Source organism: Aythya marila, assembly GCF_965140915.1.
Source record: "Aythya marila genome assembly, chromosome: 13".
NCBI lineage: Eukaryota > Metazoa > Chordata > Aves > Anseriformes > Anatidae > Aythya > Aythya marila.
The window spans coordinates 17910587-18198944 of record NC_139054.1 but is presented as its reverse complement, the minus strand read 5'-3'; the positions used below and the strand labels follow the sequence as shown (position 1 = coordinate 18198944).

Genomic DNA, 288358 nt, shown 5'->3' with positions numbered 1-288358 from the left:
TTTACATCACTGTGAAAAATGAAGAATAGATTGAGTAATAAATTATTATTATCACAATTATCACAATTGTGATGTGCCTCTGTTTTTAAGAACCTAACAGTCACTCTGAAAGATACACCAGTATGATAAAACTAATAATCCTCATCTCAACTGTCTTTGGTTGGCATACCATGTGGCCAGCGAACAACTGCCAGCCTGCTTGACTTTCATGCTATTATTCATAGTTTTATGAAATTCTAAGAAGAGGTGTTTTCTAAAATTCCTTTTCAAGTAATTGTGACGTCTGCAATATGATTTGTATTATGCTTGTTTTTAACACATCAGTACACATTAACTCAGCACTTCTGGTGCTGATGCATTTTGAAGAATAGGGTGATTTTTCTGTATACTCACAGCTTGATTTATTTTTATTAAAAAATAAATGAGAGAGTAGGGGGAGAGGATGAAGTGTGCGTAAGTACATTGTATCAGTGCAAAATCAATCACCTGATGCCTTTCAAAGCTTCCCTTCCTACTGTTCTTTCAGTAATGGGATATTCTGTTGCTTAATCTTGTTGGCAGTTTAGTGTTATTTCTGTGTATATTTATACAATATGCAACATAATGACATTTAATACAGGGCCAATGGGTCTCTAAATCATCTTCTATATTTCATCCTAGATTAGCAAAGGCTTACCTGTTTTTTTGTTTTGTTTTGTTTTGTTTTGTTTTCCAACAGCATTTGATATATTTTGAAATAAAGTAACTCTCCAAAATTCCTATCCTAGAACTCCTGTTGATAAAGTGTACAGGAGAGCATTTCTATCACTCCATTTCACAGCAATATATTTCTCATCTCCAGGCAGTTTGTAAAGGAATGGTCTTCAGAAGACTTCAAAATCTTACCCAACATTCTTCTATTGCTTCTTAAATCATATTCTGAGTGTTTGTTTTCCAAGTTTCAATTATTTTTGAATCTTACAGAGTGAACCTGACATTGTATTACAGTCCCTTCAGCGTAAAAGCATTGTATGATGTAATGAAAGTATTTCATACAGTCTTACAAATAAGTATGTCCCAAATACGTTTATAGAATTTATGACTTAAGATGTCATTGTTAAACTGTGATAGCTGTGATATATGAAAGCATTTATATTATTATTTGTGATTTAGATGGGAAGACATAGAAAAAATTCAAGGATACACATGTTAATGACACAAATGAGTTTAAAGAATGAACAAGTGCAACAGATGTTTATTCTTATTTATATATTTAAGTGTCTATTGATAAATAAGTCAGAATATGAACAGGTGACGGGTAAAGATGTAGCAGAAGTCATATTTGTAGTGACTAGGCATTTGAGGGGTGTTATCCTTAATGCTTTCTTTAGAAAACAAATGAAATAAAAATAAATGGCCATAACACTCCTCAGGAAAATAACTTAATGAGACTAATATTTTAAGTTGAATCAAGACATAAACACTTGCACATTCTTTAACATGCTAAAAATGCTTAGTGAGACAGCAGAATGTGTCAAACGGTCTGGTGAAGAATAAGGAGGGCCCTTGTGAAAAGATATCTAACATACTGTTAGGAAAGGGGAGCAAATTCAGTCCTCACAAAATGGCCTTAGGAAAAACAACACTCGTTTGCTATAACTTATAAGTGGATTGGGTCGTTATCCTTCTCCTTCCTACCCTAGAGTTCAGTACTTTTAGCGTTCATGTTATATGCTGCTTTGTTGATTCACGTAATAGCATTAATACAGCTGTGTAATTCAGAGAAATCTGATCGTTTCTTCAAAGACGTTTCTTATGTTTTTTTCCCCTAGAAAGCATAAGGATTATACTGTTGTCTAGACACACCATTTGGACTACCGTACTTTCTATTGAAAATAGAAAACGGTGTTTGCATGTGTAGATGTAAACCTATACAATAGCAATACACTTCTCACTCCATGTTGCAAATACACCTCTGAGTTTTGACATAGCACATAAATGCTATGAATTGTAGTTAGATGATATAGTGTACAGACTAAATAGCGTACCTTGTCAACCCCAGTCATAAAATCAACAATACAGATTACAGTCATATATTCACAGTCTTAAATATACAATACATATATATGTACATTGAGGAAAAGAAAAAACACAGCCCAGACAATAAATGAAAAACAGGTCTATACAAGTGAGTCACTTGTTTAGAAGCAAGATACACTAACTCGATTTCTACAATCAAGTAAAGCGGCTGAATTATTTGTGTGAACCTCGATCTCTGTTTTGCTAAAAGCTTCTTATACCACAGTGTAAAAAACAGACATATTTCCAACAATTGAAAGTACAAAAATAATTAAATATTTTAGTGTCTAAATTTGTAATCCTTGAACGAGTTAATGATTTAAGAGCACAGCTCAAACAATTGTTTACTATACTTAGTGTTAGCATTCTGAGTTTAATACACTAAAGTTTCTCCTTGTCTAAGAGAAAACATGTAAATCAACATTCATACTGTTATCAATTCTCTCATTCTAAAAGGCAGTTCTTATTTGGGGATATCAGAGAAGTGAGACCTAGCCAGTTATTTGTTCAGATACACAAAGATTGTTTTTCTTTCAGAAATTTGCACTGAGGTTACCTGCACCATCTGAAGCTGTACCCAGGTACTCTATACACACAATTTGAAGCTGACTCAGAGCAGCTCACTGCAAAAAACAAAGTGACTAATCTCTTTGTAGTGCTGAGGCTTTGCAACTTTTCTCTGAGTCATCAGGACAACTCAAAGTGACTAGACTTAGTACAGAAATAAACAGATTTAAACAGAGCACTTGGTTTCAAAACAAACAGATTGTTTCTGCTCCTCCTGTCAGAATGACCTTGGTAATGCTATTTAACATCCAAGTGTTGCTGATATGCAAGGTAGTTTAAAATCCCTAGAACGCAATCAAAGTATAATCTTAGAAGTTAAGGGAAAAAATGAAGAAGTAAAGAATGAAATGAAGGCAAAACTTTCCTTGTCCATTTAGAAACATATAAAGAGGAGGAGCAATCAGTTGTCCAAAGGCAAGATTGCAACTGAAAAAGTAAAACTAGAACTGATGGTATTAGGATGTGGAAGGGAAAGGTAAGGAAGATATTTAGTGATTTGCCTATTTTTGATGTACTTTAGCCACCTTTAATTAGTTCTTCACGTTCTCAAAGATCAAATAGATAGCTAAACTAACCTTCAGCAACGTTAATCCTACTTTATTCACCAAATATCTCTCTGTTAAAACTGTAAGTTCCTCTGTCTTTATGCTGATATCTAAAGTGTAAATATTAATACAAGTTGAGCTGGAATTTCTTCTGAAATAGATGACTGGTTGCTTCTGTCACCTCCACGTTAGAGATGCAGACCGCGCTGTTGGTGGAACTAGTGTAAATTTCAAGAAGCAAACCTGAAGTTAATGATCTGCAAATAAATATGGAAATTTAATAGTTACTCCAAACTACTTTTCTATAACTATGAGAAGTATTTGGCCCTGTATATTTATTTCAAGATCATAATAAATATTATAACCATTTTGAAATCTTTACTAGCATGGGTCTGGGCATGTCTGTGCAGACAAACCTGGGGTTTTATGCCTGTAGTCCGAGATAGCCAGCTACGATCTTGCTGTGACTCAGAAACTGTACAAGTGCATTGATGTGCACAGAGCTAATGAACCTGATGGGGTGTCCAAAACCCGTGCAAGTATGTTACCATGATTGCGTGCCCAGACTGAGAAGTCCAACTATTCCACAAGGCTAGTTAGCTTAGGCAGTTTTTATGTCCAGAGTTGGTTTCCCTCAGCATAACCTGCATGCAGTGTGAGTTCCCGTCTGCCAACACGTGTTAGCAATGCCCAGTATCCACGTGCAGAGCATCTTCGCTAGGGAACAAATATTCCAGAACGGAAAAGGCACTTAATATAGTATTTATAACAATAAATTATGAGTATCTAAATCTATCAGATTTAGTCAATAAATAATCAGGAGCAGTACAGAATGTATTATAAGACTTGAGGTAATAATTTGGTTTATTACACATTTACTACTACATTGCTGTAATTAAAATATATATAACAAAAAGATTTTTATAAAAGTTGTACCTCAGTATCTCATTTAATGTAGATTACAAATACAGTAATAGAGAAAAGAGAAAATCTAACAAAACTGTAGAAATGAGCAATGTTGAATGTCTTTTTATTTGAGTCACAAAATCAGCAAGAGGTAACATGTTAATCACTTTAACATTAAGAAAGCCAATAAGCATGTTAGTTTAGCTGCTTTTGTGCTTGAGGTAGGATCATGTAATATCTCAGAAACTAAACAAAGTTGGGCCTCGTCTGTACTTGAATGGGAGATGTGTGAGAAAAATTCATCGTATTACAAGAAAGGATGTCAGTGGTTTAATAGGTTTCATCATTATAGCTGAGTCAGTACTGAAGTCATGCCTGCTATGGTGTTAAGGAAACATTCTACTGTTGGAATTGGATGCCAGATTCACTTGGTGGTTAGGCTTAAATTGGGATCTACAGCTTGTAGCATTACATTTAGGAAGGCATTTTGTCTTGAGTTTACAACGATCCTAATGATCAGGATCCTGATGATGACAATGAAAAGTGTGCAAACTTTGACAATGTTTATAGTATTAAAATAACATAAATATACTTCAGTTATTAATTGCTCAAGAGCTTTTTTGTCTTCAGCATAAGTCAGGAGGAAGATGCAATCATCATTACAGTTTCTCTTTCTTATTTCTTTGTTCCTCCCATGTTTTATGCATGAAAAATAAAAATTAAGAGAAAAATAATGAAAGGAAAAACAAAAGAAAAAGTACATGTTTATTTACATTACTGTGAGGGTGGTGAGGCACTGAACAGGCTGCCCAGAGCAGCTGGTGCTGCCCCATCCCTGGCAGTGCCCAAGGCCAGGCGGGATGGGGTTTTGGGCAGCCTGGGCTGGTGGGGGGGGGTCCCAGCCCATGGCAGGGGGGTTGGAATTAGATGGGTATTAAGGTCCCTTCCAACCCAAACCATTCTATGATTGTATTGTCTGCACAAAACAAATATATATATATATAACTTTATATATAAATATACAGATAATACTTTAAATTAACTGAGTATTAGGAAGAGTAGAAAAAAGAGAAATGAAGATAAAAGGACAAAATATATTAATGGCAGAGCTAAAGAAAATTTAGTGACATTTGAACAGAGTCAATCCCAAAAACGTTTGAAATTTGCTAGTATACAGGGATAGTAAAATAACACAAAAAAAGATAGACCTCTTCGTGGTGGGTATAGTCAGTCACTCACTTTTGGAATTGCAGTTTTTCTGAAATAAAACTTGCTCCAAGTCTGAGAATTAGAATATGATGTAAGATTCGACTTTGTGAAGTTCCAGAACCACATTGTAGTCCAGTCTGTTTTCATTAGATTTCATTAGATTTTTATTTTTCTTTCAAAGCTTTTTGAAAGACAGGGGATTTAATTTCTGTTGATAGTTAGCTGTCACTGATCTAGCTATCAACCTAATCTTTCAAACAAAAAAAGGCAGTGACAAAGTTGAGAACATAAATGTCTTCAAATAACATTGAGATTGCTGAAGATAAAAAGGAAAGGAAATTTCTGAAACTTCAGAAAATAATAATTACTTTATTACCTTAAATAACAAATCTCCTCTATTTCTGTTTATTTTGCTCCTGTTGATCAAGTCAGAAATCCTTTAGATTCATCTAAGAAACTCCTGTTCCTTCTGGGTGCAGAATGGAGTCTTCCACTGTTGAAGCACTGTTCTGTCTTGAATTATCATTCCCTTTACAGGAATCAACTCAGATTCCTGAAAGAAGAGATCATTATTATACCTTTAGAGATAATACTATTTGCAGCCTCTACACAGCGTTTGCTATAATATCTGCTGTATTTCCTGTTAATGTAACAGTGTATAATTAACCATTTGTGAAGTTGTTACAATTTTGCTCCTTTGAAGTTGTTAATGGATAATGAAGGCACGTTTTCAGTCTCTGCTAGAGCAAATGCCTCACTGTTGCATCCAAGAGACATTTTGCCATCCCAGTCTTTCTTGCTCTAAAAAGCACTCACGTCTGAGAAATTTTACCTTTTATTTACACAAGGTTCAGAATGTCTGTTACCTGGCAAAGCCGTCTCTGTAAATTGACTACGGGTTAATAAACCAGTGTTACTCTTACTAATAGAAGGGCCAAAAGAAACTGTAACGTGTGTACTTGAATTGTCTGCAGATTAGTATGTATGTGCCAAGAAGATTTACATTTTGTTAGTGAAGTTAAATTATCATTTATAAATCTGGAGATTTAAAAAACAGAACAATACTAGTATTTCATAAAATCTTTTGGGAATAGTATGACAAATATATCCGCTGTCAGGTATAATTTCCTGACTCTCTGAGGTGATTTCTGGCAAGATAGTGTAATACGAGGTTTAGAATGGGTTATTGGATTTAATTCATACTTAAATCACCTTAACAGTCTTTGCCTCTGCTTATTTATGTGGAAAAAGAAGTCATATTTTTTGTGAGTTTTTGATCTGTTTCCAATCTTTTAGAGTGAAGGAAGTTACTATATAGCAGAAGAAATGTTACTTTGACTGGGTGGGCTTTATTTGTAGAAAATCCTATTTCTTCTACTTTGTGGAACAGCTGACAGAGATTAGTTTTAAAATGAATACCAGATAATATTCTGCAAAAACATCATGTCATCATAGTTTTTTTTTTTTTTAATAATTATGTGTTACAGTGGTGAATAAGTACAGATAATGAAGGAGATTGCCAAAGGCTGCTTACATTGCACAGGCAAAGCTAAAATACGTGATCAACTGTATCTGTTCTCAAACTTCTTATAAACAAGTATTATGTTTCTTTGCTAAATGTGCATGATTATTTATCCAGTTGTAAATTAAAATACATATTTTTACTAATCAGAAAGTTAATAAAATACTCTTCTTCCTATGTCTTTAACCCATTATAAAATATTGGTACCAGAGCTGCTGCTGAATGAACCAACACTGAGTGGCACAAGCACTGCTATTTTGGGAGTAGGTGCACCCTGAATGTGAGGTTGGGGTAGAGCCATGTATGTGTGTGTGATTGTTAATTTGCCTTCTGCAGACTATGGAAAGAGAACTTGGTAATAATTTTAAGAGCAAAAATGGGGGCAATAATAGTTTTATAATGAGGGCAAAAATAATTTTAAGAGCAAAAGAAGTTGTGCTTTTACTGAAAAAAAGATGCTTACAGTGTGTCAGAGAATACGAGTGTACTTCATTCCCATTTCTCTGAGACAAAATTCTGTTCTAAGCTGCATAGTAATTAGAGCAGCTTCATAGAAAGTTAGCCCTCTTAAGACAGGAAAGGTTTTGCAATTCATACTTTGACTCAACTGCAATATATACATCTTAAAATCTGATATTTCTTTCAGTATATCATCTGCCTTGTGTCTGAACTTTGGTGCTTTTGTGCACATACAGTTCCCCATGCTCTGTCTCAGATCACAGTTGTGCCATGATTTATTAGTTATTCAGAAATATTTCTGGTAATACTGTTTGACAAACTGCAACTAGTTGGGATACCAAAGAATTGAGAGCTGGTAGTATCTGAAGTTGCTTAGCTAAAGCTCAGAAATAGCTTTGCTCATAACTGAAGGACAGGTGACAAAGACTGTAGCTTTCTGATTCAAAGTACAGCAGGGAAAGCCTGCCCTCCTGAACCTGTGATAAGGACTGGATTTTTCACAAGCATCTTTTAAAAGTTTTGTGCACCCATAGGTGTATGCAGCCTGAGTGTGCTTATGTAAATTCTCATGCAAAAACTGGTGTGCTTTATTTCCATACCTGTTGATAAATTTTCAGACTTGCTGTTAAATCTATAGAATGCTAAAACAATCGGTTATGATCTGTCTCCACAAACTGAAATGCATACAAGCAATGCATGAAAAATATGAAGATGAAATCAGTGAAAATGGCATTTTAAACAGGAGTCATATTTAGAATTTAGAAAAAGAAGAGAGAATTTTTGATAAGTAGTCTTCATTTTTCTGTGTTCCCCATGTGTTTAGGATTTCATTTGAAGGAAATGCAGGGTGCTAGAGCATGCCTATACAAGCAGAAGCAAAAGTGCTGAAGATTTAATACATTTCTGTAAATTGTAAAATACCTAGTAGAGCTATTCTTCTGGATTGCCAGAAAGGGCAAGAATTTGGCCCTTTGGCAGTGCCTTCGATGAGAAAGACTCTTCTTGTGTACATTACCTGACCGAGAGGTGGTAGAGTGCACTGGTGAGTCAACACAACTGTTCTGGCTTGTTTTCTAAATATTTGCAAGGAGTTCACAGATTAGCTGACACCCGAGAATGAGACTTCAGAAATTTATTGTTTAAGAGAATCCTTAGCTTTTGACTCACACACAAGAACAAGGTTTTAGAAGAATGACAGAGGGGCACTGAGTTCATGAGTCAATATATTGGGCCAGGCTGCAGCCAGCTGTAGTCACGGAACAACAGTAGTGTGCTCCAGAAGTTCACTGCTTTTTCTATGTAAGATAATTCAGAATTTACAAGAACGATTGAGTATAGGAGCATGATTTCTTGAAAAGAGGAAGGAAAACAAGATGGAAGAAAAGAAAGGAGTTTGTAAGGAAATGTATTAACTTAAAACTGGATGTTTACACCAGTGGAGCTCATTCAGCCTGCCTTTGCCAACTGTGTAACGTATAGATAAAGCCGTAAGAAACATGCTCCAGAGAAGGGAGGTAACAACAGCTGTGATGGGTTTTGCTGCTTCACAACTGGACAGAGGTGACTAAGTTTGCAGCTTGCTCCCAAAACATTCTGGACACCCCTTTAGCAAGAGTACTTGCAACACCTACAGATGTGCTCTCAGCCTGGTGATGCAGGTTTGATGTGGGGCCCCACTTGAACTGCTCACAAGTGTGTACAACTTGGGCTGGCTGTTGCTACAGCACAGACCTAGAATGTGCATGGTCATGGTGGATGAGAGCAAAAGGCAAATTTCTGTTTATCTATATATTTTGGTTAATCTTCACTTTTTCAGGGGCAAATCCTGCCTAGTCATTTGCAAGATAAAGGTCCTCAGATACAGTGGAAATACAGCATTATTGAAACAGGGAGTGTTTCAGCATTTGTACAGGCTCAGCGGCAGATGCCTTGCTGTGCCAGCACGGAGCCCTGCTGCCCAGGTGCTCCCTGTGTGCTGGCAACTGGTGCTGTTTGCAGAGCTCTGGTGGGGCTCATCCTGCTTACTGCATTCACTGCTGCGAGTTGGGTGGCCTCAGCTGGTAAGGGCAGTTGAATGAGCTACTGTTACTTCCAAGTGGGTGAAGAGTATTCCTCTTTCTCCTTTGTCAACATGGTAAACCAGATGAGGGCTTGGGGGAAAAACTCTTAAAACCCATATTTCGTAACAATTTTATATGAATTAAAGGAATGTGAGTAATAGAGGAAACAGTCACTAAAAGCTTTGTGAAAGTAAACCTTATACGTTTAAATTGTGGTTAATTTTATGCTGTGTCTACATAGGTGACGCATTCTAGTACTAGACTGTGCCGGAAGTCTTTCCCATAATCATTCTCAGATAAAAATCTAGTATTTGCCTACCAGTATTATGCTAATAATCTTTATCTTAAATTCTCAGAGTTGTGCTTCAAACTCCTGGCATGCTGCACAGCTACTTTGTCCTCCATTCTTACGAGACTTCCCTTGACTTCCCTTAGCAATTAGCTGTAGAAGTTGACATTTTCATTAGTCATCCTCTGCATGCTCAAGTTAGGAAGTAAGACCCTTTACATTACTTTCTGCATGCTTTCAGCAACATTGTTTAATTTTTTGCCTGCAGCAATGTTTTGAGATAAAGCTAAATGAAATGGCTACCTTCATCCCTAAGCAAAATAAGTAGTTCAGAATGAGACAAAACTGTTGCAGAAACAGCCTTCTCCTGCAAGATTAAGTACAACATGTTCTATATTGGTATTCAGATGAAAGTACAACTGCAAAACACGTCTTTGGCAGCTGATGTATACCTCTGTCAGTGACTACGTTATTGTGTATGGTGGCAAATTTTTCTCTGTATCTCTACCCCTATCTATGCATGGAAATACCTAGGCATACAACCCTTACTTCAAAGTCCATTTCAGTCAATGAAATCTAATAATATTTTAAATGTTTCCACTGTTCGAGTCAAAGTGACCCTTAGTACACAGTCTAGTGGTAGTGATGCATAGACTTCTATGCATAAATAATTTTTTAAAAGATAGGAAAAAAGTTCTGGATTGTGGGCATATGTCAAGAATATGCACAAATGCCATTGGAAGCTTACTTTGATTGTTTTTATTCAGACAAGTCTGCAACTGAATGAATTTCTCATCTACTGTAGACAATAAATATACATAGTTAAATGAAAATCAACTAGTATCAATGTAAACTCAATATGAAATCAATATAAACTATAAACTACAAATTAAATTCAAGTCGATATAAATAGCTAAGTTAAACAAATAAAGAGTTGTAGTTTCTAATTTCTTTTTAGGTACTATGCAAATAGGGACAAACCTGATTTTGAAAGGGACTGCATGCTTTCAGCTAGGGAGATCCCATCTCGTCTGCTGTGGATGTATAGAGAACAGGGCACTTAACTTTGTGAACTAAATTCATTTTATAAGGTGTACTCTGCTCAGCTTGGACATTCTGTTAAAATCATCCCCTCCAAAATTCTTAAATGCAGTTTAATGCCAATTGCTTTTCAGTCTGTCAAATGAATCAAAGCACTGTTTGCCTAATACTGAACTGAAAAGGTAATTTCTTGTCAATTGATAGGAAAGACTGATATTTTGAAGGCTGTGTTTCTCTTGTATTGAATAATTGGCATGAAAAGTTTTATATATTGGGTTGTTTATAATTGATAAAATACAAAATCCATATCTACTGTAAGGGGAAAACTGGACTTTTATTTTTGCAGAAAGAGGATGTAATTGCATTAATATACTGTTATCAGTCTTTCATCCTATTGGCATGAAATGATATTTCCTTTTTCATATTGCTTACTAACTTTACAGGTATAATTTATCCTGTTAGGCAAACAGTGTTTATCATTAAAATCTTTAAGCTAAATTCAGTTGCAAATGTTTCTAAGTGTGTTTTAATAGATTAAGTTTTTTTTTCATTAAGCTTAAACAGCAGTTTTAGGTTAAGAAAAGCAGTTTTACGTTAAGAAAAGGTTATATATGTTTCTTGGAATACTTCTTCCCTTTTTCTTTGCTGAAAATGTATCTTTGATTGTAACTAAACTTTTAATATTATGTTTTCAGCTCTGAAAATGAAAATAGTTTATAGATTTACTTAACATGAATTGAAATCACAAAGGAAGAAAGAAATGACATAATGACATATTGTCTTGCACATCTTTTCTAGAAATGGAAAATAACATTTATTGTGAATTGATTATGATTCTAGAGCATGGAATTCATCATTCTTGTTTTCTTCTGCTTCCATGTCAGTTTAGCAGCAACAGTAGGACTAAATAGTCAATCTTAGTCTAATATTTAGTTAATAGTCTGTCACAATTCTTTGTTCTGCATCAGCTCTGCTTCTGTATATTATAATCTCCCATCTAAATGCTGTCCAGGGTTGGTAACGTTTAGTTTCCAAGATCAAATGTGTTTAAGTGCTTTCAGTCTGTGTGAATAGTCTACTAGCAGAAAAAGATACAAGCAGCTGATAACACTAGATAGACTGCTTTGCTTGCAGTGAAGTAGCGACACATCTGGATGAACAATACTTGTACCTTCATTGTGCTGGAATACTGCATAGAACAAACAATGATTCATTCCCTTCTAATACATCTTTTCTTAAATAGAATGATTCATATCAACGCATTCTTAGAGGAATATGCTCTGTTTTTATTTGTTAACGAAAACAGACTGCAAGACCCAATAGAAGATCTTTCCCATTTCCCTCAGGAGAAACCTGTGTGGCATTTGTTGTTGTTGTTGAGTAGAATACACAAACAAAAGCTGACGAAAATTTAAGTACAAATCTGATTTAGAATCTTAACTGACAGAAACGCGTTTTGCTTTTTATCAGTAAAGCTATGCTACTGAATTGAGGATAACAAATTCTGTGCGTTCAGCTCGAGGGACTGAATAAAAAAACAAGACCCTCTTACAAGTGCAGGCTTGGCTTTATGGAACAGAAGCACTGAAAACCTTTTGTTTGACTGTTAGTGTCCTACCACAGTTAAAACAACAATCAAATTCCTCAATGCCTCATCACTTGTTGGTACAAGACAAAGATGCAGTGCACTCCAAAGGCTAGATGAGATAGTGGGTCTGTGATTCCTTTCACATTTAATCTAGAAATTTGGTTTAAGGGAGCAGCATACCTTGTACTCAGTTCTGTATGTGCATTTGGGCACAACCAGGACCTGAGGTTTATAATCACAGTTCATGATGTACTACATTCATTTATGTTCATCTTGCAGACTTTTGATGAGGTGTAGTGCTCCTTTCAGTTACCTCTTTCAACATGGAGTTATTTTTACTTTGAATTATTACTGATGACTCTGCCAAGCAAGGAAATCCTTCCTCTACAAATAATAAATTGTTGCTGACAAAAACAAACAAACAAACAAACAAACAAAAAAGGCACAAGATCACTCTAAAAACTAAGAAGCTAAGCCAACTAAATCTGGTATCAGCTATCAGATAGATAAATAAGGACTTATTTTTAAATACTGTTTTGGTGAATATACGCTTCTTTCCTCCTGTTTATACCGTGGACTTTTCCCAGTGCAATTCCATACATATAATCATGGCATGATATTAACCATGGAAAGAAGTGTTATAGGAAAGGAATCGGGAACAGAGGGCAAAGAGAGGACATCATTAGAAAATGGCATTTTTTCCCAAGGGAGGTGACTGTGATATCTGGTTAAAAAAAAAAAAAAAAAAAAAGTGTCAATCAAGGCTAGGCTTGGCTTACACAGTCCTGATGGCCAGATTCTCAGCTGGGGTAGCAGCAGAGATTGAGCAAGGCTTTCTTACTTTGTAAGCACTGGAAATGTAAGACAAGCAAGTGGTTTCATATCTAGAGCAGGAATTTGGAGAGAGACTAGAAATTTGACATCCTACCCAATGACATGAAAGAGATTAGGAGTGTGGAGGCAGGAGCTGATGGGCAGGGACATGAACCTTTTTGGCACAAGCTAACCAAGTAGCTGTAACATTAGGCTGCCCCTTGGCACACAGCACAGCGTGGCTCTTCTTTACAACGCAGTTGGTAATCTCAGCAGAGAAGTGTAATACTGAGTGGATTTAAAGCCTCAGTCCATCTTCTCAGCAACAGATAGATTTCCTCGGAAGGGCCTTAGGGTATAGTAGGTAATTTGAGAAGTTAGGGTGGCTGTTAGGCTTGCCTTGCCTGATCAATGAGTAAACAGAGGGTCTCAGGGATGTTCACCTGGTGCTGTGCAGTGCAGAGGGAGCAAAGGTCCTGAAAGCAGTGCAGCTACGTTAGCAGAGCACTCTGCTCAGACTTCCTAGGTCAACAGCCCCTGCAAGGTAGCTACGCAGCTTTGCCCAATGTTGTGCTGTGTAAACAATCCCTATAACCTCCGGTTCACATATGGCATAGGTAGAGGCAGGTATTTCTGCAGTGCCCTGCATTGTACTGTGGGCAAGCTTTTGGTTTTAGAAAATCTTAATTATGTATTAATATGTTGTTATTAGATCCAAAAGCATGATAGTTTCATTGTAAACTGCCCAGCATTCCTGAGGTATTGTTACAATGGGTGACTTGAGTCATCTTGAACAAGGGTAGGGTTCTGTTTGGTAGAGTAAATTGCTTAACACCAAATTCCCTGATACCCCGGCTAGATTGCTTTTGGCAGCTGAACTAACCCTTTAAAGCAGGTTTGAGTATTTCCATGCTGTGTTTCAGTCTGCAGGTCAGAGATGCCCTGCCCATTTGATAGTGCTCTGATTTTATTAAACTACGTGCTTTGTACCTGAGCAAAATAGGAAAATAAAAGAAGGAGAAAATAGAATAATTAAATTAGGCATGTTCATTTAAAGCTTTTGTAAGGATTTTTGGCTGAATTTTATTCAACCATCTAATATTCAAGTGCACAGTGGCGACTTGCGCAAGAACCCAGCTGCTAACTGATGTGCAATGGTTGCAGCCAAATGAAAGTCTGTCTTGGAAATCTCTGTTTATGATATGCAAAACAAAGTATGCATCATGTTTCCCTCTTTAAGGATAATAATCCTGTGAGATTGAAACCTGCACAAGGCAAGTTTTCAGAAATGAAACTCAGAGTGGAGTTAAGTGCACACAGGAATATCACCTATTCAGTGATATGATACAAGTCAGCCCAACTTTGGTACAAATCTATTGCAATCTTTAAAGGAGACATTGACCAGGTGAATGAGGAAGAAAAACAAGTGCTGCAGTCTTCTTTTATTTCCAAAGGCCAATAAAAATTTGCACCTACCTAAGGCTCCTATGGAAGCCAAACTGTCAGAGATTAAGAGGCAAGATCCTCACTCAGATACGTAAGTAGCTGAAGGACAGAGTGATCAGTGTACCAGCAGGGTTTGTAGCTGTAATAACGTGTAGCTCACTGCAGGCTCGCCACCTGATTATTTATTCATGTTTTTGAGGAGGTTTCACATATTTGTGAAAGATGAGGCCTTTCTGGGATTTCAGGTTCTTGACCATGGAGGGGGGAATTAGACTGCAGGTTGGCAAAGAAGTGTTTCTCAGGCTTTCCCACCTTACATCCACAGGGGATAACTGCATTGAACTGTTGCAGTAGTAGTAGTAATTAAAGTATGATAAATGCATATAGAATCATAGAACAGCCCAAATTGGAACGGACTTCAACAGATTATCAGGTCCAATTTTTCCTGGGAAAAAGGCTTGCTGAGGTTATCTAACACCCTGTTCAGTTGTATCTTGTAAACCTCCAGTGATGGGAACTCTACAGTGTCCTTGGGGGGGGGGGGGGGGGGAGGGGTTCCAGTGATTCATTGTTTTCACTTTAAAAAAATCATTCTTATATCAAGATGAAACCTCTACCAGTGCAGCTTGTACTCTGTCTTCTCCATGTGGCTCCTTGTGAAGAGAGAGCCTGTTGGAACTCTAGTTGATACTACTTTTTTCCTTGTTTCTAATGTTTCATGGTTTTGAAACTCGTAAGGTCAAGCCAACGTAAAAGGGGATTCAAAAACAGCAATAGAAAAGCAACTGAGAACCAAATCTTAGCCTTACCATGACTGATTTAGGAACATACTTAAGCATGAATGTAATTTTTAGTTGTGGATTGAGTCAGTGTGCTAGGTCACTGAAACAGATTAAGACTAACATTGCATTAAAAATAGCTAATACATGTTTCTGTTACTGTTTCCAAAATAAAAATGATAGCACTTAATGTGAATTGATTTGGAATCCCACTTCCTCGATAGAAGAAATCTTGACTGAATTCCTAGATTTACTGCAAGGATTCAAAAACAAATAAATAAAACCCTCTTGTTTTATTGTAGTATTCTGTTGCTATAGGGCTTCAGAATATGCATCAAAACAGAGGAGATAATCCATGGAGACAGGGAAGTTGGTAGGCAGCCAGCTCCAGTACTAACACAAGTGGGTACAAATAAACAAACAGTATAAGCAGTCACTGGCAAGCCAGCTTTCACTGATGCCATACAACTAGGCTACAGAAGCATGACATAAATGAAAATTTTAAAGAATCCAAAAAAAACTAGCAGGCTAATCAATTTACATTTTCTCTCCCATGTTTCCAACATCTTTTCACTGTTGATTTACTTGTTAATGTAAAAATAATAGGATATATAAGATGGTGCATGATTGAAATACTGTTGCCATTCATATAGTGGTGTTCTGGACTGAATGGTGTACTGAGGCTATAGCTATTTCAAAAGCCTGTTTAGGAAGCAAACCATACAGATCTAATTCTTTATTTTTTTCCTGGATGCTGTGGGTTCTATCTGCAATAGTGTAAATTGATTGCATTCTCCTGATTTTTTTCTAAGAATTCACTCTTCTTGGTATAAACACAGCAGATCTTTGGGAGAGAAATCTAGACAGCTGTAAGCCTGCTAGAGCTAAATGAACAAGTCCCCTGTGTGTTTTGACATACCTTCTTCTGAAGCATGTTACGTAACTTATCAATAGTAGCACTGATGGGTTGCTTTGCAAAGCATTTTAACCATTTTCGTCTCCTGTTTTATAGTTTTTGAGCATGTTTTGTAACATTAAAAAGGACATAAGTTTTGCAGGTATCCACTCATCTGTACTTAACATCCAGACTTCTTCACTTACTATTTTTGTTTGATTATGTGGTCTGAAAGCTACATTGAAATTAATCTGATCTGCAAAGAAGAAAATACATTTCTTCGACATTTGCTCAAGTATCTTCAACTGCATTAATAAATCAAATGGTTAAGATTAAGGCATTTCCTACTGTACAAGAATTTAAAGACACTCCATGGAGCACTGATTTACAGGCAGAACACCTTGCTTTCCATTTCTTGAGTATTTTAAAGGGACACACAAAAACAAAACAGAAAGAAGAGATTCTTCAAATGTATAAAATGTTACAAAAAGTGTTTTCACCTGTTGATTTTAAAAGCTGAGAAATGTTCATAATGCTTGTTGCTTAGATATTTATGCGTTCCTTCCAGTACCACAGGTAGAGTGAGGTTATCCCTGGATTCCGGGCGGTACAGCACTTTGTGTTCGAACATTATCATCCTAAAGCTAGATGTGCGCTCATTGAAAATAATTCAAATTCATTAATTTGTGGGCATTCTTTTCAGACTCCAGCCAGCTGTTCGATATGGTAGTGTGGCTGTGTGTGGGAGAGGTGAAGTCGGGTGGGGGACGAGGAGTTACGTGATTTCCCTTTAATGTATCTGCACTGCAAACAGCGCTGGGTTCTGCACACTGATTTCAGCAGGCAGCCAATGTCAACACTGACATTTTCAATCTCTTTCTTTTATGTCACATTAGTGGAAAGTGACCTGTTGTGTTTGTGGAAGCTCTGGAATCCTGCAGGAGAAGGATCACTCAGCACCATGGCGATCTGCCAAGTACAACTTGTTCCGAAACACAGTGGCTCTGAGAAGTTGCATTATCAACTGAAACACAATGTTGGCGTAGCAGGAGGTAGGTTAGACTGTTGATTAGCTGAGTTGTTATGGCCAGTGTTCCCTCCAGGGTACATTGTACCTCTGCTGCAAGGCTCTTCCCTTTTTTCTCCTCCTTTTTACTTACGTGTTGTCTCATTCCCTGCTTGGAGGTGGCCACTACAGAGTTCAAAATGAGGCCCTGCTCTAGTACTGTACCACATTCAGCACAGATTTTGTACGCTGAGAATTAAGGGCCGTCACTTCTGAAAAATAGTTTCTTAAACTGCTCAATTGTTCAGAAGTCATGTTATGTTTGTGATAAATATTAAAAGTGTAAAAGGTACTAATTTAACTTTTAATTTTATTTTGGTATCCTGTTCCTTTAGCCTATCTTATGAAGGCAGAATTCTTAGTGTCATCTCATACTTTAATAAGAATATGAGAATAAATCACCTAATTGGCCAGTTGGAAAGAATAAAAGAGCTTAGTCAATAGAAAAGGGAAGTAACTTCCAGATTTCTGGTAGAATCAGTAGCACTGTCTTACTTTTTGGTAAATCTGTTGCTAGCTAATATTTTCAAAATAACTGACAAATTAATTTCTCTGATATTTATAATTGACACCAGACACAGAATTTGAATCCAGTCCTGTATTTCAGTCCCCACATTCCATGTAAAGTTATAGATCGGGAAGTTTTAGCTATTGTAAAAATAATGAGGAATTACAAAAATTAAAACCAGATTTAGTTTTGAGTATCACATTACCCTTGTAGGATGCAGGAATGTTTTGAAAAAAAGATATGGCTTTTCTCTGCTGGAAATTTTACCATATGAACAAATCAGTTATAGAATGGCTTAATAAATACAGAAGCTAGATTTTCAGTTTTTGAAATTCCATTTCAGAGTTTGAGTTTTAAACAGTTTTCAAAAAAAATGTTTTCAGTTAGCTTCCAGGACAATATGATTAGTACTACACAGGAGTGAGGTTAGAGAGCAAAAATGATGATTTAAGCAGGATTCTTTTTGTAGGTTATAAAGTCATGTCTAGCTACCATTATATTGCTTGTTTAAAATAGTTTTGCTGCTCCTTGTGAGCTTCAGTAAAAAAGTGAAGTTATATTCATTCTGTTCGTTTTCACACTTCAGAAATTTATTGAGGTATTGATTGCAGAATCTTTACTACTGATGGAAAACTGCAAGTGAACAGTTTTGCAACAGAGAAACAGTTTTTAGTTTTATTTTTTTACTAGTTCTCCCTGAAAATAGAAAGGTTGATTCTGTTGAATCTTTAAGTTGACAAGATATTTATGTTGACCTCAGTGTCAACAGGGTAGATATAGTGCTAACAATATTTAGTCTTTTTTCTTTGACTGAATCCTTGCTTAAATTAGTCTTTTGGAGTTCAAAAGACAGAATGTGTGTTAAAAAGCAAATGCATTTGTATTGTTTCAAGAACTCCTGATTAACACAAACAAACTTGAGAACAGACTGGAATTTACATCAGGAGGTCTTAACTTGAGTACTAGCAGGAAAGGAAGATACTTCAGCTCACCAATTAAAAAAAAAAAAAAAAAAAAGCGCTTACTACAGACAGATAATATAAAACAAATTGTCAGGTAGAAAAGAGTCATCTGATCTTTGTCCAGATTTCTAAACATCTATTCTCACAGGCTTACTTTTATCTTCAGTCCTCAAATCCCTGAGTACACTTTGTGGAAAAAAATGGACTGTATATGCAGAAGGGAAACACACAGACTTTTATCAGAGGGTAGGTAGTGAGACTCTTGGACCCAGTGTTTCCCTGCTGCATGGGAACCACAGAAAACTGGGGCAGCGTGCAAAAGGGTAAACCCTCCCTATAGCATTGCACCCGGAGTCCGAGCTGCACAGAGCTTGGCAGGCTCCACTGGCAGGAAGGTGGAGCTTACTCTGCTTTCCCTTCACCCTGCTGGTGATTTAAAAAACCCACTGAGGCACCTCCATCATCCTCTGTAGTCTCTGCTGCTGCAAAACCAGGGCCAGTGAGCTAGAGACATGGAAAAGAAAGACAGCTGTGGCAGGGGTGAAGAGTTGAGTATACGTTTGTGTGATGTCTGCATGTAAAATAAATGAGTAAATACACTAGAATAAATTGGGTAAGGTAGGACATGAGCTGGATACAAGGAGTGAGGTGGGTAAAAAGTCTGGAACTGAAAAAAAAACTGTGTTAAAAGTCAATGTAAAATAAAAGTGCTAAATATGTGGAATAGACTTTAAGAGAAACTAGAATGTGTATTTGTGTAATATGCAAATAAATGTGGTCTATACACATTTATGCGTAATATAACCTTCAGGGCCCAGACGGAAAAGAAGAAAGGCTTAATCTGAACAGAACGAGGGGCAGGTTGATACACCATTTTAAGGAAGAATTGGATGGCTGCAGAACTGTTTGAAACAATATTTGCAATTTTTTGTTGAGTGTCTGCCTTAAGGATTAAGGAAATCCACATGAGTTTTTTCACTGACTAAACTAAGCATCATATTGGACTGTTTGTTCACATTAGTGGCAGATACTAGGTCATGAGCTACACTTTTCCATTCAGAAATACTTTTACATTGTTCACTTCTATAATACTTTCTTAACTGAGACAGTAAGATTGATGGGAAGAAGCTGGCAAGCTTTAAGCAAAATTAACATGTTTTTCATACTGCTATTGCATACAGTCTTTATATGCCATTACATTATTATATGGATTGGTACATTCTCTCCTAGAGGTATCTTATGGGGATGAACATGTCCTGTTGATGAGGAATATTGTCATTGAAAGAGAAAATGTTACAATAATCCTTGTAAAGATTATCATAATTGCTGTATCCTGATCTGAGTCCCAAATATTTCTTACATGTGCACGTCAATTTAAAAAGGCAGGTAATTTGCAATGTCAGCACCTTCAAGAATAGCAGAGAAGGAATAGGTGGTGTTTTTTTTGTTGTTGTTTTTGTTTTTTAAATTAAGCAGCACAGCAAATGCAGCTGTCAAAAGCTGCAAGCTTACAAATTTTGTTATTTAAATTCAGGAACACCAAGTACAGTAAGAAAACAAGCATATAGATTGAAATAGTCAAAATGTAGCACTTTCTTCTTTTTGACCTTTTGTGCAGATCTAAACAGGCTGCTTAAGGTCTCCAAAACCTGCAGCACAGAAGACAAATCAATAAGGCACATTGTGAGCTGGTTGATCTTTGATTTTTCAGGGGACCTGTGGCTAAATGTTACTTGTTAAAATCTCAAGCAAAGACATTGTGTTTGTCTGAGATTGTAAGGTTTAATTACATTTTTTACATTACATTAATTTACAGATTTAAAATATTGCCCTAATGTACCATGCTGAAGCTTGAAAGCAGTAAACACATCTTTTGCAACTGCTTTCTATGTACTGGCACTTTTTTGAATGAAATGATGCTGGGCTCAGTCATGGAGTCCTGTTCATGTCAGCCATCCTACTAGGTCCGATCCCTAGTGAGCAAACAAGTAAACAGATCCATTCACTTCATCTTCACATAACCACAAAGGTACTCCTTCCATCTGCGTTGACAGATCCTAGTGTCTGCACAGGTCAGACAGCAATATTATGACATCCCTGATGAAAGAAAAACAGCTTTAGGTAATTCAAGCACTGTGGTGCAACGGATACATGGAGAAGACATCAGCAAAGTCATATGCTTACAGCTCCTACACTGGCAGCTTAAATTCTGACCCTACAGAAATCTGCGATGTTTTGCATTCACAAGGTGAAAGGGGTTGCCTGGCATCCTGGTATATTCAAGAGACCATTACTGGAAGCGAGTGACGCTTTAGATAGGCTATTCTTTCTATAAGCGAATAATTATATTTGAAAATATACTTTAAGGAGTTCCACCCTCATCAGAAGTCTTATAACAACAGCGCTGTAGTTTTGTATTTGTAAACAAAATGGAAAATGTGATATTAATTTAAAAAATTAAATTTAAAGTTTCTAAGAATGCATCAAGAAGTGCAATAGGGACTAGAGAAAGTAAACTATAATACATATCAGAATTCATTTTCATTTAAAAAATAGTTTTTAAAATCAAGCCATAAAGTACAGAACTAATTCTAGCAATCATGAACCCATTGTCTTTGCAAAAAGTGTGAGCTGACACTGACAAAAAGTTTTTGAAGGATGAAATGTGCAGGCAACATCGATTTTTTTTAGCTTCATTTGGATATGTCATGAATTTAGTTCATTAATTATAGTCTTCTTAAATCATTGGAATGAGAATAGGATCATCAACGTTTTTTTTCTCTCAGTCCTCCATAAGTGTAGTACACTCCTCTTTGGGGTATTGAGAGAATGTATGGCTCAAACATATGTACCCAGGACCACGTGCGCAGGGTCAGACCAACAGAGCAGTTTCTGGAAAATGAAGTTTGAGCAAAAGGAGCACTTCATGAGGTCTAATTCTACAGCCACACCCTGCATGGAACTTTCCTTGAAGTCACACACATTTTTATGAGATTCCTTGCCCTACTTTTGCAGACTCCAGAGACCTAGAGAAGTATCCAAACTTGCATGTGTTTGCAGGAACTAAGCCATTTCATTTCTTAAGGACTTAGACTAGAGGAGCAGGTTATTTCTGAATTATGGGAAGCTTAGATTCAGATTCAGGTGCTTTTGTGACATTGAGTAATCATTTAGGATGCATCTTTATGGATAAATATGCCTGTGATAGTGTCTGTAAGGCCAAAATCCCTGATGACCTTAGTCTTAAATTGGGATTGCCTTTATGAAGTCGTAAAGACAGACTGTAGGCAAACTGTGGGAAGTCTCCAGAAACACCCACTTTTGCAGAGTCCTTCCAATATGTCCGTGTAGGCTTTCGTGACCAGCAGTGTCTCTGCTGCCTGTATCACTTATTCCACAGAGCAGCCTGCAGCATCTTGCCAAAACCTCTTGCATTGTGCTGTGTACAGTCTGGCAGCTACTGAGGTGACATTTGGAAACAATGTTGATATAATCCAAGAGTCTAGCCAAAGCCCATAGAAATCATTATGTTTTGGGTTAAGCTTGAAATCGCTTAGTGTTTTAATTTCCAACCTGTACAATGGAAAAAAATATACCACCTTTTCTCCAGATTTTCAGTCTATCCTTTTTAGATTGTATGTTTTCTTGGGCATGTATATTCATCAAATATATCATCTAGTATATTAACTGCATAGCGTCTACAAAAATTTGGATTCCAGTTGCAGGTCTTCTAGACACTATGACAATTTAAAAATGGTTTTCCTAATATTAAGCTATAATGTATTTTCAAGTTCAGTGTCTTTGATCTGTTTGTCAAATACCAAGTTTCAACTCAAACTTGTACAGAGTGGTCATAACTGTGTGATTACTACAATCACTGTGATGTGCTTATCAGCAATCTTCATTGCAGTTATGCGTACTTTATCTTTAGCTGTCTCTCTGATCTTTCTCCATGCTTGCAGTTGTATGACCATTTCTGTTTTTATACCCAAGAGCAAAAACTGAAGCAGGAGGAATACAATGAGGGCTTTAACATAAACCTATTGGATATTGTGTCATTAAAAGCAAAAAACACTTCCCATGAATCAGGACATTTAAACTATTAAAATGGATAAAAATACCATAGTATTCACAGCTATAATTAACATTTTTTAAAGAAAAGAAATCCACTTGTCTGTAAAGAAAATGCCATGGGAACTAAAAAGAGGCATTTTGTCTTGTTAATCACAGCTGTTATACAAATTTTCATGTCTGATCTACTGCGTAGAAAACTGTAATGAATGAATAAATACTAAAAGCTTTGTTTAAATAACAAGCCAATATGTTCCCCCCTCACAGATGAAAAAGACAGAGGCTGAAGTACAGAACAGCTCTTATTCACAAACATTTTCAAAATGGATGAAATACATGAGTCGACACTGGCATCGTGTTTATTCAGCTTCCTGCCATTGATACTGTGATCTGTCATGGTATTACTCCGGCTTCACTGGGGATCACCTCTTTGGAGATTTTGACTTCGGAGTTGTGCTACGCTGGCTTCATGTTGATGTTCATTAACTGAATCCAAATTTCTAGCTTGCCAATATAAGGATGTTTAATTAATTTAATCCACACTGAGATATGATGGAGGCAGCAGACTCCTTATAATGTGTCTCCTTGTACAACTTCATAGCTAAGCTTGTTTACGTTGTAAATTAGTAATTAAACTCGGTTGAATATCTGAATGATCAACCCTTCAAAAATCAGCTTCAAACTACCTGTAGTTGTTGTTCTTTCAAAATGGTGGCATGCAAATTTAGGCATTTCCCTCACCATTTTTTTTCTAAAAATGTATTTCCATAAATCACTTTACCAGTCTATCAAATGAAAGAATATAATACCTATCTTTTTTCAATGTGAGCGTAATTTGGGAACTTGACAAACTCTTCACAGTGGTTTGAGTTCTCCAGATTACAGCTTTTTGTGAGAGGTAAAAACCTCGAGAAAGAGTTAAGGATGAAGCTCTTGAGTGATTCAAAAAGCACCTTCATGTGAAAAGGCCTGGAAATAAAGTAAGGGTATAAATGAACTTATTCTCATTCCAGTCCTTTAGCTGCAAGGGGCCTCGAGCATACCACATGCTTTTTCACTTTTAGAGACCCTCTACGTAATACAAATTAAAACCAGGGCATGCCTTTCCTTAGAACCTCTGCCAGGCACTTTATTTTCATAGCTGTCAACTTTAAAATCATGCTTTCCTGTCACTGATGTTTTGATGGAGGTGGGAGAACAGAGTGTGCAAGTGAACTCTGATGACTTGAATGAAAAGTCGGACCGCTTTCTTTCTGGCCTGCAGGTTCCTGGCTGACCCTTTTGCATGGAGGTGGGGGCAGGGAGCAACATCAGTCTAGACAGAAGAGGCCAGCGACTGGCTGTCCACTCAGGTTTCAGATTATAAATGAATAGTGTTCAATTTCTCACAGATGTTTGGCAGCCGCTTTGCTTTCACTCTAATCATGAACAGGATTTCTTCTGCCTGAAGAAAGCAGTGACCGATAGACACACACAGACGTAGAATAGTCCACCTCTAGAGCTCTGGTGCTGATTCCATGTGCTGTGGTTTCAAACTATCAGTTAGAAAACAAGTTCTTTAAAAGTGAGATCACTAGCATTATAGTCTTACTAAATACATTAAAGTATTCAGACCCAGCACATCTTCTTTTAAAGGCTGGAGGGTTGAGTGTTTGTTTCATATGGAATGTTAATTGTCAGCAGGTTTACTTCAGGGATAAATTTAGTCCTTTAAATTTCAAGTCAGAGTATATCTGTAAAGACTCTTCAAGGATTAGGTGCAAGTTATCACCATCTTCTCCAAATTGTAAAAAAAAAAAAAAAAAAAAAAAAAAAAAAAAGTAAATTCACTTAATGTTAACTGAAATAAACAGAAGAAGGATGATATAGGTTGAATGCTTTTAACTGTGAGAATATCATAGAATATCCATATTAGAGCAGTCAACAAAATATGATGTAAGAACGATGACAGCAGAAGAGACCCAGTGACAAATATGATATGATATAAAGGAAATATTACAGATTAAGCCTGGAAGAAAATGTTGTGCTTTCTGTAGCTACAGGCTAGTATTCTTCTGTTGATGAGCGTCCCAAAGGGCTAGTTCAGTTATTGTTTAACTTTTAATTCAAAATATACAATGATAAAATTAGGAAAAGTATATTACTTCCTATAAAGTTATCCCAAATACAAAAGAACCCAATCATCTAAACCCTACTGTGCCACTCCTTAACAGGGATTCCTTTCCAAGAGGTGTATTGGGCGACACAAAGGGAAACATTACGCTTTAAAAAGGAAACAGAAAATGTAGACTGAATAGCAGGAAGAACTTCGTGAGAGAGAGACCCATTAGATTGTGAAATAATCTCCCAGAGGAAGCGCTGGAAATAAAATCACTTGGAACATTTAGGAACTGATGTACAGAGCCTACTGGAAATGTAAGGAAAAGGACTGTCATCATTTAGCAGGGCAAACGAATAGTTTTGTCTTAAATTATGAGGGACTGTTATCTATTACAGCAGTATGTATAACTGAAGTTTCTAGACACTATCACAATTCAAATAATGTTAAAACAATAATACTGTCTGATTAACACTTGGAAATGAAAACTAGTGTAAGACATTTAAAGAAACTTCAAAAAACTGCTGTTCACAGTCAGGGTAGATAAAGAATAAGAGCAGGTCAATAAGGCATAAACCGAAACATTTTAGTCTAACATCTCTTTATCCATCATTGTTTAAAAACGTTTGCATTGTTACAGAAAAGAGGAGAGGTTCTTTTAAAGGCAGAGGGTGAGTGTGTTAATTTAAAGGACTTTTTTTTGCACACTTTCAAAGGACATACTGAAAGGACAGAAATGTTTGAGGAGGATGCGGGTGAGTGAATGCAAAGGACCGATTGGAATTGGATTAGTACTTTGAAAAGAAACAACGTTTATAAAATCAATTTTCCATACTTACGTGCTATAATTACCTATCTGTGATTTGTCAACAAAGGAACAAAAACATGTCTGCTGGCCTACGTTTCTGCGAACACCATTCAAAATACATATTTGGATTGGCAAATGCTTAAAGAATTATTCAAACAGCAGACCAAGAGTTATTGTGCAGAAAATTTGCAAATTATCTTGCATAATTATTTAAGTAAAAGAAAATCACAGTTTCCACATGTTTTAAAGCTGCTTGCAGAAGAAAATATTAAATAAGGAATTTCTGATATGTACATTCGTTCCATTTTCAAACTTTTCCATGTATGCTTCTGAGACTGGGAATTCCGTACATTGCTAGCCAACATGTGGCTGAAAGGCAACATACCCAGTTCATTTTGAACCGTGTGTGTCTTCCGTAGCTCTCAGCTCTAAGGAGGGCCTCCAGAAATTAGGAGAACAGGCCAAGGATACAAAGTTAGGTTTTTGGAAAGTATTACAATTATCAGGACATCTTTAGCAAAGAGAGGCAAACAACACAAAGACATTTAGGAATCCATTCACAATTTGAGGCTCTTTTTGAGATAAGGCATGTCAAAAGATACATAAAAATAATAACAGGAAGGGTGCGGATATATTTTGAGAAAAGACAACTCTTGGTTCAAATAATCTAAACCAATTGCTTTCAGCAACTAAGTTTCTTTAGTTTCATAGTTTTTATCAGGAATCTTCTCCCATTCCTGTACAGTACCACCTTAAAATACTGGTTAACTTTATGAAAGCAGAATCAATCTCAAGGGTTTGATTTAATGGACATGGCTGAATATATGCCTTAAGGAGTTGACTTTCTAAATCCGTATTTTTGAGAGCATATAAATTTGTATTTGTCCAGCTGCAATCTGCATTTTTTCTTTCACTATGGTCATATATTTATGTTTCATATGAAGCCTGTCTCTGATGCCTAACTAACACCAGTGTCTTTCAAAAAACACATGTTCACTGGTAGGTAAGCAGATGCAACATGGAGTTGGAGAAAGCAGGGAATGCTATGTAATCTTTCTCAGAAGTGCTGACTTTTGAGTATGTGCATACTTTTAGAATTGTTGTCAAAACGTAACATACCATGAAGTGACAACCTCATAGTACAGAGCAGCAAACTAAAAAAAAAAAGTCTAATTGTCTCAGGTCAAGAGTCAGTTTCAAACATACACTGAGGTTCATTCATCTATAGTCTGTGTACTTGCTGTTTGTTATCTTATATTTCTGCTGCCAAGTATGAAAGCAAGGGCAAACAACTTCCTAGGTAACATTTTACTGTAAAGTCTAAACAAGAAACATATGGCCTCAGGCATAGAAGTCTGATTCTTTCTTTAAAGGATGGCTTTCCCATTCTAATAGGAAATGGCAAGCTGTCAATAAATACCAGATCATAATAATTATCATTATCAGTATTGACAGAAAGTGATATTTGTTCTACAAAATTCTAAACTTCTATAAAATTCTAAAATTTCCAAAGAAAGACTCTGATTCTCCAGATGTCTATAGATTTTTTAGACATGTAGTGTTCCTACAGAACCATTTTCTGCTTCTCTAGGATGTGTGGGTTTTCAATCCATACTACATTTTGGAGGCCTTTTCTGCAAAGGTCCACCTTCTGTTGAAGAGGGAGTTGTGTTTCTGTCCACAAACTATGCAAAAATTTTATTTTATGTTCTCTTGGTGTTCTTTCCAATTTGGGAAAATCTCTCTGTCCCAATTTAAAGTTACAGACTTCTTCCCTTCTACCAAAGTATTTATTAGATTATTGCCATTGCTTCTTACTGAACTTTCTCCCCTCTGAAATACTATGGCACATAGGTCAATAGCTTTCTTAATGCCACTGGGAAATCCAGACAGGATTGGAAATATGAAATTCCTGGCTCTTGCTACAGTACCCAGACCACTAGACCACATTTTTTGTGTCATGGAAAATTCAAACCAATTACTTTGCAAGGTTTCTTGGTCTGTTGCTTCTCTCACCCTGTTTGCATTGCTTTTTACTGTGGTAAAGATTAAAAAAAATAAGATTTTAGAGTTAAAACTCAGCTTTTAATGAATCTGAAAACTAATATCTTCTGAAGAATAATACTTCTAATACCCCAAATATTCAGACTACTACCAGGTCAATCAGCATTCCAGCGTGGGATGACATTGTTTTTTTCTGGCAGTAAGTAGCCCACATTATGACTTCACCTCTTAAATTTCCTCAAGAGGTTGGTTTTCACTAGAAGTGCAGTTTTTCCAAGCCATATTCAACTTAACCATATCATAATTTAGGCATTTAATTTGTTCCATATTCTTGCAGCTGCCACTCTCAGCAGTTGAATGGATGTCACTGTACTTTCTTGAAGCTTGGGAGCATGGGATTTGTTTAGGCTTTTATAGAATTCAAGAAATTGAAGGAACAAACAATGAAACCATTTAGAAGTATTTTTGTATAAGTACTTATGTATATGTATGCATACAAGTACATAGATATAAACACATACATGTGTGTCTACATTGTGGTCATGTTTTCTGTTGAAAAGTAGCTTGGCTTACTTTTTATAGCATCATGCAGATACTGCCCCTTAGAAACAGCCACTGCGTGATTTTTTATTTTTTATTTATTTTATTTTTTTTTGTGCAATATGACATAGGCATGGGCAGGCTTCCACCCTTCCCACAATAGTTTTCTGGGCAGTAAGCATTTTGCAGGTGTTCTGTGGCAATCAAAGATATGCCCAGAGCTTTGCAATATCTCAGTGTTTCTTGGAGCAGGGATGGCGAGTAACCACAAAGGATATAATAGTAGTTATAATTCTGGTACAGCCTCAGGAGGAAAGCATCGGAAGAGCTCTGAATACACTGTGTTTTGATCCAAATGTAGCTCAGAAAAGTATTTAGAGATTGGGTGGAGTTGGACATAAAGGGAAGTGAAATATCTGGGTAGAGGAAAAGAGGAACAGAGGACTGGAAAACAGTGAGAATAAGGTGGCTGGATGGTGAGAGTACAAAAATTTAAGAGAACTTACAGGAGAAAGTGGGCAATGTGCCAACAGGAACATAGGAGAGGCTAGACAGGACCGCTGCAGATGGAAGAACCTGTTGTTGTATTTTCATCCTGAGGTTAGTGCATGGTAGGCTGCAGGAAGCAGCTGCCAACTTGGGTGCATCTGTCTCAATGTGGGTAGCCAGAACCAAACTAATGGCTTCACTAAGCCTGCTGCAACCGAAGCTGAGATAGGTAGCATAAAAGCCCCAGTGTATCACCTGTACATTCCATCCTGATGAACTATAGGTTACTGACAAAGATGTTAAACAGCGCCAGTCCCACTACTGACCCCTGAGGAGCTCAACTCGTTACTGATCTCCACCTGGGCATTGAGCCATTGACCATGACTGTTTTGAGAGCAGCCATCCAGCCAATTCCTTACCCACTGAGTGATCCGTGCGTCAAATCCACATCTCTCTAGTTAGAGACAAGGATGTCATGCAGGATAGTGTCAAATGCTTTGCACACGTCCAGGTGGATGATGTCAGTTGCTCCTCCCTTACCCACCGGCACTGTAACCCCATCACAGAAGGCCACCAAATTGGCCAGGCACAACTTGCCCTTAGTGAAGCCCTGGTGGCTGTCACCAGTCACCTCTCTGTTTTCCACGTGCCTTAGGAGAGTGTCCAGGAGGAGCTGGTCCATGATCTTGCTGGGCACAGAGGTGAGACTGGCTGGTCTGTAGTCCCCCAGGTTTTCCTTCCAGAAGGCTGTCACTCAAATTAAATATGGTTCAAACTGACACACACACACACACACAAAAAGTGATAGGAACTTTATTGATTAATGGGGGCCCTTTACAGTTAAAGCACTATATAGCAGTTCAGGTCTGATTCTTTCTTTTAGGCCCAGGAGGATGTGATATTACGTATCTTGTAAAAACAGCTGCTGCTTTTGTACGCGTGTATCGGAAGTAGATAACTTCAAATAATGCCTTGACATCTATATACAGGAGTCATATCAAACTCCCTCTGTCTGCTGCACTCACATGTTGGGCTGAAGTCCAACAGAGGGAATGCGTGAGCCTGAATGGTAAATACTGAAGATCCTGTTAAATCCAAAATTGTTTTTCCTTGTATGGGGCTAAAGTGATGAGGTAGGAAGGGAAAGGTCTTCCCCATAATGCCACAGAAGTGCAGAATCACTTTTGGCTGCAGCCCTAGTTACTCCCCTTCAGAGGAGAGGTGCAATGCAGGATTAAATAAGGTCATGGTTTCATCTCCCTCACACCTACTTCATTCTGGTGTGCAAAGAACTGATAAAAATAGAGCCCCATATCGAAAGTATGTGATGAGGAGGGAAGAGAGGAATTATAAGAGAAAGGTGAGAGGAGAGCTTAGGACACTCACTACCTTCCTTGTGAGGGGAGTTCACACTAGTTCACAGACTGTCCCCTTGCAACCATCTTTATAGCAGTAGGTTGTTGGGGGCACAGTGGCCAAGAAGCTGAATAGCTCAGATGCAAGCCTGTCTGTTAGTTTGATTTTCTACTACTCATGTCAATCTCCTGGCTACATTTTATGAATGGAGCTAGTCGCCTCCCACTTGTTGCTTCTGCGCTAGACAGGAAAGCAAATGTATGACTTTTCAAAATGGCATGGCAGAAGTCCAAACATATCTAACAGAGGAAGGAAGCAATCTTATCAGCTTTTCTGGCCCATTGATAAAAACATACAAGGAAATCATTCAGCTTTAAATGAGGAAAAGGAAGTCTTAGATAAAATTTAGAAGTTGCCTTGGGAATTTTTGTATCACATCAATGAAAATGACATGTACAAATAACCAAGCTTTCCAGTCTGTATGAAGTGGTTTATTTGTGATATCAAAGCAGAGCTATTTACAGTTTTTGACAAGCTTCCCTACAGGGAATCAGTTAACATATTTTCTGGCCTGTCTACTTGGTCACGTACCTTCTATCTAAACTGTTCTTTATGGAAAAAAAACTGCAGCAGCCATCCTGAAAAATGGTTTTATCTCCATTCATGCCACAGAGTCTAATTCTTAGTCAGCATTACACAAGGTGTATTTTTTATCCTGGTCTTATTTGTTTCACTGGAAACTTTAATTATTCATATTCAAAGCAAATCATAAACATATATATATATATATATATATATATATATTCTTTTTCTGTACCTGAGCTAATATTTCCACTGGCAGTGTGTCATGCCACATGAAAATACTGGTTCAAGTTATCAGGAGCTCTTGATTCTCTGCAGTGTACCTTATTTTACAAAACAGACATATCCGGTGCCTCGTGTTTTCGTTGTTCTTGCTTCTAGCAAAATATTCTATCACATAGTGATTCCTGTGACATGTGATTTGTGACAACAATCAAACACATACATAATCCCAACCTAATTTGTCAGGTTTAGCACTATTGGCATTGTTTGTTTAGATCTATAGTCTGCAATAATTCAAGGTACAGTAAGTTAATTTCAGTAAGGCTTGAAATAAAAAAATATATTCAGTCAAAAACAGAACTCCCTTATATTTCGATGATAAGTGTAGTAAGGATTACAGCATCAGTTGTTTGTCTTTGAAAGACGTTATTCGTTAGGTGTAAATCCTGGTTAACGCTGAATAACTGTATCTTCCTGCTGAATTAGTGATAATTACAGGTGTCCAATATCTAGACTTATTTTACAATAGTGGTATTAAAAAAATTATAGTGGTATTAAAAATATATATATTATAAAATTATAAAATTAACCTAAAAGAAAAGTGAATGCTCTGCAAACACTGGACTTTGAATATAAGGGTTGCATTTTTTAATGTAGCTTTCATGTTCGAACTTAGACAAGAAACTGGAAAGTTTGAGCAAGCCCTTGTGGATGCAGTGTGTTCCTTACCGACTGCTGAGACAAATAAGCAAATTGAGTATGCAGCTAAAGCTAGGTTCTATAAATTAAGTGTGAGTCTGTGCATGCTTAAAATACACAGAAGGCAGTAACTGACAACAGTGTACTCCGTTGAGTGTATCCTGAGAGTAGAACAGTTGTTTATTGGCTTTCACTGAAAGCCAGATGCCTATTCTTGCCATGCTCTCTCACTTGCAAATTTGGTCATCTACCAATCATTGCTTTGGTATTCCAGAAGATTGGTATTGGTATTTTATTTTTTATTTCAGAGTATTTGATCTCATCATTTTCAGTTTTATAATAGGTGACAACTGCAGTTACCATTCTGGGCAGGAAGTTTGAAGCATACTTTCTTCTTAGGAATTTAAATGTTTTTCTGTGAAGAAATAAGCAGATTGTGTACATGTATCAAGTACTAAGTATATACAAAAGAGAACTATATGAGATTCCTTCCCTCTTGGAACAGCTACTGCAACAACTACTGTTCAAATCAATAAACAAGAAGTGAAGGAACAACCCTAATATCATGGATCTTAATACTGTGATGGGAACCTGATAAATGCCCCAGACAACAGAAAAAGCCTTCTCTCCTACTTACAGTTTCTGTTCTAATCAGAATAATACAGAATTCTGGCCATTCTACCTGCTTTATTATTTATTTGTTTTAAAGCTTCTTGTTTTGTTATCATGGACTCACTCTGAGGTTGTCAAGCCCGATTTATCAGAGCCCTGTTCTCACTGACCTTTAAAGTACAGCATGTTACTGCAGCAAAATCAGTACCACAGAAATGAATCAGTTGACATATCCATGGCCTTTTACAACTTCCAGAATTTGTGGGGTCATAGGATCTCTTTGTACAGTTCTGTTAGTCTGTAGGCCAGTAATATGTGAGCTAAGTCAAATCTTAAAATCTCTCTGTTCTGTTCTGCTCTTACCTGTTACAATGGGAGAGATGCTTTGTACACAGCAGAGGTGAAAGTATATTGCTGATCATCCAGAAAAACAAGAAGAAAACTCTTAAATTCTTACAGAATCAGCTCAGTAATTGTTTTCCATTTGTGAAAATATGACAGTCCTGGTTGCTGGTCATTTTTCAGGCAAAAGAGGCAGAAACCAAAATATTCAATCATCCCATGCAGCCTCCAGTGTAGTCAAAACAACCTCGAGCAGAATGACAAATGCTGCAGACATCGGTCCAGTCAAGTGATTTCTTCTGCTCTAACAAGCTGTTAAATATATTTATAACTTTTTCGCAAATACTCAGACTGCCTTCCACTTTTGGCCCATTTCTGGTTGTCTGTAAAGGGCAGGATTCTAAAATAGAAAGGGGAGACATCTAGGCAGCCTCCATGCAAGCTTAAATACATACTAGATGTAGTGTAGAAAAGAGCTCTGAATTATGTATAGGTGTAACTTTTTGTCATCCACATATGCACAAATGCACACGTGTACATATATATATATATGCCATAATTATTCTTTTCAAATGGATATTAAACACCGATGGCTTAAATACTGAATGAAATATGTGTTTAAAATGGAAGAATATTTCAAAACTCTATTTCAAAACACAGATGACATGCAGAATTTCTGATGATATGATTTACTCTTGGCAGAAAAAAAAGGATGGACTATATAACATAGACTTCCTGTTCACACTGTTTCACAGGAGCATCTAGTAGTGCTCCAAATAAGCTTCCTTATCATAATAGAGTGATAAATAGTAGATAGCAAGACCCATATGGTAGTGCAGTTGCCTGAATCTCTTAGAAATCTATGGTTTGGAAGCTATTAAAATACATTTTCTCCCTGTGTTTTCTTCAGGTTCTGGATCATTCCTTAAAACAGATCAGTTATTTCACTGGTAGCTAATACTGGTGTATATCTGGAGTAATTTATTTGACAGTTACTCAGGGATGGGTTATGAGAGACCCATTCTATGCTCACTGAAATTGACAGTCTCTCTTTATCTCTTGGAAGTGCTTAGCCTCCAAAATACTTATCCAAAAGCATAGCAGCCCCACACTTGACTTTAATTCCTCTGTGCACTGTCTGTTCCAGATGTGACGTTTTCAGTCTCAGTACAAAAAGGGAATTCAGACAGGTGTAGCACAGGTTTTAGTTTTCAAGTAGGTCAAATTGCAGTTAAATCTGATAATAAGAAATAGGCTAATTGCCTCAGGCCCAATTTAACAAGAATTAGTCCTTTTATAAAAACACTTCTCTTACAGAAAAAATGGCATTTCTTTTTCTCTAGGTGAAGGAGGAGGGCAACTTTGCTTTATTTTTAATATCACAGTAAGCAAATATTAATTTTAAATCCTTACAGAGAGACATCCAAATATTGTGGTTTTAAGTAATCAATATATACAAGGTATAATCAGCTAGCAAAAGACTTCATTCTGAACCCTTCTTAAGAGCACTCCAAGTAACCTATGAAAGAGAGAACAGTCTTTAGTTTCTTTTAAAGATTGCAATTTAGAGAAAAATTTTCACAATCTACTTGAGCTCACAGAGTCTCGCTAGTGTCGTAGGCAGGAGCAGAAACAGGGATTGACTCACTGTCTGCATCTCTGCACTCTTTGTCTAGCTGGGAAAAGAGAAGGGATGTGGCAGATAGTTCCTGCTCTCCCATGAGTGGGTAGGATCTCAGTGTGTTGCCAGAAGGTTACTCCAAAGTGGTTCATGCATTGTGAAATATGATTTTCACCAGGACTTTGATTCTTGGTAATCAAGTACGCCCAGTGACATACCCCAAAACTCATTATTAGGCAGTATCACCTTTGATATAATTCCTGAAATGAGTTGAACTGGGGGAAAAAATAAAAATAACATGTTAATAATGCTGATAATTTCCTGTTAGACTTCATTTTACTTTTAACTAGATCACCGTTGTTTATAAACCCTGCTTGCTTTGTTGGCTTTATTTGAGAGGGCCTATGCAGGCTTTATATTTTACTGAATAAGATAGAAGGAATGGGAAAAATGCAGACATTTAATATATATTCTTATGGACTTGCACATAAAATGTTTTATAATAGGTGTATCCCAATTTATTGCTTCCCTACAATTATTACTGGAATAGCTCTGCCAAAACAGTGATAGAACATATGTTATAAACTATTTACAGCTTCAAGAGCAAAAGGGAGGGTCATGTTCTTTGGCTGGCTATATGTCTGTTACACAGGAGAATATGCCTCTCTTCTCTGAGAAAGCTGAAGTTTTGTTTCCCATCTATCTAGATACCAGAAAATATTTGTTATAAAATATGATGTTAATACCATATAAAAAAAAAAAAAAAAAGAAGAAGAAGAAGGAGAAAAGATTGATGGGGTAAGAAAAGAGTAGTTTTTTTTCCTCTGGCATGGAATTACATGTCTGTACTTTATTTAGTGAGCAGGTTTGACATTTATGCTGTGTTTATCTCAGTGTGGCATCAGAGATCTGGATTTCTGTCTGACTATAGGAAAGTCACTTTGCCCCTCTGTGCATCCATTTCCACTATAACCTCTTGTTAGTCTTCATTTAGGATGTAAATCCTGTGGGGTTGAAAGCTGACTATGTCTGTGCAACCCCAGGGCCTAAGTTTCAGCTGCAGCCTCTGTGTATTGCTGATATACAAATATTACTATTTCTGTTGTGATTCTAAATGAGCCATTTCATCTCTTTGCATTTATTTCCTCAACTATAAAATGGGACAATAACTCACAAGGGGGTTATGAAGATTAGCTCATCAATGCTAATGAAATATTTTGAGTTCCTCAGATTGAAAGCTTTTAAGAACAGCAAAATAGTGTTGAGCAAATGACAAATGTATTCCGTTTGTGTCTTATTAATTTACGTATGCTGTATGATTGACTTCAAAAATGCATTTTTGATTGATCAGGTAGAATAGTCCATCTGATGCCAACAGTTAGTTCAGTGTTGCAGCTAGCATTTTACAACTTTGTGCAAGGGCAGTGAACAGAAGGGACTGTGCATAAGTCTGCTTCAAGAATACCAGGAATTTTAATGATTTCCTGTGTCAAGTCTGAGGGTCCTCCTCCACCATTCAGGAGTGACACAGTGTAAACAACAGCAGAGTAACCTCGAAAGACGAGTGAGCTTTCTAAGAATTAGAAACAAATCAGTATGCAGCTTTTTTTTCATAGTATACTGGAGAACAAGCATACCAGAAGCCTGTTCAAATTTCAATTAAGAAAATGAAACAGCAGTTTGTATCAAAATCTGACTCATTTTAGCTACTGAGATCTGGGCTAACAGTCTAGCGGTAACACCACCGCAAATTCACAAGGAACCATTCAGTCTTTTGTTCTCCCAAACAACCAGAAATTAGAGAACCTTGCTACACACAGGATTTACAGGACAAGGAATTTCAGCACAGGAAATTATACGGAGAGGCCAATATCAAAGAGTCAGAAAAGCCTATTTTTTCCCAGGAATCCATGAAATAAAAATGAGAGAATAAATAAAAAGAGAACCTGCAAACTTCTAACACAGATGGAGACCAAAAATCCTTTTCTCCAATACATTTTTCCTAGGGAGAGAGGTAATAAGCTCTAACTGTGGATAGAAAACGTCCCCAGAGATGCTGATGAATGGCTAGGCGACTGGGTCGATAGTAGGAGTGTATAAGTAAGAAGATGGCAGGATAATTTTTAATTCTGAAAAAATATTTTAATATTTTTACAAGGTTTAAGGTCTTGCTGGAAATAATTATTTTTCTTACAGGATTTACTTAGCAATTCTTGCAGTTCTGTTGAATTCGGGCATGTGTACGTTAGAACCAATATGTTTTTAGCGTTAGAATGCTCCAGAAAAGTTTTTAAAGTCAGAAATATTCCATATTTGTTTCCAATTTGCATGGCAACAGGAAACTATCATGACATATTTACATTTGCATGTGTACACATCTATATGTGTGTACAGGGAATTTAAAAGTACAATAATCTTGGAGGCACGCTGAATATGTTCAGACTGAAGGAGAGAAAGAGGCAGGCTGCCTGATAATTGAAGAAACTTTCCTCTTTATTCTGCGCAGGCAGGCAGGAAAGGGAGTGCAACATAAGCAAGACATTTCATTTGTGGTTGAATCCACAGATGAGCTATTGTAGAAAGTATTCTCCAAAACATGCTTACATGAGAGATGGGGCACGTGGTAGTGATTAGATTTAGTACCAGCAGGGCAGCTTTATGACACAGAAACATTACAGTTTGAAAGCTGCGAACTTGCTTCAGTGTCAGAAGGCTGCCCCTTTCTTGTTACAGAGCCTTAATGGGAATTAGTGGAGCTCTGCACCTTCTCAGAAAGTGCTCAGCACCTTTTAGCTTCAGCTGATGTTATGGTTGGAAAGATTCAAAGCTAGAGACAATGTTTTCTTGTAATAGTCAAACATGCTGGAAAACAAAGGGGAAAGCATGCCTCACATTCCACTGAAGTCAGTGGTTTCTGTCTCTTTTTGCACTTCAGATCACTTCCAGTCCCCTTTGGCAGAAAGGCAGAGCTTGTGTTCAAGTCTGTGTTGTCTGCTTTCATACATGGCTCCTGGGCTTGCACCTCTCAGACAGGGAGTGATGTACCCTTTGTGCTGTTTGTGCTGTGTCCAGTCAATGCCTTCTTGCCTGTTAGCCAATAGATTACCAATAAGAAAAGAATAGATTATAAAAAACAAATGCATTTTGGTTGGTTGGTTGGTTGTTTTTTTCTCTAGATGATAGCTGTATAAGTTTTGTCAGTGGAACATTTAGTTGGATTTATTGGTACATTGGATCTATAAAAACATGAGAAGGAAAACTGATAAGTGTTTATTTGTCTGCACATGTCAATAATTAAATAAAAGTTTGGCAACACAATACCTAGACACAACACTTAATACCTTGTGATTCTCAGGGCATCCTTCAAGCCTTGATTTAACAACCATTCCGAAGAACGTTGAGTGCTATTCTTTGGGATTCTTCTTCTGCTAGAAAGAAGATTACACAACAGATGGGAATGATTTTAGGATCAGTTTACTTTAACCAAATTAAGAAGGTTAAGGTAATTCTTAATTGTAGAATTAATTTGTTCATTGAAACATTTGAGAAAATACTTTACTATCCCTAGAATGTGTTCGATTTAACACATTTCAACCTTTATGTGTTTCTCTGTTTCTGCTTTTTTATCTCTTATTTTTCTAGACTATAAATCAATAGAAGGCTAAATTTTCAGGTCTGGACTTTGCTTCAGTGACTATTTTTCCAAACCAGAGAGAATAGAAACATCAATAGTAATAAAAAACACAGAAGACTCTCCACTAAGCATATAATTGTTCCTCCAGTCTCAGTAATTCCTGATTGGATTCATGCCGATGAATGACAGAATCCCTATTAGTTTCATTTTTTGATATAGTCCCTCTTTCAGATTTCCTCTCACATTTCCCTTTATCCTTAAACTATTGCTCAGGAGAGCACTCTGAATGACAGACAGTACCAAGTCAGCATTTCATATATAACGTCAGTTGTTTTCTAATTGTTCAGTTTTATGTACGGATTTAATTTGTTCGTTTAACAAAAGGCAGGGTTACATGAACACATATGATTTAGCAAATATGCAAGATTGTATTATAAAAATACACAACTACTGAGCTTACTAAAAGGAAGTGTCAGGGGCCCTCCCAACATGCATTGTTTGTTACTTTCCTATTCAGCCACTATAAAGAACTCATTAAATGCCAAATTATTTCCCTAAACAATGAGCAGCACTGGTTCCTCTTTGGCCTCCGTGCTTATTAATTTAGAATTACAACTTCCTTAATCGATACATAGATTCAAAGGAAAAGGAAATCCATCAGTGAAACTATTTTTGAGTCAGTTGTGGTCAAGGAAAATATCAAAAATAGCCTGTAATGATGAAAACAGGATTCAGTTTTCAGGCCCCTAAATCTAAAAAGCAGCAATATGATTTTTTTTTCCAAACATCCTCACATTTTATTTTACCCTTAGGCTGGGGCCATGTGAGACATCAGCCTGATGTGTCTGTTGGTTTTTGAAGTTCTAAATGCTTGATAGCAGAAGAGTAGCTTTCTCTCCATTTGAATGAAAGCACTGCTTGAACAGCATTTTGGTATGCAAAGGCATTTATGTTTGTGAATGAGAAGAAATTCAAGATATTATTTGGGAGAGGTGGAGCAAAGATGGCATTACATAAAGCATTTCAGTAAAGTGTAGTAGATGTATTTGGGGAAATTACAGAAACTCAGAACTCTGAAAGAAAGAAAAAACAGAAAAGCCAAAAAGGAAAAAGAATAATAAAGAAAAAGTCTTTTAAAATAGTTCCATTGAAATATTGGCTATCAAAGTGTATGCAAAGTATATATCTAAAGAACACATCTGACAGGATAACAAGTTAAACTCACTGAGGGTTTTGCAGGTGCAAAGCCTATGTAAACTTAATGGGTGTGTTCCACAGAGTGCTGACATCTTTATCTTCCACAGAAGCCAAAGGGAATTGAAAGTTCTTAGTATTTTGCAAAATAAAACCCATGTACAGTTCCCCCCCCCAAAAAAAAAATAAAAATAAAAATAAATATATGTATATATATAAAAATAGAACCAGTTTGATTGTAGTAAGCTATAGTGAGACACACAGTAATGGGATAAAAAGTGATGTGGTACTGCCTCCTGAGCACAGCTGAAGGCAGCTGGAGGCCAGTGGGAGAGCTCTGGCAGGGTTGACTAAAGAGAGAAAGGAACAATTGCTGTGAAAGGTCTGTAAGCCAAAAGTTGAGCAAAGACTGATGTGTAGCTCAATGCAACAGATAGAAGGAGAATAAAATACATACTGAATGAATGTAAAGTTTTGTAACAGCTGGAGCAGTGCTGGGGTCAGACAACAGACAGTGGAGATCACAGGATGCCTCTAAACACAGCAGGCTCCAGCAGAAATCAGTGGCAACATTATTAGTAGCAGGACATCTGTTAATGAATTTAGGTAACTTCAGTGACAACCCTGCTCGTGGTGCTGGTCATTTAGTAATGCTTCTGGGCTTTGTCAGGACTGACCCCTATCACGACCTTTCACGACCCCTAACAGTACTGGTTTACAGAACTGCTAACTGGTAGTTACATTTTTAGCAGAGCTTCTCTGTATTATGTGAATTCACTTACTGTGCAGAAAAAAAAAAAAAAAAAAAGAAAAAAGAAAAAAAAAAAAGCTTATTAAAGGGCAAAATAACAAACCATGTGATGGTCAACATCATTTCATGACTCTAGCCACACCTCTGTTTTCCCGAGTCACACCAATTTTCTGGGTGTTGCTACTGGGAAATACAACAACTGAATGCTTTGCTAGCACAATAACAGAGTTCTGAAGACACTGATACTATTTTCATTTATGTTGTGCTCTTATAAGTACACTCAGTAACTTCTGACTTATTTTCTCACAGAATGTGCAGCACGGTCTGGGCCTGATTTTCATGAGCCTTCATTGCTACCATAGCACATGATAGATTCATCTGATGTTGTTATATTTTCCTATACTAACCTTTTGGGGGAGGAAAAAATAAATAATGGTTTGACACACACACAAGGAATGTTGGTCTGCAACCCAGGTCAATGTAAGCCTACAAAATTCCTCTTGGTTTTATTGCTGGCATTGTCGTTAACAATGTTCTGTGCCTGTTATCTGGTCAGATGAATTCTTTTTCTGTTATTTCAAGACATTCCAGTACATTGAGCTTAAAGCTGTCATTGATGTGTATGCAGTTTATAAAATAATGTTACCATTACCTCACCATTTCTCCTTGCAATAAGATATCCTCCCTTCCAGTGTTCTGCCCTGCAGTATGACAATGTCATGTACTCCTTCCAGTGATTATTCCTCAGTAAAATCTATGTCTGTGGTTTTCATATTACTTGAATTACTGTGCTGTTGTTGCAGATTTCCTCGCATTTCTGCTGAGGGATAGTGTGGAAGGTTATTTGGTTTTAGGTGCTGTCTGACTTAGAGCAACTGTGTCTGTAAGCAGTAGTTTGCTGCCCACCTCATTTTAAAGGCAGCCAGAAAACCATTGCTCTCTTTTCAGTCTGGGCCTCGATAACAAAAATTTTGTCTCACACCGGTGATTTCAGCAGTGGGACTCCATTCCAGCAACTCCTGACAGGGGGTGGAGTGGCAAGATTTTCATTTTGCTGACACCACCAAGATCTTGTTGCTTGTTGCTGCTGCTCCCCCTGTTCCTACTTCATTTCTCACTTTCCGTGTATTCCAACATGTATTCCAGCAGTGGACAACGTAGCTCTTAACATGTAACCAGCCATCCAGGTACCCAGGCATGCACGGTCTTTTTACCTTCCCTAATTCTCATATTGCAGTCATCAGTGAAGCCAGGAGTGTGGTCAGGCAAGGGAGCACTGCAGCATCACCTTACCAAGTGGTCATCCTCACTTCCAGTCAGACGAAGAGCTCCAGCACAATCTCTGCCAGCTGCAGAGAGCAAGCGTTTTGTGGTTTTCTTCCTTCTTAAGATTTTACCATTTTATCATCATGTGAACATATTTGATGTGGTAAATCTTCAGAACAACCAATTTCATTTCTAACCTGGCATTGTTACGTGTTCTGATAACTTAACAGCAGCTGGCACTCCCCCACCTACTGCTGAGAGTCCGGATTGCTAAGGAGCCCTTGGCTCTCTTCAGTGTAACCAGATCATTTGGCTCCTAGGAGATACCTTTGAGCAACGGTGGCTGGGACACAAGCAAAGATATGTCAAAAAGAAGGCAGAAACGTAAATGAAATTAGAAATATATGTGAATGAAAGGCAGGGGATGGGGATGTCCTGAAAAGAGGAAGATGTAAAGACATTTCCATGAGAAGGCAGGCTGAGAAGGTGAAAACACAAAAAGAGCACCAAAGCTAGGAAAGGAAGTGAAAAGAATCTACAGAAAATAAAACCCAGTTCTGACAGACACACTATCAAGACAAGTAAGGAGCAACAGGCAGAAGCAGCTTACATTGCAGTTGTTACACTATGCTGCTGAGCAGCCTGCAAAGCGGAGAAGCTTTTGTACATGGTATGCTGGTAACTACTGGGGGATTCCCTCTTGGAGCAGTGCGAAAAAAAGGTTGTATCTGTTTTCTTATATCACTTTAATTGGAAAGGAATCAATTTTCCTTTCCAAAAGTGCTTCAAGAACTGAAATACCATGAGGTAAGTAGAAACAATTGTGAGATCAGAGACAGGCAAGCTCCATTGCAAATCACTAGTGGAGGCAGAGAAAGCAGGTTAGTCCTTATCAGTGTTACCATCTTCCAAGTACATCATGTAACTTATCTTGTACAGAGGCTACTAACTTTAATCGTCATGAGGGAATAAGTAAAAATAGACTACTCCAGAAGCCAGATTCCCAGCTCAGCAAGTAATTACTTTGATTTCAGGATTTATAGCAATATAACGGCACAGAATGTTTTCTGTCTTCCTGTGTCCAAATTGTTTTGTCTGTGCAAGCTTCCATGTTTGGACTTAAAAATGTAAAGGCATATTTTATGTAAGGATGCAAATTTAAATTTTCTCATGTTGTACATTGCTGCTTTCAAGGCACACACACCCTCTCATCTCTTAGAAAGCAGCTTTGTTGTGTGAGTTTTGAGGGACTGGATGTCTACTAGCGCTAACAAGAGATATGTGTCTCTGTATTTGGCAGAGTTGTGTGTTGTATTGTGGTAAGTAAACCTGTGACATTCCAGAGTCCCTGCACTAACAGAAGTCACACATTGCAAAGGGGTCATGCCAGCCTGAGGATGCAATCAGCAGATACAGCCCTAGGTTCAAAACATGGTAAACCTATTATTAATCAAGGGGTTGTGTTATTTCACAACTTTTATTCTCAGCTAGAATTTTTCCAAAATAGCCTACCCTCATGTCCATTACTTTAGTCTCAGACACTTTTAAAAGGTAGTATCCAGACTCCTAAGCAACTTGTGGAATGGGTTGAAAATTTCACTAAAATTATTCGAAGTATCATCATCTCATGACCACAAGTAATCCACCTGTTTTTATAGGACTATTCCTTCATAATAAAATGGGGGGGTGGGGGGGTGGTCAGCAGAATTTAGTGCTCTTGCAGTACCTGTTCAGAGCTGGACTATTATGTCCACATCCAAAAGCATTATACAGGAAGACAGAAGTGTTGTTTGTGTTAATAATGTACGTTTTGTCCATAAACTTCCATTCTCCGATGAGTAGATATCAAGTGCACCCACTCTGAGCCTAAAATCCTTAATCATTTTACTTTCAATTACTCTACTGGCTTATAAAGCACCCACGCTGGTACTTGAGGGTAATTCAGTTGACTTGGAGTCTATACCGGCAAAATTCACAGAAATTTATCTGGGAGCTAATGTAGCCCATGTCAGGCTTTTTTAAGCTTATTGCCATTTTATACAAGCATCCAATTGCTGTAACCCAGTGTGATGTCATAAGAAAACAGTTAAAATAACCTGAGAGGATGAACAAAACATTGCTTTTTCTAGGATCTCATCCTCTAGTCCATCCTGCACATAAACTAGTGTGTCACCATTATACTTGAAGTCTGTATAAGAGAAGAATTTCTCATTGGTTGCTTTGGGATGCTGCAATATTTCAGATCTATGTGAGGTCTCAGAAGTCAAAGAGACTGGTAAAGCAACCACTGTGACACTGAGATTTGTCACAGTATGAGGCAGAGAGTACCTGCAGGCAGAGGGGTGGCTACAGGAGTTCCCAGTTCCATTCCTGTGCTGTACTCTGACAGCACAGAGCACCAAGCATTTTACTTCACAGAGACTTGCAATCTGCTGCCTCTTCTGTCAGAGTAATGCAGTTACTCTGCCTAAGTTACTACCTTAGAGTTTCTAGTTCAGTTTGTTTACAACATTGGGTTCTTTTTCTTGATAGCTGTTCAAGGTTGTAAAGATCTGTCTAAAAATAAAAATTAGAACACGTCTCTGGTGCACATTCCTGTCTCCTTTCTCAAATGAGACCAACCAGAAAGCAGCTGACAGTAGTGCTTGTAGTACTAGTTGAATATAGAACGTTGCTGAACGCACCAGGGCACTGGTGAGTGCTGCTCACAGCATGCAATGGCTGTGTGATCCGTTCTGGTGAAGGACCAGCATTGTCACCTAAGTTTGCATGCGAGGAGATGTTCCTTTTGCAGAGCCCTCTGTGACAGGAAGGGTAGAAGTATGTGCTCAATTTGTATGGAAGACTTCAAAGACCATTGACAAAACTTCTTTAGTTCTCAGCAGCCTTCAATGTCTGGGGCATCTAGTTTAAATACTTCCCAATTTCCCTCTCCTTATTAATCTACTGCGTGCTCCAGAACCCACTTTTAGTTATCATTGTGAATGTACATGTCATTTGTTCTTTTTCCACAGTTGAATGTAAGATGCATACTATCACTGTCATTTTTCCTACTTGTCTTTCTGCTTGAAATTTAATAAGAACTTGGAAGCATTCGTTCCAATTCTGTACTTAAGTGGCACAAGGTCTTTTACTTGTGAGTATGAAGTATTTCACAATTTCCTGTCCTATTGCTTTCATTGTATTCTGTGTGATAGAGGTACTGTCCCTGTGTGAAGATCCTTTATTACAAAGTGATTTCCAAATTTCCAGTAGTGTTATTTTATTTTGTTTTCATGGCTTGGATGTTGGACAGGGGCCTAATATACAAAAAAATGTAGTTCTATGTCAGATGTACATGTATGTAAGTTGTTTTAGGTAGTTTGAGAAAACGCTTTGATATTCAAGAGCATTCCCCCATAATATTCTTGCAGACATCTAACATTTTATACAATCTGATGAATTCCAAAAGAAAAAGATCTTTTAAAATGTTGTCAGACCTTTACATAAATATTCCTCTTTCCTCTCTGGTTCTCTTGCTTACCCAGTTACAGAGTGTTGTGCTTGGAACAAAATTACTTCTTGCCGTTAGTTACTGTTACTGATACTGCAGAGGTACGCAGCTGGTGCTGAGAAGCCCTAGTACTTGGCTAAGGTGGTGGTTGCCAGTGGTAAATGCAGTTTTTGAGAACAACTTTAAAGTTTCGTCTCTCTAAGCTTTTTAAACTCTTACCAGTATCCTAATGCAGTTTCAAAGGTTTTACAAACTCTACAAAATATGAAAGCTCTCAGCTCCCGATCTAAGTTCAATAAAGGTGCTTTAAATTTTGGTAGTTCTAGGGCAAGAAATTCTGAAACCAACTACACAGGATCTTGTTTCAGTAGTGTTTCAGTGGGATCAGTACATTGAAAAGGAATGGCCAGACAAGGGAAAGGTGCACTTGTATCCACAACTAAATATGGGCATATGGCTCTGGTACTGAACACGTACAAATACGTCTTCTGCGTTTTTGCTCCTTACTCTTTGAAACCAAAGTTCCTCCATTGGTGGAAAGTAAATATATTGCACCAAATCTTGTCCTTTAGACTTTACTCTGACATGTGATGACTAAATGTTACCCTGATGTTTGACCTCAGTCACAAACCATATACTGCTTGGTAATCCAAGAATGTTTAGCCCATGTCTGCCCTTATAAATCATTGCCGGAGTGTGAAAGTATACAGTGCTGTCAGCTCCACAGAGCTGGTGTGGAACAGGCTGCTTGGGGTGTTGGTTAAATGCCACCTGTCGGGGAGAAGTGGAACAGTGCTGGCAATAAAACGTAACTAGATTTTCTTTTTGTCTTTATCTTATCTATCTATATTTAGTGAACTTAATGACTGGCATCAGTCAGCCTCAGTTCAGTAAAAGTCTTATCCTACTTTAAGAATGGAGACATCACTATCTGCTGTATCCCTTGTTCCTTTACACCACGGATTCCCCTTTAAAAAATCTTGAGCTTAGTGGTGTTTTATCAGATTCCATTTTTGGATAAATATCATTTTGGATGATTTATAATGATAAATCCACACTGCTCATCCAAAAGGGTCCTTTAAAAATATGTCTGTATGTTATTCTTTAATCATTATCCTACTCCAAAAAATGTAAGCAAATCTGATGTGCTGTGAGGCATTAGCAAACCGTGGATGCATGCAGCTCGGAGGAAAGCAGGTCATTTTCAGTTTCAGGGCGGTTCTGCTTGTGTAGCCAAACTGCCTGCCCTAGAGTTTCATCAAGCACACGTGCTTCTGGTAGTGCATATTGTTAGTGGAAAGGTTCATTGGAGAGAGTTTTGGGTGGCTGTTGATTTTCTGTTTGTTGTGAGCAGTGTATGGTAGCACGCTGAGTATTTTCACTCATCCAAATTCTCCTGTGCCACAAACAATAGATACACAGAAGTAATTAGGTGGATAATTGTCTGGCAGGTACTGTCTCTGCTAACTAGATTTCCCATCCATTATGTGCTTTACTGATTCTATTATTTCCCATTGGAATGTGTTTTAAAAGCAATTTTTTCAGGTTGCATCTCAATCTACTTTTTTCATTACCTTCGTTCCTGGTGTTTATCTCTTACAGTTCATAAAACATCTATTTTGATAGGTACCACTCTGTTCTCCGTTCTTCAGAAATATTACATTACTGTCTTTAATTTCCACATTTTCTTGTTACACACATTTGTATGGTGATTTCATCAGCCCTCATCTTAAAAGTTTGTCCGTGCTCTGAAGTTTTTCAGATCTTCCTCTCCATTTCTAAGCACTCGCCTATCACAGTGGTGCTTCATTTCCTGTGGAATATCTTCTTTGCAGGCAATAACACCACAGTCCTTGCTGTTGCTCAACCCTGTAATAACTTGCTGCTTCCTTCATCTAGTATTCAAATTCTACTGCTTCATGCAAAACATTCTCTAATAACATTTCTAATAAACATATTTGTTCTTTCCCCACAGCTATGACCGTCTTAGGTCCCTCCCCAGCCCCGGCTGTTGTAATGTCTTCCATACTTTCCACAATCCAGAATTTCTCCCTTCACCCCCATAGCGTGTATAAACGTCTTTGTCAGTTTCATGTTCTTTGCCTGAGAATCTCATCAATCCTTCCATCTCCTATGCTCTGCAATTTGATCTGTTCACTACTGCTTTCCACCCTTCCTAACTTAGGTGTCCTTAGCTCACAGTGAACCACCTTGAACTTGACCTTTTTGGAGGAGCTGCAGGATCTGTAATTTTGACTACACTTACAAATGCTCAGCTGCACAAACTCCCATTCAGAAGCTCTGCACAGAAAAACTACTCAAAACCTAAGGACAGGAACAAAATGTAACATTTTCCATTTTTCACTGATGACAAATTTAACAAGCAATTGTTTGTGTCAGACAATATGACAACTATTGAGCAAACAGCTGTTGCTCCAGATGGAATATGTATGACAGCTGGTGGGTCCAGGTGCATTGCTCTGGAATAAATCAACAGAGCATTGGCATGTTGGTTTATTCTTGGCTGTTTTGATGGCACTTCCACCAGCTTCTTCGATGCTCTCCTCTCGATCCTTAAGAAACCATTTATTACACAATGGTGCATTAATGTGTTGAAATTTAAATAAGAGGGAGAGGTTTTACAGTGATTACTTATAGAGAAGAATTTGGGGACACAGCCTATTTTTGATGTATGAGCATATTCACCTTGATTTTTTAAAACATGATTACAGGAGATGTTCACTTTTCCTGTACTTTGTCTTTTAGATTTCTTAAGTTGTTCAGGAGCAGAGAGAGCTTTTTTACCTACAGATCACTAATCTTGTATCCTCATTTTCCTGACTGGGGAATGGTGCCAGGTGGAACAACGGCTGCACCATTATTGATGAAATTGTGTACTCTCTGAGAACTGAATTAGGATCAATAATAAATGCCACTTAGGTACCTCAGTAAGTTGGATGGATTCGACTGGAAGTTTATAAGTGTGGGGTTTTGCAGCCTCTTACCAATATCCTGAATCAACCTGATCTGTTTTAGTGCCTGAAAGAAGCAAATAACTCTCAGTATCCCTGCAAAATAATCCTGAGATATAAATTCAGAGGTCATCTAAGAAATCCTTGATGCTTCTGACTAAGTCGAGTCTTCCTTTCTTCTGAAGAGAATCCTCATGTCCTTGAACCTCATCTCAAGAGAATGGTGACCTGGAGGAACAGTATTTTTAAAGATGATAATCCCTTTCTTCCCTTTGATATACATTCTGAACAAGTGCAAAAAATGTATCAAATGTTTTATGTTTTTTTTTTTTTTAATCTTTCTTGGCTGTTTGGTGATAAAATCAGAAAGGTTCTTACAAATGACTCACAACTAACGCATGTCCCCCATGCGTCCTACTTTACGTTTTGAGTGTGTTCCTCACTAGCAGGCTAGACCAATCATGGGAGTTAATAATCAGATTTAGTGGTCTTTGGTGAGTCGGTGCTTTCACTGCAGCAATGCAGAGTTAGTTATCAATAACTTTAGAGGGGATGCGAATCCATCCTACTGGGTACTTGGTAAACACAATAAAAATGTTGCAGAAAGATTCGTATGCTTTTTGTGGTAAGAGATCCATTCCAAATATTATAGCTTGTCAATAGAGAAATTGATTAGGTCATTATATTGGAGGTTATACATTGACCTAGCTTTGGGTCTCCATAAATAAACAGAACCTGTAAAAGAGTATAGGTAAAAAGGAAGCTGTGCCTGGACTTGCCCTTAAGTCCTTCTTATTTGGGGGAACAAACATCCCTGTTTAAATGGATATTCCATAAAACTATTGGTGAGGGGTGGGGAGGCATGCACAGTATTTGGGAAAAAGAAGAGTAGATGGGATCCTCCTTGCAAGTCTTCACTCACAGAGATGTCAGGTTCACCATTTTATCACTGGGGAGCACAGAGGAGCAGAAACATTGGTGTAATGCTGACATCTGACAGGTCCAGTATTTCTTTGACTATCCTACATCCACACTGACGACTTCAAAGGAGAAGTAGAATGTGCATTGCCTTCCCAGTGCCCTACCAAAGTGGAGAGCTTACATGCAGATAAACCCTTATTTACCATCATGGGGTTATCCATTTGGAAAAATGTTTATCTTCTACCCAGTAAGTGTAGAAAATAAGTTATTAGTGCACTTCACTGCTGGAAAGCAAGCTGTTATTGCAACTAAAGGGAACCAGGCAACCTGCCAAAAGTGTGCCAGTGATTTTGTGGAACCAGAACAATTCACTGGAAGAGCTTCTGCACATCCTGTGTCCTACTCCAGTAAATTTTATTGGAGGATATATTTACAGTGTAATGGAAAACACAGATTAGAATCGGCTCATTTTGTACGGTTCCTTGCCATTACTGACAACCCATTCTGTTAATAGGCCTGTGAATAAGAAACTTCTTACTGTTCAGTCAGCCGTGTTTATTTATTTTTGTTTCACTGACATGCTTAATGTCTCCTTGAGTCAGTTGCAGGTACAAAATAACACACCCTCTGATGCTAAAATTTATCCTTTGGGCTCTTGGCTGGGTCCGCTCTTGTTTCCATCTGATTATGTATGTACATGGCTACAAGGAATAGGGGAAGAGAAGCTGCTCATGAAAAACAAACAGAAAAATTCCAAATATTCAGGTCTATTCAAACTGATATACTCCGAGGAAACCAAATGCACAGTTCCAGTTAACAGCTGTTGCAAGACCAACGGGGGATCTCGCACCTGTTTTGCGAGTTCTCCCAAAATGACAGTAATTATTTTTATTTTTGTTTTAGAAAAGTCATAGTGAATTTAATAAAAGAAGTGACATATTGAAATAGTAACTGGGGGAATATCCTGTGCGAAATAATAGACCTATTTTAAGTTACAACACATTTGGTACTGAAACAGCCTGATATTTTAACTTTGTCTATATTGGTCTTTAATTTGAGATTGTTCTGATGCCTATTGACTAGTTTCATCTGAAACACAAGCATCTATTACAAAATATTGATTTTTGAATCACCTTTTAGCCAAGTAGGTTAATTGAATGGTGCTTGGGGAAATTATTTCAGACACTGTCTCTGTCTAATATTTGTCTTCAAAGAGCTGATGGAATTGCTTGACCTTTTGCCAAAATATCTGCTAAAACTGTGGCTTGAGCAATGAGGCTCTCTAACTGAGGTAGTGATTAAAGTTACATTTGGAAGAAACTTTCTTTATTCCTTTGTTTGATATTTAGGCCATATCTGGCTTCCATTAGAGTTACTGGGAGTCTTGCCATTGTTTTAGCAGTTGACTACTGGACTACAGGTGTTTTAAGGAACTCTCAGTAGCTCTGTCCTTGGAGTTTACTGTTAGAATAGAATACTGCACTGTCAAGCAAAAAGACCCTGTATTTACAGTGGTGTCTTGCTTTGCACATGCATGTGGCGCTCAGGTTGAAATAGTTTCTTTTGGTTCCAGGTTTTAGTACAAATTCAAAACCTAGTCTGGGTTTCAGTCAACACTGAATAGACAGTAAGCTTGTTTATCAAATAACATCTGTTGCCTCATTAAAATGAAAGAAAATATTTTTAACACTTCACCTTCTCAAACATCTAAGGGAAAAGGAGGAAGCATTTCATCAGTTACTCCCACTGAATAATTCTTGCAGTTTTGCTTTTATTTTAAAGCATCCTGGAAGAGAGAATAATGTGAAAAAGCTTTCTTTGAAACAACCCCTTCTAGAAAGTACACTGTAAAATGTTGAATATGAACTGTAAAATAATGGACCATTTCTGCAGAATAGTAACTGTCTCCCACCATCTGCTGATCTGTATAGCTGTCAGGAACGATCAATATTATCTAAGCATAGAAAATATGATCAGAAGAAGAGGTGATAAGAGATTTCTGTTTCTCCTTTCTGTGGTCTGTGTTTTTATATCTCTTGTCCAAATGTTCCAGTGACATCAGGTTGCTTTCCAACTACCTTTCTTCCGATACAGGAAATATTTGTGAAGCAAGAGGCATATGAGTCAATGATTTAGGGTGGTAATGCTTATCTTGGGTTGTATGTCACTTCTTTCCTGTGGTTGTGATTACTCTGATGCAATTCGTTAGGTGGCTTCAGGCATTCGTGCAGTTCGTTTCTCTTTGAGCTTTGGCTCTATTTTACTCTGCCCATGCAAAGGACCACAGAAATAGACTACTAGAAATAGACTACTAGGAATTAAAAAAAAAAAAAAGGTGAAGCCCTTGTATAGAATTAATATGCTCCACTGATTATTAAGCTGTAAAGGAGAGATATATAGCTGAAGCTTGTAGAATGCAAGTTAGCAAGCTATTAGGATAAGAGAAGTGAGTTGCAAAGTCCAATACATTTTTTCCTGTGTATTTTAACAAGTAACTCAATAGATAAAAATAGATGTACCGGCTTTGCCAATGCAATTTGACTGTTTTCCATTCCAATGTGTTATAATCCATGTAATGAAGAAGGATAAAACAGATTCCATTTTATATTCCTAAAACAATTCAGTTGTTTATACTTGCAGTAAGAACTTAATCTACGTTAAAGTTACACTCTGCCCATGTTGGAGGGCACTGAAGTACATGAAGCTAAAGGATGAAAGATTTTTATATAAACTCGATTTTGTAGAAGAGGCACCATACATAAGTAATCTGTGCTATCCACATTCCTGAAATGGAAACAGTGGGCTTCATTTTTTCGTCACAGTAATGAAATCTACCACATTCCAACTTCAGTGGCTTAACTAAATAATTCCTCTTTAGTCTGATGTCAGGTTGAAGTTACCAGATCACTGTGTTCAGCATTTAGGACAGACCACCCCAGACCTCAGTGGGGTTATATGTGTTCTCAGTGTGGGTTATTGCGTAACAACAGAGGGGTTTGCCTTGGCAGAAGATCTACCGACAAGCGTCATGGCCTACAGTGCACTAATGAGCATGCTTTCATTATGTAGATGCTCTCCTATTAAAAGGATATGGTTTCTCAGGTATAAATCTAGACAGAATTTGGCTTCCAGGCATTGAGATACATTGTCAAAATAGATTTCATACATGTGTAGGTATTGAAAATACCCTCACTTGTTTATTAGAAGAGCTTCCACTACACAGACTGAAAGTATGTTTAAAAAAAAAAAACACTGCAATACTGCCACCATTTCTACTGCCTGCTGGATGTTCAGTTTTCCCAGCTTGTTTGTAAACATCCACAGTCAGTTTTATTTACTTGTTCACTTTTGACTTGCTGGATGTGCTTCCACAGCTGCTGTAAACTGACCTAAGTGCCTGCTACTACCAGAAGGGGCAATCCTGCCCTAAGTGTATGCTTCCATCACCTTCCTTGTGCCAATATAGATGAGGAAATGACCCAAGAATCAACTCAATAGAATGATTTGCAGTCAGATCACTTCTGTAATCAGTCTCAGCAAATATCTGCATAAATGTGGACATAAAGGAAGTGATGGGAATGCACAATGGAGATAGCAAGGGGAAAAAATGGGACCATACTTTTTTGGCTGTGGGTTGCATGTATGTCAAATTCAGCCACAGGGTATCGTTTCACAAAGTGGCATGAGATGATGTAACAGCATGTTGGTGCTCTTCTCACCCACTTTCCCTCCCTCCCCTTCTCATCCTACCCATATACTCCAGCCACTTACTGTTATTTACCAACTCTGTCACTTGTGAGACAACTCTTTGATCTATTTTAGTTTGCCAAGTATATGGACGGTAAGAAAAGGTGGAGTCCTTCACACTTTTAGTTAATTAAATTAGCTCTGCGTAAGATGAACATGATAGTAAGAACAACAGAGGGAGCAGATATCCCAGAGAGCAGGGCAACACAGAGGAAGGTATGCATTTTTGATCACTATAGAGCTGTTGTTCCAGGTCAACTGACCGTGGAACCATAGCTCAGATGCTCAGAGAGTCCTAAATATTTTACAGTAGTCAGGGAATAAAAGTAAAACATTTTCATAAAAATCTGAAGGCACGTACTCCTTTCATAATCACAAAGGATTCTCTCAACTCGTCAATTTAAGAAATAAAAAAAAAAGTAACTGACAAAACTGTTTACATCCATCTGGAAGTAAATGGTTCTTTACTGCAAAATGATTCCTTAAATGGGCACAGGTACATTTGGCCTGGAGAAATGTTACTTAGCATTTTATTGTTGGTAGGTCATCCCATTAACCAGTGAATTGTTGTGGCCTACCTACTGATGCCCAGCATTTAAGTGTGAGCCAAATGTATATTTATCTCCAAATATGCTACAGGCTGACCTGAACTATTTCAGACAGAATATAAATAATAATTCTAGCCCTTCAGGCCTTTCTCATCTGGGTGAACTTTGCTCCACAGTTTTATTAAATCTATAATGTAGAGTGGTTAATGCTTCATCTATAGCTGATTCAAAAATTGTTCATAGAACTTCCTTTTCAATGAAAAAGTTTCAACCAAATTAGACTATTCTCAAAAAAGTCTCAAAAAAAAGTTGTTTTCTAAAGGGGAAAAGATACTGGGAAAAAATACAACAAAGAACAGAAAATTGGGAAGAAAAATTGATTTTGACCTAGAAGAGAAGAAAATTTGTTCACAAACAAAATCTTGCTGGTTTCTTGGTTTTGATTCTAATTTTTTAAAATGCTGATTTTATTGAAATTACCAGTGGAAAAGGAACATTTTCCGGCTGCTGTTATGCATGCTATTTGTACCTGTAGGAACTACTTAAAACAGGCAAACTTTGCCAGAACAAATCAAGGAGTGAAACAAACAGAAAACACTTCTGTAGTTTACTTCTCAGCCTTTCAAAGAAATGCAATGGAATTACCAAGAAGGGGAACGTTTGAAAGGTTTGCAGAGCTGGCTTGAACAAAAGCTCTAGATCCAAATTGCACAGTCTTTGCATTTTAGACCATTTCCAGTGGTAGATCAGGTACTAGGAGTAAAACATGATGAAAGATGTAACATGTAATGTGTATTTATTTGCTTTTGGATTATATGCTTTGATCTTTAGTTCTTTCTAGCAACATACAATATTTTCTCCATCTACAAACAAGAAGTATCAGAACATGGAAGTGTTTATCAGAAACAATTCTGATTATGCTAATTATTTTTATTTGTATAGCCTTTATCTACCATAGCACTCCTGTGAACCTCAAAAGGAAAGTAAATTAAAAGCAGAGATAAATGTAGTTAAAGCCATAAAAACATTACAGTGTTGTGCAAAGCACATATGAAAAAGTCTCTGCACATCTATTAAGATAACCTAAGTCTAATGTTTGCATTAGCTCTTTCCTTCAGTTCGTTCTGATGTCAAAAGCCTTCCTGTTGCCTCCAAAAATTATATTGGCGCAAAAAAAACCCTCAAGTTTGGATTTAAAAAATCATATATAGAGTATAAAACTAATACATGTGGTTTTTGTTTGATTGATTGATTGATTTCTATTTGAAGAAGATTAATCTTTTTTGGATGAATTTCTTAAACTTCCTTGTTTACCAGCAGTAGAGTTTCTTAAGAATAACAACTATAAAACCAAAGTTTCCAAAAGTGCAGCAACATGGACCAAATTGGGGATACTGTGATTTATGAGTAAACTCATTCATTTGGGATAAGAAGATATGTACTCATGCTTTCCAGGATTTATAAACACACATGAAAGGGATAAATATCTGACATTCCACCCTGGACAGAAGGCGGGGAGAGAGATGGCCATCCGTCTCACATCACCTTTTTTCTCAGATACCGATGGACTTGTAGTGCAATTTACAGCAGGTTTAGAAGTTGTTTGTAGCTCAGATTTTTCCTTCCAGTTTTTCATAATTTTGGGGAACGAGAATGCTACTGCCATTTGAAATTGTTCTTGTTCTGTCTCTGAGCCTGTTAAAAATATCCTAGGGTGATGTCTAGAATTGGGCTCATTTTACCAGTGCTCCAAAACTGGAGATGATTCCCAGTATTTTATATACAGAATTTTTCCTCAAAACACAATCTGGCTATGTACAGGCAATTTATTTAAAGGGAGAACTAGATGCAAGAATGCCTCTCTTCTTCCCAGGCTTTAGTAAAAATTGAGGAATGCTAGATAGAGATAAGAAAAATAACTTATTGCTTGCAGCCCCTGATGAGAAACAATTATGGATTGTGCTGGTTCAGCTGCACACAAGTTAAAGTAAACTATGGTCATGTGCTGCAAGTGATGCTTGTAAAATCCTCTTGTCAGCTGATATGTATGATGCAACACATTGTGTGATTCAGATATCTTGATAACAGCTATTTGCAATGTTGTTTTGTGTATACAGGGCACAACTGAGCTGATGCTAGACTGCAAAGTGGCACAATATACTGCTGAAGCCCTGATCAGAATTTTGAGATAAAAGGACAAGTGCAAAGAGAAGTGCCTGGCAAGCCTAAAAGGTAAGGCTATAGGTGCCTTCCCGCTAGTATATAAATATGCCTCTGTGTACATGTACACACTTCAGTTATCAGCTTGCTACATTGAGCCATCGTGGAGTCCATTTTAATACAAGTACGTTTACCCAGGTTTTACTTACGCATTGCCAAGTCTTCATAAAAGCTCATATACCATTTCATTACCTAAGGAAATGGATTGGATTTTAAAATTTCTTTAACTAGCAACTGTGGTGACACTTTGAACTGACCTGTTTTGAAAATTTATCCCACTTGGCAGTGTTTTGACATGGATTAAATTAGAATAGGTATTTGTACCTTGATCTCACTATATCCCTCTGGGTCTGTGGAACAATCCAATATATAACAAGACCTGTTTTTCTTTAAAAAATAAGAGGGGTGTTTATCAGGATAAGAGTCATTGCATTCCACCAGTTCTGGTATGACAGGAATTTGAGGTGGAGCAGTGCATAGTCCACAGTCCCCATGGGATTGTAACAAACACAGGTTCTGCCTGGGTCTATCCAGAGTAATGTGCCTTTTTTCACTGAAAATGAACTGACCAAACCAGACCTTCTTAAGTCCACTGCATTTTAATAAATCCAAAATCCAGCTTTAGCAGTATTTTAGCAAGTCTGTCTTACCCAGCATATAAGTCAAAGAGTGAATGCGCTGAACACATGAGACCTACACCCAGTTGTCATTGAAATCAGTGGATAGAATTGAGATCTCATTCAGCCCTTGCTCAGGCAAAACCCTTTAACACTGAGTCATGGTCCAAATTCATAGGCATCACATTCGTCAGAACCTGTCTGGATTTGACTAACGTCAGTTGTTTCTCTTATTTTAGGAGATAGTTCCTTGAATTTCTCTACACGTGGCTAACATTACCTATACATTTTGATAACTTTCACAAAAGTTTAAAGAACCATGTTTCACAAGAACCATTCACTATACAGAAAGATTCAAGGTCATACAGAATAGCGTATAGCCTTTAAACATACTGCTTTACCAACTTGAGGGCTGAAGCGCTGTATGAATCACTGACCTTGAGGGAATCCTTCTGGTAAACATCACTGTACCTGCTAAATCTCTGAACTGTAATTGGACATTGTTAACAAGGATGCTGTGTGTGGCATTCAATCAGTGATGGCTGATAAACCTAATAATGAGAGAGTGAACCTACCAGTTTAATTTTAATCACTGACATAGCCATGGATCATTTCTTCGGTCTCTGGTTGTTTTTTGTTTTTATTTCAGTAGAGTAGCTATTGTAATTTATAAGAACATTGCCTTCTGCTTCCTCCTGAATTTGCCCTTCAGTGTTATGTACAATGTTGCAGTGAGATTTTGAACCTGCAGAGTTCAAGTAAGTTTATGATTTAAGTAATGCTGGATATATTCTTGAACTCAATAAATTAAAAAACATAGTAGGTTGTAGGCTTTTTTAATAGAGGATATGCTATTTCAAACTTTGTCAGTGTTAATTATGTAATCTTAAGGGCGAATAAATTATAAACCCATGAAAATTGCAAACACATTAATCTGGGAGTATTAGCAAAACTAAGGACTGTTCATTTTACCAAGGGTAATTAGGACCCATTGACCTCATTTTAGCCTGTTACAGAAGTCATTACAGAAAACTCACAGTTTTCTTTGACACAAGGTTAGTTTGAAAAGCAGCCTAGCATTATGTAGTCTGGCTTCATTTTTGTATAGATGAGAATGCAAGTGTACGTACTTGTCATGTGAGAATATTATGGGAAAAATGAGAATTCTTTTTCTTGCTGGAGACTGAATTCTGCATTCATCCTGTGATCATTATTCACCCAGTATCAAAATAATTTGCAATAAATATTATACATTTTCCAGCGATTCTGAAATCATCCAGAGCTTTGCTATTCATTAATTTTAATTAACAGAGTACCAACTGATGAAAAAAACAACAACTGGTGTAACACAGATCGTTGAATACATTTTTGAAATCTTAATGCATTTTTACTTATCTTTAATTATGATATTTTGAGTAAATTTGACCAAACTTATAAAGCAGCCACCCCTAAAAGCTATTTCCTATCTCCATACAGGTATTATCAATATACATTGATATGCATGTCATCCTATTTGCCATTTATTTGTGATTACAGTTTGAATTCATTGCTCTTAGTATCAGCTTTTTAGGAAGCTTTCCAACAAAAAAATAATTTTAAAGGTTAGTATTACTGATTACAGACTGAAAACCACCCCATATATCTAATGCATCTCACAGTCGTAATTGCTGATCCCAGCTATTTCAACAGTTACACTTTTTGCCTCTGCTTTGGTCTGTAAGATCTAAACTAACTCAAAATTTCCCTTCCATATGGTAAGTGGGTGTAGTGGAGCATATTCTAGGAACCATCTTCAGATGTAAAGGTATTTTGGTGAGTCATCTTGATGTAAACTGCTTGAACTCTGCATGCGAGTTCAGTGTCATTGCTGAGTCATTCTGGCATTTGTACCTTGTACATTCTTTCCAGAATAGAAAAGCCTGGGGAGCATGGGTAAGTTGGCTTGAGGTGCTGGAGATAAAGGCTGAGAAACTGGTAGGAATAGCTGGGCTTTTGAAGAGAAACTATGAGTTAGACTTAGTTGTTACTTGATCTACATTCAAATACATATTTGGGAATCTATTTGGACAATATACAGAATGACTATGATTTATTCAACACAAAGTGGAAATTGCTTCTGCTCATACTACTTTTTACTACTTAAAAACCCAAAGTAAAGGCTTGCTCAAGGGAAGGTGCCTAAAAGGGCAATCCTGAAGAAAATCTTAGATATGTTTCAGATGGACTCTTCTGTTTCCTTTTGCAAATGATGCTTTCTAAGTTAAGAAAATATATCTTCGGGCAGTCAGGTTTAGGTGAGCTTTCTCAAAGTCTAATTTTGCATAATCAGCAAAAGTGCCATAAAAATACTACAACTATATCTAATGTCTGAGTTGGATAAAGAAGTGAGAGATGGTAAGCAGAGAGTCTTATTATTCCACAGACATAATTTGGATTGGTACTTGGAGTTGTACATTTACATAAAATATTTCATATAAAAACTATTCAGCTACTTCAGAGTATGACAAATCTACAACCATGAGTTAGAAAAATCTCAAAGTTTAAGGAAATCACTTAGTGGAAGAAGAAATTGTTCATTAGTAAGGCTCTTTACCCCCACATGATTCTTGACTCTTTTGAAGAACTAACAGATTTGTGACGCTTCTCCCTAAAAAGCTACTTTAAGTCTGCCCTAGTATGTCACATTTATCAAAGTATCTACCAGTTCTGTTCTTTATTATAGTTTCTACCAATTTGCAAAGGGCAAACATCAGACTTACTGCTTTATTGTTCCCCAGATACATCTTGGAGCTTTTTTAGAAAATTGGCCTCAAATTTGGCACTTTCCATTCCTGGAGGACAGAACCTGTTGTAAATTAGAGATTACATGCCATGGTTAGCATGTCCTTTAGGAGCACATAACTTGGCATACAACTTGTGATTAGTTACTATTTGTTTTATGGATTTGTTCTAAAACCTTTTGTCCTGACATTTCACTTTATGACAGATCCTTCATTTCATTCCCTTTTAAGAAAGGCTCTAATATAAGAGACTTTGTAAACTCCTGAAGATATGAAGAGTTTGTTTAGCTTTCTACTACAGCCTTGTCTTCTTTTGGTGTGTACTGTTCACTTGTTGGCCTTGCAGATTTTCTGGCAGGGCTTGTTGCTTTTGATATGTTTGAAAAAGGATTTCATTCATAGTGCCTGAGTAAAATGTTTCTGAGAACTACTTTGATTTGCCTTACTTCCTTTTTAAATTTTACCAGCCAAACTTTATGTTCCCCCCCCCCCCCCCCTATTTTCTCCATTTGGAAACAACTTCATTTTTTGGAGGATATCTTTGTACTTCTAATTCTCTATGTTTGCTTGTTATTAAGTGTTCTCAACCTTAATGATCTTTTTAGAAGTATTTCATTAAGTGACATGAATTTATTCTGAGTATCTCAGATTTCTAATATGTCTTGAAGGAGTTTCCATACCACCTGCAAACATTTTACATTTCTTCCTGCTGCTCTTACTTTTTCAATACTGTGGTGGTGGATTTCTGTTTTTTAGTCTCTGTTTTTGCAGGAAGCTTAGACCTGAATATATTTTGGCCACTGTTGTGAGCTACCAAGTTACCTCTTTCACAGTAATATTTTGAACTAGGTCTTGCATACTGCTTCACATTAAGGAAAAAAATTCTGGTTTTCCCCATTTTCATGGTCCCAACAAGAAGTCTAATGACTAAAGGGATATTCAGAATTCTGTGTCATCCTTAGAAGCAGCTGAGAATGAATTCTGCACCCATGTTTTTAGCACATCTTCCATTTTGACACATTACTTCACTGAGTTATGACTGGTGCTAAGGCAGGCAACGGGCATAGAGAATCTTTAAATTATCTACCTCCCTAACTTGCACTAGAAAATCTGCAGTGAATCCTGCTTGAGCAGTATTCCAATGAACCGTTGCCAGAACAAAAGATAATGATTGCACTGTGTAAAGTAGTTGAATGAAAAAAAATATAATCGTAGACACAAATCTTGAACTGTCAGAAAGGTTTGTGAACTCACTAGCTACCTTAGTTTCTACTATTTCTGATTTTATTCTTTACACATTACTTCGTTTGATGGAGCAGCCATTGATAAATGAGAGTTTAAAAAATCTTTTCCTCAGATTCCTAATTTAACGTGTTTGAAAAATAGAGAACTTTGCACAACCTGCCAGCAGGGAGGCTTGTGCCAAGCCTGTTACTCGTCCAGGTTTCACAGATGCATACGGGTAAACAAAGAGGTAATGCTTTTGCAGGTATTTGTCACATTTCTGTTGTTTTATCCAGGTTGTTCACAGTCTCTGTAATAACAAAAATACAATTCCTTCACTCCACTAGCATTTACAGTAGTCATTACATACACATCCAATCCATAGAAAAGGAGCATGACACTGTACTTTTTAGACACATTGTCTAAATTGTGTCTAATGTGAAGAAAATAAACATGAAATACAGAATGAAGATAACAGATAGGATTGATTCTTTTTAATTTTACACTAGTATCTCAGAATGGAGTGAAGATGTTTACACAGCGAGTGTAAAAGACTGGAATTGCAGTTTTCATTTCTGCAGTTTTCTCCCTTTGTGACCTTGAGCAAGACGTATAATTTCAATGCCTTGCTTTTTTTTTTGTTTGGAAACTGATGATAGCTCTTCTTTATATGAGAGAGGTATTATGAAGTACTTTTATTAATTTGAGGTAAATAGGTAGCATGGTGATGTAGTGACACAATGACAGAGTTGAGATTTAAAATGGGAAGATATTTGAACTTTTGTATTAAGCAACCATCACCAAGCAGTTGTTAATTCAGCACAATATGTTGTTTCTTAGTGATACAACTCCTACACAGCAATGACAAATTAGTATACAGCTGACATTCCTGGATGTGATTCAGTCTACTAAAGGGCACAGCCTCATATGCCCTGACCCAAACTCTCAGTCCTCTCCCTAGCAGTCCTATCACAGACGCATCTTTCCATTCCCAGTGTTTATCACCTTCAGTATACGATTTCTTCACAGTCAGCTGCACATCATCTTTAGTAAGTAATTGCAGGTCTCTTCAGGTCGTTTCCTACTGTATACTGCATTATGCAAATTTAACTGGCCGGCCTTACGGCTCAACTTGCTCCAGCAAAGCAGCAATTTTTTTTTTTTTTTTTTTTTGCAATTGCCTGGCTCAGTCCCTGCTATGGGAGCGCTGGATGTTGGTGCATTCTCCCCCCTGCCGGCTCCCGGCCGGCACAGCAGGCTGGGGAAAAGTCACTCCCACATGGAAAAAAAAAAGATGCACGTAGCAGAAGCATGAAGATATCTAAAATATGTAGGAAATCAAGGACAAAGTGTTAAACATTGACCCATTTTTATATCCAGTCTTCCAGAGACAATATAAGGCATGTTTGGCCATGCTATCTGTGAAAGTAAGCACAACTTGCTAACAAGTAAGTAAGTAATGTGTGCAATTTCCATCTGGTTATTCGCCAGTAAATGAAATTGCATTCACAAATTAACATATAGAGCACATCATTATCATTAACTATTTGTAGCATAGCGTGTAAGACCTCATGAATATTTTCACAACTCTGGAAGATGCTGAAGAACCCAAACTCACTTTCTTTTTCTGCATAAAAATATTGAGGAATTATTTCATATTGCTGCAAGGCACTGCAGAGAGGCCATCTGAGGTCCAGACTAATTCTCCCAGGACAAGGTCAGTGCTGCTTCACAGCACTAACATTAATGTTACAAGAAGCATGAAAAGGATCACCAAATTAGTTATAATGGAGGGCCACAATAGTACCATTTAAGTCCTGTTGTGCTCCAGGCTATTCTGTACTTGAACTGCTTTTCAGTCTTCACAATTAGCAGGCAACTGTTATTTTAGAAGCAGAAGGAAGAAATGCCATTCTCCTGTGCTTCTCTGTGGACTGTTTTCAGTCAGACCAATGTGAATAATACCATCTCCATCAGACTGTCCTACATAAGGGAGTCAACTAATTGTCTGATTACCCAGGTGCACTTTATTAACAGCATAACACTGCTGGATTGGTTTCTCTTTTCTTGCTTGAGGGCCAGTCATTCTAAGACATTAAACTCAAGCAACTAAAATGGTTTTGCTTGTAACCTTGGCTTGATTTAAAATACTCACTGAGGCTGCCGTTCAGTTCCTGCTCTCTGTGAGAGCTACTTTAACTGCTCATAGGAACTAGTCAGGTGTTTCTGACTATGCTGTCAAAATGCAACTGATACAATGTCTGCCTGGCACTTCATTTCGTACTAGAAGTGTTGTTAGGGAAGTTTGTTTGTTTTTATTACTGCCAATGACAGGGTCCAGCGTTCATAGCATAGTTGCTACATGGGAGTGTGTTCTGCTGTATACACAACCAGTCTTTGCAAAAGCATGCTTGCATCAGCTTTACATCCTCTCTTTACCTGCCAGCCACATTTGGTGCAGCTGCTTGCTGCGTTAACTGTGACTGTAAGCCATTTGAGATACAGTCTCTCTTTGTGGTCTCTGTAGGACTTAGGTCTGTTTCACTATTGGTACAGTCTCTGAAACAGGAATTTTCAGGAAAGTTATGCAGAAACTTACGTTCTATTGCGTGCTGTATAGTTCTGTCAAAAACATGCTGCATTCTGAATGACTTTGCTTCCTTGTGATTTTAATAAGGGTGTTTATGTCTCACAATAGGGGTGTCTCATAGGGGTGTTTTGCCAAACGGAATACATTGAATTATCTTATTTTGGGAGTTTGGCATGATACAGCAATATATATACATGTTGTTACATAACGTGTCCGAATCTTTGAAATAATTGCAGGCACTTCTCAGAACAATCAGGTTCAAATACTTGAGGGCAAAGTGCAGGTAACAACAAAGGCATATAATGATCCAGAGAAAAACATGTTTAATAAACCCATTTGTAGAAAAAAACTCTTTTTTTGGTGATCAGATGGCATTACATACATATAATCTCCATGCCACTTGAATATAACTGGGCAAAAAGAGTGTACTTTGGTCCTAAACTCATGAAGAATAAATGTTTTTAAACTAGCACGTTAAACAAACTAATATACATATATAGTACAAACATGGATTTATGGAAAATAAAAGAAAAAAAAAGAAAAAAAAAAGCACTTCCTATATACATTTTTTGTACAAAGTGTTCCTTGACTTGTTTGCAGCTGTTCAAGTGACAGTTAGAAAAAATCTTGACCGTGACTGAGGCTTAGATTGGCAGAAGTAGATCCATCCCATCCTTCTCTTTTAACGTTTGCTGTTACTGTTCTTCTTCTGCCTTCTGTGTCTTGGAGTCACACACTGAACTCAAGTGGTGAATGGATCTGCCTGAAAAATCACACAGGAGAAATAATGGCCAAGTGTCCTGAGCCATACTGCAAATCAGGGAAGGCCAGTAAAACAAAGGGACTGCTTAAGTTGGCACTGCCACAGAAAAAGTTAATGTGAAACCACTCCCTGCAGATCTAAGAAGAAAATAGCAGGTGTTAAGTGGAATCTGTGTGAAGGAAATGGTCTCTTACACTTAGTTAAGAAGTTGTGAATTTTAAGTATACAAGTGAGGAATCAGAAAGAGCAAGTATAAAATTCCCTGGTGCTAATGTATACATACCTCTGTTTATCACCTTCAGGTTTTAAAGCAAGCAACTCTGAATTGCTCTGTCCTTGAACTCTTCTTTAAAACAGCTGCTGTAGCAAATGTGCTCTGCCGTGCCCTTGAACAGGTGTAAGAGGTGCCTGCAGAGCTGGCACTAGGGAGCTGGCTGGGAGTGCTCTTGTGTCAGAGGACAGAGCAGGAGGTACCTTGCATTAGCATCTCACAGTTACACTGCATCATGTGTAGAGTCAAACTGTGTGGAACAGAAAGGCAATACTGTGGAGCTCCGTGGTGCTGGGTGCTTTGTACCTGTGGCTGTATCGAGAACAGAGACATGTTAGTGTATCAGCACTGTGGCATCGAGCAGTAATACATTAGATGTTCTGTGCCTGTAGCATTTTCTCCTCACTGTAAAGTGTTTTTAAGGAAGAACGCGGAGAGCAGAACATGACAACAAAGAGATGAAAAAATACAGCAAGGGTTGGGTTCTTAGAGAATGAAACAACTCAAATCTACGGATTAATTATTCGCTTAAAGTGTTTGGTTTTGCTAGCACTGAAAAGCAGAACTGCTGATGCAAGTTCTTGTTTCTTTTTCACTGCTGCACTCTGGATGCCGTTGTGTTTTCGAGGCCTGAACGTGCTGAAGGCAGATGCAGAGGCAGAGCAGATCTGCAGTGCGTGGGCTGCTCGGTGCGCACCGATGGCTGAGGGCGCTGCTGGGGGAGCAGCCGTGCAGTATTTTGGCTTAGTGTCTTGGTAATGCTCCTGCATTACCTTGATAATTAGGGATGCTATGCTGAGGATAGTGCTTGTAGCTGTAGGGGAGAACACACACATGAATGAAATTGTGACTAACAGCTTCATGGGCCTGAGAAGGAGCTGGGGAAGAATAATGGTGCGCAGCGCAGCTCTGCTACGACCTTTATTTTGAGAAAACTGCAGTGGACACCAAGGCATTTGGACTCGCTGCGGATTCCCACTCAGCCACCTGCACACACGACTGGTATTTCCTCCCAAGCCCTTTACAATCAGCATGGAGCTCAGCCCCGCGCTGCCAGCCCGGCCTCCTACCAACGCGCGGTGCCACAGCCTGGCGGCGGGGCCGGGCCTCGAACCCGCGGCCCCCGGGTTCCCGCGCGGGCGGAAGCGGCGGGGCCCTGCAGCGGCGCACGTCCGGTCCCGCCCGCCCGCCCGCCGCTCGCGCGCCTCACCGGGCCCGTTCCGTTCCGCTCCGCTCCGCTCCGTTCTGTTCCGTTCCGCCGCCTCATGGCCGCCGCCCTGGTGAGAGCGGGGGCACGGCTGGGCTCCGCCGGCGCCGCGGGGGCTCGGGCGGAGGTGCGGTGGCCTCCGCGCGGCCTCTGCGCCCGGCCGGGACGGGGTAGGGCTGAGGGCCTCAGGGGAAGGGCCTGGGGCCTGGGGCCGCGGTGCCTGAGGGCAGCGGGAGGCCCGGGGCCGGGGCCGGGGCCGTTGGCGGCAGCGCTGTGCTGGCGCCCCGAGCCTCCGCCGGGTCCCTCGGCCGGCCGGGCTCAGCCCCGGGGCCCGCGCAGCTTTCCGAAGGGCCGCGCAGCGCTGCGCGCACGGCGATCGCCGCCCGACCGTCGGGGCGCGTTGGTGGTGCCTGAGAGCCGGGCTCTGTAACAGCGCCCCACAGAGCCGCTGGCCGCCCCCTCGCATCCCGTCTGCCTGCCTGGGGTCCGGCTGGCAGCGCGCACTGCGAGTGTGCGGGGGGGGCTGGCCGGCAGTAACGGCACGGCACCGACAGGACGAGCGCTGCCTGCAGGGCCCCTGGTGGGCAGCTGGGCACTGCTCGTCTCCTGCTGCCAAAGAGTGCCTGCTGGCTGCAGTGCAGTGCCTTTCAGAGTGCTTTGTCGTGTTGGGAACTGGCCTGTGGGTTCAGAAACTGTAGGATGAGCTAGGAAGATGAACAGGCTCATGTCCTTACAGTGGGATATTAAAAAATAGTAAACAGTAATATGAAATACTTTTTTGTGTGTGTGTGTGGAGTAAGCAGGAATTATTTGATAGGTTATTTAAATATTTTGTAGTATGGGAATTTCTCTGAGCAGAAGTGTTTCATGGGGTAATGCTGTAGGAATTTGTGGTAGTTCTGGTATTTATTCATTAAAGACTGCCAAGAAGATGTAAGTTGCTAAATAGGGAACTAGTGATTAAGTTGCAAACACCAAGAATACAGTGCTGAAATAGAAGAATGATGATATTTTAAACAAAGTTATCATAGCAAAACCAAATGAAAGTTTATAGATCTATGGACAAGAAGTTCAGACATCACTGTTCACGGTCTGTAAGAGATTAAGGGCCTGAATCAATAACTGGGTGAGATCCCAGTGCAGTGATGTGGCACCAAAGGCTGATAACCTTTGGATGAATTAAATAGAGATATGTGAGAAGTGTGTAGTGGTTTTTACCTGTGGATATAACACTGGAGCAATTCATACTGGAATATGGTCAGCATGGTCACAGGCCTTCTCTCTCCTTCCTATATATCCAGTTACAACTGTTATTACATTTTACATATATATATAATTGGATTAAAAATGAGACTATGGAGGTAGTGTGATGGGATTCTTGCTAATTTTCAGAAATAAATGGCTAAATCTTGTTCCTTAACTTTTCTTCAGACCAGCCATCACAACAAAAGCTATTTTTACTGAAAACTTGTGTTCACACTAGTTCAGCTAGCCATAGGCCATTTTCCAATGTAAACATTTCCAATTTAAATACAATAAATAAATAAGCATTCATACATGATTCTTAAAACTGGCATCTTAGAAAAGTACTACCTTCAGCACATAGAAGAGGAATTTGGAATTAATTTCATCATTATTTGACATCATCTTTCAGTGAGGTTGGAAAGGATAGTGACTTTGGTTGACAACTAGCTGGAGAAGTTGTGTGGATGACTAGTTTGCATAAAACTGCCTAACCAGTAATTTTGTATGTGTGCTTTTTTTTCTCTCCAGGATTTCAAAACTTATGTGGATCAGGCTTGCAGAGCTGCAGAAGAATTTGTCAACATTTATTATGAGACAATGGATAAAAGAAGGAGGGTATGTAGATATTTTGACAATAGTTTGAACTTCCTGTGGTGTTTTTGCTTACTTTTCTAACTAGCATTAATTGAAAGTACCTGGAAGTTGATGTTACATGTTGTATTAGAACAGAGATCTCAACTTGGCCTCTTGGACTGCCCTGAAGGGAAATTTTTGTGTTACTATGCAGCATTGTTGTGAGGGGGGCCCGATTAGGAGGTGCATTAGTGTTCTTCAGTATATTTCAGTTCATGTCCAGCTACGTTTAGGGTTTATCACGTGACTTCTGAGGCTAGGATTTAGCTTCCTTTTTTGCTAAGCTTGTGTAAGCAGTTCTCCCTTCTGTTTCTGGGAATCTTTAGGAGTGCTGAAAGATAAAGTGGAAACAGCTCTGTCTGACTCCAGAAGTCTTCATGGACCACACTCATGTTGTATCATGTAATGGATATTTGTGCACAAAAACCTGTGGGAACTGACAGCTCTTTGGACCTCTTACTGTATTACATTTGTAATTTCAAAAGCTGTAGATTTTGTGAAAATAGCACTTGCGTGTCACTACTGAGTCACACTGCATAAGAAGGGTAGTCGCAGGTGTAGCAACAGCTTGCAGGGGAGGTAGGGAAGGTACCCCACAGGTTATGAAATACTGGGGAGGTGCTGCTCTGCTGCTGCTGCAGGTAATTGTCCTCTTGTAGGCTTCCACCATTACTGTTTTTTTCTCCTTTTTTTTTTTTTTTTTTTTTTTTTTTACCTGAAATTATAATTTGCTGACTACCTGTGTCACATGTATGTACATACACAAAATCAGCAATTAATTATTCTGGAAAAGTAGCCCTTTCCTTTTGTTATCAAGTAGTTCAGTTGTATTTCTAGCTTTGTTAAAGGAATCTCATCAATATTTAAATTTGGACACAAGTCAGTATGCAAGTTATAAAGCAAAACATGTTTTTATTTTAATTCTTGATCGGGAGCACTAATTGCTAAAAGGACCTAATATTTGAGGAGGGCGTCTTATTTATTTACGTAGCTGAAGAAATCTGTAATGCAAAACAAGATTCTCTCAACCTCTTTGTGGAGAGTGTTGTGCTTATGCTTTTTTTCCAAATATGTCTGTTCGTAACCCCTCAGGTTTTGACTAGGCTTTATTTGGACAAAGCAACCTTAGTTTGGAATGGTAATGCAGTGTCTGGGCAAGAAGCACTGAATGAATTTTTTGAAATGTTGCCGTCTAGTGAATTCCAGATTAACGTGTTGGACTGCCAGCCTGTTCATGGTAAGCTTCCATTATAATTTATTTATTTAGTTAGGTATCTTATAACCACTGCAAGTGAACTACAGCTATAATAGTGCTCTTGGGTCTAGCTTAGAGAAAATACTAAGGGTTAAAAGGTAAAGCTGTGCATAAAAAAAGCACAAATCAAGAGGTGCAGCAACTCCACACTACATCTTATGCCTGGGAAAACACTTCAAGGATATTTTTTGTTAAGATCGTATTCAAATGTGATGTATTTTTGTGGGTTGTGAAAAGTCTGGCTTACTGGGTTATGTTGTCCTTGACAATGTCTGAGAGCCAAGAGACCTCTGCTGTAGCCTCTGATACTGACGTGCAGTATAACATGGAACAAATCATTAACCTGTATGTACTCTGAATTCTTTCTATCTTGAACTGATGTTAAGTTACATTGATTTCTAATTAGCAACTGCCAAAGAAATGCTTACGTAATTGAGAAGTTAATAAATGACTTCCAATGGATATTTGCGGAGTATGAGACAAAAGCCTGTTGCCAAGCGTGCTTGCTTTGCTCTGCCATGAAAAGGATACGAGGTCTAGCGGGGTGAGGGAGAGGGGAACGTATGCAACTTGCTAAATACGTATATCAAATCCTGAGAGCTTATTCTAAGCAAAAACCTAGGGGCTGTTTTTAGTGCTCTAAAGCGAACGACATGAGATGAAAATACAAAACCTATTAAAAAGCACTGTTGGAGAGCGAATACACTATTGTCCACATAGAAATGATGCAACAAAACTGTATTTTTCATGGATGTGTAACCAACTTTTAGCCTATACCTAGTACAACCAGAAATGAATAAAACTTTCGCATACGTTTCCTGCTTCTTTTACCTGTTAGTCTTTGTTTGGGTTGTTCTCTTTATACTTTTTCTCCTTGTGAAGAGCAAGCTACTCAAAGCCAGACGACAGTTCTCGTGGTGACATGTGGGACAGTAAAATTTGATGGCAACAAGCAGCGCTACTTCAACCAGAACTTCTTGCTGACAGCACAAGCCACGCCTACCAACACGGTGTGGAAGATTGCCAGTGACTGTTTCCGCTTCCAGGACTGGGCCAGTTAGTGAGGATTGGCTGCGGGACTGACCTCTCTCATGCGACGCAGTGAACCAGCTGTATGGACAGACATTCTGCAAGCGTGGAAACGCTCACTTCGTGTTGCGCCTGTCGTTAGGGAAGGTCTACAGATGTCTCAGGGTTGATCCCAATGGGCATGGCTTTAGTAGTAAACAGTCTGAAAATGTAAGAGGTTGCTTGTGTTAGTTAAACCTAATGAAACGTTGAAGGCAATGAGCTGTGTTGGAATCATTCCTAAGATGCCTTACATGCAGCTTTGCTGCCACTTACAGACTTTTTTTTTTTATGTAACTCAGAAACTCTACTATTTGGAAGCTAAATACTTGTATAGTTCTGACCAAACATGTAACTGCTTCAACTTGAACAGATCTGTTTTTACAGTAGCATCTTACCTCTTTGGAAGAAGATGCCTGTGACATGTACGTAGAATTCTCAAAGCTACCTACTCGTGGTTTTAAGAGGCTGGGATGAATTGACAATGATTTCTGTTCTGTGAAAGTATGAAATATGGCTTATGAGTGTGTAATCTGTCAAATAGTCCATCGAAAAGCTAACAGTGGTAGGGAAGGACTAAATTTTTTCAGGTTTCCTTTTGACGTGAGCATCTCAGTAATTTGGATATAGTTAATTTACATTGATCTGTATATAGGGAATGCTGAATAACTCAGAACTCCTATGCCAGCGACTCTTGTCAAATGCATGTGAAGGACTTCAGACATTACTTTTCTTTGAAGTCTTACAGTGTAAGAAGTAGGCAAATAACTTAATTTCTGTCTGCCCTAACTGGTATTTCTGCCGCTATGAAGGATGGACAAGTTTTCCCATCTTCAGTCTGCAAGTTTTGAATCACTATTATATTTTCAGGAAGTACTGTAATTAATTAAAAAAAAAAAAAAAAGGCACTAGAAGTTTGCATTACTGTGAAGCCTACAATTCTTATCTACAGTACTGTTAATTCGGAACAGGCTCATTGATTATTGTCAACTTAGAAGAACAGATCTGAACACAAGTACCATCTTCCTCACTTACAGATTTTTACTATAGTTTTCATGTGTTTTTTTGTTTGTTTGTTTTACAGTTCCCCTTAATTATTGGTAATGTTGTGGTTTTTTTTCCCCCTTGCTTTAAATTTACAGCAACTTTTGATTGCTTAAGAGTAGTTTTCTCAAGTGCATGATAGAAGAGTCTTCATCTTAATTTGGGATCTTGCAAAGTGAACCTGAATATAAACAGATTTTGTTTCAAACTGGTGTATTTCTATTTTAATCTGAGCAAAAAGTCAAAATTTAGTTATATGTGAGAATATGATTGCTTGTAAATGAAAATACGAGGGGAAATTCTAACTGATATTAGTACTGCCACAATGACAGCAGCAGCCTGAATACACAAAGCAGTTAAGACTGCAGCTCACTTGGTTTCATTACTTAAATCAGAAAACTGTGAAAATGAGCAATATCAATTTGTCTAAAACATTTGTACTTTGTGATATTGTCCCATGAATAATGGGATATTTAGGGGAAATGAGTGGTTTTGTTTCATTTTAAGGCACTCTAGTCTTTACATCAGTAAGTTGGAATTAGTAACCTGACTTCAGAAGCTGTTTATATTTTGACTGGTTCCTCAAGCTACTGTAACTATTTTTTTTTTCAACCTGAAGAATATTAATTCCTGCAAAACAATGTAAGAAGTCCAAAATCTTTGAAAATTGTAAATACTGTAAATACATTGCTATTTCTGTATGTAGTGAAGAAAGGATTGCTCTATTTAATTACTGTTTGTTCTTAACAGAATATGTGAGGTTCATATATTTGTATTTCTTCTACGAGTTTGAAAGGAAAACCCCAAATCTGCCTGTTTCTTATATAGCATTGTTGAACTGTGACACTGGTGTGTGGTGTGCTTTTCTTTAGTTTGCTGTTGTTTACATAAGTAGTGTTACAGATCTGCTTACCTACACAAAACAGGTTTCGACTCTTGGAATGTAGTGATGGCTGCACCTGTAGCATTTGCTTGAGCTTTGAAAACAGTCACCAGAAACTACACTTACACTTGTACCTGATAAGCTTTTCCTGGGAGTAAATACCTACTGGATATTTTGGTCCAAATTTTATTTGTATAGCAGTTCTGAACCTTTTTTTGTGTCTGTGTGCAGAGTGGGAGATTTTTTTAATATCTGAGACAATATTTCAACCAAATGTTGTTCTTAGCAATTATTTCCATGCTATTTAAATATATGCTATTTTAAAATTTGACTTCTGCAATTAATACTTTAAAAAGCAAAACAAAAAAACAACACAACTACCTGAGTAAAATGTGTAGCTGGAATTGGACTTGGTGTGCATATGGGGATTTTTGAAGATAAATTAATTGTTTGAGTCTAGGGAAAGGTACTGTTCATGTGCTGGCTGTTTATTATCTTTGAATGAGGAGCACTTAGAGTGCTTCAGCACTGCCATGATTAAGTGTTGCTTTTTATTGCTGAGAAAGCTGCTTCACAAGACGTTTTTTTGGAACATATTAAGAGGTAACATCGATATCAGATGAAGTCAGTAACTTTAACACTGAGAAACTAATGGCACGAGCACAAAATCTCTTTCAGACTAGCTGGGTAAGTTAGGGACGGTGCAGCTCTGTACTGCTTGTTACCACTTCTGTGGTGAAATTAGCTGGAGATAACATACAAAAGGGTTTTGTTCCGTTCAGTACCAAATCAGTCCATGCTGGTTTAGTGTTTCCTCTTGTTGACTGTGCTGTAATACCTTAAATTTACACTAGGCTTCTGTTATATGTGAACTTATTTATGCTGTAAGCTGTAACCAGGAAATACCATCTTTGTCTGATTCCTGAGTTGCTAATGTACAACCAGACAGTGAAACAAAGCCAGATGAGGAGCTTAGCACTTCCACATACTGAATTGTGGCTGCTGAAGACTTGATAGATCTTCTGGTTTGTGTATTTTCCCTGTATTGTCTTTGGAAGTCACTGTTCTTAGGTTGCTTTGTTCTTTTAACGTACTACGGTTAAACTGACTTAAAACACCTGCTGTTGCATGGAATGGAGAAAAGTGATTTATTCTCCTGATACAAATGACACTTTGATATGCCTACACTTTGTTATCCTGACTGGGAAAAAGCACATTATAAAAGAAATGCTGCTTTATTAGCACTTCATTATATTTTGTAACTTTTTGAAGTTTTTCAAGACCTCTTGTAAGATTCTTTAAAAAAAAAAGTCTTGCTTTTTTAAAAAACATTTTCATAGTTCTTATGATATTAAAACTTCAGGAAATAATTTGTGGCTTCTTATCGTTACTGCTTGTGTTGTAGATATCAGTTCTGATTGTTGCAGCGTGGTGCTGGGACACTGCAGAACAGGCTGTCAGCTCTTTGTCAGTGCTGCAGTAAAAAAAATATTTGGAATAATGGGTAATTCTACAGCAAATGCCTCACCAAGGGCACTGTGAAGCAGTAAAAGGTGTTGAACTGGCTAAAGTAACAGTCTCAATTTGATATTTCTGTCCTATAAACTGTACTGACATTTAGACTGCTATCCAAGAGTTGCTAGTAATGGAAAGAGAATGGTAATGTGAGGGCCATGTCTATCTGGAAATGGGCATTGACCTAGAACCATGGTCTAGAAGCAAGTAATGCCAACTATATTGTAATGTTCTTGCTGTGTTTTAAGGTGTAGATTTTAGTGAGGCTTCAAAAGCAGTCGCTTTTTTGTAATTACTCTGACAAAGGCTCTGACAGCTGATAAAGTATAAAGGCTTAGGAGTGCTGGGAAACACAAATCACAGTCAGAGCTAAAACACAAGATATTTTTGCTTGTATGATAAAAGTGAATCTAGAAATTACTCTTGCAATATCTCCCCGGGGCTGAAGAAAAGAATAGTTAAGTCTTTCTAAACAGGCTTTTCTTTTCTGACCATAACTGAAAAAGGTATTGATAGCTGTGCTATTTATTTAGAAGACTGGGTTTAATAAGATCAATTAATCCATTTCCTTATCTTTTGTGTCCAGTGATTGAATGGGTTGTGGAGACTAAATTGGCATTTCACTTTACATCAGTAATACAGGTACCTTAGCAATATGGTACCGATTTAAAAAGTGTGTTACATTTTGGTGGCTATTTTTTATATTCTTAAAAGCTAATTCAGCTCGTTCCCAGTGGGTTTGGAGCTTCCCTGTTCTTCCAAGTGTACAATGTATTAATTTTATTAAACCAAAAATATGTGAATGTTGGTGGTGGGATTAATACTCATCAAGGTCTATGTATGCCACAGTGTGAATTTCTCTTGGGTGTCCAAATATTTTGGTGTGTCCGTTTGTACCAACAGAGTGGGAGTGAACTCTTCATATGAACTTGTGTTACCTGCTCTGTTATTTACCCTTCTGTCAAACTGGAGTGTGTTCCTGGGTTCTGAGTGTTTAAAGTATGCTTTACTGAGGAACTCAATGCACCCTTTATACATCTTTAGACTCATCTGGATGGAATGATCTATAAGCGCATTGTGAGTTCTTCAGTGTCACTGAATTGATTTAGGAAGCCAGAATTTCTAATGGACTGAAATCTCACTACTCTGACAGGCTAGTTTTTGTTCTGCTTCTTCCAGTCCTGAAGCAGTGCTGCTTGCCAAGGCAGTCTAACCTGGTTTGATAGGGTGTCTGTTCCCAGCTGAACTCCGTGAAGACTGCTTTCACTGGGGAGATGTCAAGGAACTGAGGTTTTCATTCAAGTCTATGGTTTTGTTTTCCCATAAGAGTCCAATAAGACTCCTAACGCTCCTCTATAACAATCCCACTGCGTGCTTTCCTCTTTCATTTGTGATAGGATTTAAGACAGTATGTGGACTGTAACAAAAAATGGTTCTGTACATTTGTGGGCAAAAGATAAACTGTAAGAAAAGATATTTTGAAATGCACTGAAAATATTTTTGAAAACCACTGAAAATATTTTGTCTTTTGAGTCACAGGTTCCACATCATCTTGATGGTAACACAAATGGAATTACAATTTGTATAGCAGCACACTGGTGACACATCTGGTTATTATTCCCAGGTGATTGGTCAGATGTGAGACGGGTATAGGAAATAAACACAATATTCATTTTGTCGCAGGTTTATCATACCCACAAAGTACAATGAGGTGTAAAAGGAAGTAAAAAATAAATTGGCACTATCTTTAGAACATAATGTAGATCATTCTGAGGTTTCTGGCCTAACACAGGCAAGCAGGCAGAACAGGTGAAATCATTCTGCCCTACATCTGGGAACACCGTCACTTACATTTGTTCTCCACGCTTTCTCAAAGCCAGTAGGCTTCTGAAAAAATACCTGCCAGAGTCACCATGAATATCAAAATGTGTGAACTGAATAAACACATGTATACAGGCAAATGCATTTGTATGTTTAAGTGTTTGTAGATGTATTTAAGCATATCTATGGGGTATGTATCTTGTTCCAGCATAAGCTGCAGTTGATGCATGATGGTGTTACCTTAAACATCTGGTTGAACTGTAACTGTTAGGCAGAATAGATGGGCTGATGTAAATTACAGATTGCTACAGTTCACCGAGACCTTATGGTTCTTGCAAGTATTGAAAGGTACAGATAGAACAGCAGATAATTAGATGTTTTGTTAGTTACTTGGCAGGAGGTTTTGTGCCTTTCCTATTTGTGAAATGTGTAATGAAACCTTTTTCCAGGGCAGCCCTTTTTTTTTTAGGTAGGCTCTAAATACAGCATATTGCACACACTTCGTATCTGGGGAGGAGAGAAGCAGGTGGGTTATGGAGAACGTACTTTGTGGTGTGTGTTGGATGCTGACTGGGAGGGGTTGGGAGGACAACTCTTTCTGAGCTGCCTGTAGGATGGAGCAGTGCTTCCACTGATGATACTAACTGGCTGATACTACGTGAAATGTCTCAAGCACACATTTTAGTGTCCAGTGCACTGAAGTTTAATGTGTACAGACCTCTCATACTCGGGGAACTCTAACAGTCCTTGCCCTGTTCTTGCCTTACCTAGCTGAATTCAGCAGCAGCAGTTAGTGCTGTAGATTCCAAATAGTTTGTAATGCCTCTTAGAGGCCAGAGTCCTGCTGGTGGACAGTGTTTGGGCAGAAAAAGAGAACTAATCACTGGGATAGAGTTATATAAAAGGATATGTATAATTAGCTCATCCTCCTCATAGGGGGAAACTGTGGCTGTAGTCAGTTTAAATTTTTATTGTATTGAAGGAATTCCTCACAGAAAGTCTTCTACCATGACTGGCACCATGTTGTAGTTAGCCCCGTGTAGAAGTTCTGTAGGCAGCTTCTGTAAGTTCAGACACGTGCCCTTTGTGCTTAGTGCTCTTCACAAAGCCCACATCAAAACTGGCAGTTTCATTTGCCAGAGGCACGCTCTTAATCCTTGTAGATGGAGGTGGCTGACTAGAACTGTTACTGTTGTCTAACAATTTAGTTGGAGATTTTAAGAATATTGGCAATTTGTTTTTTCTTAAATTCTTTTTTCACACAATGCTAATTATTATATTTTCTTTGCCAAGCTGAAGTTTTCACGTGCCATCTGCTGTTACAGTGCTGGCATGTAGCACTATTGCCTGTACTCACATTGAAGTTTTTCATGGAGCTTGAATTTTCCCCCCGCCTCATGCTTTTTAATTATTAAGGTGTTTAGGATTCACAAGATACACTTTGATATCTAATGACATATCACCTTGGATAAAATCGTAACGCTGAAGTAACGGGGCTGGGTGGAGGTACATGTTCCTTGGGATTGTTCATTAAGCTTTATTGAAGGGGAGGGGGGAGAAACAACAACTACAAGAAATGATAGGCTATTAACATAGCTAGAACATCCACAAAATATTGAAAATAACCGTTATCTGCCTCACTTCTTTGTAAAGTGCAAATGCTGTTTCTTCTAATCCTAAGTTTTAACTTGTACAAAGATATATTTGGAATTACATTTCTGGGTCAGTGGAGAGAAGTTACCGGTGGCTTTAGCACTTAACTGTGTGTCAGCAAAGGCACAGCGCCTACAGGAGGTACTGATGCTTTCCTCGTGGGCACAGCTTCACCTCTGAGCTGGTTTTGTTTTAATAAACGCGTCCACATCGAGCCCAAACCCGTCTTGCTTTAGCAGAACGCGACTTGACCCTTGCAAAGCCTTGTACCTGCTGTAACGACCCGGGCTGGGGCGTGATGGAGGGGATGACGCTGTGATCGCAGAGCTGCCTTTCACTGCCGAAGCGCTGCCTTCGGGGGGGAGCACAAGCGGTGGAAGAGAAGGAAGACCTTTAAACCTCGAAGCTCTGCAGACGGCAAACGGGAGGGCTCCGGGCACGCAGTGCCGCAGGCGGTCGGTGTAGGAGCGCGGTGGCCACCCCAAAGAGCTGGGGGAGCCCCACGCGAGGGAAGGGGCCCCGGGTCGGCACAGTGGCAGAAGCGGTCCCGAGGCTGGGCTCTTCCTCCTCTTCCTCCCCGAGGCTCTGGGCGCTCACATCAGCCGCTGCTCCTCGGCGGGGCCGCCCTCCTCGGCCGGCTGCCCGGGGCCACCGCGGCCCCAGTCGCGCTCGATGTAGAGGTGGTAGGGGTCGTGCTTGGACTCCAGCTTCCGCGAGCGGGTGTAGGCCAGGATGAGCGCCCCGGCCAGGCAGCCGTAGAAGACCATGATGAGCAGGATGTACAGCGAGGCATCTCCCCCCGGGCCCTGGCCGGCCGCCGCGCTCCCGTTGGTGCCGCGGCGCAGCTCCCGCAGCAGCGACCCCAGCAGCGCCTGCAGCCGCCGCGCCTCGCTGCAGTTCATGGCCGGGATGGGAACGGGGCCCCGCGGCTGAGCCCCTCCGCTCGGCAGCTGCTGGCCGCAGCCTCTGTGCCGGGAGGCTCGGGGCCGTGCCAGCCCTTTGGGATGGCTCCAAGCTTCGCTCCAATCGGGAGCGGGGAGAGAGCCTTTAGGGCTGCTTCCTTACGGTGCCTAACTTCATTGGGACGCGTGTTTGTGTGCCAGAAAGGATAAAATCATCTAATTCTGTTTGAAAGGTGCAGCCTGGGAAAGAAAAAAAAAGAAAGCAGCCGAGCAATCCTCATGCCTGTGCCCCCGGGAGCAGGTCCTGTGCAGGTGAGAGCACTGGGCACTGCTGAGCACCAGCTGGGCTCCCTCTCCCCTTAGCAGGGAATGGTGACGGAACTAAGAAAAATCTGTTCTGCTCAGAGCAGTGCAAGCTGAGACCCCCTGCTCTTCGGTTCCCTGAAGTACAGTGGCAAGATCTTTCATGATTTTTTGTAACTACTTGGGAAAATGCAGACCCACTGACATAAAGCCAGAGAGGAGCTGGTTTTCCTTAAAGCCTCTCTTTTTAACTTGCTCCAGGAATAAGTACTAGTAAAATGGGGATGTTTCTACCATGATGTATTCTCCATCCTTTTTTTTTTTTTTTTTCCCTAAGGGTTAAGGTTCATTGTTTCTTGTTTCTGCATTAGCAAAATATAACTGAGAAATCCTCTGGTTTAAGGGTAATTGTGGTGTGTCACGTCTCTTATGAACAAAGCTTTTGGTTCAGGTACTTTGTAGGCATCTTGCTATTTCATTGTCTAAGGAAGGCCTTCTGGAAGTGTATTGGTGGCTGAACAACAGAAGTAAAGAGTGTTTTTTGTTGCCTTGAACAATTTTCTTGGCACCTTTCAAAGTAAGGCCCCTACTTTTCAGTAGCTGTTAGTGGGCTGAATGTAGGTTAAAACTGAGTCAGACTGACTTGTTAGAAGTGAAGCTCGGGTTGCGTAGCGTTTGTTTGCAGAGCTCCGTAAGAAGTCCCTGTCACCACCTGCACATTTCTGCCCTTCAGAACAATATTGTTATTGTGTTACTGTAAGCGTTCAAAGCAGTGATGCAGGTTTTTAACAAGGCAAAAAAAGGACTCTAAAAGCCAGCTCAGCTTCCCACGTGGATCTGGATGTGGAGCTGTGACTGCTGGTGCTGGTTTTGGGAGGGGGTGTGGATGTGAAGCAGATGGCGAGGTGGGTGGCTGGAGATGGCACTGCTGCTGCTCCCCCAGCACTGGGGTGCTGTTTTCCCTCTGCTTGCTGCCAGCTGCTGGTGTAACACTTCTGTCACACTTGCCAAGCCCGCTGACCAGCTCTCCTGGCCCAGCTGCGAGCCTTGCAGTAGGTGCACCTTCCATCCTTTGCTGTCCTCTGCGGTGGTGTAATTCTCCACAGTAGCAGCAGGATGGAAATCTGGTCCAGAAGTTCTTAGGACTAAGCCTGCCCTCACACAAGTCATGTGGTATGCCCCTAATACTGAAGTTGCCAAATCCGTGTTAGGGTAGGGTTGTCTTTTAATCCAAACCAGTGAGATGAGCAATGATCACATTGTGGTGAGACTGTTGTCAGTGGCCGAGATGCCGATGTCCCACTGGAAGGAAGTGGGGGAAAAATGGCAAGAAAATCTTTCATGCTGGCAGAAACATATTATAGGGAGGGGCAAATTGTAGCTTGCCACATGTAACCTCCCTGATGGTACCAGATAGTTCCCTGTCCCAGGAAAAGAGCCTGGCCCAGGAAGAATGCTTGTACTGTGCTTTAGATTACACCAGTGTGAGAAAAAGGGCTACAGGCTTCTGAAGAATGAAATCGGAATGCAAAATGGTTTTAATTTCTGGGACTTTATCTCCTTCCTGTGGGTGATGCTTCAGAAAAGCAGATGTGCAGCCACGTTAGTGGCGGCTGTGCAGCGTTACCGCAAAAAAGCAGCGTGTTAAGGGGAGTCACAAGCCAAGCACAAGGCAGGTCTCAGCTGCTGCATGTGAGGGAAATGTGTTTGGAATGCAGCAACCTTACAGATGGGCTTTGGGGGGTAATTCCCCTAAGCTGCCTAGGGCAGCTGGGGTGGGTATTGTATTTCAAACAGGGACAGAGTGGCCCTGTTTTAATGACCCTGGTTAAAGTTTGTAAAAGCAGGCTCATCAGGAGAGGTTGGGTTTGCTTAGACTTGAAAGACAAAAAGTAAAGTAGGGCAGGCAGCTGGAGAGAACAGTGATCCTATTCTTTGTGTTCACTCCCTGGGGGAGCACCGTAAGTAATAAACTGATCCATATCCAACAGGAAAGGTTTAGGTTAAATACCACGTTGTTTAAAACAAACAAAAACCTCAGCAACACCTCCTGGGGCTGGGACTCTGTTGTGAAGTGCTGGAACAGTATGGGGACTCACCCAAAACGTAGCTGGGCTTGTTTTATTCTTAAATAAGCTCAACAGAAACCTGGTGGTGGTGGTGTTTCAAAATGGGAGAACAGGTGGAAAAAAAATCTAGTTTTTGTTTTGTGTTGTTTTGTTGTTGGGGTGGTTTCTTGTTTTTTTTTTTTTTTTCCCCTTCTTTAAATGCATAGGTGTGGGCTGAGGACCAGTGTGCCCCGGAGCTGTCTTTGTTTAATTTAGTTAGTACTGGCCTAATGTCAAGACTGCACACTTCAAACTAAACACAGTTTTGGACAAATTACCTATGGTAATCAGCTGCGTGCTTTGTTGAAACACTTTTTGGTCAATATCCAACAAAACAGGTCTGATTTTCTTCCAGATATCTCTTCCCCAGTAAAGGAGTAGCATGATTCTAGGTGTACAGCTCGCAGTAGCAAAGCAATGGTGCAGAGAAATCCAGCACCCCGCCTCTGTCAGAACTCACCCAAGTCAAATGAGGTGACAATGACGGCCCAACAACAAGTGTGGTTTTTAGTATGGTCAGTGCTGCTCCTCTATGGCTTATGTAATCCTATCGCGTTGAAAACAAGCCTATCAATGTCCCACTTTGCAGCAGCAGTGAATTAACTGGAAATGAGATTTGTTTGTTCCTGGTAACTTCACACTACTGTCAAACACCTGGTGAGTCCGCTCTTCAGCATTCCTGCAAGCAGCAACAGCAAGTTTTGTTGATTGCATTTTGTAAATCATCTTTGTGGTACTTCATGCAAAAGAAGCACCATTTTTTGTTTTGACCTTCTGATGCTTAAATGTTACCCTCCAAAAGGGAAACTGATTTACTCATATGTAAATGGTGCTTAGCCAGTAGCAGGCTCAGGGAATTTTGCAATAACCAGAAGTTACCTTTTGCACTGTAGTTACTCAAAGCTAACAGTCTGGGAGGTGGGAGGGTGGCTGTTTTGGTTTTGTTCTGACTGGGGACTGACTAATGACCCCCTTTCTCAACTTGTCTACTCTGTATGCAGCCCTGAAGCGCTAGACAGGAGCTGCAGTTCCTCGTGCTGGCTTACCGGGGGGTTCTCTGCTCCTTGTTACTCTCAAAGCCTTCTGGTGTTGTACTGGGCACCCAATTACACAGGGTTTGCGAAACCCCACGTAACCTACTCTTGTGGGACTAACTTGTTCCTTTCTCTGTTTATACTTTTCTCCCTTGCAAGCATTTAGGCCAGCCTCCTGTTACGTGCAATGTTAGTGTTGCGTTATCTAGAGGAAGTGAATCACTTCCCCCAGCCCCTACCCAGGGATCAGTGTCAAAGCTGTCCTTGAGAGGTGCTCGTGTAGCCTTCGTTCATTCTGATGCTCTAGGGACTTTCAGTGACGGTGACCTTGAGCAACCTCAAGTTCCTCCTTGAATAAAGGATTTGTTTAAAAGTTGTGGTGTTTTTCTCAACATGTCCCTTAGTGTATAGACTTTTTTTGTAAACCTTTTCCACTGGAGACAGCTCTTTTGTGCCTTCGTTAGGACAACAAAGCCATATGCAGCTGAAGGTTAATCGGAACTTGTTATGGGCCACTCCTGTTCAGGCCAGCTAAACTCAACTTCTTCAGCCTTTCTTTGTAGATGAAGCTTTCAAGCCCCCCTGTGACTGTTGCTATACTCTGTCTGTCTGTAGATACCCTATGTTTTTGAAAGTAGAGAGACTAAATACCATCTGTGCCTGAACTGGGCCCTTCCTTTCTTTTTGAACTCGTTTCTCAATCTTGTTTGAAGATGACTCAGAGTTGTTTGGAGACTTGCAGTTGTTTTCATTTCTCTGGAACCTTCAGGTTTAACAAATGGACTGCTTTCTCAGTCTTCAGTCCCACATCTCCTGTCCTTTCAGTTAAGCACTGGGTATGTCAGGTAGTGGTTTTGAAGCCATATCCTGTCACGTCATCTGCATCCTAATTCCTTCTAATGAGAGCGACATTCTCACACATACTGTTCCTTATGTCTCTACAAGTTCTATCACAAAAGGATTTACAATTAATTAGAAATAAGGATGACATTCTTACCAAAGTGCAAATGTAATAATTTGCAAGTAAACTCTACGTTACATTTGAAGTAAGCCCGTTGTTACCCCTCCATTTTTTTTCCCTTCTCCAAAAATGCTTGAAAAGCTGATGTGTATTGAATACTTTTGCAGCATATCTGCATTCAGTTTCGTAAAAGATAAACTAAGCCTGCCCTACACTTGTTTTCAGCCTTTGTAGTACGTTGATTTCGTGAAGGTTTGCTCAGCTGTAGAGAGAATGGGAGGTGCTGAACAGTAACTGGAAATAACATGCAATACATAAAGACCTTCCAGAACACAACTTCTTTAACCATTTCAACTGTATTCCATTTTTGAAATGTGTGTGTATATATATATACTGAAAATAGCAATTCTCAGTCAGCCAAGACACAGAAGGTACCCAGAGTCTAGATAAAATACATTTCATATAAATACATTCATGGTTTAAAAGAAAATCATACAACTTGCTGACAGGTCCAAGTGCAAGTAACTTCCTTACACATTTAAACACTTCTGTGATGCTAACAGGCTGTCTAACCATTATTTAACAACGACTGATTTTAACCATGGAAAAGTTGGTGACATAGGTCCAGGACTGAGTCACTTGAAAAGGTGCTAATGATACAGAAAGTAATTCTGTTGTCATAAACCGATGTATGTGTCTTTATATATATGCTCTGTATTCTAATATTCTTAATGTAATTAGGAATATTAGAAAAGCTGGTTTTTGGTTCCTTTTGGTGACTGTTCTAATTCCATGCACAACTAGGTGCAGGAAGGTCTGTGTACTAGATCTGCTGTTTCCCTTTCCCCCTCAGGGTTCTTGGAAGATGGACTGGCAGTGTTCTGGACTGGCCAGAGAAGCTAAGCATGGGGAACTTTCAAGTTGGTCCCAAGGAAAAGGGGCAGTTTGGTTGACCAGTATATAGCCATGATGTATTTTAGCCAAAAGCTGTTTGAGCTGGAGGAAAAAAAAATACACATACATGCGAGAAAATAAAAACTTGCCCTGAAATTGCAAGCTAGTACGTTAAAGGGCAGCATCGTACAAAATCTTTTACTTTCTGTACAGTGACAATAACAAATAATTTTCCTTTTTAACCATCATATACACAACACATTATGAATAGAAGAAATCTATAAATACTTTAAAATTAATTTGTCATATATAGCAGTTGAGCCACACCTGTACAAAATGTATGCAACATATATAAAATGATTAAGAAAAGTGCAAAGTAGAACAGTATCAAGAGCCTCCACTTTTTACAGCATTTACGGTTCAAGTGTAAAGAGCTAGCAGGGATGCAGGAGCTCAGGTACTAACAAGTCAAAAGAGACACAGTACAGGATGCTGCACACAAAATGATAAACTATTATTAAGTTATAACATCTCACTTCAGCACATCTACAATTTCCAGTTAATAAAAGAACATTTTTATAAGGAATCTCTATGTAGAGTGATTTGTCCCTGTTAACAAGTCCCTTAAAACAAAGATTTCCCCAGCCACTGCGTACTTTCCCATAAGTAAAATAAAACTATGTGGAGAAACTACTGTTGTTTCCTGGTTGTCTTGTTTTGGTTACCATATTGTAAAAGGTGAACAGAAATACCTTTCTGTAACATAGATATTTATATTCTGATCCTGTAAATTACACAGAGATAACTTGTACCATTACTCACATCTATGTGAAGGTCCAGAGGATCAGGCCCCCTCAAAAATAAAATCAACTGAGTTTCAAATCTTAGAGACAACTGCCCATCAATTTCATCATTTGCCAGTCAGGATGCAAGTTTTGCATTCTGCATTCGGCTGATGTTTTCTCATCAGAACCTCCTGCAGTAAGGCAAGTCTTTGTTTTTTGTTTTTAAATGCTGTATGTCCTAATGTGAAAGCTCTGCTTGAATTAAAACGTGGTGGCAAGTAAAAGATGTATTTGGTGAGCTGAAATTTGAAATAGTTGATTCAATGGTCTTGAGCAAAACTTTCAAATAACTTGTTTTTAGAAGGCTTTTCAGTTCACCTTTATTTCAATAAGTATACTTTGTATTTTCTTTTAGGCACTGTAAATACTGAAGATAACTGAGGTGCAGAAGAATCCATCCATTCTCAAGCAGTACATTACTAGTGGTCTCTAGCAAGTTCTTGACCCATGTTGTTTTCTTATTTTTATTTTAAATGGAGACAGTTAAGCTTTAAATACACATTTTGTCCCCACTAAGTATCTTACTATGATAGAATCATCAAAATTATATTAATGTTTCTCTTTGAAATGTACATCAGACTTCACAGTCAATTAGGGAGAAATTGCAAGCAGTCTGAATATGCTAGAGAAACAATAAGAATAACATTATCTGTCCATACTGCTTCACATAATTATGTCTGTCTCAAAACTGGAAATGATGACATGAAACTGAAGCACATTAAGGTTTTCTGCTAGTAATTATGAATTTGGAGTCTAAGATCTTTGCTCTCATTAGAGATTATAAGAAACATTCATCCATTTGGTGTATTTTCTGGATCCATGTGATACCTACTCTATACAAAGACGTCCAAAATCAAGGCATAAGAAGGAGCCTTCTGCACAACCGTCTAGTCAACAGAACTTGTTTATTTGCCTCCATACATTCTTTCAATGTCATTGAGGTAATGGTTCTTCAGTTCTTTCCGTTTCAACTTGAAAGCATCTGTTACTAACCCAGTCTCTGGGGTCCATGGTTCAGGGCTTAATCGTACTTTGATGGGTATTTCAAACCTTTCTAATTTCACTGCAGGGACAAGAAGAAACAAAAGCGTAACGTTGTCAAATGGAACATTCACTCTACCTAAAAACTTAGGCAAGCACTCTAAAACTTGTGTAATATGGTGTCCTATTGATGGAGTAACCTTAAAGAAGGTACACAAGCAAACTTAATTGTGTACCAAAGCTCAGTGCTGATTACTGTACAAATATCCTAATAACTTACTGTATTTAGCTTGTATTGGATCTGAGAGTGTAAAAATCTAAAGCTTGCAACAAAGGAGTTTGTAGCCTGAAGATCTGACTACTGTCACAAGAGAATATGCTGAGTTAGATCACTATCATAGGAACACGGTAATAACTGTATTAACTCAGGTTGGTTAGATGTACTGCGTATTTACTTCTATACCTTCTGTGCTTGAGCAATTCTTCCCCATACTTTTATTTCCTAAAAGATTGTTTAGGGTTCAAAATGAAGGGGCTTCTCTGTATTTTTGTCACAGTAGTCACTTACTCTCCCTTCAAGCTGGAACCAGACGCTTGGTGCACGCACACAGCATCATTACAACCACAAGCTGCTCCTATCTCTTGCCCAGGTTGAAGAGGGGTGAGTAAGGGAGGAGGTGGGGAGCTGCTACAGTGCCTGCCCTGCATCAGGAACAGGGTAGGGAGCTGCTGCATGTGCACTGCTTGATGGGCTTTGCTACCAGGTTCTGCGTGTAGGCCTGCAAGAGGACCCACTCAGTCTTGTAGCTGAATTTCTAGGACAACTTGTGGCAGCACAGCCTCTAGGTGGCAGCAAATACAGGGCAGTTGGGATGTCTGTTCTCTGGAGCTCTGTCTTCTGAACTTCAAACAGGTATTGGAAGGTACTGTTTCATCCTACTTAGTTACATGCCTGCTCATGATGAAGGTGCATTATGTTCTGCTAAAAATCAGGATTGTCTCTGAAGTACTTTTGGAAAAAAACACAGCTGCATCTAAATAGTAGATGACTGCCTAGAAAGTAAAAAATGTATAAGCAGAGACTTTGAATAACAAATCTATATGAAGAATAATTACCTAGTTCATGATGGAATAACATTAGCATGTTTAAGCTCAAGTCATAGATCTACAAATTGATGAGGCTTTTGATCATTCACTTGCACTGTAGCAAGGAATAGTAGGCTTTAAGCCAATACAAACATAAGGGTCATGGTGGTTCAAAGCTGTAGGACACACAGTTGCACAGAAAAAAGCTTAGAGATCTTGTTTAGCTAATTTTCTTACCAGCAAGTGTCTTGTAACGTTCCCTCCAAACTGACAGCCCCTTAGGTTCTTACTTTAACTGCATTAAATAAGCAACCTGTCTATAGACAGGTTAATTTAGAAATTAGTTTTTAAAAGTCTCTATTTTCTTGAGGGGAAAAAAAAAATAGTGAATTCCTGGCATAACAGGGATGAATTTGATGTGGTGTTTGTCTGTGATAAAACTCTTCTAAGTTTTGGTAAAGGCAGAATCAACAGGCAGAAGGAAGAGAAGTTAGTAAGGATAGCTGAAAACTTCTGCTGGACAAGCACCATGAGATGGCTAACACACTATGCCACTTTACTTACTCTTGTCTGCCACTTCTTTAATTTCTCGCAGTATTTCAGCTTCCATTGCAGGATTGTTACAAATATCTACCCAGGTTCCACTTATACCTTTCTGCTCAGCTAACGCAGTCAGCTTCTTCTGATTAGGAACCACAAAACTGATCACGTAAGACTGGTCACTACCACAGGATGGCAAGAGAAGGAAGGAAAAAAAGATTAAAACAGTTGAAAGCTTCCATTTCAAGGAGTAAAACGCTTACTTGATGTTATATACACAGATCCACAGTGCTTTTTGAAATGCACTTATTCCCCCATACAGAGTTTTTCTTGTATGTTAGGTTTTCACAACTTCTGACCATCAAAGGTCAGGTTCTAAGTTAAGTGGTTAAGTTTGATCAGTATCATACTTAATGTGCAAAATTATAGCATAATTTAGCTTCCCAACTGCATCTGGTGCTTAAGTAGTTCTCTGCAGTTTCCCTTCATGTAGTATGTATAAGCAGGTGGAAGGAGGCACCCAGGCTATTTCCAAAACTCAGAGAGCTTTAGATCAGGTGCAAAATGTCCAATTACTTTTCTCTGTTATTCTGACAGAAGGCCAAAGTACACGCTAAACTATACCTGTTTGGGGAGGAGAAGGGATGAAGCTGAAATGAATTACAAGAGGAGAAATGCCAACAGAAAAGCCCAGTTCGGGGGAATCTGGGAGCCTGTGCTACTTCAGAGATGCTCTTTATAGCTCACACTTTTTTCCATGTTTTCCACTTTTCAGTGGAAAACATGGAAAACTGTAGTATATCAATAGAAAAGTATATCAAAGGGTCAGAGCTTGCATTTCATGTTTACCCTAAATTACCTTTAAACAGTAAAACTAGTCTTACCTTTTGGCATAAGCACAGATATTGTCAATCAACGAACAGTTCTTCAGAGCTGCCTCTACTTTGCCCAGAGACACATATTCTCCTGCTTGTAGCTTTACCAAGTCTTTTTTACGATCTAGGAGTTGAAGGGAAAGAAGGAGAAAAAAAAACGTACTCCATTTAAACTTCTGCACTTCCACACTCATTTTCAAAGCCACTACATATGTATTCTGTGCCATGCCATGTAAAGGTGTATTAAAAGGAGTTAAAGCATTTTACTCAAATTATAAAAAGGCTAATGCCATAAACGTATTCTGGAAACTTTATAAAGGCTTCTGTAAAGAAGTTTAGGTAGCACTACACCTGTCGCAAAACATGTATGGAAGTTATGGAGATTGTGATTTCAAAGCTTTGCAATGAATACCAAAATATTAATCTTACATTTACTCATCAAAGCTTGTGTGCTGAATTTAGATAGTACTAGCATTATATGAAACAACACCACTTCCAAAATGTTCTTATAATTGTGGAGACTTTTGGGAATGTGTTTTATAGTGTGATTTTGCAAGCAGGTAACCTTGAGTAAGATAAGGCCTGTCAAAGCCAACAGGATTAATAACATGCTTACAATTCTGTTCAGTCAAGACCTTGCAGTAGATTAAGAGAGCAAAAAGTGAGGCCAACCTATGATCTGCAGACACCCATCTGGATGAAATTCTCCTATATCTCCAGTACAAAACCACCTCTGACCGTTCTCATCAATGGAGAAATCTTCTGTTGTTTTCTCTTCATTTTTAAAATAGCCCATTGAGACATTAGGTCCACCAATTATTATTTCTCCTCTAGGATTAGGCTTGTCTCTATTAGTATAGCCCCCTGGAAAGAAAACAGAAATCCGCACACTATTATTTTCAGGTCATGTATTCTACTGCCAACAAAATGTTTTGAAACTTCAGGTTAAAGCATGCACACAGAATAACAGCTACTATCAAAGGTTAAGAGCAGTTACTTCATATGCGATACCTATCCAAGCAGATAGGCAAGGAAAATAGCTAAGCAGCGATTAAATTAGTTGCTCTGAAGTCAAAACACTTAATGCTCACCTTCTTGCCAGTCTCTCAGTCTTATTTCACAGCAAATAAGAGGAGCTCCAACTCTGCCAGTGCTATAATCAGCAACTTAGGGAAAAAACAAGGAAGAACACAAAGATTTTTTCATGTTGAAATATAAACTCAAACCATAGATAGGAAGACAGCTTAACTGCAATAAAGTAACTTGAGATAAGAGCTACCACTATTCTGACTTTACCTTAAAAAATAAATAAATAAATACATATATAATGTATTCCCAGAATTGTTTAACTACCTTCTGTAATTGTTCCTGCTCCACATGTTTCTGTTAATCCATAGCCTTGACCAACAGGACAGCAAAAACAGATGTTCATGAATCTTTGTGTTTGAGGCGAAAGTGGTGCTCCCCCAGAAAGCATCATGCGGACATTCCCTCCTAGTAGTGCCTTGACTTTCTTAAACAACAGCCTTGAAGGGAAGGAAAAAGTATTTAAGGATCATTCATTCACATCACTTTTATAAAAGAAATAAGAGACAAATCTTTCTTCCTACCTGAAACACCTTAAAAATAACTTAATCATTCATGGACATTAGTGGACAGCAGGGGTAATCAAAAACCTTACCTCCTGTGTAACACTTGAAGATGGCAGAATTCCTATACGCTACCCAAATAGACATTAGATTCTATCAATTAAAAAAAAAGGAAATCCAATGAATGGATTTACCTAGTCACCTGTTCTGAACATTAGTCCTTCTGAGGCTGGAGAGCAGCCCTGCAGAAAGGACCCTGGGCATTCTGAATGCGAGGCCTCAGCGTGCCCTGGCAGCCATGGGGGCCACCCCTACCTGGAGTGCCTCAAGCACGGCCTGGCTAGCTGGGCGAGGGCAGGGATCATCTGGAGCAGCCTCACCTCCAGCACCGTGTGCACGTTTGGGCAATGCAACATCAGAAGGAAATAAAGCTATTAGACGGCATCTAAAGGAGGGCTAGGATAGGGTCTGATTCCTGTGTGGAGCCAAGGGTTGGACTTGATGATCCCCGTGGGTCCCTTCCAACCCAGGATATTCTGTGATTGCCAGTAAATGTCTCCTCCCTGTCTCCTGTAAGAACCTGAATTATTTCAGTTTAGTTATTAGATCATATTTGCATGTTGCAATAGAATTCTTACATCAGATAGTTCAGATGATTATTCTTTTAGACTGTTAATGAGTCACAATGAAAAAAGTACGGTTTGACCATGATCGATACTTACATGTTGCACAGAGGTGCATCATATCCCCTTTTGATTTGTTCTAATTTGTAGTCATAGCCTATCTTGAACAGAGTTCTCTGAATGTAGTTCATCTCTTGAACTTTGCTCATAACATTTTTATAAATTCGGTCCATTATTTCCTACAGTGTTCAAAAGAGCAAGGAAGATTACCACATAGACTACTATTTGCAATTTTCATGCTACAAATAATGATTAAAAAAAACCCACAATTACTCTTCATTTTAAACAGGTAGTACAGCAAGAATGAAAATACCTGCATCATTGTTTAAGCAGTGCTTAACTCTAATGTTTCTAATGTGTGATCAGTCAGTCAATTTATAGACCACTGGCTTGGAGCTGTTTGAAATGGGTGGGATGAAGTGTTGAAAACGCAGTACAAAAAGCAGTGACTTATCCTCACTTTTCTCCACTTGCTTAGATCTCCTCAAAACAGTATCACTTAAGAGGAAGAACCCTCACGCTGTAGTTTACAGCTTATTTTAGGAAACTTGCCTTGAATGAGGTATACATATAAGTTAAGGGCAAGTGAGTGAGTAGCCACTGTGGATCTTCAGACATACTGCAGTAATTCATAGTTCCTTTTCTGCAAACTGCTTTCTAAACCTCGGATTTCATTTAAAATACTTCCCACCCCTTGTTCTAAAGATGTCTTCTCTGTCACCCCAGCAACATATCTTGGGTAATGTCATAATGTAATAATGTAAACAATGAAACAGCAAGTTTTACCAAGAACACCTTAATCTGTACCCAAAGCATGACAAACTGATTTACAAAACCTTGACTTCAAGTTTAGCTAAATCTCTCTGCTTAAGCTTTGTATATGCCATGGAAGATGAATCATGCCTAGGAGTCCTGAAGCTGTGCTTTATTCATGGCAACTGGTAAGCACAAGGGAATGAAGTAAGTAAATAATTTCATTTCATCACTTCCTTTTCCAAGAGAATTTCCAAAAGCCAGATAGGTATTTTAAATTCATTACCAGAATTCATGGCAACTTTTTGGAAATACTGCAATGGCGTGACAAGGTATGCAGCATCATAAAGGCCAGAACAACCAACTAACAGCTATTGCAACATTCTGACTCAATTCAATACTTAGGAATATTTGTGCCTCTGGATTCTGTTATAATTTTCTTTTTTGTTCCTTATGCATTCTAATTACTGGTGATGTTATCATATTCTGATGATAAAAACAAGACAATACAGCTGGGAATCAAAATATTTCTCAGGCAATGTTAGTTGTGTTCCTACTAGGACTTTCTGAAGGGGTTTCCTCTCTACTATAGATTGTTGGAGTCTAGATCCTTTATGATAGTAAGTCTCTGGAATCAAGACATTTAGGCAGGGTTCAGCACTATCACTGTTAGCATTTCACAGGTCTGCAGTTAATTCACACGAACTTGTCTGCATGTTTATTTTGTTTTTCTGGCCCATACACTTTTTTACATTCCTTCCAAAAAGGGATTATGTTTATATTTTAAATTTACACTTTTTACTAGCAGTCTAACAGTTCAGTTTTCCCTAAGAAATAAATTTAAATGGCTATTTTACAAAAAAGTTGAGGCTCTAAGTGATTCATTTTCACTCCGTGAATTACTAAGAAAAAGATGTAACCTATGTATATTATTAATATTTTAAAAATAGCAAGTTAGTAATTGATTCTAAAACTTTTGGCTACTCACAAAAGACTCTGCAGAACAACCAAATCCATGATCAATCAAAACTCCATGTTCCTAACTAAGACCAAATCCTCCTCCCCCAACCCCACCTGCCAGTGCGGCAGAAGCTAATGCTACTGGCTTTCTGAGCTACAGCTGTGATATAACCATAAAAGAGGGAAATGTGTCTTCAGGGCACACATGGAAGCTTTTTGCAGCAGAAAGAAGAAAATATTTGTGGGGTGTATTTTTTTTGTTTGTTTGTTTGGTTGGTTGGTTGGTTGGTTGGTTGTGGTTTTTTTTGATAGCACCAAGACCTTTGGGAATAGAGAAGCTTGGTCACCTAAAGGCTGCAGAAACAACAGTTGCAGTCTCTGGATCATTTTTTTCTTATATGAGGAGACTAAACAGGGGCCTGCTTACACTGAGAACAGCATGAGACTTTGCTTGCAGGCAAAGCAGCTAAAAGCAAGCACCCTGACAGCTGCAACAGCAGAGCTTAACTTGCCAAGTTGTGTATCTCTGCCAAAAGCTGGTCTGTTTAAAGCCTCAATCTTTGACAAATCCATGCTGCTCTCTCCTTGTGAAAAAGGAACTTTCAGACTGGGAATGCCAAAGACCTTCTGTGGCCTGTTGTTGCTTCAATAAGCCCAGTAAAACATCACTTGAAAAACTACTAAAAAAACATTTCCAGTTTTGGATCAAAAAAGGTCTTGGCCTAAACATAGGTATATTCTTGTGCTCGTCTGCAGTTCTCCAACTCAGGCAATGCCAACTGGGATTTCTATATTCTACTTCCTTGCGTTACACACACAAAAAAGGAAAAAAACCTTGGTAGACAGGCATGCTAACACGAACAAGGCAGAAGGCACCATTTTTGCTAAACATACATGCGTCTGCATACTTACAGGCACAGCTGCCATCAGTGTAGGCTTAAGTACAGTACAGTCTCCTTTGCTTCCTTTCTTAATTTTACTTGACTGTAATAAGGAGAAAATGTTAATTTATGAAGCTGAAAACCAGGCAGCTCTTCAAAGAAAGACAAAAACGGAGGGAGACACGGTAATGTAATTTGTTTATATCTCTTCCCCTTTCACTCCATATAACATTTCCTGCTTAAAATGTATATTGTTTTCCATCATGATTGGAAAAAGTACTGATTAACAGCGATTTCAACCAAAATATCAAATGTTTTACAAGTCCAACTGGGTAAAGCAAGTCCACCTTGTATAACTTTTTCTTCTGTTTCCTCCCTCTTGTTCTTGCACTCTCCTCCATTTAACTCCAGGAGTGTTTTGTGGTGTGGTGTGCTATTGTTGTTGGTTTGTGTGTTGATTTTTTTGGTTGGTTGTTTTTTGTCTAAAACAGTCTCTATATGAGCAAAATGTGCGGAAGCTTTATTTTCTAGCTTAATTTGCTCTTATTTATCTTAATTGGTAAATGGAATAAGGCAAAAAGCTAAATAGAAGAGTTATGATAATGGGGTAAAAAACTGATAAGACTGAAAACTGAAAATCACTTTAAGCAGCCTTATGTTCAGTTAGTATATTAATAGCCGTTCATATCCTGATATTCCAATAGATAATGCTACATTTATTAGGCTTTTAGGTTTCTTAAGTATCAAAAAAGCAAAAGTTTAAATAAACATTTATATGGTGTGACCTGCAGCTCTAGTTCTACCAGGAATGTTAATTTGCATCATTTTCTGAAAAAAAAAAAAAAAATCGGAAGTATACCGTATACATCAACATTTCTTTACTGGAAGAGAACAGCTAATCAAGAAGGATGTAGACTGTGAAAGCTTAACTTTGCTTTTGCCTTTTCCCCTCCTCACCTGATCCGATAGTGTAAGTGGAGAGGAATATCCAATCCTGCAGCCGTAAGTGATGCAAGAAATTTCTGCTGTCAATTCCAATACATGGGCCAGGGGCAAATAACCAATGTAAGTATCCTTCGGTCTAGTAAAGGAAAGGATTATCTAATTAACAGTGATGCACAAATGGACTGAAAATACTGCGTAATTGTTTTATGCTGTATTTAGGTTTGTTTTGTTGTTTTTTTAAACTTGGATCACAAGTGAGGCTTTTTCTTCTGTATGCAAGAAAGGTGTGATTTTAAAACAGTTTAACAACTAAATTGGTAAAATCCTACCTTAGTGAAATCAGTATGGATTACAGAGTCTGCCTTGTTTTCTAGGAAACGCAAAGTTTCCTTAGTGCTGCTCCATTGCCATTTCTCCTTGTGGGAGGTTTCATTCCCAGTACCAAATCAAGAATGAAATCAGTATTTTAAAAGAATCACCAATGATTTACAGATCCTTATGTCATAGCATCTCCTTCTAAAATAAATTAGTGAAGAGCTGATCACTGACTTACAGAGGCTTATTTCAGGAAATGCAGAGATTTCTCAGGAAGAACCTTAGAGCTGTTACTTTACAGAAGCTTTCAGCATCAGGTCAGAAGTGTTTTTGTATCTTACCAGGAAAGGAGTTTAACATAGGTTATTTTAGCTATTAAATTCTTTGTGAATGCAATAACAAAGACATCCACATTCATGAAGAATTTCTTCAAAATATTAATGATTTTTTTTTTGCAATTGGCTATACTATAATCAAAGCAATTTATTATTTCTGTCCTCATTTCAGTGGAATATACTTGAGCAGATTCTGCAGTATGTGTATTATCCATCCAGCAGTGGACTCTCTAAATAAATGGAAGTGGCAGGCTTTGGCATACTTCCTGAAGTGATTCTAGCTGCCTGAAAACATCTAGCAAAAAAAGTTTCCTGAGTTTGACTAAATGAGGAATTTCTTTATCTGATGATGTCTTTTAATGCATAAAAAAGTGCAAAATCCATCACACACCTGTAGCTAAAGGTGAGAGGAAAACAAAAAGGTAGAGTAGAAAAAGCATGTGGGACAAGATATAGAAGATCAGAGTAGGTTCACAAACACAAGACCTACTTCATATAAATTAAAGATTAGTGGGCTCACAGTGAAATCAAGGAGCTTGCTACCATCTGGTGCCAGCAACAGGCTTTCTATAAATGTAGGCACTTTTGGAGGTTCTGTTTTACCTCTGCACACACACATGACACCCAAGTGTTTCTTACCCCAGCCCAGGTATTCTCTCGCATTGTCCCGTCATTCCAGCTATCAAGTTTTTGTGCTGCATCATCACTCCTTTAGGTCTCCCCGTAGAGCCACTGGTGTACATTACTAAAGCCAAGTCTGTAGGAACAGGTCTGCTTGGCGGAATGCTTGCTGCAAAATGCAAAAGAAAAACTGCATTAATACTTTCTAAATTTTTATTTCTGTAATTAACCAGTGGGAAAATTCTGGTAGTCAACCAGTGTGAAACAGATACTTCAGGAATGGCAAGCGCGATGTACTGCTAAGTTGTCAGTCATAGTTGCAGAAGGGAGTGATGAAGAGAGTTGTGGTCTCCTTTTAAGAAGATGTGAGGGAAGGCAGATTTCCAAAGCAGTAACCAGTACTGGGGCATCTACACAATCTGGGTGGCACTTTTACCATTACATTTTATAGCTGTCTGCAATTTTCATAGAAAAAGCCTGCTGAAGATCAAGTAAGTCTGTCAAAGGCAGTGAAGGGGAGAAATATTGGTGAGAAACAACAGATTGAAAACAGACAAAAAGCCGTAAGTCATATTTTCTGTCAGTCACTCTTCTGAAGCCAGGGTTATGGAGCTGAGAAGACTATTTTACTGCTTTTCCACTAACAAGCAGCCTAAACTTAAAACAGTTGGCTTTTGATTTTTGTTTTAATCCCTTGGCACTTATTCTTAGGATGAAAGTCACTTCATCAGGCTTTCATGGCTTTCAGAGCTAGAGAGGCACCAGAAGTGTCTGCAAGGGAAGCAGAGGGTTTTTTCAAAACAACTACAACAAAACAAAACAGTTGGTCTGTATCAGGACTTTAAGCTGATCAAAGATAAGCAGTTGTAATGAATGTGTACTTCTCTGCAAAAAGCTCCTTTGCCAGTTTATCTCCTCTTTTTCAGGAGACAGAAAATCTGGCTAAGTGCAGACCACAGAGTTAAGGAAAAGAGACGAGGTTGGACTTTTTCCTTCCTTAAACACAATGTTAGGGTTGCTCCTGGCTGCCCAGCGTAGCAAGGGTTATGTAACGGTTGTTTCTCTCGTTCAAGGTGCTTCCCAGGCACAGATAAGTTCCGAAAAAAGACATGTCCAAGCCAATAAGCAAAAAATCCACAAGTGCTTTCTCCTCTTAGGACAAATAGTGAAAAATAAGATGAATAAAAGGTAGGAGTAGCAGAAAATAAAACACTGCACCATATTCTACTTTACTTCCTAAAACAAAGGCAGTCTTAGAGTTGGTTATTCTAGCTGTATTTTAGAAAGTTTTACCCTGAAATACCTGAAACCTGAACAAAGGTACAGGACACTAAATAGGGATCAAACAAATTATCCACTTATTTAAAAGAAGCTAGAGGATGAACTGGTGATCTACCACTTCCTTCCTGTTAGAGACCTGCATGTTTGTTTTTACTGCTACCCAGCCCTCTTAGACTACATCTGATTTCACTGTTAACATTGCTCAATCAGTTCTCTGAAGTGCTTCACTTACAGTTTTCTGGTTTGGCTCCCAGCTCTTCCACTGTCTGCATACTATGAATCTCCACATTTTCAGGGTATTCAGATTTGTTGATGGTTTTATTGTCCACATAAATTATATGTTTAAGACAGGAGACTTGTGGCAATGCAGCCTACAGGACAGAAAGGAAACCGTTAGCATTGACTGTGCTGTAAAATGACTGTTGGATTGCTTGTAAGCAGGTAAAGCTGGTGCCAAATTACCTTAAGTTTGCTCTCAAGAAGTTCTGCACTAGTGATCAGATACGATGCTCCGCATTCATTGAGACCATAGGTTACTGCCTCTTCACCGAGGGTGGCATACAACGTAACAACTGTTACATGGAAGGGAGAGAGAACAAAATAAAAGTTAAAATAATACAAAACACAAAAGCTCATGCTTTATAGCTCACTGCAGTGCATTACTGGGGGCAGGGGGCTGAGAGGTAGGGGCAATGAGCTCAACAGGGAATTTTCCAATTAGGAAACCAAACAGCTTTTAATTTTCCCACATGAGGATGTTATGCTACAAGTGATCTCCAGAATGAGGAGGACAGTTATGTGGAACAGAGACCAACTGAAACTCAACAAAAATGCAGTTGCACTGTAAGCAACTGAGAACGTGTTCTTCCTCTGAGCTCCCTGCAACCAGACCGCAGGGGGAGAGGTGTCCTGCGGTGTTCAGCATCACTACCACTGGTTAGAGCTGTGCACTCCTACAAGCAGCTCTTCCAGCTGCAGTGCCAGCTTATGGAGCCACTGTGTCAGCTACTTCACTTGTTTCCGTGAAGTTATTGATGGGGGCAAGGCAGAAAATCAGGTTAAGGAATCAGAATGGCATTCGTGGTGCTAGATTATTTTTAACCCCAATCAGTCACAGAAATGACATTAAGTGTCCCACAAGCACTGAGGAGTTCACCTTTTCTACCGAGAAAAGTACTTTCCTTTAATATTGTGCTACTGTCTCAAATTTAACCTCCAAGAAACATTAAAGGAGGTTAATGTTCCTGTGAAGTAGGGATCATATAGAAAGGACAAAAAGAGAGAAATGTTACATTACTCTCTAGGAACCTTTGCTACTTCACCAAGAAGTTTGTATGCCTCAGGTTAGTTTATACATTTGACTGCTTAAATAAATAAAAAAAGCATATACATCATGGTAATGAAGTTGAGCAACTTAAAAGTGTTACCAAAAAACCCTCAGACTAGCATATAATTTTGATTACTGTTCTTCTCTCTTCCAATAGCCATTTCATGTGTCAGATGTGGAAGTCAGATTACAGACAGGAAATGCTATAAACATTCCATGGTGGTTGCATTTCCCCCAGACCAAGTCTTCAGAATATTTTATAAAACCTGAGTAGTATCTGTACCTTTCCGTTATTCTAATACCTTAAATATTGCTACAATAGAATCAGGAAGAATAATCTCATAAGTATGAGCAAGTAAATTCTCTGCTATGCATAGAATAGGCTGGAAACCTACAAATATCAGACTACATGCGGAGCAGGTCTATTAAATTCTCATACCATTAGTGACAGGATTGGAACATTCAAAATTCTTAACAGCAAAGCTGTGCTGCAGAGTGGTTCTAAAATATACTCAAAGCAAACAAGTTCAGCACTCACGAGGAAAGTTATACTTGAAGCAGGCTAGAGCTGCAACCATCCATTCTGCTCGGGTCTCACAGAATATGACAACAGTACTCTTCGGGGTTAGTCCCAGGGCAGTCAGTCCACTCCCCAAGCGACTCACTTTCTGATTTACTTCTTCGTAGGACAGCCATCTGTAATTTCCTAAGATTAACTGGGGCAGGGAACAAAAGAAAACACACCTGTGATTACAAGAAGCTGTTGGTACAGCACTACCTGCTTACTTGAGTTGGTGCCTAACACCACAAGTGCTTTCACTTTGCTTGAAGCAGAATAAATAGTGCATCAGGTAGCGTGTTATTCTTTAACTACTGGATATTTTATATTATAAAGAGAAGACTAATGAAGACCGCTAATGAGGCCTCTGCTGGTGAAGCAAGATGCAAAGCAGCTTAAAACCAAATCAGAATTAAGTACAAAATTGTAAGCTTTACCTTTTTGAACACTTTTCCATTTGGTTGCATTTCATTTTCTTCACTCAGTATTTCTCTGGTCCCAAGACAGTCCTTTTTCCCAAACTTTGCTAAAGCATGGTCAAACAGCTTGTCCAATGTGTCTGCTCCAGGAATGTTTATGTTTGCTAGTGAGTCAAGGTGAGTGACAGAACGGTAGGGGCTTCCAGGTTTGTCCGAGATGGGTTTAGCTTTTAAACGCTTTGCCATAGCCTTTTTCTTCTTTGCGTTGGTAAGAAAATACCATGGAATAAATACAAGCATACTGTACACAGATATTAACAAGTACACAGGCAGCAAAAGAATGGTGCATACTTCTAGCCTAAGTTTCATTGCAGGTATTTAAAAAAGAAAATCTCTTATTGTGTTCTGAAGCAGGCAAGAGCAAAAGCAGCAGTGCAGTATGGCGTAGGAAGAAGCAACGATAAGTGAAGCTTAGGTAGCTCTGTTTCAAGGCAGCTGCTAAAATTTTAGTAACCTTTGAGAGCCAACAGTGGACACCTGTGGGTGAAGACCAGAGCCAAGCAGAGAGCAGGAAGAAAAAAAAAAAAAGAATTAAATTAGTAATATTACAGTCAGTCCATAGTTTTAATTCTTTAAGATTTCACCTCAAATGCATCAAGACCAAGGAGACTGAATTAACCGATTTAACAGACTGTGTGATACAGCAGCGTACTGCTCTGAAGATTAAAGAGTATGAATGTTTTCCATACTTGTTTGTTGCATCCACAAATATTTACTTTTCGAAGACTTTTCCCCAGTATCTCTGTTGGAATAATTCAGGGCTGTAGAGATAAAGTCTGTCCTCTCACATCATAATATTGTGTTTAAGCTACTTGTGCAATGCTACAATTGCATAATTATCAGAAAGGTCAACAGTTGTTTTCCCCCTAAATATTTGTATTACAATGGAATGACACAGTAGGTTTCCTTACTGCCTTTCAGAATGTTGTATCAATTTATATTTAGACTAAAATATATCTGGATATAGAGTCTTGAAAAACCCACATGTAAGCTAAAGAATATTCCAAAATTGCTTTATTAACTTTGCCACAACAACTGTATTTTTGATTTACTAATTTTTGTCTATGATTGTCAGATTCTTGGAAAGGGATCAATTACATAAATTCTCCTCTCCCTGGCCTCTCTTCCCCCTCCTTAAAAAAGAAACCAAAAAAACCAGCAACTGTTTCAGTATTTCTGAACTCCAGGTATGGAAAATGCAATGCAATTTAAAATAAAGCATAATTTAGCATGATTTTGTCAGAACGTCAGAAATCTGTCTTCATTAAGGAGAACTGGGCCTGAATAAAGACTGAAATAGGAGAAAAACAAAACCATTGCAACAAACCACAGTCACGGCTAGCCCACTTCCCTGTAACTAGTCTCTACTGGCACATAAAAGACAGAGGTGCTTATCTTCATCTGGACAGCATGCAAACACAGCATGCAAACACGCCAACAATGCACACGACAGGAAAAATAGCAGGCAAAGGTGCACTAGCAAAAGAGCAGGAGCTCAGACACAGGGAAGTAAATACTGACTAGCTTATAGCAAAGCCCAGTCTTTCACAGACAAATTCTGGTAAATGGAATGGATGAGAACAGGGAAATTTTCAGGGCTCCATCAGGAATTAAAAGAATGTAGGCACACCTCAAAATGTACCTTTATTAATGTACTTGCCACCTCAGGTGAGGGAGGCTACAATTAACATTTCAGGTTAAACAAGACAGCTGCTATTAACAGCACAACAGAAATGTATTAATAGCTTGTTGGAGTTTTTAATAAGAATTCCATTGTCTGCAGTTGCGCTGTAGCCAATATCATCACCATTTGACGTAATATAAGATTAAGAGATCTTCAGATACTTGAAGTAACATCATCACCATGTTGTTATATTTTTAATAAAACTTGTAATCTCAAGTTGCTACTGAATGATAGTGTGAAGTATGAAACTAAGCTCAAACTTGTTCAGAAAAAAAGAGTGCATACTTTCTTAAAAAAAAGAAAATTCTACATTCTTTTCAAAGCTTACATGCTTAGTCTGCCTTAGCTAACCTCTTCATCATCAACTACTCATCAAACAGTCAAACCTCAGCAGAAGGCATATCATTTTACTTTCCCAAGCTCCAGTTCTCTAAAATGAAGGTCACCGGTTTATATTACAAATCTTATGTGGTATTTTCATTCCAGTTAATTCAGTGATCCAAAGGAAGCACTTGAGCTTGTATTTAAAACAAAAGCCAGCCATAGTGGTAAAACTAACACAGAAACCTCATCAGAATGTTCTAAATACTGCCTGAAATCATAAAATTATGATAAAAGGGTCTTAACGGGGGAGGTTTGTTTTGTCCTAAAACTGGTACCCTGTTGAAATTGCTTTTAGCATTTGAGTGAAGTGCACGTACAAGCACACTTTGTTTGTACACTTGCAGCCAGTTATGTTAAAGTTCACATAAGCGAATGTTAAAGGTTGCATTTCATTCATCTTGAAATTTCAGATTAGTTTGAGATACTTTAAAAAGTGTTTATAAACAGGGAGCTCAGCTAATCTGTACACATTTGTGGCAATTTAAAGTGCTTATATTTTGACATAAATAAGCTGGAATTCTTAACAGAAATCGCTGGAAAAACTTGCTAAGACCGAAGAAGAAACACTTGACCTTTTCCTTTGAACATCCAGAAAAAGACATACACGCACATACACACATTTACACACACATGTATACTTACAAGCTATCTGACAGTGATGGCCGGGTTTTATTCAGTGTCAATTAGACCTCTATTAAAACAGAAGAGAAAAATGTATTAGAGATTGGGTATTTTTTGCCCTGCAGAAAGGATGTTATGCAGGAAAGCATTATTTCCATTTCCAATCTCTCCTCTAACGCTCCTGAAGACGACTAGCCTTTGACGTTACACTGTCCTACACTCATGCCCAATAAATATTTATCATACTTTAAATATAATGCATAACAGGCTGACATAATGAACTTGCAGATGTACCTAGACAACAATTCCATTTGGTTAGAAGCCAAACTTAGCTATTCAAATTATACTTTATGCCTTCACTGTCTTTAAGTTTAATTAGTCTTTGAGAGAAAGGGACAATGAGAGATGCAATGTTCATATCAACGCACAATCAAGGAGAGCTGTGAGGCAAGCCGAATGCATGCTGCCACCAAAGTAACGGTTCTCAGTAAACTTTGCTCCCAAATGAAAGTGTAGTCACACAAAAAATGGCATGCACTCATAGCAGCTGTTATGTAACATGAGAATATTTAGAATGCGTAATATTCTATACTGACTTACAAAATTTATTATTTCCTTTAATTGTGCAATTGAAGTGGAATATTTGGAAGCTTATCTATCTATTTTGGAAACAGCAGAGCTTCCAGTTCCTGATGTAGGAGACGCATGTTCCCAGCAATAAGCGTGCGTCAGGCATGACTAAGAAAGCCTAAGATAACAAAACAAATCAAAACCAGACGTAGTTTCTCTTCTAGATAGCTGTGTTTTCAGCATTTCCAAAGCATTCTCCTCAAGTGAGTAGGCTTCTTCTATCAATTTTGAAATGGCAATTCTGCAGACTGAAGTTCATTTGTCATTTGCAATGGTATGTTACAGCGTACATTTCAGCAACCTCATTCATGAGGTAAGCTGTCCCTTATTAGTAGTACATGCTGGGGGGTTACAGAAATTCTAGAGTTCACGTTTGCTACAGGGAACAAGTAACCGATGTGATTGTTCATACAAGCAGCAGTACTGTATTTTATGCCACAGATGGAAGAGATATTCTTTGGGTGTAATGTGACTTCGATATTTTCACTTAAAAGCTTCCGACAGATAATATGCAACCCTTTACTCTTGTCTGGGAGTCAGGGCTGTGGAACAAAGCTTGAAATCAGAGGACAGGCACTTTTCATAACTTTTCATTAATTTAACTGAGAAGGAACAAGTAACAGCTATGCTATTTATACATATACACATATAAACAAAAAAATATCTTTTAAGTAGTCATACAAGCTTATAGGACTACGTAAGAGCGCAGGTGTGTGTAGGGAACAAGGACAGGGGTTTATACGCCTGGAGGTGACTGTTCATAGAGGAAATGCCTTTGTCTTCTTTCCATTCAAGTATTCAGACAGCACAGAAACAACATACCCAGCTTTTGCACATACAACTACCATTTCTAAGTGTAACTCAAAACCTAAAGTGTCTGTGCCTAGAAATCTTATCCTATGCAGTTTAATTCTACTAAAGCAGCAATTATTATCTTCACTAGGAAAGGCTTTAATTAGCCAAACCTGAAACACTGTAAAGGCTTAGTACTGAAAGTACATGAATGACAGTGTTTACTGTTCTTCCTCTTGTGTTCAGAAGCTTGACAGGGATCCAAATTGCTATATCATCTCATCATTAGATGAAAACAAACTTCTGATCCATTTGAAACATTCATTGCAACTTCTTAAATGTATTTTCGTTATGTTAAGAAAGTCTTCTAGTAAGAGTGATAACATGAGACAGGAAAAGGAGAGTATTTTAGATTAAAAAAATCTGCAAAGTAAGAAGCTTGTTTAATTTAAAAGCAACACTGGAGGAAATCCTGGTTCTCCTATGACTGAGCTCTTTCCAACTTCAAATGGAGACACATTTCTGGCTTTAATGTAATTATTTAAGGTTGACTCCTTTCAGGAAGTACTGAAATCTTCCAAAACAATCCAGTATGAATAAGTAACAACTGTTCACATTTCTCTAGCATTGGGGCAGATTGAAATATTTTGGAAAGCACAATACACATGCATAATTTATAAGTGGAAAAATAAATACATTGGGAATTAATTAAAGTCTGGTTTTGGAAGGGAATTTAATCAATATCTACTAGTCTTGAATTTGTTCCTGTACTGGATGGAACTCAAAGCTTAGTATTTAAAAAGGAAAGTACAGAAAGCCTGAGAAATACTATGTTGTCAAAAAGAAGCAGCAAGCTTAAACATGATAAACAAAAAAGCACATACTACCAGGCTCTTTACAAATTTTGATTTTCCAAATTCATACCTGTCACACAGAAGAATGAAAGAATATTTCTATGTAAGAGTTAGAATAATATTGTGACTAATTACAACTCTTTTGGGGTTAGAAAGACTGAAAGAATAAAAGCTAAGGGAGATGATTGAGTGTTTAGATCCTATTTTTTATATATAAAAACAAACTGCCAATATCAATGCAAGTTACTCATGGTAGAAAAAAAAAGTACGCAAGGTTCAATTTTTGTTCCTTTCTCACTGGCAGATTTCTAAACATTTACCTCTTACACAATTTTGTACGTCAAGGGGCAATGAAAAGCTCCAGAGTAATGCCTACAAGTTTCAGAAATACTTCTGTGCTCTGTAAATGCAGTAGTGGCTCCAAATCTTAAGAGTTTTCAAGAGCTCTTGTTGTGTCTATAGTGTAAATAGTATCACCTATGTCTGAACAAAGAGGGAGGGGGGAAGTCAGATAGAGCAGATCTGACAGGAGTCTGGAGAACCTTCTTCAATATAGATTCTATACGAAACAGCAAAACCACAAGTAGTATTAGGAAGTCTTGCGTCTCTTACTGCTGAGTGATAAAATGTTAATGCAATGATTTTACTTAGTTGCTAAATGAAAATCACCTTTTTGTTTTCAAGAAAAAAGTAAATCATTGCTGTTTTATGGCCTCAGAACATATATGCAGTTAATGTCAATTAGAAAAATGAAAATAAATCAGTTTGTAAGTGTCAAATGTCATAAATCTGTTGCTGCAACTTCCAGCACAACTGTAACAGAAAGCAGACCAGCCACTCTTACCCTGTATTTCCTAATTACCTAGCAGGCTGGTGTGAAACTGTCTCTTCTAAGGGTAGCATAAGGGCAAGCAAACATTTAGTGAGAAGATATGGCCTGTTTGTGTGCCCCAAAGGCAAAAAACATGGAAGGCCAAGGCAAGAATCCACAGGTGAGAACTATCCACCGAGAACCCACTGACCCAGGGAAGTATTTCCTCCCGGCCCACCTCTTGTTACTTTTCCTCATTAAGCTCTGTGCAGAAGGCGCACGGCGAGTACCTTCGGCTCATTCACTCCAGCACTTCCTCCCTTACCAGCCTGTGCTGGTTGTGCTGTAACCTGATCACAAACCTTGGCTGGACAAGGTCACAAGCCGATCCAATTTATACTCCAGTCTGTGTATGCTAGCACTCAATTTAACTAACAGCAAGCTCAGCTGTTAAAACGTAGTTTTTGTGGTAAAGGAAGTGAAAGGCAGCCTTTTGTCTCACTGGCATTTTTGTTAAAGGAAATGAACACGGTCATTTTTGCTGGCTTGAATACACAGTATTTCAGAAGAGGATGGAAAACACTCAACTGAAAAATACTGATTTTGCCTCAAGACTCCTCCAAGAGCTACAAAATACTCTGTCTACAGGGTACAAAAATTAAGAAGGAAAACATACAGAAATAAAGATGTATTTCAGCCTGATTTAAACATCTCAACATAAAACTCATCAGGCATTATGAGTGTTACTCTTTGTGGTTCAGCAGCAAAGCTATGCATTTGTAGTGTTTCACCCAACTTTTAATCATAAGCACATGAAAAGGCAAGCAGTATGACCAAGGACAAATTTCAGAGGATTGTGGCCATGCAAGTTCAGCAAAGCCTACTTTAACAGTTGATTAAGAATTGTTATTACACCAGGGAAGAAGATTAACGTATAGACTGCCTACTTCTGAGTCTGTTTTTAAAAAAACATTTTGCAATGGAGAACTTGCGACTTCAATGGCTCTGACGATCCAACTAGTGAGATTTAAGTTATCATCTTTTCATTTCCTGCTTTTTTCTCAATAGCAAGCTGCTTTGCAGAAGTACAGAGGTAGAGGACTCCTAAAATTGTTGAATTATGTGGTCTAGAAGATCAAATAAGTTTGAGACCTACAAATACAGAAGCCCTATTTTCTGCATCTTCCATAAGTTTTCTTGCCTGAGTCTTAAGGCAAAAAATGTACCGTCCTTGAGAAATTCTATACCCCAGGTCCCCCAAGAATCTCCTAAAACAATTTATATTAAAACTGGACTTATGCATTACAAAAAAATGGGTCCATATCATGGACTTTTTGTGCAGTCTCTAGCAGAATATGTAACTACAAGGAAATTCTTAAAGCTAATTTTTATAACCAGTGTATGTTTGGAACTTTTTTAAGGGTGATTCTGACTTGAAAATGTGATCGAAGATACTGGCTGCAGGCCGAAGAGAGACACTTCAGCTAGAAAAGGGAGAAATAAAACAATGCAAAAGCACAAGTGAGACTCCACACTGAACTCGATGACATTCACGCTGTGTTTTTTCTGTATGGAACACGGACATCTAAAGACTGGCATGCTGTTCTGTGCTATTTCACGTCAAGCTGGTTTACTTCGCATTGGAAGGGACAAGCAACACTCACACAAGTTACTTCTTCCTGGTAACTTCTTAAACTCTGCCCTGAGTTCACCTCACTCAGCAGTCAATGAATAGTTTAGATTTTGCTTTGCTTTCCTAATCACAACACTCCCAACAAAGTGAGAATTTAATCAAAGCCATTCTTTTTTTAATACAGAAAAGTTAAGAACTCAGTTTTCCCTGCATTTTCAGGGAACATTAGATGTAAATAACGCCTGGTGCTTTACAATCTTCAAAGTCAGATGGAAATAATGTGGTGGGGGGGGGGGTGCTGCAGATACATAAGTTACATTTGTAATTTCTAACTACTCTTTTGCTTCTAGTTGCCAACTGCTTTCCTGGGTCTATTAAACATTCATTTTTATCCATTTTTGAATTATCGTCAGTATTAGGAAGATATCCATGGACACTGCGTGCTCATGTCCCCTCAAGATGTTACCCTGTGCTTACAGTAATTATTTCAACAACATCCTTCCACAATGTAAGGCAATTAGGACAACTGGTGCATTGTGTTTTGCAAGTAAAAATGAAGGAATACAGCAAATAATCTTCCTGGATAAAAAAGCATTGTAATATTTATCTAGAGACAATGCATTTATATTTATCCTTTTTGGGTACAACTGTTTCACTGAATCCAGAAGTGTTAGCATTCACGTTCAGAACGACCAAGTCATGGTATTAGGCCTGGACAAGAAATGTTAACGACATTTTACTCAACATGCCAAAAAAATAAAATAAAAAAATCATTGATACTGTCATAGCTACACAGGTTAAATACAAACACTTATTTGCTGACCTCATGTTTGGTATCTTACCAAACATCTGTACAGCCTGACCTGGAAGAAACTGTACATACTTTTGTGATGATACATCAGAAATACTTAAAACGTAAAATAGCATTTACCAACACAAAATAAAACAGTAGCATGACTCCGTTACTATGTAAGAACAAAAGAGAAAGCAAACACAAAATCATTCTTTTTTCAATAGGATTCAGCTAATCAATCTGTTTGACCAAAGCTTAGTAACATGAACAGAGGAGAGCTGGACGTTAAAAACTACTTCCTATATTTATAAATTTCCTGAAATGTATCAGCATTGCTCTGTAATAACCTTTTTATGAATGGAGCAACTCAAACATTAAAATGCTAAAGTGCATGACCAGAAGCCCAGTCTGCCAGCCAAGCATGCAGCGTAATGGCAGATACCATCATAATCCCGTCTTAATGCTCCATTGAAGGATTCCAGCGAAAATAACTTCCTGCACTCCTCTCAGATCTGAACACAGCAATGTGCTCCAACAGCTTCTCCCTTTTACTGCAGTTACCCTGACAGATTATATTCTTCTTCTTCTTAAATATCTTACCAGGAGTGACTGGTGGGCAAATTAAGCCAGACTGAAGTTACACGTACTATTCTGTATTAGTTCAGAAAAACAGAGGGTCTCTTCAGTTTTCATTTCAACAAAAAAATACTGCCACTAACTTTATATTTATCCTTCCTATCAAAGACTGCATTGTCTTTTATCTGTGGCATTAGCTTGCTTTCTTCCCTGACAGGGATCATAATTTAGGTAGTAAAATGAACTACATGCATACCAAAAAAAAAAAAAAAGAGGGGATGAAAAAAAAGAGAAGTAAATGTTCCTGTTAGTTCCTGTTCCTACTACATCAGTAGGCCTCTGCCTACAAAAAAGTGTGCTGCGGGTTGGGGAGGGAATTTTCTGATGTCTGTATGGGGTTTTGAAAATTCTGTGGGTCTGTCAACAAGAGGAGCACCGGGGTTGGGCAATACACTTTCACTTTTCTCTTTGGAGTTCACTATCCTAATGCGAATTCCTCCCTTTGCTGTGACTAAGCAAAAAGAATGAGGCTTTTTTAATTTGCAATTTTGAGAAATGTTCTCCACACAGATGTCCTGGTATACAGATGACTGGGTGTGCACTTAAAAACACAATTTTAAGAAAAGAGTCCCCACCCATGGGCATTTGAAATGGATGCCCCCGAGATTTCAAGCGTGAGCCATCTCTGCTTTTTTATTGTCATCATGTAACTAGTTAAGCTGTGGAGGAAAATGGTTTGAGAGTCAATGAAAGTTAAGTGCATTGGAAGCAACCGTATTTTAATCTTCTGCATAATCACCGTAATTTCCAGGGAAACAGCAACAGTGTGTTTTGTCTGTTTAAGGAAGTGAATTTCCCTCTGGTCTTAATTTTAGCTAAGTTGGAGCATAATCCACTGCTTGGTACACAGTGAACCTATCCTATAAGCTATCTAGTCAAACGCACCTTATCTAGATACCTGTCATCTCTAGGTACACAGCTGGAATTCACAGATAAAGGTTCACCTAAGACAAGGCTTTAAACTGCAACTTTTTACTCACTTTACTCTAGATGTTTTGTTAGTGAACTTGCTTTTTGCTACTTTCATGTTGTGCTTAGTGATACATGGAGATCTTTAGGGTACAGCTATTTTAATAACATTATTTGGCAATTCAGGCATTAATTTTTATTCAGACGATCTGGGGGTATAGTCCATTGATGAGCTGTACACAGATAATAAATGCAGCGTATCGATTCATGCAGCGTGTACCAATTTAGTCAGGGAAGTTGGGGTTTTACCCGGCAGCAAGGGAAGTAACACTGGTCATGGCATTTTCTACCAGAGGAGACAGTGTTACTGACTTACTGTACTGGAACAGTTCTTTGAGTTTAGCTACACTTCAAAGAGGAAGAAAGATGAACAAAAACATTTCAGCACATTTTCTCTTACACAGTATGTGGAGGTTAAAGTTTTTAGATTTAACAGATTTGAATATTATTTTGCTCAATCTCCTGAGTGCTGTAATGCCACCAGCATGGGGAAGAAAATGCAGAAAGACTTCAAACAACTGTTCACACCAAGACAGGAGATTAACATGGAGACTAGCACAATTCTTACAGAAAGAAAGGTTAAAAAAAGAAGAAAAAAAGAGGAGAAAAAAAGACCTCTGAAACAACGTGGGGTTTTTATTTTGTTTTTTGCTTTTTAAAAAAAGTGTACCGCACACATGCCAGTCACATTTATAGAAGTGCGTTGGCACTTTTTATTCACAGACACCAACATGCTTGTGTAACATGTACAATTTCAGAGGCAGACAGCTTTTGATATTCTTAGTCCAAAATATTCAAGGAGCTTCTGCAAAACAGCAGAGGACGTGTTTACAGGATTGGGTCATTCTCATGTGCTCAAAGCAGAGACAGCAGAGCAGGGCAGCTCTGCCAGCACGGCGTGTAGCCCTGTTACCACCTGGTTCTGCCTCCGCTGCCAGGTCCTACCCTGCGGCACCACCTGGGAGCACAGGGCGTCTGCAGAGCTTCCTGAAAGGGCTTGTTCGAACCCTGCTAGCTCAGGCAACAAAAATCGGAGTGACTGCTTGCACAGACCACACAGCTACATCTCTAAACTTGATGGCATGGCTTGACATTTAGAGAACTGGATCGTTTTAGTAAGAATGAAGCACGAGTCACAGTAGCAATTGCAAAAGCAATAAACTGTACAGCACTAAATCAATCCGACGGTAAACCAGTCTTAGACTTGATTTTTGAAGGAAGGGAGAGGAATAAACTGACATTGTTAACCATTTCTTCAGCTTACTTATAGGAATGTTTTTGCTCTGAAAAAGGGACAGAATAATCACAATAGCAAATTATGGTTAGCAACAAAAACCAGAATTTTATTTGCTAACAAATGCAGTGATACTCAAAAAGCTCATTTTGTTAGAAAATCTTTCCATCAACTTAGAAACAGAGGCCTCACTCCAAGTCTATCACTACTCGGACTGATCATAATAGTGATGCTAGGACAAAGTTCACTGTTGCAGGATTTTGGTAAGGATTATTTAAGTGCCCATTCCCCAGTTATCATCAATCTGATTGCTCACTAGTACCCAAAAAACAAGTCAGTCTTTACCTTTAATGCGATTGCAACTCAAATGTTTCTAGGTGAGAAGGCTGATAAGTTCACAAAAATCTAAAAAAGAAAAATAGTAAATAGTGAAAATTCTAGGCATCTCTTTGGTTATAAACATATCTAAACAGACCATTTGATCCAACATTTTTCTGGATTGGTGATGCAAGCTTTGTTGGCTGTTGTTGGTGCTATCACTTACACAACTGCAAAATCCTACTTGCTGTTAAGAACACGAGCAGACTGATCCTGCATGTTAAATCAGGGGATACCACTAGGAACTCCTTACATTACCAGTCTGGAGTGCTGTATTTTCACCTAAATTCCGAGTGCCTTCAGATATTTCAAACATGTAACATGCTGCCAAACACTCTTCCTGACAAAAAGTTTCCAAATTTACTCTTGGTTGAAACCAGCATTATGATGTTGCACTGCTTTTAATAGCATCAACTTTAAAGCTTTGGTAGCCTGGTATTCAAAGTTTACTTTTCATGAACTTATAAAGTTAAATCTACAGAATACTATCCAAGTTACAGAAATATTTTTCATGTTCAGCTTTTTATCAGGAAGGTAAACTTATAAACTAATAGGTAATGTGTAATGAATGTATTGACTGCTTTATCTGTCTGAGGAACAGTCTCACAGAAGAATTACCTTAGAGAAAGAGCCACCAGAAACACTCCCCCCCCTTTACATCTGCATCCAATGTCTCCAACAGAAACCCTAATTCAGAGAGGTAGGAAAGCAAGCATTAAAACTGTTGGGGTGGTGCTAAAATCTCACACTTTGGGTATAGAGTAGTATTAGCATACACACAAGCTATATCAGTATCTTTTTATCATGCACGTATTCCAGAAATTATGAACTACGTTTAATGAGGATTACTCTCCACACAACAGTAGTTTCAGTGGGTGTAGGTTATACATGTACCTGAATAACTGCTACATCTTTACAGTGTCAGACGGGGGGAGAGAGATGGTAAGACTGCTCACCGCCTGGTCGTTTTTATTGGGTGGTGTGACCTGAAAGGAACCTTATGCTTGTTTCCATGCATCACTGACCCTTCTGCATACGTGACTACCATTCATCAAACCATCTATGAGCAATCAAACAACATGACCAGCCCACTGATAGAACAAGTTTTTGTCTTAATTTACACTAGACTAAAATTCCCGGACTGTCTAGCATGCTCTTTTTTTCAGTCCAGTTTTACATGACTGTAAGGTATTGTTCTTGAAAGGCTTGTAAGAAAAACATACTCAAAAGACCGAGCTTCAGTGAAATACTGAAATGCCTATGCAGCTTCTTTTACATGAACCAGAGCAAGGGGAATGTATAACCACAGACAGACTGAGTACTGACAACCCCACAATGTCCAGTAGTATACTCAGCCGAGCAGGATGCTTTTCACGGTTTTCTAAGGCATAACCTTGCTCCTATCCCAGTTTCACCAGTTTGACCCTGAGTTTTATTATGAATAGCAAGCTTAGTTTCCCCTTCTTCCTTCCTCTCTTCCCCATATAGATACCCTTCATAATGAAAGTAGTTTTGACCATATTATTTAAACATGGTAGAGCTTGTAAAAATGCAAAACCATTTGCATGCTTATGAAATAAAGGGAGAATCTATTTTCATAATGAAAATTAAACACATACCAAGCTAACAAAGGCACAAAAACAAGCATCTTAAATTCAGTATTAAACTATACTGTGTAAATACGCAGTATGAATCAGTTGTACGTGCAGCTGCCTTCATGTACAGTAACGTGCAAAATGAGAAATTAATGGGCTACTGGGCCGGACAGACTGCTCCATCCTCACTTCCTACTAGAGGACCACAGGCACCGCAAACCAGGATCTCTTGCTCCCCCCCCACCCCGTTACATTGCTTTGCTGTTATTTGGCATTACCAGTAGCAGCAGATTTTTGTCTCAACTCTTCTGAATGTAACATTCAAAGCTACGGAAACTAATGCTGTAAAACTACACTTAGCCTGTATAGTATTGCAATTCTTCTTCTTTGAAGATACAAGTTTTTACTGTGAAAAATGTGTCACATTAAGAATATAAAAGGGATTGAAGATTTTAATGCCATAAATAGTACTTAAAACACATTTTGAGTTATATGCAACTAGGGCAAATGATTTTCTTGGATTCACAATAACATGACTTCAGCATAATGGAAACTCAAACAGAGAAGTGACAGCAGTGCAAAAATCCTGCTGGTTCCCTATCAGAGTCTTTAGGTTTGGGTTCATGGCAGCTAACTCAGTCCAACTCTGGACTGCTGTGATCGCACAGACTGTTCCCTTGGGCTGCACATTCTGCAGCAAGGCACTTACATGAAGCTTTCAAGTCAAGCCAGGTACCCGAAGCAGCTCCCTATCCAGTCAGACAAGCGTGAGTGCAAGGGAGGAAGTGGCAACGTTGGTTTAGCTCAGCTGACACAGGATCACTTGCACCTTTACACCATAGTTTTGTAGCATCTTAAACAAGCATAAAATGGAGCTAAAGCAGCCTCTACCTACTTTTTGCTGTCCCATTCTGTCCCATCCCCTTGCACCAGGATCCAGAGGGAGTGCCGGCTGCAGCTCTTGCAAGCGTACCATGCTTGTGGTAGTACAGCATTAGAAAAAAGCAACCAGATGCTGTAGGGTGATAACTAACCTACTTTAATTTATATTAAAAGCAACCCTCACCCTCCCCCCCAAAAAACACCCCCACAAAAAAAAAAGAGAGAACAAAACAAAACCACCAACAACCACTTGCAAGCACAGAAATGTCTTACTGAAAATTAATTACAGACTAATTTTGTATACTCCAAAATATGCATAATTTGTTATTTATTGAAGGTCGGAAGTTAGTAATTTTCCTAATCCAAAGCAGTCATACGGTGCAGGAAACAGGGAGCAGCTGAGTTGAGAGATTAAGCTATGAAAAGAATGCCCTCATTCATAAATTTGAGGGGATTTGCTGTTAACCAATACTTGAATCAACTTTCAGTGTGCAGTGAGATGGACAGTTTCTAACTGCTCAAACCTACCCAGCATACTTGCAGTAGTGACATTTCATGGGCTGCTCAGCTCCTCTCGCTTCCAAGAGGAAACATGCTGAAAATGACTCACTGTGTGTTCTATCTGCCATGTACTTAGGTTAGCAGGATCTTTTCGACAAAATACTGCACATGTAACTACTAGAGAGGAGACAACAAAGTGCCTGACATTGCTTGGGCAATGTGAAACGTTTCCTTAAATGTGAGCACCCCCATTGATTCACTGGATTTTGCAGCAAGACACTTGCATGCTCTTACTGGCAATTACCACAGCACCTCCTCCTTGTACCCTTACCTCTGGCCTCGCTCAGCCCTACAAGCCCCACAGCACACTGATGGCAGCGCTCAGTTACACTCGGAAAGACCCCTGCAGATTTCTGTACCACCTGCCACACACAGGTATAGCACTGTTAACCGCAACCCTGTGCAAAGTTAGACAGTGCTTTGTAGTACCTGCGTGTTTCTGTGGCCTAACCAGACAGTGAGGCCTCTGTGTATTCACCGAGCATGAGAAACTGCCAGTGCAGGGCCTTAGCAGATGAATGCTCCTTATCTGCAATCCAGTGCGTCTCTGTACGCCTTTCTCAGTAGGTTTCCTGGTTCAGTTAGTACGGGTGGCTCCTAGTGTACAGAAATGCACATAATGTGATTTATAAAATAGTAACCTACTTAAAACATCAAATCAGACTTGTGGCCAGATAAGCAATCATTACAGAAACACAGAAATAAATGATCTTTTATTTTAGGAGATTCTGTATTTTAGCAAATACTGCCTTATAGGAGGCTTGCTATTGACCCAAGTAAGCTGGATATAAAACGAGCAACGAGTTGCTCAGCTGTCAGAAGCTTGCACACCGTTAGCTTTCACTTCAGAAGACCAGTGAGACGTTGGTTTTACTTTCAAGCTCATCAGTACACATTACGCTGAACCAAGCACTGTTCATTTGCTCCAGCAGAGTAGCTAATAGAAAAAAAACTGGGGCAGGAATCAACAGGCGTGTCCCCTTGATGCTGCGGCCTGATAGCGCTCTGACAGCAGGCACACGACCTGATGAAGGGCTCCCTCCTGCAGGCTCAGCACCAGAGCCCAGCCGTGCAGTCATCCACAGCCAGAAGCTGGAGAAGCTGTGGATGTATCCATGTGCCCCTGGTTCTATCTGTAAAAACGTTTCTGCTAATGTGGGATGGTGAGAAAAACTTACCTGCACTAGCAGACTCTTAAAGAAAGCCAAACACAGGTGTTAGTGCTGTTCTTATGTGACGCATAAAGATTTTCTGACTGCCACAGAAGTGCCTTGGGGCACACATGTGCTCTGCAGAAACCATTTGTTTGTTTTCTGCAGTGCCTCCTACGTTCTTTTCCAAGAGACTGAATTGGGAAATAGAAAAAAAATGCTTCTAACAACTACCAACACTGAAAAAATTTCTCCTTGCACTATTACATACTTAATATTATTATTTATTAATATCTTTGTCCTAATATTTGTCTACTTTTGTGAGCTGAATCTGTGCAAACAATGCTCTTAGGAAGGCGTAAGGGTCAGTTACCAAGCAGGACAGTTACTCGATTATTTTATGGATGACTCTCTGACAATGTAGAAGGTATACAGGGGATACCACCCCGCTGCAAAGGGTTTGATGGCAGAGATATGGCTGTGCATGCAACTATTAGGGAACAGGGAAAGTATATTAAGAGCTAAGCAGCAGCTCATGCAGGCTTGGCATTTGTTTTGAGTTGCGTTGTTTAAGCTTTGAAAAATTTCCATATGGAAATGAGGGTTTTTGGGGTGCTCAGCATCACCGAGTGTCTTACTTGAAGAGCTCCTGCAAGCAACTGACATCCAAGCTGGCAGACTGCAGCAGAGCTCCCAGAAGCAATCTCACAAACCAGGTTCGAACATTTTATCAACCTGAATGCTTTTCGGCCCAGCTGGAAACTGCCCTTGCTACATCACGGAGCTTTAGTCCAGTCTGAGACTAGGCAACTTCTGCATCAAGGTGACTCTGTCAAGTTTCTTCTGCAAGAATCAAACAGGAGACCCTAACCCAGCTCCCCAGCCAGCTCTTTGCTGCCAGCTTGCTGACCTTCCTAGGAATGCAGAAGAGCTTGAAGCTATCCCCATCAGTGGCAGTGCCCACGTGTCACCATGGGCTCACATGGACACCCCTCTGACCATCCCAAACGTTTGGGAAGGAGGTCTCCCTGAGTGCCAACAGAAAGTTAAGCAAGTTTTCTCAGGCTGTTTATAAGGTTCATAAGGAAAGGCGATCAAGAAACATCTTGCAAGAATCTAGAAGACGCCCAGACTCCCTCAGAAGTTGATTGTTAGCATCAAAGTGAGAGGAAAAAGCCACACCTTGGGCCATCTCTTTGAGAGAGCATCCGATAACACACCTTTCCTCCACTCCCCACTGCTCTACTAATAGCTTTCCATTTCAAAATTAAAAAGCCTCAAGGTTAATGGAGGAAGGCTTCAACAAGAAACCCTGAAGTCAAGTTTCTCTCTTCAGTCAGCTCTTGTTCACAGTGTTCTCAACACAAGCTCAATTAAAGCCTGCAAATTAAGAAGTGCCACAGGGGACATCACTGAGAGACCACTTGTCCCCCAGAATGTTCTATTCCTTCTGCTGAGAAAGTAAATAATTTGCTTGATAGAAAAACAGTATTAAAGGAGTGATTAAAGGGATCTGTAGGTTCTCTGGCTCCTTGTCACACAGGCTGCTATGCCTAGATTATCTATGCCTGGCATTACAAGTAGTTCAGAAGAATCTTATTATATTGAAGTGTCTTGTTGTTTTAAGAACTCGAGTGCCTGTTTCGGATTCTGGCATGCCATTCGTTCTGCACTAGGATCCTCAGGAACAGGGAGATATACCTAAAGCTGTGCCAGACAGAGCTGTGCAGCCAGCACGGGGAATGGTGTAACCTGCCACACACACCAAGCTCAGTACAGCTTACCTCAGCTAGCAGAAACGAGGAGAACTTCGCTGGCAAAAATCTGTTCTCATGAAGCTGCCCACCCAAACAATGCTCACTGTCATTTTCTAAGCAATCTTCTGAGAATGAATTCAAGAACTTCGGAGTCTCCTTGGAGAACTGCTGAGTCTCCAGCTTACCTAGGTACAGTGGCCAACTTCCCACCAGTTTTCCAAAGACGATTGGAAGGGCTTGAATTCTTCTTGAAAAGCAGAACTGCGTAAGCGTTAAACGTCTATCATAATTACCATGCTAGTTATTACCAAGCATAAAGGTATACTGCAGCTGCTAATGGAGCTTTTACCCTGTACCACAGGCTGGCTCCATGGAGGCAGCAGCTGCAGAGGCGCAGTCCCCAATAACCCCAGCTCGCAGCCCAGAGCCACGACACCGCACAGCAGGGTGCAGCGCTGCGCACGAGGAGCCTTGCACACGTGGCACGCCTGTGGGCTGCTGTGGAAGAGCAGCATTCAGGTAAGAACCTTCGTTAAAGAGATGACTGTGCTACTCAAATTACTTCTCTGTGCATTTGCTGTGAAACTTTAAACAATAATTCTCTAAACTAGACATCTAACTGCAGTAAGTACAGCTGAAACTGAACAATTACACACACAGAGTAACACAGTTCAGAGGCATGTCTTGCTCACTGTGAGCACTGGTTCAAAAGAAACCGTAACCATCACTTCCTGCAGAACAGATCTACTCTTGTGTGTCTCCTACAACGAAAGTCACATTTATTAAGAAGTGTTACTTAAATTTAGAATGCTACACAGTTAGGTAAGGCACCTAGCTAAGTAGAACAAGGACAGAGTGCACTGTACTAATACTGTTTTCACCTTAAAATGGGTTGCACATTATCATAACATATCTTTAAAAATAAATAGATCTGCTGCTCAGATCTAACAAGTCATTCTGCAAAACATAACCATTAGCTGGACATTAAGATTTTTTATTTTTTAACATGTTGACCATGCTTATACTAGAAGCAAATATACTAGATGCTAAATGTGTCATTAGCAGCTATTTTAAAAATAAATTGTACATTTATCATAAACGTACATTTTTATAGAAATCTTCTGAACACAAGCATCTCCGTGAAGCATCTTACTCACTTGCAGTCTTGTTTTCTATAATAAGTAGTACTAAACCAGACCACTTCAGAGTTACTAAAATAATATATCTTTAATTAGTAAAAGTTTTAAGAGTGCAAGTGTTGGAATGCAATGTGCTATTTTAATCTTGTCCTTGGCCTGTCAACTTGTTTCTAATTTCAAAGGTTTTCAAGAAAAGTTAGTTGTTTTTTTTTTTTTCCATTGGTATGTACATTAATATTTTAACTGCCATAATGCATCTATGCTGTTAACATTCCTGATGATCAGGGCATGAAAATAAGAGCATTTCCCACCCCACACTAACAAAAGTAACAAGCAAAAATAATTAGACAAGGTACGGCATCATCACACAGTAAAGGAGATGTACATGCTCTGATTTTTAACACTGTTTCTGACACACCAGTGAATTTATAATACAAATTAAAAAAAAAAAAAAAATCTGTTGCCTAACAAGCAAGTTACTTTTAGAAAGTATGCTTTTAGAAAAAAAGATGCTCAGCTGATGCAACAGTGATGTACTCAAAGGCATCAACAATCACATCAACATACGCCAGAGGAAATCCTAGGTCACTGGTTTCCTCCACACCGAACAACTGTCATATTCAGGTATAATAGATTTAAGAGCCTTGAATTTAAAATGATCCAGCTTGGAGACTTTTAAATCTGTGATAACTGGTGGATCACTTTATCTCCACCTTGGAGATGAAGTTATCTCACCTGGAAGCCGAGTGATCTCCCAGCTGCACAATATCCAATGATCTGACATCAACTGTACTACAAAGCAAAAACATGCAAAATTTTAATTGTTTTATCACTATCTAGGATTCCTTACAAAACGCTTTACTGAGGTGAAAAGTACTTCTTGATTTCAATCAAGAAGGTCTGAGGCTTAGCTCTGTCCAGAGCAAAGAGGGAAGCAATTTCCCATGTCCACATTACACAGCTATTAACCTAAGAGCAAACCAAACACAACGCATGCTAACTTTTTGATGCCATAGCATTAGCACTGCCCTCACTTCCAATAAGCAACTTGCATACAAAAACTTGAAAAATAATTCATTAAATAAATCAAAATTCTGGCAACATGTTGGCTAGCAGAAAATATCTCCCCCCTTAACTCCATGCCCACTATCACCTTTCTTTACTTCTGCTCCTCTATTTCTGAAGAACGCCTGTGCAATTTATCTCCATATTGCCAAATGGCTCCACATGCCTTCTGAGCTCTCTGCCACCACTAGGGTCATCTGAAAAGGTAAAGTAACTCCCTGGCAGATTGTACCGCCACGCCTGCCTCACACACTGCTCATCAAGCCCAACCTTTGCAGAAGATCAAGTTCAAGCCGGCACCAAGATTAGTCTTGGCTCCAAAGCTACTGTGAGCTACGGCAGCACGCGTCAGAAGCAGCCCAGTAACCTGAAGAGTCCAAGGGCTCCCTATCTAGGCCAACAGCAGGGAGCTGGGCCCCCACCTCTCATTCCTAACCCCTGGATCATGCACTTGGTCAGGTAAATAATGTTATGTGCAGCTGGCACTCGATGAAAGCAGTATCTCGAATACAAGTATGCTTCATATGAAGTACGAGGTAGAAGCTGATAGCTGTAAGGAGCAGCAGGGAAAGGAAACCTACTGTAGTTTATTTAAGTTCTCTCCAATTATTTTTGTTGATCTCAGCTGAGTGGCTCGATGCAGATCACAGCAAGTATCTATTGTGAAGAAGAAAACTGAAACCGCACCTCCCAAGCAGTTCTGGCAACTAGTCAGGCTTCCTCTTTGCAAACGTGAGCCTCGCTCTGTACAGGGGCTTTTAGCTCAGATTCACATAAAACCTGTGAAAACTTCTCACAGTTCCAGCAGATCCAGGACTCTGACAAGGCTCTCCCAGCCAACCCTCAGAACACAAACAGCAATCTGTGGGGAAGGGCCTTGGCACTTTCAGACTTCACGTGAGCCACGTATCATTACAGAAGCAGAAGGAAGGAACCCGTCACACCACTTCAAGTGTATGTTTTACTTTCATCATGACACAAGCTACTCTGTGAGCGCGCGGCCACAGAAGTCATTAGTGCCGTGTTCAGCTTTCATTTTTATGTGCCTGCCTACGAAGTTCGAGATTCTGAGGAAGCATGCAGTCATTAGTGCCTGTGGATTATGGACAATCCTAAATTCTTTTTCCCCCTCAACTGAAAAACAAGGACAAACAATAGCAAATAATTACTAATTCCTAGCCACCTATTCCACTTCCCAAGGAGAAATAGTCGCTCTTGAATTTCCCCTTTGGACCTGCTGTACAACTCGCCTACTCCCCTGAGCACCTCTGGGATGGAGAGGTGTCAGAGTGATCCCAGTTACAGGGGGACGAGGAGGCACAGCAGCTTTGAAACAAAGCCAAGCACAACACAGTTGCTCTCTAGCTGCTGTGGAATAAAGGAAAATTATAGTAGTGTGGCCAGATTTTGAGATTTACCTTCCACAAAACAGGTGTTCTTTGGAAGAGACTGCACGAGCTAAATAACAATCCAACGTACAAACACCGGAACAAAACTGTAAGTTTTGTTTCTCAGAAAATTGCCTTCTTCCTTCTGTGAAGCTTCCCTTTCTCCTGAAAATATAAATGTCCTGAAGCATGGTGACCACAGGCCTACACAATGAAGACTTCTCTTAATAATTAACTCCAATTCTTTTTAGCATAAGACATTTCTTATGAAAAATATTTTTCTTACAAACAGGCACTCAACCACTTGTCACGTTAACTACCTTTTTATTAATGATTAACTTTAATAGATTATGCATGTTTATTTGGCTTAGGCTCTGACTACCATTTAAATATTTCACTTGGGAATTAACTTTGTTTAAAACAGCATAATAGGGTGCATTTGTTTTACTAGATGGGTATCTTGCTATCTCTTGGAATATATCTGTACCTAACGCCTCGCCTTAGCAACTTGTTAAAGAGTTGCTTCCTAGCTTTATAAAAGGGCTGGAGCATAACCTCCTTGTTAGAAGGTGTCATCCACAGAACACTGGGAGTTTATTGTGCTGAAAATTTATAGCTGTTGATAAACATTGGATTATTGGGCCAGCAGACAACAGGCGACGCTGCCGCTTGCTAGCACAGCGTATGTTACCGATAGCGTTAAAGATAAGGGGTCAGTAAAGTTTGCATGAGATGCAAATCCCTCAGTTATTACCATATCGTGTAAACCTTATCACAGGCTTTTCTTGGGCAGTGCAGGGGAAGGAAATTTGTCATGCCTGTTTTAAGTTTTATATGACTGTGTAGTTTAAGACAACAATGCAGGGTTATTTTGCAAATACAAATACATGGGCAGGAAATTAAAAATACATAAATATTTACTAAAATAACTTCTACATGGAAATATTTAAGGTTTCCATGGAACTGTGTTAAACACAAATTTTGTATCCAAGCATGAAAAACAGAAGAAAAACATTTTTTTTTCCTGGAACTGGGGAACACTGAATTTTGTCTCTCATTTGGGAGAAAAAATATTTAAATATGTAATGTTTAAAAGTTAAGATTTTCACAAAGCGGGAAGAAACATCCATGGTCCCATCACCGCGGTTAGTCAGAGATGACAAATCCCAATGACTCAAAACGTACAACTCCAAAATAGAAAGATGGTGTGTTTCCAACTGCTATTCGTAGCCTGATTTGCGATCTTTTTGCACTCAGAATCGGCAAGGCACGCAGATTTTCCTTTCATGCTAAACGGCAAAGCACGCCGTGTCTGTATTTTCAAGCAGTAACAGCCCAAAAGGAAAATAACGACGAGGCAAGGACAGATACCATCAACCCGCCGGCCCCCTTTCGCAACCCCTGGGGGAGCAGCGCGGTCGGTTCACTTTCGACGGAAACAAGCCCCGATTTACAAAACGCTTCCCGGTGGCCTCCATCTGCAAGCCCCGAGCATCCTCCCCGCACAACCAAACCCCAACCCGCCGCCCCCCGGGCACCCGGCTCCGTGCCGGCGCCGCCAGGCCGCGCCAGGGCCGGGCACCGCCTCACAGCGCCCGCGGGCCGCGTCCCCAGCCCGGCACCGGCCGGGGGGGGGCTCCGGGGGGCTCCGGGAGAAGCCTCGGCCCCGGCTGCCTCCGCCCGGGGCCGCGCTCCCACCCCCGCCGTGCGGGGCCAGCCCCGGAGCCGGCTCCCGGAGCCCCCCCGGCGCCGCCCGCCTCAGCCCCGCGGGGCGAGGAGCGGCCCCGGGGCCGCCGCGAGCACTCACCTCAGCCCGCCTCGCCTCGCCTCGCCTCGCCTCACGCCGCCCGCCTCGCCCCGGCCGCTGCTAAAATGGCTGAGAGCCGGCGAGGGGGGGGATGGAGGGGAAGGGACGGCGGGGGGAGAGCGGCAGGAGGAGGAGCGAGCCCCCGCTCCGCCGCCAATGCTCCGCCGCCTCCGCTGACGCGACGCCGCCGAGAAAGGGGCGGCGCGGGGCCGGGGTCGAGGGCGATGGCGGGGCCGGGGGCGCCTCAGGCTCGAGGTGTCCCCCCCGCAGCCCGAGGCCGGGGGGCGGTTGGTGAAGCCAACGCCATTCGGGCCGGCCCCGGCTCAGCGCCGCGCCGCCTCCCCGCCTTTGTCCGCAGGCTCGGTCCCCCCGGGTCCCCCTCCCCAGCCCGGCTGCCTCGGGCCGGGCCAGCAGCGAGGGTCTGCCGCCTCTCCCGAGGGTGCTGAGGGTCCCCGGGCGCCTCGCAGAGCGGGGGGACCCCACGGGGACTCACTCGGTGCTAGAGGAGGGTTTCAGGCGCAGCGCTGAGGAGAGCAGCTCGGCTTGCTCCCAGTGCGGTTCGCAAAGCCAGAGGCCACAAATATCCCTGTGATTCATGCAGCAGCTGGCCAGATGCTTATGCGCGGGCTGCAGTCTGAGGCTTCTTCCAAGCAGGGCGAGCACCAAATAACTAACTTTCGGGAAGACGCACAGCCGCGTCCTAACAACGCGTAGAAGAAGAGAGCGCACGCCATGCGCCCGTCAGTCCCGAGCAGATGTCCGGCACTGTCCTCCCCCGGCCCATATGGAGCGGGGCAGGATGTGAAAAAAGCAAAACTAAAAAAACAGGCAGTAACTAAATTTGGTATCAGGAATGTGTTCCTATTAAAGACAGCACCTCGCAGGGGGCTAAAATTTTCTGGCAACTGCAGAATATGCAATGTGGGCGTTAGACGTAATAATTCTTAGAAAAGCACAAAGTGCATCACTTCCTTGCGTCGAGGCTGAACTGAACTACCGTGTGGTTTTTGCTTTGCATGGGCCATACGAATTTTAGGGCAGCCCGTTATTGCTCTCACTTTGTTGTAATTTGTTTCAAATCTCATTGTTTTCCTTATTGTCAGGTCATTGCTAATGAACGAGCCTGGATTGTGCAAGATGCCCAAAGGCACATCTGCTTTATGCAGACTTGATATTTCTTGATTTAACCTCTCCCTGTTAAGGAAGGGTTAGGCAAACAAACTTGGTAGAGATATTTTTTTTTTCCCAACTAAAACAGACCCATTAGCCTGTTTTCCAAATCTTTCTCATAAATGGTCAGTGGGTAGGAGAATATATTTGCAATTTGTTCCAACTATTTTTCACTTCCTGTAGTCTTTCATGGATCTTAGTGATGATGTATCCTGCCAGTGGGTAAGGAAGCATCTTCTGTGTGGGAGCCACCCAGAGCCTCTGACCCACACTGGGTCAGAACAAGGACCAGCTGGTACAGTCTGCTGCTTGCAGCAGGGACTGGCACCCCCAGGGAAGAAAATGAAGTCTGCAGCTCAGTGATTTTTAGCTAAAAGTAGCATATTCCTGCCCTTGATAGACAAATTTGTGGAAGAAAAATCTAGTTGCTTTCTTAATTCCTATAAGCTTCTGGCATCTACAGCCCGCTGTAATTCCATAGTTTTCATGCTCTATGAAAATCTCTCCTGTATGTTTTAAGCCTTCTGTCTGGTATTTCCATTTGATATCCCTTGACTTCTGTGCTGATTATCCATGAATTACTGCTCTCTCATAACTGTCTCCATGTCACTCCTTGTTCTGTAGGTCTGTGCTACAGATTCTGTGCACTACTACCTCATTCATCTCTAGTCTAGGCTGACAAGTCTTGTGTTCTCCAGCTGCAGTGTCCCGGGACTTCAAAGAAATTTAAGCTGGGGCACCCATCCCTCTACCTCACACTGCTTGTTCTTGCTCCCACGTCAATTTCAGGTGCTGTGTGTTGTGTGGTGGCTGCAACTCTTCCCTCACACCCTCCTAAAAGGAGACCTCACCAAGTCATGGGACCTCCTCTTCAACCTCCTCTCGGCCCTGGACAAGGCAGTCCTGAGTGCCATAGGAAGGCCAGTGGGTCATTCAGGTTCAGGGGCATGGTCTTGTGTGCTCAACAAAATGTCCTTCCCTTGAATCATTTCTGAGCCTTGGATCCTCACCCTCCCTCCTCATTTATTTTTTTTTTACCCCCTAGTTGTCCCGTTAAACAGGAGATATGCTTTCCACATTCCTTTTCTTCTAGCCTTTTCCCGTGCCTTCAGGGCCTGACAGATTTGTTAGGGCTGGGCTAGCAGCTGTCCCTAAAAGAATAAGACAAAAGCCCTTCATACTCAGAGATACTTGCCTGGCCCTGCCGTGCGCTGCTTCCTGAGCTGAACCTGATGGGATCTACCCTGCCCCCTTGCAGGCAGAGGCAAGAAATTGTGACTGTCCCCAGCAGCTGCCGGGCAGATCAGCTGAAACATGCACAGCCCCACAACCCCGTTACCTCTGCAGAGCCCCTCTGAATCTCTGATAATCTGTTTTGCTTTCTGGGGTCTCTTCCATAGTTCTGTTTTCTTTCCAAGCTGGGAGAAGTGGGAACTGTACATTTTAGATGGTCTAGGCTTTACCATTTTTCTACAAAAATAATTGAAAAAAAATTAAAATTATTATTACCATGTTCAATACCAATGGTATCCTGTTTCGTAAAATGAATAAATTGCCAAGAGATGCCATCATCTGAAGTAGTGCGTACATCTGGTTGCATTTTCACCTTTCAGAACTACTTTTTGTAATTTCAAATCACTTTTTCCTATTTTCATTAAGACCCACTTAAAAAAAAAAAAAGAGAAAAAACTTTAATTAAACAAAAGCAATAGGCACAATTTATAACTTCTGCACACAGTTAAAATATCGATCTTTTAATGTGTGATAAATATATGACATCTCTTTAAGTCATAGTATCTTATGTCAAGTAGAAAAGCATTTGGAAGGAGCCCAGTTTGTAAGATGATAGCAAGCGCCCACCAAGAACTACGCACTCTGGAATTCATTTGTTTCGGAAGGATGAGCTTCTAAGTCAGTTTGATAATTTCAGCAAAGTCAGAAAAAAAAAAAAAAAAGGTTAATTACAGAAAAAAAAAAATGGTTAAATACAGAAGAAAGATAACCTGTCAGGTTGCAGTTATGATAATGAGTCCTAAATTAAGCTTGCCAAAGACAAGATGTACAAGTGAAGAGCCAAATGCACCTTGTTCTGGGCAGGTTCTAGAAACAGCACCACAGGCAGCCTTTCCTGTAGCTACAGGTATGCCAATGCCTGACTGAACTATGGAGGATTTACTGATGTAGCTGTTGGTCTTCTGTTTGTCATAAAGAATAGTTACATTTATGTGCATTCTTTGAAAACTTGCGTATATCATCTTTTGAAAACAAATCCGAAATAGATTTATTTGCTCTCTATAAATAAACAGTAAGTTAGGGTCAACTAACGATACACTGGGGGTAAGTAGAATATGTCCTAAGGCTTCCAAAAAGGTAGCTAAGAAAAGCAAACCTGTTGTCAGGAGGTTTACATTTGTTACAAAAGGGCTGAAACTCCTCTGCAAATATTTCAGGAGTCTGTGAAGAAAAATAGCAACTGCCTTAATGCAACAGAGCAACGAAGATGGTGAAGGGCCTAGAGGGAAGACGTATGAGGAGCGGCTGAGGGCACTGGGCCTGTTCAGCCTGGAGAAGAGGAGGCTGAGGGGGGACCTCATCGCGGTCTACAACTTCCTCGTGAGGGGGAGTGGAGAGGCAGGTGACCTATTCTCTGTAAACACCAGTGATAGGACCCGTGGGAACGGTGTTAAGCTGGGGCAGGGGAAGTTTAGGCTGGACATCAGGAAGAGGTTCTTCACCGAGAGGGTGGTTGCACACTGGAACAGGCTGCCCAGGGAAGCAGTCACTGCACCGAGCCTGTCTGAATTTAATAAGTAATTGGACTGTGCACTTAGGCACATGGTCTAAACTTTTGGGTAGACCTGTGTGGTGCCAGGAGTTGGACTTGATGATCCTTATGGGTCCCTTCCAACTCAGGATATTCTATGGTTCTATGCTAACAGTATGTCACACTGTCTTTGAAAACAAATCTGAATGAAAGGGATCTCTTTGTCTCCCATCGCAACTGCTTTGTATCTTTCCAGTAACTAAAAAACAACGATGATTTCAGTGGAGTGTTATCAGTACAACAGAATATCCCAGATGGTGGAATTGTTCTGTACCACCCCTAATTTTCATCCTTATCAAAGAGGTCAAAAAGAAGCAAGAGAAAGGTAAGTTGAGTAGAGACTAAGGCCAATCTAAAAGATCTCTATTTTTCACCTATGATGAGATGAAACCTCTGAAATAGTCAATAGTTTCTCACCTCATTCCTGGCTTCAGCAAGGGAATTGCATAATTTTAGGTCTTTTAATCTAAGTACTAAATCAATATTTGAAGGCTCGTGGGTTGTTTATTTATGTTAGGAGCGGTAACTGGTGAAATCAAGTACTTTTGTGATGCAATCCTGTTACACAGTGTACAGTTAGAAGCAAAACAGCAGAAAAATAACTTTGCACATAAGCTTCCTTCGCCTTTTTTTTTTAGCAAACACTCTCCTCAGAAAGTTGTCTCAGTTTTGCCTTAGGCTGGTAAAGGCTTAATGTGTTCTTTTTTCTTTTTAATTGTGTTTCTGCTACTTTTCAATTAACTTAGGTACATGGTTAAAAAAAAAAAAAAAAAAAAAAAAAAAAAAAAAAAAAAAGCATGCTAGACCTCCACATTATCTCCTTTCATCAGGAATAACATACATTTGTTGTTCTCTTTAAATCTTTTTAAACCACCTCAAGTTTTAAAAGAGAACACAACACAAATAACATAGCAGTCAGTCATACAAATTTGGTGATAAAAAGGATTGTTGATCCTCCAAAGAAGTACATTTCAAGGAGAAATTTCAAGCAAGGGAGAACTGAAAGATGGCTTTTTAAAGGGTGGTGTTGAAAGAGGCCTACTTCTGAAGCTATCAATCGCTTCATTCTTTAACACTTCTTGTTCAAGCTAGTTCAATTCCCTTCTTACTATTATATTATACATTAAATCAGACAGGAAAATTATCTGCAAATCTGTTTTTAACAATAGCCATAAAATAACCAATTTGAATATAAAAGAGGGAATAATTCTTTATTACATCTAGTATCTATAGCCACCACACTGTATGTTTTCTGGGGAAGGAGGAGAGGGGAAGTCAAGGCAAAGTTTGATAGTTCTTCTTTAGTCTCTTGAATTAAAAAACTTTAATCATTTTTGTTACCCTGAGCTATACAACTTTGGCTTCTCATTCTTGGGTCATTATGTAGACTTGCAAGCATTGAACATATAATTACACTACATAATTGCATCTTTGTTTTTAAGCCATATTCCATGCATGAAACAGAAACGTGTACCTGCTTGCAGACATAACATCTGTATTCTGTAAAAATGTCACTTTCATTACTTGCTCAGATCCATCTGGAGTTTAGAACTACTTTCTTTTCCAGGGTAGTGGCTGGCAGAAATTTTCTGCCTTTTAGGCAGCAGGAGAGGCTATCTGTTGTAGTATTACCAAGATATCTGCTGTGCTCCACGATACCCAAGTATCTGCATCATTTCAGAGACTGCAATATACTGAATTAGTTCATTAGTTGTGACCTATCAATATGTACTGTCCAGTATGCTTCAAGACGCCATACCTACAGTAGCATGCATTGTCACACTTTTGGGCCTGAGTATTGATTTTTCTGTCCAAGAAGGCACCTAGTTGTTTAATGATTGTGGATCAAATCAGCACTTCGTCTACTGTACTGCTGAGATCAGTAGGCTTGCACACTACATAAAGTCAAAGGAGAATGCAGTTTCAACATTGTCTTAATGTAAAGTTTATGACAAAACTGAAAAGCCCCATCAGAAGCACAGCTTCAGAGTACTAAACCCCAAACATGATACTATATGTTCATGGAATTGTATATTCTTCCTGACATGAAGAATATTCATTTTAAGACAGGAAAGCAGTACTGACAGGGATATTTCTGTTCTATATCAAAATAAATCTAAGGAAAGATCTAGCACTCTGGATTTAATAATGTTGGTGCAAAAATTTACTTGCTTATTAGTAGAACATACACAACTGTACAATCAGCAGATCACTGTACAAAACAAAATACTAAAAATGATTTTATGGACTTCAGAGAGAACTTTGAACAGTCATTGCAAGGACTTTGAGTAGTTCCCACATAATGAAATATGTTCAGTACTTTCTAGAGATGGTCAAAAGACAGTAAATAGAACTCTCTAAAAATGGATCTTGTGAAAAAATCAAAAAACATTTCAGTCTAAAGAGCACAACCATAGTTAGTAATAGCCACAACAGGCCGGGTTTACTATAAAGAGCCCATTAGATTAGGACAGATTATGGCTAAAAATATGGCTAAAATATTGCCTTATTCCAGTCTGTTCCACACTCTTTTCATTAGAAACACCTGAGTCTTACAATTTCCTTTAAGGGAATCATAATATTTTAAACACTATGGTGCCCTAATTCAACATGAAACTGTTTTGGGTGTTTGTTAGAGCAAAGACTAAAATTCAGTGAGGACCTTGACCTCAACAGTTTTTCTGTTTACATATGCCATGGCAGAAGTTTGTCTTGACAGAAACAACAAGGCCAACCTCTCAATCAATACCCTTTTCCACATCCTATTTATTTTAATTATTTAGAACCTAGACAGTAAAAAAAGAACTACCCGTTCACCTTAGCTGTGTTCCAACTTGTCATCTGAGCTTAGTTTTTATAAAAGTGTGATGCAATTAAAAAAAAATAACACAAGTTCTAATCACATATGTCTGCGGGCTGGCTGCCACTTCACATACATTTCAGGGGAATATGTAACAGGCAAGTACAAACAAAATCCTCTGTTGGTCCTCCATACAAAGTGTACAAAGTGTTCTTACAGGAACAGTTGCATGTGCACATATTCCCCAGAATTGTAATGTGAGAAGTAATGTTGTAAGATAAGAATGACTCAACTTATTGCTTATATATTTTTAGTCATTCCTTGTCATCCTCATCCTTTTTTTTTTTTTTTTTTTTTTTTTTTTGTGGGGGGGGGCTGAGGGGAGGAAATACACATCAGCAGATATTCATGAAGGTCAGATATAATCTTGTGTCCAAAACATGTTTTGGTGCATGAAGAAATACTTATTTTAGAACAACTGGCTTCCTATGTAACAGTGTAACTATTACACACAGATTAAATGGTATTTTTCTTTGTTTACCAGTGTTTAATTTCTTAAATAATAATAATTAAAAAAAAACAAACAACAATAACACCAAAAAAAAAAAGAAAAAAACAAAACAGAACACAACATAAATCTACCTATATTCTTTAGCACTGGCAGACTGTGAACTATTTATTCATCATATCTAAGAGAAATTTCTGGAAACTATTGATAAATTTGCAATCTATTTCTGCAAGTCTTACACTTTTCTTGTTGTTGTTGCGAACTCCGTTATGTGATTTTTTTAATCAAACTATAAATAACACTTGAAACATCTGTTTATGTAATTATATATCCTTAGAAGAATCAGTACAAACTGATCCTGCTTTCCACGGACGTCCTTCCTTTTCTGTTTCAGAGATTGTTGTGCCCAGAGGGTAAAATTATGGAGTCACAACACAAAATTCACAGCCCAAGGGCATTAGTATTATATATGCTTTAAAGCAACCGGGTAGCCTTGCAATCTTAAACTATTCTACAGATCCTGTCTAAATTATAAGTTGTCAGTCTGCCCTGACATGCTCCAGCAGTTCTGCTTCAGCTGGTTCCTAAACTTGTAAGGGAGCCTTTGCAAGGCAGCCTTGTAGCTTCCATCCTTTCTGTCATAGTTTACAAGATGAAGTATGCAAAAGAATCTCATTTACCCAGCTTGTCAAAATGTCAGGATTTTGCTGGAACGTAAATTGCCATCTTTTCATTCTGTCTTTGTAACAAAATGTTCAGCCATATCTTGCCTTTTCTAGCACATCCTCCTTCTTTGCAGGTTTATTGATCCCTGCATTGTTGATCCCATCAGTCCAAAAGAATCATTGCCATAGCCATGTGGACCACTGTGAAAAGGACACAAATTCTTGGAGAAGAGACTTTTAAAATATTGGTTTTGGACCCCAGACAGTTTGCAGGGGTGGTACCCCCTTAGGAATTACACATATTACACTATTACAATGTAATAAATAAATAAATAAATAAATATATAAATAAATATATAAATATATTTTTTTTTCTTTGTCACCTTTTGCAAACCCTTTAGAAGACACCCACAAAACATGCCCCATGTACACTTTTACCTCTTTCCATCCACATATGTCTCTACAGGCTCTCACTTACATGGAGAAAGAGGCTAGAGTAGTAAGTTCCTATATTCTTAGCAGAATTTTTCAGTCAAATAGTCAACATTTCCTTTGCGTAGTAGCTTCTAAGTTGATCTGTTTCCATTCATACACATTTGTGAAATACAAAATATCTATCAGTGAAAAAAACACAAGTGACATACAAAGAAGAAAAGTAAACCAAGTAAACCTTAATACAGTGTCTTTCAAAAAGATAATTGAATTCTTACCTTCAGAAGTACTTCCCGTGAGATCAAGAATATGGTTCAGCACTCAGATCTGTAAAGATAAAGCACTTTTAATGAACTTTAATCCACCATCCCTTACCCTTACCACACTGGTAAAGTTAACAAAATGGTGACTGTTTTAAAGTCATGCATTTGGGATGTTATCTTCCCTCTTGCTGTTAAAACAGAAGAGAATTCTACTTACACAACAGTTTGTCAAACCAGTAGCTGTTACCAGGTTGTGCATATTGTTCCTTGGGTCTACAAAAGACATAATATATGAGAGTATTAATGGAATATGCTTAATTTACACAATAATGACAATGCTTGCATTTTTGTCAGTAGTACTATTACACTTCGATTCCTGGAATCAATTATTTAATTTATTCACACAACACTATAAATACAAATTGTTTGCAGAAATAAGTGTTATTCTTTTTGTAGTAACAGAACAAATACATGCTTGTGAATAAAACCTAGCTGTGAATATTCACAGAAACTGGAGCTGTGGTGGGGAATGGCTGCACTCTGAGCTGTTCTCTGCTTCTGCTGGTCTTATGGTCAGAATTCAGAACTGCCTGAAAGTAGACACCACCACGCTATCTGTAATGGAACCTGGCTCCAAAGGGCAGCTCCTGTATCAGAATTACACCCAGCTGACAAGTACCACGGTAACGGTTTCTTTTTTGTTCAGATGAATAGGATCACTTACAGCCCTATTTTCTTACCGGACAATGCTAGTTGAGAAGGATGATGCTCGGGGAGTTTCAGCTTTAGCCCATGTTGCCTATATAACTTCATTAATATACAATTGAAGCATCTTCAGATGAAAGACTTGTAGCGGTTTGAGGAAACTAAGAGTTAGTGCCAAAATAGCCAGGGTAACAAAAGATACATTATATTCCCTAGACAAACAGCCTGAGCAATTCCATCTCTTACCAAGTTTTAAAGCATTATTTTCATTACTTCTTCCAACTTTATCACTGGGCCTAACAAGAGAAGAGCTTCACAAACTTTTCATGGCTTATCTCCCGATCAAGGCCACAAACAGCACTATTGTGATTTTTTCTTTAAGTATGATCGATCAGCATTTACAGGAGAAAAGTCAGGAGCACCAACCTAAACCAGCAGGTTAGGGCAAGGGCATGGCAGTGGCAGCACTTCTCTCTCTTCAGAGTTCAAGCATCCACTAGTTCTGGTCATGGCTTGTTCAGCAGGCTCTGAAAAGCTCAGGCATGGAGTATGTGGTACGCTTGTTTTCAGGATTTAGAGGGTTGTGTAAATCTATGTGATATGCTTCTAATACATTTTTTCACACCTGGTTTATGTATGTTGTGGTAAGCTCTGAGATCCCAGAATAGTGGCTACACCTGTCATGTGCAGTATATTCATTCCTTCTCACGGAGGAAGTTTCTCTTATTACAAGGTCAATTCTATAATTTGGAGGCTCACAAAGCACATAACAGAACATCATTTTCCCTTTTTATCTCTGCTGTCTATCAAAGAGTTTTATACCTGAATATTCTCCATTATAAAGCCATTTACTCTAACCTTTTCTCTGTCAATTCAGCCTGCAATCTGCTCCTATTGCGCTTAACTGCCAGCTTCCAGTACTGCCACAGGGCATGTGTTGTGTCCAGGCTTCATAAAGCACACCTGGCTGCCTGGGAGGAGGAGGCAGAATGTTCCCCAGCCATCCCGCCAGCTTCGCAGTTAGGGCACGAACAGTTGCAATGTTGATTTTTAATGTTGCAGAAGTTTAAAGACACTGTAAGCAGACAGCTTATTAAGGCAATTAACCAGGAAAGACCAGGGTTCAGCAGCCACCTCCAGACCAGGTCTCTTCCTGTGCAGGACAAAAGATCTTGTATTGCCCAGTGACAGAAGAAACAACTTGCGTATACTGACACAATTGCAGCACCTGCTTTTTCTTCTTTCTTTTGTAAATTAACTCTAGAAAAAACAACCATCAGCTAGATATCATGGGTAAAAGGGAAGGCGAAAAGGAAGTCTAGCGATACCTTTGTAGATTAGAAACCTTCAAATACGAATAAAGGAACAGAAGAGTTGTTGTAGGTTCCCACCCCATGAAAGCACCACAAGCCTCCAGCCGTACTCTGCAGCACATCCAGACTGACAGAACACGCACTGGGACTCCTAGCAGTGAGTAGAGGTGACTGTCAATTCACTAGAGACTACTTTCAGGGATGTTAATGGGAAAGGTTTTAGAAGACAATACCTGGAGGATCTGTAAGACAGATATAGTTTTTAGGTAGTATCTATGTACGTCTGATAGACTTTGCAAACTACACAACTTTATCTTCTTGTAATGTGAAACAATCTGTATTCCTTTGGAATTTTGTCTTCATGTTTGACTTCCTTGACTCAGGAAGAGGAGTGCTCAAATATCATCAGGCTGAGTATGATGCCAAAACAAACCAAAAAATACAATGAGATTATTTGGATTGCCAAAATCCTCTCATCTTATTTTAATTCTAATACTTTGAAGGGTAAATTTGAAATACTTTTGATGACTGGAAGTGGAGGGATATTTCTGACATGACTGAACACTACAGGACTGCAATAGCTATCCAATTTTCAATTAATTAGAGCTCTGATTTTGCATTTTGATTTCACTTGATTCAGTTGTAGTTATATGCCGTTTCGGTTCCAGTTTGAATGCTACTAGTACACACTGTGCTGCTGAGTTTTACTCTTCTCTGAATATTTCTATTCAATCTATCCTCAGGTAGCACTGGTGGCAGCCAAGCATTTACCTGTCTCAACAGTTGTGTCTGTAACACTTCGTATTTCCAAGTACCGTTGTAAACTGAAATGCTTCTTAGCATTAGCTAATGAAGTACAGAGAATGCAGAAATAGTGCAACACCTCTGACTTCTATACCACATTTAGGAAGTCTGAAAGTTCAGCTTGAGCATTTGACACAGTGCTGTTGAAGGGCAGAAAATTCAAAGCTACATCCTTATTCGATGTTATGCTGACGGTCACTTCCTTTCTCAGAAATGGCTGACCACAGCAGAGAAAGGCTATAGACTCAAATACTGCTATGCGGAATAAACAATCAGTCCTATGAACAACAGGTCTAACAGCTTACCTTTTTGTTTTGTTTTGTTTGTCTTTGAAGTAGATATGAATCCATAGCTCTTTTTCTTGCACGGAATCCTTGCTTGATAAGAATTCACCTCTTATTGCTGCCTTTCCCCCTGCTAGGGATATAAAAAAGAAGAGAATTCTTAGAGATAATTGATTTTCACAAAACTCTTAGGAACTGTATTATATATAATTGCATACCTTTAGCCATATGAATTTTAGCAAGTGGGTTATAACTTACTAACAAAGGGTCGTACACAGTATATTCACATAAAACATCATCAAATGAAAATTTTCTGGCAGCTCTGTATAAGATATTACTTATAGTAATGTATTATAAAGAGATAATATTATATACATACTTACTATTCTCTCAATGTTTTGTTCTTATTTTTTGCTACATGAGACCTGTCATGTATATACACATTAACTAATGAATCACTTCAGATTATGTTATCTCTTCAGATTTTAAATGTATTTATCAGGTAGGCATTGTTAGGATTTAGTCTGTCTTTGAAGTTAAACATGACAGCTTGTTAGGTATTGACATACTTTGAAAAGGAGATGATAAAGCAGTTATTAAAATAGCTATATACTTATATATCTCATCCATTTTGTCTGTTCATTTCAATTGTTCTAATGATGATTGCTGAATCAAGCAGCATCACATTGCCATGTAGGGAACTGAGATGTAGATTTTATGCTTATTTACTTTGATGTGAGGATTAAGTACTTTTACAAAAGTTAAATGAATTATTCTGGGTTTATGCCAACATTAGCATATTTAAAATTTGTCCTTATGCCTTTACTCCTCAAAAGTGTGAATTAACAACAGTTGATTTATGCTTTTCTATAATTACAAATAATCACTATGATTAATTTACACACAAATTTATAAACTAATGATTTGTGAACCCAGGAGTTACATAGTTCTGTCTGCTTGGTAGTTTCTGTGTCAGACTACATATTCTGTTTGGCTGTTTCAGTTTCTTTTTAGTTTCTCTTGAGAATTTGAACAGTGAAACATGGAAACAAAAGTTAAAACTGCTTAAAAATATTCAGCTGGCCTTTTTATTCCATTGAGAGAGTTGGAAGTAAGTATCCAAGCAGAATTTTAATTTACCCACTTTGTTTTATTCACTGTGTGCTATCAGAGCGCAACTTGTGCCATTAATATAAAAAAATTCCAATATTAGTTAAAATTTCCATGATAAACAGGTTGTTTTGTGTCTCTGCATGTATAAATCCTGCATTCCTGAAATTTTAACAAAATATCAAATTATTTTCAATAAAAGCAAATTGATCTCACCTTTAAAAACACTCTCAGGTCTTTAACTAGCTAAGTCATATGTAGCTGCCTGCACAGTTTTATAGAAGTTATCTGATGAAGTTCAGCTTATACATAAGGTTAAAAACAATAAAATTCTTACTTTTATCAGGATGTCTTTTTGCTCACAGGGCCTGTAGAGCTTTTAAAGTGAAGTCCTAGGGCAGATCTAGTTATCTTGTGAAGGAAGCTTTGCCAGTGCCTCTGGTGGGAATTTCAGATGAGCCAAAAGTAAAGTACTAGCCTTGTTGTTCAAATTCACTCACAAAACAAGATTCATAATCAATGCTAATATTTCTTCATTTATCTCCGATCAATCACTTCGGATTTTGAGTATTTTTATACTCCTCTCCAATATGCTACAACAGCACTTCAAAGGCATATGGTACTTGCAGTATATGGGAAGCACAACATATAAATGACACTGTAATTTCTAAACATCTGTTTTTACTTCCGTGACTCATTTCACAGAAAACCTTTTACTATTGCTCCATTTACTTTTGAGACTTCTCCCTATTTTTCTCTTTTTATATGTGGATGTGTGTAAAAACAGTGAATGATATCACTTTTGCAGTTCCTGTTACCTTGCCTCCTGTTTACAAAACTTAAGACCTCTCAGAATTCACCTTATAAGCAGATAAAAATTAATTGTGAGGAGGATATCACAGAAAGCAAAGAAACAGGAATGGGTATTTTCACAAAACAAGGCTCACTGAGAAATGGATTGGGCACTTAATGAGCTTCCATTACTTCAGCAGCACAGGGCTCTGGCATTACTAAGAGGCCGGCAACTTAGGTGACTGAAATATTATCAAGTATTATCAAATTCGTCTCCAACATGATCCCACTGACTTCTGTTGAGCTACACTGGGGACAAATCTAGCCCACATGATATAGAAAGTGTTTGCAAGAACGTTCAGAAAAAAGTGGTAGAGGATTTGAGGTAAATAGGAGGCCTAGACAGTTTTAAACCAACCACTCAAGATTTTACATTGGGCTAATTATTATAACTTAATGGCAATTCCTCTTAATACTGGATTAAAAAGTTTAAAAAAAAGCATACCATATTCAGTACGACAGGAGGTCTACAGTAATACTAAGTAAGCCTAATAATCTCATAAGCCTCCTGAGTGTTAGGTGATACTTTAGCCAGATACTGAAATGTGTGATTCAGGCAAATGTATAACTAAGTAAATAAATGTTTTTAGCAACACAAGATTAAAATGTCTGCCCTAAATACCCCAAAACAAATACCATCAAGTTTTAACTAATGATCAAAGTATTCCCAGAAGGATTCCTGCTTCTTTTCCCCACAGGCTAGGTAAGGAAATTGAAAAAGGAAAAACCATATGTAATCTTCAATGTCATCATTACATTTTTTAGGCATACCTGGAGACAGAATGGGTACAATTGTTAGAGCTGATGAGCGGACTGTTTGAGTATTCTGGTCCAAGGTATTTCAAAGCAGACCACCTCATTTGTAAATAGGATCTGAATTATGCCCCCTGCGCTCTCCCCAGCACACACCCCATTGAAGGATCAGAGAAGAGAGGAGTGGGAGATGCACAGGGGAATTAAATTTCAGAATCTGATTTTAAAATCCTGGGTTCTACAAGGTTTAGACTACTGCACTCTCCTCCTTACAGCTTAGCCAGAATATTTCAGATTATTCAGGCCATTCAACATCCAAAAAACTAAAAAGTGAAAAAGCAACATAATCTCTCTAGGAACTGAATATGATCACTCTGTGGCTGCTGGCAGGATCCCGCTGCAAGCTACCTGCACCTTGCACCCTGTGCAAGCTGCTGGACAATGTCAGGAGGCTAGGTGAGCTTTGTTTTCTGGAAAATTGTTTTCTTGTATGTGTACCGAGGAACATGTGTTTGGATTCCAAACCCCAGAGCAAATATAGTAACAAATTCCATGGAATTGAAGCTGGTATGATTATCAGCATTTTGCTTCATCATTATCCCTTTCCAAGGATGGCAAGCAAGGGCCGACTAGCTGGGAAACAAAAATCTAAGGAGAAGACAGTAAAGCATGTTTGCATATTTCTAAATATGTTGTGAAAACCTTCTCCTTCTGCTAACATGTCACACTCTGCTTGTACTGCATAGATAAAACATACCCTTGCAGCAAGCTCTACCCCAAATTGCCAGGGAGCTGCTTGTATCTGCAGTGAGCTTCTCAGAAAGCACTCATTGTACTACAGCAGTGACACAGGTCATAGAATCATAGAATATCCCAAGATGAAAGGGACCCATAAGGATCATCAAGTCCAACTCCTGGCACCTCACAGGTCTGCCCAAAAGTTTAGACCGTGTGACTAAGTGCATCAAGCAAAGGTGTATTTACCCAAAGCAAGGCAGCTTTTCCTTGTTTGTATCACTTTAGACCTGTAAAATACATCATCTTCATTGACCACCAGAAAAATACTAAAAAGGAGCCAGTAATTCATTAACCTCTACAGAGGCACATCTGGTTATGGAGATCTCTCAGAAGTTTAGTGCCCAGAGCAGTCTTTTTCCTCACATGCATTTAAAGTCTTTCAGACTTCATTCCCCTCCTTTCTCTTTTAAGGAAGGAGGAGAGAAAGCCTCAGCGGTCATTTCTATTTCTTTGCTAAAAAATCATCTGCTTCGAAGATGATTTGTTTAATAGCTGTAACCAACACGAGACTGGTGACCGAGTTTTCTCAGAGGGGCAAACTAGGCTGAAGTCAAGCAGGACCTGTGCTGCCACCTGCTGTGCAATTCTATTTTTTATTCCCAATAAAAAATACAAGTAATTTGTCAACAAAAGACAATATTGCAGAATGCAGATGCTAATGTATAGCACAGCTTATCTCATAAAAAAATCCTCTACAGAGAGGAGTTAGCTATACACAGGTATGGACAAAGCCTTAGAAAAATGTGCCCATGTGTGTTTAGTGCTGTGCACTTACCGTGTTTTCATATAAAATCAAACAGGTGCCTCAGCTGAGAAGGTTGCACAGATCTATTCTGTGACATTACCTTATGTGTGTGCTATCTGCATGTTTACAACCCGGTGTAATTCAATCTCTACACAATAAATAGACTCAAAATACCAACTACTGGTGACATTTAAACAGTGTTTTAGAAAGCATGCAGATGAATACTTAAAGCAGTTCGGTCACTGGTTGTCCTGTGCTCTCTACAAACATAGATCTTCTAGATCTCCTCACAAAGTGAGTTTCCTATCTCAAGGTGAATTCTCCTCTAGGCTTTTATAGACCTCTTTTACAGAATAATGAGCATTTCTGCAAGTGTGCACATATTAAGAAAATGTAGAAAGTTAACCGCAAGCACCGTTCTCAACAAGCCCTATGCTAAACAGCACTTACAGATGCAGTACTAAGAAGTACCGGGCATATACTACTCCCTTCTTAAACTAGTTCCCCACTTACCTCCAGAGATAATATAAATATAGCACTGCATAGCATGGAGTCTGTTTTTAGAAACTTCTTCCAATGAAGGTTTCAGAAGCTCAGACAGGACTACATATTTGTATATGAATTAATATTAACTCTAGAATCTCCTTAGACTAAGTTAAGCCAGGTTTTACTGACAGGTGAGTAAGATTTAACACTGAGAAAATTTAATGAGTAAAAGGTAAAGGTAAAAGGTAATTCCCCATCTCCCTCAGTAGCTGATAACCGGATGCCCTCATGCTTACTTGCCCGGTTAACAACTAGCTTTTACCAACACCTCCTATTCTTTACAGGTTCATTAGCATTTCTGTTGTTCTTTGGGAGTTCACTCTAAAAGACTTAGTAATATAAAATATAAAACATAATTACAAAGTAAAAGATATAAATTGCGTAATTTATTAAATATTGTTAATATGTTTAAAACTACAACACACATACATTAACTTTTAACAGTTATTACATGAAACAACTTGTCTTGGAAGTAGATATGAACACATTTAAGAAATGGAGGAAGAAACTAACTGTTTATGTTCTTATGACCCCAAAAGTGAGGTCCATAAAATTTTGTATTAATGTTATTTTAAAAATTATAGTTCCTATGACATATTTTGGAACTTTTTTTTGAAAAAAATAAATTGAACTATTGAGAAAAAAAAAAAAAAAAAAAAAGGAAAAAGATTGCAGCAGTTAAATAAATGAGAACTGACATGTTAATCCATATGGCTATTGGTAGCCACCTGTGTTATCACTGTAATTTTCTTCTTTGAACTAGATGTCTTCCTTGAATTTCTGACTTTGATAAAAAGGCTCAAGAGGACAGCCTGTCACAAATACTCTATTTCATGATGTGAACTCAAGCTTCTATACACTCTGCAACATCACCTCCTATTAACATGCCCTGACTTCACACAAGCTCATGAGAATAATGGGAACTTTTATTTTCTTGTTCTTTTGATAAAATAAAACTAAAAATATTATTGACTAAAGAAAAATAAGAACATGAGAAACAAGGACCGAGTAATTTCTGCTTTTGGTTTCTGATACATGACTTAAACAGATTAAAATATCAAGTCCTTAGAAATCCCACATAGTGACAGCTGTTATCTAGCAAAGTTCAGACTGAAACTCATTGATCTTTATCCCTTTTCACTGTGACTGATTTAAGACAGCACGATTTTTTGCTTCATATTTTAATGGGAGCAGGAGTAGACCTGCCAGATATCAAAACCATCCAACCAAAAGAAATTAAATAATTCCGGGTAGCATTGGGATTTCAGCACAGAAATCAGTGCTTTGGTAGGATGTTACTCTGTTGTTAGAATTTCAGCAAATGCTTTGAACTTGACCTTGCACCATTCAAATGAATTGTTCATCTCTGCCAGGTTTCTGATGTATTATGAAATAGTTATCAGAATACAGGCAATGACTTTAATAGTACCAATTACACAGGCATCAATTATGCTGTACTTGCTTCCATATAATTTCACCTCCCTGCCAAGTAGTAGCAGAAAGTACTCTGTATTCACAAGATACCAGTAAAAATACCTCCATAGGTAAAGTTATACACATTCCAACTATATGTTAAATGTATCTTGTTTCATTTACTTCATTTTCAAATGCCTCAGAGTGGCATTGCCCAAATAGGAGAGAGCATGCAGTAGTAATAGTATGAAGATTTAAAAGAATCTTTTAATGTGAAAACTGTACCTTATTCTGTTTGTGTGACTCAACATCAAGAGTTTTTATTTATCTTGCTGACATTTGTACTCTTTGGAATTTATAAACATCATCAAATGTATCTGAAAACATTAATTATAAGAATGTTTTCAAGCTGGGATATAAATATTTTGGTTACTTCTTTTCCCCTTTGTTGGTTTTCAATTACATGCTTCCAGAGGTCTGCCCACTCCTTTGGAGCTATGCAACCACAGTGCAGTTTCTGCTAGTCCCTTTCCTCCTGTTTCTGTTAAAGAATGCTTTGTTTTAAGAAAATAGTTTGGGTGCCTCTTACCACCATCAGTCAGAATTTCTAAATGGAAAAATCAGTGGCTGAGTCCAATACAAAGTACTGGGTAAGATGCCTGTAGTGAGTACTGCAGCCTTGAGCCCCTGTCCTGGCAGAAAAAGATTGTGTTAAGGCTGAGAATGTGGAAAAACTCTTCCCAGCAATCAACCAGGGGAGGAAACAAAAAGCAGCTAGCTCTGAAGCATGATGCAGACCCTCTGTCATGCTGTTAAAATGCAGAGGGATACGTGAACTCGGAGCCTTAGTAAATTTCGAGAGCTCAGTGGTAAATATTTCTAAGACCTGTAAAACAGACTAATGAAATGAAAAGGGGCTGAGCTATCTAGAAGTCATAACACAACTGGCCTGAAAAATAAAAACCCTTTCACTTAAAACTGTTAGCACGCATCCTTTGACATAGTAAGAATAAAGGAGCCACTGACTAGAGGATCCGTCTGAGTGCCGAGGTGGGAATATAAGCAGAGATATTAAATCTGCACAAGATATATATTTTCTTATTTCCTTTGAACATTTTGCTTTACATTGGCTTAAGCCAAATAAATAAATAAATAAATCATCTTTTGTTTCTATGTCAGCTCTTTCTCAGAAATGCAATCCTTACACATTTCAAGAAAATGTAAGTCAGGTTACTTATCACTAATTTCAGTCCAGTGACTGCTGCAACTTAGATGGTTCCCTTCTACCCCATTTCATCAGAGAACTGCTAAACCTATTCCTAAGTTTTCCCTCTAACAGGAAAGCACACAATACTTTAATTTCTTTTCTTCCTTTCCACAAACTTTGAAAATTGTCTCCGGTGTTTGTTCTATCAATGTATGAAATAAAAAATGCTTGATATATCCAGGCCCCTCCAAGTTCCCAGTGACCAAATGCCCCTTCATCAGTGGATTTTTTTTTTTTTTTTTTTTGATTGCTGCCTTTTGCAGAATCAGACGTATTCTTGCTATTTAAAGTCAAATTCCCTTACAGAAGAGTATCATGCATCATGCAGCTGTAATCCTGAATCCCTTTCTACTGGTACTCGCTTCAAGCTTTAGAACCGAACCAGTCCAATTCTTACTATTTAATCTCCTTTGTGTAGAAAAGCAATAATAATATCCTCAAGAGTTAAAACCACAATTGTGCTGCTACCGAAAAAGAAAGGCTTTTTTGTTTGTTTGTTTGTTTTTAATTGTGGTAGTTAATACAGAGCATTATGAGAATTTAAGATGAACAACCACTAGAGGGCTCATTATTCCATACAGTGTTTTACCAAAATGGTTGAATAAGCCTATCAATAGCAAAGAACTTAAATGTGATCTGTCATGTATGAGGTTCCTGTGACTTTATGAAATGCATAAACTGACACAGAAATATAGAAAGCTTGCACAGAATATATATACAGTATAACCATTTTCCCCTTCAGTAACTTATTAATACAAACTCTCATGAGATGAAATTCTCTAAAATAATACATATAGATATATACACCTGTATCTTCAGTGAATTGACCCTGAAAAACATTGGTAAAACTGAAAGCTTTCTACATACCTACAAATGAGGACTGGCACATTATGCAGAAAAGCCAGGATTTGTTGTGTGATGGCTGAGGGCCATCGTTTTCAACAGGGTACAAGAAGAGCCTTTTGGTATTTTACAGAATCTATTTTTATGGATTCTGTTCAATATAAATTTTAAAATGTTTGACTGGTATCTGCATGCTAATAAAATATAGGAGGACCTATGGGTTCTAGTAGAACCCATGTTTGGGTCAGAAACCTTTAAGAAAATGTGCGCTGAGTTCCTGATATATCTCTGTAAAAAGCTGGGATACTCAGCTTTGAACACCTTCTTCCCTAAAACCACAAGACATTAAAATACATAGTGATAACACAATACTATGCCATTATGAGCCTGATCATGTAATATCCCATGTTAGAATGAAATCAAACAAATTTCATACAACCTAACTAACCAGAGATAGCATCATGTAATACTTTTCTTTCCTACCTTTTGTTTTGTTTCTGCAACTGGAATTACCTTTGTTTTGCATTATGTTGAAAATAATGGTTCCCTAATTTTGAATGCCAAATGTTCCTGTGATATTAATAATAGAAACAAGATAGAAACAAAGTTAAGGGAAGACACAAGCATTCAGAATCTCTCAGGCTGAGATTTATAAGCAATGACAGTGTCTTGTAATCAGACGTTCGAATCAGTTTATAAGACTGAACTCACTGTTGAGCTGCAGGTAGAAGTATCCAGTTCTTTTATCTGCAGATGAAAGTCAGGGGTTGCAAACTGATGGAACTTCAACTCTGCTTCACAAGTACTATCTAAAGCTCTCTGCTTTGGCATCACAGTTACTTTTAAACCGCCCTCCCACAGTACTTTCAAATTCTAAAAATTCTTATTTTCTGCTAGTCTCTGACTGGCCAAAGAGACATTCACCATCACATTGTCATCCCCCCATGCATACATTATGGTTCATTTTGATCATGGATTTATTACTCAAGCACTTAACACCCACAGCTTCTCATGCTTGGCAATTTGAGTTATTACAGAAATGACAAAATTAATACAAATAATCATTATCTATTTTCATTTAATAATGTTTTCATTTAAAAGAGTCTCTTTCCTAGTCATACTAGAAAAATGCCAGTTACTTGTCTGCACAACTTTGGAAATACTCTTTATTTTCATGCAAACCAACAATCCAAAACAAGTTTTGACCTAGTACTTTGATTATACATTATTTAGCTTTTTGCAGTATGTACTGCCTAAGCTCCTTACACCCATTCAGGGTGTTTATTTCTACCTTTAAAGATGGAAAAAATTCAAATCCTGATGTGCTTATAGATCAACTTTAACCCCATGCCTCATGACAACAGTAGTTTTTTTTGTTTCCTCTTTTAATAACTAGTGTGGTCCCATCAGCAGAAAACAATTACAATGTACTTAATGTGATATAAGGTCACTCTGGTTACTGAAGTTTTCCTCAGGAGTCTAGTGGCCTGGAAAGTCTCTGTTGCATGGAAGGAATTTAATTGACAGCTATGGTCAGTGCTTGCAACTGGACTTGTGCTATTCAGGCTCTCTTGGTAGGTGATTTATAATTCTGGGACTAATTTTGGGCAAATAATTCTTATTTTAAGAACTGATCTACATTCTGACTGGAACTACAGCTTTATCTTTTGATTTTTTTAATTCAGCATGAACCAGACTAACAATTCTTGTAACACTAATATTCTCATCGCTGATTTGGTTTTCTGACTTCACTTTTTTTTTTTTTTTTTTTTTTTTTTTTTTTTTTTTAATGAGACATCAGTTTGAGAAATATCATGTAGACTACCTATACATATTTCAGGGATCACCTTCCATTTGGGTATGCTGTGTTGAAAGAGTAGCTAAACTTTATTAGGAAGTTTATTGAGTTGTTGTGGTTATAAACATGTATACATGTGCATTATGCTAATACAATATTTTGACTTGGAAGGCAGCAGTGAGAAAAGTGCTGTTAAGGCTGAACTTCCAAGAAAAATAGTTTGTGTTGCTCTTTGTGAAATGCCTTTTATTACACTTAGCAATACTATGGTGCTGGGACAGGACGTGAAATAAAGCAAGTGCCTTGAAAATGGAAAAATAGCTTTACAGTACGGGACACAAACACAGAAAAGGGTGAAAGTCATTGAGCACTTTAAGGAATCTTTAATAGACTGGTTACTTAGTGATGTGTGGAAAGGTCAGTCTTGTTCTTTCTGTTCTGAAGGTACCTCAGGCTTAAGAAGAATACTAATAATTGGATGGGAATGTTAACTCTCTTAGGAACACATTTGATATGTTTTATACCAAACTAATTTTTTGTTCATATACATATTAACAAACAATATTATTTCTCTAAGGTTCAAATATCTTCAGAGAATTCCTTTATTCATTTAATGCACAAGCCTACAAAGAAATGGATCACCATTTCTCGGATGCATCCTCAACCTCTACTACAGTTAGCAACAGTAGAGCTTGACCTGTTAACTTCAATTAGAGTAATTAAGAGGCAGAACTGTTAACCGTGATTTTCATTGTCTCAGAGCAAATCACACACATTAATATTATTTCTTGATTTATGCCTGCTTTCACATCCAACCGTTTTTGTGCCTATTAATACTGCAGCTTTTTATGGAAGATGTGGTATGCTTTTCAAGCTTCTATTTTGAATGTTTCAAGTTGACATTTACTGTTTTTCAGTATTGTCTAGCATATGTTCTAGCTAAATTAGCTGACAGGGAGAGATATGATAAGTGCTACAGCCTTTCATCTTTCTCACAAGAACATTTCTTGAGAGGAAATCAGCAATTACACTACAACAAGCCTCTCTTTAAATTCATAAAATATATATGTGAGCAACTGAATAAACAGAAGGAAGTCAGAATAACGAATGGTAGTATATCTCTGAAACTAGACTTGTAGTAAGGAGAAACAAGGAACAGGAGAAGGAGAAGGAAAAGGAAAATGTTAGAAAACCCATTCTGTACTCCATGGCTTACCAGACAGAATTTTTCCAGGTAGTCGCTCTGTAGTCACTTCTAGTTGCAAATGTAGTTTACAAAGTGTGAACTGTCAATAATTCAACTTTTTAAAAAGTATAATATCTATAAGCATCTCTCTCTGAGGGGCAGAATATTTACTCCAGAGCTTAATGACAATATAACTACGTGCTCTTGATTGTTTCACTTGCTGACACCAGTATGCAAGAAGATTTGCTGGGAGGTGTCTTGTTCTTGTACCCTAAGAGGGTAAGGGTAATTTTTTTTTTTTTTCCCCAGAACTTGAGAACGAACCACCAACAGTTATTCTGAAAGTCTGAGAAAGAGAACTCTACTTCTGAACTGGCAGCATGCTCAAATTGAGCATGAGCAAGAAGAAATGCATTTTAAAAAACTACCAATGAAGGAAATATTCTTGGTTAGATATTTTTCTAAGTGAAACAGTTTTGAAGCCTGGAGTTAATATTCTCTTGTCCTGTCACTGAAGTAAAATAAAATTGTTTAAAAATATGAATCAAAACTGAACAGTCTATTTCTCTTGCTCGAACTCAATACAGCAAATCAAGTATGTAATCAGCATTTGCCAGTCAGTACATCATTATTTGTAGCCCCACTGCTTTTGCAAATGATCATGATTCTGATTACTTTTTGAAAAGTGGGAAAAAAAAGGAGAAGAATTTTATTCAGACTATAAAATATTCTGAGACGTTGTAGATCTCAGCTTGGGATATCACAGCCAAGCTAACAATGAAAAAAATATTGCAAGGAAGAGGAGAGAGGAAGCATGTATGTGTATACACTGCTGAAGGTTTATTCAGAGTAGGGAAGCAATTTTCCTGATTTGGGAAAGAAAAGCACTTTAATTTGTGGGTTACAGAGAATGCAGCAAAAAGGCCAGGTGAAAAGTGGAAAGGGGTAGGATGTCACTGAAAAGCCAAAGAGATTCTGGTTTCTGTTTTGTATGGCAACAAGCCTTCTGGTTTGCAAGTCTAAGCAGCAGAAATGTGGTTGCTTTCTGTGGACATGACCTGAATATATTCATGCCCCAAGTCTGCAACCGCTGCACTGTGGCTATTCCCAGTCTCATTCTGAGCACTCAAGGCATACTTCAGACTGCAGTACTGTGCCAAGTACTGTTCTTCAGACAAGAAGTGACGGGCTAACAAGGAATTTCAACCCACCTTCCATGATAAGCATATGAGAAGGATAAATTTGTCTGTAACTGACTCAGACTCCACTTGCATCTCTAAAGATCATCAGATCAAAGGTCCTGCACATAAGGTTCACATTCTTTTATTGAAAATTCTTGTAAATAAGCTGCAGCACTTTAACTGGCACCTCACAACTCTGCAAAACTCGTCCCCATTCCTGTTTTTCCCTTCCATTCACATGGCCTCTTTACTTCCCACCTTAGGTAGGCAATTTTCATTTAATTCCTAGCACCTGTGTCTGTAAGAGTGGGAATTCACATATGACACACTTCTTACTTTCCAGATCAAGCACATAAAACAACATTAATGCTAATTTGTAAGCTGAGGGAACAAAGCAAAGCTTTCTCTCCTGTGCACAGTCAGCCTTGCAAGACTGCATTGCTCATGGCTGGCCAAGAAATGCCTAATGAATGTGGGAGAAGAAAAGAGTAAATGGAAGAGGGTAAATCAGGAGTTTTTTGGTGCAGTCCTGACTACCACAGACTTATTATATGAACTTTAACAGGACATAATTGATTTATTCTTCAGGTTTCTTTCATGAAACAGGAACAAAGCCCCTGGGACCAGGCCAGAGCTAAAACAGAACTCCTGGGCAGATGATGTGTGTGCTCCGGGTGGTTAAGGACCATGGGTATACCCGAGGCCCTGTCATTCCTTCATGGATTGACATTAGATTTCACTGTTTTGATAATTTTAAGAAGTCATGGACAGAAAAACAAATCAAACATTAGATACAAGAACAAGCCTCAGGCTCTTGTGCAAACAGTTTAGTCACAGGAATTTATTGCTTTTAGAGAACCATTTCTATTGACACATGAGATATATATGTTTACAATGGATCTTAGAGAGAGCATAAATTACTTAGTGAAAGGAAGAGAAGAAATGGTTAACAAACAGAAAAGAGCAACGGCTCAGTGCTCTGTCAATACTACTCAATTCTTACAGAATTCAGAGTGCTTTTGAAAGAAGCTGAAACCAAAACACTGAGAATGAAGAGAACACAGACAGGTGTGTAAACCACCCAGCAGATTAGGAACTGAGAACCCAATTCCTCTTGGATTTCTAGTGGACCACAATCCAACCATGAATTAACAATTCATGTGATGTTGCTAAAAAGTATCAGTTATACCAAGGTATCCTTTTTACACCAACTATGCTCCTTTTTAGTAAGTGGATAATCACAGAAAAACAGGTCACCCATCACCGTAACCCAAAGTAGGATAAAATGGAGAAGGGAGGTGCTCCAGGTTCCAGCTATTTCTGGGATTAGAGTTGTAATGTTAACCAGTTTTCTCATACAGTCAAGCAGAAGAGCTTATGCTAGCATAAGAGAGTGAAAATGAGTAGCATGGGGAAGGGAAAGGCAGCGATTCACAGCAGCTGGCTTATATGAATATTATTACTGAACTATGACGCATCTCATTCTTACTGGATTTCTTTGTTGTTGTTGTTGTTTTTAAAAAAAATGTTTCTGAGTTATCAAGAATATTTTGAAATTGATTTCTCTTCCCCTCAGCTTTGAGTCACCTGCAAAATTGATGAGTATGTTCTCTATTCCTTTACCTGCATTGTTAATAAAAATACCAAGCAGAACCTGAGGACACATGCTGGGAACCCACCAATGTATCTTTCCTTTCAACAGTGAACCATTGCTTTCTATCCTGCCAGTTTTGTATAGAGCTTTTAATACAGTTCTCCAGGTAATATTTTGCAAGTGCCTTGCTGACTACATATTTTAACTGAAAACAAAACTAATGTTTCAGCATATTCAGGTAGAAGTAATCCATACAGGGACAGACTCATCTTGCAAACATTTTATAAAAAAAATAGCCTTATGCTTGTTGTAAAACATAGGCTATTTTGTCCCTGCTGTTAAATTTTCACTTATTCAATTTTGAAAGAGACTATACTAGTCCCTTGCAGTTTCACTTTCTTGTTCTAATAGGTTCCTCATTAACTCAAAGCTAAGATTAAGATCTAAGCTATTCTGTAAGAGCTTTTTCTAGGATTTTAACACAGTGATACTACTGACCTCACCTAAATTATGGTAAATGAACTGGGAAATCAATAACTGCATGGATCAGTCCAGAACACTTGCATATGTTTCATCTAGTTCTTATTTACTATGATTATAATTTGTTTTCTTTCATTATTTTATGTCTTTAATAGAGTACACATAATATAAACACATAGAGAATGTATTATGTATTAGATACATACTTATATTCTTTCCCCCCAAAATATTGCAACCTTTATTACAATTTCTGTTCAACAATTGAAGCAGCTCAGCACTAACATCACTAGCTTGGCAGTTTTTTCTTCCCCATCAGTAAAATACAGGAATACTGCTTGTAAAGATAAGCACAGAGTATTTTCTCTCCTGGAGTCTACCAGTTGGATTGTCTGCTCATGCACAACCTGGCACAGATCCATCTCCCCAGCCCTGTGCCATAGGACAGCCACTGCTGCTACAATTGCAGACAGCTCTGTAACTTGCCTCTGAGTTTCATTCCCTCTGTCACCTTGCAGTGCCTGTGGTCTGTTTCTGGGATTTCTCATTTCCTGAACTCCTTTTTTTGTAAAGCGAAGAAGGCCTGTAATTGGGATAGCAATACATAGTCAGGTATTATTAGATTCTGTTCACCAGGAAATGAATCTTATGCAGTCACACTACCAGTCCTTTTCCTCAGAACTGGGCGCGTGCAAGAGACTTAGAGAGGTGACTAAGCCAAAAAAGATGAGAACACGAGCACAGCATAAATCTGTTTTGACGGGCTGGCAGTGACAGGTCCACAGGCGAGCTTTTAGTTTCAAACTGGTCTGAGCTGGTGTGGTAGTCTTGAGCTGCCAGCAGCTCTCAGAACACACAGGGACAGGAGATGCTCTTGCCCTCAGCATCTGCGCTGATGGAAAAGCTAGAGTGCCTGCAAACAGCACGGCAGCGTTGGGGCATTCCTGTGGGCTTCTGGGGCCTCTGGTGCTGGTTGGCACTGGGAGGCACTGGGGGGGTCTTGGAGGCACAAGGAGGGGTCTGGGGGAGGTAGCCGTGTGGGGAGCAGGATTACTGAGATAGGGAATGGAGAAAATGCATCGATAACAGAGCAGCGCTAACGGATTTTCCTGCTCTCCACCACCACTTCCTTCACTTGCGAATTTCACTTTCACATCACCATGTTCCGATAATGATATTTTGGCAAGATCTCGGATCATTTGCCTACACGCCAGACAAATCGCAGCCGGGGCCCGCCCGGCACGTAGTTCTCCGCAGCCGCTTCAAACCCTGCGGCGGGGCAGCGCGGGCAGCCCTCAGAAGAGCCTCGGCCAGCGGTCCTGCCACAGCCCCCGGGCCCGCAAAGGGCTGGAGGCCGGGCCGGGCGGGCTGAGGAGGAGGAGGAGGAAGAAGAGGAGGAGGAGGAGCAGAGGAGCCACCCGCGCGGCTCGTCCATTTTTCGGGGCGCCTCGGGCACGTTGCGTGTGTGTGTGGCGGGGAGGGAGGGAAGAAGGGAGGGGATGCTGCGGCGCTGGGGAGGGCGGCGGCAGGGAGGCTCGCCCCGCCGCCGCTGAGGGGAGCGCTTCCTCCTTCCCGGCCCCGCGGAACGGGGGAGCTGGGCCCGCCTCTTGCGGGCCGAGCTGGGTAACGGAGCCGCCGCCGGGCTCTGAGGGACGGGGCTGCGAGGCACCGGGGCCGCCCCCTCAGGGCGGGAAGGGCCGCGAGCGGCGGCCGTTGGGGCTGCGGCGCCTGAGGCGGGCGGGCGGGGAGGCGGCGGCCTGAGGAGAGCCGGGGGCCCGCGGCTCCCACCCCCCCCCCCGGGTTTCGCCGCCTCCCGTGAGTGCCACCTCTCTTCGCAGGCTGCCGGCGGAGAAAGGAAAGGCTCGGGCAGGAAGGCGGGACGTCCTCGCGTTTCATGTTCCGTCAGCCCGACAGCATTTCGGCTTTGATTCCGACTTGCTCCTACCTGCGCCCGGGCAGTGACGGGGAGGAGAGCGGGCGCCGGCCCACCATGTCCCGGTACAGCCTGCACAACCTCCTGGACTGGATGTACGGGGGCGTGGACCCCAGCTTCGCCGGCAACGGAGGGCCGGAGTGCGCGGCCTTCCTCTCAGGGCAGCAGCGCTTCGTGGAGAGCCTCGTCTTCCTCAGCGTGGGCGCCGCGGAGATCCTGCTGTCCCTGTGGAAGCTGAGGCAGCTGCACTACAAGGAGCTGGAGGCTCAGCTGCTGCAGCAGCCCCGGGCGAAGCAGGAGAGCTTGGGCAAGAACCTGCTGCTGGTGGCCCTGTGTCTCATCTTCGGGCTGGAGGTGGGCTTCAAGTTTGCCACCAGGACCGTCATTTACCTGCTGAATCCCTGCCATGTGGTCACCGTGATGCAGGTAAGGCTTGTGCACCGGGCAGTCTGCCTCAGTTTTGTGCTCACAAAGCAGCGTTTTTTGCAGTTTGTGGACCAAAAGTCCACAAAGGTACAAATGACAATAATTGGTGTAAACGCTTTAGAACTTTGCATTTAATTGGCTGAACTGAAATCTGTGGAAAAAACAAAGTCAAACAAAAAGGTGAAATTGTAGCTCGTTTAATGCCTACTTCTGTGGTTGAAAAGGCTTTCTCACCTTCACCTTGCCCTTGTTTCAAGAATAGAAAAAGCTGTTTCCACTGACTGCAGTGGGAAAACTAGCACCAAATGTAATAAAAACAAGATTATTGCAAAAGGGCCCATGTAATTCACAAACAGCTGCTTCTGGCAAGTGATATTCAGGGGTGTGAATGTATTTTGTGAAGTTGTTAAAGAAGCAAAGTGCTTTTTATTTTATGCTGGTAATTTCGGTTTGCCTTTCTTATTTTAAAAGCTGCATAGTAAAGAACCAACACCTTATGTGTGGGTGAATGAACTGAGCTGGCTTCGTATCTGTGGATAAACCATGTACTTTAGCAACTTGTGGCATAGTTGGTGATGCGTGATAATATACAGCTTGTGTAGCTGTGAAAATAATGGAAACGTTCATAAACAGTTACTGAGCTGTGATATCTAAATCTTACAAATTGTATTTGTCAGTAGATCGGTGTATGTACTTAGCTCACTGAGGTTAAGGAGTGTGGGATGTCAAAAATAATCATTTTGTTTAATTTTGCTAACACACTACCATCAACACAGGACAACTTACAAAATTTAAGCTCAACAACTCACAGGAGATAGACAAACTTATATCATGGCAGCTTTTGTGAAAGATTTTTGACAAACAGCAATAACAAATGAAAATCAGACCAATACCATTCTTAGTCTCCCTTTGCAGAAGGCTAACTGCTAGTACCAGAGGTCTGAGGGAGATAGGTGTTGTTTTAAGAGGGGAAAAAAGAGGCTTTTACAGCACTTTTCAGGACATCTGCAACAATTAAGTTACTGTTCCAGATCTTAATTAGGAGGTTATGTAAATTCCTAAGCTGTGATGCACTGTTAGGTCAGTATTTTACACAAGTAGAAATGCTTTCCATAAAGTGGTAACAACTGCTGTGAAATCAATTAGTCAATATTGGTAAGGAGGGGGAAAGCAGAAGGTATGCAAGAGCTGTAGAAATAATTATGAAAGAAACCATTATGGCCTCATTCCATTGCTCTTTAACACTATTTACTGGACATTTTTCCTATTAATCCTCTGTGAAGAAGGTGAGGATAGGTTACCTTTATGATTTGAATGCTTGGTTGCCTTGATGTGGTATTATAATGTTGTGTTGTGATAGTAATATGGTACTTGTTATAACAGCAAATCCAGCAAATACTAGTGTCTAGACATAAATTTGGGAGGTACTATTGTTTAGGTTGTTTATTAGTGGTCTCCCCCAGGAAGAAAGAGACCCAATGTCTATAGTCAGGCATAGGCAATTATTCTTTATTTCTTTCAGACCACCTGTGGAGCCTTTTCTATAATCTTGTGGTAATTACTCATTAGAAATGGTGTTACAGTATTTTGTGCAGTTGAGAAGATGGGTATGTCAGTGAAATTCAGAAGTCATGCCTCTTCGTTCTCAGTTGTGTTACAAATAGGCCTGGGTTTAATGTGGAGAATGAAAATTGTTGCAGAACCAACAGCTTTCAGCAGAGAAAACAGGTTAGATGGAAAGATAGTTGAAGACCTCCATTGGCAGAAAAATAATGTATAGTTGGTGGAATCTTGAAAGAGTTCATCTGGCCTGAGCTTGCTGATGGCACCTGATTGGCAAGGTGAAATACATGAAAAATGTAACTTATCCCTCACTTCTGTTCTTACAGTAGCTTGCACGTTATCCTGCTGCAGGGCTGAAACATTAGGATGAACAAGGTAGGAGGTGAAGAGGTGAAGCACGCCCTAACATTTGGGATCCCTTCAAAGGGAAGCCAACAGTAGCAGTTTGTAAAGGTCTCTCCTCTCACTCAATTCCTGTTTTCCTTTTCTTCATGTGAGGCTATTGCACCTCAGAGCAACAAAGGCCCTGGGCTCTGAGCCAAAAATATTTGGAACTGGAAATTGTTCTTCAGACTTTATCTGCATAAAAGCATAAGTCCTGCTTTTGAAAGACCTAAGCCTGAAATGAAATCACAAAATAAAGTGGGAATTATACTGGTGGTGCATTTTAGCAGACAGATCTGCACACTGTAATGGCTACTCCGAGTCTGTTTTGATCAGATGTCTAGTTTCTGCCTATCACACCAACCTGTGTTCAAATCAGATCATTCTCATAAGCAGGAAGAACTAGTTTAGATGTGTCATCGTGAGGATGAAGTGCTGGTTGAGTGAACATATTTAACTGCCTAAGCAGTTCTTGTGGTTAATAGGTTCAGAGAAATTGTTGCTGTCCTGCCACGTAGTTGAATAATCTTAGAAACACTGCTGTTCATTTTCAGCCTTGGTTTTGGTTTCTTGCTTAGCTTTTGGAGGAGGAAGGGCAATGTTGTTTCTTCACCAGTGAAGTACAGCATTATTGAGAAATAAATCAATTAAAGATATATATATATATTCAACCAAAGGTGAAATGGAAAATTCTGTGGTTTCTTTGACAGGTATGCCATGGGGTTCTGGGTGTTTTTCTGTGGTACAATATTAGTTAGTGCAAAAACGGGGAAGCCTATGAAGGAGGTGATACTAAGTTCTTTCTTTGCATAAAGAATAGCCTTACTGAAAATTATTTGAATACCTCTATAAGCACAGAAAATGCTCTTGTTTTAGAAGTGAGTATATATGACTGGACCAATGATACTGCCGTGAACTTGGCATAAAAGGGTATCCTAAAGGGGAATCTTTCCTTTTTTTTTCTTTTTTTTTTTTTTTTTTCTTTCAAGTCCACTAGAGTGTTGCTAACTTATTTTCCCCTGCACAGCAGGAAAAAAATCAGCCTGTGTTTAGCAGACCAGGTGTTGCATTTTCAAGACATTAATCATTTTTAGTATTTTAGGACCCGTGAGGACTGTGTTGAAATTGAAGATGTGAAGAAAATCTTTCTGCAGTGTAAGAGGGGGACTTATCCAATAGCAAATTACTACATTATGGATCTTTTAAATTGTTTTGTACAGGAGACTATTACTTGTTCACTACGTGTTCAGCACGACACCCCGTGGCATGGGACATCCCTGTGGCCACCCTGGGCTGGTTGCTCTGGCCGTGCCCCCTCACAGCACCTGGTGCACCCCCAGCCCTTCAGTGGCAGGGCAGCATGAGGAGCTGAAAAGCCCTTGACTTAGTGTAAGCACTGCTCTGTAACAGCTAAAACATCAGTGCCTTATCAGCATTATTTGCATCCGAAATCCCAAACACAGCACCAAACCAGCTACTGGGAAGGAAATTAACTCCATCCTAGCTGAAACCAGGACAAATGTCAAAAACAATTATTCTGTATTCTGAAACCAGTTTGTTTATCTATTCCATAGTATTTAGAAGTGTAATTTTTTTAGCTTTTCACTCCAAACACTCGTGTTCATACAGCAGTTCTTCATTTCAGGTTCAGTGAAGGGGCAGTTAGAATTTCCATCAAAAATTTCACATTCTTCATGATGTGTTCTTGTACCCCTGTTGGTAATTTGGCACAATTTTTTTTTTTTCCAAGCTGTTGCTCACAATCAGTGCAACTTGACTGAAATGCATAAATACAGGTGTCTCTTGATATCCCGTGGGACATCAAGCTGGTGATACAGGCAGCTAAGGTTAAATGTAGACAAATATAAACCAGGACCCAGAGATAAAATTAGTCTGTATTGTGAAAGAGAAATTTGAAAAATAAAATGTAGGAAAAACTGCACAGAATTTGTGCAGAATTTGTGAATAATCACTAAATCAGAATTTGTGAATAATAGTGGAAGGGCGATGTGATCTCAAGAGGTCCGTTCCAACCTCAGTGAATGTATGATTATTATTGTTATTGTTTATCCTAAAATTATAGGTACAGCTAGTCCTTCTAATATGTTGTAAATTGTCACCTTCCTTGCTTTAAATACACCAGTGCCTTATTCCAGTATAGTTGATTAAATACCAACCTATAGAATGAGTTTTAGGTTGGTTTTGCTTCAGTAAGTGCTTTCTGTAAGATTGTTTGCAGGTTTTCATCCTACAGAATAATTTCTTAGAGGTAGATCCTCAGCTGGTAAATTTTGTAATTGTCTTCCAGTCCTACACTGAGTTGTTGCACTCAGGGCAGTTAAGAGCAGACACTTGTGTGGAGAAAAGAAAGTGTTTTTTGTAGAAAGCAGGCCTATGTTGCTGGAAAAAAGAAGCAGACTAAAGGGGTAGTGATGGGAAAGAAGAAGGCAAGGGAAGGAAGAGCCTAACATAAAGGGGAGCCCAGTTTCACCTGATGATCTTGATCTGATGTTTGCGTAACTAAAATCAATGCTAAGTGCTTCTGTAATTCAGTAAATACTAAATCCTGTGTTTATTATTTCCAGTTTTAGCTTCTTAGAGACCTGGATCTTTGCTGTCCTCTGCAAGAGAGGCTTCTGTGTTTTCTGAAACAATGGGCTGTTTTCAGAGCTTACATAATAAACATAGCTTGACTGAATTCTGCATCATTTGGGAATATACAACGTACAAGTAATTCTCTCCCTGTCCCTCTCTCTCCCCTATTCCCTCTTGGAAAGAATCTGGTTAGTGGTCAGATGTAATTTTTCAAGTGTGAATGTTGATTTAATTTGCATGCACTGCTCCTAAATGCTTTGTGATATTTGGAAGAATCCAGCTAGATTATGTATGTTTTCTGTATTCAGTCTCTTCAAAACCTTGAATTGAAATGAAAGGGGCATTCATATCTTGTTATTTGGGTTGAGCATGAAGAATCTTTGCTTGCAGAAACGCAGAGTATTTTTGTAGAAATGACACTAAGTAATGTCAAAACTGGTATTGGATAACGTAAGCAACAGTCTGCAAGTAAAAGTTTAATGAGTTATTCAATTTTTAAAGGGTAGCAGTGTTCTAAAGAGAAGATGTATTTCTTAATAGTTTTGTTCACTGTTTCTTGGATTACTTTTCCTGGGCAGGATGTAGAACAGCAAAGGCATTTTTTTAGGGGCTTTTAATTGATGTCATAATTTATTGAGCTGAAGAAAAGCTTTTCTGTGATAATTTTAACACTGTATATACACAGGTTGTTTCACCATCTTTGCTTATTTTTAGAAAATCCAAGTGTATAGTAAGAGAATTGAAAAATAAGGCAAGGATTCTTAATTAAAAGTGACTATATTATTTGTGATTTTGTAAGTGTAAAATAAATAGCAAATGTTTTAAGGCTGTGAATTGTGATTTGCTGTCTTTGAAGAGATTACAGTTCAGCCACTTTAACTGGGACGTTTCTGTCTCTGTCTCATTTCTGTCCATTAACTGCTCTATCTTGGGCTGAAAATGTGCACATGCTTACTTTAGTCAAGGTGGTCCAGATCACGGTGCTGCATGGTACCGGCGAGTGCTCTTAAAACTCTAGGCCGAGCTTTTGTTTTGAGCCTGGTAGGATTAGGAAGTTCCCGCTGTGTCTGACGACAGAAAGCAAGCTTCGGTAATTTTCCCCTTTATCCTGTGTCATCATAGGAGAAAAGAATACAAAAAGTGTGGAATTAACAAGAAGTAATTTGATTCTCTAAAAAGTAGAGATTGCATGATTGGAAAGTCTAGATAAAATAATAATCCTCCATGTAAATATTTGGACTAAGGGAAAAGTTAAGCTTTTTATAATTGCCATTAGATGAACAATTAGGTAAGTGGATGTTGGGTTGTTTTGATGAGATCATCATAGATTTCATGCAAATATTAATCAGCATGTAACTTATGTAATTTGAACAACATGTTGTGGAGAGAAATGACATTCAGCTATTTATTTAGGAGAGTGGAGCTATCAGTAGCTGTTTCAATGTACTGCCCAGTGCTGTAATATATCACTGTCAGTTGTAATATATTTTAGGGTGGATTTTTACCTATTTACCTGTTTTTACCATTCCATGTAAATCGTTTCTTAACAGCTTAAAGTGATGCTTCAGGAACAGCTGCCTGATGCCTATAGGAACTTGAGTGGAGATGTAGAATAAACCACATGGCAGGGAATGACCAGGTAGGACCCTGTATGCATCCCAGGGATTGGGAAGACTTTCATCTTCTTATTTCCATTCCAATAAAACCCACTGCTTCCTTGTCTTCCTTGCACTGTTGTAGGTGTTCACAGTTCTAGTAGCAGATGGTAGGCTTCCCTGCAGTGATTGTACATCAGCTAACAGCAAGTTGAGCTGTGCCAGTGTTCACTGGCAGGAAGCTCCATGCCATGCATTTGAAGCCTGCTGGATGTGTGATGGGGCTCATGTTTCTCACGACACTTCCTCAGGGCTTAAGATAGATATGCGAAGGGTTTACATGTATTCAGGGGTTTACGTTTATTCAGATTGCCAAGTCAATAGTGTCAAGTGAATTTAATTGTTTCTATTTTTATATTTAGTAGTTGGGGAAATGCCAGCCTACGTTATCAGGAATATGATGGCATACACTGTAGCTTTTTATGGGTTGTGTGAGTTATTTCTGTTTCTTTGGAGAAAATGATGTTTTGGAATAATGAAGCTATTAGGTATTTACTACCTCGATCTTCTTAAAGATTGCATCTCACTCTAGAATATGCACTTAGTACAGTCCACTAATTGTACACAATCAAAAATAATCTCCAAATACCTGGTTAGTTAAATGTAACGGGATCCTTGGGTAATTGCCACATTTACAAGGAATAGAAACTTACTGAAATTTAACTTGTAATCAAACCTCAAACTTGAAGGCCTCTGACATCTATAAAGTGAAAGCACTCCTGATTGGCTTCCTCGCTAGTAAAGCCTGTTTATGCAATAGGAGTTCTAGAGCATGCCTCTGAAGTCCAGGAAATTAAATGTGAAAAATGATTTATTGAAGACATAAAGTTGGTAATGGTTTCTCTGAACCAATATGAAAAACAAATTATGGATTTTTGACTAGAAGGTATTGATGGGACTGTAGATGGCTTATATTTATTCACATATAGGGTTCTGCAGTGTGAACTCAGAATACTGGGAGAAAAACATTTTTCTTATTCGGTTCTTTGTACTGAATTTCTTTGGTTGAACAAAGGCTTACAACTATGTTTAGTCCCATAAAAGGACAGAGAACCGTTGAAACTCAGCTTTGTAGGCAGACAGTGAAGGCAGGTATGAATGGTGTGTTTTAAAATATGGTTGCTATCACCATTAAAAGAGAGTTAAAAGATTTAGAGAGTGATTCTAGAGAAAAAAAAACATTTCCATATGGTATAGTAGCAACTATGCAGTGTAAAATATATTGTGTATCAAGTTGAAGTTTTTGTCTAATTTTTGCTTCATACCACAGCTTATTTCAGTCTGGACTGATCCCTTATATCTGTGGTAACTCTGAACATTGGTAACTATATATATTTTTTTTGTAGCATTATTAAATGTATTTGTTATGGTCTGAGATCTCCAGGTAAAAGATATATTCATCTTACACAGTCATCTTCCAATTTGTGCTAAAAAAGAAGGTTGTTTAAGAAACGCTTTATTACCATGAATATCTTGACATATATTACTTATTAAGTTTATTGAAATTTAAATTTATAATCTCAAATCCTATTAAAATAACTTTAAACAAAAAATTAGTTTATTTTTAAGTTAACCTGGTTTCTGCAGATCTATTTTGTGGTTAACTGCAGTCTTGAATGGAAACCTTTTTCCTGTGTGAAGCCATTCTCCTCTTTTTTTTTTTTTTTTTAAATATTTTAAAATGAGCATATAAATATATATTCTGTAATGTGTTTTGAGAGGCACTTACAAGATGTCTGTGCCCTGCCTTGGACATCTGTTTGCACAAAGATGATGGGATGCTAGTTATCAAAAAAATAAATCTCCTAATCTATCAAATTCAGTTGAAGTTGGGCAGCAGGTTTAAGATGTAATAGACAGAACACATGTATCTATACAGATGATGAAGATGTAACCCTGTTTTAAGGAGGAAACAATGTCCAAATAACATTTAATAACTTCAACTATCTTTACTATACTTCTTTTTATTAATAGTTAAATCAATAAAACAATGCAAATGTAAGATACATGCAGAGTCATTGATAAAGCGACTGCTGAGCTCAAAAATAACCATTATTTAATAACCAGTCAGGCTCTGCACAAGTCTTTGCCTGTTTTTGTCTATCTTGGCCGAAACATCTGTTGAAGTCAAAGATGCAATCAATTCGGCCAGCACTTTGAAAAAGCAAAGCCAGAAACATTCAGTATATCATTCATGTTGTGTGCTAGAGCTTTCACCTGTGGGATGTTGTGTATGTTCATGACAACCTGATTTTGTTTCACCGCTAACCATGAGCAATGTACTTTTAAACCACTCTTGTGCTATAGAGGGATGGTACTCTCTTTTGAAGAGAGGAACAGAAAGATTGAGAACATCCTCATTATTTGAGAGAGGTGGAGAGTAAAGGTGAAGGAGGAGATGCTGTTGATGTGATCCGTTAATGAAAGACTTGAGTTTTAATGTCTGAATGGATTAAGGTATCTAATTCTACAATTTTCTTAGTTCAGCTTTTTTTTTTTCCCCCTTCCTCTCCTCAGCTTCTCTGATCTTTTAGGATTATTTCCTTGATGTCTCAATTTGGAGTTGCTGTGGCATAGTACTGTGTAGGGGGTAGGAAATATTAGTCAATTTGCTCTTAGAACATGCCCAATCTGAAAGTGCTGTGATAACCACCAGCATGCAACTGTACATAAGCAGGGTTTTTTTGCAGGATGGCCTTCTGGCACTGAGGACTTGAAGCATAATAGGGCAGGCATCTTCTAAAAGGGTTTTTAATGTAAGAAATGAAGAGATATGAAAGAGTGAGATATGAAATGTCATGCTTGGGAAAAAGTAACAAAAATGAATGTATATAAAATGTTACTGGGAACACTTGCAAGCTTTCACAGTGTCAGTGGCAAGGATAAATACAAGTTAATCTAAATTCAGTACAGGTTAAGCTTTCTTGAGAAATCGCTGCTTTTTTTTTTTTTTTTTTTTTTTTTTTTTTTTTTAAACCATCCTTTTTTATTCTTTTTCCCCTCAAATTAGTTTTTGATTGGTAGGTTTTGCTGACTGCACTGAGCTGGGAATGGGGAAGGAAGCAACCCACTGCTAGTGAAGGGATGGTACAGATGTTGATCAGAGAAAAGGGAAGGGAATTAAGCTCAGTGATACCTTCTCTCTGAAATCCTAGTTTATAAGATGCCATAACTAATGCTGCTGCACACACAGGAAGCCTAGTCCTACGTTAATCATTAATCCTAAAATATGAGAAGTCTAGAAATCTTTCACCTAAGCCTGTAAAAGTGAAGGTGGGTAGAGGTTCAGCCAGTAAATAAGCTAAGCCTGTGGAAGGGGACACTAACCTAGGACGTCTAAATGAACATGTGTTATTTTAGAAGACATTAGATTCTAGAGTAGAGGGTGGAAATCGTTTGATTTGCTACACTTCTGTTAGCCCTGGGTAGAGCTGGGAGGAAGGAGGGACTGGCTGCTTCTTCTGTTCTCAGAGTCTGTTTTATAGACCACAGGAACTGCTTCCACTGTAGTATTACTTAATGCTCTGCAAATAATACTGCACTGAATCATGAGTATTCTTGATGCCAATTTAAAATTTCTACAGGACAAATTAACTACTCCCTGAACCTGTCTGACAGCTGCAGTAAGAGAGCTGCGCTTTGTATACTGAAATATTCCATAAATTAAAGTTGCTGCTATTTAGCAATAAGAATGTAACATCTTTTGATCTTCATTCTCTTTTAACATTTGTCAGTCTAAAATAATAACATATCAATTCACAGTTAGGATTTTTTTTTTAAAGTTACTTTTTAGAAGGCAAGGACATGGCTTTTAAATTATATGGCTGTTTTGTGCTTAATTACTAGTTCATGCACAAACAGCCGATGTTTAAAATAAATGTACATGCTGAATCAAAGCTGTGTGCTGGAGTTGTTACCAAGCGTTAGTTTCTGTTAAATGATAAGGTGATTGTTATGAACTTACTTCAAAAATGAATTTTCAAGTTGCTTAGCAAAGTCTTGTACATCTTTTAATTTATCCAGCTGCTTGAATGCTCCTTGCCTCATGTTTTACCTTTAGGAAGGGGAATAGATTTTTTTTTTTCACAGAAAAAAATGGTTTTATTTCAGTGCAGAATAACCAAAGCTTGTCTCTCTCTTTTTTTTTTCTTCTCTAAATTTGTTTTGGAACTTGGATCGATCCAGCTTCCATGGATTTTTCACGTTGCCCTATAGAATTAGAAATTAATATTTCACCTCCTGAAGTTTTAATTTTGAAGTAGTATACTAAAATGATCAGTTTATGGCCTAAGTGATCTTGATTAGAGCGTTTGCAGAGAAAGATACATTCTCAGTCTGCTGCTGCAGCAGGTGCTAAGTTGAACTGGTGGCTCAGAGATGGACAAGCTGCAGTTACTCAAGGTAAATGAAATCTGTGCTGCTTATTTGAGAAGCAGGGGGTTTACTTGGAGAACGCTCAGCTATCTTCTGCCAGAAAAAAAGAGACCCTGGGCATCTGTAAGTACTCCTGCCTGTTGCAGGTGATACTGAGTGTGATGCTTCATCTGGAATAGTTAGAATTAGAAGGGAATAGAATAGTCCAACTGTCTGACTTCTTCAGTGCTGACCAAAATTAAAACCCATTATTGAGGGCATTGTCTGACTGCCATTTGAACACTGTCAGGCCTGGGGCATCAAACACCTCTCTAGGAAACTTGGTCCAGTGTTTGACCAAGAAATTTTTCCTAACATTCAGTCTGAACCTCCCTGGTGCAGCTTTGTGCAGCTTCTGCACGTCCTATCATCAGTTACTAGCTGTGTAGCTTGTTCTTTTCTTCCACTGCTACCTTTTGAATTGTTGTCTTTTGTCTTTTTAGTTTATTTTTGATCAAACAAGGCGATCTTTGTGTTATGCATGTTCCTGTCTCTCAGTAGGACTAAGGCTGGTAGAAGAGAAGCTTTTCATGACAAGTTGTGACTGCGCTCTCTGCCTCAGTGTGCAAACTCAAAAATAACATCACTGATGTACTTCTGAGGGAGCTCTTAGGTGCAGTATTTTGTGGAGATTTGGGATGTTTAGAATCTGAGAACTGGAGATCCAGCCAAGTAATAAGGGTGGGGGAAATCATTGAGGTCTGCCTATTTAAAATGCACATGGAGTGGAGCAGTAACACTTAATGAATAGAACAGAATTCAGGTCTAGATATTTAATGAGGTATTTTCCTTCGATTCAGATACAGTATTGTTGTTGTACCTTTCAGTTGTGCCCATTTTCAAACATCCCTTTTGGGAATAGATCTTTTTACTAGTCTTGATTTCTGAAATGCTGGTTAGGAAACAGTAGCGATGGAACATAGCATGCTTCAATGTCAAGGAAACTGGGCAATATTAGACAAATTGACAGATGAGCAAATTTGAAGTTGATGTTAGAAATGATTTTATGGTGATGCTCTCAAAGCTTTTGGAACCTGTAACATAACGTAAATATATACATCCTTGCCAGTAACTGAGAGCTCTAGGCATGAGTCCAGCATGTACCATTACCTTTCATTTTAGGTATTTAATCAGCTGGTTTTTAAGATCTGTATTTTAGGTATGCCATGGCTCATAATGACTGGATGGGCAAAATCCTAGCAAGTATTTTAATCCAGTAGATTTTAGCTACTAATAGATATTATATATTAGCAATAAGATATAATAGATATATTGGGAACACTTGTATGTTTGAGCTTCACGTTATCTGAGTATAGTGTGGTTGTAATAAAGCAGATTTAAGAGAAACCACTCACCTTGTGGCCTACCCCACCCAAAACAAAGAAGAAAAAAAAAAAACATAATATACTTAAGAAGCATTGCTGGAGTTAAAGAAAGAAAAACCCATACAACAACAACAATCTCTCCTTGCTTGTCATTTTCAAACAATAATGTTGAAAGAATAATAGGAAAACAAATATTCTTGACAGTTTGCATTCTTTACCTTTCTCCAATTCTTTATAAGGATGAACTTGACCGTTGCTGTAGTGTAGATGTACAAACTGTAAAAGAGGTGGGTTGAAGAACTGTCTGTATGAACTCAAAATCAACTAATATCTCAGAATGGATCTGATAATTGCAGCATTTGAAATGCAAGAAGGGAAAACAATATTAGAGGTTGCTATAGTGCATGGACGTGAGGAAATTGGATTGTATTAAGGGGAGGTCATATTACTGCTTTCTGTTTGTTTTGTTGTTTGATAAAATTTGTCTGTTGCGGATTTTGGGATTTTTTTTCAGTACTGGATTTTTTTTTCACATTTGTAACACTTGGGTACCTTTTGCTGTCATATTTTAGTACTAGGAAAAAAAATAAATCAATAATAATAAAACAAAAACGTAACTTGCTGTAAAATATCAGCTTGTTTTGCTCAGTACTTAGCCTTTTTTCCATGCGTGTAAGTTTAATGTTTACCTAGAGACACTATTGCAATGTCAAAGAGTAGGTTTTATTGCAAATTCTAACAATGAATTTGTAGAAAACTAATTTTTTTTTCCTTTTTCCCCAACTATGAAGTTCCTTTTCAACAGTAACATTTCCCTTGAATCTTTCCTTCAGTGGTTACAAAAGAAGGGAACCTAACAGGGATTTGTGGAGGGCGGGTGTAATACTTGGTGATAACTGCTTGTTACCTTGTTCGTCCTGCCAGGAAATAGGAAGGTAGGGAGGGGATACTCTGAAATAAGCCTTTTGGGTTAGGTGGCGAAGGAAGATTTCCAAGTAGTGTTGAAGCCTTACAGAACGTCCCCTCTCACACAGTACCAAGTGAGCGGTAAAGGTTGCTTCTTACCTCTCTGTTTTGCATAGATGGCGAGGGTTGGCGTGGTATGGCAGGAAGCATTTTATTGACCTCGCTTAGCAGTGGAATGAGGCCTGATAGACTTTGCTCTGTTCTTCTGGAACAGTTTATCTATAACCAAATGCAGAACCATTTTGCTCTAGGTCACATCTTCCCGGATCAAAAATTGGAAACAAGACATTGTTCAGGTCTGTGTTCTTTCACATGATTCTGTTTGTGGTTAAAGAAGTTTTCAGAATAAAGTCATGCAAAGTTACATTCTTACTGCCTCCAAACTAGTGCTTTTCCACACCTGCTACAGTAACACTAACGACTGATTCCATTAGATTTAAGATACCAGCGATCTCTGAAGTTTATGGCACTCAAGGTATTTCTTGTGAGCTATGTGAAATACCAAATGACAAGGTCACATACATGTTTCCTTTAGAACATTTAAAAAAAGTATTGCTACAGGGAGAAAAATGCCATCCTCTTCCTTCTGCTTTCCAGTCTGTTCTGGCCCTGTAGGCATTTAGTACTCAGTCTTCTTTCTTAGGGCATGGTTCAAAGGAAGGAATGTGGGAGAGACTGATTTGCAACCCAGCCCTGGGTTAGCTGTGAGCAACCAGGAGTTCAGTTTCTTTCTGATCTTGTCTCAGTAAAGGTACAGTTAAGCAGACAAACCCTGTATATCACAGTCTCTAAATTATAACAGCCCTGCTTGTCCAGCATGTGTTGTGGTGTGACCTTTGTGTTTGGGCTTCTGCAGGAGAGTGGCCGTGCAGCACTTCATGCTCGAAATATTTCCCATTGGGTTGGACAATGTTATTTATGGTCTTGCAGAGCCTTTAAGAGTACTGACTTTTGCTTTCACCTGGCTCCATAAGGTCGAAGTGAACCTCTGTTTATGGACTTACCAGTGTTATGAGTTTCTTCACAGTGTATTGCCTGAGGAAAAAACTGGGGAGTCTTCTGGTCATGTGCTGGTGAAGAAGACTCTTGTCCTGTTTCACAACATTGTCCCCACCTAGGACTTCTCTGAACTTTTCTCAAGGACACTCATGATTCTGCACCCTCTCTTTCTCTTACTCACTGCCTATATGTGTGTGCCTGTTTTTTTTTTTTTTTTTTAAACAGATTGAAGGGTCTTCATGTGTTAAAATGATCTGCTGAAAGCTGGTCTGTACCCTGTGGTCACTGTTGTGAGAGAGGTCAAAGAGAAAGGGGAGGATCAGAACTGTGCCCAGAACTCAATATGTAACACAAGGGGTACCTTATGGCTTGCTTTTCCCTCCCCAGATACTTCCTTGTGTACATTTTGGGTTTCTAGTTCATTCTTTTGTCCTTCTTTACTTTTGTAACATGACACATGAAAACGTGAAAGGTAACACATTGTCCAGAATGAGGAAGGACGCTGAATTTGTTTCTTCCACGCTGGCCGTTTGGTTACTCTGCCTCCCCCAGTGTGCTTTACCGCACTCGCTGCCTTGTTTACCCGGGAGCTCTGCAGCATGCCAGGGAGGGGGGCTAGCAGACTAGCGTGCGTGAAACCTTGCGAGTGCTGGCATGAAAACAGGGGCTGGGAACTCTTCCCAGCTTCACCACTAAGTTAACGTGACGCTGTTTGGTTTATAAATGTAGCTGTTTCCTCCTGCAAGGCAAAGGATTTTATTTCCGGCATGGCAGTGAAATGTAATGTGATTGTGGGATAAGCACGCGAACACTTGGGGTAGAGCTCATGATCTTGTCTGCTGTGAACTCGATGTTTTCAGGGCAATAATTACTCTGGGAGCTGAACTCACGGAAACACTTTTTAAGATGTTTAAATCTACTCAATAATATAGTTCTCTGAAAATCAAATACAAGTGCCTCTTGTCAAGCATCTCTTTTAACAGGCCGTGAGGTTTATTTATCAGGGGAATTTATTTACTTACTTATAGAGAAAGTGCTTGATATTCATCTGCTAAAACTGAAATATTTGAAGATTTCTTCCATGATTGTAAAGTTTTAACATAAGCATTGTAGTTTTCTCTGTTGCCCTTAAACATATTTTCTGTAAGATTCCCCCATAACCAAGGAACTGGCATGTTTAAAAATAGTAAATGTTTCTTTTGCCCTTGTTAGTCCTCAAAACTGTGTTTCTTGCAGTAGAGTTGACTTGAAAATAAGTAACTGTGACTCATTTACTCTTCCATGGTAGTGAAATATTTTAGGTTACTATGTCCATCCCGATCCTTATAGTCCATAATTCAAAGTACTTTAGTTAATAAACAGTTGGTTGCAAAAATACGCAATGACAGAATAATGAAATACAATTAATAAATGTTAGGTGCTTTTCCCAGAAGCTGGATGGGTCATACATGTATGTGCAAGGGCTTTATGGGTCTTTTCTGTAAAGGAAAACAATCATAAGCTGCTCCAGTTGTATCATTATTTTTGGTCTTGGGAAACGGCTAGCTCATACGTGGTGACATTTTTGCAGTATTCTGAGTATACTCTATTGAGTAAGGCAACGGACGTATTTACAGATGACTACTGAGCTTATCCACAGAACAGACACTGTGGTAGCCTTATTTTGTGAAATGCTACGAGGCTTTTAGAGAACCATCTCACATCCAGTCTTCAAGAGCTGGGTCCTGCACCGCTGAAGCAAAGGGAGTACTGGCAGTGTGTAAATGCTCAGTCCTCAGCACAGTGAGGACGCTGTGGTGACTGACAGCTATAGGAGCTGTTGGAGGAATATGACTGGTGATATCTGTGTTGTGGGAGGCCTTGGAAAAACTTTTTTTTTTTAATGAAAAAGGCTAGAATTTGATGTTGTTTCCTAGGTACTGGTAGAAGCTGAACCCTACATGCTGCTTGTATCACATAAGCCTTTACATGTAGGCAATGTGAATTTACATAAACATGTATAAACTTTTACGTTGTTCATGATATTTAGTCTTTCCCAGCTCTTCTGTAGAATGGTTCTTCTGGTTAGAAATGATTTGTAACGTCCAGAACTAGGACACAAAGATATAGAAAATGGAGTCTAAAAGAGATCATTCCATTAATTGAAATTTGATTTTACTATTTCAGATTTTTCTTCTTGCCTGCCCTCCATGTCGGGTTGCAATGATTCTCTTCAGGTAATGCCTCTTCCTTACTGTATTTCTGTCTACTTGCATAATGTATTTTAGAAATTAATCATGGCATAAGCCATTAAAATATTAAGGTATGTATTCAGTAGGAAAGAGATGTTGGTTGGTTTGAAAAGTGACACCCTGAAAAGGGTCATAGCTTAAACTGTGAGTGCTGAGCCACATACCCTTGGTTCTTTTGTGCCGCTGGTGGTTTCAGTCTGCCCTTTCTTGTCTTACTCTAGGCAATGACTAGAAAAATGATCTGGGGACATGCCTCATAAATTGCTTCAGGAGTGGTACCGTGTGGCTGCAAATTTTTTCTGCTCTTCCTTCTTTGGGCTGAGAGTAGGCCAAATACAGAGATACTGTGTTAGTATTTCTTCATCTCAGAGGGCATGCAAAATACGTCTGGTGTCCAGGAAATCCTGGATTTGCTATTCATTTGCAAGGCCACAATACCTGTTGCTTTCCAGAGTTAACCTCTTTGTTTTCTTACACCCTGACATATAAATGATGTTTGAAAAACTGTTTTGGGTTTGCACTACATTTTTTTTCCCCTTTAAATTATAAACAACTTTGTAATTCTTTATAGAGTTTATGGCAGGCAGTGGCTGTGGAGAGTTTATTCTTTAGTTAGTTTACTTTAAATAGGTGACAAAACCAGTATGTATGCAATTTTTGTGTTCTTTTTGATGCAACTGTGGTTCGGGGAGAGGTGACTGAAAGCTATACAAAATATTGTAGTATAATACTACTTTCCTGCCCTATTCTTTGCTTAGACTGCCTTTAGCAGCCAGGCCTTCTAGGAAGGTAAAGGTCATTACAGAAAGCAATTTTATTTAGTTAAGTATTTAAATGTGTGTTTAAAGAGAAGTTTTGTCCTTATTGCATTTAACAGTGGTTTTATTCAAATTTAGTGGAATTTTCTCAAATCTCTGGCTGCTTCTTATTGGAGAGATCCTACACAAAATATGTGAAAATATTTCATTTCCCGTGAAAATAATATCACGTCTTTTTTTTAAGGTTGCAGATGCATATGCTGAATGGGGCCCTCTTGGCATTACTGTTTCCTGTTGTTAATACACGCCTGGTGAGTGTATTGTACTTTTCTCCTCCTTTCTAATTTATTTTTAATTATTTTATTTGTAAAGTTATTTGATCTTTGATTCATTTCACCTTTCATAGTTCATTTTACCAGGCTGTAGATTCCTAGTACAGGTTGCTATGATGATAGGAAAATATAAATTCTGGATTTTTTTTTTTTGTGATCGTGTTTATAAATCAATGTGGAAAGTCAACACTGCTATATTCTAGGTGTAGCAAAATTATTTTGTCAACTCCATTCTTGCCTTTAAACAGAGGGAGAACTTAAAGGCTTTGATATAGCCTTCATAGGATAGCATGTGGCATGTGCACAAAGCCATGGGACCTGATGAGGTGCATCAAAGGGTCCTGAGGGAACTGGCGGAAGACGTTGCTAAGCTGCTATCCATCTTACTTGATGTCAAGGTAATCTGGTGAGGCTCCCAGTAACTGGAAAAGGGGAAACATAACCCCCATTTTAAAAAATGGAAAAGGGAAGACCTGGGGAACTAGGGGAACTACAGGCCATCGGTCTCACCTCTGTGCCCAGCAAGATCATGGAATAGATCCTCGTAGAAGCTCTTGTAAGGCACATGGAAAACAGAGAGGTGATTGGTGACAGCCAGCAGGGCTTCGCTAAGGGCAAGTTGTGCCTGGCCAATTTTCTGGCCTCATATGATGGGGTTACAGTGCTGGTGGAAGAGCAACTGATGCCATCGACCTGGACTCCTGCAAAGCATTTGACACTGTCCCACGTGACATCCTTGTCTCTGCATTGGAGAGATGTGGATTTGATGGATAGAGTGCTCGGTGGGTGAGGACTTGGCTGGATGGCTGCACTAAGAGCTGAGGTTAACAGCTCAATACCCAGGTGGAGACCACTGATGAGTGGTGTTCCTCAGCGGTCAGTATTGGGACCAGCACTGTTTAACATCTTTGTTGGTGACATGAACAGTGGGATCTAGTGCACCCGCAGGAAGTTTGCCAATGACATCAAGCTGTGTGGTGCGGTTGACACGCTGGGGGGAAAGGATGCCACCCAGAGGCACCCGGGCAGGCCTGAGAGGTGGGCTTGTGTGAACCTTGTGAAGTTCGGCAAGGCCAGGTTCAAGGTCCTGCACCTGGGCCGGGGCAATCCCAAGCACAAATCCAGGCTGGGTGATGAGCTGATGGAGAAGTACTGCAGAGTTCTGCAGAGAAGTACTTGGTGGCTGAAAAACTGAATATGACCTAGCAATGTGTGCTTGCAGACCAGAAAGCTGTTCATACCCTGAGCTGCATCAGAAGCGTAGCTAGCAGGTAAAGCTAATTCTCCTCTTCTACTCCACTCTTCTGAGACCCCACCTGGAGTACTGCATTCAGCTCTTGAGGCCCCCAGCATAAAAAAGACATGGACCTGTTGGAGTGAGTCCAGAGGAGGCCATGGAAAATTCCAAATATTGTTGTTGTCTGTCACCACCTCTCCTCCAAAATTAAACACAGCAGGTTTTTTTTTTTTTTCCATCCAAGTTTTCACGTCTGCCAGTATCCCTAGTAAGACTCTTAAACCTACCAAGACTTAACGGTAAGAGAAGTTATTTCATATGGCTCAGACTTAGGGTATTTCTAAGTTTTTTTTTAAGAGCTGTTATGCTTGCACATGTGTGTATACATACACATACATGCAATGTGTGCATTTTTGTCAGCTAAAATACCTGTGACTTAAATGTACAGGAACTGTCTTAAAACATTATTTACACATTTGTAGTGTCCGGGTAAAATATTCATATTTATATATATGTTTCTATATAGCACATGAGTTAATGATATTAACAAAATTGTTAGGGACTTCAGGCTACATTAAAAATCTCATTAGTGGTTGTCCATTTGCAAATCTTGACAGGATTAGATAAAGAAATCTGCATCCGTATTGAATTTTACGGATGATAAGCTGTGCTGATTGGCCACCCTTGTAGCTAGGAGACTTGAAAACTGACGGTTTTATTGTGGGCTTGTATATAATTTACTTCTTCTGTTAAGATGAGAAAACTTTGCCCTGAGATACAGTTTAGTAACTAGAGAGAGGATAATTCACCTGTAGGTTTTGACGTATTAGAAATGATCTTCCACACAGCATAAGACACACACACAGAAAGCTGGATCATGTTCTTCAGATTTCTGTTAATTCAGTAGTACAATAACCCTAGAGTTTATTCAAGTTCTATGCCATCCTTCCTAATCTGGTAACTACATATTATTTTCCAGCTCTCTTTCTCTCTTCCCCAACATGTATATCTGCCTTGTGTACCTTCTCAATGTGGTAGTAAAACGAATAACTGCTGAAGGGGCATAAAATGAGTAAAATACTTTTTTTTTTCTCCCTTATAACTGGGAGAACAGTTCTTATTTTGTATTTCAAACTACTTAGTTTGTATTTAAAACTTTAGCATTACAAAATTATTTTTCTTGATAACCTTCTTAGGATTAAATGTTGAAATATTTAATCATTTGCTTATATTTTATCTGTTATTATAATCGATCCCGTGTATATTAGGGAGATTAAACAGGAAAAATATGGACCACTTAAAAAATTGTCTTCTTAATTAGGGATAAAGGAGCCAAAGGATAATGTCCAAGAGCAAGTATTCTTGGAATAAATACAGCTTAGGATATTTTTGGCTTAACAGCTGCTTGCTAGGCTGGTCTCTTTTCAGTGTTTCTTCTGGCACAAGGTAATTTGGGTGATGTTTTATAGTGTGGCTACTTTGGTCCAAATTCTCTCATGGTAGACACGCTCTGCTCTGTGACTGGCAATTGTTATTTACCTTGAGATTGTCCTGAAAGCAAGAAATCTCTCTTACAACTTTGGGAGTTAAAATAAATAAATAAAATTGCAGTAATTCTGTCTATGCTCCATGTTCTGGTTTGAAGTATCTAAATGAAAAAACATTTGACTTGGTCAAGAGTGGTCATCTCCTTATGCCTCATCTTTTTTATTTCACTTTTACAATACTTTAAGACATGTAATTTAATGTGTACATTTCATATAAGAGCTTTGTATTCTTAGTTGTAAATAGTTGTAATATACAGTGTCTGGCACAAATTAAGAGTGTGAAAATTTGGGCACCAGACCCCAACTGTTCCTCTAGAAGTGGGGAAGGAGATGCTGACTAGGGGCCAGTGGGCAGGGGAATTCTGCTGTCAGTAGGAACTGAAAAGCGGGAGGCTGTTGCCTCTTATCGCTCTGTGAGCTTATATACCAAACTTTTGTATTGCCCTAAGTACCAAAATGCCTTCCTGTTACCTTTCATCATGTGAAATGTGTTTTATCCTTAAGTTATTTGATATACTGCTAGAAATTGTGTTGTTGTAGGTAGTTTTTACTGTCTTCAGCTGACGTTCTCCTGACTTGCTCCCTGCAAGTGGATTGCCTATCAGTTATCCTACAGACAGCAGATGTCTGCTGTTGAGTTGCAGCCTTTTTTAACGAAAGTTAGCCTGCTAACTCAGCAAGTTCAGCAGCAGGCATGCACGCACTAGCAAATTAGTTATTCCTATGGAGATTAAAGCAGTGAGGTGCAGGAAAAATATTAGACGTAGTTTTCTTTGTATGTATCAGTAAGGTGCAAGGGACAAGAAGCAGAAGATAAAGAATGGAAGACAATCGTTACCTCACCAGGTGATGGCGGTTCAGGAACAAGTGGGTATCAGGATTTATACATACCAGAAGCATGAAGTTATAGGTGACCATAAGATGAATAGTCTGCCATGTGTTTAAGATGCTCAGCTAATCGATTTGCTATTTTCAGAACTGGCAGGGCACCACTTTGGCAGAGAAGGGGGGTGGAATTATATGTAATTTTAGGAACTTGAACTATAGGCCTATTTATGCTACAAAACATCACAGTAAGTCAGCTGGAATCCATCAGCCTTTGGTATTCATCTGCTATGCAAGATAATGAACTACTGAACAGATGTTAAAAGTTGTATGGTAAGCATACACATTCATATACTGTGAAGTTATGGTAGGGTTTTGATATCTAGTCTTAAATGCCAGCCTTGCATCTGAAAATTCAATTAGATTTTAGCTGCATTTTAAATACTTAAATATCTTTAAGAATGAAGCCTTTATATGTGTGGGTGAAAATCTTGAAATTATCTTGAAATAATCATGGAGATAAGCTTTACAATGATGAAAAATTGTAGTAGTCTGGGTTTAAATGCAGTGTATTGTGTTGTTTTAAAGAAAATAATCACAGTCCTCAGCTTAAATTGGATGTGGCCATGAGTGTTCGGGGAAGATCACTGGTAATTTGAACTTTGGTCATAACTAGTTTTCTCTGTTCCTTTGTGTAGTCTCTTTGCTAAGAAAATCTATTGCAGTTATTATTGATTTCCTAGTTTAATATTTTCTTTTTACCCCTAATTTTATTGGTGTTTGGCTCTTCCTATATGAGGTCATCTATATGAAACTCTCTGTTGATATATGCATTTAAATGCATTAATTAAGAATCTTTGGATGAATGCAAATTTCAGATATTTTATAAAACAGTCCTGAAACTTTACAACAAAAGCAAAGGCTCCAAGACTTCAAAAAACTAAAAAGTTACCTGAAAGAGATTTTCACAGAAATCCCTTGTTTCATATGTGGGAACTGAGCATCATGAAGTACAGAGATGCTTTTTGCTGTCACGTACATTTAACAATCATCAGAAATGTGTTGAACATGCATAGTATTCAGGATGAGTGGAGGGATGACTACTCTTGTGTTCATAAGAGTAGAATATTCCCACAGAAGAGATCTTACTTCATGTATTTAGGTTTCTAAAAGGTTCGGTGCTTGCCACGTTGCACGAAGGATGAACTGTACTTGGTTGTGGTTCTAAATGTTAACCTGTTCCAGGTCATTTCCAGAATACTTAGTCCAACATTTTGTGACCACAGGGTCACCTTTAGGGGTTAGCGTCACCATTTCTGCTTTCATTTATGTTACTTAATGTATTATAAGCATTTTTTTTTTTTTTTTTGCATTTATGATTCAAGGCTTCATTACCCTGAAAAAGAAACTTTCACAATTTTCTAGCATAACTTGGCTTTTTATTTTGTCTGCAAGGTATCCACTAAAACTGCTAAAGCCTCAGTCATTTCAAAACTATCCCTAAATATCTGTCTGTTGACAGTGGAACTGGAGAATTGAGGTATGCTTAAAACTATAATAGGAAGTTTCTACCTTCAGTAGACGTAACCTTTCAGTGACACTATGCTCATTAAAAATAATTTTTAACCAAATAATTGGCTGCAGTGTGCACCTGGGATAATGTTTCCAAAAAGTGTAGTATGAAAGATCAGGTCAGACTATTTTCTTTTCTGTTTTTTTTCCAATAAAATATTTTCCTTCCTTGGCATGACGTTGAGTTACTAAGAATTAACCATTTTAAGCAACAGATGCATCCACTTACATTTATTCAGCAGTAAATATTCCACGTATTATTTATGATGTGCAGATGGATTTAAATTTTGTGTATTGGAATAGTCCTTGGATAAAGACAGAAGTTTTTTATTTTATTTTATTTTCCTACAGTCAATATTTGTGAGTTCTTATTACCATTTTAGAAATAAAGGCTATTTAATTTTTCTCTAATAATTTTCTTCCACTCGTATGGTGCAAATCGTTCTTGGTCAGCATTAATAATTCACATGGTAAATAGAGTAATCTTTTAAGACTTTCAAGTAAACAGGGAAGATGCAAAGGTAATCAGGTTGTTAGGTTCCCAAGTAACTCTTGTTGCTGGTTTTAAAGTATGTGATTTTTTCTTTCTTTTTTTTCTCTTTTTTTTTTTTTTTTCTCCCATTCAAGCTGATGTCCTGAAAATGTTATTATAGATGAAGTAAAAAAGTAGGACGTGTCCCAGAGGTGTTGAACTTGCTGTCTCTGCTCACACAGCTGAGATGGTACAGTTTTAATGTTTCCAGAAGCAGCTCTATACTATTATTAGAACTATTTGGCTTGAGAGGTACGCATTCTAAATCTGTTTTAGGAACAGAATCATGCTGTAAGCAGCACTTACAGTACCCGCTGTGTAGCACCTCTGATCTTTGCCTACTGCATTTCTGTTGCATGTCAAGGTAATAAATAATTCACTGCACTAAACAGTTTGCGTGAAATGCCTTTGTCTGCACACTAAAATGGAATAGGTTATGGTAGCACATGATACCAAATCTAAGCTGGCTTAATCTAACCTGCACAAGGCAAGGTAACAGAGCAGTAGCACATTGAAGGCTGTTGAGAGATTGTGCATTGGTTGCCAGGAGGTCCAAAGGCCAATGTTTCTACATCTTTCAGCAGTTACCTATACTATGTGCATCAAAACACATGTGTGGCTCAGTACAGCCTGCAATCACACTTGTATTTGGTAATGTAAATGTGTCTTCTGCTGGTAGTGGTAAGTAATCCAAATATCATCTCTAGAGTAACTGGAAGAAAGCTGTTCTTGAAACTGGTATTACTACCTGCATCTGGTCCGTCTCTTCTAGAAGCCATTTAACTCCACAAATGCCTGATTGCATCCCACGTGTCATTAATGTGAGCCAGTTTGTGTGATCAAAACAAGTGACCAGAAGGTAGGGGTGCCTTTCTCTTTTACATCAAATACAGTGCTAGTCAAATACGCAAAGCACTGATGAAAGTACCAATGCGCATACAGTTGAGATCAGTGGTGTAGTAAGCAGCACGTTCTCCTGATTTTCTTACTAAGCTTCACCCTCTGTAGTGACAGGCTAAGAAAGCAAATTCTCTGACAGCTTGCCAGATTTTGGGTGTGTCGTGAGTTGGAAACATGGGGGCTTGTCCTACCTGGATTGTCTGGAATTTGTAGACTAGCAAAAATGCAGTCACGTCTCTTGTTTTGTTATGTTTCTGGTTCCCTCCATCCTTGCAGCAAGAAGTTATTTCTAGGCCTGTGTTCTGTTGCATCTTCACTCTACTACAGACCAGCAGCACAACAGATGCTCTTCTGTAGCTCTTAGGACTGTGCATATGCATACAGATGCTATGGTAGCAGCTGTGGATTCTGATTCTTTCCCTTAGTATGTGTCCCCTGCCCTTACAGGATTAATTGAAAATAAGAACTAGATAAAGCTTGAATTAATGCTACTTAAAGGGAACTCTATTATAATTCCCTGTACTGACTGGATGGTGTAGAACAGCCTAGAGGGTAGATACTGACTGAGACACCTACTTGAAACAGGTTTTCTTGGGAATACGTATTTCTATTGATTGCAGACAAGCAGGCGTACGGCAGGAAGTTGGAATGAAACAACCTGCCCCTAAAATACAATGAAAAGAATTATTGCAATAAAATCTGGGGAAGCTGCTTTAGACTTTCACTCAGGTGCTACATAGATGCATTACACTTTTCTACAGCCCCTGTACTCCTTTTATTTCAATATCAACATTTTTTTTTTTTCCTCTTTATATTCTTTCCCAGTATTCAAGTACATGGAAATCCTTTTCTGATCTGTGCCAGGTATGCTGGTAGTGCCTGAGCTGTAAAATGGCCTGAGCAGTGTAACAGTGATCTGAGCACTGCTCAGCTTCTTCGCCACTTACCAGCTTGGATGTATGCTGGAGAAAAGAATCCTGGAAAGATTGTGAATGGTCTCGTTTGCAAATGCTACTTGTTTGTTTTTGTTGGTAGTGTGTTTTTTTTGTTTGTTTGTTTTACGGCTTCACGTCTGTCTTCAGACCGTTCTCCTAAACTTCTCTGGCAGCTATTTCTTCACTGCAAAGTAAGTCATTTGTTATCACACTCCTCACTATGCTGAAGTACCCAGCATTTTCTAACCAACAGAAGTAACCAGCATCTGTTACGTAGGCCCAGTAGCTGTTTGCCCCATGGTTTTTGTATTGTTCAGCTTTATATACATTCCTGTTCTCTGTTAGTTAATCTATGCTGTGGTCTGCTTTGTTGGTGAAATGCAAAGCCTATGTTTATTGTTTATTTTTTGGATTACAGATCATGTTTAGGAAACCAGTTACTGATTGTAAGTTAAAAATCTGAATTACTGCTGATGTCTAAGAAGGGGACGGGTACAAACTGACTAGATGTGGTGCAAGATATGCTGTAGGAAAGATGGCAACCTGGGAGCTAAATTCCTTTTTGTGCTGTGCTCTGCAGTAGAGGATGTAGAGGATGTTGGAGAGAGAGCTCTTGCACAATATGGTGCTTGAGCTATTGTTGCACATATAAAGCTAAAGTATCAATAATTAACAGAGGGAGGAGTACCACTTTCAGGAAACAGAGCAAAGTAGCAACCTCTCAGTCCACTGAAAACCAGCTGCTGTGCTGAAGTGGGTTTGAGCTAGTTTAAATGAGTCTTGTGCCACACTTTCTGGAGGGAAGCTCTCATATGAATATCTGACTTTTGGGCTTAACTCTACTGCTGTTTTGAAGAGAGTTTTTAAAGCTTAGTACAGTCAATGGAATGAGCTCGTTGTTTCCTTAGGGCAGTAGGTGGTTTAAATGAGGATATAAAGTACGTGCCCACATTTTTCTTGCTCGGAAGTACAAGAATAAGGTGTGCTCTAATCCTCCATCAGATGGTTTCTTCTTTCCCCAGTCTCACTGGCAATGTGAGTGGCTGCTAGGACCAGTGGCACTGTACCTCACTTACCCATGCCTGGGATGGAGGCTTGCTGCCTGCTCACTGTGCTTGGTACTTGCCAGAGAGCCTTTTAGCACATGTCCAGGGAATGCGGCGTTTCCCAGTCTGCATCATGCCAGGCCAATACTCTTTCTGGAAGAACAAAACACCATTTATTTTCCAACAGAAACTTCTTTATACAATGTAAAAAATGACGAGTCTGAATATTTATTTTCAGAGTGCTTTGTTAGCGTGTTTTGATCTTGTGCACTTGTTAGAGGAATTGTGTGTGTCATTATTGCTTTAGTGTATTTTGAAATGTCTGTGATGTGATCCCAGTGTCAAACCTATGAATGGACAATGAGCAGCGCTGCTTTTCCACAAGTAAGAATCTAAAGGGGAAAAACTTGCTTATCACGCTGAGTAACAGGGTAGCTTGTACTCCTTATTCATACAGACTGCTCGGGAACCTAGGATATCAGCTGGTTGAAGAAGCAGATAATTTCTCCTTTTGTCTTGTACCCTTAGTTATTTTAAAACTCTGAGGAAGGGAAATGCAGGAAGAGTAGCGCTGGCAGCTGGGACAGAGGAGTTCAGTGCAAAAAAAAAAAAAAGCAAATATTGACAATTAATATAAATTAATATAAATTGACAATTAATATAAATAGGTCCTCTGGGGGGACAGATATGGATTAAAATATGTCTATATTACCATCGGCACCATTGGTTTGTTACCAGGCAGGTACTTACTACCTTATTACTTCAGAGAGGCTGCAAAGTTTCCCTGGCGGCACCTGACAGGAGAGGTCAAGTGTGCTGGGACCTTTGGAGAGGGTCCACTTCAGAGACTGTTGGAGCCTGAGTTTGTGGCCTTCACAGGTGCCTGCAGACAAAGGTTGGATGGTCCAAGTCAGTATTTCAACATACTTTGTGTTCTGGGAATATGCGTGGCATTGATCTGCAGAAGTGCTCACTTGTTTTCACAACGAGGGTCTTTAAATCCTGGATCACTGGGTGACCCACCCATTGATCTGCCCTCCTACCCTGTCTTTGCTTGCAATGTCTTTGTTCAAATGCAAAGTACCGATCTGTTATCTGTGCGTGTTTTGTGGAGAAATAATTTATAGATGAGACTTTAGAGGTAGGCGAGTTAGTGGCTGTGTATAACTTCATAGTTCATCTTTTGTGTTTGCTCTTTTTCTGTTTGTTGTAGCCTGCCTGTACAGCTCAAGTGCTTGGCTGTACCGAAACGTGGCTTTTCGGTTCGATATGAGGAAATGCACTTGCCGAATTAGCCGGGTTTCAGAACAACCAATCTTTCATAGTGGAAAAAATGATGTGTTGTTCACGCAAACAAAAATAGTGTCAATGCTACTGCAGCAAAACAACCATTACTCTGTTCTCAGAAGTGTCCTGAGCGTCGTGTTTGTGTAACTGACCCTCACAGCTCAGCGAGCGCAGAAGCCCTTCTGAAAGCACAGATACTGAATAGAGACTGCTCCTTGGCAGGAGTGAGTGCCTCGTGCTGTGCTGTTTATATCAGGAGCTATTGTTCCTGAAGTGTGTGCGCCCCACCTGGAAGGGGGGTACCGATTTCTTCCTCCAGTTAGGCAAACTTCGTTAACTTCTTCCTGAATATTTTTGAGCCCCTCGCTTTGCACTTGGTGTCTTTCAACAGGCGACAGAAGAACAGGTTCAGATACAGGAAACCTCACAACTCCTGTGAAATTCTTGCTTTTGCATACCATCATCTCACATGGTTTTATATTTTGATACTTGGGAGAAAATAACCCAACAGATTGTACTGAAGATTTTTTTAGTTTAGTCTCCCAGCAGTTGGCTGAACATCTTGGAGTCTGCAAACAGGACAGTGATAGTGTTCAGCTTGGGGATGGCAAGACTAACAGAACCCAGCTGTTGGTTATAATGTCTTTTATGTTCAAAATAAAATCTAAGAACTTTTGTAGAATTTCAGAGCTCACTATATTGTTAACCTACTATTTATTGACTGACTCTTGAGGAAAAACACAAACTGTTTCAGCCTATGTTCTGTTGATGCAGAAGTTCTTGTAATGTTTCTGTTTCAATGTTATGACTTCAGTGTCTTGGAACAATAATAGAAAGGGGAGGCTCTTGATTTTTTAAAATTGATTATCATGATTTATTTTTTAATGTGGACACATGCCATAGGAGTAGTATTTGCATCTTGTTTCACTTCAGCCTGCAGAATGATACTGTATTTGAACCAAAGCTAATGGCTTTCTGGTACTCCTGTGAGACTTCAGACTCAGGTTGTAATGTTGTCCAGTTTTCCGTGGGAAATACAGTAGAGAGGTATGTCTTTTCAGCTTTGTAAGGGAGCTGCACCGGGAAGTTGAATTCTGAATTTTGAGTTGGATCTTTCCTGCTGTTTGTCAGTGTTAAATGTGTTGCTCCAGTTCAACAAATCAGTATATACACAAAAATGTTTACAGATGGGATTGGCTTTCAAATACATTGCATCACTTTTTCTAACTGTTCAAGAGCTAGAATTAGTTGGACTGGGATTAAGGGGTTCAGATTAAACTCGGAGCTGTGCTTCAAGTTATTTTCAGCACAATATTACTTCAGCATACTCTGACCTCCTGTAAAAGGCAACATGAATTCAACTAAACCCTCAGATGACTAATTTTAATTTCCCCAAAGTTGTCAGCGGGTGAGGAATACTGGATTTACCGCTAACTGGTAACTTGTTTATGTGCATACTGCTGCAGCTTGAAGACCGACTGATATAATCTGTTGCATATTATTGGTTTTAACAGAGGCTTGGCTGTTTCACAAATGCATGCAGATTGCTATGAAGCAGTTCTTTTGATTTTTGTACAGGTGCCCTCAGCAATTACTTTTATGTATGGTTGTAAGAAAAAGACCTCCTTGTAGACTTCTGCAACTTCCAAGCTTGCAGTTAACGTTTCTTTATAATTAGGCTACTGTCATATGGTATGTGTATAGTCTTTGTTTTAATTACCTCGGGGTTTTGCACCATTACTGGAAACTTAGAGTAATGAGGAAAAGAGCAATCTTGTGCTATGCCTCCTTTGTTGTGCTGCTGGCTAATTTTGAGAATTCTCTACTTGAAGTGCTGCATTGTGTTTGTGGCAAGGGGGACGGACTGGGTGCAGTTAGCTGTGCTTTCCAAGCACTAGCCATTAATGGCTGTCATTGCTTTGCTCTTATATGTAGGGGATGTAACTGAACTGAACGCGTTATCATGGGGGCATAAGGAAAATGGTTCTGGTTGTTAATGATGAAAAACATTTACAAGTATTTTCCTTATTCCTCAGCTTCCATTTGAAATGGAAATTTATTACATCCAGCATGTGATGCTCTATGTTGTGCCCATCTATCTGCTGCGGAAAGGAGGTAGGTTGGCAATTTACCCTTCGCATATTGAACTGGTCCCACACAATGAACAAGCTGTGCTCAATGGTTACCACAGATCCTATTCTTACTCTCTTTTTTTTTGTCATTTTTCTCTGTGATGTTACTTAATGGTTTCTGGTGGTGTGTTGGTGTTGCATCTTGGATAACAAATAACAAAGACTTGTGCCAGGCGTTGAAACGAGGGAATAAAAAGATGGTCTTTTGCCCAAAGGGGTATCTAGAATGTGTTGGCCTAAGGTGTTGTCTTCTTGAGTAGTCTCTGCCATCTTGTAATGTTGTAAGTTGTTTGTGTGGTTCATTTTTTTTAAGACTGTTGTCTTCTTGATGTCACTTGAGAAGTACTGCAGCTAAAATGAGCTCAAAAAAATCTTTTTTTGTCATTAGATCCCTGGGTAAATACCAGTCACCTAGTCAGATAAGTTCCTAAAATTCTGAAGTGCTAATGAAACATGCAAGTGAAACGAGCTGGGTTGCTTGATCTCTCTGCTAACAGGATTACTATCTTGCATTAATTTATACTCTAATAGTTCAGCAAGTCTGGGAATCCCACATCATTTCAGTGACCAGTGCTACTCTGGCCTTTTAGAAGCTAATGCAGGACGTCTTCCTCTGGTGTGCTGCTCTGTCCCCCTCTAGCGTTGATAGGCCTCCAGCTGCATTTTCTAGCACACCTACATAGTTTCATACAGGAAATAAGAGTGGAATTTATGGTCCAGATGTTCAGTAGCCTCTAATGACAATGCAGGGATGTGATGTCAAGCAATGGAATACAATTTAACAAATGCTCCGAATGAGCTTAGTCGGCCCCTTCCACTGCAGTCAATCTGCTGTATTTTATACCAGCAGTCACGCGCACTTCTTTGCGCTTCCTGCACTACAGGTTTGTAATTTCTGTTTGTTCTTCACTACTGAGCGAAACAAAGTAAAAACAATGCAGAGCAGAAAGTGAAGTACCATCATTCCAAAGCTCACTCAATTTCTCTCTCTCACTAGTGAAATATGCCAGCCACATTTCATTTTAATCTGTATTTGGTAGCATAGTTTGCCACAATTTAAGACTGAGTGCAGTGTAGATGTAGAAATTACACAAACTTGTAATCATAGTGGAGCAGGGAGGGGGAAGGAAGTGTGCCCAGCCATGTAGTACCCAGTAGGCAACAATGTGCGAGGCTCCTGTGATGTCACCAAACCACTTCTTCTGATGTCCTTGAAGACATCAAAACATAGAAGATAACATAGAACATGTCATTTTATCATGTATACTTGTTCTGCTTTAAAGTTTGGCCTTGGATGTCACTTGTGGTCTCCCATTTATATTTCTATTTTTTTAAATTAAAGGTTCTCTCTTTTTTCAGTGCTTGTTATTTGGGGACTGAGAGGATTGTGTCTGTAGTTTGGAGGGCTTTGTGTCGTTCTACAGTTCTCACCCTCGTGTAGTTTCCTAAATTTTTGCCCGTTATTAATTTATAGGTATTTGCTGCCATCTAATGTTGACATGGTAGCAGTGAAATTTCTAAGAGAACTTTGGCTAAATATTTCAGCTGAGATAGCCTCAGACTGTGTAACTAATAACTCCTCAATTTCCTATTGCATTTGGCTCTTGGTCGCCTGTCTGACTGTGGTGACTCTTTAGTAAAATACCCATGCAATTTTGTACTAATTACAGCTAATGCCACAAGAGATTAAATGTATGATTTTTGATGTAACAATTACTGAGCCTAAAAACATTTGTTAGCATTTCGTCATTTAACTGGCACCTTTGTTTCAAAGTGCTTTGAGTAGGTCAGACCCTTTAACCTAGCTGTGTCCTGGGCAGATTGCTTTATTACTGACATGTATCGTTATGCTGGTTTATTTCTGTATTTTAAATAGAAATTTCTGTTGGCTAATCTATAGATTATAGCTGGGAGAAGTAACTGAAGGGTAGTAAAAATGGAAAAATGAAGGGAATAGATTGCATGTGAAAAACGATCCCTCTCCAGCCTTATTGGGAACCTACTGATATTACTGATTGCCCTAAAATGACCTCTGTCCCAGCATTAACATTCCTCTAAGGAAGGTTGAGCAGAACACCTGGAGCGGAGATGATGTGGGGCTCAGTCTGTACAGAATGATGTTGGCATGCTTATTGAGCATCGTACAGTCACACACCCAGGCTCAGTTAACTGTTAAAGTGTTTCCTTCTGGACAGGAAACTGGGTGACAGTAAGTGAGGGCTGTAATCCTTTATTTTCTCTCTCTCCCTGTTGTTCATTACAGCAGTGGAAACAGGTCATGTTGCACTGGCAGCATCACCTTCCTGCCCCACCCCTGTCAGTGTGGGGGCTTCACTAATGGCAGGATCAAACTGAAGGCTGAGCTCGAACATTTCTCATCAGTGCTGCGCAGTGAGCTCACTGAGAGCTCCGTGCTCGAGGTGTATTCCCCTTTAGGGATTAACACATCTTTCTCTCTTCTTCCTTCTCCCTGCCCTCTGTACTGATTGAATACAAATTGCATTACTTCCCCTTCTAACGTTTTTCCTTTCCAAGTGCACACATGTATGCATACACACGCATGCCAGTTGAGACAGAATAAATGATATAGCTCGTATCTCTCTGACCTGCAATAAGAGGCACTCATGCAGAACGGAGGTAGTTCAGATAGAGCAGTTCAACAGAGAAGCCAAACTGAAGGCAGGTCATGCATGAAACAGACCTGCAATTCTCAGCTTTCTTGCTGGATGAATCTTACCTTGTAACATGTGTGAACCCTGCCAAATATTGTTCTGTGCCTCTGGCAGGACACAACATTCCTGAAATAGCTGAATAGGTTGAAGCGGAGCAATAGGATGGATGTAGAATTGCGGATATACTCACTGTTTCCTCTAGTCATCAGGAGGTGAGATTCTCATTTCCGTGTGGAAGAAGGTGTGCATGCTTTTGTAGCTCCTGAGTTGGGTTATAGTGGGATCAGATGAGTGCTGGGACTGGCAAAAGGGAGGTGCGAGAAAGGAATTATCAGGGTGGAGGGAAGAAGATGGGAACCGCAGCAGCGTGACTTGAGACCAGGGAACCAACCCCTTCATTGAAAGCTCCTCAAACCACTTTAATCTACAGTTACAACTAAGCTTGTCTTCTAAAGCATATGAGGGTGCTCGGGTGAGTCTATTTTTTGCTACTGGGATACAGACAGCTGGCAGAAGGCTCAGGGAGATGGCAGCTGAGGAAGTGTAATGTCTCAAACTGTCAAAGCTATTTCAACAGTGCATTAACCTGACCTTCTAAGATCAAAGTATTAGAGACCTTCAGTGCCTTTTGGAGGACTTGGTTTTGCCAGCTCATAACATGATGAAAAAAACCTACTTTGTGCTCCATCAGCCTCAGAGGTCTCTCAGTTTTTGACCGTCTTGGTCCATAAGCTAGTTTGGTCAGCTTTTGAATGGATTTGACAAGATTAGATGTGTGCCTGATTTCAGAGTTTCAAATAGTTTTGAAGTTTAATCAAAGTGGAATTGCTGTTTCCTGGGGACTGTGAGCATTGGTCACTCCATAGTAGTTTGGAATAAGGGTTGATTTGTAGGGGCTTCCTAACAGCAGAGTTGAGATCATCCTTCATGTGTTTTGAGATCCCCAGTGTTATTTAGTAGACTTTTTCAGTAACTTAGTGAAGTAGGCAAGGATGTTGGTGTTGGGTATTTTTAGGGTTTTGTCACTTTAAGGAGCAATCTAATCTATGAATCTGAAGATCTAGTGTGGTTAATTAGAGCCCTTTATGTTGGTGTCAATTATAACGTGATTTGACACTTTCACCTGCAGGGGGAGATGGTCACTAGCATCCACTCTGTTAAAATGGCCGGGCAAATTCTCAAAATTCACAGTTGAAACGTAGGTCATCCACTCTGTGGAGAGAGTAAATTAATTTGGTTGTATTTTAGGGAAGGGAAAAAAAAACACAACACCTTTTTGGAGCAAACTCTGGACAGCCATGTAGGCTGGCCCCATCTCCTTTTGAGAGCTGAGCACAGAGGGACAGACATACTGATCCTCAGTACTTCAGTAGGTAAGTTGTTTGCTGGGAGCAGAGTGAGAATATTCAGCTTATAAAGCAATTCTGTATCGTCATGAGCAGTAAAGAAACCATCTCTCTGGCTCAGGTCACGAAGCCTTTTTCTTTTTTGATCTAATTGTCTTCAAAGGTGGCATCAGAACAGATTAATCTCTCTAGCACTGTGAGAAAGCCCACAGAAGTTGACGAACCTCCCCCTGCAACAAAGCACACCACCGTCACCCTTGGGAAGGCAGACAGAAGCTGCTCTGGCTACCCAGCTTCCTTAAGGGCAGGCGGTGGTTTTTACCTAACAAGAAGCTGGGCTCAGTTATGAGATGTAGAGCACAGGTAGCGAGTACAGATGGAAGGATCATTTTTAATGTAGCTGTAAACTAGGGAGGTAGAATTAAAGCAATTAGGGAATTAAACTTTTGCTTTTTCTCTGGCTGCTAGGAATTATATACCTTAGCAATCCAGGAAGAATTGGCCGTATATTTGAATATAGTTAGATAGTTACAAACCTCGTTTATCTCCCTCTCAGTGAAATACTTTATAATAAGGGTTTCATTTCTTCCACTGAAACTCTTAACTGCTTAGAGAGCTGTTGACTCTTGTGCACTGTGTAAGGTTCCCTCTCATCCGATTATGTTCCTGCTCTCCTGCTGACAGCTTCCATGTTACTATTCCAGCTTTTCTCTGCCTCCCGGATCCCACGTGTTAGATATAAGTGACTGGTCCGCTGCCCAGCAGTGCTGAGAGCTGGCACTTGGAGCAGCAGGGCAGCTGTGGCGCTTGGCAGCTGGAGCTGTGTGCTGGGCTGCAGGCTCTTCTGCAGCTCGAGCATTTCCACCTGGTCTTGTTCGAAGATTGAAGAGAGCTGGAGAGGAAGAGGAGGAGACAGTGTCTGTCACATGACCCACTGAGCTTCATGCACTGGGCAGTTCCTATTGTGAAACACTTGAACTAAAAAAGGATGTTCTGACTGGGCCCAAGGTCTGTTAAAGACTTCCCTCTGCATGCAAGAGACTGAGAAGTTGAGCAATTTTTTTTATTTTTTATTTTTACCAGTATATGGAAGAATGACTAACAATGTGAAGGAAAAGGAAGAGCCTTCTTTATGGCCTATCAAAAGTCACTCCTGACAGGAGCAGGTAATACAAGATCTCCTGTCCAAGGTGATTTTGACAAGAGTAGCTGACGGTTGGGAAATAAAAATCTCCTGGTATAAGGTTGTATTTTGAAATCTGCCCATAAATTCAGAACAACTGTAGGGGAAATTGCAGATTTCAGGTGATAACTAGCTCATCCTCTGGAGAACAGTTTTTCTGTTCTCCCCCTGGAAAGGAAGTTTGTTCTTTAGGCTAGCTCAATAGATCAAAATACGCTATTGAAATTAACCCCTTGATTAAGGGAAATAAAATGGAATTAAGTTTGCCCTCGCCTTTTTACAACTTGAAGGAATTGCAACAGTTGCTCAGAGTTTTGGATCAAGTATGTATAGCTCTAGTTAGGAGACTACTAAAGGAGAATGTTTGGGGCTGGAAAACTGAAACATCTCTATTAAATATAGTAGCAAATAAAGCAAGACATTAATTAGGAAAGAGGGATTATTTTTAAACCCTATCAAATTAAAAAAATATACTGTATTTAGGTTCTAATTCTCCAATTCAAGCAGGAATAACTGTACTGCATTCTGTTTTCCTTTCTAGTAAATTGCATTCAAATTTTTATGATCCTATTATTTGATAACTTTAAATAAATATCAGTAATTCCTAAGACACTAGACATTTATAACGCTGCAACTAACATAAGACTTTGCAGGGGAAGATGGAAACCAATATAAAATAAATTGAGTCTCTATGTTGATCTTTAGATTATTCAAGCCACGCTTCCATTTTGTGAATGGCAAAATTAACTACATAGCTTGTTCAAGGTCACGCAACTGCTTGCTGCAGAAGCAGATGAAAAATCCCAAGGCCCTCAACCTATATGAAGTCCTTCCTATCAGTGCTACTGAAATAATGAAGTTTAATCTAAACTGAAAGATGCACTGCCATGCTATTTCAACACAGGAACAAACATACAGCCTACTTGGATGACCCTGATTTGAAACAGTCTCAACTATCTGGGGCATGAGCGTTTCCGAGAATGAGATTAGTGCCAGACTGGCAGCTGGATTAAATTTTTGAAAGTGCTTAACGTATAAGAACTGCCTGTGATCCTTTGTGGATAGAGAGATAGTGAAACTCACTGCCACATATTGAAATTGATTTCTCGTGTAAGCAGCAGATAGCTTTTGCCAAAGACAACACAGGCCATTCAAACAGCCACTCAGCTGGATCTCAATTTTCCTGTTTGTATGTTTTTGTTAGCAGACTGTGTACTATAGAAAATAGATCACACTGCTCTGTTAAGCAGGCATCTGTTGAATAGCAGGACAGTACAGTAATAAAATCTATAGTGATTATTTACTCAGTGACAAATGTACAGAAAATATCCCAGGTATGAATTTAAAATTAGTTCCCCCAAATACACTTGGGAATCCAAAGCTCTCTGAAATGCTTTTCTGTGGAGGTCATTGTTTCCTTTTTGTCCCTTGATGTCCAGATAAAGATACTGCTGAAAATCACACTATCGTTCTCAGGATTGCAAAGTCTAGCAAGGAGGAAATTTTCTCTTATATAGATTGAGAGTCTGTAGTGGGTGAGAGTCACCATGTCTTTCTTCTTTTAAGTCTTGGAACAAAGAGAGGATGTAGCAGTGTGAAATTCACAGCTGTAGGAACCTGAACAGCTCTCCTAAGTGACTTCTGAAACATGATTCCCTCACTAGATTGGAGCTGGCCACAAGAAGCTGCGTTTCAAAGCCAAACTATGTCACTGATCCATTTTGTAATCTTGTGCAATTTTACTTAAAAGACAAATACTTGGGTCTTTTAATGACTGTATTCTCCCACCAATCCTGTTTCATAGTTGGGCTCACTTGTCTATTTCAGCATTTACACTGCCTGCACTGTAGGCCTCCCAAATTGTTCCCAATATCGAGGTCTATTATAGTTTTTCTGAGTGTTTACTTCTTTAGGATCTGTTCTCAGGCTTTACAGAAACTTCTGTTATAACGTAAGCAGCTGCCAACTAGGCAAGTTCATGTGAAACTGAATATGATATAGCACTACTCTGCCAGTTTCTGGGAGCTGTTTTAGATGCCCCATGTCTGTCCATGTTCAAGAAGCACCTGAATGATGCCCTCAGTAAATATGCTTTAACTTTTGTTTAGTCCTGAAATGATCAGGCAGGTGGACTTGATGATCTATGTAGGCTGCTTCCAACTGAACTATTCTTCTTCTATACCTTATTTAAATTTTATCTCATGTTTTGCATCTAGGCTAAACATGCCCATAAGTCTGCATAAGCAACAAAAAAACCACTTTGCAAGTCAAAGTATGTTTTCTTTATCCTGCAGCTGGGGAGGTAGTACGAAGAAATCATAGCTTGAGCAGGTCACTCAAAATTGGTGGGAGAGCCAAAAATAGAGCTATGGTCTCCTAAACTGCAACACCAAGGCTAATTGCTTCTTCTCTTGCTGTCTACAATGAAAAACTATTTGCAAGGTAGTATCGCGTACCTGCCATCCTACTCGTGTTTTCAGGCAGGGGAGTTAAATGAACCTCGCTATTTATTTAAGTGAAGCCTCCTGTACTGGTTTCTAAATAGGATACCAGCACTTCTGACATACATAGCAAGCATGCTCTAAGTAGACTGGTGTGAGTTTTCTGTTTTTAACTGCAGGAGGACTCCACTTAAGGTGTAGTCTCGTACCTTGGGATTTTGCTTATAGTTCAGACACTGCCTCTGACCTTCACGCACCCACTTGATAAGAAATCCTATAAGCTGCCTTATGCTTTCAAAGTAGCTTCCCTGCTCCTGTTTGTCTTGGTAGCACCTAGTAACAGTTTGCTTACAGTGTGCAGCTGTATTTTGGATAATTACACTGATACTACTGCTCATTGAAGTCACAGTGAGTGATATATGGGGTCATATGTGCTGCTGTCAGTCAAGCATACTATCAACTCCTCACTCTGTCGACTAGCAACAGAGAAGCTATGTTACATTGAGTGGACAACGAATACACACATAGTTTTAGAATGTAAAGTATAGGTAATTTTGGTAAGAATATTGCAACTTTGAGAAAATTCTACTTAAATTATATTACTACAAGTAGCTGCTGCAAAATCAATCTAGATTGGCATGATGTGTATACTGTGGAAGAAAACTGCGCAGAGAATTTTAAAAGCACAGCGGGGATTGAGAAAGCAATCCTCTAGGGATTATGAAACTGAGACAGCATGCACCCCTATACAGTGGTGTGGTAAAGCAGATAACAGCAGTTATTTGCCTTTATCTATGTAAAATAGTATACATAGGCACACTCGTACCAGCTTTAGTCTGGTGAGTACTGTCATAGCTAGCTATGTATGTGTAGTTAAATTTGAGTTCCCAGTAGTGTTGTACAGCATATGCCGAAATCTGTTAAATCTTCCTGGTAATTACTGAATGTGCAAGCTAGCAAAGGCTAATATGAATATTGCACCCTGTGCTGTAAGCTATCCTTTGAGTACTGGTTATTCATTCCAATGTTTAATAACATCTAATGGGTCAGGGAGTGCAAAGGTAGATAAAAATGGTGTATTAATTGTCTGAAACACAACAACTTTTTGTAGCAGTTGAGTGGTGTGACAGTATGCATATCTTTCTTTTGCATCCCTAGGTTATTAAAGTCTTACAGAAAGTAGTATTTTCCCAGTCTTAAACTGAAGATTTTGTGTCAGCTAATAAGTGCCTGACAACTCTGTACGCTGTTTTTGTTATCAACATGCAATGTTGGAATATTTAATTCCAAAAATTGTCTGGTATCTAAGGATACTTTTATTAGATCTGACTTCTTTGGTCCACTTTAGATCATGTGAGATGTTGTTTTATCACTAAGTTGACAAAATCTCATTTAAGGAGTTGAGAGAAGCATGAGCCCAGGAAAAATGTGGTATTTGCTACTTCATTTGAGGGGGAAAAGTATTTTACAGTGTCTGTGATACCCGGTTATGAAAGTGTTTTCGGGGTAGATCTGAAAATATATCCACAGCAGTTTTCACTTAAAAGCAGCCTGGCATTAATGGCTTGACTGCTTTATATAGCTTTTCTGTTCCTATGCATTATTGGCACAAGTTATTTTTTAATAGTTGTTGAACAACTATAAAATAGGACATGGCAGTTTGTGCTGTAATACAGCACTGCACATTAACTGCTGCTGCCTGCGTTAGTTCTGGGCATGCTTAAGTCATAGCCCCCATAAGAAGCAGGTGTTTAAGTACGAATAATGTGATTTTTGAAAACTTCCTTGTATACCATTACTGTATTTTAGAGTATGTTATTTCTGTGGTAGAAGGCAAAATAGGCAGGCTTTAATGAGGTAATACAATGTATGTTTTAATGCTGTACCAGGAGGAGGGAAGAAAATGATCAGGATGCTCCAGGTAAGAAAGAAGGCACTCCAATATTAATTATTATAATGGTATTCAGTAAGTTATCAGCTAAAGCCAGATGTCCTAGCATCCACAGAGGAGAAAAGAGAGGATTATTCATGAGTGTTTGATGGACACAGCAATTCAGCCGAATACTAACTGAATACTAATGTATTCCTTTCTTTTTAAGGTATCTACACTCCAGAACCACTCTCCAATTTCTGGTGGGCTCTTTTATCTACTGGGTTTATGTTTGTATATCATTTTAGCATCTTGCAAATTCTGGGTTTGGTAAGTAAACACAGGTTAATAAATGGATAGTTTACAAGTACTTTGAAAGTAGAAACACTGACTAGTTTTTCCAGGTGTCCAGATATATAGGCACGGTTAAGACTTGTGTGCAGATTTTTAATTGCATGTTCTAATGGACACTTGTATCTCATATCTCACAAGTATTGGCAAAGCCTCTCATAAATCAACTATGTACCTGCATAAATCCATCTATTAAATGCACAGCTGAATTCAGATCTGCTTTGCTTATGAAAGCTGCACTGCTTGTGTTGAACAAAGGATTGTCATCTAAGCAATTTTGATCATTATGGTAAATTACCCTTTTCAGTGTCTGAATCAATGCAACACAAAATATTGTTAATTTATAAATCTGTTGTCCCTTTCCCTAGGTTACAGAAGTGAATTTGAACAACATGTTATGCCCAGCCATCTCAGATCCTTTTTATGGGCGCTGGTATCGAATCTGGGCATCTGGACATCAGACAGTCATGACTATGACTCATGGGAAGCTTGTAATCCTGCTGTTTTACAGTGCTGTCCCCATCTTTAAATGTAGCGTGGACTTACTTAGACTCCCCGCTAAGAAAATAGACTGAAATTTCTCCCCATGGAGTAGCACATACAGGAAGTAGAGACACCTGTATTCATACTGGAAAACAAAGAGGAGGGATGAGAAGACTGTGTGTTTATATTTCTCCCCACAGTTTATTGCCTCAAAAACACCTCTGTTATCAATTGAGGGTTCTTCTTTTAACTGCTGTTTCTCACTGCCTATTGCCAATGGCAAAATTAGTGGCCTTATTCTGGGAAAGGTTCGTGTTTTATACATTTTGTGCAGATTACAGTAGAATCATCTTGCTAATCCACCCTTTAAAATTAGGCCAGGATCTGTCCACATTCCAGCAAAGAGAGTGGCAGTGCTACCTCATTTTGACTTCTTTTCCTCTAAACATGAGTACAGTTATAATCACAGAATAGGAAGGAAAGCTGAATTACAACTCTCCACTGATGTGAACAGAACACAGCTTGAAGTGCATCATCCTGGCTTAACTCTTAGCACTTAAATGTTGCAAAATGGTCATAGTGGAATGATGTACATGTGATCTCCCAGTCATAGGTGCAAAACAGTGAGGTTCTACTGTATTTTCGTTAAGCTGGTTGAAAATATTGGGGAACAATAATTCTTTCAAAAATCATGATTTTTTTTATCTGACTACTTCGTTTCTTAAGCTGCTGGGGGTAAGTATCTGTCTGCCGAGGTCCCATCAGATCTTGATCCTTTGGAGATGCTTCTTGATGGATTGGAAGAACATATTGAAATAATTTCAAAAGCCCACATTACGTGTAAGCTACAATAGATATTTCATCCACTGCTCTGACCTGCCTTTAAACAAAATGTTTTCTTTGGCACTTAGTTTAGATTGGAGAGAGACTGGGAATACAGAGTCCAATGTAAACAGTTTTCTTTTTCTTTTTTTTAACTTGCAGTATATTGAAACATTCCTCCTCTGTGTTCTACCCTGATCCTTAATAGAGTGGTTAATGAGGAAACAAAATGAAACTTTCTTTCTCTTTGACTCTAATACATTCTGTACACTTTTTAAAATATAGGTACAAAAAGGAATGTCACGTTAGCACAGGACTGAAAAAGCTGTGTTCCAGTTTACTAGTATGACTAAATTTTCTTGTCAACCTGTGTTTTGGAGTAGAACAGGATGTAGGTAGACAGAATTATAAATAGTAAACTGGCTAAGGGGAGAAACTGCTGGGCAGGAAGCTGGGAGGGCTCTACTGTGTGCCTCCAGATAGCTAATTGCAAGCCTATTGTTGTGCAGCATTTCAGGGCTGCAGGAATTTTGTTGTACAGAAGTTTGTTGCCATTTATAGATTATTTGCATTGTATTGTGGTAGCTGTGACTTGTAAGATAAAACCAAAACCATCATACCTCCTCTGGATGGATCACCCGAATACATACTCTGATGTGAAGGTACAGTCATTTATACCTCAAGAAGAAAAGTAAGAATGATAAGTGGTTGACTTTTTCTTTTTTGTAAGATAAGTTTTCATTGGAGAAGGGAACAAATGGCTTCTCCAAATATTTTTCACTCCACATGGTTTTATTTAAAAAAAAAAAAAAAAAAGTAGATCCCAGTTAGATGTACTTTGTTCTACATTTAAATTTGCAAACTCGCTTCTGGCTTTCTTCCATGCCTATAAACTAAATATCCTGTACTATCACAACCTGAGAACATGAGAACAATCTAAACTATCCGTCAAGCATGGATAGCTTGTCCCTGTTATAGACTACACTACTCCATGTGCCCTTACTCAGTGTGCAGGTTGAGAAGACAAAGTACCTGATACTAAGAAGTATCACAGAGTTCACTAGCAATTGTTGATTCTGCAAATGTCTAAGTAGGTACTGAACTTCACTGAGCATCCCACTACTGCCTCAGTGAAGCTGGGCATATGTTGCCTAAGTAGTTGTGGAGTGCGGGGCCTAAAGAAAAAATGCATTGGTACTGAAGGCTTGAACCCATCTGTGGAAGACCACTTAATTAGCTGCTGAAGTACTTCAAGAGTCAGAACTGCATCTGAAGTTGATGAAATACAGGATGTTGCTGGGAGATGCTAAGATGGGCACTGCTGGATGTTAATGCATGCTCTCTATTAATGTACTTCATCTCCTATGAACAGCTAAATGTAGTGTTTCTGCCCTCCCCACAGTTAGTCAACTGTATCTTGGTTTGTTTATTGCTAATTTGGCAAAATGCCTTGGGTTGGATCTAGTCTGCTTTAGAAAGAATGTTTGGTGTAACAGTGGGATGATTTTGCCAAATTTTGCAAACACTAGCATTATAATTTACTTAATCACTATTTTTTGAAGAATCCTGTTTATTTTTTTTTCTTCAGAATATAATATTCAAGCTACTGGAAAAAAAAAAAAAAAATGAGAGTAACGCCTTCTCCTCCCTCTCCTTCCCCCCCTAAAAAAATGCCAGTATTTCCTATCTTCTGCAGTCCTGTGCTTCAGGGCATTCATTCTAACCAGGTATAAAACAGCTCCTCTTTCTCACCAGTGACTGCCTCTGGTCAATTAAGACTGCAGAAGCATTTACATAAGCTCAGGTGTCTCAGTGCAAGCTCTTTTCTTGGAATGCAAAGCCCTTCTGACTGACTTAAAATTGAAGAGCAGCAGTGGTGACTTCAAGTACAGCCACCACTACGGGAAAGTCCCTAGGGCCGTTTGGTTTCTGTCTGGTGCTGGGCCTCCCGGTCTTCTCACCATTCTGGGCACAACTTCACAACAGCTGCCAGAACAGTTCATCACAGCCAAAGGGAAACTCGTATTCCCTTTCCACACCTCACCGGTGCAGGTTTTGGTGTCTAAACTGCTGAAGTTGCTAAAATGGCTAATTCAATGTGGTAATTTAGCAAAGAAGTAGAGAGCTAAACCACTACCCTCAGTAAGGCTGTTCTGAGGCTCAGAAGACTGGTGCCACTGGGATCATGAGGGAGGGCAGCAGTCAGCACCTCTTTGTGAGGGTAAGCTGTATTGACTTTTTCGCTTGATGTCTTCTACTGATGAAGTTGGCCAAGTTATTGTTCCCCCTGCCCCTTTCTGAAGGTTATTTTTAAACGTGGTATTTCAGTTTCATTTATGGGATGGTTCCCCAGCAAGCTATGTCAGCACAGCTGAGACGTGAGCTTCACGTATGGAGAAGAACAGGGCAGAAAAGGAATGAACTTCACATCCCTTACTCCCCAGCTGTCTCGGGTAGCTGTTTGGAAGATGCATCTTACAGAGCTTGTTCAGTATGTAGGATATTAGTTTGAACAGGAAAGCAGAACACTTAACCTCCATGTAGGAATATCTGTTTTCTTCCCTGCCAGATTTTATTTTCCCCTAGTAGTTTATTTTATGGGCAGTTATGCTGTACAGGTGATTTCTCTGGTTGCTTTTATGTTGGAAATTAAAGAGTGAAACTATGTTGCTATTCTTAAAAGCTAATCAGCATTCTCTTCTGTGGCATCATGGACACAATCTATGTCAAAGGAAATTCAAGCTGTTGCCCACTACCTGGTTATGAGGTTTTACACTGGAGCAGTGCGATGTGTGAGCAGAAGGGTAGTCCTGGCTCTCCCTAGTCAGACGTTCTGGAGTCTTTTATCTCAGTGCTACCAGTTATGAAGGTACTAGGGGCACATATGGTGCACAGCCAGAGGCTGCCCATATAGCCCGACAGACTGTTCCTTTCAGTAGGGGCCTGTATTTTAGAAGTGCTTAGGCTTCGTTACAAAACCTCACCCTGAAATGGCTTGATTCACTGACCATGAGCAAGTCATGTACAATACCAGAAAAAATTCTTGTGTGGTGCTTCATTTCATCTAAGTTATGTGTTCAGCTGTCTGAACAGAGCTTTCTATTCCAATTTTTAGTACACGGACACTCCAAACAAAAGAAACAAGGAGCAATGAGAATGACTATCCTTTCTGCCAACAAGTGACAGTCTAAACTTCCTTCCAGGTGTAGACATCAATGAAGCACTAGTAACTACAGTAAAATTGTTTACGGATCAGATTGTTTATGCAGCACTCCAAAGCATAAAAATGAGCAACTACACATTCTGAATCCACCATAACTTCAGGTGATAGCCTGTGAATACTGAGATTATTGTGTCAGCGATTGTGCCAAGGCTTTAGCTGTCTAGGACATATGCAGCATCTTTTTTTCTTTTTTTTTTTCTTTTTTTTTTTTTTTTGAAGGATTCAGACACTGTAGGCAGTATTTGAGCTGTATCTGTTTTATGTAACTTCCTTCTCTTTAAGCACCAAAGAATTTGCATCTTGTTTTCTTTTTGAAGGGTGAAAACTACCAGTTCTTGATCATACTTAAAAATTAATGAGAACCCCTGTCTGTGACCACAACACCCATACTTGGGGTTTGGTTCAGCTTCTTGTGGGCTTTAATTACAAGCAGCATTTCTCAAGTCCTTTGTGCTTAAAGTATAGCTACATTGCTGAAGCTGGGAGACTCAAAAAGTCAGTTTATTTGCATACCTTTATTTTATACAGTACCTCATTGTAGATCTACCCCTCGGTCTCTGGCCACAATCAGGGTTTTGATATTTCTGTATATTTGATAATATTTTGTAAAGCCTAATGGTATTTTCCTTTCAGAAATGGCTACTTGCAACTGTTCAAGTACTGTATTTTACTCTTAGATCCTAATTCTTGCATCTAAACTACAGGCATGTGTTTCCTATGCATCTATACCTAATGGCAACCATAGATGATGTTGTTTTTCTTGCTGTTGCAAGTCATAGAATGATTTGGGCTGCAAAAGACCTCGAAGATTGTCAAGTCCAACCATCAGCTTGACTTACGGAGTCCTACCACTAAACCATGTCCCTTATTGCCATGTCTACGCGTCTCTTGAATATCTCCAGGGATTGGGACTCCACTACATTCCTGGGCAGCCCAGTCCAATGCTCGATCACCCTCTTCATGAAGAAATTCTTTCTCATGTCCAATCTAAACCTCCTCTGGTGCATAATGAGACCATTTCCTTTTTGCATCCTATCACTTGTCGTGTGATCCACGTGGTGGATTCTTAGGAATTAAAAGCTCTAAAAAGGAAAAAAAAAATAAAGGTGGGCATATGTCAGCCCTTCTGTTAGTAGCTGGAAGGCTTCTACAGGCAGACAGGTCAATGTTAATGTTTTCATTTCTACAGTGACAAGATACATAACAAATCTGTTCATTCTTGTGACCTCATGCTCAAGATGCTATTGTTGTATATCTGTATTGCAGCTTTTAGTAATTTAGTAAAGCCAAGCTGTTTTTAAAATGATGTTATTTTTCTGCAGGGTCAATTTTGTACTTTTTTTTTTTTTTTTTTTTAAATTATTCCTGCATTTACTGAGTCATTATCTCAATGCTGCAGAGGATGCAGCAAGCAGAACGGTAAGCATACCCACACCACTCTTGCCAGCCAAACTGTGCCAGGGAGCTGGAATTGCTCAGGTACTGGACTGATGTACAAAGCAGTCTCTGGAAACTTGCAGTTCCTCTTACCCAACCCTCTAGTTCAAGTGTGCTGTTACCCAGGCACCGAATGGAATGGCAAGGGCAAGGATGGATGTGGAGAGGCTCAACTTCCACGTATGCTGTTAGTTCTGAATAATTTGTAAGAGTGTTATAAATTTTGTAACTTTTTAATGTGCTAAAACTTGGTAATGAGGTAACATTTACAAATAAGGGGTAATTTGTGAACTTGTTTTTGTATTTTGGTCTGATGATTTTTTTTGTTGTTGTACCCTAAGTCCAGCTCACTGGGCAAATAGTTGTTAAACCTTTGAATTAAAACAAATAAATGCATTTTAACAGTACTGTACAGTTTTGTCATCATTGTAATCATGCTAGGCACTGAGTCTGTCTTGCTCATTATTTTCTGAAACTAAGTAAGAAAACTGAAATTGATGTTCCACTTCTGCTCGTAATATTAGCAGTTAGTCATAGAGAGATGCATCAAATCAGATAAGAATACAGACTCTCCTGTTTTAAGCAATCTGTACTGCTAGAGGTAGCTTACCTTGCAGGTAGCAGTTCCTTTAAGTGAGAACAATGATTACCAGAGTTTATTTTAAACATTGGAGTATGACCTGTGCCTGTTATTCTAGCAATCAACACAAGCCAAGCCTGAGTTTACTGGTAGACCTCACTGCAGGACATAAATCCTTTAGTTGCTATTCATATATTCTTTGTCCATGTCCCATGGGTTTAAGAAAAAAAAAAAAAAAAAGTAAAAAAGCTCTGGAAACAGTATCATGATGTCTTCTACTCTTCTTTCAAATTTCTTTACCACAGTTGTGGAGAGTTTTTTAATTTCCTGTTCAATTCTAAGTCACTTCAGGAGAGGAATACAGAAAAAGTACAGAAATGTTCAGCTCAAATTTTTAAGTACATTAATTACAGTAGCATTCTGGCCAGTCTCGCACCATAAGCGATGGCAAAGAAGTTCCATCATTAATGCACTCCTGAAATGTTTCTGGCCGTAATAAAAGGGACTTTTAAGTACACTGCAATAAACATTGTGACCCAGTACAGTCTCAGACAACCAGTTAGATCATTATGTAAATTTCCTCATGAAAGAATACTGGATATGCCCACTTGAGTTTACTATATATGCTTTTTAGATGTTTTAAGTTTTCACCTAGTTGGAGAACAGAACCAATTCCCCAGCTTAAATTCTCTTGAAAGACTGGTAAGTCCTTACGCATAAGTCTTTAAAGCAGCTTAAGTAGAAATTTAGTGTAAAGTACATTCTGAAAACCTGAAATGAACTAACTAAGCCATTTCCTTTTCAGGCACTGCTAATTATCCTCTACAGCACTCAACAACTCTAATTGTAAGTCAGCTTTTCATTGTTTAATATCAATATATATGTAAGAACAAGCAAATAACCACTTCTGAAACATCCCCAATACTCAGCATTATTTTGCTAGTTTGTTTTTTGTACTGTGTTAGCTCCATCGCTGGCTGAAGGAAACTTTTGGTAAGGAAGTTAACTAGCTGGACATCTCAATGAACTGTGAGTTTCAGGTTGATTTAATGATACAAAATCTGTAAAATACTAAAACCACAATGGAAGCTATTTACTCAAGCAGGTTTATCCCTTTAATTTTTATCTTCTAAAAATAAAATCTTTAAGCATCAGTCATCAACAGCTAGAGATTACTTTTTTGGGGGTAACCTATTACAACTGAATAAGCCAAAGGCTAATTAAAAGATTTCCAAATTCAGATCTGAATTCCAGGGCAACACTAGAAATTTCTTGCTCTGTCTCAGTTGTTGTCCTGCAGAGGAAAACATACTCCCTTTAAGTCAAACTCAGTAAAACGTGTCTCAGTACACTAGGCACTTGGCTCAGGAAACAGTTTTCCATGTCATTTTTACATGCCTGTCATCTGGTCATCCTGCGTTTTGCCATCAGCTGGATTGTTGGCCTGTTGCTTCACAGGAACACACTCCTTGCCCTTATTAAATAAAACATCCCCTTGATATCATGGGTATCTACACCAATGTTGACGCTTGCCAAGCTTCCCTCAACCACTGAGGCACAGCCCAGAAAGCTCTGCTGCCATGTCAGAGGTACTGAAAACTGGTGCTGACAGTTAAGCTGATCCAGTGAAAGCAGCATGCCTGAACCCTTGGTTCACCAATAGTCTTACGCTAAAAACAACCAACCAAAATAACTAATATTAAAAAAAAGAAAAAAAAAGAAAAGAAAGAAAACCCAACCAAACCAAAACAATCAACCAAACCAAAATTTTAAAAGTAGCCCTACTTTGTGGGGAATGGCACAGGACTTCTTACTTGATCTTTCATATTTCACAGGACTCCTGCAAAAATCACTGCAAACCCTGCACTCTTTTTTTTTCCGTAAAACATATCAGTTTATACATTAGCTATCTATGTCATGCAAGATAAAGAAACCCCTTATGACAAAGCTAGCCTAGATATTCTTTCAAATCACACCTGTGAGAGTAATGTGAAGAAAATACTGAAATTATTTCAGGTGATAGCAAGATACTCTTTAATACACATTTTGCTGCATTAATCCATTGACTCATGTTCCTTTACTAGTGCAGGCAATGTATTGGTTACACCAGTGTAACTGGTTTTGCAACCAAGTTTTGTTTAAAGAATTTGAAACCAATTCCACCTCTCAGAGAATAAGGGGCCCGATCTTAAACATAATTCTGTATTTACTGGACAAAATTCCATATTTAAAATTTGATGTAACAAGTGCCAAAGTGGACATGAAACAGTTATAATTTGGAGTACTCAGTAACTCACGTCTGAATTACAACTGCAAGCTGCACCTGTCCAACTGGTTTCTACAGCAGGCAAAATGAAAAGACAGAATTAATCACAGGAAAATATTCCTAACACAGCATTAGCCTTTAAAATTAACAGTAACTGCGAATGCGTAAATAAAAAAAGAAAAACAAAGTGACAAAGCCGCACAATTAAGCAGAGAAACATAAAAAGAAATGGTGATTCTTTTTCCTTATTTTATTGGGTAAATGATTTAAAAGGTAATAACAATAGTGTTAAAACTACTACAATATCTTTCCACAGCCATATCTCACAGACCCACAGATAACCTTCTATATATATAATTTTTTTTGCTTTTTCCTCATTTTATCTTTTTAAGCCATACTTATATTAAAATGCCCATTTCAACAGTTTCTTCACACTAATAGCAATTAAATGTGGAAGGAAGGAGGATCTAGTAATAAAGGAAGGGGGTTCAGGTAATCTGATATAATTGTAATCAATCAAGTTACTAAGAAAGGAAGGAAAAGAGAGAGGCTTTGTAAGCTACTCCAGGTAGCCCTAAGCCCATTGTGTGTCACCACTGCATTACAGATAACTCAAGATGCTGGTGAACAATTAAATTTTTTTTTTGTAACATATAAAACACTAAAATAACTTAGAAACTAGATCCAAATATTCTGAAAAGAATCAACTTCGATATACAAAAACAGTCATAAGTTGTTACAAAAGTTTCAAACAAAAGTTTGTTTTCTCAGTGCGTTTATGTACCAGCGCAATTACTGGGTCCAGAGCAAAGAAAGAGGTTTTTATTTTTTATTTTTTTTTTTATTTAACAGTAATAAAAAACGAGGAAAACATATCTTTGTATATAAAGAATCATTGCTGGTCTTAAGAATAAATGTAACCAGAAACCCTTTAAATCTGAGAGGCACACTTTGGGTTTCCTTTTTTTCTTTTTTTTTTTTTTTTTTCTTTCTTTTTTTTTAAACATAAAAGGAAAGTCACCAGTTTATTTAAATGGAGGAGATACTCAGACTCCCCACATAAACTTAATTCAATTAACATCACTAGCAAAAATCAGTTAGAAACTGTACAAAAATAAAAAAGTTAACACATTTAATCCTGCAGGGATTTTGTAAGGACTGGAAGGCAGGCTTTAGGAGCAGCATTTGGGCATGGCTGGAGGCTTCTTTGGTTCGATCTAACACACACAAGAGATGTAACCTACTCCAGACAACAATTTTAAAAACCCGCACATTTGAAGACAAGTAAAGAGGTCCATATACAAACGCCAGGGTGTGCAAAAACGGATTTGACTGTCTTGATTTCATAGTGTATCTGAGGTCAGGACTCTCATGTGCCCTCCCCCTGCTGTGACCAGCATTTGGGGTTGAGATGGTGAAAAATCAGTGCTACGGCAGTCTAGACAGAAGGAAGGCCACTTGAGGCACGACTAAGCAATAGTTTCATGTCAAGTCCATTATTTTTTTTTTTTTTTTAACTTTAGTTTATAGAAGAGGGCTTTTAGGAACATTAAGCAAAAGAATTAAAAAATAAAATATTTTTAATGGAATAAGGCAAATGGATTAGTGCTTACCAAAAATTAGCATTCCAACTTAAAAACGGTGAAATTAACTGCTTGGTTGTACCTTAACTTTAAAGTACCCCAAATAAAATAACAATAAAAAAAGATCTGTATCTAAACCCAGTAATATATCTAAAAGGGTAATAAACATAACTATGAGGGAATGACATTTGTGAAAGCAATTGTTGATTAGCTTTAAGCAAACAGACCTATTCTGTCCCAGTGCATGTCACAGTGAACTGCACATTTTGTACAAATAAGCCCACATTTACACAGAAACAATCCATAGCATTTTCAGCACTTGCATGCTGAGGAGGTAGGTGCCCTAGAAACACTGTAGATAAACTGATTATTCCAATCTCTTCTACAAAATACCATACAATCTGATTGACCACAGACTTTGTAACAGTTTTTTTAATTAGTGATACAAAACTCTGGTCCAGAAGGGTCTGGCATTAACTCATTTCAAAAGCACACCTTTACAGTTTGTATAACACCCTTTTAACTATATTTTTAAGCAACAGCTACTAAGAGATAGACAAAAATGCATTGTGCATTATGCTGTATACAAAAAGGAGACAAAACTATCCTTTTCCCCCCCAAGCCATGGTGGGAAGTATTGCTGACCTTGTCCTTAAAAACCTGCAGGATTGTTTATTCATCAGTATATCATTATTACACTGGTAAGAAATTCTGTATAACATCTGCATATATCGAAGATTTTTTAAAAAATCTGATATGATTTTAGATCCGCATGACCAGTCACGTGACCTGCTTGAGGTTGATTAGCACCTTTCAATACATATATATTTTTATATATAATAGATCTTTTTAAAAAACTTCTAACAATGAGCTCATGCAGAAGCATGAGCATGCTGTAACGAGATGACAGATAAAGATGGGGTCGGATGACTTTTTTTTTTTTTTTTTGCAGCAGAATGATTCAGTTTGTGCTCAGTTTCCCTATAAGGGCAAGGAAAAAACAAAACAAAACAAAAAACTTTATCAGGTAGCCACTTGTTCAGTTTCCACTTGAAGACAAATCCATTTAAAACCGCTCCCCAAGTAGAAACAAGACAACAGTATCATCCAAAATAGCTTCTGTATAAACATCTATTAATTTCTGCAGCGTCTGCCTGGCACCTCTTGGCTCCTGAAATTTCAGGCCTTCTGCTTATAAATTAAGGCATCACAACTGAAAATGTAAATATTTGGACATCAGATGCTGTGGATGAAGGAATACAAAAGACTTTCTATGAGAACCTCCATATAAATTAAGTGGCAGAGTTAACCTCACATAAGGGATGAGCAAAATTTATCCATAACTGTTTTTTGAAACATTTGTACAATTGGTCAGACTTTTTTTTTTTAAATTACCTCAATCTTAATTCATCCATTTGAATTATATATATATTTTACAAACATTCATTATTCAAAAGAATTGGAATTTCTGCTTACCATAGTTTACTCACCCATATTAGGAAGGTCTTTTCTATAATAGATGGGATGTGTTGTCCCCTAAAACATGCGCTGACCTACAACAGGTATTAGTGGGAGTTCTGCAGGCACATAAGCAAGGAGGTAGGTCCTAGCATATACTGGGCTTGCAACTATACCACATGTACCTCTTAATAATCCTGTTTTTACAGTTGTTAAAAGTTCTAATCAGTTTTCTTTCTTTACCTCTTGGAGAAGTATCAGAATTATTACACAGTACTTAGAGCTCTCAAGTACTATTCCTGTAATAGATGAAAACATGTAAAAATTATGGCATACTTGTCCTGTGCTCTTTCACAACATTTTTTTTTTTTTTTTTAAACAAGTTAACTTTACCTAACTATTCATGACTTGATAAAACTCAGCAAGTTCAAAAGCACAAGAAAGAACAAAATAGGGATTTTTCTTTTCTAGAATAAGCTAACAAAAAGAGAAAGAAAAATACCTCACTTTAAAAAAAAATAATCCCAGAAACCCCAACGCCAGAGCAGCAGAGAACTCAATATAGTTTGCTACAATGTCTGGCGCATTTGCTATATTTTTTTCTATGAATTGTATATGCAAGTATATAGTAATGTCATAGTCAAAGGCACTAAAATCTAAATCAATTTTCTTCCTAATATGACATCTGCTACTCACCAATCTGCTTTTAAAAACAAATGTGACTCCTAATTTGAGATCATCAGAAAGGCATCATCTCATTACAAATGCATTACTATGACCAGGCTTGGCAAGGCTGCCTTCCCTCAGCTTCCAGCACAGAACAGGAGATAAACCTATCTGGTATCCTACTGGATTATGTCATGTCCTATCAATTAGACCACTTGATTCTGAAAATGCTGTAATATGAACTTCACTTATTGTACATTTCATTGCTTCTCTACATCCAAAAAAAGCATTTTGGATATCAGCCTTCAAATTCTGGCTGTATGTGCTGGATCTGAAGATCATGTATATAGCTACATGAAATCTTTCCTGCAGGGGTGAGATACTGTTCACAGAATATTATTAAGAAGGTTATAAAAATGCAATTCATTGTCTAGTATAACACCTGAATCTGATATGTTTCATTCCCTGTCAGAACTATTAATGAAAAAGCCATGAATGCCTTTTTTCTGAGCAAAGAATCCCTAACTGTAATCCTTAAACTCTTCCTTCCATCCACAGTCACAGAAAGCCTTGATTGATATAATTCAATGTTAATGAAGTAGAAATTTAAAATTTCATAAAAAACACAAGGGCTATATATGCTGCAAAAAAATCTGCAGTGACTCAATAATAAAAAAGTATGGGATCTTTGTAATAACGCAGTTTTTCCTCCCGTTGCCATGATGAGCTTAACGCGCTAAGGAGAAGCCTCAAAATGGCAACGGAAACTATCATCATAAAATGGTACAGTAATAGAGATAGCTAGACCAAGAAGGGGCAGGGTCTCCTGGGAAGAGGTCTGCAGAGAGGTCCAGTGACTGGTCATGCGGCTCAGTGTCAGGAATAATGGTTGTATGGTGGAAGGGGGTGCCCAATGCCATTTTGGAAGTGATGATGCTGACGATGGGCAAGGTACTCTGTGTAGCTCATGGTCATCTTCTCACTACGGTACCTAGAAAAGAGCAAAGAGGCAAATGCAAGAACTTTTACCAGGAAGCTAGGAGTAGCACTAAAAATTTGGCACTAATTGTACGTTTAATGATGAGAACAGCTCTGTAGGCTGATCTTAGGAATAATACTAACTTCAGTTGCACAAGGGCATGGAGAGAACCACTGTGGTTTTCAGGGTTATTCTTGAATTTTATGATAAGTAAGTGCTTATGAAAAATATTTCAAACACACAGAACTATTAAAAAATGTTGCCTACTACTTTATTCATGATAGAGGGAATTTAAACTTGTGAGGATTTACTGGGAGTGTCCCATATTGTCAGCCAACTCTCTACATAAAACCTAGGAGATAAACACTGTAAACAAGTGTTACAGATTTAGGGTCTGTTTCTAAAAAATCGGTATCAATTGTCTACTAAATTCTGCTCTTAAAATAATCCCAGCTACATTAAATGCAGTTATATCCTTTTTAGACTATATATAGCAGAAAGCAGAATCCAGACCCTGGCAAAAAATACTTCAGATACATTTGCATCAGTATTGTTTGACAAGGAACATCTTGCCACATTTATACTTATCTGTAAAACTGTGAAATCTACATAAAAATAACACTATTGCACATTGCCACAAATTTCACTTAGAAAGACCTTGCATAAGAGATCTTACAGATGAGAGTTGGTGAATCCAGCTACAGTAGTCTAAAATATTGCCACCTCCCCTGTTTATGACATTTCTCTTCTGGAGTTGCTCTGGTTGTTCTTTCCCCTTTTAGGTATGAAAAAGCACAACACATACCTCAACCACTTGCACTCACAACCCAACACAAAAATTTAAACTACTGTTGAGTTATCAACTGCAGCAACCGAAGCAGCAAACACATCTGTTTCTTTTGCCCCTTTGCCAGAGCAGAACACCTTACGCTTGCAGCTTTTTGCTTCAGTGCACATTTCAGAGCACTAAATAGCCCATATTTACTTGATAAAACAGTGTTGGTTAATGATGTACTGATTTAACAAGTGGTCATTGGTCCTAGCTATGAGATTAGCTGCAGCTCCTCTTGAATTGATGTGAATGGCACACAGCACTCACTGCCCCCAATGAGTAAGCTCATTTGTGAATGAAATCCTCTGCCACTATTAAACTAAACCATAAACTTGGTAATTAATGAAGTTGTTTCTAAGTAGGTTAAAATAAGCTAAAGGCAGCCTATGTAGAATCAGAGTTAAAACAAATTCCAAAAAAAAAGAATTTTATTCTGAACATTAAAATTTGTTTATTCCACTCATTAGGCCAGTGTTTTTGCTACCGTTTTGGATGCTGTGAACCTGAATACACTAAACAGCATACTTTGTTTTGTTCTCATATACCATTGCTTCCAACAAAATCATAGAGCTGGAAGAAAATACAGGCTATATAGAAGTCTGGTGTCTTGGAAGAATATATTCCTCATTTATTGAGGTGTACAGAAAGTCTCATTTCAGAATTCTAGCAATTACTCTTGCCCTCAGTTATCACCACATACTCTTTTTGAAAAGAAGATAACGAGGTATACTGGTAAAATAAATGAAAAGGAAATTGGGGTGCTGCATTTGGAAATTTAGCTGTATTCTGTAAATCCTTCCTCCCTAATTTAACTCTCAGAATAACTTGTTTGCCTTAGTAACAGCAATTCCACAGTAATCAGGTTCCTCCAATAAAGCAGACTTCTGAATAATCAATGGGACACAAAGGCTTTCTTCTTCATACAAAAGACCACTGAATGAAGGAGGGATTCCTCTAATAAAAATAATATATATATATATATATATTTTTCTAAGAAATGCTTTGCCTTCTATCTGGGCTGAACATCCACTGCAGCTAAGTAATAGCGAGCTTTGTAGATAGAGATGACAAATGTCAGAGCTGAAAAAACCATGAATCTCAGCTCTTTGTCCTCTACAAGCTCATAAATGATCATGAGATTCCAAGTATTTTCAAATGTCTGAAATGAAAGGATTGTGTTTTAATCCTTGTGTTTCCTTGCCCAGGAAGGCAAGTCTAGCTCACGTCTAGTTGCACTAAGAAGGAAAGAAATTTCCAGAGAAATACATACACAGAAACAAAGATAATATATACAACATTTAAAAAACTAATCCTGTAACCCTATGAATCCCTATGATAAAAGGTAGAAAGGATAACAATTTTGGACAAAGGACTCCAACTAGCAAATTTATTATCTTTATTAATAGTATGTTCATTATCCCCAAAGAAAAAAAAGGAACACAAAGGGTTAACAGTCAATACCTCCTTATAACAAGAAATTTATAAAGATCTTTTTTCCCCAAGCATGGAATAAATAGCTAGAGCTCAGCAGTCATTTTATACTGCACAGTTATAAAAATATGATGTTTTAGAGGCCTTCTATCAACATTTACTCTTCCACCACGTAACTTCAATTTTACGGGCAGAATATCCACTACTAGTTCTAAAGGATTTTGGTTTGGACCTGCTACCAAGCCCTTCTGAACACATTTTATTAAATGAGCATTACAAACAGTATTCTAATGTGTACGAGTGACAGACTATGAAATAAAGTATCAGATTCATAGCTTTACTCCTGACGATACCCTGACGCAGTCAAAGTAGTACACTGACTGTCATCATCAGCAAGCTAGCTTGGACACCTATAGCCTGTTGAGGTCAGGAAGAAGCCTATACTCCACAGGAGCCAGTGCTTGCTTTAGGCATTGAACAGGGCCTCCACACCTTCACAGCAACAGACTCAGTGTTCCAAGTGCTCCAATACAAATTGACAATGGCAAGTAATCCTCGTTAATAAAAGCCCCTTGAGATCCATTACACCTAACGAACAAACCGTAAAAACATAGAGCTAATACACTGCAAAGATTTTTCAGAGTTATGAGCCCTGATAAATATATAATAAACTATTTAATAACTGTCTTTTCTTTCTTGCTTAATGCCAGTAATCCCTGTTACATTTATTGCAAGGCACAAATATCTCTAAATTCCGTATTGCTATTGTGAAAAGAAATTGTTAATAAATAAGGGAAAGCTTACTATTAACATCTGAAACAGCCACATCTCAGGAATGAGCATATCACAGCAGTATCAAAACAGGACTTATCTGTAGTATTGCATGATGCATACCTGGTTAGCTTTATGGTTTTCCTGAATTCATTAGTAATTGGAGCTTTGTAGCCTCCTTTCCTCAATAAGGAATCTATGGTTTGAATGTGGTCCCATCCTGTTGAATTTTACAGCAGTAAAAATTAGTGAGAATTACAGCAGTAACAATAGATGATGCAGAAAATACAGTACAGTATGTAGCGTTATTGATAATACAAGTGCTCTTCTGAAGTTGTGTACAAAACATAGAAATTTCTTCCCTGCCTAAGAAAACGGTTGAAGGAAATATGCTGCATAGGATTTCTTTAGGCATAAAGCTTACTTTACAAACACACATTTTTATCTCATAGTTGAAATATTTTAAAAGCAGACCCACTGTGTCCTAGACTTGGGTTAACAGACAAAATTATACTTTTCTGAAACATTCAGGAATGATCATTAATCACAATCAGTTTATACATCATAAATGGCTACGATGGTATGGAAAAACTAAATTTCTCTAAAATTCAAAAGATTTATTAGCTGAACAAGTGGAAAGACATTATTCTTCTCCACAAATGTCACTGTAAAGCTTAGTGATATTGCTAATTTCAGAACTACTATATAGGTGGCTGGTTAATTAAAAACAATGATGGAAAAAAATCCAGATTCATTATTGTTCTCAAAAAGCCTTCATGTTATTCAAAACTCCTACATATTGATTTTAAAAAGCTTAATATTTCCAAGATAGCTGTTAAGACGTGTTATTTCCAAAAGATTAGTCACACTGAATATTTAAAACAACAACAAAAAAGGGTAAAAAACGCGGTCTACTATAAGTATTTAGAAATGTAAACATCCTCTCCTAATTCCTGAATTTAAAATAAAACAAACTTGTGTAGGTGATCACCAAAGGTCTTAACAAAAAACAACAACAACAAAACAAACAAACAACAACAACAACAAAAAAACACATTTCTTGAACTGGCCAATCTCAGATTACAAAAGGAAAACAATTGCCTTGGAAAGCATCTGAACTTTTAAGTGACCATTTGGAAACAGAATTATCTATTAACAATGATCGTTAATTAAGAATTCATCCTATTCCTTTGCTCACCAAATCAAATATAAAAAGGAAAATCAAAAAAGTGGCAATGCAAAATTTAAACACTGAGACACACTGCCAAGCCTGAAAGAGAATAATGTTAGTGGTAGTCAGAGTTAGTTGCTTAGACCAACAGACTGCTATTCAACAAAATCTGCAGTATATATACATATATATTAATTCACACACGTTAGTCTATCCCTCTATTAAAAGGGACACATTATTTTGGACTTTCAGTATGAAAGCAATTCCCTTCCATCCATCCATCCAAAATACCAGAAGCCGCTGTTTATGCAAACAAATGAAATACTACAAGAAAGTACCTAACTGAAAAAACCTTCGCCACTGGGAATCTGAGAATAAATCAACTGTTAAGATTATTGACCAGATATCCTGCAACTTAACAGAGTTTGTGCATGTCTAATATTGCAGCATAACAATTATATGAAAATTTATAACTTTTGACAACTGTGAAGTTCATTGACAGCACTGTGGCTCCTCTCCATATTTTGTTTTCCTACAGCTTCACCGTGGTTATGACTTGCTTAAAAAACAGCTACAGTTTACTGAATCCCTATAAGGGGATTGATACAGACATGTAATTGGCATTTTATATAAGAGTCTTTTCTTACAATTAAATATTGCTCCATCATCTGACATCAGTGCAAGGTCAAATATTGCATTTTAGATTTATATGTATGTTTAAATTCTTCACCAGATCATATGAAATAAAGTGCAACAATGACCTTGCTCCTTTGCAACCTCCGGTAAGTAGGTGGCGGTGCGTTTTGATCCTTTTTCATTGATGAATTCTATTCTAATGCCATGTACACCCACCTGCAAGAAATCGGCAGTTTTATTAGTACATTAAAAAAAAAAAAAAAAAAAAGATACAAGAGATTTCTAACATGATAAAGGCCAAAATGTGAACCTTTAAATGGTTAATAGCATTTTGCAGAGAATTTCAAAAGGTGGTACTGAAGCAAAATCTAATCTCTGAAAGGTGTGTTCACCTGACAGCCTTGTAAGTCAGTAGCAGCACAGATATGCTCCTCAGCTCCACCATGGAGCTTCATTTCTGGTCTGAAGGTGAGGCAGCTGAGATGCTAAGTAAGGCAGTTCTGTAACTGGATTTACTGTCTCCCTCTGACACTGTTGGCAATGTTGTTGCTCATAAAAACACCTGGCTTAGACACTTGAGACCGCAAGATACAATCTGCAGGCAATCATGCAGCTGGTAAGTCTAGCGGTGCTTCAATTAAGAGCCTTAATTTTGTTTGAAGTAACAACTGAACAGTGAAATATTTGTCACTACCAACTTGAACCTGAAGCTCTCAAAGTTTCTGCTTAACTTTGGAGAGGAAAAGGAGGTATTCCAGAGCGTTCAGCTTCAAACTCCCACTTCCGTGCTACTAAGTACTCTAATATGACAAAATACCAGTGTAGGAACCAAAATACCTAATCTCAAGGTGTTAGAAGTATTTTACATACGAGCTGTCAGAAAAAAAAAAGGCTAGGTACTTTTTCCAGTGCATGAAGAACCCCAGTTTTCAAGGTACAATAACAAATAAGTTGCTTTGGAGTTCTGCATGTAAACTCAAAACATGAGTAAACTGGTATTTTAATTTTCATGCCCACATAACTAAGATGTTTTTTCTAATTAAATCCAAAGTTCCCAACTTTGCATGAGGAAATGGAGAGTTTATGTTTAAAAGAGTATCACATGCTATTTGGAATGGTGTTTGTTTTTCAACACAAAATTAGTAAAAAAAAAAAAAAAAAAAAAAAAAAAGTAATAGTTTTTCCAGTGACCTTTTCAGTGATTTTACCGTAAATGCATGACAATGAAAAAATGCATGACAATGAAAAAAAATAAGGAATATTTACAAAGGTCTTAATAACCACTTGTTCAATTAACATATTTGCTTTTATTGAGACTTAATTATTTGCTTTTATTGAGACTTAATTTTTTAAACTTCGTAATCTTTATACATTGTATAAACATGGGAAAATGATGGGAAAAGTCTCTCTCCTGGCCAGGCTTCAGTAAGTTTTCTGTGTGAACCCAGTATTCCTCATGTAAGAAAAATTAATTAGAGACTAACACATTTAATTCACTGCAAATTTCAACGTATTTCATTACCTAACATTCATAACGTGCATATATAACCACTAGAAAGATATATACTCTATATGGTCAGATGATGTGATTATAAACCCAAAGAATTTGAAAGTAAAAAGCAACAGTGTTAAAGCTGAAATCTACTTAGTTTATCCCTAGGATAAGAACAGAGTAAGTTTTTGCAGCTCCAAGAATGTTCGAAATTAAGATCAGAACTGAAGACCTAAATATCTAATTCTAACAATATTCCTTTGTACGTTTGCTCATATCAATTTTAAAAGGCTTTTTATTAGAACAGAAAAAAAGTAGATATGAAATTAAAAGAACATTATTTGAGATTGCCCTAAAACATAGCCTGCCTCCAGCTTCCTGGAAAGTATCAGGTCAGTCCTCTAAGGTTCAAGACCTTCTGAAATTTCATCTCTGTTGGTAAACTAGAAAGTGTGATTAGATAAAGATTGGGTTGTTCTATAGTGTAAGGCTGTTACTGTGTGGATTAGTGTAGGTAACTTTCAAAAGCAGGCAATAAGCAGCAGATGGGAAGGATCCAACAGCAGTTACAAAGGTATGACATGTAGTTAAAAGGTTAGCTAATATATGCTTGCTTACTTTTAAACCTTAAGCAAAAGTACTCCCTCCCCACCCCCCTAACAAAAAACAAAACCAAAACACAAGAACAGTGTCTACTTACAACTTCTAGAAGTTACTTCATGTGGCCTTTACATGGCATCATTTTCAGGCTATTAAGCTTATACAAATTTCCGATCTGCTTCTACTAGGCATTTCTTACAAATGTCACTCAGTATTTTTTTAAGGCAACATCCTAGGAGAATGCTAACATTTTGATTCGTGAACTATCAGAACAATACATTAGTGATTTTACTCCCTCCCCTGAGTAAAAGAAGATGTAGAAGAAAGATTCATCAGTAAAGCTATCAAAGTGATGGTGGCTCATCAAAACCCCTTCCATCAACACAAACTAATTGTTTTTATTACTATACATGGGGAAAAAGGAGGATCTGATCGTTCTTAAATGGGAACTATCAATTGAAGCACAAATCACCAAGTTTTCTGTATAAACTTTGTTGATAAAGTCGATTATGTGGCAGTGAAACAACTACTACTATAGGTAACTGGTGTAAAACTGGATTTACTTGGAAAAATGAATGCTAATCTTATAACAACAACATCACATTAACTACCTATGCATTTGGCTGATTACATAACTGTATACGTTCAATTGAGTAAGCCCTAAACCCAAATGGCCTGTTTTTGCACACCTTCAAACCCTGCAGAGTATTAGATTCCAAATTCCATACATTTTTTGCGTAACAGTGACCCTGTAGTATTCATGAGATATTAACCAGAAACACTGATGATGTATTAAATATGATGCTACATTCAAGCAGTAGGTAATTGCATTATACTAGATGTTTCCCATTAACCATTTTAATAGATTTTTAGGCCCATATCCATGGAGGAAAAAAGATGTAAAGCAAAATGAATAAGGCAACACAACTGTGCCCACTATTTCTCTGGTTGGGAAAATTTCACAGCATTCTGTGAAGCATGAATTCCAACTGCCCAGCTAATTACGCAGTACTTTTAGTCCAGTATAAATAGCTTTCCATTGTTTAGCTCCAGTTAAACAAAAACAGGCCTAAGTTAAAAAAACGGAAGCCACACACGAGTATACTAAGAATGATCCAGACTAAGATAGGCATGGGCTCAACTACAGCAATTTATTTTGACTTCCTCAAGAGACCAGCACTGATGAAAACTTCTGTGAAATTTCCCCAAATATTCCCTCCTAAGATGGGAGGTAACGGGTAGTTACACGTTTGGAAGACATTAACTGGACTGTAATTTGCCTACCAGGCTCAGAACAGAACTTAAACAAAACCTGTGGCTTTCTTTGCAAACTAAGATTTCTGCTTTACTAGAGGCAAATTTTCCTGAAATAACATCTGTGCCATCCAGCAAAACAAGTCAAACAGTCCTCTTCAGCAGATGGAGTTTAAGTTCTATCTTAAGTTATATCCCTATGTATGACATATGCAGGTATCCTTCTGAGCTGCAAAAAGACCATACAATTGTAAAAGAATATACATTTTCAGTGAAACATTAATAGGAATCTATTTAGATTACTTTGCTATTGGGAAACCAAAGTCAGATGAGGAGAGACTTAAAAATCCAGCAGTCTCCTCCAACAGAAATATTTCTATAGAGTTTTATAGCATGAAATACTGTACCATATGTATCCAATACTTTTGGATATAAGCTTTTTGGCCTCGTGTACAAGCAGACAGAGACTACTTAACACTAAGTCCAGAGACTACATTAATTCAAAAACACAGACCTTTCCCTAAATCTAAGGGATTATATGAAACTAGAAGTGACCGCAACAGAACTTCAGACTTAGTTGTGTATTTTATACATATTCATACTCATTTATCCACACTTATATGGTTTCTTTTTTAATGAATCATTTATTTACATACATCTCAGGATGGGGCAAAAGAAATGCACACAATATTTATTGTTTTGCTGAAGGCTTCTGTCACATGCTAGATTATTGCCCATCATACCTATCTATACCTATATCTGTGTACCTGTCCATATCTATTTCAATTGGGTTAACAAAAAATTGTTCTAGAATCTACTCCAAAACTGACATTCAGGCAACTCTTATGTTCAACTGCCTGGTTCTGACCGAGTTCCAAACACAGTTTACAAACCCGCTCCTCTTGTTCTGATTCCCCATCCATACTGAGAGGAAGAAGTAACTTTATTCTTATTAGACAGTCAGTGAGGAACTTGGATAAGCATCTAAAACATCAAGCCTTGCAGAAATTTAACTGTCTAGTCCACTGTGAATTATTGAATTACTGCTCTGTTCAGTTTTATCTACTGCACTGAAATCTATAATTTGCATATATTAACACTAGTTTAAGATGAGTTGTAAACATTTTTTTCAGAAATGCATTAAAAGCAGGTAACAAAGAATCTATTATGAAGTATTCACATTGAATACCCGAGCTGGAGTACTGCAACACACCCTTGGTGGTGGAAGTAAGTGTCTTTCTGTTTAAGTTCACTCAATATTCTTCACCTGAGACTAGAAACGTGGCTTGATGTGCAGTCCTTTCTGTCTGCATGCCAGGTAACATGCAACAAACTCTGCTTGCCTTGCCTCTTGGTTCTACCAGTACGAGCATTCATGTAACCACATGATGAACCAAACCAGGCTGTTTTGGTGTGTGGCTTTTTACTGACTTGCAGTTTATCAGCTTAATCCTTCAACAGTGGCAAACTAGAAACATTTTCAAACAAATAAATTAGCCTATAGCTTATATATATAGCTTATATATTATAGCTTATAGAGGCTATATGATACTTTATACATTATTATACCATATAACGTAGTATCTTTCCCATTTACTTACTGGAACTTGCTCTAAATGAATGTGCCTGGAAACAGAACATTTCAGATTAAGCAACTATTGCTACTTACTAGAAGTTGACCCTACTTTTTATTAGTGGAATTCTTCAGCTTTTTAGCCTTCTATCCATACCAAATATGCTGGTTTATTTCTGACCATCTTTATTAGGGCTTAAATATTACATTCTGATTTAATGGAGGCAAAAGGCTATTAAGGAGAAATGCTCTCCAATTCATGACATGTATTCTTTTTTTATGTTTATATCATTTACATACATGGAATCACTGAATATTGTCTAAAGAAAATAAAACAGTGAGATCAAGACTCTTCTCTGTTCGAACAAATACAAGCTCCAGAAGTTGCGGTGCTGCTGCACTTCAAGGAAGAGGGAGCACTTACAGGAAGAAGTCCCACAACTCTTAAATATACTAACTTTGTCAACAATGAAAAGCCACCTAAAACTATTTAAACTAATATTTAAACCAGCATATACAGACTAAAGGCCTTTTGTATCAACACAGAAAGCACACACAATTCTGTAGATTTTACGTTACTGAAGAACAGCAACTTCAGGACAAAGATCTCTTTCAAGGTATTTTAAGGAACAACAGCTGATAAATTCTAGTTATTTATTACCCTGCTGGAATTAAAATAACATTTTCCAAAAAGATTCTTATTGTAATGACATACGTCTTAATGTTTTATGACATTTTAGTAGGAAAACTGGAGGAGGGTCTGAATTAGCAAGACAGAGTTTACCTTGTAGCAAGAAAACCCCACAGATTCTTAATGAAATGAACAGAAAATATTCTTAGAAAGGGTTCACTTGCTATAAGATGAAAGAGAGAGGATGAATAGAGGCACTGTGCTTTTCTATATTTCTAGAAAACAAGCATGCATAGAATATATACAATATATACAATAATATTGCAATTTATGTTCTAGCCATGCCCTCAAGTAGGGCTGAGAAAGGCTGTGAAACCACCCCAGCAGCTACCAGACCACAGCAATATTTCACGAGTTCTGTCCAGCAGAAATAAGGAAACACTTCATCCACTCCCAGCATTCATTTCAAAGCCCCACATTTCTTCAACTGCTAACGCACAGCACAGTCCATATACAGTCACATGCAAGTAAGAATCCTGAATTATATTTTAGGAAGTGTCTTCATGAACCACTGCATTGACGTGGTCCTTTAAAAATAACTAGGAGAAGGTACAAACCTTTATAAAAGGTGAAAATGGCAGCAATTTGAAAAGTCATATGGAGCTAATAGCGGTCAACTTACATCTCCTGTTTATTTGGCTGAAGCTTCTGCTGCAAAAAGATCTCTCGTTGCTTCTTACAACTGTAATACTCATTTGTTCAGTTTGGGAATATAATTCATTGATCGGAGAAAAGATCTATGACTCTGCTTCAGGATACAGGAGACACTCCTGGGTCAAACGATCCTGTCTCTAAGCTGCCAAACCAGTGAGTTGTCTGAATCTGCAATTTTGAAATATTGTGACCTCCATCAGCAAATTGCTGAAGTAGCTCCTACAAGATCATTGATCGGTAGCATACCTACAGATTTAAGATCTTCTAACCACGTTGATTCTTAGGATGATCTGGAAATTAGCATTATACTAAACAGAAGATGCAGAAGCCCTCTATAGATCATATTTTAGACATCCTGAAATATCTTTTTGCTATTTAACATTGCATAACTGCAGCTCCCTTAAAAGAAACATAGATGACATAAGCTATCTCACTGACAGGGGCATGTGCAGGGATGAATCATTCTTTTAAGGATTAACAATTAAAAATGTTATCTTTCTCATATTTACACCCCCATCTGTTTTGCATGTAAAGTCTGGGGATCACCCATAACTATGTATGAAACAAACACTTTTTGTACTCAGACATTAGTTTCTGTTTCTCTTTAAAAATGAAAAATTTGGTCATCTTAAAAGATTATTATTGAGGCAATAAAATATCATCTAATATTAATGGTAGACTACCCCACAGAAATAGCTAAATACTATCTTGCACTTCACACTTTTAATGAGATATTTTCTGAGTATATTCACAGTCTTTTTTAATAAGTTATTGGAAATGAAATAAAATCAAAAAAATCACTATGGTTACTACTAGAAGTAAACCTAGTAAAGCAGGAAAGATTTAGTATTAAAAGTCACTACAGTTTTAAATGCTTGAAAACAGTATTTAAAGACTAAAGGTACTTAAAGGGCTCAGAAGCAGGACAAATGAGTTCCCTGAAAAACGTCTCTTACTGTTTACAATGCACAGTTTCAGCTAAGACTTATTTGTCTGACATTTCATAAAAAAATAATAATTCTGCTTATAGGAAAAATGCTGATAAACACCAAAGCAGACTTACACTCAGTTCATGAAGAATTACATATAAGAAGGTAAGAAGCCTTTGTCATTACAAGTTGAACAGATAATGCATTTTTATTATATTTTTAACTACTGTAAAATTAATTCATACTGCTGAGGTTACAGCCAGACACCACCATTCTGATACAGTAGAGCCTCTTACCATTTTAACAAGGAATGAAATTTCCCTTCAATATATATTTGTTATGTGTGTGTGCAATAGAAAGCCTCTTTTTCTATTAAGAATTCCTAAATGTTTAGTAGGGTTAAGTTATTATTACAGTGAAGTACTTGTGAGGTAGTCTGGCATTATGACACATCCACCAGCATATATGACAACTTAAAAAATTTTCTATCCATTCAAGTATAGACTAGAAATGCAAAGCAACAGTCATCCTTGCCGAGATAAGTTCATCTTAAGTTGAGTAACTTACTTTCTCGCATGCATCCAATACCAAATAATTTGGGAAAGAACGTAAGAGTAACAGAATAACACTTCTTCCAGTACACCTTCCCAGAAATAACTCTGAAAGCAGTATTTGCTTCTTAATCTGTGACTTCTATGCTGCTGTTCCAAGAGAACGCATGCAGGTTTCCTAGAATCAAGCAAGTAAAACAGATTCTGCTCCATGCAGAAGTAGCAAAGGAAAATATGAGCAATCATTTACTTGGCCTCACTGTTTAAGGGCTCTGTGGGCTCTGTGCAGGCCACTTGCTCTGAAAGTGAAGAACGTTTTGGAAAAGATAAATGGCTTGCTCCTACAATCTACGTAAGGCTGCTTGTTTTGGGATTGCAATTTTTGCAGTGTCCATTTCCAGAGGCATACATCAGAATACCAACTTTCATACTGGAGCATCCTGTTTCCAGAATCAATAGAACAATCTGCCATGTTTTGTTTCTGTAGTTAGCTACGCTGCAAAAGAGGTCTCAGGACCCCATCACTCCAGACAATACCTTGCATGATGGAATCTTAAGACATAACTACAACCGCACAGGGCACTCTTATTTTTAGTGCTTAAATGGGCAAGAAATCAAATCTCCACTCCACTTTCACAACTCAGACCTTTAAGGTGATGGTAGTTCTAGCAAAATAGTCTCTTAAATCTCTACAGAAAACAATCCATATAGCGTGCAAAACAGTGACTAATTAAATATATGCAAATAATTTAAATGGCGTGACTTCTGCTATAGATGCTCATAATATCAAAGTAATTTTCTTAAAGACATCTGAAATCCTTACCTCCCAGTCCATGTAGTCACATACATCCTCAAAGTTAGTGAGTAGAGACACTGAGCAGAAAAGCCGTGGCAGCTCATCCCTCGTCATTGGGGGGAAACGACTATCTTTAAGGGCACTGTTGAAGACAAAACAGAATTTCAAACTTTTTTTTTTTTAAAGATCAAGGATCTAATGAATCAACTGAAAAGCATAAAGGACAAAAAAGAAACAAAACAAAAAACAACAACAACCAAACCAAAACAAAACAAAAACAAAAAAAGACAACTGATGAAGTGATGACCAGTTTGATAACCCAGTTACCGGTGTAACACACTGACTGACCAATATTCCCAACTTGTTCCTTAGACATTTCTTTTAGATTTCTTGGCTGGTCAGTTAGATGGTATTCTGGGTGTTATCGCTATATTAGGGGTGATTGCTTCCTGAGCTGATTTTGCTTCTGTGACAATGACTTACTAATGAAGCACCAGAAAGTTTTGGGAAAAGTTAAAAACAAAAACAAAACAAAAAAAAACACACAAACAAAGCAACAGCTCTTCTACCTGCAATTTAGTAAATCCCTTTCAAACAAAGATTAAACCATACAGAATAGAGAGGGAAATTCTGTAGCCTGCAAAAATCAAATGTAGTAAATACAGTAATCAAACTGTAGAATTTAATTCAGTGAAAGAAATCCAAGCAAGCAGAATATTCTCCAAAAAGAATATTGATTATAAATAGGTAAAAACATCCAGGAGTTCTACAGACTTGTAAACCTACAGAACTTGAAGGTGTTCTGCAAAGCAGAGATAATGATTAGTAACATGGAAGCTTGCAAACAGCTAAGCTAATCCTCAGGCTAAGGCACGGTTCTCTAGACGAACATACATCTAGCGGACAGAATTCCATACCAAGAACTATCTGTGTAGATTCCAGTGCCCCTTGAAAAACAAAGCAGTTAACAGACAGAAAGCAGCACCACCAGTAAGAACATTTGTAAGAACCTACTCGTATAAGTTTGGTTAAGAACCAGTTCAATTGGAAAAGGGAAGGTTAAGGTATCCCATCATTTTTTCTTCTCTTACAATTTTAAATGTGACATACGTGAACATCTCCATGATCATCTCCAACAGAAACAGACCTGCTAACTGAGCTTTTTACTAAGTAAGGAGAGCTTAACATTTAGAGAGTTGTTAAAGTACTACCAAGTTCTTCATGTCATACTGTGTCATATAACAATTAGATCATTCTTACTCATTTCACTTGGCATACAACCTGTAGTTGCCATTAGCTGATACCATTACAGCCATGACGACGGCATTTAGAATATGGCTGAAGTCTCTGCATCAGATACCACCATCTCACGTAAGGAATAGTATAGCTTTATTAAGGCATATGAAATAATAGTGCATAAGCAAAACAAAACAAAACAAAAAAAAAAAAAGTAAACTTAACCTAGGAGAAATCATCATATGTATAACCAGAAATAGAAATCCCATCACAAGTTAATCCCATACACTGATGAATTAAAACAGAACCTTTCCTTTTCCAGGGGGAAAAAAAAAGTCTTTTTTTTCAGACATGCTACAAGTAAAGAACATACTATTGGAATTACTAGAGGCTCTTCTCCAAGCTTTAGTATTTTTATGTTATAAAATAGATAAGAAATTTAGATTTTCATTATGAAGGTAAATTTGTTACGTAATTAGGAAACAGATGGTGAGTCTATTCTAACAGTACTTAGAGGTACTTCTAGGCAACGCTAGTCAAAGTTGCCATACACAAGGAAAAAAAGATGTTGAGACAATAATTAACTAGCCAAGATAATTTTTTAAACTTATTTATATAGGACAGGGCTACATAGACGTGTGAACAACTGAGAACACTAATGAGATTTAAAGCATAATGCCTGTGATATTTAAGTAATGACTTTCACCGAAGATGTATCAAGATATTCTCCATGATTCTGTTGATGGGATTTGCAAAGCCAGGTTTCTAACTGCTGGAAACCAGACAGTTACCTTTCTCCATTACCTGGTATTTCAGAGCATCATCACAGACCAACTTAAATAGCTACAGCAGGAGAGAAAGGAAAATTTGAGCAGCTAATTCAGCCTTCATATCCCTCCAAATAGGCAAAACATATATAAGAGTAAATGGAGGATACTCTGAAACACAGGGTCAGCTCAAACCAGAAGTCCATTTTGCCTTGTATTAAGTAGTAACCAGCAGCAGATGGCAAAAGAATAAATACAAGAACACAATAAATATCCAGGTGGTCCTTCCCTAGAAGACTCTCTAGGAATCCAGCTGTTTAAAGCTTAGGGATTTTGAGCCAGAGATGGGATATCTGCACTTCTCCATGGGTTTATTTAATAAGTGCATGCAAGCATGCTCTTGAAATTTTACACCTTTTAATGAAACTAAAAACTATGCTCAGAAACCCAAATCCTCTTTTCATTTGATATTTTGATTAAGAAATATCCTATCCAGAGAATCTGTTGCTACTGGAAGTTTACTTACATGCAAATTTCAAATTTCCCCAGTGTATATTCTACCTCTATCATAAAACCAGTCTATTTGAATAACTACTGAAAAGCACACAAAAAGACAAATATTATTGTATTAACAAACTGCAGATTCAGTTATCTTATAAAACAACAGTATGCATGGATATTGCCAATGCTTGTTTAATCCTGTTTTCAAGATTTATGTAACAATCTTACCATACTGTAAGTATTTATAACCTTCAGATTTTTTTTTTTTTTTTTTTTTTTTTGGGGGGGGCACAGCCGGATACTAGTTTATCTAACTTTCACTTCCCCTTCCTAAAGCTGCCAGAATGCACTTGTGAATTTAAACTTTTGAAGCAAAGGTTGTCTACTATGGGTGTAAGCCTGATACCCCATATCATCATCAGTAGAAGCCCAGGCAAATTCCCACTTACTGAAGATCTCCTGCACCATCATTACCAGATGAGAAACCATTCTCAATTTAACATACTTTAAGTCGTACAGAAACAAACATCATACATCACACGTGTAAGTCACATCTCAAATGCGGTGGTAATACTTTAAAACAAGATGAGTGAATCATGACAAACTTGAATATTGATAAAAAGCTGTGATATGAAGCCTTCATATGAACACAGTGGAAGCAGAAAGGCACACAAAGGCAAAAAAAGCCTCAGGCATACACAGCGAACAAAGTAGTTCAATTTTAGTGAAAGCAGAGCAACAGAGTGCATATCGCATACACTATTAGTAAAATTAACTGGCTAATTCTGTTATTCAGTAATATGAAACTAGCTCAAATACTTGTTTTCATGTAACCACCTGATGGTAACTACAGTACTGTTTATCAAACGATAATGCCATTTCAACCACACCTGAAATTGTTTCTTCAGAACTGCTAGGCGCTTTTTTATCTTTATCTGTACAGCTTGCTGAAAAATTGTTCCGTCATACCTACAGACATCTTTGCACATATCCTATATTAGCACTGCTGCTGCTGAAGATAAGGGAGCAATCTGGCAGAAAAAACTGATCAGAGATTTGAATAAAAGTCTCTGATGCGACTGTAACTAGTCAATACTGAATACTGTGTTCCTTCTTTCCCCATCTCCGGGTCCCACATTTCAATTTGTTTTCATCTTTTTAAACAGCTTTGTCTCCATTGTTAATGTCAGCAAAACAAAAATTTACCTGAAGAAATTAGCGTTGACAAACAACCAATAGAACATCCTAAAAGCCCTTATTTGTACCGTTTAGCTACACAGAAAGGATTCTGTATGCTTATGCAAAACGTATGAAACTAGAACAGTCCAGTAACTCTCTCAGGTGTCAAATCTAGGATAATTAGCCTAAAACTTAGCAATCCTGTCCTAATGAGTTTCATCTAGATGCATCACATACTTCTTTAAAACCAGGAAACATCCATCTATTGAGTGCTGTATGTTACAGACTGTCAGCCTTCCAATCACTCATCTCTCTATTGCCCCCTTGGTTGAAACTCTAAGTTTCAGATACCTTTTGAAAAACCAAGAGCTGGCCAGCTTACTATCATCTATTCAGAGATAAACCTTCATTTCTGCATTTTTTAATTGCTTGATTAACAGGAAACACGTGAAATGCATCCCTTTGGAATTCATCCATAATCCCTGGGCTGCAATTATTCAGTAAGCCTAAACTTTACCTCTGTGGTATTTAATAAGTCACCATCTACTGACTACTCGGATGATTTCAGCAAAACAAGTGGAGGGTGTCCAGTAGACTTCCTCACGGGCAGCCGTCTACATTGAGAGCTTAGCTTTTGTACAATGGTTAACAGACGGTCAGAAACGTCAGCAGGTCTCAACACTTACCGAGCACAAGAAAGCTTGCACGAGCTTTTACTTTTGCTGTTCCTGTTCTGTGGAGAAAGAATTTCAGTTTCTAGAGACAACAGTTTGGCATATATCGTAAACTCTACAAAGATGTACATATGTAAATTCAGACTTTTACCTCACTTTTACTGTTTGCGTGCTTCTTGGTGAGCAATTTAAAAGCAAGCATAAAACACAGACGAGATAACATATGCTCACTTTCCTTAAAAAACTCATTTCTGATCTGACATGTTCAGAAAGAAAAGCCACGATATACTTGCGTGTAGGTATTCTCAATTGAAGAAACTTTGTCGTGTCTCTTTGATGGAAGCATTACTTTTGCACTAGTAGAACATGATTTTACCATCTTATTCAGTGCCATGTTCTGTTAATTCTTCTGTTAGAAAGACAAAAGTATTGTATCGGAGCAAAGACTGGTAAGACTATTAGATAACAGGTTTTGAAAACAAATTCCAATTTTTTTTTTCTGTTAAACTTAAAATAAAGGAAGAGTGGGTGGAAATAACCAGTAAAATAATTTGGGAAAATTAAGCAGAGTTCAAAACATCTTTAAAGAAAAAAAAACTATTTTGAAAAACATTTTCTACGTCATCTGTTCTGTATTTCTTAATGCCCAGAGCAAATTTACATATATTGCTTCTGACTAAATGGAAGTACTTGGTAGTGAAAAGTTGAAAAGAAGCAGTGCCAAGCAAGAGGAATTCTAGCTGGCCAATAAAAGGACATTAGTTTTTCCACATGGGGTTCTGCTTCATGTTAAAAGCAAAGCAGGCAAAGTCAAAATTGAATCCTGTTCAAAGAAAACTATTTTTAGACACAAAATGCATGCACACACATGCACCGCATTTCTAGTCAAATATACTTATTTATGAAGTTTTGTGCATCTTACTAAGACAGATCAAGTAATTGCCAGTCGAGAAAAAACAAAGTATTAATCAACAATGAGGTTTTGTTTTTTTGAGCTCCTGCTCAAATGAACTTCATCTGTCCATAAGCTCTCCAGAAATATGTTCTTCAGTAAGTTCATGTTCCACTCCCTTTTGCATTTGGGTGTACAGGAAAGTAGGTAAGCTTGCAAACTTTGAAGTATTTCAGTGTTTAAAGACAATGAAAAGATTTAAAGAAAAGGAAATTGTTTCAACTATTTTGAGTTATGACTAACAGCATGAAATTCAGTGAAAATTATAATTAAGGCTTATATTCCTTAGGACTACACCTTGTTTTAATAAAATACCGTTTCATGGTTCTGAAATAATAGCATGAGCAGGTGAACCAAAATGCAATACATCACTGTGCTGTCCATTTGTATTTTCTGTAGGCCACAGAAATGCTAGAAGAAATAAAAATAGTCACCTTCAGTCTTTAAGAACCTATGGCTCTTAAACGTGACGTGGCAGCTTGGTAATAAACAGAAGGGCAGAAATGGGAGAAATGAGAAATACAAATGATTTTAAAGGATCTTTAAAAAGTTTACTAGCGTGTATGCATCACAAAAAGTAGAGAAGGATTTGTGTGGACAAAGGAAGGTAGTGGAAGAATTCTTACTATTTTATTATTATTTAATGAAAGCAATAATTAAATTCCTCACTAAACCTTTTAGTGGACAATCACATCTGCGGACCCAAACTGGATGGAAGTTAGGCAAAACTGGGTCCGGTTGTGTATGTTACTGGGAATTACTTTCAGGGCTTTAACATCACATAGTGGGAGAAGATGCAAAGGAAACACTCAAGCACGGGGCATAATATAAGTAATACTCTACTTTTAAGGGAAGTGTAAATGAGGCAGAGACATTAAGTGACTCACGCAATTTAGGAGGCTTACACAGTGAGTCAGTGACAGAATCAAGAATAGCATCCAAGATCCCTGACTCCTACAAATCTTTCTGTGACAGCTTCTTTCACAATCTGCTCAGTCTACAGCAAAGAAATATAGATCCCTGAACATCAATCAAAAGAGAATGGATAAAATTAAGTAAACTAATCTAATTAAAAATAATTTTTCCTTTTTTTTTTTTTTCAGTTCACTCTACTACAGACCATTTTTTTTCTTAATTAACCAGTTTCCTATACAGAGCACAGATAAACCAAACCATATCTTTTTGTCATCCAAAGTAAACAACAGTTCTCTAAATACCATCAGGACAGTGACGAAAAATAGGTTAAAGATCTGACTTTACAAACTATTGTCCTCTCCTGATAAATACTAGCACTACCAGTAGTGCTAATGGTAGGCAAAGGAGTGAAACTTGAAAACCCTTTTCATTCAGCTCAGTAAGTATAACCCTGATATTCTCAATGCTTTTATCAAGAGAAATGCGAGGTACCTTAGAAAATACATTTTACAAAGAAATGGGCTCATGTCAATAAACTGAGCCCAAAGGGCCTACATATCATTCTTCAGTTAATTCAAAACATCCTCACTGAAATTCACTGAAACTCACTGAATTTTAGGTAACAGCAGTGAGATAACAGCGATAAGAGACAATTAATGACAGGATTTCAAAAAAAAAAAAAAGTTTGTTCCATTGCAGGCTCATTGAAGTTAGTTGAGATTTTTTACTTTTTCAGCTTTCGTATAACTTAAATAGGAAGAAATTACAGAGCACTTAGGGAGGTCACCGACATTTTCCTGGTGAAAATCAGCTATCATAACTCAGTTTGGCAGAAAGCTAGCAGCTTCCAAGTCACAATCTGCAATTAATTTTTAGGTTAGAAAAACATGGCAGAGTATGCTCCTCTTCAGAAAGAGGAATTGTGGTGAATAAATTCTCTTAGCTTTCCGTGTAAGCGATCAGACAGCCTAACAGACCTTACGTGACAGCCCTCTAGCTTTTCTACATCACCAGCAGAGATTTGCCAACTTAAATGGAGATTTCAAGCCGTGATTTACATGCATTGTCAAATCACTTGAATGCAGGGGAAAATAATTTATTTATATTGTCATTTTTTATTTTTATTTTTTTTTGTTAAGACTGCAAAATTTCCAGGAAATAAAACAACTGTGAATGACGTGTTTTTTTCCTGAACCCTCCCTTACATTTAAGAGACAGAAAAGGAAAGAACAACATTTATATTTCCTGCACATTATGTTGCTAAGTGGCAGTCATGGGGTAAAAAAGAATAAAAATAAGGAAATACACTTGTTGACATTTTGGACAGAAATAATTCTCTGAAGTTCTAATTTTTTGGCCTAACTAATTAGCACAGTGCAGCAGTGTTTCAGGTAGGAGAATAAATAAAATAAAATATAGATCTGGCATTTTGGCTCTTCAGTCAATTTTTCTAAGTCCTGCAAACTAAGGTGTGCCAGGAAATCTCTCCCCCAGTCTCGGTCTCACCTCCCCCCACTGGCTTCACGCTTCCAGCATTTGGATCCAGTCATTTGGTTTCAGGGGATGATAGAATATTCTGATACTCTATTTTAGATGGTTATTTTAATTTTGAAAAGAATAACATTCCTCTAAGAGACAACTCAGAGTATGTACCTAAATTAAGTGTTTAGAAGAGTTCATTAGAAAAGGCAACCTCCATTAATTGACTGGATAACACAATTAAGCCTCTAGATTAGGCAGCCAGACATGCCTCAAATAAGCTGTCTTATTTTATTAATTTTTGTCCCTAGAATTTCTCAACTCTCTGGTATGTGTGGAAATTGTTACCAGTGTTGTTAATAGGCAATTTGTCAGCAAGGCTGCAGCAGTCACCAGACAACACTAAGAGAACACACACATCTGGGTAGGTCGAATTTACCAAGAGGCACTCAGCTTTCCTTGGTTTCTTTTTGTTGTTGTATAGGTTTGGTTTTTTCCTTTAAAGTATACAGGATTGAATATTGTCAGATTTCTTGCAGATGGTGTATCAGTGGTATTAGAGACATAAATACAATACACTGAAAAATTTCATAACAACTGTGAAGAGCAGACCCAGATCCAGAAAGAGAAAAACTTCCCGGTGTTCTATTTCAAGCATTTTCCTTCGAGAAAACTTTGGTTTGTTCAGAATATCCTGAAGGACAAACCAATATACAGAGTTTTTATTAGTAGTTTCAAATTGCTGAGTGACAAGGAAGAGAAGAACCCCTGGGCAAAAGAAGAACCATCTACCAAAACGAGAGAAACCATTATTTGCTCACTTCAGTAATTTTGGAAGCTGCTCTCCCAGTCGCATAACAGTGACAAGGACAAGCACAACTAGGTTTCCAATGTTGTTTTTTTTTTTTTTTCCTTCATTCAGATGCCAAAGTATTTAAAAACTTGATCTAAAATTTCAAGGCACCTGAACTTCTTGGTTGGCAAGTCATTCATCTACATCTAACCCTGACACATGCTAAAAGAAACAAAGGACAAGGTTCTGCATCAGTACTGCAGCTGCCTGCAGAACAAAGCAGCGGTAATTTATGGCTTCCCACACGGGACGCTGTCATCCCTGGGTTTTATGACAGAGGTGCCCAGCTGTGCTATGTGTTAAAATTAGAGCTGTGCATGTCATGTCAAAACAGCTCATGGTACAGAACAAAAGAGAAGCGACTATTGGTGGCGATGACAGAACCCAGCAAAACCTTAACAATCCCCACCTAATGGGCCTCCTCCAAGAGAACACTGAAAAAAAAGTAAATGTAATAAAGGAAAAGTTAAAAGCTGTGTTAAAAACTATATATATTTTGGCTGCAGATCAGATTTTTGTAAACATTGTAGCATTGCACTTGGAATTCCTAAAAGATCTATTTATACAAATACTAATTCAAAGGTATTTCAAATACACAAGGAATAAAAATAATAATTCAGGGATTTTGTTTGGAGTATTCCTGAAACCTGAAAAGAGGCAATTAGGATATACCACAATTAACTGTTTCTGTATCATCATCTATGAAGATAAGTATTTTAGCACCTGCTCCTCATGCTATACAAACTCATCAAAAACTTAATTTGCGCCAAATCAGTTCCATCAGTTCACTATTGGGAAATGATTTCACAATCAACACCAGCACCGGCACAGCACGGAAATCCTCCCTGATGTTCAGACAGAACTTGCAGTGTTCCAGCTTGTGCCCATCACCTCTTGCCCTGGCACCAAGCGGAGCCTGGCTTCATGCCCTTTGCACCCTCCCTTCAGGTGTTCATAGACATCAGTGAGGTCCTCCCCGAGCCTCCTCCTCTCCAGGCTGGGCAGTGCCACCTCTCTCAGCCTCTCCTCGCAGCAGAGGTGCTCCAGGCCCTTGCGCTGGGCTCTATCCAGTGTGTCCATGTCTCTTTGTACTGGAGGGCCCAGAACTGGACTCAGTTCTGCAAATGTGGCCTCACCAGCACTGAGCGGGGGGAAGAATCCCCTCCCTTAGCCTCCCGGTGATATTTTGCCTAATGCAGCCATGAACACCGAGAGCCTTCTTTGCAGCAAGGACACATTGCTGGCTTTTGTTCAACTTGCTGTCCATCAAGACACCCAGGTCCTTTTCTGCCAGGCTGTTTTCCAGCTGGGAGGCCCCAGCATGTCCTTGTGCTGGGGTTGTTTCTCCCCTGGGGCAGGACTCCATACTTCTTAACCTTCATGAGGCTGCAGTCAGCCCATTTCTCCAGCCTGTTGTGGTCCCTCTGGACGGCAGCACGGCCCTCTGGCGCATTGTGCCAACCACATACAACTGAAAAGCAAACCATACTGGAGCTGCTGAAAATGTTCTGCTACCTTGTTGGTCTTCCCCCAAACAAGCGCTGTAGTTCACTTCCTACCGACATTTAAATCAACAAAAGAGGTACTTCTAAAATATTTCACAGTATTTCTAAAGATTCTAAAGAAGACCCATGATTTGCGGGCAAATCCTTATTTTAGTTATTTTAATCTCATTTCCTGCACTGGCTATCTTGACTCACAGTACATGCACAGGTCAACTCCATAGCACAGACGGAACTAACGTGGTCTGGGATAATTCAAAGTTGCTTCTCAAGAAGTCTGCATTCAATGGGATTATCTGTTAAGACATCCAGCTAGTGTGCATCTGCGTAATGCCCAGTGTCTGAAAATCCTGGAGGTTTAATTACTGCTGGTTCTTCAGCTGAGTCTGACAATCTTACACAAATGCCAGGTGCTAACGATTGAACTCCTTGCTTTTTACCATTACAAAATTTCCCATACGAAAAGAAAGCTCATAACCATAGAAGCTGTAAAAGCTAAGGCTCACATAAATTTAAAAAGAGCTTTTTAGAAGAAAAAATAATAAACATGTTTTATGGAGAGCTTCTACTGCTGAGAACTACTCAGAGAAATATTCCTTCATGATCTGGATTCTTCCCTGTAAACCCTGTTCATCATTATGTCAAAATAACGTCATACTAATTCAAGTCATTATGTCCATATAATCTTTTACTGCTGTAAGTTTCCAATGAAACAATGAACACTTGTATGAAGAGATCCGTAAAGTTCAGGAGAATTCTGTGTATGCACTGTTATGGCAGTAAAGTGGAAAAATATGATCACAGAATTCGTAACTCCTACGATCTGCTCTCATCAACAACCATAACGCAGTTGGAAATAGAAAACTGACAAAGCAGTATTGCAGTGTCCTGATTACATTAGTAAGAGTCAAGTTTCTATGGCTCCAACAGCCTTACTGTTTCCTGAAGCCAAAAATCTTATCCTATACTGCTTTCGTGGTTATAAAGGAATTATTTTTCTCCTTGGATGTGAAAAAAGAACAAACAAGTTAAAAGACTGTATTCTTCTCATTCTGTTTTAATCCCACTGGAAATGGGGGAATCATTTTGAATTACTGTAAAAATGTCCTATTACACAGAAAAACATTTTTTTTTCTTACTTAAAATTAACCTAACTTAAAGATGTAGGCAGAGCTTCAGTAATAGGGTAACAGATATGCTAAACTCAAGCTCTTCACCTAGCAGGTCAGTAAGACACAGAAGTACGGTTTGTATCAAATTACAGCACAAAGCATGCAATTACTGTGCATTCACCCAGGCCTAGCAAAAAAAGGCAGAACTGCTATGCTCCGTGCACTCCATGCTTCTGCATCCAGACAGCGTGAGCTAAGAAGTCCACGCTAACACTTGCCTGTCCTCCCAGTGGCTCAGCAAGGACTTTGAACAGCATTTTCTGACTGTAGCTGGACATGAGGTAAAGCAGCTGTATGTGCAGTTTCCTTTTAAGTGGCAGCTTCTTTTCTGCCTCTTCCTACATTCTCCCTCGCCCCTCCCAGCATCTCTCATCATGCTGGGATAAATGAGGACAATAGAATTCAAAGCCATGACAGTTTGTGTGTCAGCTTCATGCAAACATTCACAAAACTGAAAGATGTCAATTGCCATGGAAAAGTCCTGTTTTGATATAGGAAAAGCAAATCCACAGCGCTTAAAATAATCACACAACGTAACACAGAAAGCCTACCACCCTCATTTCAGATGCTTAGTAAGTTGCATAACTAGACTGACCAGGGTTTGGTGTGTAGGTTTTTGTTTGGTGAACACATCATAAAAGACCAGTCAAAACTCTGAGCTCCAATTGGACTAAATTTTAATGTCACTAAAGGGCTCTCCAGCAGATGGCAAAGTTTAGGTAATTGACAAAAACGAACTGCTCGATTAGATTTAGGACTGTTAAGCTCGAGTAACATTAACCACTCAAATCCCTAAGTACGTGACAAGTTCCTGGAATTCTTTACAGCTCCATTAGTTCTCTCACTACTGATGTAACCACTTTACCCCAAAACAGATACTGGATTCAAGACAACATATTTAAGGCCACTTTGTTGCTGAGTTCAACCCCCACTTAATCAATCGCAAAATACTACTCACCTCTAGAGAAGCGTTCAAGTCACCATTTTAAAAAGTACAAGTTAATAAAAATATTTTCAGTTCTTTCTGCATTTTAAAAAGTCTCATCCTAAGCAGATATGTAAAAATGTTACAAAACTTCTCAGCAATGCAATGATGCATAAATATATGAATATAATTTGAACATTTACATGTTCAATTTCCTGAGACCTCTAAAAATAGGTTTTGTTTTTGTTATACTGTTGAAAGCCTGGAACAGCAGAGTACCAAGTATTCTCAATTCTGTCACTGGAAATACTATAAACTGTACTTCTACATAAAGATATGAAGTAGCTGCATTTTTTTTAGTTGTCAATATCCTTCAACCAACCAGTTCAGTTAATGCTGCAGATGAAATTTAATTAATCTCCATTTTCATACTGTTTATCACAAATACAGAAACTGTGTTCTGTGGTCAAAATCCGCAGTTATGGACAAATTACATATGATCAGCTTAAGAACAAGGAAAGCAAAAGGCATGTTGGAATACACAGTAGCTGAATTAAAAAGGAAAAAAAATCACATTCACTTGAGCTGTTGCACTACAACAGAAAAAGAGATGAAGACAGTGAAATAACATGAAGATACTGATGAATGTAGTCTGATAGCTCATGGTGCACGCTGTCTTAGAGACAGGAATATGACTCCTCATAATACAGGGAACAGAGTAATATCCAGGCTTGTTTCCTAAGATGTGCATTTCCTTAATCTCTCTACTTAACTTCGATCATGTTTAAACTTCTTTTTTTGTGTGGTGGTGGTGGTTTGTTGCTTTTTGTGTGTTGTAACCTAAGTGCAGTCTCTTAGACATACTGTGAATATATACGGCAGCTACAAAGAGATGCAAATGTGAGTGCTGTCAGCATAAAGGTTGGTGTCTGAGCTCATGGCATCTTACTAATTCTCAGTGTTTTTGTAAATATAGTATAAAAAAGGCACAAGATGGATCCCTTGTGGCATATGATATGTAGTAAATCCTCTGGGAAAGAAATAGCCACTCCTTATTTCATGGGAACCTTGTAGGCACAGAAGAAAGCATTTTGGTTTCTAGACACTTCCTCCTACTATCTTGAAGCCACTTTAGAAGTGCAGGCATGAGAACTGTTGTATTAAGACAAATCTTAATTTGTTATTAAAAACAATAACCAAGGACTCTCAAAATTTGTTTCTTTGTGCACTTGTAGGCTTTTATTTTATACAAAAAATTAATTAACAGATTAAGTTATGATTGCTGTATGCCTCCATAAATCACCAATCCAAAACCATGCATCAGATATATAAACCCATTCTATACATTTGGAGGCTTTGCTGTCTGCATGCTTCTGTCCCTTCCTCCTCTTCCACACACAGGTAAACTTCTTTTTTCTCTTTTTAGCAACTCTGTGACTTCTGTCTCTCAAGACAGAAGTTCACTGTTTCATCCCTGTATTCCTTCTAGCTTTCTGCCATAGGTCTGTCTACTTCGGGTGGTAAACTCAGTGCCACCTCCAACATACTCAGCTTACAGAGGTGACTGGATAGGGCATTCACAAATCACTATCTCCAAGGTCAAGACACCCAAAGCAACAAAACCTTTGCAAGCTCAGCTAAACATTACATTCAGTTCCAAGTCTGCCAGCTGTCGCTCTGTATGTGTCTTCTACTCTAAATCAGACTTTGAGTAGCAAATAAAAAAAGCTGGAACAAAATGAAAAGAAGTTCTGAAATGAAGAACAGGCAGAGTTCAGGTTATGGTAGACTACATCTGTCTGCAGCCTCAAAAACTGCAACATAAGTAGTCAAGGAATCCATTTAACATTACATATATTTGAAAATTCTTCTCAACTACAGAATAAAGGATCATTACAAACATCTAAGTATAAACGTAAATATGTTTGACTATAAGATTAAATGAAATGTGGAATTTATGCTTACTAATTAAATATTTCATATAATATCCTCTAAGAAGAAACTACAAGCCAAATTCTTCTTCCTTTGAAGGTAATGGGAGTTCTGCCATTCACTGCATTAGAAGCCTGAAACAGCAAATAATTTTATCTGTTCAGTTCTTGTGCTAACTTAGCTTTAAAATACTGTAATGTCTTAAATCACTTATATTATACATATATAGTTACAGAAGTTTAACTGTGCAAATTACGCCAACAGCAACTGACATTTGATTATTCAATGTTGAATAAGGATACAATAAACACAAAAATGGTTCATATTTAATTATATTCATTACAGCTACAATTCAACGTACCTAAAATGTTTAATATTTGAATGAAAATAGGTTTCATCCTCTTTTAGAAAAAGCAGCTCACAAATGGCTCACCTCCTGCACATCAGCAACACTTTACTCAGTTTTGTGAAACTCTACATAGCAGTTCTTGTAAACCTACATTTGTGAAAATACTTATGTATTGCAGACTTCCACAAACTTGAAGACAATTTGTTGAGTGAGAAAAGAGAAAGTCACCCTTTCAGTATCTGAAAAAGCAGAACACAAAGAAGGGGTTCTAACAAACGAGGCCGCATGCAGTGCAGAGACCTCCGCAGACAAAGCACAGCTGCTGCTCTTTGCAATGAGGGATTAGCAGTCTAGGTCAAAGGAAAAAAAGCCTCTCTGTAGCTAAGTGAGCAAACTGCAGAATGCATCCTCAGCATGGATGAGAAAGGGCCATCTCACCAGCTTGCAAATTGTGTAGAAGCTTCTGGGAACAGAAACAAAACCAGCAACAGTTCTTTGACAGAACATGTAAAAATGATTCTGGTGAAAAGCAGCGATACCCCCACTGGAGGACTGAGGTTGCAGTGACCTTTCAGTTATTTTAAAATTATATTTCCCCTTTTCCCTCCTGTGTGTTCATAAATATAAGCATTTTTTCTTCACAGCAGAACCCACATGCTATCTGTGGGGCACTAGCAATAACATCTGGAAGTAACTAGCTGAGAGATAACAGAAAAAGTTTTTAATTGTCTTTCATAAGAACAGCCCCCTCCCTCTCTTTTATTTTATTTATAATTTTAAAACACAGACACTCGAGTCTCTTTCAACCTTCATACAACTGAGTCAATACATTTCGGCTTTAAATATTTTTGGCTTCCATTTTTTTGGCACTTCAGTTGAATGAAATATAAGCCAATATTTGAGGAAAAAGAATTACTGATGCTCTGATCAAGCGCTAGATATACTTCTTATTCTAAATCATTCCCACTTCAGCCACTTTTCACACAAGGAAAAAAAGCACATCTTCTAAACTGAGACACATCACTTGAATGTACCAGTGTGAATGTATTTTTAACCTGGCTTTTGTTTAAGAATGAAACACCAAAATTGTTCCTAGCTGTTAGGCTGGTGTCCAAACTGGCAAGTGAATCGTATGCTACAGGTAGCGTGGGATCTATTGCAGTTTGTGGTATTGCAGAAATAAAAGTCATTAGAATTACTTAAGTTAGAAGTACCAAAGAGTTGTAGTGTTCAGAAACCAAGAGCTTTTCTTCCTTTCCCTGTCAAAGGAAACCAAATAAAATTTAATCAACTGAGAACTCGATAAAAAGTAAGAAGGTGTAACATTATTAACTTTAACAAAGTCACACTTCCTTGCTGGTACAAGTTTGATAACCCTTACTTGAGACGCTGATTTACACAACACCTAAGTAATTGCCATCATCACAAAGGCCTTTTTCAGTAACACTGGGCCTGCAGCTTATGACAGCTGGGGAATTTCCCAAGAGCTGTGCTCAGGCTCATCAGAGCACTCCTTAACATCTGTACAAGTTCCCTAAGTTCTTGTGGGAGTCATTTATACGTGTACTTGTCCAGCCTGACAGACTGCGGGCATGACTGCTGGCCCTTTGTTACAAGTAATATGCAGTGAGAAAAAACATTATACCATTGCATCAGAACAACAAACCTTAATGTAAGCATGCAAGCTAACAGATTTTGTAGCCTGCAAATTGGCACTGATGGTCAAAAAAACTGCTATCCACTATAGTCAAAAAGTGATTCTCAGTGTGCTTATTAAAACACACAGAATTAGATTTAGAACAGTTTTAATTAAAAGTTTTGAAAATTAACATAAAAGTAGAAATTTGTGATGTTAAAAATATATGGAGATGTATATTCCAACAATGTTTCCAAGGAACTATTTCCATATTCTCACAGCATTAGATGAATTAGAAACTGTGTCAATCCATCGTTACGCAGCCAAGAAGTCAACATTTAATTTCTATTTCTAAAAGAAAGGATAGCACTAATACACACTTTAATGGACCGTTCATGCATTGCTCCATGTACTTTTATGGAGTACATTTGAAAATGGCATGATTTGAAAACTGCATCAACAGTTCAGAAAAAAAAAACTAACCTGGGCTCCTTTTGTCCCCAATACCTTATTTTAAAGTTACGTTAGGAAAAAAATTGGTTCCATCCTATTTTAAAGCATCAAATGAATAGTAGCACTTCAGCCATTTTTAAATTCAAGGTTATCATCCCCAGAAATATGTAGATGATAAAAGCAGAAATAATGAAGAGTGCTGAGGCCTATGAGACTTCTGGAGAACCTCGGAATCAGAGGTGTGTTTAGACTTAGGTGTCTTCAGACATTCTTCAGCATTTTATGTGGCTGCTGAAGTCCACCCAGAAGCAGATACGCCATTTCTTCTTCAAAGAGCTTTTCTATCACCTCAACTGTACAGCTCTGTAAAGGACATGAGGCACAGCTTCTCTGTTCGGTGGCACTGGAATGATTTTTAGAAACAAGCATCTGTTGGCACTATTTAAAAATACCATAAAATCCCACTGTAGTTTACAAGAGCATTTTAATGCTCATTTCCTCCGGATTATGAAAATGTCGATTAGATTTTAAAAGCTTCAAGACTTTTGTGTTGAAGTACACAGAAATAATGAAGGCTTTTGGAGCCCAGTCCCCCACACCCAGTTCGTGCTGCTGCTTCTTTAATGCAGGCTCAAAAGGAAGCATCAGAAAACACCTAAATGGAGGAGGTGCTGACAGACTGAAAACTTTAATTGAGACTCCTTTCCCACAGTCCCTCCCACACAAAGCTACAGAGTTTAAAGATTTTCACAGCTTCTAAGTGTAAGAAACATTTCTTTTTCCTTTGACCTCGTTTAATCCCTGATAGTGTCTATTAAAACAGAAAATTTCACATGAAGTAGCTTCTGAGCCAAACACAGCCTTTATTCCTGCTGTGCCAGGTAGCTAATACACCACAGCTGCACCTCAGTTGCCAATGCCTTTGGAAGTGAGAGCCAAACTATGTTAAGATACTACTTGTATTTAGCACATATTAGCACTGGCCAGTGTGTGCAGTGGGAAGCTTCTTTTTTTCTTCTTTAGTAATGAAGTGGTGGGAAATGTCCCTTACTCAGTATTAAAAATGAGCATCTCCCGCGGAGCTGAGAACAGCCAGAGAGAGGAGCTTGCCCAGAAGCAGGTGACTTCGGTGCCAACTTCTACTCTGTCCTAGCTACGAGTTTCCAAATCTCTCTTTAGAACACAACTGCTGGGAGATGCATTCTGTATCTATGCCTCTCTTCTGTGTCAACACACAATTGTGTCTGGTACTCCCCAGCACTGGCCCTTAACCTGATATGCCTTTGTAGTGTTTAAGAAGTGATTAAAACTCTCAACTAAAAGCAATTTCCATTCTAAAAGATTTTTTTTTAGGAATGATTTGAACAACCTTCTAAGAATATCATACAACAAAATGAAGGAGTTGTCCAAAAACCATGGAGTAACAACAACAATCCATACAAGTAATGGAAAAAAAAAAAAGAATTCTGGCAATGAAGTTTTAAGCTTTACTAGTAAAACCAGGGTGGCCAGTTTCCCCGACTCCACCCTCCTTCCCAATTACTTATGTCAAGTAATATTCAAAGTCAAATACAAATCTGACATTCAACCCAACTAGCATTTCAACTCACCTGGACCTCTGTCTTTGAACTCACAGGGTGTGTACCATTTTCTTTACATAAAAGAAGGAGACTGTGTGGGAAGTACATGACAAGAGCATCGTGGGAAAGCCCAGAGTCACAAATGACATGGCTCCTCCTGGAAACCCATCTGGAAAGTCTGAGTAATTGCTGGATGTCCCCAGTTACTCATTCACATTCAGTCAAATTTCAGGAATATCTGATTTATCCCCAGCACTACAAATTGCCTCAACTAATGCAAGTCAACTTCCTTATTCGTGGCTTTTTCAAAGCATGCATTTTATAAGAAGCACATTTTTGAAATTCCTGGGTTTTAACGCATGTTCTCTTTAACTGCATTTTTTTTTTAATATGACAATGAAATAAGTATTTTACTTCAGAGAGTTTCCTTAGTTACACTACATCCTAAGGCTGAGACCTAGCACTTACGACAACCTCAGCAGAAAACCTCCAAGCTTCCCTGACCCACTTTAGCCAGATCCAGCTATTCTGTGATCACACTGAATTCTAGAATTCCATTTCTCCAAAATCCTTCCTTACCTCTCATCAACAGTCAGTTCTCAGAATGAGTTTATCCCACCAAATGGAGTAACGCATTCTCCCCCCCCACATACATACCTAACAATTCATATTCTTTAATTTAGTTTTCCCAGCAAAATCATTACCAGCATTTTGATAACCCTCCACATATTTAAAAAGCTTTGGTAGGGCATCTTTATGCACTCCTTTCTTAAAAATAATAACAATCTAAGGACCGTCCTCCTTTTTGTAGTGCTTTCCTTTGCTTTCTTTCAGGAAGTGTTGCTAAGGAAACAGACCATCATCTACCATTAGGTCCACAGGTCTAGCAAGGTTTTCTCAGAAATAATAAGCTAACAATTACAAAACCAATACATTTTTAATAAAGGAAAAAAAAAAAAAAGGCAAAATTACTATTCCCCCACACACATAATGTACAAGAAGCATATTTACTACGGCATGCTCCTTCTCCCTCCACAACAATATTATTTCATTTTCATTTCTTAATGAAACAAGGAGAAACATTTAACCCATCGTTAAAGCAAAAGTTTTTTTCCCCCAATTTCTAGAGCCAGTATGGTATTTAGCTTTGCCCTTTTGAAAAAAAGGCAGGAGACAGTTCTGGTAAGCAACAGTTCCCTGAACTAATGACCAGGGACTGTATGCACAAAATCATTTACAGACCTACTTACTGAATTGACTCACATAGAATAATTAAGCATGGCTCAATAAATTCAAATCTGTGTACTTCACTTGGCGTTTCTGCTATTGTGAGTTTACATCATAATCTATTTTACTATTAAACAATTATATTCCACTATGATAGATCTGAGGATTTACCCCAAATTAAAGTGGTGTTATTTGCAAAATTCATGTCTACTATAGTTCAGCAACAACTTTTTATGGTCTAAGATGAGATTTAAAAATATGAACAGCTCCACATTTCAGTAAAATCTCTATACAGATAATGCGGCAGGCACAACATGAGTCTGAATAGCATTGTTACAATAATATTGCCTGAATTTCATTAAGGTAGTCAGACATTGTTTAAAAATTAAGGTGCCAATACATCATGTTTTCATTTCATATCTCACTAGATGCAGCAGATCATACTTAAACTATGCATTTAACTAAGCATTTTGGATAATAATAATAAGGAGGGTTAAGGCTGTTAATAAATACCTCTGGAGGTCAACCCCACCATATACATATATAACCCCATCATTTATTTATTTATACACACACACACATATATATAAGTAATAGTTTGTAAAGAAAAGTTCACTGCTGAACTTTCTTAATATACTTTGGCCCAGTTCTGACTTAGGAGTTTAAGACAATTCTATTAAGTCAGATGCAATTTCCATAAAGATTATAAAAAAGAAAAAAGAGTGTTAACACCATGCACCTTACCTTTACTAACACTACAAATGTTCAGACCACCTCTGGACCACCTGTGCTCTTATATTAACACCTCAAATGCTAAGTTTTAACTTCAGAAGATAATCAGAAGGGAACACAAAGGTAAATTTAAGGGCAAGCCAAAAGAAAACTTAAAATAATGATCAAAACCTGATGAAGTTTCTACAGAATAAAAGATTAACTTGCCTCCCTAAAAAGAAAAATAAAATAGAAAAGGTTTAGTTACTAAAAAGGATCTCTTAAAAGCTTTCTTATGGAAAGGCACGTAAGCTAAAAGCTTATCTAGTTTTGTGCAACTGTATCAGTCCAATAAGAGATTGTATCTCTGTATACATCCTACCTCACACATGCGCTATAACAACCTGATTAAACTGCTGTTAAGACTCCAGTTTTGGAAACGTAAGGGATCCATTTTCTTACAAAAATGATGTCTAACTTTACTTGACAAAGGTCACCTTAAGTACTTCCCCCCCCTCAGTTACTGATTTTAATTGGAATGTACTCATTTGTGATAGAATTTCTCTTCCATTTCCTGCACTTTGTTTTGTGTATGTGAGGGGAAAGATGGAGGAAACAGCATGTGGCCCAAGTGTGACAACCACTGAGGAATTAAAAATAGAACTCATTTAAGCCTGTAAGGAAAGGGGAAAATCACAGCTACCTTTGCAAATCATTTACCCACAAAGGTAAGAAAGGCACAATACAGGCTGGCAGACCTCAAATTTAGTGATGAGTAAAAGCACCTTGTAAAACACAACCATCTCAACTATTTTGTATTTTGGCAATTGACTCAGCTGACAAATCCTGTGGCCACATAAAGTATCTTAAGGTGCCCTATCTTTAGCTTTTGCACTTATCTCTGAGTTATGATGGAAGAAGTTTTCAGAATTAATCTAGTAAAAATTAGTTTAAATTCATGTATTTCCTTGATATGGCCTCTTGTTTCCTCAGGTACAGCCTCACCTCCTCTGAACCAGCTAGTCCTTCCTCCCTTCAGGGAAATCATACTACATGGTCATAGTGCCTACAAACCTCTAAATCTCTTTCAGACATGGCTTTTGCCCATATCATGGCAACATCCTCAATTACCAAACTTTCAGTGCGGTCCACAGTATAGATTAGCAGAGGAGCAGTCCTACAACTCCTTTAGTATCCTTGAGCTTCCATTAGGGCCAGACACCTGAGGTTTAAGTATCAGCTCGGTACCTCACTACATCACCTCCCCAGCAACATCAGATGCTCAGTGCATCAGATGCATCAGTCCTCAGTGCAGACTTGCTAAGACTGCCACTCAGGGAGGGAGATGACGGCACGAGTGAAAGACATGTGCTGCAACTACCCGAGAAGCCTCAAGTGCTTGAATTCTCATTGGTTCAAATGGATCTGATAGCGTGTATACCAGCTTTATTAAAGCTGAGTGGATTTCATAGGTCGCACCCCCACTAAAAATGTAACTAAACGGGGTCATGCGGGCTAAGTGGGATTTAGGAGTTACAAATTCCAGATGTATATTGCCACTGGCCCCTCACATGCTTAATGGGAGGCACTGGCTGTCCATCCACTCAACTAGACACAGAGCTATGCTACCACACCTCTCCCTAAGAATATTTTCTCACCTTGAGATTCTCCATCTGTTGCTGGTCACCCTATAGCAGCAGCACAGCCTGTGCCCTCTGCCTCATTAAGATGACCTTGAAAACTCAGAGGCAACCAACAGACACTAGAAATTCCATCTGCCATCCAGCTTCCCTGTTGCACACCTGCTTTTCATAGAAACAAACGAAAAGGAAGCAACAGAAGCAACATTATGCTTCCTGGCTTTAATGTTGAACGTACAAGAATAGCACAACACTGGGGAGTTCAGACGGAGGAGACTTGACATCGCTCTGCAGAGTTTAACTCTGAAGTGACAGTGTAAGCTTCGCCTTGCAATTATCAGGCATTTTGCATTGTCTGACACCAGACACAGAGTAGTAACAGAATAAAAAAAGTTGACTTTCAGAAGCTATCAGCTATAAGTTAATATCACAGCCTACGAAGTATTATCAATGGGCAACACAGAAGCAACAATGTGCTCTGAAACATTACGTGAAATGCTATTGGCAAGAATTACTTCAGACTGACTTCTGTGAACAGGGAAGGTCACAACAGAAATGTCAAACATATATAATGCACCCGCACACCGCCCACTCCCCATGTTCAAAAGTTACAGTCAGCAACACGAGTATGCTTTGCCCTGGGCCAGCAGCAATGTCTATCCTCACCCATAGCAGCACTGCCCAGTTGTCAGGGCTTTGTGAAGTTAGTGCTGGGTCGAGTGAGGAAGGTCAGACGAGGCTATGCTTAGTAAAAACAAAAAGGAATTAAACAGAAATTAAGCTAGGCTCAACAGAGAGGGGAGATGCCTTGTCTATACAAATACTTGCCTCTAGTCTTAACTAAGTAAGGCCAACATCTATTTTAACATGATCGGTCGTTCAATTTTGGTTTTTATTTTACCCCTTAAATACGGTTGCCATACTGTAGTTTTGCAGTTGGATATTTAGCTTTCCTGTGTGGGACAGGCAGAAGGGATCGCTATTTTCCATGTAGAGAAGGCAGGCGATATAGCAGCAGCAAGGACTGACTCCTGAAATTGCTGATAAACACCGGGCAATAGAAGTCTAGTCACTGGTAGTGAACTGGTCACTAGTAGTCATGTAGACTCTACACCCAAATTCAATTATGAGAAAGTTGGGCTGCAGGTTTCATTGCCTTTGATCTTAAATTTCTCATCCCAAGCTTCACTCTTTGTTTGCATTTCTTGACCAACCACATCTATGGAAGCGAGGCTGAATGTCTGAAGGTAGTCGTAATTCTCAGGTGGAACACACAACAAAAAGACTGATTACATCATACAGCCGGTAGAGACAGGTCTATGCTAGTTAAGAATGGTGACTTATATATTACTTGAAAATTTAAATCCAGTTTTCAGCCACCATGCTAATCCACTTAAGTCTTGCAGCCCTGTAGTTTCATTTCACAGCTTTCTTCTACGACATAAGATTTGTGTGTCTCATAATCCATACAATCAGTCTCTCTTTATTTGTATCTTCTCTACTATTTTCTTCACCATATATATACTAGGGAGGGAAGTATATATATGTATTTATATGGGGAAGGAAGAAATACATATTCTAACCTTGACAGGATAAAAATTGTTAAAACTTAATTGACACAACTACATCTACTAAGTGTGAAGTATGACTTCCAATTATATGACATGTCTGGAAAAAAAATAACTAAAATGCATAAAATAAATGAAACCATTTCATTCAGTATCTCAGGTGTAAAAGAGCAGGAGTTTAAAACTTCAGTGCCAAAATTTAAGTCTTACTGCTGAACAGAACACACAAGAAAGTAGTTTTCAACCTGTTAGGAAAATCTGTGGTAACCTGCTTCCAAGTTCAGTGTATTTTCTTGAAGGAGCTGGAAAACACAAAGTATTTTTCATAATCTGGATTGGTTTACTTTTATGCATTCAGAAGGGATATTCACACATTCAGTCTAAAGAACTATTTCACCCATTATAAACTTCTTACATCCTAATTTAAATATTCAACACAATGAAACATTTTGAAAACGGATAAATTTTATTCAACTAACCTCTTAGTAAAATTATGTTGAAGCCACTAACTCTGAATCTATGTTTTCATAACATTCTGCAAAGGATTTTAATAATATACTTCCTTCCCGTATCACTGATATAACTGCAGAGAAAATTGAATTCTAAGATTTTATTAGGAATACAGCACTAGCATTTTTAACTATGGTATTCTCATCCCTCCTCACGACTTAGGCAGATGCATCCAATTAATGATGAATCATTCTACATAAATTTCCTGTTTAGAATGTACTAGCATACCAGCATAACAACCTACAGAGCTCAAAATGGGGAAAAGAAACATACTAGGTCACAATTCTTCACCGTTTTTGTATACAGACCAAAAAAAGGTTTTCTAAACGTGTTTGTCCTTGTCCCAAGAAGGAAATTGTTCACCTCAGACATCGTTATTTGAAACGATGAAACGTTTGAAACGTTAATCATCGTTATTTGAAATAAGTTATTCTTTCTTTCTGTACACAGGTAGAGGTGTATACACCACACACTATGCAATATACAATTAGAGATTGCTACTATGGTTAAGGAAATTCTGATTTATTGAGATTCTAAGCACTATGCAGTATATTGGTAATAAAATCTTGCCTGATGTGAACTGGCCACAATTCCATGGAGGGTGCTGAAAAATGTAAGAATAAACTAGACAGACAACTTGGTTCTTTTCAGCAATGCTGTATCTTCAGAGTAACTGAAGAAAAGTGCCTTTCAGTGTTAAAGGAAAATAAAGTCAGAAGAATATCTGCCTGTATCCTCAACTGAAAATTGTGGTCAAGTTCCACTTTCTGAAATGGAGAGCCCATTCATACTACCTACTTTACTGATTAATTTTGCTACCCCTGAAGAAGTTTTTGTTTGCTTTCAGAAATTGCTGTATCTTCTGCAAGAGCCTACTGCCCACATCAAGTTACAGTGTCCTGGTTTCTGATACCTTCGGGCAAGGCTTGTGGAACTCCAAACTCCAGAAGTTCACAGGCATTTCAAAGCTGCTTCTGTTATTCCTCAAACACTCTCTGCTGGAAGCCCTGTAGCTGGAATTACTAATGCCATGAAGAAAACTGCTCCAGGTATCCCTATCTATTTTTTTTTTAAATAATGACAGAGATAAAAGAACAGTTTTTTAGTAAATTCACATAGGAACTTTACACTTCAGTAGTCACTTCTGAGTTCTTTCGTTTTTACTTTTGTTATTGTCTTCTTTTTGTTTGTTTATTTTTGGTGCAATCCATGTGAAAAAGGCTCCACATAAAAGATAATAAAATCCTATATGCCACAAAATAACATGACATTTTACTTGCAACAACTTTTGAAAAATAGGTTGGTATGTAGTTCCATTTCTCTTCTCTTGAATATTACTGAATTATCCTCTGGATAGCCTGGTATAACCTTCCAAAGAATGCGGCCATTACTTAAATACTACATTGAAAATATTTGAGTCCCCTTTACTTTTGCATCACTTCTCCTATACTATGACTTCGGATTTTAGAATTAAAATGATGCAATGGGAATCTTTTAAGCATTTATTAAAATTATTCAAGAGTACAGCACTATTTGATTTGTGACAATGGATAATCTATTAGCAATACTGCTGTTTGCATACATCATACAATTGCGAGGATTTCAAACAGCTACTCCTCAGCTTCAAGTGTGAGAATTCCATTCTGGTAAGAGATATCTGATACATTTCCATTTCCTCATTCTTATATTTTATCAGTTTGTAAGACTATTTTTTGGCTATCACCTTCTTCCTAGTCTTTGAGGGAAATTTTCTGTACAAGCTCACTGTTCTGGATTGGGCACTGTGAGGAATGAAAAGCATTCTATTGCAGAGGGCTGGAGGAGCCCCCCTCCCATCTGGCTCATGAATGTTTACACCTGTAAGACATTTAACCTTCAACAGAGGAGTTGCTTTGAATTTAAGCTTCTTCTCACTGACCATTTTGATTGCTGAGGTTTTAAAGGACACAAGCAAATATTCCACAGCACATAATAAAGCCAAAAGGATAAAGGTAACTAGGTCTTAGAGAAGTTTGTAAGGAACTCCAGCAGTTGATTCCTTCAAGCTGAGTAGACAGAAGCAAAAAATGAACAGCTTGTAACAAACTAGTGAGACATGTAAGAAAGAACATTCCCCATATTAATCTTACTTAATACTGGGATTGACATGAAGCTTTAACAGCAAAAGAGGAAGATCCCATAATGGAGGAAAGCCTCCAATCTAAAGTGATCTGGAGGCACTAATTATTTTAAGTGATGATAATTTTAGAGGTCTTTACATGCCTGATTATAGTTTCTATTTTAAAGCACCATAAACAGTCTATTACAACTGAGAGGACAAAATTCTGTTGATTCTTTAGAAAATAAACTTAAGAAAGTAGAAAGCTTACTACTAGCTCTAGTGATAAACTGATTAGTTTTCACTCTATGCAAAGAAAATGGAACAATATTAAGGTGAATGAATTTAGGTGTAGATCAAAAAAATGAAGGATTATGCTGCCGGGGAGTGAAGGATTATCATCACTTACCTCCCTCATCCAGAAGCTTCCCGCTCGGGGGCTGGGATGTATCTGAAGAGTAACATGTAATGGAAATTTGTAGCATTAAATTAACTGCAGCTGATTGGAAGCACCTGATGGAGAAGAGGTGAGAATACCTGCTGTTTTAGAAGCGTGAATAGGATAATCCCAAAATCTGACTTTCTGGTCTTCTGCCCTCACATTAACTATTAAGCTTAAAATTTGTCTGAGCACTGGGAAAAAAAAAATACTAAACCAGCCAGTTACAATAAGCTACTGGAGAGTAGTTTTCTAAACCAGTAAAAATAATACAAAGGATCAAGTTATGGTTTAAATGAAACCATTATCCCATGGCATCAGTAGTCAAATAACCAGGCAATGATGTTTAGCATCAAAAGGAGATAGAAGTTTTCATTGATCAGTACAGTGACACAGCCAAAAAAAAACAAACCAACAAACAAAACAAAACACACCTATCAACTCCCCAGTAGAGTATTTAAATACTTAAGTCAAGGCTGCAGGAAACAAAATCTTACCTAGTAAGCGTGTACTCCCTGAGTCCTGAATGCAGGTTCATGGCGGAAAAAGTACCTATGCATCCACGCAATCGTTTATCTCGACCAATCTTCCACGTTACAAACAGTGGGCTGTTTTAGGGAAGAGAAGAAAAAAAAAAAAAAAAAAGACATGATCACAGAAGCAATATTGACAGTCAGTGTGGAATTTCAGCAACTGTGCTCTTTCTTTTTGAGCAAGGGGAAACCAAATGTCTAAAGTAACTGTATCTGAGGGGGGCACAGTATTTAGAAATGTACTTTGCCATTCTTTTGACTGCTATAGAAATCTTGTTCACATAAAGTATCAGGAAGTAGGACTAGTAGAATACTTAATAGCCATAACAAAATTCTGCTTGGTAGCAGACATCATACACTCGATGTTTTGCACCGTTACCAGTTAGCTTTCTCTTGAGAATGGGAAAAGCTTCTCCTTAGACCTCTATAAATAAAGAACCTTTAACAGAAGAGAAGAATACCTGTGACACATTAACCAGCCCTCCACCTGAATGCACTTTTGTCTTTAACACTGCAGACAAGAAACTAACAGAAATCCTTGGAAGACACGCAAGTTTAGGAACACTCTCCAAACTTAAAGGACTACCTGAACAAAGGATATTCTTTCCATGAATCCCAAGTCACCTACAGTCAGCATTTAAGAATCTCATGAACAAACAGGAGTGGAACAAAACCTCTAGTAAGCTGTATATATCACCATAATATAAGTGTGACCATTACAAAGAAATATTTCTGTTAACAAACAGCTTTGTATTAATCCAGAAATTAAGTGAAAAAGCAATCAGTCAACTTTCATGGGGGACTTCAATTTTCCAGACATCTGCTGGGTAAGCAACTCAGCCAGGCACGCGCAGTCCAAACGGTTCCTACAATGCGTTGAGGACAATTTTCTGATGCAGGTGGTGGAGGAGCCAACGAGGCGGGGGGTGCTCCTGGACCTTGTCCTTACCAACAGGGATGGGCTTGTTAGGGATGTGAAGGTCAGGGACAGCTTGGGATGCAGTGACCATGAGATGGTGGAGTTCCAGATGGAACCAGGCAAAGGAAGTAAGGCTAAAAGCAGGATTGCAACCCTGGACTTTACGGAGAGCCAACTTCGACCTCTTACAGGATCTGCTTGGGAGTATCTCATGGGATAGGTTGCTAGAAGGCAAGAGTGCATGTGGCAGCTGGGCTACATTTAAGCAGCACTTCTTCCATGCTCAGGGTCGGTGCATCCCTAAGAGTAGGAAATGGGGAAGAGGAGCGGGAAATCTGCGTGGATGAGCAAGGAGCTCATCAATAAGATCAAAAGGAAGAGGAAGGTCGAAGAAATGTGGAAAAAAGGCCTGTCCTCTTGGGAGGAGTATAGAAGTGTTGTCAGGGCCTGCAGGGATGCGACAAGGAAGGCTAAAGTCCACCTAGAGATGAGGCTTGCAAAAGAGATAGAAGATAATACAATATTTTTATTTTTTATTTATTTTTTTTTTAAGTACGTAAACAGTAAAAGGAAGACTAGGGATAATGTGGGTCCCTTGCTGAATGAGGGGGGTGTCCTGGTAATGGGAGACACTGAGAAGGCAGAGATACTGAATGCTTCCTGTGCTTCAGTTGTCGCTTCAAGGACTCCCCTCCGGGACTCCTTGACCCTGGAGGGAGGAGGAAGAGTCTGGGAAGCAGAGATCTCCCACCCTGTTAACAAGGGAGTGGTTCGGGAGCATCTGAGTGGGCTCCACACACACAAATCCATGGGTCCCGATGGGATGCATCCACATGTGCTAAGGGAGTTGGCAGAGGTGATCGCTGAACCGCTCTCTATCATCTTTGAAAGGTCCTGGAGAACAGGAGAGGTGCCTGAAGACTGGAGGATAGCCAATGTCATTCCGGTCTTCAAGAAGGGCAGGAAGGAGGATCTGGGAAACTACAGGCCAGTCAGTCTCACCTCTGTCCCTGGAAAGGTGTTGGAGCAGCTTGTTCTGGATGCCATCTCCAAGCAATTGGAAGAGAAGGTTATGAGGAGTAGTCAGCATGGATTCAACAAGGGCAAGTCGTGCTCGACCAACCTCGCTGCCTTCTGTGATGGCATCACCAGCTGGGTAGATGGGGGGAGAGCAGTGGATGTCATCTACCTTGACTTTAGCAAGGCTTTCCATACTGTCTCCCATGACATCCTGATAGCAAAGCTGAGGAAGTGTGGGATAGAGGAGTGGACAGTAAGGTGGGTTGAGAACTGGCCGAGCTCAGAGGGTGGTGATCGGTGGCGCAGAGTCCAGCTGGAGACCTGTGACTAGCGGTGTTCCCCAGGGGTTGGTGCTGGGTCCGGTCTTGTTCAACATCTTCATCGACGACCTTGATGAGGGAATAGTGTCTGCCCTCAGCAAGTACGCCGATGACGCTAAGCTGGGAGTGGCTGACACGCCAGAAGGCTGTGCTGCCATTCAGCGAGACCTGGACCGGCTGGAGAGATGGGCAGGAAGAAACCAAATGAGATTTAATAAGAGCAAGTGTAGAGTCCTGCACCTGGGAAGGAACAACCCGAAGTATCAGTACAGGCTGGGGGATGACCTGCTGGAGAGGGGCTCTGAGGAGAAGGACCTGGGGGTCCTGGTGGACGACAGGCTGACCATGAGCCAGCACTGTGCCCTCGTGGCCAAGAGGGCCAATGGGATCCTGGCGTGCATTAAAAGGAGCATGGCCAGCAGGTCAAGGGAGGTGATCCTCCCCCTCTACTCCCTCACCTGGAGTACTGTGTCCAGTTCTGGGCTCCCCGGTACAAAAAAAAGACAGGGATCTCCTGGAAAGAGTCCAGCGGAGGGCCACAAAGATGATACGGGGCCTGGAGCATCTTCTCTATGAGGAAAGGCTGAGAGACCTGGGTCTGTTCAGCCTAGAGAAGAGAAGACAGAGGGGATCTCTCCTCAGTGTATGTATCTGAGGGGTGGGGGACAGAAGGATGTAGCCAACCTCTTCTCAGTGGTTTATGGGGATAGGACAAGGGGCAATGGCTGCAAGTTAGAGCACAAGAAGTTCCGCACCAACATGCGAAAGAACTTCTTCACGGTGAGGGTGACGGAGCACTGGAACAGGCTGCCTAGGGAGGCTGTGGAGTCTCCTTCTCTGGAGATATTCAAGGCCTGTCTGGACGCCTACCTCGGCAGCCTGCTCTGAGGAACCTGCTTTGGCGGGGGGCTTGGACCCGATGATCTTTCGAGGTCCCTTCCAACCCCCCATACAGTTCTGTGATTCTGTGAACTTTCTGGGACCGAAGTTTTCATTGTATTTCTGTAGCACTGTATCAATACACAAACATAAGAAAGCTACACAAACATGAATTTCTCAAGGAATTGCACACAGCTTCTGGATAAGCAGTCCTCTCAGCTCTAAGAAGATGATTTGTAATCCTGAGATAAACAGGGGTGCATAGAGAAGGAAAGCACATGAACATACACGTACACAAAATCTCTCTATATGTTTTCCAGAAAGTACACAAATCAAAGTGAATTACACAAACACACCTGCACTTTCTCTTACTATTAGGCTTAAGAATACTGAAATGACTTCTTATTTTTTGACACAGTACTCTTGATCACAAGTAGGGTCATGTTTCTGCAGAACAAACACCTGCCTTCAGCCCCTTCCCCTTAAATCTGGCTTTAGTGTTTGTGAGAAGGCTATTCAGGCATAAAACACACAGCACTCATGGTATGAAGGCCAGAGCCACGCTGCACAAAAGCTGACAGAAGCAAGGTGTGTCAGTGACATTTAGAACACCTGCAACCATCTCACGACACTTAAGGATGCTTGACTCTCTTAAGGATGCTTGACTCTCTCCAAACCTACCTGATTAGTCACTGCTCACCAGCATTATGTGCATGTACAAGCCACTGTGCTGAATATGCCTTGTTTCTCTTTATAGCCTTTTTCTCTCCATAGTGTCCTTACTATCCAGCCCACAGTCATTGCTATGAAGATCAAGACGTCTAACATGAGGTAATCTATCTCAGGCTAGCATCTGAGAAGAGGAGATTACAAAGCAAATGTAATTACCATGTGTGCCTTTAAGGAGAGGAGCAGATCCAGAAGCACGGATAGATTAAAAAAACAAAAGTTGACTACATCCAAAAAAAAGAAAAATAATCTTTATCTATTACTACCATCAGTGGCAAATAACGAGCAAGATTAACAACACAACTGTAAATCAGCCTTCGGTAACTATGTCTTGTCCGACTCCTTTTCAATGACCAGTAAAATCAAAAAAGTTTCTTTCTTGGTAGCTTGTGAAACAGAGAACCTCCTTTTCCAGCCCTGCTAAGTTTCTTACGTTATACAAAGGCTAAGAGCTTTAATATCTGAGCAGCTCAGTCACTGCACAACTGCGTCAATCACTGGACAGAGAGACCCAGACAGATGTAACTGCACTGGAGACATACACATATGGATGTGTTGTTGGACTCCCACTTCATTTCATAGTGCGTACTCCCTTTTCTCCTCCTATCCCATTTGCTTTCTCTGGTGTGGCACAAGGTCTTCATCACATGGCAGGGAGAACACACACACACACACACACCCACCCCTCTCAATCTCTACAGCACCGATGCAGCAGCATCCGGCCCTTTCACAACTTTCCCGAACACATTATGGCCTGCTGGTAGAGCAACTTCCTCCTTTATTTGATTAAACTGGGCAAGTTCCCTTCTTTCCAGGACAATGAAGGGAAGAGGAAGCTTAAGGCGTATCTTTCTTTTGGATTTACTTTTATTTCTTGTGGCTTTTTTTTTTTTTTTTTGAGAACAAAATAAAAAACACAGGACTTGATGACCCTTGCGGGCCCCTTCCAACTTGGAGTGCTCTATGATTCTCTGATTTTAAAAAAACAACAACAAACAAAGAGCATAAGGCCTGGAGGGACACTATCTCCCATTTAGTGTAACACAAAACGTAACACTGACTTCTGCACTCAGATCATCAAGCAGCACTTGACTAACATTTTCAAGACCTGTATCCAGATCACCTAAATGGTACCAACATAATTAGCAGTACATGCCTTTTCCCCACTTCAGAGAAGCAAGCCTGAGCAGGACTCAAATCGGACCGCAGGATTATTCTCTTGACCTTTATCTTTGGATTATGAGATTTATTACTTGTAATATACTTAGCAGAATGCTATAATTCAGAGAAACATACGTGCATTTACTTTCTTGTCAAAATGGAATTCCTTCGAGGATGGCCTCATTACTGCTACTTTAAAAGGACACAATATCAGAAAGTGTGCTGAGACAACCAAATGAATGTCAAATAGATTGCTGAAACATTTGCATGTGCTTTGAAGGTTCTTGTCAACAAATACAAAAAGAAAAAGTAAAGGTTATATAGCTGTGTAATTGTACCACTAGTAACATGACCATACAAACCATACTAAATTTAAACCTCTATCCACTGTCTAAACGAACCATCACTGGTAGCTCGCTACACATGCTAAACAACACAAAAATCTGCCTTTAGATATTTTTCCAGTATTTCAGTTGCTGCTTCCCCCAGTCATGCCTCCCTGTTCCCCAGGAGCTACTAAAGGTGTCAGCATGTCTGCATGTAAGATTTAAGCCTGCTGAACAGAACTACTTTTCCTAATTACCTTCACAGACATCTTCAAAGCATAATATGGACCAAAGGTTCAGAGAAGTCAGTGACCCAAGAGGATTCTAACTCTTAAAATTCACAAAATAAGGCCAAAAGAGACCTTCAGGGCTCCTGCTATCATAAGGAATAATTACATTATATAATTTTGTTCATAAAGGATCTATATTCTTTATCTTAAAAAGCTCTAGAAATAATGGGACAAAAAAAAAAAAAAAAAAAAAAAAAAAAGAAAAATTAGAAATTTGCCTTGAAACCTCATTGAAGTTCAAGACCTCTGAAAATACTCCAATTTCCTGCCAAAACGTATTCCCTGTCAGCTCATGCCTAGCTATTCTTGTACTGGCCTTGTCCTTTAGCTTAAGGAGTTCAATTCCCTTCCTGGTTATTATTCCCCAAAGTATTTACAGAAAGAATATATCAGCCTTCACTGTGCTGAGCTAAACAGGTCATGTTCATTCAGCTTCCCCTTAAGCGGGTTCTTCCCATTCTGACCATCACAGCTCTCTGCACCTTTTTCCAGTTTCTATTCACCATCGTGAAGATCACTGTCCAGAACTATATTACAGAGGACGGAGGGTCTTTTACCCACATTAGCACTTCCATCTCTGAACTAGAAACACTGACCGCTACATTTTAGGATCTAGTTTCACAGCCTAATACACGTCCAAGTCTGTCATTCACAACCTTACAAAGCATTTCTGTTCTTACACTAATCAAAGGCAACAGAAAACCTGCTCATAGAAACAGACCAACTATGCAAAGAATGTCTTTCTTTTTAGTAGCATTCTTCTGCTTTTTATAGGCATCCTTGGTTTCAGCTGTTTGCCTTTTTCCTTCTTTCCTTCAAGCCTCCAGTGCTCTTATGTTTTAAAGCCAGTAAAAATCCACAAATAAACTTGCCATTTAACAGCCTCAGATCTCAGGTTTGCAGTACAGTGCCAAACTCCAGATATCGACATCAAGAACAGCTGAGTAAATATGTAACTTTTCAACTTATAAAAAAAAAAAAGCTTATTTTCCTCTTATCTTTTTTTTTTTTATGAGCAACATCTTGTTAGACCTGAAATGAAAATCTGCACCTCCAGGCACTTGAAAGAAAAACAACAGAAGTGAAAAACTTCAGTAAAAGCAGAAGAGGAGGCAGACGTGATACTCAGGAGTCCCTTTCATCCAGCCACGTAGGATATGCATCACATGCTGGAGATCTGGGTCGTCTTTTTGCCTAAAGAAGTTGGAGCCCACATATCCCACATGAATGCTAGAGTACATCAGGGTGGAACGCTCTTGCCTTTCTGGCTCAGGATCCCTCCCTCCCTCATATGAATTTTTTGGTTGTGTTTTTTTGAAACATTCATTAAAACAGATGCCGCACTTGCCTGCGAGGGCTCTAACAATCAGCTTCATGTCATCCTCTTACTCAATTCAGGGTGAAGCATCTTATTAAAAAGCAAAACAGCTCCGGGCTTGGGAGTGAGCCATCTTGAACCAAGAGACTTGGAAACGTCCTTGATGGGTTACCCAGCTTCTCAGCAGTGCCAGCTACCTCTGACATACCCTCCTGCCAGAGCTAACAGAAGTCAGGCAAAGCACCCTGAACCCAGTAGCTGAAAACTAGTGGAAGAGGCTTCAGAGTGCACAGAGGCAGAAGAGATCAAACCTAGGCTCTAAGAAAACTCTGTAAACGTCCTAATTGTTCCTCTTTCATAAGGCTCTTTATTTCGTGTTTGGGGGTGTAGACACTGAAAAAATATTTCCATCTGAAGCTGCTTACTGGTGTCAGCAAATTCACAAGTGACCTGGAGATGATAAAACTTTCCATCCAGCCATTGCCTAATTTACTATTTATTGAAAAGTCTTGCCCAGCTCTAATCTAAATAGATCTTGCAAAGCAGACAACTGTTTCAATTATTTGCTGTGGGCTGCTCTACCAGCTGATGGTATATTGTTTTTTCCCTACTTTCAGTTGGGAAACTGAATTAAACAGACAGTTGCAACACCATAAAAGCCTAAAGTAATACTGCTTTTTTTTTTTTTTTTTAAATATAAAATTGCAGTTATCAGAAGGGCCATACGCAATTGTAGTAAGAAAGAGATGTCATCTCCTTGATGGACTAAAACATATGCATGTATCCAATATCCTACTTATCCTAAACACTGACCTGAGAGGCTAGCCAGAAAATGTGTGGCTGAAGCACAAGAGCATGGGTCACCCAGTCCTACCCCATGTGTCACTTCAGCTACTTTTACGCCTTTTTCATTAGTGAAGAAACTGAGACAGCCCCGTACTTCAGTTGAGCATTGATCTGTTACAACTTATAGAGAGCTGATGCACCATACATGAAGGTTACAAGGTTTAAACCTATATAAATATCAAAATAAAGCATCAAAGTATTGTCTTATATACCATGCTTACCCAGTGCCCTAAGCCTATTTCTCGTTAATGTTTCACAATAAAAATCCCCTAAAAAAAATTAGTGACCTACTTGCTATGATATGTTACTGAAAATACTTCAACTGAAAGTAAAAGTGTGCAAGCTATTTTAGTAATCAGCTATCACAGTCAGAGTCAGCATGCTGGCACTGTGTAGTTAGTACTGTTAAAAATACATTATTTTAATATAAAGCAGCACTGGATGCAAGCTGACTTTTATTTACTGGTAGTTTTAATAGAAAAGGAAAGGGATTCTTTAATTCAGAAGGTGGAAGAGGCAAAAAGCATGAATACATGGGTCTTTTCTTGTACCGTTAGAAGCAGTATGAAAAGTTTCTCCTCTTTGTTATGGATAGGCAGAAAAAGAAGGGGGGGAAGGAAGGAAAAATGGGGGAAAGGAGAGGTAACAGATCAAAAATATTTCTCTACCTTTACGAAAGTTGAGTGAGGACTTATCTTTCTGATTTCACTTCAAGATTCTCAAGTAATAGAAAACTCATAGGACTTGGAAGTGAAAAGAATTTAACTTCATGACCTGAAAGCTCATGGTATTTAGACAGACATTTTAATAATAGCAATTTAACCTATCAACTGTTGTAACAAGGAAGGGAATAAAGTCTTTACAGGTCTAGTATTACTTGCCATCCAAGGCTATAGGATCAAACACTTAAAAATTCAGAATGGTGATCCCTTTGTGGGACCACAGTGCTTCTAATCAACTCCAAGCACAGCTCTCCCAGGAAGTACTCTAACCAAGCAAAGTTGCAAAGGCTTTTTGCCTTTCTGTTCCTTTCTGTTTCACAACAGTGAAAAAGTGAACAAGTCCTAAATTCTAGACATTTGATTTTTTTTTTTAAGTTAAAACTTTTTCTATCTTATTCAGAATCACACTGAAACTGACAAGAATGCTGAACAATCATGTAATAGTGTTTCAAACTAGAACAAAAAGACCAAGTCTATCATCAGAACAGTCAGCTGAGACCCCTTGCACGACCGATGCCTTATTCAGAATCACACAAAGCAGTCTCCCTACTCACCGACGCAATCTAAGCTTTGTTATTCTCTAGGCTGTGGCATTTCCATTCAGTTCACATTCAGTGAACTAATTCACGTTACTCAATATAAGAGAATATAGCTTAATAATGAAGGAGGTGGGTGCACGCACACTGATAGCTTTATCAAGGGCATCTGCACGTATGCTTCAAGGCATGGGGAGGGTAGATATGTTGAAAGTATCTTGTTTGTGATGAAAGGGAAAACTTGATGGATGATGTTATGGAGCTAGACAACGACAACAAAAACCCGGTGGGCGCCTTTCTGGAAGAGAATCATAAAAAGTACACAACATGCTCCAAAGACATTTTGGCTTACCAGATCTATGCTGGAAGAAATCTGGTAAGAAACAAGAAAGTGAAGGACGCTCTTACAGTATGCTTGTGGCTCCTGTCCCTCCTGTTCTTTTGTTGTTTGTTTTTAAACTCAGAGGGTGTGGAAAACAGATTGAGAAGATCTAGATTTCATTTTAATAGTTTCCTTACTATCACTTTTCCACTCAGAAAAGAAATCTGAAGCGAGAGTGACCATGAAAAGACAAGAGTTCAGGAGTCTTCAAAAGGGGAAGAAGGGAAAATGGCAAAGAACAAACAAAACCACCACAACCCACATCACCTGTAGTTGTTGGACCAATACAGTTAATACCTGCCAGGAAAAAAAAAAAAAAAAAAAAAAAGGTTGGCTAGAATAGGAAAAGACACTGTTCAACCAAATTAGATTGTTTTTAAATACCTTGGACCAGCTAAATAAAGCTAAGCTTTAACTTTAAAGTAACTGAAGCAATCCCAGAACTAAAATAGTTGTCTTCAAGAACGTGTTGAGATGCCAGGACATAGCAAAGAGAAAAAAATTTAAAACCTAGAGAAGACAAAAAAGTGATACTTCTTTTTTGGCTGTGTGAATTTTAGGATTTTTTTTTTTTTTCAGCATAATGAGCTCTGATTCCTAGAAAAATACTGAAAGAAAAATTCCTACAAAACAAGAAAATACACTTGTCAAGTTTGGCTGTTATCCATTTCATGCCAAAACAAACTTGCCTTCTCTAATAGGCCTTGCCTTAAGGAGAGAATTAAAACTTATTTTGATTTTAGTAAGGCTTTTTGACACTGTCTTAAGTAAGATAGCAAAACATGGTCCTGATGACTCATCTACAAAACAGGGTCAAAACCGTGTACCAGTGGAGTTCACCAACAGAGCTCTTCACCAAGATGTGCTCTACAGAAACATGTCCTGCATTTGGTATTGCTCATGTCTTGTCTTAGTCCATGTTTTCATCAAGCATCTGAGTGATGGGAAAGAATTCACTTAATAAACTTGCACCACAAGGAAACACACTGCAAAAATTAAGATCTTATCAGACTGAAGACCTGTATGGCAAGAGAAAGAAGGGAACGCTACAGAACATAATTTAACAAGTGAAGTTTTACACTCAGATGGGAATAATTCAACAACAGGAATAGACAACATAGTAACAAGTGAACTTAGAGCACTTCTAACATTGAACATTGGGCCTGTATGAAATGGGAGGTCAAATGGGAAATCACGAAATCGCAGAATATCCTGGGTTGGAAGGGACCCACAAGGACCATTGAGTTCAACCCATGGCTCCACACAGAAATCAGACCCTGTGTCTGACAGCATTGTCCAAACGCTCCTTGAGCTCTGGCAGCGGTTTAGTGGGGACTGCTAGCGTTAGGTCAGAGGTTGGACTCGATGATCTTGAGGTCTCTTCCAACCTAGAAATTCTGTGATTCTGTGATTTTGTGGTGCTGTGACCATAGCCCTGGGCAGCCTGTCCCAGTGCCCGACCACCTCTGGGTGCAGACCCTTTCCCTAACCCCCAGCCTGACCCTCCCCTGTCCCAGCTCCATGCCATCCCCTCGGGTCCTGTTGCTGTCCCCAGAGAGCAGAGCTCAGCGCCTGCCCCTCCGCTCCCTGTGAGGGAGCTGCAGGCCGCCATGAGGCCTCCCCTCGGCCTGCTCGGGGCTGAACAAACCAAGGGCCCTCAGGTGCTCCTCACACACCTTCCCTCCAGACCATTCACAATCTTTGTAGCCCTCCTTTGGAGGCTCTCTCAGACTTTTAAGGTGAGGCTGCACCAACACAAACAAAAGCAGCAAGGCACTGCTAAGGCCCAAGCATCAGAAAGGACAAGGCTTTGGAGTAACACTCCAAGGAAGGTGTTGACTAAGAGAAGCATCTACAAGAGCCACCAGAGATCTGCTAGCTGTGAGCTAGGAAAAGAGATGGAAAAGACTAGGGTTTAGGCTATGGAAGAAGAGTCTAAGTAGACATCTAAGAGCTATCAAATACGAAAAAAGCTTTTTGCAAAGGCAATGAAAACAATCTGTTCCCTATATCCTCATTGGATAGTTCCAGAAGTGAAAGGATTCAATTATGGCAGGAAAAATTCAAGGTCAGTATTAACTTTAAAAATCTTAATGCTAAGAAACACCATTTCTGGGATTGGCTGCCTAGAAAGATGTACAAGTGCCACCATCAGTATATCTTAAAGGCCTTCACAAACAGACCACTGTCAGGAATCCTGTAAATATATTTGATTCTGCCCTGTAACGAGAGACTAGACCAAATGTCCTCCTGATGTTTACTTCAGGCTTGTTTTTTGATTCTGTATGATGCAACCTGAAATAACAAAGGGACAATTCACACATGAAACTCTAAATTGTTGGACAGATGACTGTCCTTACGAACTGCCAGGATCAAAACCAAAACATACAAGAAAAAGCACTTTCATCTTGAAAGCTTCTGTCCATTTTTTTCTGTGTAGTGGTATTACAGAAATGAATAGAGATATGAGTAACATTATCCATATTCTGAAGATCAGAAACCATTTTACTGCTTAAAACAACAGAACTGAGTAGCTTCAGCGAGGTTCAAGGTACTATTCAAGGTTTCCTTTAGAGCTAAGTTCTTTCTGAATCAAGAATAGAAGCCAGTTTCCTCAGCACTTTTAACTAGAAACTCAAAGTAGGCTCTTAAGTGAAAAATTGAGGAAGTCCATGGATATCTTTCCTATTCTGAACACCAATATAAAAGCCCCTCAAAGGGTATTGTTTCCCCTGGAATTAACTCGCCTTAAAGACTTCTATAGTTTCTCCTTCGGCCCAGTTAGCCTAGATGCAAACTGAAAGCTATTTTTTCCACTACAGTGCTACTTAACACATACATTGACATGAGAAAAACAAAAACAAAAACAAACAAAACAAACAAACAACAACAAAACAAAACACTACTTGCTTGACTACTTTTACACAATAGGAAAAAGAATTAGCTGCTGAGTAAAGTGTCTGAAATCTATTATTCTGCCTGTGCCCAGTTATAGACACACACACACACACTTTACCAGAAAAATCATTTCCTCTAGCAAAATTCCAAAAGACTGGGACACGTCTGAAAAAACATTTCCCCTAACAGGAGGTAATTTAGTCTGTGCTAACATGCTTCTTCCTCCTGGGGAAATACACTGAGATTCTTAAAAACAGACTATGCTGCATTAGTCCCTCACCACAGTCAGTCAATGAAGAAGGTTCATTATTGCCAAAACACAATGATCCAAAGACAAACATCACGACATACCAGCTTCAGATGATAGATGCAAATTCCTACTTTAAAAACCTACAGAATTACTGAAAAAGTTAAAGTACTTCTGAGAGCACAGCATATTCTCTCAGTCATTATCAACACTCAATGATCAAATGAGCAACTCTTTACACTACTGTGCTTCAGAAAATCATTTTGAAACTTCTTTACCCATATAATGGATTTCCCATATTTGGTGGCTTTCCTGACATCATTACATGCCCCAGAGAGATCAGCCTTGCAATCAAAACTTAAACTGCGAGGTGTGAATTTGTTAGCAAGTTCTGCTTATCTAAGCAGCTAATCTTCAGGCGGGTCAGCAAGCAGCTACTATTTTAAGAAAATCTAGTTTAAACAGCAGCATAATCAGGGTTAAAAATAAAGAGGAGTGCTTAATGGCACGTCATTTTCTAAAGTGAACCTACAAAACCATAATTAAAGTTGCATTCAACCTATTAAAATTGAAATGATTTCACCAACTTAAATTAAAAATAGAAAAAGATTGATAGAAATTCACATACACGATCAGGTGATACATTTGTTCATTCAGCTGAACGAACAGTGCTGTTGTTTTTGTATGCTACCATCATACAAATTGAAGCAATATGGGCAGCACTCCAGAAAAGAAAATGTACAAGTAACAACTTATGGGGTAGGGAGGCATGGAGAACATTGAGGTATGCCCAAATGGACAACTCTCCATCAGACAACTACTACACAATGACAGAGTAAGTCTTCTACACCTTTTCCCTCCAGCTCCCATAAGACAATCCACCAACTTCATAAAATGAATTGAGTTTCTATGACATGTTTTTAAGTTCTCTGTTCACTTTACTAAAATAAATATTTATATGTAACAAAATCCAGAACTGCTAAGAAATCACACAAGTTGATTATGCAGGCTTATTTAGTACTGCTAAAAAAAGATTTGAAGATTTGCAGTTCCAGAGAAACAAAAACAGCAGCAAATGTTAGGTTCTATGCAGGCAGAGAAGAACGGCTCAGAACAAAGCCAGGTTTATGCACCTCTGTCCTAGAGCCTGAAAGTGTATTTGAAACTAAACATAATTATTTGCAGCACCATATAATTGCATTTTCAGCAAACAAATTTAAAAATCATTGTATTCAAGACAGAGATGTTTTTCAGTACTGTAAGGGTGCCAAAAACTGCTCACTTAGGCTGCAGCAGCTCCAGGCCACGGAGCTCCTGGAAATTCCTGGGGATGGCACCTTCCATGCAGGTCACCCATCTGATTGCTCGCTGCGTTGCCTAGGGTTACTGATGCATCTTCAAGTCTATACATCTGTTTTTAGGGTAAGACCTGTGAATTTTCCTCTAAATGGAATGTTTCTTCCCCAAATTTCCATAATGACAAACCAGACTGCGCATAAATCGAGTCTGTATGAGGGACTGATTTGTCATGGTGTTTGCACTAACATACAGCCAAGCACGCACAGGCTAACCAGAAGGATATACCGGTTTATCAGCTCATACTGCTTCAAATTACACTGCTTCAACAATGTTCCAGCTGCAGCTTTCTACCACCATCAACTCCCAGATCCATCAAGCAATTTTACAACTCCATTAGCAAACCTAAAGTTTATACATCTGGATAGTTGCTAAATCATCAAGTTAAATTAAGTCACCTAGCACTGGGTATCTCCAGAACACCAATCCCTCAAGGCTGTCCTGCAGCCACTAAAGCCATCTGTATTTCCAAAACATTAGGATGAAATTTAACTTACAACACCTTATGCAGTTAGGACAAGAGAAGAGAAACTTCCTTGCCCTTAGAAAGCATACGGTTCGGGGCCTGTGCTCCCAATACAGCACAGTGGGTTCTTCTGCTCTGTTTTTAAAAATCAAACCTTCGAAACAGCTCTAGCCCATACAGCTGTGTAGACAGCTTTCCAAATATGACCCAAGTATTAGCCAATGCAACATCACAAGGTTATTCCAGCACCTTGGCTGCTGATCTTAGCAACAGTGTTAACACAGCCCTCGTGTTTACTATTTCTTGTCAGAATCACGCGTGCAACAGGGAAACCATTAGTCATTTCCAATTTCAAATAGTCTTTGCAATGATGAAGAACAGTGGCACAAAGCCGTCACCCACACAAAAAAAAAAAGGGAGGAGAACATGACTTCAGAGTAGACATCAGGAGAAAAAAAAATCAGGGAAAAATAAAACCAAAAATTCCTCCTTCCTCTGGAAGACTGTGGAAGAAAAGGAATGGCAGTGAAGGAATCTTCCTCTGAATACTGAGCAGAACAAGTCAGCGAGCCCTAAATAACAGAAGTTATGGAAATAAAAAGGAACTACCAGAATGGGACAAGGGTTTACATCCTCTCTAAAACACAGCAACTGCGATGCCAAGGCTCCTCAGCAGGGTGTTATCACAGTACTTTGTGATCACCCACACCACGATCCCTGCTCCTCCACATTTACCTCTGCCTCGTAGCGTTTGCCTTCTCTCTTGTGAACTTCTGCTAATCCTATGCAAGCTCAGACCAGCAGGCTGAACACATTGAACCTCAGAAACAAACAGAAAAGTTATCTCCATTTTAACAACATAAGTCACTAGACAATGAATTTTGCCCCCTTCTTCCCCCAAAGGCACACTGCTTTACACACCCTTTCTATGCAAGGTGCCTGCAAGCCTCCCCGAACAGATCCAGAGGGAGCAATGCGGCTTCAGGGGACGCATCCCTGAGCTGCTTCCAGACAAGTGTGCTTATCTGAGCGGCACAGCACCACGCATGAGAGCGGATAGGATAGCTTAGCATTCGGCCTAGTTGATTCCAGCTCTTATGAAGCACTACCACAGGAATTGCTCACTGTACCATGTTTCTTAACAGGGCCATAACCACATAGCAGCCCTCAGACCAGCACCGGCCTCATACAGTTCGAGATGGCAGAAGGTACAGGAATAATAGAACTAAGCGACCCAAGCCAGAATTTATTCAACGAACACTAGAGAAATCCAGCAGCAATGTCCACTGTTGGCACCGCTCAAGGAAAAGGTGATGAGAAGAGCAGCACTGACACAGAAGCCACAGCAGCTCATTTTTACGTAGCTCCTTACAGGAAGCAGTTGCACTCACATATCCTAAATGCCAAGTAACATTGGTGTATGCAAGTTTAAAAACCAATGGCTTATTTGGGAACTGATAGTTCAAGTGTTTACTTCTCTCTCCATCAGACTCTGAACTCATTAGGCTTTAAAAGTCATTCTGCCCATTGGGCTGGTTTCTACATTTCCATATTCAGAGCATCTTTTGTGCTTTTGTTAATTCCCCCCCCAACTTTTATCTCCTTTGGCTTTTTGGTCCTTCCTGCCTCCCACCATCTTTTCATACTTAAGCCCGTCTCCTAGCTGGTGACCAGCTTTTGATGAGAAGGAAGAGGAAATGAAGTAACACTGGAGGTACTGCGTGCCACGTGCCCGTTACAAGTCTGTTGGGGATGGGGCCCTTCTCTCTAAATGGCTCCCTGTTTGCTCTCAGAGATCCTGGAACACGCATTTTGATTAAAACATTTGGAGCACTCAGAGCGGTCCCAAAACCTCAGTATAAGTTACTGACGTTACGAAATGGTGGGTTTTGAGTTTTAGAACGCCAACATGAAAACGTAGCTCCTCTTATCAAAGTGCTGCTTAGCCTTTCAGGAGCGTGCACATGCTTATTCAACACACCCCCAGCAAGGGGTGCACCTCCAGATAAACTCTTGCTCTGGAGTCTACAGAGACCAATAAGTGTCAATGTATTATAGGCTATTAAGACACTGTAATTTGTAACATTTAATACAATTATATAACAATATGTATGTTTACTTTATAAAACTGTTCACATTTATGCTCTGACCTACTTAAGCAAGTTTTTTCCCCCAATTGCACAATTATGAACCAGAGCAGAAAATCAGACTTTGTAACTATGAAGTTAATAAATCAATTCAGTGTCATTACAAATTATTAAAAAGTTATTACTTCAGAGTCTGCACTCACCTGATTATGGCTTTCTATGGGGCACATTTAAATATTCCCAAGAAGTATAATTCTGCTTCCTTTGCTTTGTATTATTAGTCATACATTATACTTCCTTTAATGAACTCAAACTAACTTTGTATTATACACTGAAACTACAGGTTACTTACACTTCAATTCACAAAAACTATTATAGCAAAGCCAGTATTTTCTCCTTGGCTATTCCTACCTTTCTCATACCCAGAAAACAATTTGTAGATGCAGAGAGGCAAACCAGGAAAATGCTGCATTTAATTCAATACACAGTTTGCATCGAAACAACTTTGGCTATATTTCAGGTGTTTCCATGTGGATAGGTCTCAGTCACCTCCCCACCCAGTTTTCAAAGAAACTGAGCAACTTAAAATGATATGCTGCTCCCATATCTAAAAATGACTTTGCACCTCAAAACTCTCAGGCTGACAGATAAGTTAACAAATTAACAAGTGTTCAAATTAACCTCCTCCCAGTGATACTATGCGTTTTACTATCGAGGGGGAGCAAGAATCCTGAAGTAGAGATATTAATGTTAGAGTGAAACTCTTTAAAGAATGCAGCAGCCATCCTAAAACACATAATTGGCAGTTCTGCAAGTCAAAATTGAAACAATTACAGTACCACAAGAGATCTTACATAGAGTTTATGATCATTCTACTTACAAACTGGAATTGAGATCATTCCACTGAAGCACTTTCCTTCAAATTGTCAGTTATTTTTCCCCAATGAAACCTTTCAAAAGGTTCAGCAAAATCTTTTCCTAAAATTCCACTAAGTCAAATATATGCCAAACCCAATGCCTTAAGAACACCATATTCAAAACGTCTTGGAAAGTTGCGTAAGTCCCCCAGGACTACTTCCCTGTAAAGAACTGTGAAGACGATGCTAAATGCATTGGATAAGAATACCTTCAGCTCCTAGATTCCTTCTTTCCACGTCACTAGAAATGACACAACAAACATTAGCTGTGAGGTGCTAGCATACGTTTCGCCTTCTGTTATTAGCAGTATGATTCAAACTTCAGATCTGTTTTGAAAGTTAGAGAAGCAGCATCCTCTGGGCATTAGAAGTCTGGAAGTTTAGCTCCACTTCATCATTTCCAGTCTTACAAGAGAGCAGGTGGATCCAGAGACCATTCCCAGCATGCTCACAGGTAGTCACCGCATGTGAATTACAGATCAAGTGCCCAAGAGTATTGTTTTGTGCAGATTTCAGACAGCAGCTTAAAACAGAGCTTCCACCTTTAGAGTCTGTATGTACTACCTTAAAATAAAGTCTGTTCTGATTGCCCACAAAGCTACTGATTTTTCCTTCTGATTACTTGACAGTTTTGTCCAAACTGCCAGTGACCATTAGCGACTGGGATGCTGTTTTTTCTATTTTTAATTCTGCTGTAATATTCCCGAAGCAGTTAGTCATGTCATCAGATGAAAACCAGGAATGGTAATTACTAAACCCTTACACAAAATTGTATTAGAGATAGAACTGGGATTCTCCTACAAGAGATGATTCATAACTTGTGTTTTAGTGCACTTCAGCTAACCGTGAGACACACTGTTCTTTCAAAATATTGCATGAATGAGCAGAAGCAGGCAGAAACATATGCAACTTGTTACAGAAAAGAACTTCGTTAATAATTCACACACTTCACACGCACAAAAGCACTAGATATACATTCATAATGGTATCCATTTGGACCTTTCAAATGCTTTCCATTATTTGCCAGATACACGATGCTCATTGACACATACGAACACCTACAGACACAAGCAGAAAGAGCTGAACAAAAAAATTATGCCAATAGCTGATCATATGCCAAGCCTCTGAAAAGAGAAGCTTATGCACAGAACTCTTCTGCTTAAGCAGAACTTGGTTCAAAGGAAGGAGAAATATTTAAAGAAACCTAAGAAAAAACTGGAACCCCACAGGATTTTTTATAGCACTAGTATGTTACAAAACGGATACTCTAAGGTGTCAGATGAAAGGACAAATTGCGATTCTGCCAAACATTCAAAACTATTCATTTAAAGGTCATTGATCCTTGTTCATGTTAAAATAAATGAGAAAATTTATTTGTACCTAGAGGTCCACTGTGCAATAGTAGCTTGAAGGAGACTTCAAACACTGGGAACCACACAATAAGAAGCTAAAACAGAGCACACTTGAACATTTTTAAAATATGTAATTTTGAAGATATAGTAAACATTAGGTTATTTTGGTACCAGTTTTAGGAAGCTCATAAGGCAAGCTAAAAACAAGCCTCAGCAGATTTTGAATTTGCCCTCTAATTCAGACTTCACTAACTCTACAGCTGGAACAAATTAATCATGGTCACAAGAATTACCATCAAATCAATGCACTGGTTGCATTGAGCTTCACCAGGTAATTTAACCAACGAGAGAGTGGTTCAAAAGCAGACTACATACACTGCTAGAGTCTGATGGCATTCATATTTTCCTCACAGAAAAGACTTGCTAACAACAAAGATAATTCAAAACCAGAGTTCTCCCTGGGTTGAAAGTAATGGCTGCTCAGGAGATTGGGTGGTTTTAATGCCAGCAAGACAGACATCTGTTACTCAGCACAGGTGTATGGTACAGAGATAGCCCTGAGATGAACTAGATGATCTCGCAATGTCTTTCCACCCCTAAAATCAGAAATGACTGCATAGATGGTTGAGTAACAGTGAAGTTCAGAGCTACTGCCTAAGAAAGAGCAGCTTCACCCAACGTTTCTATCGCGACACATAGCCTCCTTTCTTGTTCTGGAACAAATATTTGTGACTGGGGAACTGATCTGGTTAAAAACGTATCTATCTATCTTCTTTTTGGCATATTAACTTAGACCAAGTTCATTTCTCTGCTCTGTTTCATTGTGCAGAAGCACACACAGGGACATCAGCACAAGAAAGAAGAGGCTAAAGCAGTGAAAACGAGTGAGGATGACGACTGCTGACATCTGCACCCCACAAGAAGAAACATATGCAGTACAACCTAAAAAAAAAAAAAGAACAGAAATAAGTTTTTTTTTTTTTTTTTAAATATACTTTTATTAAACTAGATGATATTGCTAGAAAAAGCAGAGGAACTTTCAGACACATTGCTGGTTTAGCAGATTAGGCAAAGCAGCAAGGTGCAAGACATAACAAAGTTGCTCATAATGTAATATAACCACTCCAACCAGTTAAACCCCTCAAGAGAAAAAGCACTTAGTGTTTAGGCAGCTGAGAAGTGTGATAGTGACAGGCCAAATGACCAGGTCCCTGTGGAAGAGGGATAAACTACAGTTAGTGACACAAAGATGCAGCAATCCACAGAGCCAACATACCTAACAGATCTCACTTCTTAGCACACAGCCTTAGTTACTCTCAGATATCGAGGCAGAGGTAACAGGCACACCATTTTCTGAGCAAGTATCACACTGCGTTACTATGTGGTATCACTGGCAATACAATTAGACTACAAACAAACATGAAGACACTAGCTCTAGTTAGGTAACCCTTGAGCTGGATACAGCAGCATTTGTACAGGTTTCCCCTGGTCTTGTACCTTCCAGAAGTACCTGTCACCAGCCAACCCTGGGAGACAGGGATGAACAGATCCTCACTGGGGCCATCTGTTCTTTTACAAGTTCACACAGATACGGAGACGCTGTCCATAATACAGCAAATTTCACTCAAAAAATGCACTTTTTGTATCTCAAGACTGACTAGGGCTATGCTTTTATGACAAAAGAACAAATCTAAACAGTAAAAAAGACACTACTTCATATGAACCTCACTGCACTTTTACAGTCTGTAACTAGCAATGCCACTGAAAAGAGTGCTTTCAACATCGCCTACTTGTTTTCTGCTTCATGCCTTATCATGGATTTTGCCATCTCATGTGGTCAGAGGTTGGCTCAGAGCTAATCTCTTAGAAGCAGTCTACCCTCCAGCTGATATTGCTGTGTCCTGTTGAACCAGGGATCGTCCTTGCAGCAGACAGGCTTAAAGGCTAAGAAGAAGTAGGCTAGGGTATTGGATGACTCGACTAGACACACAGCTAGCTGTGCCTGTGGCATCTGACCATCAGCTGGCATGCTGCCTGTCAGATGCAAAGGTAGAAACTTCATAGGGCATCTGCACTGACTACTTAGTGATTCAGCAAAGGAAACAGTAGTGCATGGGGTCCACTGTGTAAGGAAGCACATTATGGATGCTTTGGAGAGAAAGCTCAGGTCAGGCAGAAGACCGATAAACAGGATTTTCATTGTGGTATTTTCTGAAATGCTGTCAGACCACATGCAAGGCCTGAGAAAGAAGCCAAAATAGGAAGTCAGTGATACAAAGAGAAAGGATTTAGGCATGATGGGAACAGGAAGAACTTGTTAAGCACGTACATTACTCATACAGAGTCACCCTGACTGACATGCTAATAAGAGTTTGGGAACTCATGAGCACTTCCACTCCACTGCCAGGTATTTCCCAAGTAACACACAGGAAGACCAAATGCTTGGCCTCGCCTGACACCCTCAATGTAACAGGCACCTCCAAGGCTGGGTGGAGGGAGGACAAATCGAGACGGTACAACACTGAGAAGCTACCAGGCACTCAGCAACTCCAACAGGAAGGAAGGACAACGTGCAGGTGAGGAATGTGAAACACATACGTGTTTAATGGCATAAAGCATTACAGGAGAAGAGAAAAACAATGACATTCTTGTACTACAAGTCCATAATCAAATAATGAAGATGTCCCATCAACTGCGCAACAGTTCACAGAGATTAGATAGTTGCAAATTTAGGACCGGTAATAATGATGGGCAATTGACATTTCCTAGTATAAAGAGGGCTCTGTGCCTCATCTGAATGAAAACTAGGGGTTGTATTTTATTAGTATTAAGTAATGGTTCAGTTTTGAGTGGTACACAGGACCTAAGTAAAGAACATGGATAGAAAAGCTGCTCTGTAACTGTACCTGCAGTACAATCGTATTTCAATACTGAAGTTGAATACAGTAGGCAAAACAAACAAAAAATAGGAACATGGATATTCATTTTCAAGAAAAGGAACAGTGTAAAAAAAAAAAAAAAAAGCAATTAGTAATCCTCCCAACCCACTCCCCCTCAAAACAAAGAAAAACCTGAAAAGGAGCAATCCAGAAAGCAAAAAGATTGCAACAGCTTGGAGGCTGTCAAAGACAAAAAAGCACCTCCCAAGAAAATCCAAAGCACACAACATACTGTATTAAAAGTTCAAGTAAAACATTCACCACTGGATTAAAAGAGCAGGTAAAACATTCACCACAGTTAGAAGAGAAAACAAAGCAGTCAAAATACTTCAACCCCAGCAAGAAAATCCCACACCTGTGTGGCTCCATAGGGAAGTTAAGGAGAGCATCTCAGACAGAATGCTTTTAAAAACAGAAAGCTTGCCTAATGAGAACAGAAGAGATCATAAAACACGTAGTAGGTCAAAAGTAAACAGGAAAAAGAATGAAAAATGTTTGGTTAGCACCTTGCAACTTAAGTTCACTATCTCGAAAGCAGGAAAGCAGCTAGAAAAAACAGTGGGCTCTTGTGGAGAGAAAAGGTGCAAAACGGATACAGGGATGATGCAGAGGAGCTCACTGAACACCCGGTACTGGTCTTTACTGGTGAAGCAACTGGGGAGACTTCTACACGCATTTTTGTAGCATATAGATCACAAGAGCTGAGTCAGTTTGAACTAAATACAGAGGAGGCATTATGCCGACCAGACCACTTAGACATCACCCACCTGGGCCAGATGTTTACAGAGAAGTTCCAGACCTGAAACTGCAGAACTGCTGGGCCACGGGTTGCCATCGCAATGCCACTGTCCACAAGAGACAAGCACTGGAGAAAAGCAAACGTGATTTCTATCCCTGGTAAGTGATAAAGGATCAGATCACTATGCAGAGACATACACAGTCCATTGGGAAAGAGCATGCACAGCTTCTGTAAATGAGAATCCTAGCAAGACCACAGCTCTCCCTCCCAGCTGATACCAGCTTCTGTATCACTCTGAATTCCTGCATTCCTCTAGGGGATCCACTGGATACTGAGTTGAACACTCAAGTTTTATGGAAGGGGTCCAATCTGGACTACCTGCTAAGAACTTGTAAAATGTAGTCTCCAGCCACCCAAAAGGGGCCCAAGGCTCTCTGCGACAGGCGACACATTCCCCTGCTACACAATGCAGGCTCCTGGCAAACGTCACCATTTTAAAATGACAACACACAGGTTTGCTATATATTCCACTGTTTGCAACCACGTGCTTAAGAGCACCGTGATGGACTCAGATGAACCCAGGAAACAAAAAATAAAAAAGCATAACCTCATTTAGCCTTATATCTGAGCTTGCAAGCTTTGTTCTGATGACTAGGGAGTCAGATGTAAAGCAAAAAACCAGCAACACCACCAACTGCAGATACACAAAAGAAAGTTTGTCATATGTGATTGCTTCTTCCTCCATAGCTTCTGGATGTACTCACAGGCACCAATCTACCTGCTGATGTTGCCCAAAGCTGGAAAAATCAGAGGAGTCCAAAAAAAAACAATGTAAGCAAAAAATGAGAATCACAAATATTCCTCTCCACTGATACCTTAATGCTGCCATAGACATGAGCAAGCTGCTCATCTCAAGCAAGAGAACAGTAGTTGTGTTCTCAGAGCAGAAAACAAATCCAGGTTAAAGCAACTTAAGCTGCAGTTCTTGGCAGCCTAAAATCAATATAATGACTGGCTGCAAGGGTCCTATCCCCTCCATGGGAAGACCCAATCCCTTAAGCCCGCTCTGGCATTTACCATGCTAAAAGGCTCAGCAAAAAGTCTTACAACTCAGCAAAAAAAAAAACAAAAACACAGCCTAACAAAAGGCAGCAGTATCTACTGCTGACTTATCAAGCAGAAACAGCACTGCAAGCACGCAGTGATCAATGAAAGTAGAAGAAGTGAGGGCGTGGGGCACACGAACATCTTTTGTTTGCCATGGACATGCAGTTTTATCCAAAAGTTGAGTTTAACTCCTGTTAGTTACCTGATCCAGCAAACCAGGCGCACCATTAATTGTGCTTGCAATACATTTGGTACATAAGGGAAGTCTGATCCCTTCTTTCGGCAGCAACTCCATCGTATACTGGCTTTAAAAGATTATGAAACTACAGTCCGATTATATCGTGTTACTCAAGTGACTCGCCAGATACAGTACACTGCATAAGAAAGCTATTCAACAATACTAAAGCAAACAATAATTCTGGAAGACCTCAAAGAGAGAGACCCCAGTATCTTCACAGCAAAGCTTAAGTACTTCTATAATGAAATATCCCCTCAAGTACATGAGATACAATCACTATTTCATAACTACATACAGAACATCTTCAGTAAGATCCCTTCAAATGTCAAAACTGAATTTCAAAAAGCATACCATCAGCCTGGAAAACATTGAAAAATAACCAGGATGCATTTTCATTTAGCTGCATTAAAACCTGCAGGTTCACATTATGTTTTTCTCCACTAGATCCCACTTCATGAAAACAAAGAACTAACTACATTTCCACATTAACTTTGCAAATCACACTATGTTTCTGAAGCAATCACAAAACCATTACTACATTGTGCACCAGCAAAATACATACAGCCTTTCAAAAGTAGTACTGGAGTTCTCTGAAAATACTGTATGTTACAATACTGTCAGAAAAATATATAGCATAAAATCACTGGTTTTGTTAAAGATAGCTATTTGGCATACTACCAAAGGGACCCCTACAGCTCCCTTTCCGTGAGAGGATCCCACACAACCGTAACTCAATCATTATGCTGGGAATCAACTGGAAAAAAAAACAGCTGTGAATTAAGCCACTGACCTAAAGGGCAACATTATTTTGTTGTCATTAAATCTGTGCACTGGTTAGTCAATGAATTTTCTAAAGGCCAAAGCATTGATGATGAACCTTTATACCAGAAGATGAGAGATTCAACCACCTCTACTGCCTATTTATTTTCAAAAAATCAAAACACTTATAACAGTAGATGGCTTTTAAAGGATTATGAAAGAACAGCTATAAATTCCTTGAAAAGAGAGGTCTAAGTGGGTCTTTCTTGGATTTCTCAGCACATTGACCCAAGGTTCCAGGCCTCCTATTTTCGCCTCTTCTCAAGTGGAAGAATTCTACTGCTGTCCCACTCTGAGACCAGACTCCAGAATGCAATTATTACTCACCAAACCTGGCAGCAAATAGGTTTTTTTTTTATGCAATCAGGAAGTCCTACTGGAAACCAAAGCAGGGGCTTACATACTCCAGTGGCTCAGCTACTGCTACTGGTACAACATCCACTCCATCAAGCACTGAGCTCTGCCCACATCCTATGCCACAGAGAGGTGGCACATTCCACCTCTCTCACAGCAGGTATGTTTCAGGAACAAAAATCACTACTCTGCCAGCAGTTAGTTTACTGCATGGTGCAAGACCCAACTCCTCCCTTGACCATCATTTCCAGTTTTAGCTCCTGACAGGTTACCAGTCCCTCAACTGCATCCAAGCCCAAAACACAAGCAACAGGGGCCGTATTTCAGCTGATGGAAGAAACCTGGGATGCTGGCATGAAGGAAAACCGAACAATCATTTAAAAACATGGGTAAGCAGTAAAACATTATCAGCTATGGAAGCGACCATCATTTACCAGCTTTCATTAAAAAGCAAGATAAAACAAAAAAAAACAAACAAACAAAAAACAGCTTTGGAGAGGTTCACATACCACAAGTTTAAAACCTATCAATTTGAAGTCTTCCAACATCTCCAAGTAAACTTGGAAGCCCCAGCTTTCCCAGACAAGTCAGGGTGAGCCTGTAGCTTCATCTCCTCATTAATTAATCCCTGAGAACCTCTCCTAAATGGCTTTTTTTTTTTTTTTTTTTTTTTTGTCATGAACTGCTGTGCAAATCAAGCCCCATTTTGTTAGTTGGCTCAGGTCAACTAGTAAAGTCTCCAGTACTACTATTTAAAAAAAGGAGTCTGCTTACATACTGTTTGCTATTTGAATTGTCATTCTTTTTTGTTTTCTTTTGGGGATCCTTCTTATTAAGAGCAGAGACACTCTGTTCAGAAAAGCAATATCCGCATTCAACATAACCCATTACTGAATTATGGTTCAGTTCCAATTCAGTGAAAAATTATTTACACACGTAACATTCTCCAAATTCATTACCTCCACAGAGCTGTTATTGACCACCATTTGTCTGCATTTGTCTCTACCTCTACAAAGATATAAATCTCACTCAAGCCAAAAGCACAGTGGAAAGGACAGTAAATGTTGCTGTGCCAAAGCTAAACAGCTTGCTAGAAAACAAGATTTACTTGCTAAGTAAGTAATCCTGCTAGACCTAAACAGGTCAGAGAGCCAACTCCAACCATCTACAAACTCACACTGAAACAAATGATGTTTTCAAAAATAACAATTTTTTCACCTTCTATTGGAAGCCACTCATAACAAGGTCACCTAAGAGTCCTCAAAGATAAGATATTGAACTTGATCTATCATTATTATTCTCTTATAACACTCTTTACTTAAACAGAACAAAACTGACTTAGAAGCTAAGTCAGAAATGTCGGTGATCATAACTAACTATGGTCAGCAACCTTCTTGAGTATGTCTGTACAAGAGTGAGCGATTTATTAACTTCTGCTATGTCAATATAAAAATAATAAAAGAAAATTTTGACACAGAAATAAAGCGACACTAATATGATATGGAGGAGACGCTTGTTGCCACAATAGACCTTCAGTGGCAAAACCAATGTTTTCAAGAAAGGAAAAAACATTGCCAGAAGACTTCTCAATTTAGAACATATTACAAAAGCAGAAGCTGCTAGGGAACCAGGATTATTGCCCTTGTCAGTGCCCTTGCACAGGGGGATCACAAGAAAAACCCACACGGATACCTAAAAAACAAATCCGACCCAACAGAGAGGATGAAGGATCTTTTAAACTATTGATCTCACCACCAAAGGCAACTCATCAGATGTTTATCATAAAGTGATCACGATATCTCTAAAACTACTTGAATTTCTTGCCTCTACTAATCCCATTAAAAGGTTACTACAAAGCCATACTGTTTCAGCAAGTAGAAACCTTACACCCTAAATGTAAATTTATTCAGTCATTTTATATCCTTTTGTTCTTCTGTCAGTACTGGCATCTAATCCAAACAGGTAATTTGTGTCCCTTTGTCTTTCTCTTACTATATAGACACAAATATATATGCACACACAATAGCACAGATACACACCCCAATCAATCAAGTTTTGTGCCTCTCAGCCATTGCTCTGATCCTCTAAAGCCACCTAGCTCTTTTCCTCTTCCTTTGCAAGCTGATCTCACATTTCTTCCTGGCACCCAGGCTGCCCTGCTCTGCAACCAGTAAACGTCTCTCTCTCTCTCTCTCTCTCTCTCTCAAGGGCAGCAGAACCATAAAGGTTTTCAATTAAGATCTCAACCACTCTCTAGTACAAACGTACTTAATACCCTTCTGGTTTTACTGATAATTTCTCTTCAAAATAGCCACTTGTCCTTTACATATGTGTAACACAATAATGACTAAGAGACAACTGGCAGTCAACTGGTAACACCTGAAAATCACTAAGGAGAGACACAAACTTGTAGCTTACACAGTCAGTCAGTTTGTTTGTTTAATTACACCTGAAGTACCTGAAGCTGCCCTATACAATACTGATTTCATCTCATTTCTAGGAGTCTCAAGTCTTTCAAGCATTCCTGCGTAGAACTCGGATCTGCCTTACGACTTTGCTTCGTTAAAACTTCATTATACCCATTGCTTAGCAGGGGAAACAGACATTACTTGTAGCTCAAGACATCCCAAGTTGCAAATTACTGAAGGTTAGAAAAACATTTGGAGAAGTAGCATAATATGGACACTACTCATAGCTTCCTCAACCACCTTACCTCCTCTTTCTGCTCATCTCCATTCTTCAATATTCAGTAAACCAATGGATCTTGTTTCACTACAGAACTGCAGTTTACTGGCTCTAACAGGGCCGTGAACGGGTAAACCTGTCCCTCTCTCAGTGCTAAAATGTCCTAGTCCTATGAAAGCCATGTTTTTGTGGACAAATAGGATGTCTAGAGCAAAAGCAATTATGTAATACAATTTTTGGAAGGTCTTGTCTTCAAATTTGCTGGCAGACTTTAAACCGTCTAAGATGTTCTCAGAGAACGGATTTGCTGAACAGTAGTCTAAAAATACAAAGGAGAATACTGTGACTAAGAATACCCAAACGGAGGGAACTATCCTGGAAAAAAAATTCAATGAAAATTCTGTCATTTAGCTGAGAAGCAACAATGGCCTTTGAGGGATTCAAGCTAACAAATACAACTATGATTCACTTCAGATATAATGGATAACAGTACAAAAAAAAAAAAAAAAAAAGCATATGCTTCCAAGTTCTTCAAGTTGCCAATTTAGGCAAAAATACCATGAGCTGAGTCTGGAGAGTTTTCTGGCATGCCTTTCTGGGAAAGAACAATTCCAACAATAATAATTAATTTCTGTGGTCCTTGCTACTAACTTAACAAAGAAAAGCAGATTGAGGTACCTTACTTTTATTGGTAAGATCATATGGTAGAGAGACTGAGGGTCTCATGCAGGTTTGTCCACCATAATGACCTCGTCAGGAACAAAACAAACTTCTTCCAAACCTCACTGCAGTGCTTTATGCTTCAAGTCACTCTTGCCTCCTCTAATAACTTGCACACAGAAGCTGGGCAGAACCTGCAAAACACTGTCACGCTGAAGGGTCAAATGGCCAATCCATGTTGTTATGTAATACTACCTCTTTCTTTTTAGACTAACCCAGTTCCTTAAAATCAAATAGAGGCTTTATCTCTGGAACCATCTGAAGATTCCTGATCTCTCTGCAACGGCTTCTTCCAAGAAAATTTAGGCATCTCCAAAGACCTAAACTTCAGCGCCAAGATTTCAGAGACCACTATGGACTGCTCTGGTTCTCTCCTCCAGAGCAATTTCCATTAAACGTTCCACATAAAGGACAACTAAGGAAGTACATGATGTTTATGTTGCCTAAACTTTGGATTTCTGTAATCATTACATTTAGATGACTGCCACTCTGAGGATGAGCAAATTTCAGGCATCTCCACTTTTAGTGTATGGACTTCTAAATGGATGATAAACATTTAAGAATATAATAAAACCTTGGCTATGCATTTTTGAATGGCTTAGCAACTTTCCTTGGGGGGAAAAAAACAAAAACACCACCACTTTTTCTTCTTCCCAACTGAGACAAAATTTCACGAAGTTTCAATGAAAGCTTCAGAAATAACCAAGTCTATAGCCTCCATAATTTAAGTTCTGCGTTACAGCAGTCTCAGGCTACAAAATTTAAAGAAATCATACTAAGGAAGCATTTTGGAATAGCCCGTTTATTCAGCAGGGACAAATTTCTAATTTCCAACCATAAAACACGTAGCAGCAGACTGTTCACCACCTTATATGTTCATCAATTCTGTCTAGTGTAACTACACTACTACTTTCAGCTTATGACAAATAGGAGTCAGCTGCTGCTGAGCATCTCTGACACATTCAAAAAAGAAAACCCACTTAAATTAGCAGAATGGTATATGGTAGTAGGCAGTCTTCAAGTAGGTTATTCCAAGCTATTTATATTACGTATGTGAAAAACTTAACGCCTTGAAATCGTCCAAAATGAAAAAAAAAAAAAGCCACTGGCAGCAGATAACAGATTTCATATTCTCCCCAAAAGAAGCACTACTGGGAACAACTTTTTGTATGGGCTCTGATTTCTATATTAAAATATAGTCCAAACATGGCAAGCTGCAATAATTTATCCCTAAGGTTAAAAAGAACCACAATGGTAAGCATGCATGGGAATATTTGTCTCACTTGAATCTTTTTTCTGTGAAATAAGAGAAAGGTAATTTACATTCTGTTTCTTCTTCACAACCCTTTATTTTTAATACTTGTTTTTATTCAAGGTTTCTTCCAAATGAACAGCGCTAATCCTTACTTTCTTTCAATTTCTCTCCCAATACTTTACAAGAACTCAGACATTATGGTGGTGAACATCCCAAATGAAATTTTTGCCACCTGTCTTTTCTGGGTCTGCTTACTTTTCAGTTCCAGTTGAACTGAACCAGAGCCAGAATCAGACTCCTACTTCTTAACGAAGAGGAGAGCTAATCGCTACAACTCCACATTTGCTCAGCATTTAATAGTGATTAGTTTTAATACTACATTTCCATTTTGTTCTCCAGAGTTTGGATAATTGCTTGCACAACGCTGTACTGAAAAAATTTCCCTTTGTCGCTCAGCTTCCAGTTTTTCATCTGAGCCAGTGGCTGCCCATGCCTAGGGGATGCATCATGTACAACTACACACCTTCTTCTGGCACCACAGCTGCCTATGGAGAGGGCTTCTTCCCTCACTACAACCACACCCTTCCTATGTTTTTTTCAACCACCTCCCCAGCCTGCAACCTTCTCACCGCAGAAAGTCTGCTTGCAGGCAGCTGGTGCAAGGTTTTGCTGACTGGCATTCATTGGCTGCTTAATGCTGCAGTCAAATTTAAGTTCTGAGGACTAGAAAACATTTTTTTCCCTTCTAAAGCTTACAAGGAACTTCTGCCTAACGTAATCTTCCCTAAAAGTCAGTGTTTTAACACCTTTATCTATACAGAAGAGCTGCCTTGCAACTTGTCACTTACTGGCAGCTGAACTTCTTCTGCTCACGAACTGGGTACGGGAACGGTGGGGCACCTGATCCTTCCATTCTTGTAGCCACCTGGCAAAGGGGCTGGAAGCAGCCAGATTTACTTTGCTGGCCTGAAGAGCTGCCCAGCAGTGGAGCAACAAATGTTTTTCTCACCTTTCCTAACACACCTAAAGCTCACAAACTCTAGAGCTTCATCCGCACAACTCTTATCTCGGTGCAGAATGCCAAGCGGGAAGCAAGGCAAGTGATGCAATTCTACGGCAAGGTTGAAGCAGAAGTAATTCTGATGCTGATTAGAAGGGGGTTATGACAATGATCCTCTTTCCTCTTCTGTTTCAAACAAGCTCACCAAGTACTATCAAGCAAAGCAGGTGGCGTTTCAGATCTAGAACCCATCATGTGCCAGAGAAGCCTGCAGAGGAGATATCTTTGCTGGCAGAGAGGCAAGGGATAAACAGCAGGAGTATGGTTATGACTCCTATGACTACAAACACCATGGCCCTAAGCAGGACCTTGCTAACAATGCCCCAGAATTCAAGCTAACAGGAAGAAGGGCATACAGCGATTTTTTTAAAAGCACCAAGAAACGTGAGAACTAGCTCCCTACAGCACAGAAAGGTACAAGTGTCTTGGGAAGACATACACCCTTCTACACTGCTGCTGCCCTGGCGGCCTCGCCACGAGTCAGCAGAGCTGTCCCACATTCTGTGAGATGCCATTCTCAAGAAATCAGCACTTTAATTACTTTGGCTGCAAGTACTCAGCATGGCAAATGAGCATCCACATCCCGCAAGCCATGTCTTCCAGGAAGTTACCAAAGGCCAGTCAGATCACAAGAACGAAGCCAAATCCCGTAAGGCAGAGAAGTGTACATGCAGCCTGGAATACAAGAAGGGGGAGAGCAGGCACAAAGACATGACAACTGCAGCAAACACCCTACAGGATAAACGCCTACAGCCAAAGGAGGAGGAGGGTGTCCTACTGAACAAGCGAAGCTCTTCACACTAATCCCATTTGCCAAGGTCCCAGTTAAGAAAATGAATGGCTTTTTAGAAGGTCACACAAGTAGCTCTGCAAAGATACCTACTTTTGCCCACAGAGCTGGGCTGAACGACACCATAGCTTTTGGGCAGTCACTCTAAAGCACAGCACTAGCAGGAAGGATATCTGCATCGTTTATCGATCCAAGTTCAAATGATTAGCTATATGCTCTCTGAAGACAGCACTACGGCTAACTTCAACAGCTGCACTCCATTTTATGGATACTGCACTCCCCAACACGCTTTGTTTTTAAGGACTTGCTTGTGAGAACTCATGAATTGACTGCAGCAGAGCTGCCCCAGCTCGTTATTTAGATGCAAACTTTGCAATGCTAAACCGAGTACTAATATAATACCCTGCTCCCTAGGAGCACAAACATCATAAAAAAAGGTCAAGCATTCTCATAATGCTTTGCTAATGAGGGTCAGGGCCTGACTGGACTTGTTTTGGCCTCCAGCCTAGCAACAGTTTCTGTGTTGGCCAAACTCTGGGAAGTCTACTATTAGTTTTAAATAATTTGCACCTTTCCTGCCTTCCAAAGAAGCTCTTACCACAGCAACCACCAGTATACGGCTCGAACAACTTCTGTGTTAGCATACAAGCACTTTACTTCTGAAGACAATAATTTGATGCTACAGAAAACCAGCAGTTACCTGTAAACAAGTGCTTAATGTAAAATAGCTATTGAGCTTGCTCCTTTAATCGTGGCATGAGTTTCAAGAGATCCAAGAACTACGGGCTAGGTAAAGCAAACATACTTCATTCATTGCCTGGTCACAGCCTAGGTCTGTACCCTAAGTGAACTGACAAAGGCAAAGCTCTACGGTCTTTCAGTAACTCAAAAATAATTATTTTCATTCTTAAGTTATTAAATACTCAGTAATTTATCGCAAAGGATGCTAGAGATGTACACGTGAAGTCAGTCAAATTGGAACCCAATGCATTTCTCACAGGCAGACAGGTTAAATAGGAATATACATGTAGAACATCAAAAATAATGTCAAGAACTGGATTTGCAAAATGCCCAGAAATCTTTATGTCTTCAATAGAAGGTAGAGTAAAAGGAAAGGTGACTAAAGATTTGATTGCAACTAAAACAAAAGAGGCAATAAAAATGAACGACCAGATTGATGGCACAGGGAGAAGTGGCTGCTGACTTCTCACCCTACAAGGTGTAGGGATCAAACAATTTCTACCAAACTAGCATTGCAGTGTATCGGAGCCTTTATGGTAACTCTGTGGTGGTTGTGTGTATCTGAAGAAGGAAAACCAGGGCCCTTTCTTCAGGCCATCTGTGAAGTGATCTCTTGTACGAATAGAAACATACGAACAGTTCACTAAAATGAGTTTATGAAGCAAAAGGCCCTCAAAGTCCATTTAACTTCATTTGGAGTTTATCAGAACAGTATTTGCTCTGTTCACCAATCAGACCAGAAGAGGAGCTTACTGGTTAAGGCAAGTTTTCTGAAGCTGTACAGCTCTGTTTTCCTCCTCTGCTGTACCAAACTGCGGTCACCAGTCCTGCTTTAAAATACGCTGGGAATTCCCTGCTGAGCACTGCTCATGCCAGCCAAAATACATTTTCTGCTGCACAGTACTTAAAAAAACTTCCACCACAGGATGCCACTTTGAATGAACCACTCAATCCTTCATACTCCAGCGTTTAACACTCAACAGCAAAGACAGTGTTAAGTCAGAAGATGCTGAAGCTTGTACGAAACCGTGACACATACATAAAAACAGAATGAAGTCAGACAGACACACAGACACCAAACAGCACTTCCCTGTCCGCGTTCCTCAACGCTATGGGTTTTGTTTTATGTCTGGTGTTGATCTTTAGCTGTGACCAAGCAATCATTATAGCTGTTGTGTAATGTTACCGAGTGTGACAACAAATACAAATTACCGCACTGAGACTGCCACACAAGTAAGTTTCCACTGCCACTCAAGTACTGTAGAGTAACAACAAAATTTCCGACTTCGGACATCAACAATACTAATGTCAGGAGGTACAGCTGAACTCCGAGTAGGGACTGCAGAGGAAGGTTTTATTTATTTATTTATTTAAAGACCATACTCTGAAACCTGTAACTGAAATTTGCTAAGTTTCCAGGGAGTTTTACAAAAACGGTTGTAAAGAAACATACTGACACGATCAAGGAGTCCAGCACATTGTTAAATTTAAAGTTGGAGCCTGAAGTTGTAAAGACTAAAACTCACTAAAAGTGAGACTCCATTGAAGAAACCAGAAATCAAGAAAAGCCGGTAATCCTATGAACTTTCAAGACATTTTTATTTACACATGTAAGCATATGCACACATCTGCAGAGAAGCCTTGTGTTTCCTCAGCACCTTAGCAGAAAGCATCAGACAGTAGTTTAGCATTTCAGAAAATTCAGCTTTGGAACTGCACAGGAAGATTTTAAACTATTCCAATGTAAATTGCTAACAAATCACCAACACTGGTGTTAACACAATATTAAGACACCCACAAAGGCAAAACATCGGATAGCCGGTAACAAACCCTGGAACCATTTCTTTCTTACAGGGTCAATTTACACTTACTCTGAGCAGAATCACAACTTTCTTGGGAAGCGTGAAAACTGGTGGGCACGAGACAAGCTAGCTCCACGTCTTTAAACTGCATTGAATTTAACCATCTCCACACTTCACTAACACAGAATCAAGGTGACGTAGTAGCACTACCCCATACCCTTCTAGAAGATGTAAACTGACAGATCCTAGACCTGAAAACACGGAAATAAGAAGGCCAAGCACACTGACACCATGGTGTACCTGTACCCCAGCCCTGCAGCCAAGGTTGTTGCAGAGTGGACACCAAGGAAGAAAAGAACTGGTCCGTTTCCCAGCCACCTCTTTGGACCAAGACTGGATATTGCCCAAGATTTGTTTTAAAGCAGAGGCCTTTGATCCCAGATGAAGCCAGGCAGATTACTCAGGTGGCAAAGAACGTGGTTGCCAGCAATGCTTCTGCTGGCGGCTGGAGCCTTGGCACGTGCACGGGGCTGGCAGCCTCACACCGTTCACTGCCTGTGTCACAGTCCCCCCTGCAAGATGAAGAGGATGTGAGCAAGCCATCACCAAGGCACGTGTGGTAAACATCCTTCTCAAGAGCTCCTCAGCAGCACAGGAAGGCAGGGCACGGGCAGCACCGGCCATTCTGGGTGCAAAACCTTGCTTTTGGTTATCATGTACCAGCCAACACGGACAGAACAAATTGTGCCAAGTAAGGGTGCTCAGCACCAAAATAATCCCATTAACTAGCAGGCTGTTCCCAGGAGACTTTCGGGAAGGGACTGCAAGACACAAACATCTGGCACAACAGTTAACCTGGTGTACTGACACACATTTTCCCTAGAAAGAAGCTGGCATTAATGGGAAATAGGCAAGCTGAAGAGCTGCGAAGATGAGGCAAACAGTGTGCTGAACCAGGAACTCAGCAGGGTGATTTCTGTGCGTTAAAGGAAATCTATGCAGCAAGCAGAGATTTCAGAATCTTTAAGGGAAAAAAGAACCTCATGCCCCACCGCACAGCTTCAGCTAAACTCCTCTTTGTGCACCTACCCTTCCCACCCTGTCACACCAACCTGGCACACACTTCGGTTTAGGTTTCCACTCGAGCACCTTCCTACTAGAAGAACTGTAGCGAGCAGCACAAATCCTGAGTCCTTCCCCACTGGTGTGCTGCCCTTTTCCACAAGGGAAGGCAGGACGTGGTACTGTTTGCACTGATCACGGAGGAATAGGGTGCGTTGCACAAAACCAAACCAGAAAGGAAATAAAGACACGAGAGTTATTTGTTAGAAAGATATGAAACGTGGAAAAAAAAGGACTATTCAGTTTTCCTTCTCCCTAAATGCACAGGGTAAAGTGTTTTGACAGTTTCTGCATCCCCTCACAATGTATTTTGATTGACACTTCTAAACCCCTATAGCGAAAAACCACCTTTAAATAATTGCAGTGTTCCATAACTCTACACATCAAGCTGAGTTTCAAGAACAAACAATGGCTGATTGACATTTTGTATAAGTGAAAAGTTTTGTCTGGGGCAACGGTTTTCAAACTCTGTATCATCTTCCATACCTCCAGGACCATTTTTACCTGCCGTCCACTCCTGTAGGCTGAGAGCCGCTGCACTGCAAGAGGAAAGGACATGCCTTGCAGAGCATGTCCTGAGAAGGAGGGAGGGACTGTTTTAGAGGGCAACTCAATGTGAGGTGACATTATAGGTCAAAGAAAGCTGTTCAATTATGACAGAGATAGAAGAAAATGGTGAAAGATCAGTGGAAGACTGCAAGAGAAGAAGGAAGATTTGCCAAGTCTGTTTTCACCAAGGCACCACAGGACAGATTCAGCGTCTTCCCACTCTCTTCTTTTGACCCCATGACTTACTGCCTCCAGCCCAACAGCTCCCTAGCAATACCTTCCACCAGCACCCCATATCCTGTGCTTTAGGAATTACACTCAGAGATAGGAAAATGACAGTTATTTAATCCGTGTCTGGGCTGTGCTGAAGTCCAAAATCTGTGCCCTTTCAAAAACTGGCATTTTGTCTCATTCCTACTAACTGCTCCAAAATCCCTGCCTTTCAGGCTGTGCTGTGGTCCTCAGCTCAGCAGCCAAAAGTTACAAAAATCCAGAGGCACCGCACACAGTTTTTGTTCAGAAGACAATACATCAGAACCCCCAGCCCAAGTGATTCAGTCACCTGCTTTTCTTTGATCTTGCCCAGTTTCATTGTTCAAAGACCTGCAAGAAATGAGTCACACTTGTGTGAGGATACCTGCTCACACGTCGTTCATCCTCCCTGTAATTAACAGAGCTCAAAACAGCATTTCTGTTCAATTGCTGACTTTTATTGTAGGCTACTACTCTTAGACCAGTTATTGTGGTCTACAGACAAAACTTCCAGAAGGATTCCTGACAGAAAGCTGCGACATACATTCACTGAGAAATGCCGGTTCCCATTCAGCTTTTTTGCCATGCGGGAAGAAGCTCAGCTTCAAAGACAACATCACACCTTTGTGAGCTACCTGGCTATTGATAAGACCGCGCGCAAATCTTTTGACTGCTACAAGTCACGCTGCCTCTGAACATTTGGCAGGAGCAAATTATTCACTGACCTAGAATTTTACATGTAATACTGAGCAACTTTTTCAAAGTTGCTTCCCCAACTGCACAAACATAATCAGCTCACAAGGCTGCTGAAAGCAGCAGTTCTGCCATCTGTCTGCTTATTCCCACCTCACACTTGTGCGGGCACAAGTGTTTGTGAAGCCACACAACGATCCAGAGGGAACCAATCTCTGAAAACCAACCGGGGAAAAAAATAAAATGATAATTAGATCATTCTTCCAGTCTGATACACAGTACAACTGTGCATGCTGGCGTGAGCATGGGAACATGCACAAACGGTATCAGTGATGCTAACGGCAGTGCCATTTTTGTAAGTCCATTGACACAGCAACTTTTTAAACCAGGTCAGCAAACGAAATCTCAAGAATGCATATGCACACACATGAATTTCAGAAAAATACAAATTTTACTTAATTTGTTATTATGTCCTTTTTAAAGTAAGAAGTGGGAGAAGAAAGGTGAAGTGATCTGTTAGCTACCAAGAGGAATCCAAGTGCTTGCAGGAAAACATTTCTGTGGTTAACTCTTCACCTCTGCCTCAGTTTCCTCCATTAATAAAACAGGGACAGTAACAGGAGAATCTTCAGCAAAACACCATGGTTAAAAAAAAAAACAAAAAACACACCACAGCAGCAAGGTAACGTTGTCACAGAGAAACATGGGCAGAATTCAACTCACTCTCTTGCACTAGCAAGGAGTGAACTGGCACAAAGGTGATGCGGTAACCAACAGTGGTCTGGGGTGGAGAACAGATACAGGACAGTGCAGAGCAAAACGGCTACTTAGCGCAGCAGTACCTAAAAAATTGGTTTCTTCAAGATGGACGTGGATTTACAAAAGACCTGGGTAAAGAAACTCATGGTGGAGTCTCTCTGCCCTCCTCTCATTACTGGTGCTCTGGTGTAATCGCATGGGAGGTACGAAGAGAATATGGGGAGGACTTGCTGGGGTGGCAGGTTAAGTAGGAATCCTCTGAGCCGGGTTGTCATGACAGCAGCTGACAGTATGCAAGAGACGTATAGATCCTGGATGGTAGAACAGCAAGGACTCCAAACAAGATCATTAACACATGACAGAATTTTAACACCGGGAAGTATGCGCTACATCTCATTAATGAAACATGGACCACACGATAACCCTTTGCACCAGCGAGGGTGTGTGTGGGCAGAGGACACACAGAAAACGTTTCCACTAAGTACCCACAAAGAACGGGTGCTACTAAGACCCCGAGAGCCACGCCGTACCGCAGACGAAGCAGTGGCATGCACTGGTGTGGATCAACCCTGCCGAGCCTCAGCTGGAGCTCGCCCCACGAGCCCCGTCCTGTGTTAAAGCACAGCGAAGGGGTGGAAGCGGTTTCAAAGCACCCCTAAGGCTGGCTTTGCGCTCACACAGCCTCGGAGCGGGGTAACTCATCCCAGCCGCGAGGAAGCAACTTCCTGCCGGGCAGAAGTTTCTCCCTGAAGTGTCTGAGCTGCACCTGCGGCAGCACGTCTGTCTGTCCGTCTGTCTGTCCGTCTGTCCGTCTGTCCCCCGGCACCGGCAGGTGCTCCTGGGGGCCCTACAGGAGCAGGAGGCTGTGAGGCTCTGCACCAACCCCAAACGGGAGCAGCCGGGGACGGGCACACAGCAGGCCCTCGGCGGCAGCTCGCACACGCTCGGGAGGCAAAGGAGGGCGGCAGTAACAGGTGCTCGGCGCGATCGCTGCAAAACTTCGGAGCTTCGGTGCGGGAGACGGCCCCGGGGCTTCAGCGCATCGCCCACGGGCCCCTCCGCAGGGCACAGCGCAAGGCAGGGGCTCGGCGCGGGCTGACCCCGAGCAGCCCCACAGCCGCCGGCGGACCCCGCGCGGAGCCGGGAGCCTCCCCGTGAAGCGGAGCCCGGCGGGGAGCCGGGCAGGGCACGGAGCCGGAGCCCGGCATCTGGGGCCGGGGCAGCCCTCGGGGCAGCGGCGGGGGCAAGGACGGAGCCCGGCGGGGGCGCCCGCGGGCCGAGCGGGGCCAGGCGAGGCCAGGCGGGGGCCGGGAGCGGCGCGGGGCCGGGCGATACTCACTAGGGGTCGTTGGTGAAGCGGGGGCTCCGCGGGGGCTGGTAGCCGTAGAGGTGACAGTAGAGCACGTCGAAGCAGAAGCAGCACATCTCGGCCGACACCACCATCTTCCTGCAGCCGGGCCCGCCGGAGCCGGCGCCGGGGGAGGAGGAGAGCAGCGAGGCGGCGGCGGCCGGCGGGGAGAGGCCGGCGGCGCCCCCGCCGCAGCTGGGCGGCAGCGGCGGGGCCAGGGCGCAGCCGGCGGCGCCCCCCGCCAGCCCCCCGAGGCCGTTGAGGCGGGGACCCCCCGGCGGGGGCAGCGCCCCCGGCTCGCCGCCCGCCGCCGCCGCCGCCCCGCCGCAGTGGGAGCCGCCGCCGCCGCTCCCCGGGCCGGCGGCGCCCGACGGAGGGGAGCTGGAGAGTTTCTGCTTCTTCACCCCGCAGCAGCCCGCCGCCATCTTGGAGCCGTCTCCCCCCACGCAGCGCTTCCGACCCATGGCGGGGGGGCCGGCCGAGCGGCCGGGGGACGTGCGGCGGCCCGCTCCGCCTCCTGCCGGGCCCGCTCCGCCTGCAGCGGGGAGGAGGAGGAGGAGGAGGAGGAGGAGGGAGAGACAGAGAGACAGAGAGAGCGGCGTTAGAGCGAGCCAGCCGGCCGGCCGCCTTCCCCCCTCCCCTCCTCGGGCCGAGCCGCCTTCCCCCCCCCCCTCCTTCTGTCAGGGCAGCGGAGCGGCTCCGCCCCGGTGCTGGCAGAATGAGGTGGAAATGCCCCCGCACAGCCCCCGAGCCGGCTCCGAGCCCTGCTCGATAATTGAAGTGACCTGAGCTGCCTTCGGCTGGGGAGCAGAAGGGAGGGGGCGGGCAGGCGGGGAGCCCTGCGGAGAGTGCCGGGATGCACCTATCGGATGCACAGCCCTCTGAGGGCTGAAATGTTAGATTTTATATAGACACACAGCGTGTTTTTGCATCGCAGCCTGGGCGATTGCTTCGCACCCCCCTAAGCGGCGGCTCCACGGCCCCGGAGCCTGCAGCTCGGGCTGCCTCGTGGCGAGCCTCGAGGGAGGGGAAGGCCCGAGGGAAAGGCCGGAGCTCCGCAGGGCTCGAGGCTTCCCCAGTTAAGCTGGGCAGGCTGCTGAGGGGGATTTTATATTAGCCTCACATGTCTGAATTTATTGAGAGACTTCACGGTGGCCATAAAGTACTTAACAACCTATATATACGTTTTTGAAAAGAACACCACTGGTGTCATGGGGCTAGCTCTGGCATGGGATATAGCAGCTGGTACCACAGAACAGCAGCACGGCCATATCAAGGTAGGCAAGGGAGCGAGGGCTGCCTCGTACAGCTAAAACTCTCCGAATATTGCAAGTTTAGAGAGACACAAAGTCATTATCTAGTTGCAAATGTGGTCTACAGAAAGGTTTTGCAGGCGCAAACTACAGAGATTCGGGTCGGAAAGGGTTTCTTCAGCATCCTCATGGTCTTAATACTGTCTGGATATTTAGTTATTATGGATTTGAGGAGGAAATCAATGGTTACTGGAGCTCTAATACTACTTGGTTAAAAAGCCCTTCAAGGGCTTCTGTCCAAATACTGGCCGAAACTTCTCTGTTTGAATCATAGCCTGAGGTGAAACAGCTGCAGGGAATAATAGCAAACAGAAAAGAGAAGAATTCGATGGTGTAAGGCAGTCTTTCGTATTTTAAATTTTAATGTTTGTGTTTGGAGCAGGTAAATACTTGAGAGTGGAACCCAGTTTCCCTCTCTGAAACAACTTTCACTAAAAACAAAGGCAGCGTCTTCCACTTGAGGGATTCATTTGTTTAAAATCAGTTAGCAGTGACACCTTCTGTTGCTTTTGAGAAAAGAGTTTCTTCAGGTATTGAATTCCGGCTTTTTCTAAGTTTTTCACTGCTCTGTGGTCTTTAGCACTAACATGCACAAAAAAAAATATAAGAAAAATTAAAAGCTGATGATATGGATAGAAATACAAATCAGTCACTCCACTGGGACAGGCAATTGTGAGGTTCCGGGTAAGTCTCAGAGCTAGGACTGATATCCTCATGCAGTATCAGCAGTACCAATAGTGCACAGTGATCTTGATTAAATATCGTATTGCAGTGCTCCCTGAATGAAGGACTAAATTAAATATGGTACTCGTTCATTAAGAACACCTTCCTTCCTCCACTTCTGCAGATGCTCTTCTCTGTATTTGCCTGCAAACTTACCAGCAGTTGTGCTATTTTTTTCCTCAGCATAGTGTAATACGTACCAAATTTCTCTTTTGTTGAGACAATAGCAAATATATGAACACAACTGCGGTAACTACTGCTTAGTGGAATCAGGAAGACACAACTGTATCATCTGATATTTTGGTCATTATCTTGAAGTGGAAAGAACTGTAGATTAACAAAACAATTTTTGTAACTCAGTGGAAAATTTCCATTTATATTTGAATAAGAGTTTATTCTTTGAATGAGATGGCTTTGGTTAACTGCAACATCTGTTTCATTGGCCCCTTGGCTTCAGGTAAAGCTTGAGTTCCTTTACATTTCCTATTATAAGGAACCCTAAATGTATTCAGTTTCTTCATTTATAGAGCGTTTCTATATTTTGCCAACTTTAGCAGATTTTCTCCTGTTGGTTGATGACTGTGCTGTGCCTCGTATGCAGTCAAATTCACTAAGTGAATTCAGCATAAAAAAATCCTAACAGTCGGAGTGGAGTCTAGGATGGTAGTGCAATTAAATCAGTTTAATTTCTGTGTGATGTAGCTCTTCTTTCAGACTCCAGCTGTGTAGCACTCTTGCTCACTTTATGTTCTAAAGTCCCAGTGATTTTAAAATTGTCTCTTGTTACAAGTGAGAGATTTAAATTAGATTTCAATTAAAATTCTTGTCAAGTGCTGTTATGGACACGGTGATAAGAAATATAATACTACTTGTAGAAAGGTATTTCACAGTGATCCAAACCTGCTCTGAAGGATTGCCCTTCTTAAACAAACAAACAAAAATCCAAACAGATTGGCTGGTATCTGGGGGAAACGGTGTCTTACTGGGTGTGATCCTTCTGAATCCAAGGTAAAATTTGCACTGACTGTAGTGGGAGTCAGGTAGCTCTCAAGCAGGCCAAAAGAGTATCTTTTGATACTCTTTTGATACAAAAGAGTATCTGTGTTGTGAGTATCTTACAACCTAACTACTAGTCAAGAACAACGAGAACAAGGAAACAATGAGCCAAAACTGGGCTGCACTGTAAGCAGGACTGATATAATCCTTGCCTTATTAGTATCCATTCTTTTAATAGGCACTGTGACAGGTGAGAGATTTAAAAGGGTACTTAAAATAGCACGTTTAGGCTGTGGTTCTTTGTGCATTTCTGCAGTAGTAGTAATGTTGGTTTAAGCAGCTCTACCTCAGCTGATTGTTCTTTTTCCTGTCCCACCCATTCTGCTGTGTCCGTGCAGCTGTTTGGGCAGATGTGAGGCAGAAGATGAAACTGAAAAACAATTATTCTTTTCCCTTGATTATTTTTCAGCCAAATCAGTTCTCCAGTCCGCTATATCAGAGGGCTGCCCGAAAATCTGTGTGGGTCTATTCTGGGGGGGGGGACTGTACAAAACTGAGAATTAATAGCCTTGAGCAGCTTAAACAGTGCTGTGGAAAAATGAGAAAATGCAGCCCAATGTGACATTGCACATATTTATGGGGAAACTGTCGGAAATTAGAGGCTTTTGAGTTTTAAATAATAGGTGATGAAGGCCAGTGGAGGAAAGATATGAATGAGAGAAGGTAGATGAACAGCCTTGAAAGTGAAGAAAAGTAGTTTATACTTAAGATTGTAGAAAAGTCAGAGCTAGGGAATGAAAGAAAGGGAAATGGAAAGAAAGTCCTCTTTTCCAAATATATCATTTTCCACTTTCTTAGAACTAAGGGAAACATTATACCGCAGTTTATTCTGTAAAAATGAACTCCCAAAAAGTGCGCGACGTACATGGTCAGAATCTCTGTGAAGTTGTTAGTTTTATTGTGGAGGATATTATTCTAGAGAAGAGTCTGTACTTACATTCCCCAAAATTCAGAGGTTAAATTCTATCTTTGTAGCTTCCCATCATAATGATCTTTTTTTGGATGGGTCTGCCATAAAACTGGAAGATTTACATTCTGAGAATTCCTTTGGTCTGGGGAGTTCCCACCCATTGTGGAGACAGTCTAGACAACTCTCCCCTTGCACTGCAGCCTCCGAGGCATTATGAGTGTAGCTAGGAAGAAAGTGGTTTTGCCTGGTTGGCTTTCTTACATTATTCCCAAACTGGTCTATCACACTCTGGAGGCTCGTATGAGTTTTCCTTGGTATATTCTGCGCAGACAGAATAGTCACTGCTCTTCAGTAGGCTCACTGCCTCAGCTGTGCCCATGAGAAATCAGACGCAGCTCTGAATCTAGGCCAGAAAGTGTGCACAAAATCCAATAAAGTTAGCTTGCACATGCCTGAGAACAGTAATTGTTCTTACCAGTTAGAGGCCATATCCTGCTATTGTTCCATATATTAAGCCCCTATTGAAGTCTCTCCTAAAAAATCTTGTACAAAAATTCATTTCAGGATGTGATACCAGCCAGCAGACAAAAGGTCCTCTCATGTTGTGTTACTGGAATCCTGGCCCTGTTTCATATTTTGAGCTATGTTACAATATCACCACCCTGTGAATCTAGTCTGTGTTATTTTAAATTTAACATTGTTTTACAGGCATTTTGCACTCTTACGCAAATTTAGGGTTTGGTCCCGTTAAACCATCTGTGCATGGAGCTTGCACTACAAAACTGGGCATAGACTTGCAAAAAAAAGATTTCCAAGTGTAATTTCTCTATATATCTAGGATTGGGCAGTCCTCTAACTAGAGACAGAAATGTTAAATGTTAAAAGTGTCAAGGGAGTCAAGAAAGTTATTTGATTAAAAACCTAAATATCAAAGCACTTGCAATAAGGTGAGACTAGGAGCAGCTTTTCCATGGAATTCGTTTCACTTAATTTTGTGAAGCTGCGTTCTTCCTCCAATACTACGTCAATGCAATGTCCTATCCTCTTCGAATGTATTTTTCCATTGTACAGTGATAAAAGACTATGTAGCTTACATAGCAGTATTCTCACTGGAAATTCACCATGGTTCCGTTGAGGTCAGTGGAGCTTCAGTGATTTATGCTAGCTGATACATTAATAATAAGCCTTAGGACATATTTTTTGACATGGCTGTTTGTAGTTAGTCTCCTTCACAAAATGTTTTCCACTGCTGTAGAGCAAGCATATGGATTAACAGCATTTCTCTTTTATGAAGAGTGCAAAGTGCTTGTTGTAAAAGTTTAAAATCAGTAAATTTAGAACAATCCGTGGGTATCTGTTTACCCAATGCAGTCATACAGCCACCGCTATTGAAACCTCACCACAGTCGAATCAGACACGGCAGCTGAGGTGTATAAGGATAGAAAGTTATCATTCATTTCTAATTGAATAATTTAGGAGGATAGAATGTAATTGCTGAGAATTATATCTGATCAGAACATCACAGTTACATTTCTGTTCATTTCTAGGAGTTGTACTAGACCTCTAACCGGGTGGTCAGTAGTTGATTTTGCATCTCATCTAAAAACACTGAAATGAAACGTACATAAAAGCTCAGTTAATGCAAGGAGCAGAAATTTCAGAAAAGAGGGGAATGTTAGCAACATTAATTATTTGTTAACAGTGTCAGTTGATTCGGATGACAGAAAATGCTCCTGTGTAAGGAAGCTAACAAGCATTAATTTTGGTCTCCCTTTTGATTTAAGACTACTTGAGCTTCCTTTTCAGATGTTATTTAATTTTCTTGTGAAGTGTTTTAATTTACTCTGACAGCTGCTTTTGCTATCTTTTTGCATGTATTATCTAGCTTTTGGTGTGAAGGAATTTCACCTACATTCCTCTAATGGCAAGTTCTTTGCTTAGGTTCATGCTCCCTTGCTCTGGTATTCTACACTGCTGAGATAGCATTGAAGCTGCCAGCTCTCTGTGCCTTTCGGAGAAGTGAGATATGCTGTTCTCCAAAGACTAAAGAACTTTTTTCTTTAATCTTTGTGAATACCAAAAATCAATGAATCTTTCTGCTTGCCCTTTACTATTCTCACTTCAATAAAGGAACTCGTTGATCTTAAGATGATCAAGAGCTGTTTCCACTGTTCCAGATGGGGCTTCACTAGTCACTTTATATCAGACAATTCTAGTCATGCCTCACAAAATATTTTAGCTATTGTTTTAAGAGAATGTTCATTAGCTGCACTAGACTACTGCATTTAAAAAAAATATGCATGTCAGTCATAAGTGTTTCCTTCTACAGTATTATTGTAACATACTGATTATTGAATGTCATTTTTTCCTGTTTCTCTAGATGTATTACCAGCCTTTATATTCAATGCCTAAATTTCTTAACCTCCTGTCTTCCAGTGCTTCTGATCTGTACATGTCAACCTGAATGTCATGTCAATCCTCCTTTCTGTGACTGGTTTTATAAAATCACCATTTTTGTCATGCTGGTGCATTTATTTTTTTCTGTGCAAAGAAAAAAACGTTCCCAGTATGCTGGGTTCAAACTGACAAATGCCAGTGTTTGTCATAAAGGCAATGGTGCTTTGGTGCTATAAACCTCTAACTGCTAGGAAGTGCTAAATTCATTGTCTTAAGAGAGCCTAGATATCCATACAGAACACTAATTAGTAGCAGATGTTAACTCTTGTGGCAAAAAGCCAGTGAGGCTCCGGCAAAACCTTTCTCATTGCAGTCATCACTTTCATCATTGGCAATTGGTCAGTGCAGCCCCATGAGGCTGGTTCTTATGGTGCCTTGGGAGTCACCTCTCACCCTCACCCTGTCTGCTTTCCAGTATTCAGTCCTGCAGATTGTTCTTTTTTTCAGTGCAGTAGCAAAAGCCAAACAACTCACGTGCACTGCATCCAGCTATTAATTCTTTATTACATCCTTAAGGCTTTGGAGGAGACTAGTAAGCCTCAAGCTGCTGAATAAAGTTTAATCTGAGAATTGGTAGCACCCAGTCTCTCACAGAACTGCAGCCTTATTCATAATTTTGTTGCTTCCTTTCCACAGCATTCACATTCTCCAACGTAACATTTTTCTGATGTACTTTCTATTGCAAATGTCAGTTCTCCTTTCAGATATGTACAAATCAAATTACTCCAATGAAGTCAATAGAATTTTATTGTTACAGAACAATGAGTTCCACACCAGGCCTTTTAAACCTGTAGGTTCTCACTGTAAATTGATGAACAACTTGTCTGTTCCTAGGTCTCTTGAGCTATCCTCTGGTCTCAAGGAAAATGGTATCTATATGGATACCCACATATGAACACACCAAACTTGGTTTGCGTGCCTGTTCTCAACAGTTTCTTCATGCTTCATATTCTAATCACCTACTGACTGCCAGAGATTGCACAGAGGTAACATATTTTTGTATAAGCACTGAGCATTTGATTTGAGGAAATGACCATTTCCGTGCAGAAGTGATTGAGACAGTCATTAACACTACAAACCTATCCTTATGTTAATTCAGCTTAAAAAAAGCACTCATCTGCCTGTGAGTTTTAATGTCAACATTGAAATATACTTGTCTAGTGTTTCAGTTAAAACTGGGCTTCTACAGCTGTTACTATTCCATTTGAAATACATCTTTCTAATAGTTTACTCATTTTGGTTAACATTTCTCTATAGCATTTTTATGTATTGGAAGAGTCATTGTGACATACTACAATAAAATGAGGGGAAGTCTAGTGTAGGAAGTGATCTAAGGGACGGTTGCTGAAACATTTCAGGGGTATTACTTCATGGGCTAGGTCTGTACAACTAACATTCACTTTAAAATAGGGGCTTAGAAAAAAAAATCTTTAAAAAAACACCTATTTAACTCTGAAAAATAATCAAAGTCTGATTTCTCCCTGTTTTTCTATTGCTAAGTTTGTATTTGTTTTCACAGGTCAAAGTCCCACTGCCCAGTGTCATCACATTCAAATCCCACAGTAACCTGTAAGTATTCCACCTCTGCATTTTTAACCACAATAGAACAGATGCATGAAAATTGTTGTGATCATCTCATGAATACTGAAAGTGTGCCTTTCATTGAGCTATCATTAGGCGTTATATATTGGGGTAGAGTGTGATTTATTATGTAGCTTGTCTTTTTATGTTAAATGCCTATAGTTCAAGAGTGTATGGTTATAGTACAATACATCTACATTTTTAAATACTAGCTCGTGATCTCACGCGCTGCGTCTAAAATGACAGATTCACAGTGTACCAAATCTACTTTTAACTGCTTCTGAAGGTACATTTACTTTAAACCCATTTTTTTTACCTGGTTAAATCAGAACTGAAAGTTATCAAAGAAAAATATTGCATTTGCCCTTTGATGAACAATTACCAAGTGTTAGATATTCAGAGTGGAAAATGGATAGCGTTTTATTTTATGAGTCCACTAACTAATAGTGAATTAGAATAAAACTCCTGTGGGAACTCATTTGACATTCACATGAATAACAGATGAGTTCATTATGATCTCCTGCTTATAAAAAGAATGGCAAATGAATTCATAATTATTAGGCATTTAAAAATAACACATTCCCCC

General features: G+C 39.2%; 6 protein-coding genes and 1 long non-coding RNA gene across 16 annotated transcripts in view; 3 read left to right on the top strand and 4 right to left on the bottom strand.

The window, feature by feature from the left end:
• LOC309883244 overlaps positions 1-23517 on the top strand; it is a 33110-nt gene extending 9593 nt beyond the window's left edge. For both annotated transcript variants that reach the window (XR_014318423.1, XR_014318424.1), the window contains exons 3-4: positions 17074-17229; positions 23052-23517. This is a non-coding gene — a long non-coding RNA (uncharacterized lncRNA). The remainder of the gene's footprint in view (positions 1-17073; positions 17230-23051) is intronic.
• A 31339-nt stretch (positions 23518-54856) lies between these two features.
• NXT2 (nuclear transport factor 2 like export factor 2) lies at positions 54857-70444 on the top strand. 2 transcript variants are annotated; one of them, XM_082770938.1, is made up of 4 exons: positions 54857-54915; positions 66129-66215; positions 67326-67470; positions 68371-70444. In XM_082770938.1, exons 2-4 carry the CDS (start codon positions 66198-66200, stop codon positions 68547-68549), a joined length of 342 nt encoding a protein of 113 aa, XP_082627064.1. In that variant the 5' UTR covers positions 54857-54915; positions 66129-66197; the 3' UTR covers positions 68550-70444. The 2 variants fall into 2 exon arrangements, with proteins under 2 accessions (XP_082627064.1, XP_082627063.1); XM_082770937.1 differs by lacking the exon at positions 54857-54915 and adding an exon at positions 64008-64428.
• On the bottom strand, positions 62376-65003 carry LOC309883134 (uncharacterized protein). The gene is made up of 3 exons (XM_082770943.1): positions 64359-65003; positions 63161-63460; positions 62376-62877 (listed from the first exon to the last, which is right to left on the bottom strand). The coding sequence occupies exons 1-2, from the start codon at positions 64819-64821 to the stop codon at positions 63372-63374; spliced, it is 552 nt and encodes a 183-aa protein (XP_082627069.1). The 5' UTR covers positions 64822-65003; the 3' UTR covers positions 62376-62877; positions 63161-63371.
• Positions 70445-70586: 142 nt separating the features above from the next.
• KCNE5 (potassium voltage-gated channel subfamily E regulatory subunit 5) lies at positions 70587-83259 on the bottom strand. Its single transcript, XM_082770939.1, has one exon. It carries the CDS (start codon positions 76372-76374, stop codon positions 76066-76068), a length of 309 nt encoding a protein of 102 aa, XP_082627065.1. The 5' UTR covers positions 76375-83259; the 3' UTR covers positions 70587-76065.
• Positions 83260-83407: 148 nt separating this feature from the next.
• Positions 83408-120185, bottom strand: ACSL4 (acyl-CoA synthetase long chain family member 4). 8 transcript variants are annotated; one of them, XM_082770930.1, is made up of 17 exons: positions 119987-120185; positions 108116-108175; positions 99440-99488; positions 96688-97206; positions 96230-96407; positions 94827-94936; positions 94597-94735; positions 93102-93252; positions 91825-91948; positions 90899-90970; positions 88313-88452; positions 87355-87527; positions 87093-87167; positions 86674-86865; positions 86011-86125; positions 85151-85308; positions 83408-83582 (listed from the first exon to the last, which is right to left on the bottom strand). In XM_082770930.1, exons 4-17 carry the CDS (start codon positions 97036-97038, stop codon positions 83425-83427), a joined length of 2136 nt encoding a protein of 711 aa, XP_082627056.1. In that variant the 5' UTR covers positions 97039-97206; positions 99440-99488; positions 108116-108175; positions 119987-120185; the 3' UTR covers positions 83408-83424. The 8 variants fall into 8 exon arrangements, with proteins under 8 accessions (XP_082627056.1, XP_082627061.1, XP_082627058.1 ...); XM_082770935.1 differs by having other exon boundaries at positions 96688-96924; positions 119987-120180; XM_082770932.1 differs by having other exon boundaries at positions 96688-96927; positions 119987-120179.
• Positions 120186-147432: 27247 nt separating this feature from the next.
• On the top strand, positions 147433-193612 carry TMEM164 (transmembrane protein 164). Its single transcript, XM_082771183.1, has 7 exons — positions 147433-147447; positions 147663-148183; positions 164250-164299; positions 165317-165383; positions 177322-177400; positions 187159-187259; positions 187649-193612. Exons 2-7 carry the CDS (start codon positions 147719-147721, stop codon positions 187853-187855), a joined length of 969 nt encoding a protein of 322 aa, XP_082627309.1. The 5' UTR covers positions 147433-147447; positions 147663-147718; the 3' UTR covers positions 187856-193612.
• Positions 193613-196318: 2706 nt separating this feature from the next.
• Positions 196319-280204, bottom strand: AMMECR1 (AMMECR nuclear protein 1). Its single transcript, XM_082771182.1, has 6 exons — positions 279724-280204; positions 240954-241064; positions 214186-214300; positions 205744-205834; positions 203935-204031; positions 196319-200789 (listed from the first exon to the last, which is right to left on the bottom strand). The coding sequence occupies exons 1-6, from the start codon at positions 280194-280196 to the stop codon at positions 200675-200677; spliced, it is 1002 nt and encodes a 333-aa protein (XP_082627308.1). The 5' UTR covers positions 280197-280204; the 3' UTR covers positions 196319-200674.
• Between the last annotated feature and the right edge of the window lie 8154 nt (positions 280205-288358).

Coding starts and splice junctions, on each gene's coding strand:
- KCNE5 (XM_082770939.1), bottom strand. CDS start 76,374: ATGAACTGCAGCGAGGCGCGGCGGCTGCAGGCGCTGCTGGGGTCGCTG.
- LOC309883134 (XM_082770943.1), bottom strand. CDS start 64,821: ATGCGAGGGGGCGGCCAGCGGCTCTGTGGGGCGCTGTTACAGAGCCCG. Junction 63,461..64,358: donor AGCGGAACGGAACGGGCCCG/GTGAGGCGCGCG, acceptor TTCTCGATACAG/CCACAGGTACAAAGCACCCA.
- NXT2 (XM_082770937.1), top strand. Junction 66,216..67,325: donor CAATGGATAAAAGAAGGAGG/GTATGTAGATAT, acceptor GTAACCCCTCAG/GTTTTGACTAGGCTTTATTT. Junction 67,471..68,370: donor GGACTGCCAGCCTGTTCATG/GTAAGCTTCCAT, acceptor CTCCTTGTGAAG/AGCAAGCTACTCAAAGCCAG.
- AMMECR1 (XM_082771182.1), bottom strand. CDS start 280,196: ATGGGTCGGAAGCGCTGCGTGGGGGGAGACGGCTCCAAGATGGCGGCG. Junction 204,032..205,743: donor GGAGGTTGCAAAGGAGCAAG/GTCATTGTTGCA, acceptor AAAATTCAACAG/GATGGGACCACATTCAAACC. Junction 200,790..203,934: donor AAAACCATAAAGCTAACCAG/GTATGCATCATG, acceptor GCTCTTTTCTAG/GTACCGTAGTGAGAAGATGA.
- ACSL4 (XM_082770930.1), bottom strand. CDS start 97,038: ATGAAACTTAGGCTAGAAGTATGCACCATTCTTTTGCTGCCTGTGTAC. Junction 87,528..88,312: donor GATGCACCTCTGTGCAACAT/GTAAGTATCGAT, acceptor CTTCCCTTCAAG/GCTGTTGTTTAAGAAAGTCA. Junction 85,309..86,010: donor ATCTGTGCTTATGCCAAAAG/GTAAGACTAGTT, acceptor ATCCTGTGGTAG/TGACCAGTCTTACGTGATCA.
- TMEM164 (XM_082771183.1), top strand. CDS start 147,719: ATGTTCCGTCAGCCCGACAGCATTTCGGCTTTGATTCCGACTTGCTCC. Junction 148,184..164,249: donor ATGTGGTCACCGTGATGCAG/GTAAGGCTTGTG, acceptor TTACTATTTCAG/ATTTTTCTTCTTGCCTGCCC. Junction 177,401..187,158: donor CTATCTGCTGCGGAAAGGAG/GTAGGTTGGCAA, acceptor TTTCTTTTTAAG/GTATCTACACTCCAGAACCA.